Below are 288,358 nucleotides of genomic sequence, written 5' to 3'. Positions count from 1 at the left end.
CCCCCTTTCCCCCCCTGCCCCCCACTATGGTCTAAGTTGGGGCCAGATTGATTGCCTGCCTTCCTCTTGCTGATGAGTACTTCATGCCTTTCAATCCCATTTACCCTGGCCTTCCCAGCAGTCAAGGTTCCCGACTCCCATCCTCTCTTTCCTCACTGCCCAGCCATCATGTGGAGATTACCCTTTCTCATCTGAGAGTTCTCCTAAGATCTCCCCTGTATTGATATGCTCTTCTTAGATCCAAAGGCTTCCTAATGCTGTTTAGAATTCCTTCAAAAGCCATTTAAAGTCCAGTTTTTGTATATGACCTAATTTTTTCTCTCTGGAATATTCTAGAATTTTGTTTATTTGCCTCTTTTCATTTATATGGCTGAATCATGAATGGGTCATATTAATCTAGAAACCTCTGTCCTTCGGTTCTAAGAATGCTTGTGTTTTATTTATTTCATCTTTTCCTATTTTCCTTTTGTAACTCATTATTCAGATGTTGGTCCTCCTACACAAATATAAATATTCTATATTTGTTTTAAGTTTCTTCTATTATCCCTTTCTTTTCATCTATTTCTAAAAATATTTTCTTGACTTTACCTTTCAACCATCCTAATGATTCTTTAAGTTCTCGGATGTTTTTAATATCCAAAAGCCCATTTTTGTACTTTGATGATTTTCTTTTTATAACGTTCTGCCCTTGTTTTGTGGGTGTAATATCATCTCGTAACTCTTTGAAAATATTAAAATATCTTTGAAGTATTTTGATCCTTGTTACATGTTCTATTTTCTCTAAGATTTTTGTATGTTTGATTATGGGTTTTTATTATTTTTTCTTTCTGAATTTCATGTTAGGAGTTCTATTTGCATGAGCAGAATTTGTCAGTGGTGAATATCATTTAAAGGTCATCTGGATTTTTCATGGAGGGATACACAAAGATAAGTATCTCTGTTTTTTACCCCAGGCCAGTCAGTTTTCCTGAAGGGACTCCTCTATTCTCCAATCTGGTGTATAAAAAATGAAGCTTGGAACATTCTCATCATTGTTTGGGGAAAGATTCAACCTTTCTGGAGAATGAGGTTCCTTCCAACTTCTGCTGGTATGACAGGTTACCCATTGGCTGAAGATCAGAGGAGAGGATGCGAGGACCTACTTCATAATCAGATGTTCAACTGACCTTGCAAAGTTTTCTGGTACCTCGAGTTCCCAAGTTCTTCCAGGGTTCTAAGACATGAGCCGTCTTGCTTTTTGTGTACCTGCCCCTTACATGACTGCATTCACTTTCACCTTTTTTAGACTCCTAAGTCAGTTATCCCTTTTCCATCTTTCAAAGCTTACTGAAATCTCTCATCTGCTATCGACTTCCACTTAATTTTTGTGGTCTTCTGGGTTCATTGTTTTAAAAAACCAACAACATCTCTCTTGCTGTATTTTTAACGCTGTTATGAAAGGGCACAGAAGTAACCACTTGTATTTAATACACCTTGTTAACTAGAGGTACAATTCTCTCTTCAATATTTATAATCTGGTTTTCATTCTTGCCACATCAGTAAAACTACTTCTATCAAAGTCATAAACAACCTCCATATTGCTATATACATTGAGAATTGCCTTCACCTTATCCTTCTTGATGTTTTGGTGTTTAATACAACTGGCCACTCATTGAAATTCTCTTTTTTGAAATAGAATGATTCCACAGGCTCCTATTTTTTTTCTCTTAGTTCACCATCTGGTCCTTAGTCTTCTTTACTTTCTCTTTTTCTTTTGCAATACCCTAAATATTCAAGTGCAAGTCCCCAAATCTTCAATAAGCAAGCTGGAGACCTTGGTGAGCTACTGGTGTAGTTCTAGTTTGAAAGCTGGAAGGCTTGAGACACAAGAAGAGCTGATGTTTCTGTTTGAGTCAGAATGCATGAAAAGACCAATATACAAGCTCAGGAGTCAGGCAGGAGTTCCCCTGTACTTGCAGGAGAATCAAGCCTTTTGGTCTATTCTAGCCTTCAACTGATTAGATGAGGCCCACCACATTAGGGAGAGCAATCTGCTTTACTCCATCTACCAATTCAAATGTTAACCTCATGTAAAAATACCCTCACAGGCATACTCAGAGTAATGTTCAACTAAATATCTGGGCACCCCAAGACCCAGTCAAAATGACACATAAATAACCATTAAATAAAAAATGTCATTAATATTAGGTTATCATAAAAGAGATACATAAAAACCATGAACTTTTAATTTTAATTCAAACATATAAATGCATATGCATGTGCCAATCTTCTGTAGTAGACCCAAAGCTTTTTCTTTGAGTATGAATCTTGTCATTAAAGTTCTACATGGCCTTTTGCACAAAACTATAACTCTTAATTCAATATTTACTTATTTCATTGTTTATTTCCTTAAGTAAGAAAAGGAACTTACAATCTAAAAGCAAAATTTTTTCTACACCTGGTAAGTATTTTTTTTCTTCCTAATTCTTTCACGGGGTTTTGATTTGATCCTATTTTTGAAAAGTAATTTGCTTTCTAAAGTATGTAATTTAGTTTCATAGCAATATTTTTCTTATAATACTTATCACCTTACATAATATGTAGTTTTGTACTATTACAATGACAAAGTTTAGAATCAAACACAACTGAGTCTAGGGAAGCATACAACTCACCTTGTGGGAGCACAAGTGCATGGGCTGCATGGGGAGAAGTGCAGCGGTGTTGGAGGTCAGTTTGCTATGGGAACCAACCAGTATGATTCACAGAGAGACGGGAGAATGTCAATGAATTGGAATAGTCAGCTCAGCTTGCTTAGAGAGTTGCTCACTATACACCAGGCTAAAAGAACAATTAACATTAAATCTGTTTGCATCAAATTTATTAAGAGTCTCCAAAAGACACAGAATACCATAAGAAACTAAATAAACTAGAAGAGGAAGATAATCCACTTCCAGAATTTTCTAGAAACTTTCTTGATTCCTTTTGGTTATATTCATAGTTCCTATTTCCATTTCCACTTCCAGAATTTTCTAAAAACTTTCTTGATTCCTTTTGGTTATATTTATAGTTGCTATTTTCATCGTTATTATTTCCTGAATGTGTAATTTAAAATTTTTTAAATCTCACTGCAGTTTCTGTAACTTATACCTTTTGATATCTTAAGAATTAAAAACATGTATTGTTTTATTAAATTGTTTTACTTTTATTATAACAGTCATTTTTTCAAAGCAAAATCCTGCTCTATTTTATTTAGATGATAAAATAATTTGTGCTGCACAGTGAAACCAACTGGAAAGTCCCTTTTTTCACTCCTCAGTAATGATAAAATTTACATTTTCATGTGACAAGATGATAGTATAAAAATTTTATTACTTTTGCTAATTATATCTATAACATATTTGTAAATCTAAGTAACAAAATCCTTAAAAGTTAAGCTTTGGAAGATGAAAAAAAGACTCATTTAGTCATTTTATTTCTGAATAGCTGAAAAGATAATAATGATCCGGTCATCAAAACATCAGGGACAACACAGTAACATTTGCGCTGGGTAATGTCACATTTTCCTTTGACATTATGGCCGAGTGAAGGCAAAATGATATGCTGTTTATGCAAGGACTCCAGGGTCAGACTACCTGGACTTTAATCTCAGCTCCACCTCTTCGTGTCTGGATGAACATGGGCAATTATTTAAGTTCCATAAATGCTAGTGTTGTCAAATGCTGGATCCTTGAAAATATCACCAAAAGAACCAATTTACCTGGTAAATCTGAGTTTATTGCTCACCTCAGTAAGGGAGAACATCACTTTCACAATGAATTAGTAGAAGCTTGGAGGGGAGAGAGCAAAGTTGATATTTACGATGTTTGGGGGTTTGGTCTAAGGCAAGTCTTTCAAGGGAAGGGGTGGGGCTTGGTTAGGATTGGGTATAGATCAAGGTAGAACACTTTAGGATTGGTGAGCACAGCAAAATGAGGGCTTTAAGGTAAGCTTATGGAAGAGTCTTAGAGAGAAAAGAGCTGTTTGATGTTATAATTGAAATGTTCCTTAAAAATGAATTTTTCAGAAAATTCTTGAAAGAAACATTAAAGTTATTTTTTAACTTCTACCTCTCTGGATACAAATATCCTGGAATAGTTAAGACATTGTGATAAAGAAGACAGTGGTAGAATAAAATTATGATAATGTGGACAGCAAGCTATGTATGTATATGTGAGTGGTAGGCGAGTAGATGGTTAGGATTTTCAGTTTCTCATTTGCAAAATGGGAACAGTAATAGAAAATTTATGGAGGATGGCACTAAGTAAGTACTAACTAACCTTCTGGAAGGAAATTATATACTGTGGAAGAAGCAATAGCTTACAGTTAGTCAAATATAGATTTAAATATAAGTTATAGTTTTCAGTAGGTACAATTCTGTTCGGTGACCTTTAGAATGATACCTCTCACAGGAGTATTGTGGGAATTAAATAAAATATGGGAGATAGTGTTTCAGGCAAGAAAACTACAGCTCATTCAAGGGGGGCTGGGGAGGACTGAAAATGGTTTGATGTAGGACTGACTGACTGCAGAGGGTAAGGAACCAACAGAGGATATTGATGCAGTAGCAGGAAGACGTATTACTACCATTCCTAGAACTGAAGACACAAGGGAGGGAGCTGACCTTGAGCCTGGCAAGAGCTGGAACCCTGGGAGAGAAGCCTGCTGACCAAAGCTGAGGCCATCCAGTACAGGAATGCAGGCACTGCCACACCAGGCAGGGAGCAGCATGAATAAATACCCTCTCAGTCTCCAATCTCCTACATTGCATTTGTCAAACCCAACTAAACACCAGTGGCCGGTGAGACCGTGTGATGCAGACCTTCTCAGTCAGCTTCTTGGGTCAGAATGGAGAAGAGCAAAGACTGTCAGCACAGGCACACACAAAATAACCAGAACCAGCAGGGAGGTAACAAAGTCTTGGTTCCCCTGCTGTGGTCATTTTAGGAGTGATGATATAGTTGAGATGAAGGTATATGTAGTGTAGTACTGAAGAAATCATTACGTGCCTAGGTGGGCGGCGGAGGGGGGAATTGAGCACTAACAATGTACAATATTTAGTGGATTAATACTTGGTTAATGTTTACTTAATGGGCCTGTTTATAAGAGGACCAATGTTAGATCTACGTGTCAGCAAATCAGAATGTACAATGTCCATTACGTTCAGAAATACAATGTCCATTACATTAAGAAATACAATGTTCATTCCATTCAAGAACCTCTTCTCAACAAAACCTTTAAGTTTTTTTTTTTTCTTTTTTAACTTGGGACAAAAAAAAAAAAAAAAAAAAGAATTGGTGAGTAGAAATGAACTCATATTATGGAATAAATATACAAGTCATATATGAGTGTGTGTATACATGGAACTGATGCTAACTACCAATGCATCATCATGGGACAAGCTGAAGGGCCTGGCCAGAAGCATTTCCAAGTGCCTTTCTGGAACCGCTTTGTGTCCCAGGGCAGCATTTTCCTAAATCTCATTTTGAATCTCGATCTGGTCCATACAGGGTGACCATTTGTGACTGACAGTTGACCTCTCTCAAACACAGAGTTGATTGGCCCCTCTTCTCTTGCTGTCTAAACTTCTTCTGAATGTCCTAGAATACCCATGAATATTCTCTGCAAATGTTCATTTCTGCTGAACATAGGGAAGTATTAGAATACCCCTCACTCCCACTACCGTCTGACTACAATGGTGTTGTTGTTTTGTTTTGTTTTTAATATTTAATTGATTTTGAGAGAGAGAGGAAGGGAGAGGGATAGAGAGATAGAAACATCGATGAGAGGAATATCATTGATTGGCTGCCTCCTGGACGGCCCCTACTAGGGATAGAGCCTCAACCTGGGCATGTGCCTTGACCAGGAATTGAACAGGCAACCTCTTGATTCCTGAGTAGATGCTCAACTGCTGAGCCACACTGGCCAGGCCACAATGGTTTTTAAGGGAATGTCTTCTAGAATGAACTCACTGGACTCATTATTCAAAATCACTCATGTATAACCTCAGATATACTTATTTCTTTTTAAAAAATCAATCCTATTTCTTTATAGTTCACATGAATGTGTACATGTTACATACCCTTAAGAACAAACCTATTGATCTTCTCTAAAAGACTGCAAATTCATTTAAAGCTGGAGCTATATTTTACTTATCTCTTTTATTCCAACAATGTATTCCTTTGCTGAATGATTTCAATTCATTTGTGAAATGCTGCCACCAAGTGAAAAGCCATTAAATGAGAAAAACAAAACAAAACACATTAAATTAAATGGGGGAAATATGATGCTTTTATGTGCTTGGGCCCAAAGCTCAAGATACCCAAACCATTTTCTTAGAACAATGTGTGAATTGAACAATAAACATACTTTATTGCAATTTATAAATAACTAGTATAAATTAAATAAACATAGTTTATACTTAAAATGTAATTTATTAAAAGACATAGTGGCTGGTGGGTGGTGTAGGAGGGGGTGTGAGAAAGATATTCTGGGAAAAGTGTTTTCTTCCTGTATCATTCTCTTCACCAATTTTTTGAGTCTCATGGTTGTCTTGCACTCAAATCTACACATAAAGTTGTAGCACAGAAACAAGCCGTTAGGGCAAAATAAAGGTTGGATAACCATGATAATGCCTCAAAACACTTCAAAATAGCCCATGAGAAACCAGCTGAAGATGCTGCCTTTTCGCGGCTTTTGCTTGTCCTTTGTACACACAGGAAACATTTTGGATACATTCATTCATGGTGTGCAATTTAAATTTCCTCCACATGCTGTTCTCCGACTAAAAACTTGTTTGGAGTGAATTGGTAAGCGTGTCTGAAACCGTAATGTTGAAATACCACTACTTATAGCATATTTATTTAGTGTCGAATTTTGTTCTTCTGGGAGAAAAAAAGAGTTGGTGTCCAAAAAAATAGTATAACTTTAAAGATATGTTATGTTGAAAAGTCATTAAGCACTCAAGTTGAGGTAGATTATAGTATATTACAAAGCATGTACTTAAATCAATGAATAGATAAATCCATGACAAAGCACTATTCCTATAATAGCCTTATTAAATGACTATGTAAAGCACTGGTCAAATTTCTCAGTTGCTTCTGATGAAGTTGTTTTGATTGCAACAGTTAAATGTCTTCCAAAATATTTAACTTGCTATAAAAGCTATTTACCCGGTGTATCTACGGTGTTTTTTTATTTATTAGAATATGGTGGAGCGCTCATACTGGTTTTCAGTAATTTTGGAGCAGAAACTAGAGCCAATGAACATGAATGCCTACAGGTTCTGGAGGGTGAGAAGGCTCCAAAACTTACAGAGTGGCAGAGTGAAGAAACAGTTTGAAGAGCTGTGAGCTAGCGTTACAGTTCTCCCACAACCTGAAAGCATGTGGGAAAGGTACCCTTTTTGTACTCAATTATTTTCCTCTATCCATTTTTCTTTTATGTTCACCCTAATACTAATCAAAGTCACTCTCCTCTATTCATTGTCACCCGATTTCTGACATTATCAATACTTAGTTACTTAACGTGTCTCCCTCCCCACGCTCTTTCCTTCATGTCCCTTTCCAAGGCTCTAACAGGAGGACAAAGTTGGGAGAGAATCTGGAGCTGGGATGTGCCTGTGCTGGTTTCTGTGCGCATACTTTTACCTCCGGTGTACCCCCTTATACTAGTATTTATGAAGCCTTTATATGATTACACAGACATGAACTTGTAAGTAGTTTCTTATTTCTAGCAAGAATGCTATTGCAAATCACAAATAAGTGTTTATTAAAATCAGGAAGCACAATAGGTCCAGCCTGCGTGGCTCAGTAGTTGAGTATCGACCTATGAACCAGGAGGTCACGGTTCGATTCCAGTCAGAGCACATGCCCTGGGGCTGGATCCTTAGTGGTGGGTGTGCAGGAGGCAGCCAGACGATCAATGATTCTCTCTCATCATTGATGTTTCTATCTCTTTCTCCTTCTACCTTCCTCTCTGAAATCAATATATATTAAAGAAGCACAATCCTGGAAATACTTTTAATGTGTTGGTCAATTGGGAAAGTAACAAAGGAAGCAGAGTTGAAAGTTAATAATTCTGTTGTTGTTTTTAGTGCAGAAGACGAGAGTCAGATGTAATAGAAAAAAATTTAAGTTCAATCAGGTAGAACTTACATTCCCTGTCACACCCAACACAACATTTCCCCATACTTGATGAAATGCTTTAGGATGAATGAAGGGAATTAGAGGGAAGATTTTAGAACAGGGAGCATCCCAGAGAAAGGAAATCTGTGCTTACCTCCTAGGCTGATTCCTACCAAGAGAGAAAGACAAAATTCCATATTTTTGGGGGGATTTGAAAGCAGAGAGAGAATTATTATGCTTCCTACCTAGCTACTCATGGAGGCTGCAAGCCCCACGGACAATTTCATGCATCCTCATGGGCTAGAGAGGAACCTCAGAGATATCTGCTGAGCCTCCCTCCCATGGGGCATGGGGAGATGCTGAAATTCTTACAGGAAACAGTGCAAATCACCATAAGAATATACAGTTTCTATTACAACGACTTTAAAATCAAGCTCAAAATATATTTAATTATGTCCAATAATATTGTATACATCTAACAGTGAGCTATTATTACATTTTGCAGGAATAAAAGACACAGGTGATATTTAACATTCACTTTGCCTCACCTTGCGACCAGAAGTTGCTTACCAAACTCTACTGCTCCATAATTTGGAGAATTAGCCAATTTAACTTATTCAATAGCAGTTGGCAACTAAATGTAGGTGAGTGCCTTTATTGGGGGCTGTATCATATTTTAAAAGCACACCAATATTTGTGTGCTTTCTGTTTTGCAAAGCCATAAAATGATAATTCGAGGCACTATTGTATGGAAATAGACTCTCTAATCTGCTTCTCTATCTCCAGTGTAATTTGACACAGGGATGCGGCAGGAGTGAGGGGCTGGAGGTGAATACAAATTTGGCAGCAGTCAGAAGCCTCTCTCTTCACACCACAGCCATAGATGTCAAGATGAAAGGACAGAACCTGGTCTCTGCTCTCCCTTCAAAGGAGTCCAGGCATTAAATCTCTCGCATTCTCATGCCTCTAGCAGGAGGCTCATGACTGCCAGAGGAGGAAAAGATGATTTTCCCACACAAACACAAATCATTCCAATGGATCTTAGCACATCCAGCCTAAGGTGGAATATGTTGAGATAATGTAGAAAACGCTGCAACATACTGAGGAGGAGAATGGAATGTGGAGTTGATCATTCTCTTTGGAAGGACTTTGACGGAAAAGTCAGAGGTGAGATCTGCCTCTGTGCTTGAAGGAAGTGGTCATAATTCCAAATTCTAAGACTCAATTGAGCGTCGTAAGTCATTATTGTCTGTTTGTTTTTAAAAGTATTGGTACAGAACATTAAATAATTTTATAATTAATGCTATTTCCCAGCAGTCAAGAGACAGGCAAAAAAAGCAAAAACAGTTCCACGGGTGGGCTCTAATTTGCCAAACTTCCAAGCACTTCCCTGTTCTATAGCCATTGACGGAGAAAGCAGTTGACATTCAGCTCAGTAAGTACACACTGAGCCTGCAGTGTGAGCGAGGCACTGATCTGTTTCTTGATAAAAGAGAAACCCAGTTCAGCTGGCATAGCTCAGCAGTTGTGCATTGACCTATGAACCAGGAGGTCATGGTTTGATTCCCAGTCAGGGCACGTGGCTGGGTTTCGGGCTCCATCCCCAGTGTGGGGCATGCAGGAGGCAGCTGATCAATGATTCTCTCTCATCTCTGATGTTTCTGTCTCTCCCTCTCCCTTCCTCTCTGAAATCAATTAAAAAAAACATTTTTAAAAAAGAAAAAGAGAGAGAGAGAGAGAGAGAGAGAGAGAGAGAGAGAGAGAGAGAAACCCAGATATTCATAGAACACAATCCAACCAATTAGTTGTGTTTTATGAGAGGAAATGCAGAGGGCGCTGTGGGAAGGCTAGGAGAGCTATTAGACTGTGACACGAGTGTGACTCCAAGGGAAGAATAGAAAGAAGCAAGGATGTTCAGATGGAAGTGTCTTAACTGCAGTGACTTGTAAGGGAAGTTCCACGAGCCTGTTGGGGAGACCTCAACCACAGCCTCTCCTAGAAGAGTCCCACATGTCCCAGGAATGAGCCTGCCATAGCATTCCTGCCACATTCAGCCAATGACTGGGAGCTACACGTGGAACCTGTGGCTTTGGCACAAATGTGGTGGTGGATTTTAGGGCCAGGTGGCTGGCGCTTTCGGACAATGATGCTCCCTGCAGTGGGAGATGAATTCCCATGGCAGTCATGCCGAAGAGTCAGCTCTCTGGGAATGCCTCACAAGGCACAGACTTAGTATAACCCATGTATATCCGTGCATCACTTAGCATCGCAAGTACGTGTGTTTAAATGAGAGGAAAATTAATTCATATATTTACTCGGTAGAGAAATGAGTGTTTTCTGCCTCCAAAGGATAAATGAATTAATTGCTCGGAGAATCTTTGTACCTACTGGGCTCTTCTGACAGACACTTGATGGTTTTTAGCTCAAAGAAAGTTGCCACTTCCTTCTCAGTAAATGACAGAGAGAGAGAGAAAAATATGCCATTGCAAAATATATACAGAAGTAACAGCTCTGTATTTTTCCTTAAAGTGAGCCTTTCCTCTTCATGACAAACGACTCTGCCTGATGCTATTTGTCACTAGGGTGGGGACCTAGGGTTGAGTAACCACATCAGCAGTATTCTCAACATCTCTTCATTACAGTCTAATTCTTCACACACCTGTTTCCTACGGAAAAACCTCTCCACAACATAGTATTGTGTAATTCACGAGTTAGCATGAGTAAGAAGTGAGCGAGGAGTGGCATTCTATTATGGCGTTACAAGTTGCCACAATGATTTCCTTGTTTTCTGGATGTCAAAATTTCACCCCATCATGGCATAAGTTCATCTCATCATCATGGCCAATGAACATTAACTGAATATCAGTTATGAGTTTACCAAAGAGAATGCAAAGAGGACACAGAATCTTGGATTCAAGGGGCTTACTATTTTGCAGGGGAAACCGTACCTATATAAAAGCAATTCAGGTGGTACAGACTGCTGGATCTGGATTGGATTTTTATCCCACATATAAGCTACAAAATTAACCTATAACAGTTTCCTGGATGCTTATCAGAAAACATGAGATCCTGGGTCACAAACAAAGGACTTTATTATTCACAGCACAGCAAGCATCAGTGGAACATGGGGAATCCACAGCTTTTCTAGCAAAAAGCAAGCTAGTCTTTTCTTTGTCCAAGGGGGATTAGGGGGTGTGTGTGAGATACATTAGTCATCTCCCAGTTTACCAGCTGCATAAACAGACATGAGAAATGGCCTGGGTAATGAGTCTTGCCGTCCTGGCACAGCCAGCAAGACATGCAGGAATTCAAGAAGCTCAAGTGTCTGTCCCAACAAAGGCAGAAAGTCAAATGATCAATGCAGGTGACAGCACCACTGATGATAGAACATCAGAAGCAACAGGATCCCGGCCGGCGTGGCTCAGTGGTTGAGCATCTACCTATAAACCAGGAGGTCACAATTTGATTCCCGATCAGGGCACATGCCTAGGTTTTGGGCTCGATCCCTGGTGTGGGGTGTGCAGGAGGCAACCGATCAATGGTTCTCTCTCATCCTTGATGTTTCTATCTCTCTCTCCCTCTCTTTTCCTCTCTGAAATCAATAAAACATATATATTTTTAAAAGAAGTAATAGGAGACTCATGATTCAAGTAAGGGAATTGATGTTGACATAAAAAAATAAAAAGATTGCAGGTTATTGTAACATGTTTATTACCAGCTTACCTCTATAAGCTCCTGTAGGTTGCTTACCGGAGGAAAATAAAGCAGGGGGAGGAGGGTAGGCTTAATACTTATTAACAACTAGAGGGCCGCTGCACGAAATTCGTGCAAATGGCTCGGCCCTCTCAAGCCCTGGCTTCGTCCAGAAGGTCATCCAGAAGGACATCTGGAAGGACATCCGGAAGGTCGTTCGGCTGTCTGGTCTAATTAGCATATTACACTTTTATTATTATAGATGATGAAGTTGGACTAACTACATTGAGAGATACAATGTAAACCTTTCATTCTGAACACTCATCTCCAATGATTTGAAGGAAGGGATGTTAGACGCAGAAATGTGATTATAATCATGTAAATTGAAATGTTATCTCCATCCAGATATTTCTCCATATTTTCTATTAAGCATCCCTCCTAAAACACAATGGAAACAACGCCTGCGTTTTACATTTCAATTAACTGCACAGAGGTTGATGGGAATATGGGGATTTAAAACTCTTTATGCTCTCATTAGATAAAAATCTGTGACATGTAAGCCATCATTAATCAAGAGCATGGGGCAAAGTAAATTAGTGGGAGGCCACTTCTTGCCCCACACCCATGTCTGCTTGGCCCAGTTCCCTCCGTGAGTTCCAGAGCCACACAAGATGTTATAGCCAGCAGCGACCTTTTGTACCAGAAACTCCCCTGATGCTAGCAGGAAATTGGGTTTCCTCTACTTCCTCCTCAGTTCCAGAGGGCACTGAACATGACCTTGAAGCATGTTGTGATCCCATTGTGAAGCCAACAGCAATGAAGCAGCATTTCCCAGAACAAAAGTAGCTGACATCAGGAGGACACGAGACATACAATTATGAAGCAGGCCAGGACTCCGGTTACGGCCACTGCCTCTGAAACAGGCCCAAATAAACATGTAAAAATCGGTGTGTGTTTTTTTTTTCAAAACTAATGTTGGTCTTTGATCTTCAAAAGTAATGTTGAATTTTCTCAATTCATAGCTTACATATAGATTCTTTGGTCATGAAAACACCTCGCTTTCTCTCTCTGTTTTTCTCTCCTCTTTCTCTCTGTCTCTGTCTCTGTCTCTGTCTCTCTCTCTCTCTCTCATTCCAGAATCCACCTGCACATTTTTATTAAAATCCCACTTTAGGGTGTGAAAGAAGTCTTCACCTGCACAGGGACGAAAACAGCTTCGGGGCATCTCTGTGTCACTTCGTTGGTGTTCCTCTTTCCCACTCGCTGAAATTGCTTCTTTCTCCTCAGATTTTTCTCTAGCATCCCACTTCCTACTTCACAGCCTGCCCTAGCTTACCTAAATATCCTTTCCTTTAACAGTTTTCAAGCATATGTATGACAACGTGCTGCAAACACCTCAACCATATTTGTATTTTAAAAGAGAAAATTTGTATTTCAAAAAAGAAAGCAGCGTGTCACTACCAGTCGATTTTTTTAAGAGAGATCTCTTGCGGGAGGGAGGCCAGAACCTCCCCCTTTTAAAGCTACAAAGCATTCCCTAAAACATCTCACCTGCTTTTGCACAGGTCCATCTCGGGCCCACTTCACCAAATGCAGGATTTCTAAGCCCAGATCCAGACGGAATCCTTGACGTTAGGCCTATTTATGGACAATGCTAAAGATCCAATGGAAATTTTTCCAAATCCAGCAGTTGAGCAGATGGTGTGTCTGTTATCAAGCATCCAGATGCCATTGGAGAACACACAGACATTTGATTGCATTTTTCATTTGTCATCTAGGCAGAAGGAACTCATTCTCCAGGCATTTCATGTCACGTGCCCTGGCCTACAATGTTGCTTTCTGTTCTGAAAGAAAAGTCCCACTGTGCACTGAAGGTGGCCGCAGCATGGAAGTCTGGAAAAGAGAACTTGAATATTTAGGAAGCTGTTTTGATCTTTGGGGAAGCCAGGGCCTGCCAGGAGCTGAGTCACTCCCTGTGTCATTCTGGGTACGCTAGGCTGTGTGTGGTAACCCCAAATGCTCCAAATCTCAGTGGCTCCAACAGCCAAGGCGCACCTTTCACTTAAGTTACGTGTTTAACACGGGCCTGGGATGGAAGTAGGTGGGAGGAGGAATGGGGGTTGGAGGGTCTCTGTTCTGCTCTGTAGTCACTCCAGGACCCAAGCGGAAGGCGTCCCCATCTCAGCAAGTGTGTCTGCATTTGCCTCACAGGAAAGAGCAGAGCTGGTAGGTTTCTTGTGGCATTTTTTTTTTTTTTGGACAGTATTACAGATGTCCCCCAGTTCCACCCCCTTTGCCCACCTCCACCGAGCACCAGCGCCCCCCCCCCACACCCAACCTTCACCACACTGTTGCCTATGTCCATGGGCTATGCATATATGTTCTTTGGTTAATCTCTTCACCTTCCTTTATCCAGTCCCCCACACTACCCTCCCCTCTGATATTTGTCAGTCTGTTCCATGTATCCATGCCTCTGGTTCTATTTTGTTCAAGAGTTTATTTTGTTCATTAGATTCCACATATTAGTGAGAATATATGGTTTTTGTTTTTCTCTGTTTATGCTTATTTCACTTAGCATTATAATCTCTAGGTCCATCTATACTGTCAGAAAGGGTAAAAGATCCTTCTTTTTTACAGTTATGTACTATTCCATTGTATAAATGTACCACAGCTTTTATATTCACTCATCTATTGATGGACACTTGGACTATCTCCAGATCTTGGCTATCCTATCCTATATAATAAAAGCCTAATATGCAAATTGACCAAATGACTGGTGGAACGACCAGTTGCTATGATGTGCACTAACCACCAGGGGCAGATGCTCAACACAGGAGCTTCCCCCAGCCCACAAGCCCCAGGCCAGCCAAGGTGGGTGCCAGCGGCACCCCCCGCCCCACCCTGATCACCACACTGGTTGCCCTGCATTGGCCTTGATCGCTGGCCAGGCCTAGGGACCCTACCCATGTAGGAATTTCGTGCACCGGGCCTCTAGTTGTAAATAATGCTTCTATGAACATAAGGGTGCATATATTCTTTCCAATTGGTGTTTTGGGATTTTTAGTATTTATTCCCAATAAATAAATTGGGATCACTCGGTCAAAAGGCAGTTCCATTTTCAATTTTTTGAGGAAACTCCATACTGTTCCACAGTAGCTGTACCAGTCTGCATTCCCACCAGCAATGTACTAGGGGTCCCTTTTCTCCATATCCTCCCCAGCATTTGTTGATTTATTGATGGCAGCCATCAATAAATGATGATGTGAGGTGATACCTCATTGTAGTTTTAATTTGCACCTCTCTGATGATTACTGACGTTGAGCATTTTTCATATGTCTATTGGCATTTTGTCAGAAAGAATTCTCAGCATTGGCCAGAACTAGTCACATGGACACACTGAACCACAAGCAGTCAGTAAGTACAGGCCCCTGAGTGTGCCCCAGAATGAGAATGGAACCAGGTATCAGTGATTGGTAGTATCATCAGTCACATCCATCCGGGTTCAAAGGAAAAATTCACCAAAATGAAATTTCCTCAAAGCTGGGTTTCTTCCTAGTGAAAAATCAAACTATCTTTGATTCTTTCAAACTAAATGCAGAGTAATAATCTATCAATATATTATTACATAGGAAAGACACTGGGGTTTTACTTAGAATTTAAAAGTTTGTTCTCTCAGAGACCTTCACTTTATTCCTTGCTCCATCAAAACAAAAAAGAAACCATCAAAATAGAGAGAAAAATATATTTAAACCATAGTTCCCCATTTAAAGTATGCAAAGGCTCAAATTGTAAATTCAAACAAGGGAAAAACAAATCTACTTGCCTCCTGGCAAAAACATTACTCTTTAATGAGAGCATGCTCTATGCTTCAAAATCCCAATACCAGGATTAATCACTGTTCAGTGCGATATAGAATCAAGTTCCCTAGGCATAAGAAAACATGCATTTGTTTTTATAAAATAGGAATTATACTCTACTTTTATTTCCCACTTTTAAAATAGTCAGTGTTATTATAATCATTTATACAATTTGTGGAGACGATTTCAATGGCTACATAAGATTAAATCAAAAGAACATATAATTTATTTTACCATTTTCCTTTTGGACATTTACATTGCTTGCCATGTAAATGTATACGTCTTTATGTGATTACTTGATGTATGTTTGCCTCATGAAAATTTGTGGATAAACTCTTTTTTATTTAATATTGGCATTATTATTTATTTATTATTGACACTGTTACAAATGTGGTCACCATTATATTCTCATTCGTAGCAGTACCTGAAATATAGTGGTAGGCTACAGTATGTGTTGAATGAACAAGGAAACCTTGGCTCAAATCAGCCTTATCCACAAAATATTGATCCTCATCTCAGCTACACGTAGTAATCTCTCCCTCTTCTAAAATTTCTCTGTAGATATTTTTTAATAGCTCCCTTGCAGGGAAAAACTCAAAAGTACTATTTATTGAGCACCATTATGTGCCAAGCACTGTGCTAGACGTATTCAAGAACAAAGTCCATGTCATAAGGGCTGCAAATTGACCTAGCAGACATGCAAAAAACAAAACAAAACAAAAAACACCTGCCATGGAATTTTCAATCAAGGACCCTTGCAGAACTCTTCAGTGACCTTGCCAAGCAGTCTGACTCTGGAAAAAACTTGAGTCCCACAGTCAATGAGATCTCTGTCCTTCCTGCCTGGGGGCGGCCTGAGGATGGAAGCCTAGGGCACACTGCAGCTCAGGGGATCTGATGCAGTGACCAATCCCTGGGCAGGCAGATGTGGGCCAGCAGCTCAGGAGCAGGTGCACTAAAATGTGGTCAAAACAGCTCTGATTATCAAAGAGAGTATTAGCAAAACTGTGACATCATCTGCAAAGACAGGGGGGAATGCAAAGAAGAAAGTTCTGAATGATCAGCCATTGGCTCATTCTGAAGAAAGGGAGAAGAAAGTCAAAAGACAGAATAGGCATGATAGATTATCCCGATTCATTTTACATGGCTGATCCATTGAAATTTTCCTCAGTCAAAAGCAACTTTGACATTATACTACCATCCTGGTCAGTGACCCGGGGAAACTGATACTAAGAATAGCAGGGACAGAGTTGGTTAGAAAAGCCAGGTTCGTATTAAAATGATAATGTACAAATAGACACGCATCTGGTTCAGATTTGTTAAGAAGAAAACATCTAACATAAAAGTTCCTGCCAATGCTACTAACTGTGCATATTTGATTTCTTCTTTATCTCCACAGCTTCCTCGCTGCATTTATTACTTAGAGGGTCTCATTACTCTTCTTATAATGCCCTGTTTTAATCTAATCTGTGGATCTTGAAACTCAGGCATGTAGCATTCCCAGGACACTACAGTGAGATGTGCTAGACACATACTAGTACATGAGAGATGAGCAATGTGATCAAAGAACAAGATCTGTTTCTTCCAGATATCACAGGGAAGGTCAAGTCTCAACTACCTCCTCGGGAACAGGACTATGTTTACTGTTGGTATTACTAAATATTTATGTGACATTTGAGATGATCAAAAGTCCCCAAACAACTTTTATATGCCATCTCTCTCCATGGCTTGCCTACAGTGGCATTTTAAATTACATTTTACAAGTATATGTATCAATAAAAATGGTGAACAAACATGGTCTGAAAGTATCAACATATACAAAGGTTTTATCTTCTACTCTTTGTCCACCAACTAGGGAAGGAGACACAACTGAAGTGGACAAAACTATGGCACCACCATGTCATAGAGTTAGTCAGTGGGACACATGTATGTATGTTAGCTCTTGTGTCTTTTGAACAGACTTTCATCTTTAAAAACAAAGAAACAAAAAACCCAAACTTCCCTGTCCCTGGCTTTAAAAAGGTGTTTTAAGCTAATTTTGTACCTTTCCTGCCCCAGCTCTGGAGTCAACCATTTTTCTGAGGAGCCCTGGTACTTAAAGTAGGGAATGGCATCCTATCTAATAAAAGAGTAATATGCAAATTGACTGTACCTCCACTACACCCACAAGCCACGCCCATGAGCCAATCAGGAGCAAATATGCCAATAAACCCAGCCAAGATGGCTGCGGCCACAGAGAGCAGGAGGGAGGCTTGGGTTTCCCCGGCAATGAAGGAAGCCAAGCTTTCCGCCTGCCCTTGCTGGCCCAGGCCTCCACTCCAGGCTACAAAGTTTCAATGATAGAAGATAAATAAATCCCAACAAAAATGGCGGCAGCCACAGAGCTGGAGAGAGCAGGAGGCTTGAGTTGCCCCAGGCGATGGAGGAAGCCAAGCTTTCCACACACCCTGACCGGCCCAGGTCTCCACTCAAGACTACAAAGTTTCAATTATAGAAGATAAATAAATCCCAGATACCAGGGCCTCTGCTTGGGTCACCGGGGGGCGTGGACAGCCTGCAAACCACCATAGGCTCCTCGCCCAGGCCACCCCATGCCCCAAGTGAAACCCCCACCCTGATCCAGGACACTCTTCAGGGCAAACCAGCTGGCCCCCACCCATGCACCAGGCCTCTATCCTATCTAATCCTATCTAATAAAAGAATAATATGCAAATTGACCATCACTCCAACATACAAGATGGCTGCCCCCATGTGGTCAAAGATGACTGCCCCCATATGGACACAAGATGGCCACCACAAGATGGCAAGCAGGGAAGGACAGTTGGGAGGGATCAGGCCAGCAGGGGAGGGCAGTTGGGAGGGACCAGGCCTGCAAGGGAGGGCAGTTGGGGCCGAAAAAGCCTGCAGGGGAGGGCAGTTAGGGGTAACCAGGCCAGCAGAGGAGGGAAGTTGGGGGCAACTGGGCCTGCAGGAAAGGGAAGTTGGGGGGGACCCAGGCCTGCAGGGGAGAGCAGTTGGGGGGGGACTGGGCCTGCAGGGGAGGGCAGTTAGGGGCAAACAGGCTGGCAGGGGAGCAGTTAGGCATCCATCAGGCTGGCAGGGGAGTGGTTAGGTGGTGATCAGGCTGGAAGGAAGAAGCGGTTAAGGGCAATCAGGAAGGCAGGCAGGTGAGCAGTTGGGAGCCAGCAGTCCTGGATTGTGAGAGGGATGTCCAACTGCCCGTTTAGGCCCGAACCCGGTAGGTAGGATCGGGCCTAAACAGGCAGTCGGACATCCCTTGAGGGGTGCCAGATTGGAGAGGGTGCAGGCTGGGCTGAGGGACACCCCCCACCCCCCGTGCAAGAATTTCGTGCACCGGGCCTCTAGTTATATATAAGATCTGAGAGCTACAGGTGCCTGTTGCTCCTGGAATGTGTCTGCTTCTAGGAACTTTCAACAGATAAAACTGGAATACACATACACACAAAAGTATACACATAAATGTACATGCACACACACATATATACATTTTGCAATTCATAAGCTCACACCAATACTCTTCATTCTAGTTTATCTCCACAGGGATCTTCCTTGCCTTCTCTTATTCCATATATGTATGACCTTCCTTCCATTGTGAGAACACTGACTCCCCAAAACATTAACACATTCACTCATTTGCTCAATCCTATAATACAACTGAAATACACTGAGTGGCCAGATTATTATGATCTCTGAATGCATAATAATCTGGCCACTCAGTGTGTGTGTGTGTGTAAAATATATATATATATATATATATATATATATATATATATATATATAGTGGAGGCCCAGTGCATGAATTCATGCATGGGTGGGGTCCGGCCAGCCTGGCCAGCGGGAGGGGACATGGGTGGTTGGTCAGCCTGCCTTCTGGTCGAACTCCTGGTTGAGGGGACAATTTGCATATTAGCCTTTTATTATATAAGATATACACTGAGTGGCCAAATTATTATGTGTTCAGAGATCATAATAACCTGGCCACTCAGTGTAGTTACAGACTTGCTTCATTCATACTACTACTACTACTACTACTACTACTACTACTACTACAAAAAGACCTAATGAAAGTGTTTACATATTTGCTTGACATTTTTCACACCATCACCACCACTTTACCTTCCAAGTCTAAGGATACATGGTCAAATACTATGTTCACAAATTACTAAAATGTATGCCCCCTTCTTTAGTGTGGTTATGTTATTTGTTTGAAATACAGTTGGTTCATTAGTTTCAGCTTGCTTTCTGTTCTAGTTTTTTTTTTCCTTTCCCAATTTTGTTGACTTCATTTCATTTTTTTTCAATATGTAGAATATTAACAGAGTTCTGAAAGTAAAAAATATTCCAAAAGATATGCTCAGAAAAATCTTACTCCCTCCCGTCTCTTCTAATTTGGTCCCCTCTATTAACCACTGAAGGTGACAGACTTCATTGCCATCTGGTTCATCATTCCTGTGCAACTCTTAGTCAAGATTAATACACATGCACACATAATTAGTATATGTGAAACTCCCCGTTCTTATTAAAGGTAGCACAGCACATATGCTCTGCATATGCTCTTTTGCACTTTGATGTTCCTACTTAGCAATATATTCAGAAAGTCACTCCATATAAATTCAGTATCCCTTTCTTTGTTACAGCTGCATAGTTCTCCACCTTGTTTATTCAACCTGTCTCCTATATTTGGAAATTTAGGTACTTTCCAATATTTTTGGAATTTTTTTATTTATCCACTTACACATAATTTGACAACCATGAGATTCTCTGTCTCCTAAGAATGCTGAAAGTGTGAGTTTTGTGTGACTGTATTTACTGTTGTTGATTTTATGTCATTTGGGGAGGGTATGAGAGATTGAAAATCAGGTGGCCCACCATTAACCTCCAGATTACCAATTGCATTTTTAAATTTCAAAAATTATTTTTCTTGACTTCTTTTTTTTTTATGTCAATCTATTTTTTGTTTATGGGTCAATAAATTCCAAATCTCTTAGAGAATTAATAAGATTTTAAAAAGATTTTCTTCTGATCTCTGAATTGTGTGTTTTCTCCAGGGTCAATTATCTTTTGCTATTATGCCCTTACTAGAGGCCCAGTGCATGATTGAATCATGCACGTGTAGGGTCCCCTACACGCTTTCGCTTTCGATCGTGGGGGAGCTGGGTGCCTGTCCGCTGGTGCACCAGGCCTTTCAGAAGCCTCCGGCTCAGTGGAGGCTTCTGAAAGGCCTGGTGCCGGAGCAGACAGGCACCCAGCTTCCCCGCTTTTGATGGTCCGTGGTGGGACGTGAGCTCGCTGCCCCAGAGGCCCCTTCTGTTCCGCAGCACAGCCATGGCGCAGACGCTGAGATCGCGCCGCCACTGGCAACGCAAGCTCAGCGTCCCGCTGGCCCAATTGGCTACCCCAGCCACCCCGAGTCCCGCCCCCTGTGCCTCCCGCTGGCCCAATCGTGGGAGTAGCGGAGTGATGGTAATTTACATATTACCATTTTATTAGGTAGGATTGTCCTTGGAAACAAATGATTGTTGATTGCCCATCCTCATCCACGAATAAAGGGATAAACTGCTAACATGGTATCAACATAAATGTCCTCTATTAGCCTGGATATGTGCAGGCTAATTTCCCTACTAAGTCACTTACCTAAATAGGAAGTTGACTTTAATATCCATGTACATGGGTACTATCTGTCATTTGTCAAAACAGAGTACTTCCCCACTCCCATTCCCACCATCAACAAAAAGGGCTTTACTTTGAGGTGTCTATATCCACACTCAGATCCCTAGGATTTGTCAGCTGACATTTTTAGAGATCACTGCTCTAGTTTTATTCTAGAAACAATCATAATGCAACAAGGAAATGATGGCAAAAATATGAGGGTGAGAGCCCAAGCTCAAAACACTTCTTTAGATGACTCATGAATTAATCACCTATCAATTCATATTTTCTTTCTCGCCAGCTCTTGATCTGTAGTCTTTCCATGGCCATGGCACTAGCTGCTATCTCCATTGTAAACACTTTTCTGATACTCTCAGAATTTAGTTCTGCCCTAGTTGATCTTTTAATATTATCCTTTTGGTTTTCCATCTTTGAGAAACTGGTTTCAATATCTGATCTTTTGTTGTTCTCTCCTCTCCTCTCACAGCTATCATGAATTAACTTTATTTTCAATTTCCTTATAGTTATTTCAATGGCATATGTAGAGGGTACAGAGGTCAATGTGAATATCTAGTTAAACAAGCATATATATATTCCTTAGAGCATGGCTAGCACGATAAACTGTGCATAAATGGGTGGGGGTTAGATGCACTGTTTATGGCAACTGTTAATGAGAGTTTGTACCTTGGGAGTAACTGTGGTTCACAGGAACCATGTTGGAAGTTCTGCTGCAGGCTGGAGACACAAGTCATTGGAGATGGAAGAGCTAATAGAGTGGGAAAAACCTTGGATTGCTTGTCCTGGTTGGTCCAGAGGTTCCCAGTGGAATGTTTTGACTTCCAGTAAGCTCACCCCTATGGACACCACAACTTTCAGCACCATGACCCTAGAACATAAAGGGGCTTTGTCTGATGACAGATCCATAAATAGAAACCAAGAATTCATTCCCCTATACTTCCGCACACTGCCATTCTATATCAGTAGCAGTAACAGTCTATTTTTAAACACCTTTATTAGATTAAGAAGTATGTTGAATATTATTCAAAGAACATTCCAATGGCAGTGTATTTTTTGAACTCAATTTTAGAGATTTCACATAGAATCACTTAAATATTTTAGCGTTAGCTGCAAGAACTGAAAGATCCTAGGGAATAAAAGCTATTTTTCTTCACAGGCACAAGGAGAGAAGGAATTTTAACATTTGATAATGACCAAGACTCATTTAAGTGCTGAACTGTCTTGCATTCATTGTACAAAAAGGAGTAGAGACAGGATCCCTCCTGCTCAGACTCTCCTGCAGGCTTTTCATCTGTGCATATTGCGTTATGCCTGTTTGAGTGATTAACCACCAATATCATCCATTTTCTAGTTCATATTTCCTTTGTAAAAAATCCCCATGGGGAGCTGGCCTTCTCTTGCTTTGCAGATTGCTCATTAATGATCACACGTCAAAGGTGTGCTGTGGGAATCTCAAGCTCAGATGAAGAATGGTTTTCTTTCTCAGGAACCTCACAGTCTCCTTACTCAATGTCTTTTGTTTTTGTTTTTGATTTGCAATGTGTCTTTATGTGAACTTGGAGTCACACCCAAAGAAAAAAGACTTGTCACTGACATAATCATAATTTTAAAAAATAGGCTAAGGAGAGGGTCTCAAGCATGAGTTTCTAATGCCATGTAAAATTCTGTTTGATTCTTTATCTGTCTTCCTTTTTTTTTCCTACTTATTCATCTGTCACTTAGCATGCTTTACAGGAGAGTGTTTCAAAAAGACCAAAAGAACAGATATGGACATAAAGTTGATGGGAGCTTACCAAATTCCAGTGAAGTCTTTGATATAAAGGGAGTTAAAAAAAAAAAAGTAAAGTGGATTTAGAACTTTCAAGTTCAAAGTCTTATCACTATATCTCTTGAATCAAAAATTAAAATGTATAAATAACCTGCCAGCTCAAGACTATGAAGAATTTATGAAGACTATTGAGTCTACAGTAATCCACCCATTCTATTTGTACTCAATTTTATAGAAAAGTGAAAAACATGGTTTTTATAGTCAGAGACACCAGGGTTCTAATGTGCCTATAACACTTATTATGCACATGATTTGTAGTATGTTAATATCTCTGAACTTTACTTTTCTAAGGCAGTGGTCGGCAAACTGCGGCTCTGTTGACTAACGAGTTTGCCGACCACTGGGATAGGGGCTTAATCACAAGGAACAACAAAGCCTGTAATTATTGGAATCGAGAGTCTAGGTCAGTGGTCGGCAAACTCATTAGTCAACAGAGCGGCAAACTGCAGCTCGCAAGCCGCAGTTTGCCGACCACTGTTCTAAGGTATAAAATGGGATAGTAGTATTATTAATAATGATATCTACTTTATGGAGTTGTTACAAGATTGAATTAGGTCATGTATGCAAAGTACTTAGCAGAGAGCCTGACACATCGTAAGTGGAGAAAAATACTAACAAACACAAAGAAACACCTTTTGGATAGTATTTCTATATTATTACAAAAGATACCTTGTGAAGCTGACACCCTAGTTTATTTGCTATTTTCATATCTCTGTTTTATGAATGGAATTTTTACCCGTTAGATATAACGACTAAAAATACTTAATAACATCTATTTTAAAAAATTCTTTTAAAAGATTGAATAAGCCTGTGGGAAAGTGTGAAGAAGGAAACATGGAAAAGGGAAGCAAAGCAGAAGCTAGAGACGAGGGGAGAGGGTGAGCACTGCACCTGCAGGATGCTCAGTAGTAAGCACGCCCTGAAGCCAGGAGCACAAGGGGGCTGGCGACAAAGTCAGGGGCCTTTGTAGAGCGGGGGCTGGATCCAAGGCCATTCACTTACAGTCAGGATCCTGGAGGAAATACACTCTCGGGAACAGGACACCCTGGGGAAAATACCCTCTCTACAAAAACAGTTGTCAAGAGAGTTTTCTGTCCTGGTCTTGGTTCCAGTAAGAGGTTCTAAATAAAAAGTCTTCCCTGAGAATCTTTTATCACTGGCCAGATCACATATAGGTGTAGGGCCTAATGTACAGTCTTTTCATGGCCCTAAATACTGTAAGCCAAAACCTGTAGTTTAAAGAGTATGCAAGTTTACAATACCCTGGGTAATGTTAGGAGCAGACATAAAATGTCCCTGAAGGAACACGTCCTCAGGCCCAGATTTAAAGAATTCTCAGAAACACTTCCAACAAATATAAGTTCACAATTAAAAAAAAAAAAAGTCAGAAAACACATAAGAAAATAAGTCACTGTGAGTGAGAGTGAGGAAAAAAAAACAACCCAAACCAATAACAAAAATCAGACCTGGAAAAACATAAGACAGAATTTTCAAGTGTAGAATACAAAATAACTATGTTATATGTGTTTAAAGAAAATAAAATGAAGCAGAAGCAAGATACTATAAACATAGTAACAGGCAGATTTTTTTTAAGGAGTTAAAGAGAAGTTCTAAAAACGAATGATGTAATAATTTAATTTTAAAATGGTTCAACAGCACACAAGAGATGAGAAATAGGAAACTTGAAGGTGTTGGACAAAATTACACAGAAGACAGAGAATATAAACAACAAAAAGATAAAAAAATATTGAAAGTAGATTAATAGGAAGTGAAGACCTAGTAAGAAGATAACACTGAAAATAGTCCCCCTTATCTGCAAGGGACAGTTCCAAGACCCCCCGTTGATCTCTGAAACCAGGAATAGTATCAAACCCTATGTGTGTGTGTGTGTGTGTGTGTGTGTGTGTGTGTGTGTGTGTGTTTTCCTATCTATAGTAATAAAAATGTAATATGCTAATTAGACCGGACAACCTTCCTGACAGAGCCAGGGGCTGAGAGGAAAGTGCCGGTCTCGGGTGCCAGAGGGCGGCCAGTACCGGCAGCCGGGGAAGGAAGGCCTACTCTTGCACAAATTTCATGCATCGGGCCTCTAGTATACAGTATACATATCTTTCTACCTGACAGAATCACTTTACATCTCTTTGGCTTATCCAAATTGCCATCATCATTCCTCTTGCCTTTTGAGGACATTTTTAAGTAAAATAGGAGTGACTACAACACAGGCACTGAGATGCCAGGACAGTCAATCTGACAACCAGGACGGCTGTGAAGTAACTAATGGGCAGGGAGCATCTGCAGCCTGGACAGCCTGGACAAAGGATGATTCACATGCCGGGTGGAGCAGAGCAGGAAGGTGTGAGATTTCATCATGCTACTCAGGACAGCAGGCAATTTAAAACTAACGAATTGTTTCTTTCTGGACTTTTCCTTTTAATATTTTCAGACTATGGTGATGATGGGTAAATGAAACCATGGAAAGCAAAGCCACAGATAAGAAGAGAACGACTGTGTATCCTTTGGACTCCTTTCCATTGCCCCGACACCTAGATGTGGAAGCAACTTCTTGATATTGTTCAACTGTGAATCACTAGCCTCTGTATCGCTTCTTTTCATTCGTAGTGCCTCTGTAACCAATTCCCTGTATTCAGTTCCTCTACTGAATGACTTAAAGTGGTTTCTCTCTTCCTGGCTGGACCCAGAATGATAAAAATATTGAGTAAACTTCAATTTTCTCATGTAAATATGCATGGTATGAGTTTAAGAGTATCGCTGGAGGGAAGTGGAAGAAGAGCTCCCAATCAATTAAAAAAACAGGCAACAGATGAAAGGAAAAAACAAACAAAAGAAAGAAAAATAAAAAGCACAAAATAAAATGATTACAGATAAACACATATATGTTAGTATTTACAATAAATGTAAATGGATTCATGGGAATAGTTGAAATCTTCAGTAAAATGGCAATTGTCATATATGCAGTCAGAATTCAGTCACATGCAAAGAGGAAGCGACACATAGGAACCAAAAAAGGTTGAAAATAAAAGGATGCAAATAGTTATATAAGACAAATTCCAAACAATAGAACATTTAGGTAGCTATACTAACATGAGACAGAAGAGAAATTATGGCAAAATACCTTTTAATGTTATAATCCACCAGATGGATTGAACAATTCTAAATTCATTTGTACCTAATAGGATAACCTCAAAAATATAAGGAAAAATGAAAGCAGAAATGGGCAAATTCACCATCACAGGAGATTTTTGACACATCTCCCATAATGGAGAGAACCAGCAGATTTTAAAAATAGGTATGTTATGAATGTCATGATTTAACGAGCTTGATCTACATACATAGAACTGTAAATTAACAATTAGGTAATATCCATATTCCTTACACAGGGAACATTTCTGAGAACTTCTACATCTTGGATGATTACACTGCCGCAGAAACTCAGCTCTGGCATGATTCTGTGGTTTCTATCAGCTGGTCGCATTACTTCTGCTATTTAGCAAACTAAAATGCCACCCTAAGCCGTCTGACTTGTTCAACGTTTCTCAAACAGTTATGCATAATATCTAATCCCCCTGCTACTCAGACCTTCTCACAGGTGCTAAACAATGTATTTCTCTTTGCTTGCTTCCACAAAGCTCCTCTACAATTGCCCATTTCAAATAGATGCCCAGGAAATCCTGGCCAGTGTTTGTCCCTCAATGGTAATAGATGCTTCTAGAGCATGTCTACTCATTCTTAAATTACTTATATTCCCCACGCTGCAAGATCGAAGGAACTAAATTAAGAGATGGCTTTCTGTTTAATAATTTACTTTTCACACTGTGCCTAAAAACTTTTGTAAGCACCCAAATATGTTTGTTTGGTTTTTTAAATCTTTAAATATACCCTGGCTGTTGTGGCTCTATTGGTTGGAGTGGCTTCCCACACACCAAATAGGTTGCAGCTTGCAAGTTGCAGGTTGAAGGTTTGATTCCTGGTTAGGGTGTATAAAGAAGGCAACCAATCAATGTTTCTCTTTCCTCTCTCTCTCTCTCTCTCTCTCTCTCCTTTCCCCTCACTCTAAAATCAATAAGCATGTCCTTGGGTGAGAATTTTAGAAAAACAACTTCAAATACAGAGTAATTTAGTGGATTAAAAACAATTTTGAATGACACTATAATTTTGATATAGTACCTGATGTTACAAGTCATAAAAAGCCTTCCTGAGGATGATACCGTCTGCCTACATTTATCAGGGTCTATAGTCAAAGAGGTGATGAAGCGGAGTTTACCATAAAGTGACAATGTTGAACTTTATCTGAGCCCTGTGCTCTGGAAAGCAGTGACAGTTGAGAAACCTCCCTACCTTTTTGTAACTCTTTTAGGTTTGAGAAATGGCAAAATGGCTAAGCAGCTAACTAGCTAACTATAAAGGGTCACCATGTTCCTGCATATTCTGAAATAAAACCCACCTCCACCCTTCCTCAAGGACTCTCACGGTTTTTTCTTAAAAAAAACTTCAAATTTTCTCCATCTTCTTTAAAACATTTATCATTGGTGAATGTTCTTTCCGTTGCAATAGCCTGAATAAAATCATCTCTGTAGTTGCCTGGTACATTTAGTTCTCCAAGAATTTGATGCCAGGGCTCAGATAGTATTGATCCCTGCCTTAGGATTAATCCCATTTTCTCCTACCAAGAGTTAAGGAAGCCTCTTGGAGCTCTTTATGCTCCACTCCAGAATAGTGATCCAGGGACCCAAATGTGAGTTCAGCTCCTGATTCTGTGTTCTGGACTCTTGTCCAACCACAGCCTGATGAAGATTTGATTAAATTCCTTTTGAGTACTTGGGTCATGTCTGGTGCTGGCTTCGCTTGGCTTCATGGTCTGATGATTCCATGATTTCTGTAAATGTATTAATGGTTTATAGAGATCTTCTATTTCTTGGTTGAAAGGCAACAGAGAATCTGATGTTAGTCTTTGGGTATGTTTTTTTTTCTGTTTATCTTTTTGCCTATTTTAAGTTCAAATCAATTAAGAATTTGTACCCATTGGGAATAAAACCCTCTGATTTAAACCAGTGAAATTTGTACTTCTGTGTTTATGCTTGACCCATGGCTAAAAATTTTTAAATAAAGCTCTCTATTTGCGTCTGTTTATATGTTTGTAGATCTGTAATTCAGACGCCTTTATGACTCATTGTGAAAGTATATACTATTTTCCTGCGATTCATGTATTAATAAATTAGGTTATAAGATCTTTTTTCTTTTTAAATATATTTTATTGATTTTTTTTTACAGAGAGGAAGGGAGAGGGATAGAGAGTTAGAAACATCGATTAGCTGCCTCCTGCACACCCCCTACTGGGGATGTGTCCGAAACCAAGCCCTTGAATGGAATCGAACTTGGGACCTTTCAGTCCGAAGGCTGACACTCTATCCACTGAGCCAAACTGGTTAGGGTGGTTATAAGATCTCTTAAAGGAGCTTAATCTGATTGGCTTAGTGACAAAAAGCATTTACATGAATTGAATACCCCTAAAACTCACAGATATTGAGGGTATTGAACCCCCTCAAATATTTTCAATGTTAAAAAAAAGAGGTATCCTTGTAGCAATAAACTCAAAAACGTTTCAAGAATTCAAGTTCACATGATTTAAGTATATTCTTGGCAAACAAGACTCCTTTAATCATTTTGATGTAATTAAAAACAGCTGTGTATTTTCCATTACATCGGTGTCAAGTATAATATACACATACACTTTTATCCTACTTGGGTATGTTTTTTCTAAACATATGTCTGTTTGGTGATTGAATAAGATAGCATTACTTCTACTAAATGTTAAAATGATGAAAAATGTAAATATGTTTAACCAAGTTTGAACCACTATTCTAACAAATTTTATTCCAACAGTTTTGTGGACACTCTCCAAAGAAAGGATGGACATTTACCTGAAATGTGGTTCTGACTGGAGACTGATGACGTCACACAAATACCAAGAAGGTAGGAAAAGATTTATTACTCACACGGGAGGCTTTCTGGAGAGAGCAGAGCAGGCCTCCAAACAGATCCAAATGGCTCGAAGGAGAACAAGAAAAGGAGGCTGGTGTGGGTTTTTATGAAGGTTGGGGTGGCGCTGAAGTTCCCCATGTGCAAGTAGGGGCTGGCGTGGTTTGAACTTCCCACCAGCACCGAAGGAGGAAGCACCTAAGCTTTCTTACCACCTTTCTCTAATGTGGGACAGAAGAGGGGAAAGTGAGGCTTAAAAGCTGTCAGCACACAGCCCTAGCCGGCTTGGCTCAGTGGATAGAGCTGACAAACACGGTCAAAGCTGACATGACAAAATCTTTGATGGGTGCATTAGTTTCCTATTTTTGCCGTAACAAATTACCACCAACTTAGTGCCTTAAAGCAACCCAGATATATTATCTTTCATTTCAGAAGTCCAACCTGTGTCTTGTGGGCAGAGCTGCATTACTTCTGGGGGCTCTGGAAGGGAATCTGTTTCCTTGCCTCGTGGAGCTTGTAGACAGAGGTTGCCTGGATTCCTTGACTGGTGGCCTCCTCCCTCTGAAGTCAGCAGTAACCAGGCGAGTCTGTCCCATATTCTATCATTCTGACACTGACTCCTCTGCCTCCCTCTTCCACATTTAAATGACTGTTGTGATTACAATGGGTCCATCGGATCATTGAGAATAATCTTGTTATTTTAAGGTCACATGATTGGCAACCTTAATTCCATCTGCAGTGAAATGAATTCCTCTCACCATATAATATAACATATTCGCAGGCTGTAGGGATTAGGAAGTGGGCATCTTTGAAGGGCCATTTTTCTGCCTATTGCAATGAATTTATCAGATTTTCAAAGGGAGACTTTATGCCAAATATAATATAGGTACAAAAACACAATTTAGTCTAACCGGTTTGGCTCAGTGGATAGAGCATCAGCCTGTGGATTGAAAGGTCCCAGGTTCGATTCCGGTCAAAGGCATGTACCTTGGTTGTGGGCACATCCCCAGTAGGAGGTGTGCAGGAGACAGCTGATCGATGTTTCTAACTCTCTCTCCCTCTCCCTTCCTCTCTGTAAAAAAAAAATCAATAAAATATTTTTTTTAAAAAAAACACAATTTAGTCTTCTCTCTGGTAAAGTGGAAATTTTTTCTTGGATTACTGGCCTGCTCTGAGAAGTGGTTGTAAAAGGTTATTTGTACCTTCTGTGATAATTGCCCAGATCCCTATCAATACTCTAGGGTGCCTGGCAGCTGACCTTGTCCCACCTTCCCCCCCAGATTATTAAAAAACCTGGGAGCTGAAGCCCAAGGACTTGATAGAAACCTCAAAGGACTCACCACCACTGCAGACCACACATGGGCCACATTTCCTCCTGGATCCAAGGGAGAGCCAGTAAGAAGTCCCATGGAATACTTGGTCACATATGCACTTATGAGAGAGGTAACCACAACTGTGGACAACATCACCACAAGCATTGTCATTCTAGCTCCTGAGCCCCCAGAAATTCAATACGTGGTTCTGTATACTAATAAGATTTTCCTCCCACCTATGTTGTGTGGAATCCACTGATCTGGTTATTCTCAGAATTCAACTAAGGACTCTTTATTTTAATGCAACCTTTGATATTATTATTTCTCTTTTTTGTTTGGGCATCTCTTTTAAGATGCCTGAACCAGCACCCCAGCTCTGTAAAACAGCCAAGCTTTGTCAACCGCTTCCATCAGATGGCTCCGTTGATGTTACAGGAACAATGCCAACAAGAGTCCTTGAGAGACTATATCCCAGGCCCTGCTTTCCTCCCCTCACGGAGATGTGTGAGAGTCTCTCCGTTATTCAGCACGCAATACTATCCATTGTCTTAAACAAAAGTGGGAGGTGACAATGTTCAACTTTATCTGAGCCCTGTGTTCCTGCAAAGTAGCAACAGGGTCAAGAAATCCTTTCACATTTTGTAGCCCTTTGGAGATCCAAGACTTGGCCAACCAGCTAATAGCAAAGACACCTCCCCTTGCAGATTCAGAGAGATGCCCTTAAGTCCACCTTTCCTCATTGACTTTCTTGATTTTTAAAATTCTAAGCTCTCTTCCTCCTCTTTGTGACATCCATTCATGAACATTCTCCCTGTTGCAATAGACTGAATAAAACGTTTCCTCAGTTATCTGGTACATTGGATCTTTCACAAAAATAAAAAAGCCATTCTTAAATTAACTATTTCCCAAGCTGACTTCTGTTTCACTTGGAACCCCTGCTCTCAAGGAGCAGTGTAGCTTGGTTAGTTTTTCAAAACATGGGGTCTGGAGCAAGTCTCAAACTCGGGCTCTGCCACTCATACCATGTGATCGAGCATGGGCAAGGGACTTGCTCTTTCTGTGCCTCTATGTACTCCTCTGTAAATGGGGTGATGATGATGATGATAATGATGATGATGATGATGATGATGATGATGGAACCTACCTCACAGGGTTGTTATGTAAAGAACTCATAACTGCCAGGCCAGTGTTGCTCAGCAGTTGGGAGTCAACCTATGAACCAAAAGGTCATGCATGGTTTGATTCTAGGTCAGGGCACATGCCCGGGATGCTATTTCAATCCCCTATAAGAAGCTTGTGGGAGGCAGCCAATCAATGATTCTCTCTCATCATTGATATTTTTATTTCTCTCTCCCTCTCTCTTCCTCCCAGAAATCAATAAAAATATATTTAAAAAATAACTATGTGTTATTCACCAGTGTGTGATTCACCAAGCTATACATATGTCTATTATTATTTGAGGAATACCTAAGGCTCCCCAAGCGCTTATATTCTGATGAGTGTTTTTTCTATTCTATATCTGAACTGAAATTTCATACTCACCTTTTAACCCCTGCACATACAAAGAAGAACAATAAATATTGAATAAATTAATGGATGGATGGTTGGATGGAAGAAAAGGGGAACTATAAATGAGCAGGCAAGTATTATTATAAGCAGAAGATGACTGTTTTTTAATCAAATGTAGTGTTTCCCCAGTTAAATGAACACGTTGAATTCCAAGCTTAATCTCACATATGTGCCATTAATGCTCAGAAATAAAGTCAAATACATTTCATTGAGGGTGTGGGTGCTACACAGGCAGCTGACAGGATCCAGCACATTGGACTCAATGTTCCAGGGTCAAGGTGTGTGAGGCAGTAGGACCTAACTTCAATTAATGGCAGCTGTCTCTAGTTTCTTAGGGAAAGCGTATAAATTAAAGGCCAGTCAGATTGAAATGCATCATTGTTCAACTGAGGGCAGAAACTTGAATTCCCACTTTTTAATTCATCACTAAGACAGAAATGCTTTCGACATATAATCAGCCTCATCATTCTTCACACCAAACTGAAATACACAGACTTATCCAGGAACTAAACGTGGGAAATCTTTTTAAGCTTTAAAACAGACAGACTGTATGTCATTTAGAAATATTAAGCTGTAATGTGATACGCAGTTTATATTCTAAAACGAATCAATATCCCAGGCAACCAGCCATAATTCTTACGGTATACTGCCCTCCAGTGGATTCCTGTCAGACACAACCTCTGAAAATTTTAAGTAAACTATACACAAGCTTTCTTTTAGCAGTGACGTTCAATCTTTAACATAAACCACATTTAAAAATGATCTTGCAAATACTAAACAATAATCCTTAAAACTATTTTTTCCCCCTAAAAGAGCTTTTTTTTTTTTTTTTAAATGATCTGATGTCAAGGTAAAGGACCAGTTCATTTCCTCCAGAGCTTGACCCTCCCTCAGTAGCTGCCATAGTGTTGGTTTATTTCTATTTTGGCCCATCATTGACGGGTCCTGAGCCTACTGTTTCTAACTAAATTCCTTCTGAATAAAATGGCTTAGTATTTGTCAGAAGAAACTCCAATAGCTCCTTTAAATGCTGCCTTGACACTACTGGTAAGCAAACAACTGTTTCAATTCATTTCATTTAACAAATGAAAGTCACAAATCAATGGTAAAATTGAGACTAAAACTTAGATGTTTCATTTCCTGTGACCCCTGGATATGTGAAGTTCTGAGAACAGCAAGATGGCTTCCAACATACCGTGATTTGATTTGTTCCATTCAGAGTTTGGTTTGGTGAAATGTTTCCTGTCTTTTGGTGTCTACTCTGTTTCTCCCGACCTCCTTTCTAGTATCTGGACACTGCAACCTTTTCTGTTGTTTTAAAACAGAACTATGCAGCTGTAAAAAAGAAGGATCTCTTAACCTTTGAGACAGCATGGAAGGACCTGGGGAGTATTATGCTAAGCAACATAAACCAGTCAGAGAAAGATAAGTATCACATGATCTCACTCATATGTGGAATCTAATGAACAAAATAAACTGATGAACAAAATGGACCCAGAGACATAGAAGCATGGAACAGATACTGACAAATCTCAGAGGGAAGGCTGGGGGGGAGGGGGGGAAGGTAGGGGAGGGGGGGGAGGGAGGGAAGGAGGGGGAGAAATTACCCAAGGAATTTTTATGCATATGCATTGCCTAAGGACATAGTGTGGTGAAAGCCTGGGAGGGGTGGGTGCGGGGTGAAGGGAGTCAATAGGGAAAAAAGGGGAGGGGGACATCTGTGATTCTTTCAACAATAAAGATAAATTATAAATAGATAAGTAAATAAATAAAATAGTACCTCCAGGTGGGGCTGTTCCTCATTAGGTAATTCTCTTCCTCGTTTTTCTTGGATAAACATTATACAGCAAATATTCCACAAGAAATTGGGAATTTAATGCATAAGACTTTATCAGGGTGGAAAATTATGATGAACACTAACTCAGTAGCAGGACTCTCACAGATAACAAATTTGATGAAAAAGAAAATGATTGGAGGACATTTCTGGAAGAAAGCTATTGTTTTTTCCTGTTACAGTAAGCATGACTAAAGTTAAGCCCAATGTAGTCCTTCTGAGTGTACACAGAAGTGGGGTTCAAAACGCTGCTGTATTCACCACCAGGTCAATGGACACTGAAAATGTGCCTGCTATCCTAACGAAATTTCGAAGAAACACAGCACTCCAAGGCATGCCATTTGAGTTCATTTTTTAAAGCACTTTTACATTCTGTTTGCTTATCAAAATGTTCCCTCAACACTTACAAAAATTAACATAGGGAATTATTTGTTTAGCTTATGATAACTTCAATTACATTTTGAATAGGCTACAACCAAACTTTGAGATCCATCTCTTTACAGAATGCTTTAACAAAATGCTAAGTTGATTAAGAGGAGCTCTTGAAAGTGATTGATTAAATTTGATTCTAGTGTTAATTTTTATATTCGACATGTATTCACTTATTCACTCTCATCTCTAAAAATATTCATTGATCATCTGCTATGTGCCAGAAAGTATGTAATATATGGAGGATTCAAACAGCAACAAGCCAAGGTCCTGCTGAGCAAGAGCCCAACAATTAGTGGGCAAGTCAGATGGGTAAATAGGTCGTTAAAGCACAAGACAGTTAAGGTGTGGTACTAGGGGCGTGTAAAGGTTGTTATGAGAACAGAGGGTATGATTCACAGAAGCAGCATTATTTACATTTTTAAAGATACGTGACTCTGTTGGGTGCACAGGCTGCAATGAGACTATTCCAAATGCAAATACAGCCAGTCACCAAAAAAGGTGGATTGTGAGGGAAATTGCAAATAGTTCCATTTGGCCTGAGTAAGGGCAGCCTGTGGGGGAAGAAGGTCTTTGCAAGGTGGGCTGGGGGCTGGGGGGTGTCTTACATGTTTCCACAGGTGTTTGGAAAGTTAATGGAAACAGTTGAAGAATTTAAAGCAGGATAATGGCATGGTCAGATTTTAATTTTAGAAAGTTTACTCTGGAGGCAAAAAAATTACGAGGGATATTTCATTAGCTGTGAGCAAGCCAGTTAAGCGGATTGGGGGTCTTTGCAAGGTGGGCTGGGGGCTGGGGGGTGTCTTACAAAGAAGAGATGATGATAATGCAAAGCCAAGAAAGCAATAAATCCAATGCAATAAGTCTTAAGTAATTTACATTAACAATTTTTCCAGGTTTATAAATTCTCTAAAGTGAGTGTTTGTATAAATCATATCAAATTATTTCTCAGGTGAAAAAATGTTGTAAAAGTGAACTTTTAATCAGAAATATGACCATATATATCATTAATATAACCAGTTGTTACTCATATTTGCTTATTTGTTCTTCCTCTTAGGATATCATTCCACGTATCTATTGGATTTTGCTCGTCTTTAAAAAAAATTTTTTTTAAATTGATTTCAGAGAGGAAGGGAGAGGGAGAGATAGAAACATCAGTGATGAGAGAGATTCATTGATCAGCTGCCTCCTGCATGCCCCACACTGGGGATCGAGCCTGCAACCCCGGGCATGTTCCCTAACTGGGAATCAAAACATGACCTCCTGGTTCATAGGGCGACACTCAACCACTGAGCCATGCCAGCTTGGAATTGCTCATGTCTTTAAATTATCAAATCTATAATCAGATCTGAATCCTGCCTTCTCAAGTATATCCTATCCCTTCTTAGGTTATTTTAGACACTTAAAAGCATTGTTCAAGGGCCAAAAGAAATCTCTGAAATAAGAATTAGTGGGAGTAAAGAACGGATAGGAAAAGAAGTGACAATAATGACAGACACTTAGGATAATACTCTGGCACTTCCACAATGACTGAAGACATTCTGAAACACAATGCACTCATCCTGAATTAGATAAGAGCTAAACTGAGAATCATTTATAAAAGCACCTCAATCCTGGCTCAATATAAAATAAAACAAGCCTAATTTCAATGCATAAATGAAACTGTATTGGAAAAAAATTTCCAAGCTCTTCCTGCGCTATACAGCGATGCAAAATTGAGTATGATGTGGTCCTCGCCCACATTGCTCAACCTTTCTAGGCTTAGTGTTTCATCTATAACAGGATTTCACAGCACTATTGACATTTGGAGCAAGATAATTCTTTGTCAGGGAGAAGAATCTGGAACATAATCCCAGGCTAAATTTAGCAGGCAATTCTGAGCGTATTTTCTCCAGTGCACTCAGCCTCGTTTCCCGGTGGGTGACTGATACACACTCATCTCCACATTAGAGACACCACGCACCCAGGCTAAATCTTTGCAGAGAAGAGCAATATTGCCCGAAGAATTTTCTATCCTCTGTGAGAATGGCACTCTGGCTAAAATAAAAGGAATTCACATTACAAAGTGAACAACCTGGTTTTTACTCTTAACCAACTGCATTCAAATCCTTTACTATTTCCTTAAGGAAGGTAGAGTGGATTGTAATCAAAATTCAAGTTTTCTCTCTTTAGCTAGAAAAGTACAATTTGCAGGCAAGCTTCAAGTCAGAGTTTGCCTTAGCTTCTGCCCATCAACTTCTCTGTATGTTTGTTTGGTTCATTGGTTGCTTTTAAGAACTGAGTTTCAATCTGGGCATCTTGCTACAAATATGAATTTTATTCCTTTTCTGTTTATTTTTCAATTCGAACTATTAATTTTAGTTATTTTTAATTCTTGCAAGTAAAAAGCCACATGTGACAGCCAATTTAATTTAAGAATGGTCCAGGCTCCACTGTTAGGCGATTTCTTTTTCTTACAGTTGCACTTTCCAACTTTTGCCCAATTTGAAAACATCTTGAGCTTTTCTTTGTATTGGTATGTCTTCTCCATCATTACTAGCTCTGGGAGAACAGTTGAAATGCCAGAGCTAAACAATGGGATGAAAAAAACACCTGTATAGAGTTATGTATCAAGTAAACATGGAGATTTTTATGGGTTTTGATATTTATCAGCATTCTCAGTTTCCAAAATGAATTTTTATTTTTTTAAATACATTTTTATTGTTGATAGTACCACAGATATCTTCCCCCCCCCCCCCCATCATCCCCCTCCTCCCAACCTCTCTGAAATAAATTTTTAAGTAAAAGGTACGGAACTTAAAACATTAAAATGACTTGTGTGGCCCAAGACACAGCTGAGGGATTTCAAAATTCCCCCCCAAAATGCCAGCTGCTGTCAGCTGTTAGTTCTTCAAAAACTGCTTCAAGTGCTGGGGAGGAAGAAGTCAGGGCTGAACCCATGCACAGGGAATTAATTCGCTGCCCATGTAGGAAGCAGGGGGAGGCATTTACATACAATTCAGTCCCCACTTAACCTGGCGGGTAGGTTCTCAAAACTGCGACTTTTTAAGTGAACCGACGCCAAAGGACACCAAGTTCACCAGGAACGCGGTACACAAACAAGAGTTAAGTTCCCAAGGCACATTTCTGGCCACAAACGTATCACCAAACTCCTGAACAAAGACCCCCAAACACCCCTGATCTTTAGCACCGAAATCAAGCGAGCACAGGCGGACAAACCCGGACCCAGCCCAGCCACTATGATGCTGGACTGCGGTTCCGGCAGGAAAACCCGCAGCCTGACCAGTTCACAAACCAGCGAACCACGGAACCCCCCGCAGCCTGTTCTATAGACATACATGCGCATGCACACTCATAAAACCGCAGGCCTTTCAGAAAGATGGGCCAAAACAAGTCATCATCATCGTCCAACCTGCTCATTCCAGTCCAGGGTCGCAGGTGGCGGGACCGGTCCCGCAGCTCCCGTGGCGAAGCGGGACCCACCCTGCCCAGGGACAGGTCCCCTCCAGGGCCACGCACAGCCCCTCGCCAGGCCCCAGCCCCCGGGCGGGGACGGTGTGCACACGCCGGTCCCCTCGGGGCGCGGCTTGGGGATGTGGGAGGAAACCCACGCAGACGTGGGGCGAACGTGCCCACGCCACGCACACGGCCACCCCTGCCAGGAGCCCATTTGTTTTTCTCATCAACGTTGTAACAAAATGACATGGAACAAAACGAACAGCTCTCTTTGGGGACTGCTGTATCTTCTTTTGCGCGGAGCTCGTTTCTCCCGCTTCCTAGGACTGAGTAAGTAGGAAATCCTCAGAGGCCCGCATCCAGAACAGCACAGCATGAACCACTGGCATCCAAAGGCCACTCCACAGTCATGAAATATGGTGAGAGCGACCCTGGCTTACGGCTTACTTGCTTATCTTCAACTGTTTCTGGCTGATTTTGCAAAAAGAAAGGAAGGAAGGAAGGAAGGAAGGAAGGAAGGAAGGAAGGAAGGAAGGAAGGAAGGAAGGAAGGAAGGAAAGGAAGGAAGGAAGGGAAGGAAGGAAAGAAGGAGAGAGAGAGAGAGAGAGAGAGAGAGAGAGAGAGAGAGAGAGAGAGAGAGAGAGAGAGAGAAGAGAAGAAGAAAAGAAAAAAGAAGAAGAAAGAAAAAGAAAGAAATAAAAAAAAAGAAAGAAAGAAAGAAAGAAAGAAAGAAAGAAAGAAAGAAAGAAAGAAAGAAAGAAGAAATGCTTAGTGTCCAGCAAATCTAACCAGTCACCACCCTGTATATGGGGAACCAGCTGCCAACATGCAGGTGTTTAGGGGTACAGAGAAGAGTCTTCCATCCCAAATACCCCAAATGCCGCTGGCACCTTCTCTCAGGCATTTAGCTCCCATTTCTCTGGCATAAGGGGTTTCTTCAGCCACAAAAGGGGAGTAACTCTGAGTACTGCAAGATCTGATGACACAGTAGTCTTTGTATATTTAAGTGTTTCTACACACAGAAAAGGCGCAGTAGAAGTACAGTGTAAAAGATAAAAGAGTGTGTGTGTTTGTGTGCGTGAGCTTGAGGGGGAGGGCTCTGGAGGGAGGCAATGTGGGAGGGAGAGGAAATGCCAGGAGGAGGGAGGAATGGAGGGAAAGGGGGAGGAAGAGGAGGGGGGAGAGAAATGGAGAGGAGAGATCAAAAGAGACCCTAAGAGATAAAGCTTGACAGGAGAAATAAAAGAGAGAGAGAGAGAGAGAGAGAGAGAGAGAGAGAGAGAGAGCGCACAGGATAGAGACAGAGGAAGGGGGCTGGGAGGAGAGAGAACTGAGGGGAGTGTGAGTGCGTGTGCAAGTGTGTGTGCGTGGGCTGCTCTGTGGTGTGCCGCTGCCCACTAAGACCGCCGTATAAGAGGTGATGGTTAAATATTTAGAATTTTTGCAAGCCAGTTGTTAAACTGTTGGTAGTTTACTATCAGCCACAGTAGAAGTATTTATAAGAAGGAAATTCACATCTCTGCCAACCAGGGTATTTTTGTTTGTTTGTTTTTAAGAGAGTTCACCGGACACCATTGCCCTTGCCCCCCTTGAATGGGGATGCTGAGTGAGGTCTATGGGCCCATGTGAGGAGGGCAGGTCCTAGTCATGGCAAAGCCAGGAGGAGCCGGGTCCCCGGTGCAGAGCAGGCCACTGTGCGAGCTTGGACCCCCCGTGTGTGAGAAGTACATTTCTCTGTAGCTCGGTGATCCTCAGTAGGGGACCACTTTGGCCCCCAGGGGACATTTAGCAATGTCAGGACACATTTTTGGTTGTCGCCCTGGGAAGGTGTCAGTTGCTTCTGGCATCTGTGGGTAGAGTCCAGGAATGCTGCTAAACACCGTACAGCACACAGGACACCCCGACAACCAATAATTTTATGGTTCACAATGTCACAGGTTGAGAAACCTTGATCTAGTCAAGCCACTATGATGTCGGATTGCTATTACAGCAGGAAAACCCATAGCCTAACTAAATCTAGGTTTCTTAGCATGTTTCTACTTTTAAAGCTTCCATTCCTTGAAACCTCTGAGCACTCTTCTGGGCAATGGAAGAGGTGATTTACCAAGTGCATTACCTTTAGAGAGGTCTAAAAGAGTTAATGCTCCTTCAGAAAATAAGTCGCTCACTCCTACCCAGAATCTTATTTTGGGAGCAAGAGGTGAAGGTGTTAATAATTTCTCTTCCAAGAAAGTGATGGACCCAAAGTGCTCTCTTGTAGTTACTCTGAGGATGTTATTGAACTTGACCGATTGAATTCCTCTGGTCACATAGAAGCAAAAATAGAGTCCACAGAGATGTCCGCTGGGGGGAAATATGTTGACAAAGATTAAAAAATGGAAATCCAAGCTCTCCATGGATGTTCTGTTGAAATAAAACTAAAAATGCATATTCTTTGAGAGCATAGTGAACCTGAAAAAGAAAAATCAGTACTTTCTACTTTTAATGTAATGAGAAAAAAAAATGAACAGAGTTCTGATCTCTCCAAAGAAAATAGATTGTTTTAGCATTAAGTATTAACAGAAGTTTATCTCCCAATTATTTATATAATATGAATAGTATATCTGTAATATAAATTACATAATTGTGTGGGTGTGTATATATGCATATAAACTAAACTGATGAGCTCTAAATTTTTAAACATAATTATAATAAAATGAATTTAACCTGACTTTATCTCTCATACTTTACCTCAAGGAATCATACTTTTGCAAGTAACAATAAACTTTCTTTTCATTATTCTGGATGCACCCTATGATTTTTACCACTTAACCCTGTCTGATTTTTTCCTTTCCTCCTTTCTTTCTAAAATGTATCCAAATCTGTGACTTTGTCTACTCCTCACCTTCTTAAGCAAAATTATTCCTCAAATTTCTCCTATTGACTTCATTCTGATTTTTAAGTATATTTTACTTGTGTTCCACCTGATACTCAATTTTATCAAGTATGCTCCCCCCAAAAAAAGTCTAATATTTACCATTATTATTTCTAATCAGGGACATCCTTCCCTGCCCAATTCAAATATTTTACTAAATTATTAAGTTTTAAAGCTAGTGTTAATCTAATCACCACCAAACATGCATTTATTGACTTCCGTATGTGAATGCATATAGTTATGGTTTACTAAGTTGGCATGATATAATGTTATGTTTTACTAAGTTGGTATGATATAATGTTATGGTTTACTAAGTTGGTATAATATTAAAGCAACAGGTAGTGATTTGTGTTCATATATACTTGAATTTTTATGCTAAATAATTACTTAAATATCTTTTGGAGAGTGTTAGCTTTTCTCAAGGAAGAAAGATGTTGAATGTTGAAGAATCTCTAACTCTATATATTCGCTGAAGTACTTTATAAGGCACAAAGTCAGCCTTACAAATGTTAACATATATGTGCAAAGAACAAACAAAACTGCAGCCTGCATTCCATCCCTGACTCAGAGCTTGCAACCTGGCCCCTAAGGAGTCACTTGTAACTCCAGATGTGCATAGTTGAGCACACCCTATCGGTTTTTTAAAATTATTATTATTTTTCATACCGCGTGCATGCGATTTATCATGCACATTATTAATTCTGTGCCTTTCTTCTGTCGTTCCTCTGATGTTTAGGTTTAGCCCTTGCACCCTTTTTCCAGCTATACAAACCCTGTCCATCCTTCAAGATTTGGGGACCTGAGTCCCAATATAAAGCCTTTTTCAGTTTGCCGGTTTTCACTGATCTTATTCTGTCCTCTAACCCCTTTCTATTATCTTATATTCATATGTCCTCTTTTTATACGTAAGGTCATGTGCTGAAAGATTCACTCATTCCTCATCTGTGAAAGTGGTTATTCTGTTTCATTCCTTTTCCCCCCTTGGTTTTATACCAAATGAGTATATGTATTTATCCATCATAAATATTGCATTTAGAAATATGAGTCTTAATGAATTACTAAGGAATAATAGTGAGGTATTTTGTATAAAAGATTAAAATATTTCACATGAATAATGCTAATAATTAAAATTATACATACATAATTAATTTATTAGTTTTCCTGTGTGTTGGGTACACAACTTGAAAAAAATGATTTGTGTTGTCCATTATCATTTATAGCTACACCAGTCATATTTTGCATGTATTTTTCAAGGCAGTAAATGTCAAAGCTTTCTGGCAGTATGATAGTTTTGCATTCACTAGAGCTTTTGGTATCAGGCCCCTATTGTTATAGGTTGGGTAGTCTCACCCTTTTGAAATCAGGAAGTAAAAGTCTGCCAGTCACTGAAAAGAGGAATCAGAAAGGCAGAGTGAAGAAATCAAATACATTGACATTATTAATAACCCCCACACAATTGCCATGTTTATTCCTCATTCACAGCAGAAAAATACTTCAGAGCTATCCACTGGTTAAAAATTATTCTGATCATTATATTTCATAGTCATAAAACCAAACACATGTATGGTAACAATATATAAAATATCTGGGTGACATCCAAATCACCCATTAGCACGAAGAATGTAGAACACAGATGGAGCACTAATACATTCACCACCTCCTGAAATGGGCCATTCTGATTAGATTTCCCTTGATTGGCCTTTTACTTCTCCGACCATTTTAATGGCTGTATTTGTCTTTCATTTTCAATATTGAAACCTGTGTTCTTCCAAATCTAAGTTAGGATTTTATGTAAAGGGAAAAAATGAAATAAAAAAGAAATAAGAGTTTTTATGGTAATGGAAGAGAAATATAATACATTAAATGCTGGAAAGAAAAAATGGTACCATAAAAGGGATTAGTTTGGCTTTTTTTTTTTTTCTTTTCTTTTCTGCCTGTGGGGCAGTGATTATTCCATTCTGGGGAAAAATGCATATTTCACTCTTTACTGGCTGAAACAAGCTACTGTGACTAAGGTGTATATTTTCTTAATTCAGAAGCACATGTGGGTCACAAGATCACATGGCCAGTCACACTCTTGAAGATTATGGAGGAAAATCAAAAGACAGGAAATGAAGACAGCAAGAGATGCCCTCAAAGAGGTTAGTCATCTTAGGAAATCTTGTGAATATTTGTAAAATATAGATTCTATTGGTGTCAAATGTCATAACTGCATAACAATTGTAACACATTAAATTATAGCATTCACTTTATATAATGCTATAATGTCTTTTAAAATTTACAAACCTGTTTTTTACTATGTATAATCAGGAAGGGATAGAGCTTTCATTTGGGCGTGGATATGGGGTAGAGCAGCCTTATAAAACCCCGGGAAGGACTGACCCAAGTACAAGCTCCATAATCACAAAAGCTGAATCCTCGTAACATGCATATTATATTATGGTTGGAGTAGCATAGTTGTATTAGTCAGTCTCTGGGAAACTCTGACTAATACAATTAATGGTGGTTTTACTTTCCTCTCACATTTGTTTAAACGAATTTAAAACAAAACATCACCAGGTGTATCAGAATTTTGTTTCCCGAATATATGTTTTTAAAACTACATGTAGCTCCTAGTTTTTTATATTCCAAAAAAAAAGAAACTGCTAATAATTGTGTGAAAGGTAGCTTAAAATAGTCTTTTTAAGAAGTCAAAGATAGCAAGTTACATTGAATTTTTTCCAACTGCCATAAAATTTCATCATCTTTTATTCCAGCATAGTATTCATTTTTTAAAGTCATTCAATTTTTTTTTTTACTCAGTCATTCAATTTTTAGTTTCTGAAGACACTATATAATTAGGAACAGATTTTAATAGCCAAAATCAGCTACAGGATAAAGATAACATTTAAATTAATGTTATTAGGTGTTAACAAGTGATAATGACTTACTAACAATGTATCTCTCTCAGCCACTTCTCCAATCCTTGCCACCGCTCTAATGGGTCTCCTTTGGTGTCCTGACAAATGTTTCTTTGACATTTGCTCCCAAAAGCCTCTGAAATGGTTCAAGATATTATTCCCTTGACATTTACTCCAAGGCTTCATCAAATAAAAGGCTGATGTTTCCTAAACCTGGATGAGCATCAGAATCATCTAGGGCAGTGGTCAGCAAACTGCGGGTCTGTTGACTAATGAGTTTGCCGACCACTGACCTAGACTCTCGATTCCAATAATTACAGGCTGTTGTTGTTCCTTGTGATTAAGCCCCGGAACTCGTTACACTGAGCTTTATCCTCTAGGTTTTGACTGAGTAGATTCCGGGAGAGACCTAACATCTGTTTGATCTCAAACAAGTCATGCTGTGATGCAGAGGATGGGGTCCAGAAGCACAGTTCCCCCGACATATTCTCAAATGGCACAAGCATGGGTTTCAGCAAACCAGCATGTGGTTCAAGCCACTCACATTCTAATGGTTCATAGTGAAAAACTGCCCGCCAGTGGGAGGAGTCACCTGAGTGGTGTACCGCTGTACATGCTGGCCAGGCCACCTTCTTTATCTGCTTCTGAAACTCCATTTCCTAATTTAAATGAGGATTCAGGTCTTTATCCACAAGTAGGAATACCTCCTTTCTATGGACTAAATGTTTGTGTCCACCCCGCCCCCCCGCCCAGTTCATATTTTGAAACCCTAATTGCCAATGTAATGATATTTGGGGGGGGGGGGGCCTTTGAGGGGTAATTAGGTTTGGATGAGGGCACAAAAATAGAGTCCTCATGATGGGATTATTGTCCTTATAACAGGAGACCAGAGAGCTAGCTCCTCTCTCTTTGCCATGTGAGGATACAGAAAGAAGATGGCCATCTGTGAGTTAGGGACTCGCTCCACAACCCAACTATGCTGGCACCCTGATCTGTCCCCACTGGCATTCCTATACCCCATTATCTTGTTCTACTCTTTCCTATAGTGTATATTGCCCTCTACCATATTAGAGAATTCACTTCACTTTTAAATAGAATTTAATTCCCTAAGAACAGAAATCTTTGTCCGCTTTTTTCACTAACATATTCTACACAGTTGGAACAGTGACTGGCAGCTAGTTGAGGCTCTATAAATATTTACCAAATTATTCAATCTTGGTCACTTTCTACTTTCTTCCTAATACTTAGTAATATATAGCTCAATATTTACATATTATTAAGTATTATGTTTATTCTTTCTGCCCATCTCTCTGCCTCTGGATGATACACTGTATAAGAAGCTATATAATTCTTATAAATAAAACAACTTTCTCATGAGTTCTGCCCTAAAGTCTACTCACTATCCAGTCCATCACCTCTTCCTCTTGAAGGTCAGAATATATTTTGAACTAGACTCTCTGCAGTTAATTTAGCTGTTTGGTACCTGGTTAGGAAAATTTCTCCCTGCCTCACCACACATAACTATCACCAAAATAAACCACTATGCGTTAACCATTGATTAACATAAAGACTTTGAATTGCTTGTCTCTAAGCCCAGCTTTTCATGTTTTTGGAAATGGGTGGCATCGCATAGTATTCTAGGCCATAGGCACAATCGGTTTGGGGATCTCAAATGTCTCCCAGCCTTGGTTCTATAAACCAAATAAAACAATTCATCTCCAAGCCCTTAGGAATTGGCCCCACTTATAATTAGGGTGTCCCCTTTTACTTGGAAGGTTTTCACATGACCCTTCCTATCCGAGAATAACAAGTGGGGAGCCGGCAGCCTATGGAGAGAGGCATCATCCATGCCACTGGGGCCTGCCTACTCTGAGCAAACCAGTCATGGCATTGCCACGTGCCAAATTCACACAGAGTCTACAATGGGTTTGGAGCCCAGAGTCTCATAGAAGAATACTAGTACAATGTTCCCCTGTGGATGTCCTCCCTCAACGGCCCAGAAGGCAAGATAGCAATCACTCTGGTCTCCTGGTTCTGGCCATTACCCAAGGGTGCCCTCTCTACCTATCTCCCTCTTGAAGCTGCTGGCACATTGAGCAGCCAGGGGAGGAGCAGGGCATTCAGGATACTGGCTCTCTCACTGCCCGCTGCACCAGCTTCATCTTGGAGTTGTGACTCACTCTTACTACTGCACAGCTTTCAGGAGTTGAATTGGAGTGAAGGTGGGAATAGGAAATATTAGCCAAAACGGAATGTGAGATTATGTTGGACTTCAGTGGCATGTGCTTTTTCTTTCCTGTCTATGTTTGGTTTTTGTTATGGTCATTTTTGGTCACTACTGGTGCAAATTGTGTGTGAGTTACATAGAATGCTAAGAGAAAAAAAATATTAAGCATTAAAATATTCATATTTTGTTGTGGAGGCAACATTAAGACCTTATTCCAGTTTTGAAATAGCAAGCAGATCTCTGGTCCTCCCTGGTCCGGATCTCGGTTGTGAATGCCAGTAACATACCAACTTGATCTGGGGCAGACGTCAGTGGTCATTGTGCTCACCCCCAATGCCCTTTGGTCTCTTGCCCACATCATGCACTTCACCAGCCGCCCTCCCCCCCCCCAACAATATGTGACCTAGAAACCACTGAATTTTCAGTTTCTGACTTCTACCAGTTAATAATAATCCAAGCCCACTGCCCAAAGATAAAGATCTAAAACCAATTACCATGCCTCCATCAGGGATCACGAGGGCTCTCCAACAACTCAAAAGGTTTCATACAATACCACTGCATTAAAAAATGCATAACCAAGGCTTAGAGGAATAAAGGGGCCTTCTGGCATAAAAAGCACTAGAGGACTCCCACACAGCCACGTTTAATAAACCATGTTTCAGTGTCTGCTTTGTGTGGAGACATTTCCAGGGTGCGTTTCATGCTGTAATGCTCAGCAGCTGCAAGGCTAACCCTCAATGCGTTCCATATGGAGCTGTGATTATGATCGGCTCCTTCTGGGAAGGCTCTCCTGGACTTCGTCTTTAATTAGGATTCAGATGCGCGGAGGGCCCACGGAAGATGGGCAAGAGGCCTTTTATTTCCATCATTATCATTTCTCTCAGGCGAGATCACCTTGCAGAAAAAGATGTGCAGATTCTCTCTAATCTTCACAAAAAGAGGTCCAGCCTGTTAAGCTAAATCCTCTCGTTTTTTTAAAATAATCTGAACATGACTTTGAGGCGGCAAGCTCCCGTAAAATAGCAATTGTTCATTGCTCTACTAAAAGATGCTGCTGGTATCAAAGCGGGTTGGGGCATTTGTAAAAATAATATGTATGTATGTATACCTCACTGAGAAGGGTAGACACAGGAACCTTAGGAAGAAGCTGACTGACCATTTTAATGAGATAATGCTAGCCCCCCCCCCATTCATTATCTTAGACAAGGCATTCATTTCAAGTAACGTATACTGAAGGCTGGAATGATATCAGTAAAAGAGCTACCAGAAATCAACTGTGCATTCAAAAACAGAATTTATAGGAGGAATAAATTATTTGACTACTAAAACTGTAAAGCTTCTATATGACACAGTGCTATAAATTTAATTAAAAAGTTAAAAAAAAAACACACTCGGGTGTGGAGAGGAGATTGCCATATATATCAAACCGTGGGTTAATATCCTCCATATAGAAAAAGCTCTTGCAACTCAATAAGGACAAAAATATATAAAACATCCCAATAGAAAATCTAACAAAGCCAAAGAACAGGACATGCACAAAAGAACAGACACCAGTAAACATAAACAAAAAGTTAAACCTAATTATTAATTAGGGTAAGAAGAGCACACAGTTAATAATTTAATAAGAGTGGAAATGGTTTTCCCAAAGGAACTAACACCAAATTGATACAGCTTTGAACTGCTGGAGTCTGCTTTTATTAACTGAATGCCGTACAGTCTTTGCAGTTAGATTCATAAAGAGAATGAATTTATCCATGAGGAATTTGCTTCCCTTCTGATGACATTTTATCCAGAAAGCAGTCTCCAGTGAAGCCCGTAGGAGGTTTCACGGGACGATGTCACGCACACATTGCTGCTTCAACTCGGGAATGGCTTTCCATGTCAATCTAGGAGCAAATATGTGGCTCTGTGTGCCTTCCTCCCCAGACCACCAAAACCTGGAGATGCAGGGCTGCTTTCCAAATGAGCTCTTGCAGCAGGAATTAAAATACTGGGGTTAAAACATTCTCCACAGGAATACATGCTGTACAATAATAGGTGGTTGAATTTTGATTCAGTGACTGAATAGCCCACCTCCATTTCATTGACATCTAAGATGACAGAGCAGCTGCCAGATCCATCAACAAGATGGTTGCTTCCACTGCTATGGGGCATCATTCAGTGGTTAAACTGATGCATCCCGTGAATTTAGGGCTCTTGCTCTGTGTCCCCAGAGTCCCCTATTCCCTCTCACTCCAGTTCTCCAGTAATCTAAGCCAGGTCTCATTGGGATTCCACAGGTGGAAATTCAAGGGAATGCTGCTCTCATCTCTACAAGCCTCGTGGTAGAATTCCACAGATCAGAAATCCCTTGGGGAAGGAGCCTAGACATCAAGGACTGGTTCTCTGCCCTGTTTAAAGATAACTTATGCCCAGCCAGTATGGTTCAGTGACTGAGCATCAACCCATCAATCAGGAGGTCACGGTTCGATTCTCTGTCAGGGCACATGCCTGGGTTGAGGGTTTGATCCCCAGTGGGGGTGGGGGGGGGACGTGCAGGAGGTAGCTGATTGGTGATTCTCTCTCATCATTGATGTTTCTATATCTCTCTCCCTCTCCCTTCCTCTCTCTGAAACCAATAAGAACATACCTTGTAAAAAATTAAGGCTCTCAAATTGCCTTCCAGAAATACTTTAAAATAAAATAAAGATAGTTGGCAATTTTCAGTGTTCCCTAACATGTAGTCTTCACCCTCCACCCCACCACACAGTCCCATACCAAGCACATGTATCCGACCTAGAACTTCAAAATCACAATAAAGATACAGTAAGAATATTCGTGCCAGTTTTAGTGTGATCCAAGTCCAGCACTTTCTTGCACCTCAAGTATGTGGGCTTTAGTGGTCACAGTTTTATGTAGTATCGTTATATTTCTGCTTTCAACCTATATGAAAGCATCCTCCATGATACCTTTCCTCACCATGACAAATGTGTCAACTTGTCAGGAGAAACCGGAGCCATCCCAGGTCGGACCATCTGTCCTGCCATCTTGCCTCCCACCTCCAGTCACTTTATTTGAAAACATACAAGCCCAGACATAAGCTGTCATCATCTATGGTTTTCTGATCAACTACACCCTGAAACAAAACTTGGGAGAATACAAAAGTCTTCAGGCGGAACAGGACCGAATCCAGGGAAAACTGAGATTGATACGGTCTTTCTTCGTTGCCTTCCCACTTTCCATTTCAGAATTCTCCTTGCATCCAGGCTGTCCCCACCCTGCCCTCGGATCATACAAGATGACACGCTCTTCTCCAATAGCTGAAGGTCATCACTGGGGAGTTTTCTGTGGACTTGTCCTGCCTGAGTAGCACTTAGTTATCTGAATAAGCAAGATGATCTCTTCATGAAAGCAATCAAATGTTATATACTCTATTTCATTCCTACTTTTTAGAACCCTGGTATCTTCTTGCTTCTCTGACAAAAACTATAATGCAATTAATAGGTACCATTAAATTAATGTTACCCTTCCCTGGAAAAATAGTCTTTTTTTCATTTTTCTCAGTTAACTAATATCTATTAAGTACTTATGGTGAATGAAGCCCTAGGCTACAAAAATGAATAAAATAGGGATTCTGCATTTAAGAATAAACTTACATTCTAGCTAGGAGGAAAGGTGCACAGCAAAACCCTATTTGAACAAAAACAAAAATGTATTATAATACAATGGCATTAAAAGCTATAATAGATGTGTGCAAAAGCTGATATGGAACACTGGACAGGAAAAAGAATGAGAAACATGGATGAGAGCATCTGGAAGTAAGTCTAAAAACAAAAAACAACAAAAACACCCTAAAGGTCAGTTGTGAAAAGCTGTGTGTTGTTCTGAAAAGTTAGACCTCTCTCTTCCTGCAAGTGGAAGATTTAAACAATCACTTTCCGAGATAATGTGACCCATGAAGTGACGGTGTAAGAGGAAGGCTTTAGGTGAACCATCAGTAAAGAATATGCTTTGGGTCCCACAGATCTTTCAGAGTTACCATCACCCCAGCACTGGCCTTAACCCCCCTCACTTCCCTCCACACACGCTGTCCTGACACTGTGACTGGGAAGTAGTTATTTAAGATATTTTAAAACATTTTTTCAGTCTGCATAACTCTGTCTTCTCTTTCCAGATGATTTCAGGAAAAGGGTGATTTATACCTCTAACAGAATGAGGTACAATGTTATTAAATAAAAAAGGTTTGGGAGAACAGCATTCTTACTTGTTTGGAAATAACAAAATCCATCAATAGACAGTGCTAAAAGAAAGTATAAACTTCAACTTTAATTGACAAACAGATTACCAGCAGATGTCAGATGTAAAAGAATACAAATGGATAGAATAAAAGGAGTATGATAAAAACTACGATTTAGAAATTTGTAATGAGTTTTCTTGTTTCTTTAATATATGGTTTGGAAACCCAGCCTTGTGAATGTGATAAAACATAACATTTAATATTATACATCTCCTTGTAAAATTTTTAAGCCACTGTAAATGATTTTTACAACCACAGCTATGCACTATGGGAAAGTTTAAGCCAAAACATACAGGAATGGGAGCCAATGAGAGAAGTGAGGAAAAAGAGAGATTGATGTATGTTAAGCTTACAAAGAAAAAAAAAAATTGAGAACTTTCCAAAAGTGCGGAACTAAATTCAATCCTATAGCTATACTAGAGGCCCAATGCATGAAAATCGTGCAAGAGTAGGCCTTCCTTCCCCCAGCTGCCGGCACTGGCTTCCCTCTGGCACTCTGGACCCGGGCTTCCCTCCGGCACCCAGGATCCAGGCTTCCCTCACAGTCCCAGCTTCATCCGGAAGGATGTCCGGTCTAATTAGCATATTATGCTTTTATTATTATAGATAAGGAACCTCTTAAAACTAAAACAGACATGCCATTCAGAATTTTTAAATTATAATTGGCCTTTCAGCATTATTTTGCATTGAGTTAGTCTCCTTTAACTATTAACCCAGAAATACCAGCCCAAACAACGCACCTTCCATGAACCCCTTAAATTGGATGAATAGCATTACTTTCATCAGTATACATGAATTTCAAATTTTTGCTGAATAACTGCTTAATGTGCATTTTTAAAAATATATTTTTATTGATTTCAGAGAGGAAGGGAGAGGGAGAACGAGATAGAAAATGATGAGAGAGAATCATTGATTGGCTGCCTCTTGCATGCCCCCTACTATGTATGGATTGAGCCCGCAACCCAGGCATGTGCCCTGACTGGACATCAAACCATAACTTCCTGGTTCATAGGTCAAACCAACCACTGCAACACCAGCTGTGCTTAATGTGCATTTTAAAAAGGATTACATGCATTGGCACACAGGAAAGCTACAGGAAGTTCCCGATTTATAATTTGATTGCATTCCAAAAATGTATTGCAAAGTTGACTATTTGGAACTCAGAATATATCTTTTTGTGGAAATGAATGGTGGATAATTTCCTGGACTGCCCACAGCAGGTAGGCCAGGCCATGACATACCTTAACCATAGCTGCAATAGCACAGGCTAAATTCTGGGTCCAGACAACAGGGCCTTTTGGTAGAGTAGGAGGAAAGAATACATAGCGAGGTTTGCACCTTATTTTATAGGTTTACTATTATTATATACTAGAGGCCCAGTGCATGCACGTGTAGGCTGTCTGTCCGCTGGTCGGCAGCTCCGAAGTCCCTGGGCCCCTAGGGCGAGGCAGGGCGGGGGCGTGGTCCTCCTGCGGCCGGAGCCCAGGCCAGGGTCTTGCCTTCACCTCCCGCCCAGGAAGGCTGGGGCCGCCGCCGCCTCCTCTGCCTTCGTGGAAACCGCGTCCTCTGCGGACAACAGGACACCAGGACACCGCCGAGCGCTCCTGCGGCCCAACTGCCGCCAGACTCCTCCCCTGGGAGCCGCGCCGCCCACCCACCCCCACCGCCTCCAAACCTCCAAAACGCCGGCTCGCTGCCCCAGAGGCCAGTCTGTGCTGCAGCACAGCCATGAAGCAGACGCTGAGCTCGAGTCGCCACTGGCAACACGAGCTCAGTGTCCTGCCGGCCCAATCACCACCCCAGCCACCCCGAGTCCCGCCCCCTGTGTCTCCCGCTGGCCCAATCATGGGCGTAGCGGAGTGATGGTAATTTACATATTACCTTTTTATTATGTAGGATTAAATAGGTTAAGACTGTCTTGGTCATTCTCTTTCCTCCCATGTAGTATCTCTCTACCCGGTGTTTGGACTCCTCTCTTTAGAGCCACCATGTGTCAACGTCTAGCTTCGGTGGCACTCCCAACCCCCACCCCCAACCCCTGCTAGCAAAGTGTACCAAGCTCTAAAAGTACCTTCCTTACCTGCACCCCAACCCAAACCCTTAGTCTTCATAGCAAGAGTTCTGCAGAAGGGGAGGCAGCATTAGAGAGGCACATTTGCAGTTCATTAGACCTGCCACTTACAAGCTTTCTTATTGACCAGAATTAATTTAGTAGCAGCAGTTTCTCTAGCTGCTTGTTATGGCTTTTGAGAGATCAAATTGTCATTAAGAAAAAAATCAATACATTTTCAGATGCTCCATTCTTGGCAGGAAAAGAACCCTGGCAAGTGTCCAGATAGTGGAAGTCCCCGCCGCCATTATTTCTTGCTCCTGTGCCAGTTTGGGATTGGTTTACAAAATGTCTGTGGCTTATCCCTCTCCTCTTTCCTTGAATGTTCTTCACCTCGTTTTCTCTAAATGCCCAGTGTTCCCTTTAAGTGAGATCTAATTTTTGAAGTAGGTGCATTTGTTACTGTCCTAGTCTGGTCATAAGATCTGTTACACAAAACCATGTTGTCTTTGCATCTAGTCTGAACTTGGGTCAAGAGGCAGCAGGTGAGGAACAGGGGTGGCAGGGAGGATCTGGCTCAGTGCAAACTCTTAAGATTCATGGGGGCTGCCTAGAAAGGGTCGTGAGAAGGATTCTAGGAGAAGGTTTCCATGCCTGCGACTCATCGACGTTTCTTAGAGGAGACATAAACCATGTCAACAAACACCTCTGTTTTTCAGGCATCACTGCTCTTCAGGTATCCCTTGGCCACCCACCACTGTGGACTTTCACTGTCTTTTCTGGTGGTCCTAGACTCTACCTTATCAGCTCCACATCCTTCTTTTCTCTTCCTCCCTTCCAAGAGCAAAGCAGAATTCCTGCCAAGTCTCAGAAGAGCCACATGGACTTGCCTGCAAAGCCTTGGTCCTGCCATTACTGAGATGGCCTCTGTCCCCAAATCTTATCGCGACCTTCCAAGCAAAAACAATGTTCCTCCTAAGAAGAAATTCTGTTCCCATTACCTTGTGAAAAGATGAAGTGGCCAACAAGGACTGCCTTCAGAGGAAGCCCCAGTGGCCAAATAACTGGACAGCTGAACAGAACAACTGCTTCCGGAAGTCAGAGGGCATGACCTCCTGAGAGGTGCCCCTGTTTTGAAATATGACAAGGGAAATTGTTCAAAGTGGATAGTCAGGACCAAGATTTCTAAGTAAATTTAGAATTTTTACTTTCTTTAAATCATACTAAAATTATTCTACCTAGAAGTTAGAGTCTATACTCATGTGGCAATTTAAGATAAAAAAGCATGTGGTAGAGTGGAAACAGTGAGAATCCAGCCAAACCTGTGCTGGGTCCCAATTTTGCCATTTAGCAATTGACTGGGGGCAAAATGTTTTAATTGTTTTTAACCTTTTTTAAAAATTCTGAGCCTTAGTTTCCTAATCTCTTAAATGAAAATAATAAACCTTGCCTTAGCTGGGTTGGAGTTTTTCCTAGTTGTTTGTTTGTTTGTTTTGTTTTGTTGGGAGAATTTTGGTTTTCTACTTCCCTCACTTTCCCCTCCAGTCATGTAGTGTTTCTCCCTATGCACTGAATATAATTCCATTGAAACTTTCTGTTCCTCAGGCCTAAATTAAAGCCAATGTCAGTAATTTTTCTCTTTTTTTAAAAAAAATTATAATATCAGCATTCAATGATAGATAGATGACAAGCTTAGGAGCTAGACAGACCTGGGTTCCACGTGTACCCTTTGGTTCGTCTCTCTCTCCATCAGTTACTCCCCTGTAAGTGAGGATGTTAACACCCACCTGACAAGGTTCTTGTAAGATGGAGAGATGCTGATGTAGAATCTGGCACACAGCAGGTGTGCAGTGAGTAAGAGCCCAACATGGGGTATGCCGGTCCCTAACTCATATTCTATCACATGCAGATAGGATCCCTCCCCCCACCTCCCAGCCCCCACCCCCGTTATTCGCACAGGGCAGTTGCATGGAAGACCAGTGGATAGCTCATATACTTTCAAGGGACCATTCTGTGCCTAGGAAAGAGAGGCACTGCAGAACCCCGGTGATGGCCAGGGAACAGTGGCCACAGAAACAGCTGGCCCTGGAGCTTGTTTGCATTTCCATCTAGGCCCTCGTGTCACCCTTTCAGGATGCAGGCGCCAGAGCTCCTGCGAGGCCCGGGAGTGTGGCATGCTGAGTCCCTTCATCTTTGAGTTCAGTCATTTAGCACCAAAGAGAGAATAGCAAAGAGTAGATGGTCGATACATGTGTTGATGATAAATCAATGGCACTAATACCGTATCCGTTCCTGTGCCCTAGCAATGCCAAAATGTTTAGAAAACGAAAGCAATGATGCAGTCAATAATTAGGATGCCAAAAATGTTTCACATCACACTTAATCAAACCCAGCAATTCTACCTTATTTAGCCCTATTATAACAATCGGCTACTTTTATTATTTTACACCCTTAGGTTATATAACTGACTATTGCCAGGGTTTAAGATTCAAATTAATACAATATTGGGGGGGGGTGTCATTTTTAGTATTCAGAATTCCTTCAATTCTGATACTTAAGATTAAAAATGTTAAAAGTATCAATTTTCTGGTTGTTAGCGGTTTTCTATAGTATACACCCTTTATGATAAAGATATAGGTCATAGGTAGCCAAGTGATAGCTAGAAACAAAACATTGACTTTCACTTAACAATTTTAAGTTATTCATCAGACTCTGACTAAAAACTTGTGCGCAATAAAAATGGCATTTATTGTACTAAAGTTTAGCATATTAATGATAGCCAAATTCATCATATTTTCTGTTCCCAAATTCACTAATATAATTTTGTTTGCAGATACTAAAAATCATGCAGTTTGTTCAATATAAAAGCATGAGTGCATTATTTTTGTCACTAGAGGGCAGAAAATTAAAGTACATTGTTTCCTAAGCCCCTTAAAGATAAAGGTACAATGTTTAAGGAGTCATAATAATTCCTTAAACAAAGGAAATAACTCAGCAAATAAATATTAACCCAGCAAATAATTCATAAGCATTAATAAATGTAACAAACAATAAACTCAGTTGTTTTTGCTTTAATGTTTATAGTAAAAAATATGAATCTTTATTGGTTGATAATCTTAAGAATGAACATTTCTCCTAACACAATATATCTTTTGTTTTTATTTGCTGTAAAAAAAAATCCCTTTTTGCTTTCTTCTGTGGCTATCCATCATAAAGTGGGTTTCTTTTCTCAGAAGTTTATTTAACCTTGCTAAACCTTTAGCTAATGTGGTTTTTTTAAATATATTTTATTGATTTTTACAGAGAGGAAGGGAGAGGGATAGAGAGTTAGAAACATCAATGAGAGAGAAACATCAATCAGCTGCCTCCTGCACACCTCCTACTGGGAATGTGCCCGCAATCAAGGTACATGCCCTTACCGGAATTGAACCTGGGACCCTTCAGTCCGCAGGCCGACGCTCTATCCACTGAGCCAAACCAGTTAGGGCTTTAACTAATATTTTAAATGTTAAATACTGGAACTCCCCCTGTTGACTTGCAATCACCTTCTGAATGGCTTTCCAGGTGCTCTTCCATAGCTGGCACACTTGAGAATGCCTCCTTGCATAAGACCTCCAGGTATATGCTGAGAGAGGTATTTGCACAACTAGCATTTGTGGAAGTACCCACTAAATGAACCAAAAAGAGCTCAGTCCCTTCCTATACCCCTTGGATTTAATATACAAAGTTAAAGTTAGAAATTTAAATAATAAAATAATTCAACGGAAAATTATAATATACGAATGCTGTGGATAAAGAATTTGAATCAAATGATCTCAGGCACCCATTGATGGTTTGTCCCAACCCTAGTGTAGTAGGGAAAATAATGGCCTTCTAGAACCTGTGACTGTTACCTTCCATGACAAAGGGACTTGCAGAGACGACTAATGTCAAGGACTTTAAAAAGGAGAGATTTTCTTGGGTTATCCAGGTGATCCAGTCTAATCACATGAGCTCTTAAAATCTGAAAAAGGAAGCAGAAGGGAAAGGGACAGAGATATGAGAGGGAAGAAGAAGGAGAGATTAGACGTATGATGGGAACTGACCTACCACTGCTGGCTTTGGAGATGTGGGAGCAGGCCACAAGCCAAGGAATGTGAGTGGCTTCTAAACCTTGGAATGACCCTCATCTGACAGCCACAGGAAAAGGAGGCCTATGGTCCTCCAGCCAGAAGGAACAGAATTCTGCCAGCCATCTGAATGAGCAAGGAGACGTATGGAGCCTTCAGAAAGGAACATAGCCTGCAGAGACCTTGATGTGAGCCCAGTGAAACCTGTGTTGGACTTCTGACCTCCAGAAGTGTAGGATAATTCACTTGTGTTGTTTCACCTACTAAATTTGTGGGAATTTATTATAGCAGCCTTAGGAAACAAAAGCTAATGGGATGGAAGAGTTCCCCTTTCCTGACAGACCTCATCAAGGCTTTTAGCTTGTCTGGTGCTCCCAGCTTTTGGAACATACCCTAGTTTTTATCACCTTACCCACAATTCTGCCTGAACTGAGTCTTGTAGGAGGAGTTAGCCAAAATAAGTGGGAGTTGTTTCAGTCATAAGGGCCAATGATGGGATATTGTATGCCATGGGGGAAGGAACTGAAGGTTGCCCTGTGTTTTGAAGCATAAAGTGAGGCAGGGAGCATGGAGAAGGAGTCTGAAGAGATAGGCTAGGGCCAAACTAGGGAAACAAATACCATGTTAAATTCCATCTTAATCTGTATAAATGGGAGCCATTCATGGCCTGTTAGGCAGAGGTTTAAGTATGTGCTACACAAGTGAGCCTTCTTGAATCTGTCAGGAAAAAGGATTCAAGGGAAATGAAACGTTAGAATGTTCACGTAGAAAGCCAGGTAAGATATGATGCTGACCTAAGACAATGGTAGGAAGGACAGTTGTTTGAGGATGAATCCAACAAATGTTTAGCTCATGAAATCAGTGGAACTTAGTGATTGATTAGATATGGGATTTGAGTGAGATATAGGGTTATGACTTACTCTTGGTGTCTGGGTGAATAGTAGTACCCCAATAGATAAGAAAATATACAAAAGGAAGAACAGTTTAGTGGAAAAGAAGATAATGTGCTATTTTTGGTATATACTCTGGAATTTGAGATATTTATAGAATATCAAGGATGAGCTGTCTATCACTCAGCTGGATATCTGAGTCTGAAATCCAAGAGAGATACCTACGTTAAGTATAAATAGAGAAGTTATCAGTGTCTGGCATATGGGGAGTAGTGAAAATCATGAGTGTAATCATTTCCAGAAAGAATATGTAGAACAAGAGGAAATAATCTCACATTAAACCCTGTGTACACAATATTAGAACTACAAAGAGGAAGAAGAACCCACAAAGGGACCAGAAAAGGTAGTCAGTGAGATTTGACTACCCTTCTTTCCCTTCTGCTTCCTTTTTCAGATTTTAAGAGCTCATGTGATTAGACTGGATCACCTGGATAATCCTTCCACCTCAGAACCAGCAATGCAGGATCCTGCTTCAGTGGTCACGTTGCCCTCCTTTCTGTCTCCTATCTCCCTAAGATGTTATGCCTCCCTCTCATAAGGATACTTGTGATTGCAGCTAGGGCCCACTTTGATAATCCAGGATCCTCTTCTCCTCCTAAACTTCTTAACTTAATCTTTTCTGCAATGCCCCCCCCCCCCGCTTTTTGCCATAAAAGGTAACATTTAAAGTTTCCAGGGATTAAGACCTAGAATCTTTGGAGACCATTATTCAGCCTAGAACAACATACATGTGGAACAAATCCAAGTCCTTTGGCCCATTTTTCATCATTGTCCTTGAGTGACTGAATGGTGACAAAAATATCATTCAATTGGAAGAGTGGTCTGGAATTAGCAATGAGGAATGTAGGTTTGTTAGGAGATGAGAGAAAATATAACCCTATTGAAAGGAAAAACTAGACTTCATTTGACCAACAGGTTTAATGAGATGCCTTTTCTAGTTCAAATGGAGGAATGCTGGTGAGGAAAGTGGGTGATTTACTTATAGAACATGCATTCATGGGAATGAATGGTGGAAGAGACCTGTACACAGGTAGACTGGAGTGAAGACACTGCCATCATTTAGGACTAAGCGGGATGAAGACATGGAGTTCGAGAGGAAAACAGCAGTGAGGATGGGCCAGGACTAGGGCATGAATCAGTTTTAATCAGGAGCAAGGGCAGGGCCCCTGGGGCAGCTGAGGCCCATGGAAAGGACAGGAGTTTGAGGCAGAAGGAAATCCTGAAAATACTGTGAAGTATAGTTTGGTATGGCTTTGCAAAAAAAGAGGTTAGCTCAGCCCCTGTCATGACAGTCAGAAATTCTGAATGGAAAATAGCTAATTCATGAAATTTTACAGCATTTTTTGGCTCATCTCTTGCTATGTTTCTTCCGCTATTCCACTTTCCTGCCAAGTTGGGATTTTTCTGCGTCTTTTTTATGTTGACTCACGTAACATGAAATCATAAGGGCACAATGTCTAACAATTATGAATTAAATAGGCAATTATTTTTTATTAAAAATGTTTATTAGTGAAAAAATATTGCTAAAGAACATCAAGCCATTAGGGATTGAATTACAATGAACTTCCATGAGGTATTCATTTCATTTGGCCAAGATCAAAGCTGGAAATAAAATGATGTCTTTCTATAAACACTCTATTAAAAATTTAAAGAAATTGTTTTAAGCTGATAAGCCTAAGATGTCACCATACTGACAAGTCTTAGAAATGGAAATGGAAATTATCTGCTTTAGAAACCCAACTATCTTATGATGCAGATGTGTGCATACAAGATGTTTCAGTCAAGGTCCTGGAATAAGACAGATGAGATCATTAGCAGGGATGTTTAAGGAGGCCTTTTGGTGAAGGAATTGTTTGCAGTGGTGTAGACGGGGTTAAGACAACCAACAGGGGCTGTTGAAGCATGCTCAGGGAGCAGCAATAGCTGGGAACCATTACCACCCATAGGCCTGCAGGGTTAAGGGAGGGAGACTATCCTGGAACCAGGGTCAGCCAAGATGTTGGGAGACAGAATAATCATCCTACTCGCCAATAACATGTATTTTGGTAAGGCTGGGAGCCTTCAAGAACAAAAATCTAAGCAACTTCCACCCTTCTCTCACCAGTCACCGTATATAATATCCTGCCCTGAGCTGTAAGAGTTGGCCACAACCCAGAATAAAGATAACCTTTCTTGGAGATCCTTTTTGAAAAATTATGTGCACCCTCAATTTCAGCCAAATGCAGGAACTAAGATGCTTTTTAGCAGCCTTATGTTTTCCAGAGCTCTGACGTGGTTTGACATGGATGGGATAAGATTAGAGCAACCTGACCATGGATGGGTCCACCCTGTCATCACCCTGTATGAAATGCAGAGACTCACCTGGCCCTGAGGATCAGTTTTTAATATATATATATATATATATATATATTTATATATATATATATATACACTAGAGGCCCAGTGCATGATTAAATCATGCACGTGTAGGGTCCCCTAGGCCTAATCTGCCATCCTGGTGCCGGAGCAGACAGGCACCCAGCTCCCACGCTTTCGCTTTCGATTGCGGGGGAGCTGGGTGCCTGTCCACTGTTGCACCAGGCCTTTCAGAAGCCTCCGCTCTCGGCACAGCGGAGGCTTCTGAAAGGCCTGGTGCCGGAGCAGACAGGCACCCAGCTCCCCCGCGTTTGATGGTCCGCGGCGGGACGTGAGCTCGCTGCCCCAGAGGCCCCTTCTGTGCTGCAGCACAGCCATGGCGCAGACACTGAGCTCGCACCGCTGCTGGTGACACGAGCTCAGCGTCCTGCTGGCCCAATCAGCCACCCCGGCCACCCCGAGTCCCGCCCCCCCGCGCCTCCTGGCCAATCGTGGGCATAGCGAAGGTACAGTCAATTTGCATATTTGTCTATTATTAGGTAGGATATATATTATTGATTTTTTAAAGAGAGGAAGGGAGAGGGATAGAGAGTAAGAAACATTGATAGGAGAGAAACATCGATTAGCTGCCTCCTGCACACCCCCTCCTGGGGATGTGCCCGCAACCAAGGTACATGCCCTTGATCAGAATTGAACCTGGGACCCTTCGGTCCGCAGGCCGACATTCTATCCACTGAGCCAAACCGGTTAGGGCCTGAGGATCAGTTTTAACCCCTGTGGCCATTTCTCATTTACGTAGCCCAATGTGGTCAGATTTCATACTGTGAGTCACCCAAGGTAAGCCTTGAACTCATAGGTTGGGAGGAGCCCAGTCATCGTCATCCCTCAGGACAGTGAACAATTCCTGCTAGACTTCACCCCTGAAGAGATGTCCCTGAAAGGTGAGAGACAAGTTTTCAAAGGACAACACTTTTGCTAAAGGAATTCATACATTCTAAATGGGGAATGTCAAGACTGAAATATTGATTTTATTGTTATTACTATCACTCTTGCACCAAATCATCACATATGGACTTCAGAGCCAAACAATTTTTCCCCAGATTTTCAATTCTTCTGTCAGTCCCAAAGAAGGCAATTACAGAAGCAAATGGAACCCTTTATTCGATCCAAAGGTCTTTAGGGAGCCATCATCACCTACACACTGGGCAGCAGGTCCTATGGGAAACCTTCAGTGTGAGCCACATCTGAATGAAAGTGGAAACCGACAGCTTGAGTTCTGGCTTTGGAACATATGGTGTGGTCAATTACCAGCATGAAGTCTATAATTAGAGACACAACTTCTCAGTAATGACACCCACGTCGGCATGTACCGAACTGCACATTACCTTCTGGAATGGCATCAGATATGGCAAAGCTTTGGTCTGAGGCAACACGGATGCTTTGGCAACTCTAATGACAGCCTCTGAGTTATCAATGCCTTCTTCATCCACTCCTACCAGCCTCCAAGCAGCCAGCAGCACTTTCTTACCCACAAGTTTCAGACCTTGTATTATGTGACCCCATCATCCTGGCCACAAGCAAATGGGATCGGGGACTGGGATCTCAGTCAACAACTACGGGCCGCGCAGGATTAGCCTGAGAACCCTGCAGAGGCACCCTGCACTGAAGAGCATCAACCCCAGGCCATTACATATTCTCCCTAGAGAAGTCTTTGTGGAAGCAGAAGCCCGGCAGCAGAGCATCCAGGTTCGGCGCAAGCCATGATCTGGAGTGCAGGAGAACAGCGAAGGAGGCAGCAGGAGGTGGCAGAGAAGCTGTAGCTTGGCATAAAGCGCAGCAATAGAAACTGAGGCTCCAGCATAGCAGTGTATTTAGAAAAGGGAGCAGGGAGGGATGGATGCCTGAGTCTGGTACCATTACCATAGCAGCCTATTCAGCGTGAATGGCACTTCACTTCCTTAGTACCTACCTGTGAAATTGCAAGTACCATGTCCCTTCATATTCTTATAAGAATTCCTGTCATTGAGGCAACGTATGCATGTCTCTGCCTTGAAACTAGAAAAACAAAACAAGACTGAACCCGAAAGTTTATGTTGAAACCACATTTGTGCACCTGAAGGTCATTCCCATCAGGAACATCCTTTTGTCACATGCAGGGCAGCAATGGGTGAGTATAGGACTTGGCGGGAATCACTTCTAATAGCAAAGCAGCATTGCATTTTGGCTCTGCCAAACCATGTACGTCTCGTGTGCCAGAAACTGTGCTAGGACACATTGGTCACAATTTGGGGAAATGGTTGCAAATTATTTGGAAGAAACCTGAACTGTTATAGATTGTAATTTCTACTAAGCATAGCACTACAATACTTACACCAACTCAACTACATGGTGGGCAACTTGAACCCAAGAAATGCATCTTAGAGCATTTGGTGCTGATTCAGAACCTGGCATACCTATTGGATTATGTGATGGCCGTCATCACGTCTAAAGTCTGGGTTTCGAGGCACCTGGTCCAGCATTTAGGTAGGTTCAGACATGGGCCAACATTACTTTAGATTTACGGTTGCATGATTTGTCCACCTATAAATCAGTGAGAGAACTTAGTCATCTCTTTTGATTATAATTGTTAACAAAACCTGATTATGAAGAGCAAACACAGGATAACGTTCACCAACTTCTTGGTAGAAACAGCCTTGTGGTTTTCAATGGAAACAGTTTTTGTTCATCAGAAGGCTGGCTGGTTGACCAGCATTGGCAGCGAGTGCTGAATTCCCCACAGCAAGGTTTTGTCCTCAGTTTTGCAGACACACATAGGTGGATGCACAGAAACTTATAAAATGCCAACTTATTGATTTATGTTAACAATGTAACCACCAGGTGGGGGGACATTCACGTCAGCTTGAGCAAGGTCTCCCAGGAAAGATGTATGGAAAGCCTTATTCCCGGGGGCTCTTAGTTTGAACAGAAAAAAGGAAGGGGAGTAAAATATACACTTTTATGCTTTGTGGCATCAGAATCTGTTATTGCACTGCTTCTCTCTCTAACCTGGGCATGTTCTGCCAGGTATATGGTCCCTCACACTGGCCTGATGGGATACCCTCTCTTCTAAGTAGGATTTGTATGAGTATCATCCCTAGTTCTGGCCATTCAGGCCCCCTTTTTATGTTATAAAGTCTGGAACCTTGTTGTTCACCATCCCCTTTAGCATTCTGACCAAGCCCATGAAGCCATTCTCAAAATTTTTAAATGCTAAAAATAATCTAGGATTGCAAATGAAACCAATTATAACTAAACCTAGTCCAGTCCAATCAGGTTAAGATCCTTTGCATCCTGACTCATTCATACCGTCTTTCTCCAAATGGGGTATAATGAAATTATATACTGAATTCATATTTCTGTCTGGCCTCTCTATTATTTCTAGATTGCCTTGGTTCGAGTTTGGCAAATTGCCAACCTTCTGTTCTGCTGCTGCACAATCACAAACCATTTCCTGATCATGCTAACCATTGGCTGACAGAATCCATCATTTCTTCCATCTTTAAGTCCCTGAGAAGTTCCTCATTACCACTCACTCCCAAGCACTAATACACAGGAGAGAGCTAGTAAGAAGCAGTGCAGTGCAGTGAAACTGCCTGGATGGAGCCCCCTAATATTGACTAAGCACCTACCATGTATCAAATACTATACAGAGAACCATTCCCTGCTATATCTAGAGTCCAGATAACTGCTTTGTAATTCAGTCTCATCTCTCAAGTGACTCTGGGCAAATCACTCAATGCTCTGGGCTTCAATTTCCTCATGTGTAAAATATGTAAATAACAGCAATAGCTCTGGAGATTGTTGAAAATGAAATAAATGAAGGAATGTATGTGGAAGTGCTGTGTGCTAGCAAATAGGGTATTGGAAAATACAAGCCCCTAGGTGCTTTGTAGACCCTTTCTTGCACCAAAATTCAACTCTTACTCATTACTGTTGAGTGGACCCCATCCCTTCAAAAGTATCAGGACTTTATCCACTCTCAGTATATCCTACAGTCTTTCCTATTATAATTATTAAAAAAATATAACTTATTTTAAAAAAGATAGCATTGCAAAATATCCTTGGTCCTCCTGAAATACTTTACCTCCCCCCCCCCCAAACAAAACAAAACAAAACAAAAAACAACACAATTGTGGGTGGTTAAGCAGTTAAGCAACAGGATTTTAACTACTGGCTCTTGATTTCTCAGACACTGAGCACCCCAACCTTAGGGCTGTTCAAGCGTCTGTAACATTTCCTGTGTGACCTGCCAACAACTCATACTCTTTGTTTTACAGATTTCTTAATCAGGACTTCTGGAACAACCTGTCTTCCCTCGCTGGCTCCACGGGGAGGGCGGGACAGAGAGGGGAGCTCCTGTTAGGGTTTTCCCTCTTAGTCATCCTTTCAGATTCAGTCTCCTTGGGTTGCAAGCTGCACTCACATGTGAAAGGACAGGCCAAGTGGCCCAGACAGCCTTTTTCCTGTAAAACTGCCAATCACACACCAACGATGTAAAAATTCATCACTGAAATCTAAATTCTGCTGATATGAAAGGAGTTGCACATATGAATTTTATGTGGCCTTTTTTGAAGCATTGATTTAATAATATTCTGTAGGCAAGGGGAAGTGAGTGAACGATTTTACATAACGGGCTGACCTGGATTTAGTTCATTTGGGCAATCCAGTAAAGGGTGGAATTGAGGAGGACTTACTTAAGTATGTTCATATGCTTAAATATGACAGAAATGGTAAATTTAATATTATATCCATTTTACCACAATAAAAAGAGTTCAGAAGTTGCTTCAGGGGTCCAGGTAAGCAAGGATAAGGTATGAACCTGGAAGGGTCAAGAAAAACTTAAAAAGGAAGATTTTTGGGGCATTCATCCTCCCACCTATTCTAGCTAGAAACACGGTAATGATTTATTATTTAACATTAATGACCTGATACTACATGTCAGGCAGTATGCTGGGACACAGAGTTGGAGAATAATCCCTGCCCTCAAATGGCATAATGCACTCGAGTGTCTAGCATTCTGATACTTATAATACAGTATGTCAGGGCAGTGTTAGTGGCAAGTAAAGAGCATTATGGAAGCACAGTGGAGGGCAACCAATAAATTGTGGGGAATAATCAGGGAAGGGTTCAGAGACATGATGGCTCCTGAGTTGGGTCTTAAATAATGAAGAAGACCTTGCCAGGTAAAGGGGGGTTGGAGTGAGAAAGGGCATTCCAAGTTGAGGCACTTGCTGAGAGGCATAGAGGGGCAAGGAAGCTACTGGGAGGCCTGGCACCCAAAGGACTCTTGTTGCTCCAGCACACCCACTGCTCCATGACGGGACCCATTCACTTTGCCCACAGAGGTGGTGATGGCGCCCAGGTCCCTCATCCACCCAGCTGGGGAGAGCAGGCCCATCTGACAGAATAGCCTCATACATTTGGGTCCATGTGTAGACACCCCATCCCCCCACCCCCCCTGCACTTATGAGTGCCTCAGTCCCTCTCCAGGAGGAGGAGAAGTGAAGAAAGCCCTTTGACAGATTTTGAGAACGGTATAGATTTCAGCAATGGTATAGTTATTACCAAAGAGAAGATTGAGTGAGTGGTAGCGGGGAAATGGAAGAATCTCCAGATTAACTCTAGAGTTTTATTAATGAGTACACATGAGGCACATCTTAGAGACTCCCAGAACAAATGCAAGAGTTGCTAGAAGGGAACTGAACTTGCAGGGATGTCTCTCATGGTGGCTAAAGTCAGAAAAATGCATTGCATAGTGGATAAAAGCAGGCCTGTAAGCCAGGCACTCTGGGTTTAAAATTTAGACTCTGCTCGTGAATAACTTGTCTGCTCTGGGCAATTGTGTTAACCTCTCTGAGCCTCTGCTTCTGTTTCTATGAAAGGAGGGTAACAATAGTACCTGCTTCGCGGTGCTGCCAGGAGGACTGAATGTAAGGACACCCTGTCCTTCACACCGTCCCTAACACGTGGTAACGCATTCAGTGTTAATTACTACAACCATGACTACTGAAGTGACACCATTTTACCCTCTCTGGTCAGAAGGACAAGACGTCCAGAAGTAGAGAGCCCAAATTTATAATGTAAATCAGTATTTTTTAAGAGTTACTTTTCTAGATGTTTCCTTTCCAGACAATGAAGGAAATCCATGTAATTGATCTTTTTATAGCAAAATATCTCTTTATGAGGCAAAACAGAGGGAAGTTACAGGTTATTGAGAAATTTCCCTCAGTTTACTGTTAAAGACAAAATCAAATATGCCAAATATGGCTGTATCAACATTAACTTTGGAGTGAACTAATTAACAAAAATTTTCTCTTTTTGTCCTTATTTTCATAGTTTTCTTGTTTCATAAAAACCAAGCAGTCCGGTTAATGAAATCTGTTGAACAGACAGAGTTGGTGTCCTTAGAGACAACTGCAGAGAAGGGCTGGTGCTTCACACACAGGGTGAAGGAGCACACAGCAGCTATTTCTGGAGCCAAAAAAGGGGGACATCAACACATTTCAGTGATATTTTCCCCAGAAGAAATGTGCCAGGTACACATTCTACATTTTCACATATTCAGAAGCTGCATATCTTGTAATATGGAACTAATTTAATTTCAGTGCTATATCTGAACAATCCTAAATCACTTATCATTCAAAGGATCCAAGTTAAATGGAACATTCAAATTTTTTTATAAAAAGAAAAATAAAGCCAAGGGAGGGAGATGTTGCTTACCCTCAGAAAAGTATGAAGTCTGATTAATAAAAATATAATTTGTAAGGAAAAACATGAAATTTGTCTATGTAAGATGAAATCTATAATCATACCGGAAAACAATACTTCCTGTTCTGTATTGAAACTGATACTGTAAAAAAATTGAGAGTACAAGATTTTCTGGCAATGTTAACAACTTCTACCTTATTAATTGAGAAGAATGATCGTCAGCTGTTCAGATAACACAAGCATTGTTAAGAGGGAACTGAATCCCAAGATATGGAGAAGAGTCAAAGAGTACTTGGTCGCAGTAAACATAATCATACTTTCAGACCAAGATGTACTATGTCTCAGGATACAAAAGAAATGTGCAGGTACAAGCATAGACTTAAAGTGATTACTAGTGAGAAATACAGAAATCTTAAGACTTAAGGGGGAAAAAATGCCTCTCTCTTCCAAAAGATAAGCCTGAGAAACTATCAAACAATAAACTTTATATCTGTATCTAGAAAAATCCTAAAATGGTTTATGACTTGCCAATGCTTATGAAACAAAGAAGTGGTCAAGATGATTCGTAGAGTCCAAATGGGTTCACTACTAATAAAAGAATTTCCCAACTACCCAGCAGTTAAGGAGTTGTTACAGATACCATATACCAGGATTCTAGCAATGCAGTTTGAAAGTGTCTCAAAAAATTTGGTGAACCAAGCTAGGGCATATTTGCATGTTCAATGTAGGTGAATTCATGGATGGTTGAATAATAAGGATAATAATCCACTTAGAACGATGTTTAAGGGATTTTGTATGTGGTCTAGTTATTTCTATAATATTTTCAATGACCTAAATGAACATCAAGGAGAAATATAAATCTCTATTGCATGATCAATTCATTAACATACAGAATAACATACTGACTTTTGCATTTTTTTCTCAGATTAATGAAAAAATTTGGTCTAAAATAACATGAAATGTATGGAATGTAAATAGAATATATTACATATCAATCCAAAGGCAAATATACAAGGATTCTCTTGCTTTATCTTCTGAAAGATCCTGTGAGATGGGTATTATATTTATCATGTTACTGGTATAGATGATAAAAACAAGGTTTGCCAAATTAGTAATTTTTCCAAGTGATATTGCAACCTCTTGCTACCACTGTCACATCTCCATTATTGAATTTAACTATGGAACCTGGTGATTACATGGGGCTACCCAGATAATCTGGGATGACCACCTCACCTCAAAACCTTTAACTTAATCCCATCTGCAAAGTCTCTTTTGCTACATAGTGTTAACAGTCACAGGTTCCAGGGATTCTGACAAGGACATTGGCGGGCGGGGGGCGATGGGGCACATTATTCAGCTTAACAATATTGGTGCAGAGTGAGCAAGGGTGGGAGTAGCTGGAGATGAGGTCAGAGAGGTGACTGGGACTAAATCAGATGGGCCTTGTAGGTTATCATAAGAATCTTGGGGTTTGCCATAAGTTAAATAGAAAGCCAAGCAGAAGAGTGACACAGTTGATCTTGTGTTTTTAAGAACCACTCCAGTGGCGGTTTTGAGAATAGACCACAAGGAGGCATGATAAATGCAAGAACAGTGAGAAGGTGCTTGCAGTGATATAGGAGAGAGATGATGGCAACTCACCCCAGGGTGTGGTCAGTGGAAGTGATAAGAGAAGTTGGATTCTGGAGATACTTAGAAAAATAGAGGCAACAGGATTTTCTGACCAGTTCAATGTGCTCATAGAAAGAGTGGTCAGGAATGATTTCTTTTTCATCTGAGCAACTCAAATAATGGAATTGCCATCAACTGAAATGGAAACTTCTGAAGAAGGAGTACGTTTGGAGGAGTTGTTAGACTAGAACCACAGATCCTGTTTTAGGTATGTCATCTTATGGTGACTATTAGCATCCAAATGGAGAAATTGAATAGGGAGTTGTACTTAGGAGTCAGGAAGTTAGAAGGAAGTTTGGAACTAGGAATATAAATATGGGAATATGGGAATTGTCAGCAGATAATGATATTTTCATCCGTGAGACGATAAGTTCATCTAGGGGGTAAATGTAAGGTAGGTAAGAGATAGTCAAGAACTGAATTCTGTAGCATATCCATGTTAGGAGGACAGGAAAAAGAGAAGCTATAACGAGGACTAAGAGAAAATGACTGTGGAGGTGCAGTTTCCTAGAAAAAAGCACAGGAGTAAGTATATTAAGGAGAATGAGTTATCATCTGTGACACTGAGAACTGGATTGCCAACCCATGAGATCTGGGATGGTCTGAGACCTCTGAGTGTTAATAGCCAAGACAGTGAGTCGATACAGACACATCACTTAGAATAATGGTTTCCAAACTTTGTTGTATTTAGGAATCAGCCGAGCGTCTTTTCAAAATAGTGGTATCTGGTTCTCTTCCCAGACACTGTGATTAGGATTTTTAAAATTCCCCTGCTGAATCTAAAGAGCAGCAAAGTTTGGGACACACTTATTTAGGACAATGCCCAGTGTATACAAAGCTTTTTCTGTATATTAAGTTGAGGAAGCTTGTGGGGAGAAGGTTTGGGGTAAGAAAGGGGTGGAAATCAGTGTGCAACTGACCAAATAGGTGAGCAGCATAATTCTAAACCGAATTCTTCAAGGGTTGCCCTGGAGAATGTAATTACATCAGTTTTTCCTCGAAGTTCTGAAAACAGTTCCGGCCACCACTTTAGGCTGCCCGAAGAATTAAGATCACAGATAGGTTTTATTTCCTCGGTAGCTGACGTAACTCTATCCGCACCATTTTTTTTTCTCCCTCCTAGAAATCTCGCAGCTGTGAATTTAATGCCAAGTTGCACGTTTCAAATAAAGTTCAATGAAGGAAGGCCTAACTCAGATAACAAGAGGCTCTGTGAGAGTCTTTATGCGCCAGCTGCTAACTTTGGTGTTGAAATTCTGGTTGGACATTTGATGCTTTCCTTTAATTCAGAGAAGCACTTAAAGCACTTAGGGGAGCACCAGATTGATTTTCAGTTTGTGAATTCCGTGTCCACAACTCGGACACAGTTGCGCAACATTTGTGAGTACGTTTTCTCCTCTAGCAGGCAGGCAAAATGGAGTTAGGAATGCAACCTGGACAAACAAGAATTTGCTTATGATGCACTAAGGAGGTCACACTGAAGGAAACGTGGGGACAGTCGGGAGGGAGCCGATGGGAGTGCCCTCACTGGAAAGGATTAATAGAGAGGGGTCAAAGATTAGGAACATGGGTGACAATTGGAAGGGAAAGACCTGGCGGGGGGGGGGGGGGAGGGGGGGGGGCGGGGAGAGAAGAAAAAGATCCCTGATCAGAGAGAAGAGGTAGATCAAATAATAAAGAACTAATGATTGGGATCAGGAGAGAGAAGAACCAAAAGAAATAGGCAAAGAAGAGAGTCCCCTGAACAAGGGAGAAAAGAATAAGGCCAGTTAACCTTTGGGGTGGGATAGGAAAAGGGAGTGCACAGAACCAACAGTGATGAGGGGGCTGGGGCAGAAGCTGGGAGAAGACGGCTCCAGTCTGATGTGGAGAAAGAAGGAGGACCAGACTCACTGTTGATGACTTTTCCAACTGCCATACCTACAGCATGAAAGCATCCGAGTAAGACAAAATCTGTCTGCACATGACAGAGATGACAATAGCTGTGGTGCATTTCTTATAATAATCTTCAAATGTAAAAGTTCTGATGAGAATTCACAACAAGAAGGATGCAAAAAAAATTAAAAATAAAATAAAAAGCCTGTCAAAAAAAGAATGACGCAACTACAAGAAATTTGGTTGTGTACTAGTATATGGCATGAACAACAAGATAGTAAAGCCATTTCAAAAACACTTTGGTAAAATGTCTGTAAGGATCATGATTAAGCCTCTTTTCCAAGAAGTCAGTGAATGCGACACCAGATTTATACAATTAGATGACCATACGTTTACAGAGGAAATAATTTTCATATATAACTAATAATCCTGAGACATAAGGCACATAACATACCAACAATATGCAAAGCATATGCAAAGAATATTCCAAGAGTATCCAGTAACAAGATTTAGGAGTCTGAAGTGGAATCTAGACATCTGCATTTTTATAAAACTACATGCTTGCATCTAATGTATATCCCAAACTGAGAGCCACTGACCTAGAAAATATTACATTCAAATGAAGAATGAGCTTATGGACAATAGCATTTTAAATAATAATTGACATTTTTGATGAATGACACTTTATTGTTGATGCCTAATATCACCAGGCAAAACAGCCCCAAGAAACATGTCATGGACAGCAAAGACATTGACAGATTTCTCTGAACTCCCCAAATGCAATTTCAGAAATATTAATATTTTACTTATAAAGATGTTACCTAAGGAAGGATAAGCATCTCTTTTGATTTGGCAACTCTTCTCAGGCACCCTCACTAGGAATAGCGATATTTTAAAAAACCTAATTATTTCCAGCACTTTATAAGATAAAAGAATAAGTCTTTGTAATTTCGCAGGGGCCATCTGGGAAATCAGAAACACAGTTTCAGAGGCAAAAAGTAACTTAAAAGTTTTACTTTACTTTTTTCCATATTGAGAGTTGATTTGGGGAGACAAAAATAAAAATTATTATGAGAGGAGATTTGGATACTTGATTAAGATAAAACCATGATGCCTCAGAAATAATACTCGTACCCTATTTAATTGAAGTGACCAAAAATAAAAATTAAAAAGAAACATAGAAGGTAACATAATTGTACAATGTCAGCTCTTTCAGAAGTGGGGATTCTTTGTTCTCTTGTTTAATCTTTATTGTTGAAAGTATTATAGGTGTCCCCCCCCATTTCCCCCTTGTCCACCTCCCCGTGTTTCTGCCCCGCCCCAGGCCTTCACCACCCTCCTTTTTGTTGTTGTTCTCTTAAATAATCCAGGATGTAATAATCCTACCTAATAATAGACAAATATGCAAATTGACCGTACCTTCGCTATGCCCACAATTGGCCAGGAGGCGTGGGGGGGGGGGGACTCGGGGTGGCCGGGGTGGCCGATTGGGCCGGCGGGACGCTGAGCTAGCGTCGCCAGCGGCGGTGCGAGCTCAGCGTCTGTGCGAGCTCAGCGTCTGTGCCATGGCTGTGCTGCGGCACAGAAGGGGCCTCTGGGGCAGCGAGCCCACGTCCTGCTGCGGGCCATCAAAAGCGGGGAGCTGGGTGTCCGCTCCGGCACCAGGCCAAATGGCAGGTTAGGCCTAGGGGACCCAGGCCTGGATGGCAGGTTAGGCCTAGGGGACCCTACACGTGCATGATTTAATCATGTACTGGGCCTCTAGTGTCAATATAAAGCACAGAAAGTTACTCTGATAAGACGATCTTTGCTATGTAGGCAGAGGACATAAAGATTAACCCTTCATATTGTAAGTAAAACCAATGAACAGTAAACGAAGGAAGCAATCCCATCACAGTGAGCAAACTTTGCTAAGCTATTAACACATTCCAGAGCTTTTCAGACTCAGGTATTATAAACCCAGGCAAATAAAATTTACATTCCAAGCTTTGCCTGTCGTTGTGCATTTTAATATTCTGGAACATACTGGCACTTTAGGATAAATCTTGCAAGACCACAAAATCTAATTTCGTAAGATGTTATTTGCATACAAGGCTCTATCATTACTATCTTCAAATGAATCAAATATTTTTTTAATTCTCAGCCTTAATTCCAATATAATGAATATCAGTAGCTATAGCCCATAAAAAAAAAAAACCTCCTTGGAGTCCTCGCTAAGTTTTAAGAGTGTAAATGGGCAACAATAAAAACCAGAGAAGTACTTTTTAAAGAAAAATCTACTCTTTTTCTTGAAAGACAGGAGCACATATGTAGTGGTATTTTCTCTGTCACGATGGCTCCTAGTATAGTCTTAACCACCAATATTAATTAAAACTTTTAAAACAAAGGGACATCTGTAATACTTTCAACAATAAAGACAATTTTTTAAAAAAATCTTTTAACCAAAATAACTAACTCGTATTTCACAGAGAAAAATGTGAAAGTGGATTATGGAGAACTGTCACAAATCAGCATTTTAGCCAATAGGTAGAACTTATAAATACATATAACACAACTTTCTACAGACACATACTTGCTACAGCCTTATATATCTTCTGAAAGTGGCAAAACTAACCAAAAATATACCCATCTACAGCATATTAAAAGCAAAATCATATAAACATAAATTATACCTGGTACTTAGTAATCAATTATCCATGTTCTATCTTACTTAGAAATAATGTAGGTGTCCAGTGATTAACCATTAATTAGTTTAATTTAATCAGCCTAAGGTCTCAAGTTTCCTAAAGATCTTTTTAAAATTGAGATATAATTCACGTACCATAAAAATCAGCATGTTAACATGTACATTTCAGTGGTTTTTAGTATAGTCACTAGATTGTATAATTACCACCATTATCCAAGTCCAAAACAATTTCATCACCTCCACAATAAAACCTCATACCCATTAGCATTCACTCCCCATTCTTGGCAACAGATAATGTGCTTTATGTCTATATGTTTTACCTATTCTGGACATTTCATATAAACATAATCACACAATATGTGGCCTTTTGTATTTGGCTTTTTTTACTTAGCATAATGTTTTCAAGTTTATCCATGATATAGCAAATATTAGTATTTCCTTCCTTTTTATGGACAAATATATATTCTACTGTGTGCATATACCCCATTTTGCTTATCCATTTATTAGTTTGTACATGTTTGTGTACAGGTTTTGGTATAAAAATATGATTGAATTTCCCTGAGTGGAACACAGGAGTGGAATTTCTGGATTAAAGGGTAACTGTATTTAATTTAAAAATATATTTTTATTGATTTCAGAGAGGGAGAGAGAGATAGAAACATCAATGATGAGAGAGAAAAATTGATTGGCTGCCTCCTACACGCCCCCTACTGGGGATCCAGCCTGAAACCTGGGCATGTGCCCTTGGCCAGAATCGAACCTGGGACCTTTCAGTCCACAGGCCAATGCTCTATCCACTGAGCCAAACTGGTTAGAGCTGCATTTAATTTTTGAAGAACTACAAAACATTTTCCACAGCAGCTGCATTATTTTACATTCGTACCAACAATGCCTGAGGGCTCTGTACATTCTTGCCAACGCTCATTACTGTCTGTCTTTGATTATAGCCATCCTAGTGTGAGGGAGCTGGTATCTCATTGTGGTTTTCATTTGCAATTCCCTGATGACTAATGATGTTGAGCATTTTTTTCATCTACTTATTGGACATTTGGATATCTTCCTTGAAGAAATGTCTATTTAGATCCTTTGCCCATTCTTCAATTTGGTATTTGTCTTTTTATTAAGTTCCCTAAAGAACTTGGAAATTATCTTCAAACTGGCATTCTATAAAATATGATTCCTATTGAAATAAAGTGTCAAAATCATGATTCAATTTACTTGTACACAAATTCACATTTTTTTCATAACCAACCGATACAGCTGTATACATTTACAGAAAGCATGCCCAAAGAGAATTTTTAAAAAGCGCTTTTATATTATACTTACCATTGACAAATTAGAGAAAATATTGCTGTTTTTTATTATCTCAAAATCATTCAACTAGTCTTGTTTGCCAAATGTTTACCTTAATTATATGAACTTGGATTCTTAAAATTTTCTGAGTTTGTTTCTGCAAGAGTGCTTTTTTATAATAGTAGTATTGAAAGTATTATTCAACTTCCCTATTGTCTTGAAATTTTAGGAATATTCAAAGTATACTTATCACTAGAAACCAATCAGAACAGAGCTCCTTTAGTTTTTTTTTTTTAAATTTACCTTTATTGTTGATATTACAGATGTCCCTCTTTTCCCCCCATTGACCCCCTTCCCTCTCTCTGTCCTCCAGCACCAAGGAAACATTCTTCTCCCTCAACCGTTATGAGCATCTAATATGTCTGAAGATAAAAATTACTACCTGTTGGACATCTTTCATTCCTCACAACAGATTTTCTTTCTTAAGACAAATTCTATCACCTATCCTTTTGATCTTTGCTATATCTGAAATTTCCTCTTGATTTGGTCTTTTGTAAAAGTTTTATTTACATCACAGTCTTTTCTGTCATTATTATTTCTGTTCTTATTTTTGTCTTATTTTTTTCATCATTCCCTACTGTCTTAGGCAAATGGACAGGAAAGTAGCCCTTCAGTCATTTGCTTTAATATTTCTTTTGACTTTATTCTAATCAAACTTTCTTTTTAAAAAAAATATATTTCATTGATTTTTTTACAGAGAGGAAGGGTAAGGGATAGAGAGGTAGAAACATCGATCAGCTGCCTCCTGCACACCTCCTACTGGGGATGTGCCCGCAACCAAGGTACATGCCCTTGGCCAGAATCGAACCTGGGACCTTTCAGTCCACAGGCTGATGCTCTATCCACTGAGCCAAACTGGTTATGGCTAATCAAACTTTCTTAATCTCTGTCTCATGTTCTATATATCTCAAATGTCTCTTAATTTTCATAAAAATGCTTAATGTCACAAATGGTATAACACAAACATCCTTTCTCTGTCATTTGAAATAGTAATCTTTAGAGTATTTTTATCTATGTTTTCCCTACCTTATTTCTTCATTAACGCCTTGGGGACAAGGATCAGGAAGGAAGGGTAAGCAGGAGAGAGAATGAGAGAGAGGGAGAGGGAGGGAGAGAAAGAAGAAAAAATAGAAAGGGAGAGGATGGGTAAGGCTCTTCTGCTGCTTGGAATCAGCAGTACGACTCCTCATTCCCACTTTCCTACATTAACATACTTGGATTTTGCTCTATGGATTCTATGAAACATCTTTGTAACATAATTACAGAGACTTAAAAATATAATCATAGACTTGTCCATCAGTAACATTTGCTCTTCCAATTGCTCTTTCATCTGAGCAAGCAAGACTTTTTATGAGAGGCCTGGCCAAGGACAAGGGTGTATCCTGGGTTCTGGACACGGGCTCCCTGAACAGCTAAAAGGTTCTATGAGCACTTGGCTAAAAGGCAATCCAACAGCTTTGTCAGTGGATGTCAACTGTGGACCCAGTTGTCCCCCAGGCATTGCGAAATCTGAAGATGAACACAATAGAGTGACTGCCCTCAAGGAGTCTATAATAAATGGTAATATTCAATTGTCAACACACTAGAGTATATTGCATTGTCAACACACTGGAATATAATGGTATACATGAATGAATGCTGTCTGTTCCAAGAAGGCGAGCACAATGGACACACTGCACTGGAAAATTCTCATGGAAGAGACTGGCTTGAGCTGAGTCCTGAAAGGATGAAAGTATTTGGCTGAATACAGGATAGGAAGGCTATATAGAGATGCCCATTATTATTATTATCAAGGAAACATAAACAAACCCAGAGGAAGGAAAAGATACAGAGTATACAGGGAATATTAAAGAGATGCAAATGAAAGTTCTCAAGGGTCTTAAATAACAAGCTGAGGAGCCTGAATGTCACTCTAGCCTGTCTTGACTTAAGGAAGGACAGTAAATTCTGAACAGGACTTCTTTGCATATACTGTTCCCTGTGTCTGCAATGGTCTTGTCCCCACTTCTCACTCCATCCACACCACCACCACCACCACCACCCTTTTCTTGATACAGCTGGCTCTTTCTTGTATTTGGTTTAAGTGTTCACTTCCTCAAGACACCCTATAGATGTGATCCCTCTCCCCCTTCACCATCATAGCATCTGTGATTAGCTTGCACATAATTAATGGAACCACTAAATGTAACTCTGTGTTTCTATCTAGCCCCTCCACCGGCACCAAAAGTCACAAAGTCAGGAGCCATGTCTTCTGTGTTCACAATGCTTCCCTGACAATAATGGTCATCTCTATCCAGCCTTCCTATCTCTCTCCAGCCAAATCCTCTCATCCCTTCCTGACCCAGCTCAAGTCAATCTCTTCCATGAACTTGTTCCAGCCCATTCTGCACACAGTACATCAAGAAGAGGAGAAGGTCAAAGAAAGAGCCCCGTGAAGCATCTACTTTATAAGCAGGCCAAAAAATAGGGAAAGAACCCTAGGGAAGAGAGGAACAGGGGAGGACAATGTCCCCTATCCCAAAGAACAGGTGGCAAACAGCCTTAGAAACCTGAGTGGGGTGAGAACTTTAGATTGGGGTAATAACAAAGAGTTTTTCACTTAGAGATTTCCCATGATCTTTAAGAGAAAGTTTCTTCAGGATGGTAATGATGGAAAGTGAATTGTGTGGGTTCAAGAGTATGCTTTTGAGAAGCCTGAAAAAAAAGGGGGGAAAAGAATAGAGAGAGCTTGAGTTTAAGGATGGGAGAGATATGGGAGTTGACAAGGAAAAGATTAAAGACATAGGGGCAAGAAGGAGTAGCTGATGGCACTGAAGAAGGGAATCGTGGAGAATCCTTTGCAATGTGTAGTTAAAGGAAGCTTCAGAACATTTCTCACAAAGTAGCCAAGATGCATGAGGCAGGAGCCTAACTTTACATTTGCTATTTCCTCACAGGTTGGAATGATGGCAGAAAGCCATAAAAGAGGCCTGATGGGCAATATATCTCTGTTAATAAAGCAATGAGAAATGAACACAAAACCACCTGCAATGGGAGGGTTGCCTGTATAGCAAAGCTCAACCATACCCATTTATCTTCTCCTCCAGATATCTTGACCCACATAAATCCACATGACTCTCACTCATATACTTAAGAAACAATTTTTCAAAATCTTCCCCAGAACACCATAGAACTTCAGATCTAGAAGGGATATTAAAATCATCAACAAATTGGACCCAAATAAAGGAAGACATTTTCCTTTCCTGACTGTCATTTCCTTTATTTTCTCTCTGCATGCTAATATTTCTTTTAATAAAATCCACTCTTACACTAAAATATGACAAGGGCATAGCCAATAAATAGAAATTCTCATTTTTCCATCTCTAAATCTCTAACTGGTTTAATAATTCACTCCCTCTCAGTGCCTTAAAAAACGAGACTTTTATCTTCGAATTCATCTGAAAAACTGTTTTCTTCTCCTCCCACTTGCTAAATGAACTCCATTTATCACTCATTTTATGGGAGCTTATCTACTCCAAGAGAAGTTTGATCAGATAACCTGGTCCTTAGAAAAGCAGAGGAAGATTGCTAGGAATGGCTTCTATTGTTTGAAAACCTCCCTTTGATCTGAATTTTTAGGATGGTGACAGGATGTCACCAGGGTCTCTCACATATTTGATGGCCCAGGAAATTATTACCTTGGTCTCAGGGTCTGGAGAGCCTTTGCTGAACATGCTCACTGGATCCAATCCTTCAGAATGATTTGAGGATGAGCTTAATCCCCAGTCAGAGCCTGAACATTCCTAGTTTAATGTTGTGATATAATATGACAGATTTATACATTGTTCTGACATAATGAAATGCAAAGAGATGAAGTGTTTTATTTACACAGTAACCTCTTATTTCAACAGTTCACTGGCTGTTATATAGGCTTTCTTGGTCTCATCAAAAAGCCTCAGGAAGCATTGCTGGGAGCCTTGCAGAGCAGCCTCACCAGCTTACAGAGACCAAGGCACTGGGCCGTGAAGTCAGGAAGAAGAAAAAACAACAACATAAACCAACAAGAAACAAAACCAGGAGACCTGGGAACTTCCACTATTCAAAGACATCTGTAGAGCTCTCTGCCGCCCTGATGTCCTTTCCTCTCTCTGGATACAGAAGCCACAGAGTACATGCTTATTGAATGAATCCCTTCCCAGGTTTATCATTCACTCAACAAATGTTGTCCTTTATCCTTCAGTGAACATGGTGCTCCCTCTAGGAGACAGAAGGAAGTGCACACAAAGGTGAAAGGGGTACAGTTCTCATTCAAGGAGAAGGCAGCCTTGTGAGGAAATCAGACAAACACCTAAACTCCATGTGCTGTGCGTGCTACACAGTAGAGGGCATGGCAGGTGTTAGGGAGGGGACTCAAGGAAGAGATTAACGAAACGAATCCAGGGGTAGATGAAGACAACCTGGTCCTTAGAGGTTCATTTCAAGGGAACAGCGTTTGAGCTCTGGTAAGCACCCACCTCCTATGAGTTTCGTTCAGCCCTCCAGGTGGAGAACATGGGGAGAGAGTTGGTGCTTCTCTTCTAAACAGGTGCCCTGGCTATACTATTGGAGGGACAGGCATTCTTGGCCACGACTCTTCATGAAATTTGAAAAGTACATGAGTTGAATGGGATAGATGTTGGCTCACACTCTCTTCCATAATATGAACAGGATTTGACACAGGGGATAGCAGGAGGCACTCTAGATAACACCGTTCTTATTTACTGGAGCAAAACACGTGCCTCCAAATATGTGTTCTAGGTTATTGGCGTAAGAGCAAGTGGAGGCAAAAAAAAGCCTTCTTCATTACCAACGTTAGAAAAATAAGAAGGAAATAGTTTGCTCCAGGGTTCCCTCCACCCATACTTTTTGAGAGAGAAGAAGAAAAATGAGACCTCGTTCTAAAGCAAAAACTTGCTTTTCCAAGTTTGGCTGAAGGACCAGCAGCATGAGCAGCACCTGAAAGCTGGTTAGACGTGCAGAATCTCGGGCCCCAGCCCCAGCCCACTGCATCCGAAGCTGCGCCTTAACAAGCTAAGCTCCCCAGGTGATCTCCACGCACATTAAAGTTTGAGAAGCCCACTCAAGACCAGCGTGGTGACGGAACATTGGAACACCTGAGGAGCTTTTTACAGGACTGCTCCCACGCCCAGGAGTTCTGATTTAAAGGGTCTGGCTCCCTAAGTAATTCCAAATGTGCAGAGAAGGTGGTAAAGCGCTTGGAGGCCTCCTGTTCCCCGAGAGAGCCTCTGAAATAGCCGCAGCGCTGGGTGCGGATCCTGTGGACTGACTCTAAGAGCTCTCTGAAGCCGGGGAGAGAAGCTACCCTTCCTGGTACAGATGACCACGGGATGAAGACGGCTGTTCATATCCAGGTGCCCCAGCCTACCCCTGCATCCCTACACCCAAGGCTCTTCACTGTGCATTTCAGGATGTGGAATTCGTAGATTTGTCGTGGTAGATCAAAACCTTAAGCCTGGAATGTTCTATGCCTGCCTGTTTAGCGCATCCTCAACAAAATTGTTTGCAATTAGGTTCGGGTCCTCTGCTGTAGAAAGGAATAGAAGGAGAAAGGCTGGCCAAAAAAGTTAGGAGCCTGAAGATGGAAAGCAAAAAACAAACAACAACAACAAAAAAAACCAGAGAGGAGTTACCCAAAGGAAGCAGCACCCAGCAAGCCCCTGCCGTGAGTCAGCACGGGGGAGGCCCAGCCCCTTCCAGGGGAGCCTGGTTAAGGAGCGGGCTCAGGGGCTGGGCTGGGCTGTGTATGCTGCTGCTGTTGTCCCAAGACCAAGTCTGAAGAGCCACTTTCCTTCCTCGGCCGTTTAAACTTTTTTTTTTTTTTTATCCTGTGGCTGGAAAGAAGTGTCACATTTTGCTCACTCCCAAGCCTTCCCCCCCCCACCCCCTCTCAGAGACCCTGCACGTGTGGAGGGGGTGCTGTGAGCCACCTCCAGCCTCGGGTGACTGCTGGAACGAACTTCAGCTCCTCTCACTGAAACGCTATGAAGTTCCTCGGGAAGCCCAGGAGCCAGACAGCTGCCTCTCTGCCTCTTTGCTTGATCTTTTTGAAGATCCTGCAACCAGGGCACAGCCACCTTTACAGCAACCGCTACGCTGGGTAAGTGCAGCAACTTGTATGCCCTGCACGGCTTTTGAGTTGGATGAGGGGGCTGGTTGAGGTATGGTGGTCTCTGTGTGAACTGGATACTTTCCTGGCCACCTAAAGTAAGATGTGCGTGAGTTCCCTGCTCGCTGGCTGAGCTCACTGAGAGAATGTGGAGGGTGCGAGTCCAGCTTTCCATACTTGGCATAGTGTGCCAACCTCCCCTGCGGACCCCGGGTGAATGGCATCCTGTCTTTGCAGTAGCTGTGGGCAGCATTTGCAATATTTGCCTTCGGTGGATGCTGGTGGGGTGGGGTGGGGGTGGGGAGAAGGATGCTGCTGTACCACGTGAATTATGACCTGAAAACTGCATCTTCTCCTTTAGCGTTCTGTGCGGGAGCAGTTGAGTTGAAATTCACCGGTGATTCATTTAAGCACTGAGTGTGCTTTTTTTCTTTAATGCTTGCTAGCCCCCAGCGTGGTTATTGGAAAGATTTCCAAATCCGAGTGATGCAAATGAGTCAGCTCAAAATAAGCAGAATAAAAGTAGCCAGCTGTAAGATGAGGGGTGTTTTTCTGAAGGGAGAAACGTAGAAGGGGGAAACCATTCATTTCCCCCCTGTCGGTCAGCGTGCTGTGTGGTTAAAGCGCCTTTTCCTGAGGAGGCACGGGGCGCACAGAGCGGTGTACGACTGTGCACGTCCTGGGATCCCGCAGGCTTGCTGGGAAGATATGCATACAGCATGTGCTTTGCTCGAACTTGCAGGGGGTCATTCTTTGAATCTGGAAATTATGGCATTCCTGCATTTTAGAGCTGGGGGGAAAAAAAAATCTTTAAGTAACTCCTCTAGTTCAATTCCTTTCTGCAGAGCAGGAAAACCGGTGTCTTAAATCTTTTTTTAAGCCGTCGACTATCGCTCAATAATTACCCATTGAGGAAAGCTTTCATGTAGATCTGGATTAAGAGCCGTGTTTGCCTTCTCCTGAAGAACCTGGGCTCTGCCTTTGGAGTCCCTTTTCAGGACATGCCCTCCGTTTTAGGGGGTGAGGCTGGGGGTGGGGCGTTGGTTGAGATGGGGACGATGATGGTCATGCAATCCCAGGTTTTCCCACCGCAGTGTTCCCAGGAAAAACAGAAAGGAGTGGGCATCTGAGGGCTGCTTTTCGGTCTCCTGGACACACGGGTCCAGTCGTTCGTGGCCGCCCCCGGAGTTCTGGGGAAAGAGGCCCGTGTTTAGCGGCTGATGGCACGGGCTGAGGGTGCGGAGGAGTTGCCTGTGACTGTCCTAGCTGACTCGGGCCACGTGATAAGCATGTATCACAGGTGTAGGTGCGCCGTGTGACCCAGGACCTCACTCCTCCGCCCGCCCCGGCCCCCTCCGTAGTTATGCCAGCGCGTGGCTCTCCTCCATGACAGGTTACCGGGCCCGCTCCAGCTGCGCAGGTGTGCGCACTTTCCGAGGCAACGAGGCTGATGTTGGCGCCCTTCCTTCTAGAAGCTGCAGCCACCGGAACTCTCTGGGGGAAGCTGCACTACCTTGTCTCTCCTGCAATGAAAGTAGTAATTGCTATTTTCTCTTTGGCTGCTGTGCTACATAATATTAGCTAGCCCCGAATGTGTAAATTACCAGGCATCTGAAAGGCGGACGAAAGCGATGCAACAATGAGAAAGTGAAGAAGGCAGCCTTACCTGTCCATCACGGTAGAAGCCTAGAGCTTTCTTCAAACAGGACACGTTTCAGAGCACACTCACCCTCCCAAGTGGGGGGTTTACTTCCCTGCTGTTATTCTCTCATCACCAAAGAAAATGCTGCGTAAATTTGGGAGTTTTGTTTTTTTTGTGTTGTTTTTCTTTTGTTTTTTTGTTTTTTTTTGTTTTTTTGCTTTATTTACTCAGGAACTGCTTTCTGCAGGCCTAGCTCCTCAGTGAATGAGAACCTGATGGGATGACATAGTGGAATAGTATTTAGCAATATTTTTGTTGCAGTTCTCAACCACCTCATTTTTAATCCCTTACATAATTTGTTCCGGTGTTATTGCTAATAATTATGGAGCAGCCCTATTTCTTGCAGTCTTACAAAAATATTTTTGCAGGTCTTGGTTGAATCTAATATGGGATTATCATTCGCAGGCCTCTGCACATGCATGAAAAATAGAACACTGAGGGCAGACCAGCCTGTCCCCGAAGGCAGCTTTCAGCTCAGTCCTCCTTCTCCATAAACTGACAGTTGTGTAGTACCAATTGTATAACATTAGTAAATGGCAAATCTAAGTGTCTTGGGGGGGAGGGGGGGATTGTAGAGAAACTACAAGGAAAATCTGACAAAAGCTAATGCCTTTTTGGATGGCTAGATGAAATCACACATTTAGAAGGGAATTGTAAAATACATAGAAAAATCACTTCCCGGCCTTTTGGCTAAGATCCAGTGTAAAATACATAGGAAAAGAAGTAAGGTAATTGTGGGAAATAACTTGACTTCAGATAATATGCATTGATACTGTACTGCCAGAGGGCTTCGAGGGCTCCAATGCAGGTCAAACATTTCCCGGATAAACAAGTGTCCGTCAGTGAGTGGACACAGGCACACGGCCCTGTCCTCGCCTTCCTCTCCCCTCCTCGTGTGCCGGGAAGCAGACCTAGTGATTTACTATACTGAGGGCCAAGACATAAGGATATTACCAATCACATGAAATTACAGTAGGTTTTTTTTTTTAGTGATGATAAGAGATGTAAGACAACAAAGCAATACAGTGTCTAGGGTTTCTTTGAGAACCACTTATTTTGTACCTTTTTCATGCAAGTCAATGCTTATAAGTTCTGAAGTTCAAGTGCCTGGGTTTCAATTTCTGCTTTCCCACACTTCGTAGCTCTGTTACCTTGGGCAAGTTCCTGAACCTCTCTGAACCTCTGGGACCATGGAGATAGTATTAGAACCTTCGTCACCAAGTTCTTGTGAGGATGTTGGCACTTAACTAAGTACTTAACAGGGTGGTAAAATAGCTAATCCTTAATAATGCTTTATGTAAACATTTATAAAAATAGTAATTTTCTCAACAACTTTATGCAGTTTTTGGTAACCCCATTATAAAGATAAGCTAAATGAGGTGCAGACAGGGAGGGTAACCCAAGTTCAGCCCTAACTAACCCAGCTCCACCTGACTCCACAAACTAATACTGCTCACTCTGTCACCCATTCAGGTATGGAAAACAATTGCTTTTAAGAAAAACTAAATGGGTCCTGGCCGGATAGCTCAGTTGGTTAGATCAGTGGTCGGCAAACTGCAGCTCGTTGACTAATGAGTTTGCCGACCACTGGGATAGGGGCTTAATCACAAGGAACAACAACAGCCTGTAATTATTGGAATAGAGAGTCTAGGTCAGTGGTCGGCAAACTCATTTAGTCAACAGAGTGGCAAACCGTGGCTTGCGAGCCGCATGTGGCTCGCGAGCCGCAGTTTGCTGACCACTGGGTTAGATCATTGTCCCAATATACCAAGGTTTCGGCTTCAACTCAGAGTCAGGGCACACAGAGGATGGCAACCAATGAATGCATAAATAAGTGGAACAACAAGTCTCTCTCCTTCTCCCTCTCTCTCTCTCAAATAAAAATAATTTAAAAAATTTTTTTAAAAAACTGAATGTTTAATCTTGTTTGGGAAACTGATCCTTTCAGGATAATAAAGGAAAGGAGTAGATTATGTAGATAAACTTGGAAGTTTAATCTTGGTCCCTTCTCTAGGGTGATGATGAGTCACTGAGGGTAAATCATTATTGGAAAAGCAGGCAGAGACCACAGGGATGGAAAAATGGAAAATGAAGGAACTTTAGATCATATCACACACACACACACACACACACACAGTAGCACAGAAAGTGGCTGTGAGTGTGTGCCTTCATTCAACAAATATTTGAATGCCTACTCTGCGGCAAAAGTGTTAACAGAGCCAATGTCCTCTGAGAGCTTACAGAAAATAGCCAGCCCCACACCTAACCTTACTATACAGCATGTAAGTGCTGTGTGGATGACAGACTATCGTGGGGTTAACAGGAGAGCTCCATGAACCAAGAGGGAGGTGTGGAAATCCTTCCAGGGCCTCACCTACGTAGTCACCCAGTCCTGCTGCATCTCAGCGAGAGGTGGAGAGAGCGCTGACTGCCTGCCACCAGCACTGCTCCTGGGGACTTACCCATTGGTTCTGCCTGCAAGGCTTCCGGCCTCCTCCTTCCTCACCCAGCCCTGCATTCATGAAGACCCCTTTCATGTCTCTGAGCAATTTCTTCCCCTTCTCAGGGGAGCAGCTCCAATGACTCAGCCTTTTTCCCATGACCATAGGTGAGTGCAGGCTGGTTACAGCCACTAACCAGCTGGTGAATTCTGATTAGTCAGTGTCCATGCTACAGCCACACGCCTACCCCTGTCCCTCACTTGCTACCACCCCACACACACCCCAGTTATTTGTCAAGTTACCTTGTTACCCATGGAAATGGGATATAAATATTCAGAAATTATACTTAAAGGAAGTAAGATTTTTTAAAACTGTTTGGTCCTCAAAATCCTGTAGGCAAAGAGGCCCCAAGTTGGGATGTGACATATTGAAGAGAAGAGGACTGTGAGAAATACAGTGACAATAGATCAGATTCAAACTTCAGGGATATCACATGTGTTTCCACCCTACCTCTCTGGCCAGACCTCTGTCTCTCAACAGCAGCTTTTTATTTTATCCTCTGATGGTGACTTCCTTTTAATGCTTTGAACTTTGAGCTGGTGGTATGAATCTGGGAGTTATCTTCTATTGATAGTTAAAGCTCTTTTCAGGTAGGATGGCCATACATTGTCATTTGCCCAAGACTGTCCCAGATGTAGTAATTGGCAGTGTCCCCTTTCAGTCTGAGAAGGGTCGTGATTTGGATATTAAATTGTGGGTTCAGGCTTATTCTTTACTGTTTTTGTTGCTTTGATGAGTTTTATTTCAAGGATTCAACCACCCCCTTATTTCATTTCTAGAGATCAAATTTATCTCTGGTTTCTTCCATTCTTATACAAAGTGACCCGTTCTCTTCTCTCCCTTGTAATAGTCACTAGTCATCTGTAGGGCTTCTTTATCTCAGCCTAGACTCAAGTAATTTTCTCCTCGCCCTGGCCAGTTTTTTTCAGTGGTTAGAGTGTCAGCCCATGGAGTGAAGGGTCCCAGGTTTGATTCCAGTCAAGGGCATGTACCTCCATTGCAGGTTGGGGCATGTGCAGGGGGCAACCAATCAATGACTCTCTCACATCAATGTCTCTCCCCCTCCCTTCTGCTCTCTCTAAAAATCAGTGGAGCCCGGCCAATGTGGCTCAATGGTTGAGCGTTGACCTATGAACCAGGAAGTCACAGTTCAATTCCCAGTCAGGGCACATGCCCAGGTTGCAGGTTTAATCCCCAGTAGGGGATGTGCAGGAGGCAGCCGATCAATGATTCTTTCTCATCATTGATGTTTCTGTCTCTCTTTTCCTCTCCCTTCCTCTCTAAAATCAATAAAAAATGTTTTTCTTTAAAAATCAATGGAAAAAATATCCTCAGGTGAGGATTAACAACAACAAAAAAATCTACGTTTCTCTAGTCCTTTCTCATACTGATGCTCTCACTAACATAAGACTTTTGTTGTGTTACTCCTGGCTCAAAGATCTACTTGGTTTCCTATTGCCAACTCCATCAAATCCAGAATCCTCTGCCTGGCTTTCAGGGCCTCTATAATCAAACCCTCTGATTCACCTGCCTCTGTTGCCCTCTTCCTTGGCCCTGAAAGCCCTGGGAGGTCAGGTCTGAGAAACAGCTTCAGTAGTGCTCATCTTTAACAAGCAAAGTAGGCAAGCCCCACTCATACTAAGGACCTAAAGCACGAAGAAGCCGTCTTGATTATGAAAATAGGTTGGCATGTGTGAGATACAGATTTGGGGCATTAGGGACTATGAAGGATATATTGTGTGGGAGTGGGAGGAGTTTCTTGGGTCACTATTGAACCTTCCCCCCACAAGTTCATTTATAGTTAATGGAATCATTCCCCAGGGCCTTCTGGAAGTGCCTTTTTGCTCTTGGCCCTTATTCATGGTAGAATATTTTTCGTTTTCCTTATGCACTAGCTCCAAGTGCAACCCCTAATTACTGATTGTTTATCGGCTGATTATACAAAAGCTTTCTTCCCTGTGGCATGCTCTGCGTCGGGGGGCCTCCCGCTTTGCCTGTCAGATGTGCAAGCTGCAGCGCTCTCCTCCTCTGACCTGAAGTCACCGCAGACTGTGCTCCCTGGGGATCAGCATCCCCCTGCCACTGAGCGAGCAAGCGGAAGCAGGAGGGTTTCAAATGCTTCTGGGCCACTTTCTCCTTGGAGCCCAATCTGATAATGGAGCCTTTATTTTATGGCGCCAGGATACTTTCTGGGTAATACCATTAGCATAATGATTTCCACCCTTGGAAAGCAATGAAGGTTGTTAATGTTTCATAACTTCACAGCTCATATTGTATGAGCTACAAAAGCATTTCATGTTTTTGTGTCTTTGTAAGTGGAATTACTGAACAGAAAATAAAACCCTTTCGGAGACTTGTTTTAGAGTCTTCATTATGATCAATCAGTAGATAACTGGTTTGTAGGATTAGAATTTGCTTTGCCCAGTAAATGCCTTCCCACTCTGCCTCTGGGCCCTGGCTTCTCTGAGATAAAGTGGAATGCAGAATAGAAAGCTTTAGGATCTCATTTTAGGAAGCATAGTAAATTTCCTTTAAAAATTAATTATGTTATTAAAGGTTGAAGCAAATTTCTAATAACTGGTTCTCTTCTTTTGAATAACTGGTTCCCTTCAATAAAATTACCATCTTTGTTCTTTTACTCACTGTACTTTGAAAATAGACACTAAGATGTAAAAAATGTTTTACTATGTTATTAAGAATACTATAAGGTTATTTTGTTTTGTCTTTTGTCCTTTTTATTTTTTTGCTATAACAAAGAACCCCAAAACGCAATAGCTTAAACAGTAAGTTTATTTTTCTCTCATGTAAAAATACAGAGCGGGTATAGTGGGTGGTGACAGAGAACCAGGTTCCCTCGGCCCTATACCTCTGCCATGCTCAACACTCAACCCTCAAATACGGCTCAAGAAGGAAGAATGGTCATTCTCCTTTCCTTTAAGAGCACAACCCAGTGGTTCAAGCATCACTCCCTACTGGCCAAAATCAGTTAGATGGCCTTAGCTGCAAGGGAGGCAATGAAATAATGTTCTTTAGCCAGAGGGCCAGATCTGGGAAAACATCCTGAGAAATCACGAACAATCTCCCTCTCAGTGGTCACTCTGATATTTAATGATTATCAACGCCTTCTCCCCTCCAGTTGGTTCTCCTGAAGAAACAATCCATCCAAATAGGCTTTTAGATTTTTGCACTTCAAGTTGGTGTGCACGTTCATTCTGTAAATGGTCTCTTTAAGTCATAGACTGCCAGAACTGGAGGAGACAAAAATAAAAACCACAGCCCAATCCCTTTATGTAGTACATGAGGAAGAACTTCGAAAAGGTAAATGGATTTACAGAGCTGGTGATGGAGTAAGGACTAAAACACAGATCAGTCGAGTGCACAGCATTCTTTCTAGTTGACAAAAGTGTCTTTGGTAAGTCCAGAAATCATCTTACTCTTTCTTATTCCCTAGCGTTGTCAGGGTTGAAGTAAAGTGATTTGGCAAGGCTGAGAAGTGTTTAATGAGAAAGCATTTCATTTCATTTCTATAAATATTTGTAAGGTATCTGGCCCTCTACAAGGCTGGGACTCCTGAGATAAAAGAGCAGTCCATGTGCATAGTCGTAATGAGTAACTCAGGCAAGTAAACAAACAGTTCCAACTGGGGGATCACTCTGCCCACAGAGAATACTCTTGGTGCCGGGTGAGTGCAGGAGAGGGTCACTTAATCCAGACAGAAGGGTGGAGAGAAGGTCAAGGAAGGTTTCTTGGATGTGAGATGAGTCCTAAAAGACAAACAGGAATTTGAGGTGGATTCTTAAATAGCCAAGGTATTTTACATTTTTCTTTTAAATTATTCATACCCAAAGGACATGGCCCTGATCTCAGTCATAAAAACACAAGTAGAATTTAAATTAAGTCTTTCCAGACACAGGCAATATATTGCATGTGCAAAGAACTTCAGGTGAGAGAGCTTGGTGAAGTCTAGAAAATTGGAGCAACTGAGTATGGCTAAAATAAAGGGTATTTCTCTTGATCGGCGTAACGAAAGGGGAGGTAAGGCTTCATACCTATGTCCCATGGAGTTTTGACTTCTCCCGAGGTGACAGAGTGCTAATGGTGAATTTTAAACTGGGAATTGAGATAATTCTTTTTTTTTTTTTTTAATGAAAATTGCATTTGTCACCATTGAAAAGGGAAGATTTGAGGGCTGAAGATTCAAGGCAAGAAGGCTGAAGACTGGGATGTTATGGTGACTGTGCTAATATGCATTAGAGCCTGGTGTATTGCAGTGGCAATTGAAGGGAAAGGAGGTAACCAATTAAAGAAATATTTAGGAGGTAGAATTTCTACAATTAGGTAATCAAAGAGGAGAGGAAAGAGAAAATTGTGTAAAGTGATACTTAGAATTGGGTAACTGGACTGAGCTCTTGGCTGAGAAGTTAAGTAGTTGTTTGAATATGTAGTTTTGGGTGCCTATAAATTGAATAGGTATGTCTGAAGCTCAAGAGAGAGAGAGATCTAGACTGTGAAAAAGGTTCCAGTAACTGATTTCTAAACAGAATTTCTTGAAACCTTGAGTGTAGGATGGACAACCTAGGGAGCACTCATTATGTGAAAAGAATAGAGTCTCAAACTGAATATAGAGAGGAAAAGCCAGAGAGGATGCTAGTATAAAGACCTAGAAAGAGAATAAGATACCCAAGAATTGTCAGAAACCCTGGAAAATAAAGGATCCAAGAAGGAAGGAGTCAGTCACTTCAAATACTGCAAAGTAGTACCCTTTGGTTTGGCCATTAAGAAATCAGTTGCAGTATTATCAATGGTGCTTTTGTTGGTGTGGTGAGTAAAACCCAGAATATGGTAAGCTGAGGAATGACTGGGCTGTAAGGAAATTAGCAAGGAGTGTAGACCATAAGTTCAATAACTTATTCATGAACAGGAGGGTATTGATACAGGTGAGAGTCAATAGTGACTTGAAAAGGTGTTTTGTTATTTAGCTTCCACGTCTTAAAATATGGCCATGTTTTTCCTATACTTGGGAAGGGATAGGAATAAGAAGAGAGGGAGAGACTGTAGACAAAGAGGAGAGAGGGATGAAGTGATGAAGTTCGGTCTCTGGAGGGACAGAAAGCTAGCTGGCCTCTCTTTTCTCTGTAAAGGAGGAGGAGAAATCCTGATCCCATGAAGAGATCGTGAACAGGGGACCTAGTAAGAGGAGAGATGGCTTAATTTTAAAATGTTCCTGAAGGAAATGACTTGGACCTTCAGAGGGATCACCAAACATTACTGAGGGTCCAGCTGATGGTAGAGATGAGTCTGTAATGGAACCATGAACCCAACTCCGTGATTTTTTTTTTTAGTATCATGCCATGTTTCCTTGTGTTACATATTACCTGAAACATGCCACCATGGACTTTCATCATTCAATCTAGTACAGTTCCACAAAGGGGTGAGGATATACCTTTAAATAAGCACTTAGGAAGCCAAAATGCAAGTCAAGCAAGATTGATGTCAGAAATCCCCACAACCATTCTCTCCTTTCTTCTTTGTGCCTATGAGCCGTACCTCTGTGGCTTGTGTCTGGCCCCCTTACCTGGCAGTTGAATGAAGGGCCGGAGGAGAGAAAGGTAGGGGTTTTTCTTCCCTATCCCTCCCTCCTGGTTTCAGTGACAGCTCTGATAGTGGCTGCCAGCCTCCATAATAATGGCTCCTGCTGGACAGGCTGCCAAGGGACAGCTCTCCCTCCCTCTAGGAGATCATTGCCTTCCTTCTTTTGTCCCTTCAGACCCAGGAATCTCTCATCTCCGGGTGCTTCAGCATGCCTTGTCTGTTCCCTTACTTTGCCCACATCCCTGTAAATAGCTCCTTTGTTAAAGTCTCTTTAGTTGCATCATCTGAGCAAAATCCTGTTTCGGTTGGGACCCTGACTGATAGAGAAGCCAAGCTGGGATTGAAAGCAGAAAGAATACATACTTAACTATGAAAATGTGTGTTAGAACAATTTCTGGAGCTCAAAATAAAACGAACAAGGACAGAAATGGAACAGCAGTGGAAGAAAGAGAGGATAAGGGAAAGGCTGCCCTAATTTGTATTTCTCTAGCATTGACTGAAATGATAAAGTACTTTGTAAATTGGAATATAATATAAGGTATTATATTCAGTAAATTATTATGTCTAATGTTAGTTGGGAAGGCTTGGATATAGACACATCCTGTTATAAAATTGATTCCCTTTCCATTACCTTCTATCTTCATGGGGAACTAAGTAAAAGATCTATGAAAATGTCTAAGTGTCTTCTTAGCCAAATGAATGGCTTTCCCTCTCCCTCCTCCTGTCAATTATCTGAGAACTGGAGGTACCATTTCCTCTATCTTTCTAGTCCTCCCATCCTCCTGACCAAGTACCAGTGATGACTATCTGGCCATCATTTATTAATCCCAAGTAGGGCTAAGCATCTTCAAGTAGAAAGAGAGGCAGAGTCTGCTTCCTGAGGCCTTATGTTTTAATCCAATGACCTAAACTGGAAAAAAAAAAAAGATAATGTAAGTATGTTAGGTCAACACACCCTCTTCCTGCTCTTTTTCCACCTTCGTTTTCTTGATACTTTTGTAGCATTTTAGTCTTAGATCACCAACTGCTAAAAGATGAAACTTCTATGCGATCACACATTTTATCACCATATCAGCATCTGGTTACAGAATCTGTAACCATTTGTACACGTGACCTCATTGGCTATATTTTCATTTCCCCATCTACTTTTCAGATTGCCCTCTTCTTATCAGATTGATTTGTGAATTGCCCAGATGTCTACTAGGCTCCTTTTTGTGATTTTTGTGAATGTAATGAGGATATAAGACTTGTAATAAGATATGGTTAGGGTCCTATTATAAACAATCATATTTCCATGGAATGTATGTAATATGTGTATGATGATGTGATAGTAATGTATTTGGCATCAAAATTGGTACACGTGGGGAAGGTTAGAGGCATTTGGGACAAGCCTGTATAGCGAACTATTTGGAGTAGTTAAAAATTTGCTGCTGAAAAAGATTGTCAGCCCCTGCCCTACAGAGCAGAAAAGAAGGACAGGTATGGGGGAGTCCAGTCTCTCTAAGTTTTCAGATCTCTGCATGGAGTGGAAGGTCATCTTAATATACTAACTGATAGGAAAACCACTTTGGTATTTCCTAGAGAAGTAAATATAGTCTACCTTCTTTCCTGTCTAAAATGAGGGTTTCTTTTCTCTTTTATTTCCTAGAAGCTTAGTTTGTTCAGGAAGTTTGCTGTCCACAATATCACTTCTAAAAACTCTCCAATTAGTTCAAGCCCCCAGTCTGCCTAACCTTCCCTTCCAACTCCCAACCTGTTACCAATAAGAGCAAAGTATCTTTACTGATAAGATGGAGGCAAAATAGCATCTGACCTGAGTTATCTTGGCTTCCATCCTCTCTGTTTCAAACCGTACAGGTCCCTTATCCTGCCTTTTCTTTGCAAAACAATATCTCATTCATTCTGTTAACAGTATTTATTGAGTGCCTACCATGTGCCCAACACTGTTTTAAGGCCTGGGGTTGGACAAGGATTCAGGTGATAGGAATATAGCACTGCTTTAGGCACCAGTGAATAAAACAGTCTTTCATAGGATTTACATATGTATCTAATGGGATGACAGGAAATTAATAAAGCATAGTGTTATATTCTGATACGGGTCTTAAAGATAGATAAAGCATAGAAAGGGGATAAAGAATGTCCAGAGAAGAGATAAGAGAAATAAATAGAAACCAGAAGCCATGTGAATATGTGAGGGTAGAAATCGTCAAAAATGGGAACCAGCAGGGGGTGGGAGCCTCATTGGCATGTCCCTGGACAGTGGTTCTCAGACCAGCAGCATCAGTGTCACGTGGGAATTTGTTAGAAATGCACGTTCTCAGGCCACACCCTCTCCCCTCATCAGGAACTCTGGGGGTTGGCTCAGCTAGCTGGGCCCTTCCCCGAGATACAGGTGAAAGTTCGAGGACCACTGTGGAGGACGAGCACCCAGGTGGCATGGGGGCTGAGGGTGAGTGGTAGAGGGGAGCAGTTACCCTTTGTTACTGCTGCTTCCTTGCAGATAGCCCGCTATGTATTTTCTCTTCACTCTGTGAACCGCCTCAAAGTCACTTCTACCTCTCTTGCTCTGTGCCTTGGTCCAGGTGGCACATTTCCAAGGAAGCCCTCCCTCGTCCACACCTGTCTACTTTTCATGAGCCAATTCAAATGCCACTCCTCCTGCAAGAGTTCCCTGATGCCACCAATCAGCTCCCTCCTCTGAGGTCCCATAGCGCTCTGCCTGTCATTTATAACCATCGCCACATACCGCTGGGTGTTAATGGTTGTTTGTGCACATCCTCTCTCGCCTTTTCGGTTATAAGCAAGTGGAGAGAAAGGTGCTGTATCTTATTCTTATCTGTATTCTCACAGTCCTTCAATAGTGTTTGGCTTATTTAGTAAGAGTCAGATGGATGGAAGAGAGGGAAGAAGGGAGGAAGGCAGGCAATGAAGGAAACTGATTAGTTAGGAATCCAACTGCCGACATTGGCAGGCAGTTTTGCCCGACTGGATTTTATTAATGACAAGTAGTGAGCAATAGTAACCATTTGCCCCTTATGGCTGCAGGAAGACTATGGGGACGCCTGGGTCTGCCACCAGTATGTGCCTAAGTGTGATACTCCCCACTCTCCTGTCATTTCCCCCTGCTCAGTGTGTTTCGGATATCACTCACATGATTACCCAAATTCAGTCTCAGACATTTTACTTACACAGGCCCCGAAAATTGCTTTGAACAGCACTCTGCGTTGGGGAGATCTCTGAGGCTGAGCCTAAGCCGCTGTTTCCTGTCTAGAGCAGAATGGACGCCAGCTGGTCAACATGTTTATTGGCCATTGCCTTTTACCAAATATAGAGAAGTAATCCTCGCCTTTGGTCATTGTTGTTGATTCTCTAGTCTAAGGAATACATATGAACTCATTTGAGATCATAAATCATTCCTTTACCATCAATTCTCGTTGAGTTTACCATCTTCTCTCGTCTTTGAATAATTTTGACAAACCAAAGGCCTTCCAATTGATCTCTGAGAACTTTATTGTCCATGTTCTTCTATCTGGCTCATCCTTTTCTACCTCTTTAGATGTGTTCATGCAGGGAGAGCATACGTTTGCTTGCAATTCCTATACTCAGTTCCCCTAGTCAGAACGCCATAAACATTCCAGGTGCCACAGAAACAGAAGGGCCCCGGAAAGGGTAGGGCCGTTTCCTTTAAAATAAGCTAACGGTAAAAATTTGTACAGATAGAATTGATCAAATATGGTGCTATGTGGTTGAAAGTGTCCTCAGACTTATAGCCTTTTGTGATTGGAGCTCAGCCTGCTCTCCATGGCAGCAAAGTTGAGAAAATCTGTAGATATCCAGACAGAAGTTATGTGAAATCAGTTGGTCCCTGTGAGAAAGGCTTAGTCTCAGAAATCCTTGACTGAAGAGCTTTGGAAGAAGGAAGGGCATATGAGGACCCTGAGGAAATAGCAACAGGAAGGTCCCAAGGTTGGAGGCTCACTCTCCAGTTGTGACACAATGTACAGTTTCTCAAGAAAACATATGAATCACCAAAGGACTTTCCACCAACAAGTCTTTCTTGCATGTGAAAAAGCAACTTATATGGAGATCATTTAACTAACAGATGAATAGCTCACCATGGGCCCAACTGGTGGTAGGTTAGTTCTTTCTCGGAAAGAAACCTTAAGAAAAAGATGGAATGGTAAAGTGGAATTTCTGCCAATTCAACCACCTCCCTCAAAATGAAGCATTCCAAACCAACCAGTGGGACGATGCAAAACCCAATCTCATTCTGTAACAGGAAACGGCAAACACTTGAAAGAATAATATCCTGAGAATGGACACTTTTGGTTGAAGGTAAATATTTAGCAAAGGTTTTGTACTCTTACACATACTGTATAATTTATTTACAAGTTACTAAGCACTCTGGTAAACATATTGTACCCTTAAGGATTAATTACTCCTAAGATTCTTCTGTTCACTTTGTAGCACAATGGGAAGCCAGCTCTTCATTTCACCCAACGTTAAAATATCCAACTTAAAAAAGTAGAAATGGCCCATGAGAATAGTGTACCCTAAGCGGCAAGACCTGTAACTTTCTTTACCTGCTGTCACCAGCAAGGATACACTGTCACCTTGCTTTCACAGTTCAAGTGGTAATTCACATCTCCCACACTTTGTGGAAAGCCTTATATTCTCACTTGTTTGCTGTATTAGACTCCAAGCAGCTCACAGGGCTACCCATTTTTAATAATCTGCCTGTAAGCCCAACTTTCTTACCATCAATAGAAGCAAATCATTGTTTTCTTTCATAGCATTTATCTTCCGGAACATCACTTAACTTCCTCTCGAGCTCTCAGAATGCTCTTAGGTAGCACTTACCACTTTGAATTGAATTACCTGTTTCATTGTTTATTCTTCCTGATGAACCTGTATATTCTTTGGGGGAAGGATACCCCATCTTATTCTTCTGAAATCCTATCTCTACATGGACTGCAGATAGCTGTAAGTTTTATTATTGCGATCCCTCCACCTACTGAAATTGAACCACTATAAATTGCCAGTATTTGACTTTTTTTTAATCTAAAAACTAGAGGCCTGGTGCATGAAATCTGTGCATGGGTGCAGTCCCTAGGCCTGGCCGGCGATCAAAGCACAAGCGTCTGGTGTGGAAGGGCAGGTCCCAGCTGACCACTGGGCCCTGGGCAGCACCTGGGCCCTCAGGCCCTTGCGCGGCCCCCTCAGCCTGAGTCACAGCACCCGAGTCCCCACACAGAGTTGCGGTGAGCATGACTGGATGCCGCTGACCAGGGCACAGCGTGGGCCTCTGGCCACCCAGCGGCACTGCATGGAACCTGGGCAGGCAGCACGCTTTCTCCCGGCCAGCCTCGCAGACCAGCTCCTGTGCAAACCCACAGGAAGCTCAACTGGCCACTTGATTATCAAGTAAATCAGTCCCAGCAGCTGTGGCCTGATTCACCTGGAAGAGGCCGTGCGGATGCAGGACGGGCTCCTCACAGGCGTCTGGCATCTGAGCACGGGGGCTTCCCCAGTGTGTGAGCCCTGGCGTCCCAGGGGAGGGTAGCAGGGGGAGTGAGAGCAAGCCTGGTGGTCACCCCGCATTCTCACCGCACCTCTGTCCCCGTCACCCTCGCCCCCAGGTAGCCAGCGAGAGGTCGCAGGCCCCCGCCCAGGAGCCGCAGGAGGTTGGTTCCCACCACCCACCCCCAGATCCCCGTTCCAGCCTGGGACCAGGCCCCAATCGGGCAATCAGGGCCTGCCAGCTGCTGGTCGTCATCTGTGGGGCAATCAGTGAGGCAATCAGGCCCCTGCTCGCACCCATCTTGGCCTGGTGCCGCCCACTCATCTGCTCCACCATCCCCCTGTGGTCCCACTCAGGGCCAGCAGTGCCTCCACTGCCGCCTGCTGCCAGGGCAGCGTCGCCAATGCCCACCATGTTCTGCACCGCCTCCTGGTGGTCAGCGCATGTCATAGCAAGTGGTCGATCTCCCCTGTCTTCTGGTCAAACGACCACCCAAATTGTAAAAGGGGACAATTTACATATTAGGCTTTTATTATATAGGATAGAAGCAAATTCATATGGTTGAGCCTAGCATAAGCTTTACTTAAGGACTTTTTATTTTCCATGCTCTGGAAATGCTAGTAGTTTATATGCAGATTTTTCACTAAAGTAGTAAAGATCTATCAAGGTTACAGAGTGTATTGTTAGAGCTTCTCAAATCCGTAATGTGCAAACTAATCACCAGAGGATCTTGTGAACAATGCAGAATCAGCTTGCAGCTGGGAGGGCTGGGGAAGGGCCGGGGACTCTGCATTGTTCACGGGCTCCAGGCTCTGCTGGTGATATCGATGGCCTTGGAAAGCGTGCTTCAGCTCCCTGTGCTTCCGTTTTCTCATCTGTAAGATGGAACTAATATTGGATTAGTTCATATATGCAAAGTGCTTAGGACAAAACTTAACACTCAAAACTCAACAAATGCAAGCGATTCACAGCATTAATATTTTCTATAGTTATATATCTAAGCTTTCCTAAGAGAATTGTCTGAAATGGTGAGAAAAGGTTTAGTGTGCATGGAGAAAGGTGTTCACCTTCCATTTATTTACTTAATCAAAATTTCAGTAACTATCTGTATGCTCAACAATAAGAGAAAGGTAAGAGCTCGAGTTTATGATTTCTTACATATGATATAGTTTACTATACCAGGGGGGAAATGCTCCAAAATATTAAATATTTATTATGACCAAGTGATAGCATGAGAGATAATTTTCTCCTCGCTATACTTTTTCTGTATTTACTCATTCTAAATGAGGCATAAATAACTTTTATATTTCGAGAAAAAGTAATTTGAAACATGTGTCGGTCCCCAGCCCCACCCCACCCTGACCAAAAAAAAAAAAAAAAAATCAACTCTATAGCAAGGATTTTGTCTTTGTCTTCTGTGGTGCCTTATGCCAAAACTACTTTAGAAGCATTGCAAATAAGAATCAAAAGTCAGTAAATTTAATAAATATAACACTCAGGGCCAAACTAATGACTACAAAGTAAAACAGCATGTTCATTTTTTATTTCGGAATAAAAATGAGATTTGGGGTATTCCAACGAAGCATTAAATGGCCAAAGCAGCTGCCTTGCCGCGTGTCACACAAATCCTGGGGACGCTGTAAAATGCAGGAGCGGGGCTTAAGGCTTTTCAGTTTAAAATAATACTGGAAACAACCAGCATCATGCTGATATGTGTGTTTAACGAGATGGCTTTTCAAATAGAAACCCCTTGGTGGTCTCAATACCACAGTATGATTAAATCTGTATTTGGATTTTCATTTAAAAGTTAATACAATGGGTCAGGAAAAAGCATTTGAACTAACCAGAGGAGAATCCATTATGCTTTTACATATATTCCACTCTGACATATATTTTCCCCAGCCTGAGCCAGCCCATTATATTTTGAAAAGAAATTCAGGAAAAATATTTGTTAGCAGTTTCCCACACCATCAATTGCTTTGTAAACTGCCATAATAGTGACAATCAGACCCTCGTCAGGTTGAATGTCTTTTAAGTTGCCAAAGAAGATTAAGGGCTATTTCATCTTGCCTCTGTGGGGCATGAACTAAGAGAGAACTTTGTCTGCATAAATTTTCTACCATTCTACTGCCAGGTGAAATCCCTCATCCTTCGTTTTTACTTGACTTTTAGTACTTTGAATTTCTCACTTTTGGGGTGGACATCACCCATAATCTAAGGATGCTTGATTCTCTCCCTAACCAGTAATTTCAACCTTAAATCTAAAAGAAAAAAAACTTTAGAATGAAAACCACTTTTCAATTGCTTACAAATTATTTTTCTTTGCCTCACTCTCGTGTATTCTAGAACCTTGATTAAAGAGAATTTTGTCTTAAAATAGAGGCTTTTGGTTAAAGAACATTGAAAAAAAATTTGGCTTGACAGCTGTATACCTGATTGCAGTTTAATTTTGGGTGACTCATTGTCATTCAGAAAAATGGGTTTCCAAAGTAGGGTGCTCCAATAAATATTATATATCTAGCACTTATTTGATCACATCCTGATTTTAATTTTTGTATGCTTATAATATAGATAATATGCTGGCACATCAAATAGTACATGTAAATGACTTAAACCAAATATATGGAGATTGGGAGTGCTCACAATAGTCAATCATGGAGGTTTGAAAATGGTGGTGATGACTATCTCAAGGTTCCAGCCAGCCAACAATAGCATACACGGGGACCTATATTTGTGTAATTATCAAATTTGTATCGAGGACTTATATGTCCACATTGTTTCAGGTGTTAGGAATATAAAGGGTGAGGAATAACCCCCTATTCTTAAGCCCATATTTTCATGAGGGAGCTCAATAATGCACAAATGAATAAACAGTAATAATCACAGATTCTTACAACAGGTATGATATACTAGTAAATAAGCAAGATACTTTTATTTCCATTTATTCATTCAGTGTTTAGTGATTATCAGCTTGTACCTAGCACTGTGCTAAGTATGCTACACAAAATAGATATGGTACTTGCTTTCACTGTGTTTATGCTCCAGTCGAGATGGCAGATGTTAATTACAACTGTGATTAAAGATATAAAGAAGTCGTACAGTGTGCTACCACGTCAGAGGGAACTGACAGCTGAAAATTAGGGGGTGAGTCTAAGACAGGAGAGAGCTCTCTGGGAATGTTATTTAGGGCAGGCTTTGAATGATGCACTTACTGGGAATGGTTATTATAGTGGATGAGAGCTGGTGAGAAATGTGCTCTCTCCATGTAGCAAGAAAGGAGCCATACATGATGTTCCCACTGCTCGCTGGTGATTTTGAATTGTGTGGCTCTAAGAGACAATCCAGCCCCATTGCTTGTTATCATTTGGATGTATCTCCTGGGTCATCTCAGCGGCTCCTCATCTGCTCCGGTGACATACAAGTGCTTTATATTCAAGTGTATGTAAGAACAATGCAGGTGCCTTTCCTAAACTTGGTTTCTAAACTCTAGGCCTGGCTGTGGTCCTTCCCTTGTAGGGCTTACCTGAAATAGTGAATTGGAGCTGGGTGGGGCCTTTGCTGTATAGGAGTATTAGCTGTTGGCTTCAAGAGGCAGTTGGGCTGCTGCGAGTTGGCTGAAGAATTGAAAGAGGAGGTTGGAGGGAAATGTCAAAAGGAAAATTCAGATGTGATTATTGGGTAGGAGAGGTTTACCAAAGGCAACACACCATGAGGAAGTCAGAGCCAAATGCCAAGAGGCTCAACAGGCAGAGAAGGATGTGAATGTGAGAAGGTCAGGAGGGCGGAGATACACCTTCTACCAATACTCTGATGTAAACACGCACTCTGTCTACACGTTAAACACCAGAGTCTTCGTGGGCAGTGTGTGACAGTGAGAAGGTATCACTGGACATGTATCCTTTGCTCGTTTTTCTTTTGCTTTCTTTTTCCTTTCACCTTTTTTGGAATCCATTTTTGAGAGAACCATATATCAGGGCAATTAATCTTTGTATTACATACAACACATACTTTTTTAAACCAATTATCACTTGTCTTTTGACTTTTTCTGTAAGGCAGAAGACAATATAAACAATTTTAAAGGTTATAAATTCAAATTCTTAATTTCCATGGAATTTAGATGTATCATGTTTAAAATGTCAAGTAACTCTTCCACTAAAAGTTCTAAAACGTGGGGTTTTGCTACTCTGGTTTTGTAGTATTTTTCTTTAGGCCTTTAATCTATATGGAATTATTTTTTTTACACGGTGTGAGGAAGAGTATAACTTAATTTTATCCTAGAGGGCCATTCACAAAAGAAGACATGCAAAGAGCCAATATATATGAAAAGGTGTATTTCATACACAAGGAAATGCATTTTAAAGCAATAAAAAGCCATCTGGCATCTTTCAGATCAGCAAAACTTGAAAAGATTAAAAATGCTCAGTGCTGGTGAGGGTGTGGAAGAAATTGGAACTCTCGTACCGTGCTGGTAGAAACATGAAATTGCTACACGTTTCTTGGAAAATGATCCAGCAGAATCTAGTTTGCGTTAAGATCTGGAACCATGTTCAGAGCAATCCCACTCATTGGAAAATACCAGGCCGAAATAAAAGCACTAGGATGTGTTTTGCAATATTTATTGCAGCACTGTTTGTAGTAATTTTAAAAAGCAAGCTAAAAGCTCGTCGTTAAGGAAATGATTGGAGGAATTTTGACATATTATCTGTCTGTACTATAAAAAATTATGAAACTATTACAAAGGAAACTTATGAGCACCTGTGCATGACTTATTATTAAATGAAAATAAGAGGTGTTAGAGAAATGTGTATCATCTTATTTTTGAAATGTGCTAGTTTTTGCATTGTTGAGATATTTCTTTGGGATGTGGTGTGTGTTGATCATTTTCCTTTTTACCTTTCTAGGATGTGGGTAAGAGATGGTGGCAATGGTATTTTTGGGAGGGTAGATTCCTTTATCCCCGAAATGTTAAAATGATCTGCTATGACAACAGGAGAGACTTAATATTGTGTAATTATGTACATCACAAGAACCAGATGAGGGGAGAGGAGACCCAAACTCAGTTTGGCTTACATGTCTCCGGTATGTCATTGTGTCCTGATATCTTTTCTTCCAACACGTGTCGGGAAAATAAAGAAGAAATGCTCCAAATGGCCCTGAAATAAGGGCAGCATAGGGCAAGATAATGTTTCCCCTGCAGTTTTTACATCTGCTCCAGTTAAAGACTAAGGTTTACCAGTCCGTTAGTGTTGGTTTCAGCCCAATAGCGAAGGGCCGTCATTTTCTCATGTGGGAAAGATTCGGTGCCTTGATGCCCATATTTGGCACATGGAAAGGGTCGGCTCACCCTGCATCACAGCCTGCTTTACATCACAGAATCTCCCAGTCACAGAATGGTACACTAGAAAGAACTGAGCTGACCCCAGAGCTGATTACTTACCAGAATGACCTGCACATTTAACAAACATAAATAAAAACCACCCTGGACATACCCCAAATATACTAACTCAAGAGCATCCAGAAATCGAGCCCAGGAATCAATTTTTTAAAAAATGATTACCAAGTGATTCTGATGCATGTCATCTATAGACTAGTGTTTGTAAACCACTGATGAAATTTATCAACTAAGAAGGTCAAGCTACCTGCCAAAGGTAATATAGGCAGTCATGGCAGCAGGCGTTTGTAAATCCCATACATTAAAAAAAAAATACCTTTTAGTGTTAATCCCTCCTGCACAGTGAACAGATGTGTAACATTCAAGTATGTCTGCAAAATTTCATTTTTTCCACACACTAGAAGCTATTAATCCTTGATATGGGTTTTTGTTAAAGTAACATACCAGCTTTGCCATAAAAAGTGTCACCGGAGGCTCTGTTGTTAATCTGCACCTGACCCTCTCAGTCAGTGTCCTGTTATTGGTTGTGTCCTCATCTTTAGCCACAATGCATACACTGTGTCCCCAAAACTCAAAGTCATCTGGGCAACACCATCCTTTAAAAACTTTGCAAGGAAAGCTAGTGTACAGATCTTGGTTGTATATTCCCTTCCTTTCTGAGTAATGGATGTGTGACATTTAAAAGTAAAAAATAAAAAATAAAAATCTATTAACACCAGGCCTTCAATATCTGAAACCCTTGAAGAATATCACCACTTACAGAGAAGGAAAGACCAAATGGAAAGGGAACCTTTTAGAAACACTGAGACAAAGCCAACGGCACGCCTGGTATTTCTCGTTAGCCTGGAAGGCAGTAAAGTACCAGATGTCATACAACAAAGTCTGAGGGGACCGTGTAACCTAATGGGCGTAGCCAGAGTACTTGGCTCTTAAAAGCTCTCGTGCTTATAAAAACAAGCAACGTGGCACCATTAACTCCATATGTGAGATTTAAGACGTTTCCCCCCAGCCTGCTTTGGATTTATTTAAACATTTATAGTGCTTACCTTTTGTGTTAAAAGGGAGAGTATACGTGAATAAGATGTTTGTTCAGCCCTTAAAATGGGCTCTTTCACCTAGTAGGTTGCTTAGCAAATATTTGGTGGCAGTATCACCTGCTACCTTCTAATTGTGCAGTTGCAAAAGGAAATACCAGCTGAAGTTGCTCTCTTGAGTTGAGTAAGCTGCTGCACAAAGTACATGTCGCTCCGCTAGAGAATGAAGTGATCACCATGATGAAGAAAAGCCAGAGCAGAGTTGTAATTGAGCATGACATCCCTAATCCAAACACATCAGAGTGAGTGAGCCATTTGTTAAGTTTAAGGTACATGCTGTAGAGATATAATTCTCAAAGTACTGAAGACCATTCCTTCCACTTTTAAGTTCTGTTTCCTGGAAGTTGGGAGCATTATCCAAACGTGGTGTTGGCTCATTTCTCTCTGACCACTTCTCCTGTGTCTCCACCACTGGGCTCCTGCCCCACCCCACTCCCACCCTCACCTGGTGCTTAGGTTGTCACTCAGGGCTGTCTCGGCCAGCTCTGTGTTCTCTGTCTCAAAGATGTGAATTGTCTTCATGGCTTGAGCTATTGCCTGTGTTCTGATGAGTCTCACGCCTTATTTCCAGTCCTGGCTTCTTACCCACAATTAAGTCACATATGTCTAGTTGGCTGCTGGACATTGCCATGTGGGTGTCTACTTTGCCAAAATAGTTCATCCTTTTTATTCCACATACAATCTTCCTGCCTCTTTTCTCCATATTCGTTCAATTTAGAGAAATCCAACCACACAGGGTCAAAACCTCTGCCACTTTTCTTTCTCCCCTGGTTCAGTGGCTCACCGAGTCTTATCACTCCTGTTTTTCATAATCTCCTCCCTCGGTTTCATTTCTCTCATGCCATATTCATTATTTTATGCCTGTGTGGTCATAATAACCTCAAAACTTGCCTCTCTGCTTCCAGTTTCACCCCCTCCAATCACTTCTGCATATCAGTACCAAATTAATCTTCCTGAAGTGCCTTTCTATTACATTACTCTGATGATCCGGAACACTTCAGTGGGCTGTGACATCTCAAGAATCATATCCAAACTCATTTGTCTGGCATCCAAGGCCATCTACAAGTTAGCCCTCTATAGCTCTTTCCTTTTCCCATTTTGACTCCTTTTTTCACTTCAGAAAGTGACAGAGCTTTTGACCCTGGTCAGAGTGGTCTGCAGATTTCCCCAAACGTGACCATAGCGTGCCCACACTCTGTTCACGTCACCTGGATGCTGTCCTTCACTCTGTCCTCCTATCTGAAATAGCCCTGTCCTTCAGCCTCTAGTTTTAAGGTCCAGCTATATCATAATCAAACAAGCCCACACCAACATCTCTCTCCTCTGCCAGATATTTTTTTGGTCAACTTGAGTCATCTTTAATGTAAAGCCTATAATTTCAACTACTTTATATGCCTCCCCTACTACTTCATAAACAGCAAATGCTCAACAACAACAAAAAAGATGTTGATTAGATTTAGAACCTGGCCCATTGTCTAAAACATGATTCTCAATTCAATTGCCCATAACAATGAAAGATAAAAAAGAACCAAAAGAAAATTTTGGCAGCTGGGCTCAGTTTTTTTTACACCCACGCCCCCACTCCCACCCCCAAGGTTCATATAAGAACTGTGAATTGAATTTAGCCCTTATCTGTCTGTGTTCAAATAATCCATATCTCCTAAAACTGGGAAACCTGTATGTACTTGGGGAAATGTATCAGCCCAGATAAAGATATAGAGGAGAGACTCTTGCCAGAGGAATTTTTCTGACTTCCTAACTTGATAAAATCTCCTAGAGCAGTGGTCGGCAAACTGCGGCTCTGTTGACTAATGAGTTTGCCGACCACTGTCCTAGACTCTCAATTCCAATAATTACAGGCTGTTGTTGTTCCTTGTGATTAAGCCCCTATCCCAATGGTGGGCAAACTCATTAGTCAACAGAGCGGCAAACTGTGGCTCGCAAGCTGCATTGTGGCTCAAGAGCCTCAGTTTGCCGACCACTGTCCTAGAGGGATTTTCTAACATGCATACACACTCCTCACCATGGGCAGTGCGTAACCCCGGTCCTCCTTAGATTGAATGGATTTCCTAAGGTTGTGCAAATTCTGTGTTCCTGATTCTTATCCAGATTAATATTATTATTTTATCTGGCTGTTTCCTTTAGCCCAAATTAGCTTTTAAAAAAATCAAGGAAAAACACAATTCTTAAAAACCTTGATTGTTTGGAATAGCAATATTATTTTCTTAATTATGCCAACCAGAATTGATTAGGACTTAACATATTTTGCTATGGGGAATTGGTATTTTTGATAATATTCTAGAAAAGGGTGGACTCAGACATTGAACCCTAGTAGGCTTTCTTGGAAGAATGCAAATGTAATTTTCTGGAAGGCAAAAGAACTTAATGAATGTTACATATATAATGCCGGTGGTCTTGATCCGGCATCTAGAAGGGTTCAGGAACCTAGAGAAGATGCTGTGCGTAAATTAATCAAGAGTCCAGAGATGAAACATAATTTTGAAAGGCATTATGGGGAGTCAGAGAAGACTTAGCTAAAGGAACTAAGTTCTCCTTGTCTCAGGACCCCTTGCTTTTTATGAACACAATTTGTCCTAAGATGAGGTAGATATTACACATCAAAGGGTAGGGTTTCCTATACAGACTCCATTGTCAGAATGGAGAATTGCCTATGGCTGTTCAGGTGTTTGGCCAGTAGGAGGCAATAACATGTAGATTAAGATGCCCTCAGCTGTCTGGCAGCAAGCAGTCAATTTATGTATCCTTTTCAGGTTTGGGGAAATGCCCTCAGCCATTCCCAGATTAGTCAGCCCTGCTGACATGCTGGAATTGGCTTCTGGCACATATATATGCTCATCGCCTTGTGTCTTTTCATGTTATGAGTTCAGGCCCAAAGATGTTTCCTCCCCAAAGCCTACTTCTAACAAAATGCCAACAAGCCTGAAACCAAGGTATCAATAAGGCTCCATTCCCTCTGGAGGCTTTAGGGGAGAATCCTGCCCTTCCTTCTTCCAGCTTCTTTTAACTGCTGACCGAGGCCTCCCCGTTCCAAACTCTTTCTCCATCGTCACGTTGTCTTCGTCACTCTTCTGTGAGTGTCAAATCTCTTCCTTCTCTCTTACAAGGACACTTGTGACTGCATTTCAGGTCCACCTGGATAATCCAGGGTAATCTCACCTCTCAAGATCCTTAACTCAATCACATCTGCAATATCCTTTATACCATATAAAGGAATATTCACAGATTCTAGGGGTCAGAATGTGGATGTCTGCATTATTCAGCCAAACACAATAGTTAACTATTAGCATGTTGTTTACTAGTATATCAAATGCATAATTAAAATTTCAAATTATAAAACAGCAAGAATATCCATAGAAGAATATTTACCATATGGTTAACAACAGTTATCTCTTGGGAGTGGGTTGGTGGGGAATTCTCATTGCCAATATTATATGCTTTTGAAGCATTTTACTCTTTTACAAAGAGCATGTGATTGATATGTTTTTGCTTAGGGATAACACAATAAGGATTAAAGACGGGGGAAAGGGTACTTCCTGCAAAATCCAAACAAGCAAATGGTGCCCCAATTGGTATCTTTATTATTCTTTATTTCACGGGGCTTAGTTCCAGCACTCCCCCTTCTTCTTCCCTGTGCAGCTGCTCTCCTTTCGCTCATCTGTGCAATTTGGATTGAAAACACCCTTCAGGCACTTACATCCAAACTCGAATTTGCTTGGCTTCAAAGTCACGGCTGGTCCCTCTGTTGTCGGCGATTTTCCCTAATTTCTTCCTTAAGACCAAAGAAATGTTTGCAGAAGGAAGGAGGCAAGGAGGAGAATTGGAAGAAACAGGATATTTCTTTTTGGACCTGCACTCTGAGATCTTTAGGTTTTGTTTTTTCCTCCCACCAATGGGGGCTGTAGTGCCTTGCTTCATGGGGACATATTCACTTCCCCTTTGTGTCTAATTCCCTACCATTTGTGGAAGGTTTTTTTTCGCTACACTGATGACTGTTATTTGTTCGATTTTCCAAATCATATTTTTTGAAGCAGTTACTGCTTTTCAGGTACCGAACAGAGCTAACGGAGGATATAATTACGAATAAGGTAAAGGACGTGTCCTCAGAAGTCATAGTGTCGAATTTTCCACGTTTCCCTCAATCTACTGCAAGGTCCAATATCACTGGCTCAAGATACTTCCAGTTCATTGGTTACTGGTAATTTCTTCCATCTCTCTCTTCCTTAACATCCACTTTCTTTATGACTGTCTCAGAAAGGCTGAAGAGGCCATCTTTTGGATAGCAAACTAAGCATTTTGAATGAGACTTGAATGTTGTTTCTCTCTGATGAAGATTTCATTATGTCAAAGGACAAATTTGGAAATCCATAACTTTTCTCTAAGTATATTAAGGAATTATAGTCACTATTTTATATCTAAATGGCCATATCAAAAAAGCATTTACAGTTTGTGTGACATAGGACACTTTCCATTGTTGTGGTGAAATAACCAACTTTTTGTTTTATTTTTTCCATCCCCATTTATTCCCTCTATGTCTTCATCCACCTCCACCCACCCACTCCCATCACCTACAATGACCACACTGTTTTCCATGTCCATCAGTTCTCTCTCTTTTTTTCTTTTATGCTCAATCCCTCCACTCCCCCATCACCACCTCCACACACTCCCACCACCACCTCCACCCCTCACCACCAGAACTGTCTGGCTACTCTCTATCTATGAGTCTGTCTCTATTTTGCTTGGTAGTCCATATATGAGTGAAATCATATGGTACTTGCATTTCTCTGACTGGGTTATTTCACTTAACATAATACTCTCCTGGTCATCCATGCTGTCGGAAAGAGTAAAATTTCCTTCCTTTTTGCAGCAGAGTAGTATTTCATTGTGTAAATGTACCACCGCTTTTTATCCACTCATCTACTGATGGACACTTGGGCTGGTTCAAAATATTGGCTATTGTAGCCCTAATTATTTTGGCTCAGTGGATAGAGCATCGGCCTTCGGACTCAAGGGTCCCAGGTTCGATTCTGATCAAGGGCATGTACCTTGGTTATGGGCACATACCCAGTAGGGAGTGTGCAGGAGGCAGCTGATCAATGTTTCTAACTCTCTATCCCTCTCCCTTCCTCTTTGTAAAAAATCAATAAAATCCTATCTAATAAAAGAGTAATATGCAAATTAACCATCACTCTGCTACACCCACCAGCCACGCCCACCAGCCACGCCCACCAGCCAATCAGGAGCAGATATGTAAATAAACACAACCAAGATGGCTACAGCCACAGAGAGCAGGAGGGAGGCTTGGATTTCCCTGGCAATGGAGGAAGCCAAGCTTTCCACCTGCCCTTCCCGGCCTAGACCTCCACTAAAGTCTACAAAGTTTCAATGATAGAAGATACATAAATCCAAACAGAAATGGTGGCAGCGGCAGCCATGGAGGAGCTGGAAAGAGCAGGAGGCTAGGATTGCCCCCGGAGGAAGCCAGCCCAGGCCTCTGCTTAAGGCTACAAAGTTTCAATTATAGAAGATACATAAATCCCAACAGAAATGGCTGCCACCACGGAGCAAACAGAAGGCTTGGCTTTGCTCCAGGCTACAAAGTTTCAATTGTAGAAGATAAACTGCAGATACCAGGGCCTCTGCTTGGGTCACCAGGGGGTGTGGCCGGCCACAAGCCCCTCGCCCAGGCCACCCCACACCCCAAGGGAACCCCCACCCTGATCCGGAACATCCTTCAGGGCAAACCAGCCGGCCCCCACCCATGCACCAGGCCTCTATCCTATCTAATAAAAGAGTAATATGCAGATTGACCATCACTCCAACACACAATATCGCTGCCCCCATGTGGTCAAAGATCCTGCTTTCATGTGGACACAAGATGGCCACCACAAGATGGCCAGCAGGAGAGGGCAGTTGGGAGGGACCAGGTCTGCAAGGGAGGGCAGTTGTGGGCGATCAGGCCAGCAGGGGAGGGCAGTTGGGGGCGATTAAGCCTGCAGGGGAGGGCAGTTAGGGGTGACCAAGCTGGCAGAGGAGTTAAGTTGGGGGCGACCAGGCCTGCAGGGAAGGGCAGTTGGGAGGGACCCAGGCCTGCAGGGGAGAGCAGTTGGGGGGAACCAGGCCTGCAGGAGAGGGCAGTTAGGGGTGACTAGGCCTGCAGGGGAGGGCAGTTAGGGGCAAACAGGCTGGCAGGGGAGTAGTTAGGCATCAATCAGGCTGGCAGGGAAGTGGTTAGGGGGTGATCAGGCTGGCAGGCAGAAGCAGTTAGGGGCAATCATGAAGGCAGGCAGGCGAGCAGTTGGGAGCCAGCAGTCCTGGAATGTGAGAGGGATGTCCGACTGCCCGTTTAGGCTCTATCTCACCAGGATTGGGCCTAAACGGGCAGTTGGACATCCCTCAAGGGTCCCAGATTAGAGAGGGTGCAGGCTGGGCTGAGGGACACCCCCCGCCCCCTGTGCACAAATTTCGTGCACCGGGCCTCTAGTATATTTATAAAAATATATTGGCTATTGTAAATAACACTGCAATGAACATAGGGGTACATATATTCTTTTGAATTAGTATTTCAAGTTTCTTTGCATAAATTCCCAGAAGTAGAATCACTGGGTCATAAAACAGTTCCATTTTTAATTTTTTGAGGTAACTTCATTCTGCTTTCCACTGGGGCTGCACCAATCTACCTTCTCCTCAACAGTGCACAAGGGTTCCTTTTTCTCCACATCCTCACGAACACTTGTTGTTTATTGATTTATTGATGATAGCCATTCTGACAGGTGTGAGGTGATATGTTACTGTGGCTTTAATTTGCATTTCTCTGATGATTAGTGACATTAAGCATCTTTTCATGTGTCTATTGGCCATCTGTATGTCCTCTTTGGAGAAGTTAACCAACTGTTTTAACATGTATAGCTAATCAGTCATTTAATTAAATCCACTTGGTTTATCAGTAGGTGCATTTATTATACTGTAATCACAGAGGTGAGTACAGCTGGTGTGGGCATTGGTTAGAATACTCTGGAAAAGAGAAGTGAAAAATCTGTTAAAAGCAGCCAATAACATCTTCTCTTTCTTTATTTCAAATAGAGAGGGGCTGGTTTTCATGACAAGGCAGCAGCAGAGTGGATACTTATTAAAAGAAAGAGGGGAAATCACCTAGATAGATGAATTATGGAGAACATATACAGCCAAGCTTCTCAAATTTGATGTACATAGAAACCACCTGGGGACTTTCTGAAAATGCAGATTCTGATGTAGCTGGGGCCCAAGATTCTGCATTTCTTACAAGCCCCAGGGGTTGAGCTTAGAAAGACCACGAGGAGTTATCTTACTCAAAACCACAGCTTTTCTCCAAGATGGTTGACCACCATACCTTCTCTTTTTATTAGTAGGTGCCTAATGGTAGCATTCTTTTTGGTGACTTAGAGGCAGGCTCTGGTCCAGAGAAGGTGCCTTTCTGATATCTTAATCCTACAATAGCTCCTCAATTCCTTTAGTTGCTTGGTTTAGTCTGGACTTTAAAGATGTATGTATTTTTAAATCCCCACTATAAATTAATTGAGAATAGAAACAGGATCCTGGAAGTGCTGGGTGGATATTAAATACCCAACAAATGTGTCTCTAATCGAATATGATGACTCCTCTGTTTCTACAAAGTATTTCTATTAAGCTCAGTCTATCAACTGCCACTTTGGCGAATGAAACAACCGAGAAAGTTTAGGAAGGCACTTAATTCTACGCTTTAAACTTTAATAGGGATTGATGGCAGATTTTAGGTTAAGGCTCGGTATTAGAATACAAAGAGAAACCCCGAGATCTTTGGGAAGTTGTCACCACCTAAACACACCTGCTTTCTCTGTCCTCCCCATCAGGATTGTGCTTCTACCCCAACAACCTGAACATGACACCTCCTTCAGAATGAATTTCAATAACTCTTTCTGCTGTTTTTATATATCCCTAACCTTCCACCTATGGGATAATCCTATATATATGTTCTGAATGGAGGTGGGTGATGAGATTTCAGCCAACTTGTTTACCCCAGCATCTGCTGTGATGCATCTTGTTCATGTATAATAAACAGATGTATTCACCCTAACTGGTTTGGCTCAATGGATAGAGTGTCGGCCTGCAGACTGAAGGGTCCTGGGTTCGGTTCCGGTCAAGGGCATGTACCTTGGTTGCGGGCACATCCCCAGTAGAGGGTGTGCAGGAGGCAGCTGATCGATGTTTCTAACTCTCTATCCCTCTCCCTTCCTCTCTGTAAAAAATCAATAAAATATATATTTTAAAAAATAATAAATAAACAGATGTATTCATGGTCAGATTCAGATGTAGGGATATTTTGAATATTTAAATGATAGTCTTCTAAAGAACCCCATTCTTAGACAACCATTTTAGACTAGAGGTTTTGAGATCAAAATTACTTGAATTTGGAGCTTGTGTAAAACCAGCAGGATTAAAATTTGTTGGTGGTTAGCATTTAACAACCTGAACTTCAGGTTCATCCCTGTGTTAAGAGAGAAGCAGAAATAAATAGCAATTGAATGCAGCTTTAAGTTGGAATTATATACAGAAGCTAATTTAATAGAGAAAACTGAAGGAGCCTTCCACTAGCCAGTGTACTGTAAAATCAATCTCCTCTTAGAATTAAAGAAAAAAAATGAATGATGCTATTTGGAGACTGGGAAGCACTTTAGCAAGGCTCATTGTGTCAAATGCCTATGATGGAAACTGCAATTATCAATCTGTGCCTTAGAAACAATGGATGAAATATTCCCAGGCGGCCTATAAACTGCCCAGGGCACTAACTGTCTATGTCTTGTTACCCAGAATGTGTGTGGCCACGTTCCACCAAGCTTAAATGCTGGAGCAGGGAAAGAATGTTTTTCCCTCCTGTTTTGTTTTTTTTTTTTCCCCAAAAATAGAACCATGAGCTGATTACATGGAATAAATGACTCGTTGGAGTCGCCCATGAAAACTTGCAATGAGGCAACAACATGGCTGCAGACAAGCCACTTAACCAGGTTCTGTATTCAGGCTTTTTTCCTGTACCCAAACAAAACTTCAGGTCCCGCTATCTCTTGTCTGTTAAAATGATCAATGTGGCTGTGGTAAATGTGTTGTCCCTAGAGAAGGAGCTAGTCTCTAAAATGAGGTTGCTTTTTTGGGATTCTGTGTATGCTAACATCTGTTTCCGTGACGCCTCTCCGGCTTTCTAGAGGGGCCTTTCATAGCCCTAATGAGGATTCCTGCTCCCAGGCTAAGCTTCCCAAAACCGATCTCAGTGGGTCGTTAGCTTGCTTCTGTGTGCACTTGAAATGTGTTCTGTGGGTCTCTGTGCTTTGTGAAAACACGGGAAGCCTCGCTGAGTCACATGCATTTCAGTTCCTGACAGAATCCTCCCTGCTACTGCCCAACAGCGCTGGCAGTCCTCTGAGGGTGTAAACATGTGCCCACAAGCTGGACTGGTGGCTTTCCTGACACTGCCAGACCCTCCAGGGCGTAAGGGGGCAGCTTCAGTGGCCCAGTTGCGCTGTTTCTCTGCGCCCAGGCTGTGCCCAGGCCTGGGTGGGGGAGCTCTGCTCCCGCTCAGTCCCCGCCGCCTCAGTCTTGGAATGATGCCATTCCTTGCAGCAGAGCCATCTCCATGCAGGTGGAGCTGGGATTTGCTCCCATCACAAACCCAGGTCCTTGCCCAAGTGGGCGTGTCAGTGTGACTTGCTGCACACTCACCGGGTCAAAAGGACTCAGGCAGGGAGAGACAGAGATCCCTCCTCTTCTGAGGATCTGGAATCTGTCCCGATGCAGGTCATCTTGGACTCCGAAGATTGTGTTGCTTTTTCTGAATCTGTCTGCTGTGCTGCTTCTCCTTGGGTAACCATGCCACCGTGGTGTTGGCTGGGGTATCAACAGACTGTCTTTTCCTCAACCACGACTTCCCACTTGATGTTCGGGAGTCATGCTGACTGGCTCCTCTGCACACACCCTTTCCCTTTCTCTCCATGGGCTCTGACATCTGTCTTCAAGCAATGGCTTGTGTAAGGTGCTTCCCTACCTTACAGATGTGTGTGCGTGCGTGCGTGCATGCGTGTGTGTGTGTGTGTGTGTGTATACACACATGCATACATACACACACTGCTGTTGGGGACACAATTAGGATCCCACCCCACTCCAAACCTGGAGCCTTCTCAGGCTTATGTCAATGAGCTTATGCAAATAGATATTGGCATTCCTCCTTTTATTGCACTTAGCTTTTTTGTGCTTCACAGATGTTGTGTTTTGTTACAAATTAAGGGCAGGACCCTTTACCAGCACAAGGATTACGATTCACTTATTGTGAATACTAGCTTTATTATGGTGGTGTGGAACCTAACCCACAATATCTGCGAGGTATACCTGTACTAGGGAGAGAGGGGGGCCGATTCCACACCTTGGATTAATCTTAGTGTGATCACCAGCCCAAACAGGGCCCCTGCTTCTATCTCCTGGGGCTCTGAAAATGGGTGTTGTTACTTGGACATTAGTTTTAGATTCTCCATAGAAAACCTAATGGATCTGATATTTTCTGTATTGTTTATCATAGTCTGGGTTTCCAATAAATTAGCATTTGAATTGTATATTTGTTAAGGGTTCATTATTTGCAAGAAACAGAAACCAAGTTGAGCTACTTGAGACCAAAATGGGAAATTTGTTGCAAGGATTCCGGGGTGGGGGCTCTGGGCACTGCAAGGCATGATCATAGACCTTTCCTCAAGAGGCTGTGCCCACTGACCCTTGTCTGCAGTCTCTTTGTATCTCCGTTGAAATCCTACATTCCGGGCAGAAAGCACTGGGTGTGTATTTGGCCATGTTCCAGCCAGTCGAGGCCAGGGACACAGTTTCGGGTGATTCAAAGCAAATGCCTGGGGCCAACCACACAGAAGGTGCAGAGGTGGGGCTCTCTGTGGACCAGGCTCTGAAAAGTAGCCACTGTTGGGAGCATTCAATCATCTTTTTTTTTTTTTTTTATCATTAAGACAACATTAATGCCGAAACCGGTGTGGCTCAGTGGATAGAGCGTCGGCCTGCGGACTCAAGGGTCCCGGGTTCAATTCCGGGCAAGAGCATGTACTTTGGTTGCGGGCACATCTCCAGTGGGGGGTGTGCAAGAGGCAGCTGATCGATGTTTCTCTCTCATCGATGTTTCTAACTCTCTCTCCCTCTCTCTTCCTCTCTGTGAAAAAAAATCAATAAAATATATATATATAAAAAAAGACAACATTAATGATTGAATGACTACAACTCTTTAAGTGATCTCAGTGACTGTGAGTTCAAATGTTCTCCAGAGAGTAAAGGAACTTCCATAATAAACCCAGTGGTTCTGAACTTGGGTTCCCTGGACCCATCAACGTCGTGCAGATACAGCTGCACACGATCACGAGGACCTTGAGATACCCTGGTTTGGGATAAAATGCTATTAACTTGATGGGGATAATGGTCGTTGTTCCCCATGATGAGAAATATTTGTTATATGTCATTTTCTTTGCAAACGCAGCATTATAGCAGCCGTAGCAGTAATAGCTAACACTTCTGCAGTGAGCTCTGTGTGCCTGCACTCCCCCGAGCACGGCAGACATGATCTTTCCAAGCCTGGTGCTCATGAAAGACGGAAGAAGGGGTATTCGGGTGCCAGAAACGATTGGGAGCCACCGAATGAGGTCTTCAGTTACAGTTCAGAGTCTGCAGTAATTCTAATGCAGAAGTAAAAACATTCCACTCTTAACAGGGAGTTACAGTTCTTCCCCGGAAAAGCTTCATAAATGAGCCTTCTCTTGCTTGCCACCCTCGAGTTCGGTTCTAGCCACAGTTTCACACATTCCTAAGTTCTGGTTTCAGTCTGTTTAAACCCTTGGGTGCTTTTGCATTCTCTTACTAGGTAGGGCATCTGAGGTTAGGTGCAGTTTTTCAGAATAAAATCCTCAGTTAGACTATAGAAGACTTTCATGGAGCCGCCGTAGGGCTACTGCACTCTTTGTACGCTAAAGAGTTGGAAATGTGTCCTCTGACCTGCCACACATTTTTACAGTCATGGCGTGTGTATCCTTTCAAAACTGAGAAGGTGCTGTCTAATAACAGTTCAGCTTTAAATAGGACCTGTTTGTTAGCTATTGAACCAGGTACTTTTTCGTACGCACCCTTCACAACACAAGAAGAAATGAGTGATATTCTCTCCCTTTATATGAGCCAACGGAGACTCAACAAAGTAAACGCTTGATACACACGTGCTCAACAGCACCCCTAGAACGGATGCTACAGAGTTCCAGATGGCAGGAATGATATCTGTGAGTTTCCTGTTGTATTTCCTAGCACGAAATTGGCCCACAATCAATGTATGAGGAAAGAATAAGTGAATGACTCTAACTGCAATGTCTGTCGTCTCTCTAGTACTCCATGTTTCCTCTGAGATTACCCTGGGATATGCTTTGTGCCTAAGTGAATAATTCTTTCCATCAGCACTAATTAATATGCTCACAATATTCTATTGTCATAGACTATATGTATATTCCTACCATTGGCCCATCTTTATGTGTTCTCGGCTGAAGGAGGCTAGTTGGAGAATATGGAGATAAATCATCAAAAAATTCATGATTGCACGGAAGGAGGGTGGGTGGTCAGAATTTTATGTCTGAATGATAGCATGTTATTATTGGTGCACCAAAATTTACCTGCTAATTCTGGGATATTTTTATTCCCAGATGATATATAAAATGCAACTCCCTTGAAGTAAAATCGTTGTATACTATTTTTTAAATATTTTTTATTGATTTTTTTACAGAGAGGAAGGGAGAGGGATAGAGAGTTAGAAATGTCAATGAGAGAGAAACATCCATCAGCTGCCTCCTGCACACCTCCTACTGGGGATGTGCCTGCAACCAAGGTATATGCCCTTGACCGGAATCGAACCTGGGACCTTTCAGTCATCCACTGAGCCAAATCGGTTAGGGCTGTATACTTTTTTTTTTTTTTATCAATGTTTAGTTGTTGATGTTCTATAGTGTAAAACTATACTTAGACTGCAAACCCCGACCCAAGTCACTGGAAGGAAAGATGAAAACAGATGATCCATACTCTAAAAATCATCCTAAGGCAACATTACTCCAACTTTAACCATATATTTGTTGATTATAACACACTGTTTTAAACTTTGGAGTGGTAGCTCTAATGATTCATTTGTCCCTGAAAAAAGAAAAAAAGACCAAAAGAATTCCAACATCTATTTACTTAAGTCTTTTACAAACCCCTAAAATTGCAGAAGGCTTCCTTTGTCCAGGGGAATGCCACCCAATGATTGCTGGAGAAAATGGTTATATTGATTCAGAACAATGGTTTATATTAGCATAGCAAATACAGTTTGAGGTTAATTACCAGCAATCGTTTTTCTTTCAGAGTTTATAAACTCCCTGGTATTTATAAAACTGAAAGAATGGGTGCTATTCAACTTGGTAACCATGATGACTCAGTGAGCCACTTTAAGCAAATCTGTAAACATCTGGCTCCAGAGACCAGCAAAGACATCACAGCTTCAGGTCTGTAAATAGTCCCTCTTCTATTAAAGCTACTATATTGGAGTGTTTAAAATGAATGAAAGAAAAAAGTCACTTGGAGAAATACATAAGGGGGAAAATCTCAATTTTGTATGCCTCGTGATAGTGTAAGCCAAAAGAAAATATTTAGACCAGAGAGTGATAAACCCTTTTTGAGCTGTGGATCCCTATGTGATCCCAATGAGTGTGATGTACTAGCTCCTCTAAAATGGAAATATGCACAATAGCTTACATACAGTTTTTACATACAGATTCTCCAATCTCTGAAGCTCATCCATCTCATTTAAGAATATAAATATCACTTTAATTTTTAGGCACAAGCCTACTTGAACTTAAAATTGTTAGTTAACTAATTAATTAGTCTACAAAGCCCCCCTTTTGAAAATATATTTTTTATTGATTTTGGAGAGGAAAGGAGAGGGAGGGAGAGATAGAAACATCAACGATGATGCCCCCTACTGGGGATCGAGCCCACAACTGGGGCAAGTGCCTGACAGGTAATTGAACCGTGACTTCCTGGTTCATAGGTAGATGCTTAACCACTGAGCCAGGCTGGCCAGGCCAAAGCCCCTTTTTTTTATTTCCCATGTATGCCATCATGATATGCCCAAGAAGCCATCATGATATAACCTTCAGGAAAAGTTATTCTAGCAACGTTGCATCTGATACCATGACATTCTTCCAGGCCTTTCTCTTTTCATTTCAACAAGGTTTTCACTTGCATTGCTTACCTTGTGTGGAATGGCCTGCCATGAACTTCTGGTCTTTGTGGTTTCCTCTGGAAACTTATTTGAAGCCGTATTAGGAAAACAAAAAGGAACCGGACCTGGAATGTAGTAATAGAACTTCCGGGCACCATTCTTGCCTTTTCCAACTAATTCCACTGTGATCTTATTTAGCTAAAACAGCCTGTGTATTAGTGTCTTTGCCTTTCCCAGGCACTGTGTACTCTTAGGCAGTATCAGCTTACAGGTAGGCCCTGTGTGGCACAAAGAACTTAAAAATATGTATACAGCTCGACGGTGTGGGTCAGTGGTTGAGCATCAACCTGTGAGCCAGGAGATCACGGTTCAATTCCCAGTCAGGGCTCATGCCCACGTTGCGGGGGCATTCAGGAGGCAGCCAATCAATGATTCTCTCTCATCATTGATTTTACTCATTCTCTCTCTTCCTCTCTGAAATCAATAAAAATATATTTAAAAAATAAAAAGAATCATCTGCTGAAACCGGTTTGGCTCAGTGGATAAAGCGTCGGCCTGCGGACTGAAGGGTCCCGGGTTCGATTCTGGTCAAGGGCATGTACCTTGGTTGCGGGCACATCCTCGGTGGGGGGTGTGCAGGAGGCAGCTGATTGATGATTCTCTCTCATCGATGTTTCTAACTCTCTATCCCTCTCCCTTCCTCTCTGTAAAGAATCAATAAAATATATTTTTTAAAAAACAAAAAAGAATCACCTGTTGGTGATGTTGAGACACAGATTGCTTTTTTTGTTATTATTTTTAGGTTTCATGTATGAGAGCATACATACAGATCTTTCTCTGTCTGACTTATTTCACTTAGCATAACGCCCTTGAGTTCTATTCATGTGGCAATTGGCAAGATTTCCTTCTTTTTATGGCTGAATAATATTCCTCTGTGTGTATGTGTATGTATCAGGTGTGTTTTTTAATCCATTCGTCTATAGATAACCACTTAACATTGTTTCCATATCTTGGCTATTGTAAGTAATGCTGCAGTGAACATTGGAATGCAGGTATCTTTTCAAGTTAGTGTTTTCACCAACTGAGCCATACCTAAGAGGGCCTTATTAATATAATTTGCATGTGATTGGATTTAGGCCTACCATTTGATTATTTTTCTCATCACTCTTTTCTTTCTCTATTCTTTTCTGTAAAATAGGTATTTTTGGTATGTTATTTTAATTTCTCTATTAAATTTGTGGCTCTATTTTGCTGCCATTACAATATACATTTTTTAACTTTTAACAATCTATTTCAAGTTAATACTTGTTTACAGACAACATAAGAACTTTACATTGGTATAGATTTTTACATCCATTCTTTTTTGCTATAGTGTTATATATAGTTTATGTATATAAGTTTTAAACCCAATAATACAATTTTTTATTTTGCTTTAAGAAGTCATATGGTTTTTAAGGAACTTCAGAAAGGAAAAATGAAATTGTGTGAGAGTAGAAATATAAGTATTTGTATATACACACACATGTATAATTACATATATACCACATATTCCTATACCTATATCTTCACATTTTTAGTGTTTTACATTCCTTCCTCTGGATTTGAATTACCTCTTGGTTTCACTTCCCTTTAGCCTGAGGACTTTAGGTATTTTATTTTATTTTTTTTTTAGCATTTCTTGTAATATAAGTCCACTAGTAATGTGCTGAATTTTTGTTTATCTGGAAATATCTTTTTTTCACTCTCATTTTCAACGAATCATTTATCTGGAGAGAGAATTCTTCATTGACCGATTTTTTTTTATACCATTGCAATATCTGTGTCTCTATTGTTTCTGAAGAAGAGCTAGTCATTATTCTTACCATTGTTCCCCTGTATGTGATGAGTCATTTTTATCTTGCTACTTTCAAGATTTTATCTTTATCTTTGGCATTCAAATATTTGACTCTTGCCCTAGCTGGTTTGGCTCAGTGGATAGAACATCGGCCTGCGGACTGAAAGGTCCCAGGTTTGATTCCGGTCAAGGGCATGTACCTTGGTTGCGGGCACATCCCCAGTGGGAGGTGTGGAGGAGGCAGATGATCGATGTTTCTCTCTCATTGATGTTTCTAACTCTCTATCCCTCTCCCTTCCTCTCTGTAAAAAATCAATAAAATATATATTTTTTAAATTTTGACTCTTATGTGTCCAGCTATATTTCCTTTGGTTTATCCTACTTTGAGTTTATTTAATTTCTTGGATTTGTAAGTTAAAACTTTTCACCAAATTTGGGTGTATTTCAGACATTTTTTTCTGAAATTTTAATTACATGTTCTTTGCAGTGCTTGTTATTGACCCATGAATCTCTAAGGCTCTGCTTATTTTTATTCAGTCTTTTTGCTCTGTTTTTTTTTGTTTTTTTTTTGAGTGGACAATTTCTACTTAACTATCTTCACATTCATTGATTTATTTTTGTTCTCCATCATCTCAAATTTGTGAGTCTATGTAATGTATTTTTCATTTCAGTTAGTATACTTTCACCCCTGAAATTTTCATTTGGCTCACTTCTATAGTTTTCTTCTTTTTTAGTATTCACTATATTTTACTTTTATTAGGGTATGTTCTTTCATTCCTTTAACATGATTTTCTGAACATATTTATAATAGCTGTGTGAAGTCTTAAATCTGGTATCTGAGCCCACTCAAAGTCAGTTCCTAATGACTTCTTTTTTCCCTAATTGTGTCATACTTTTCATTCCTCTTTTTTACATCTCATAATATTTGGTTAAAAAATAGAAATAAAAGTATTTCTAGATACTTGTTCTTGGAAGAATTTTGGCTTTTTATTACTGACATGTCTGAAGTCTTATTGAAATCTCCAACTGTTCATTTTGTGGGGTTCTCCCCTGAACCTTCCGTTTAAAGTTCAGACAATAATTTGGGCAAAGATTATTGAACCTGCTCCTATCCGAGTCTGTCACCTTCAGCTGATAAACCTGTGTATTTTTACTGCTCGCATTAGGCAGTTGATGGAGGATGGGCATGCTCCCAGACATAAATGAATAAATAAAAGCTACAAACCCATAGTTCTCCAACGCAGTAGCAGTTTCTCATGAGTAAACAAACACTTCTCAAGTGGTTGCCTATTTTTGCTTATTTCTCAGTGCCCTGAAATGATTATCATTGATAACTTTGTCTAGTGTGCAATCATTTTCTTTTTTTGTTGTTTGTTGTGTTTTTTTAATTCTCACCCCAGTATATATTTTTTCCCATTGATTTTTAGAGACAGGGGAAAGAAGGGAGAGGAGACACACAGAAACATCGATGTGAGAGAGATACATCCGTTGGTTGCCTCCCACATGCACCCCAACTGGGACTGCAACCAATGTGCCTTTGACCAGAATTGAACTCGCAACCGCTCAGTCTGCAGGCTGACGCTCTAACCATTGAACAAAATTGGCTAGGGCTACAATCATTTTCTATGGAGAAGAATCATCTGGTCTGTTTATACTGTCATTACCAGAGCATAATCCATAGGATTATTTTAAAGGTGAAAACAAATAGTGTGCATAAAGCATTGAATACAGTGACTGGCACATGGTAAGTACTCAATGCATGATAGCTACTTCTATTGTTATTATTACTTAATAGATTCTAGGTCTCTCATTGGGCCCTCAGTATTGCTCATTCATCTTTTCCTCTGGAAAAGAGCTTCCAAACTATGTATTGGGAAATCTAGCTCACCAACCCTCAGGTTGCCTGTTACCTCAACCTCACCCAGGATTCCAAATTCCTCGGTTTACCCAAGTGTCTCGTACAGGTACCATCATGTTCTATGTGTGCCCTGATGAGGAAAGTTTTAGGAAGTAATACTCTAGAGGACATCCTGAGTAAGGTCCCTATTGGGTCTTCTAGATCTGCTTTCAAATAGGTTTTTTAAAAAAATATATTATTATTGATTTTTTATAGAGAGGAAGGGAGAGGGATAGAGAGCTAGAAACATCGATGAGAGAGAAACATTGACCAGCTGCCTCCTGCACACCTCCTACCGGGGATGTGCCCGCAACCAATGTACATGCCCTTGACCGGAATCAGACCTGGGACCCTCCAGTCCACAGACCGACGCCCTATCCACTGAGCCAAACCGGTTTCGGCTCAAATAGGTCTTTTGGGAACAAGTCTTTTAAGGAACTTTTTCAAAGTTCTCTAGAATAGGAACTCATCTACATATAAGACCATCCATTCAACAAGTAATTTTGATGACTTGCAATGTGCCAGGGCCCTTCTCCCACCTTCCACTAATCCCAGGAGTAAGTAAACCAGAGATCCTGACCTCAACATGGTCCATGGTATGTTCTGCATTCTCTGAGTGTCCTGTTTTCTCTAGTAGTTTATGCACTAGAGGATTGAAAATAGTCCTTTGTTGGCTTTATCAAAGACATGAGCAGGGGTGTGGAGGGACTCTAGAAATAGCTTTGAGCATCTTATCATTTGTTCCCTAAGATACTGCTACAGAATAAAATAACAGTGATCCTGGGTTGCACAGTTTACAAATGCTATGCGGAAAACAGAAGGAATTTCCTATCAGTTATTTTCCTGTTTGAGGCCAGTCTTTTCACAGTCACCAATATACTAACACTGTTGCAGTGATCAGCCTCCCTAAGTAGTGATCAGCCTGCCTAATACTGCTGTTCTGAGTCATCATTGGAATTTCATTCAGGTTTCTAATCCTGCTTGTGTGACTTACCCTTCACCTAGAGTCTTTTGGGCCCAGGGCTTATGGATATATGCTAATTGGTATGACTCTTGGTGAATATGTACCTACTTTTACAACTTCAGCACATTATCAGCTAATAAAGATTACATGTGCACTACTTCGGGTGTTAATTTGCACTGATTATCTGTGCCCCAATTTGAAGCAATGAGGTCAACACTTTCACAGAGACCTATGATGCAATAGTTGGAGAAACACACTAACTTCTCATTAATAGGACCATGTTTGCTCTTGCTACTTAATAAACACATCAGTTAAGTGTAAGAATTTCTATGTGATACTATTTTTAATGAAAAATAGTTTTAGCATGCCCACTTTTGAAATAGTATACATAAAGAAAACATGATTTACACACAATAAGTTATGGCAAGAAAGATAAGCTTTGCTGTTAGAAATCTTAATTGGAAAAAATGTTTACTATTTGTCATTAAAATGCTTTACAGATAAGTTTCAATAAAAATAGTTCAATGGTGAAACACATTATGTTATCCTTATGAAAATAAATGATATTCTCAAGCAGCTGCCAGCACATAGTTCACACTTTAACAAGTGAAATATGCCTTCATCACATTTAAGTTTTACCACTCTCTTGTTCTTGAAATCTGTTTTTCATCCCTGCACAGACAACCACTAGGACAAAAATATGATGTGTTAATTAAAAATCTCCAGTGTAGTTCATCAGGGAATTATTCTCTATCAACCAAAAGAAATTTTGGAATTGGTGCTAAAGATTGGTTTGGGGTTTTGTTTTTAATCAGTTCATGTTTTTGTCCTTGCAAATAATATTCTCCTTCCGAAAGGGGCCTGTACTAATACTTGGCTATTTTCCTTTTTAAATTTATTTTTCCCTTATAGTTGACATACAATATTATATTAGTTTCAGTAATTAGACATTTCTATACCTTACAAATTGATTCCCCAATAAGTCGAGTATCCATATGGCACCATACATACTTATTACAATATTATTGGCTATATTCCCCTATGCTGTACTTTACATTCCATGACTATTTTGTAACTACCAATTTGTACTTCTTAAACCTTTCACCTTTTTCACCCAACCCCCAAACCTCCTCCCATTTGATGACCATCAATTTGTTATCTGTATCCGAGCTTGTTTCTGTTTTGTTTGTTTATATTGTTTTTTTTAGACTCTACTTATAAGTGAAATCATAGGGTATTTGTCTTTCTCTGTCTGACTCATTTTACTTAGCATAATACTCTAGGTCCATCCATGCTGTCACAAATGGCAAGATTTCATTCTCTTTTATGGCTGAGTAATATTCTATTGTATATGAGTCATCTTTTTTTTAATCCATCCATCAATGGTTATTTTCACTAAAAGCCAATTTCCTGAAATCTATTTAGCATTTAAAAGTGCTAGGTGAGTAAAACATTAGAAAAATAAAAAAATATGTTAAGTCCATGAAGTAGCTTGGTAATGTATTTAATAGAGATAATTACATCTTAAATTTAAATACCACACATTTAAATATCACAGAACACTAAAGATTTGTTTGCTACTCTTGACAATTTGGGTGCGAGGGTACTCTATTCCACAGAGTCAGTCAGGGATCCAAGCTCTTTTCATCTTTTCTGTCATCTTCTCAAGTTCCAGAGTCCTCTGTAGCTCCCAGCAAATGAGGAAAGGGAAGGTGATGTGGATTTCAAGGAAAGTCAGGAGCCAGGCCTGAAAGAGGCACACATTACTTCTACACCACTGACCAACTGGTTTTCCAGGGCCACCTAGATGTAAAGTATAGGCTGTGGCATGCCAAAAAAAGGGAGAAAAAAGCAAAGATTTTAACATGGACTCTGTTTGAACAGATAATTGAGGCCAACATGTATTATTTCAAAAACTGGAGAGACAAATAGTTGGTCTTTATGTAAATTTCCTCTTGTTTGTTTGTTTGTTTGTTTTTGTATTGTCAAGTGAAGGGGAAAAAGAAAAGTGACAAATGCTTGTAATTATCAAAATGTAATTTTCAAGTTAATGGACAGAGTTTTACCCTTCAGGGAAAACCATTTAGTTAGGCAGTAGTCACTCATCGTTTATTATTTTGTTTTTTTTAAATATGATTTGTACAGTAAACCTATTATAGATAAACTTGTACTATACCAACCGTGTAATACAGTTAGGTTTGCCATCTCACGTTTGTATTCATTGGCATTTTGTTGTTGAAATGTATACCATATTTGAATATGTAATTGTCATTCCCTGCAATCTATCCAAGAGTTAAACATATATTGAAGTCAACAAATTTTTAAACCTGTTTATTCACCATCTTATTTTCTGAGTTGTATTTTAAACTCGATAAGGATTTCCTTCTATAGTTACCACTTCTCATGGATCCTATAGGGCTGATACAGCTGTTTATAGTGCTTTTGAGAGTTTAATAGGACTCTTAACAGGATTCTTCAACTTCTGACTCCTGAACACTAAGATTGCTTCACACACAGTGGTGGGTTACCATAATGTAACAATCTGATCTTTAAATGTGTGCCACAATACAGAAAAAGCTAAGAACCACTGGGCTAGCTACAGCATGAGGACGGCTGAGAATCTCAGCATAGAAGATAGACAAAGATATTCTCTTTAAGGTACTGGGAACTGTTTGACGTACAGGCAGTCCTCAGGTTACGTCGGACTCGACGTAGTACGTTGTCGTTGCATGGTTACGTCGCCATCTCCCATTTATTTATTTAAAAAAAAAGTTCCATCATTTTGACGTATGTACATATGTGCTTTATGTTTTTTATCATTTATTTACCACAAGTAAAGGTCAGGAATTGTTATCTTTTAAGTTGTTTTTACTGTTTCACTTCATTACTGCTGTGTAAGTGCTCCCTGTGAGTGACGTAGGTGCTGACGTAAGTGCTTACGTAGGTGGCTTCCGACTTACGGCGAAAATCGCGTTACGTCGCGCCGTAGGAACAGATCTCCGAGGTAACCCGACGACCTACCAAAAAGGATCCTGCTTTTTCGGTGTCCTCGGTTCCTGAGAGAGTGGGACAGTTCCTGTGTCTGGGGTGGGAGCTGGCTGGGACCTGTACTAGATCGCAGATTTTCCAGGCTTCAGGTCAGTGGAGCTGGGGAGAGGCTGGAGTATTTGTTGCTGTTTCGCTGGCAATCGGGTGTTTCCTTGGCATTCCGCAGCCTGTAGTAAAACCGTTCCATATGTGAGAATACTCATGATTTGTTCCTGAGGGGAAAATGGTAAAGGAGGTGAGAACATTTTTTTCCATTTTCATTAAAGCATAGTTGGCATACAATATTATATTATTTTCAGGTGTACAACATAGTTATTCAACATTTATATACCTTATGAAGAGATCACCACAGTAAGTTTAGTAACCATCTGTTGCTGTACAAAGTGATTACCGTGTTATTGGCTATATTCTCTCTGCTGTACATCATTACATTCCCATGGTATTTATTTTATAACTGGAAGTTTGTACCACTTATTCCTCTATTCCTTTTTCACCCAACCCTTGACCGTTCTCCCCTCTGGCAACCATCAGTTTGTTCCCTGTATCTATGAGTCTATTTCTGTTGTTCTTTTAGATTCCACATATAAGTGAAATCATATGGCATTTTTCCTTGTTTGACTGACTTAATGTACTTCCACCGTACGTTCTAGGTGCATCCATATTGTTGCAAATGAGAGGTGAGAAATTAAAGGAAAAGTTCCTACAGCTCGTCCCCTTGAGGCTACGTGGAGCAGACAGGTTATCGGGGACAGGAAACTTATATTTGCATTTTTAGTGGAGAGCATGAACAAGAAAGAGAATGACCATGAAATATTTATGAAGCTTCTACAAGACACATGACACAGTGATAAGCTTAAGCATGAGAGTAATGATGAGTAAGACAAACTTCTGATGACAAAAGGTATATCAGCGAGTGAGAAAAAAATCAGACATCAAAAACTAACTTTTATGAATGAAAATAACCTGAATTCCTGAGCTTTGTTATGAGAACTTGTTAAGTTACTTAGATAAATTGTCAAGTTATTTACAAAATTACTATCTTGCCTACCAAAAATAGACATAAAGGAGATTGTTCATCTTGGGGAGAAGATAATAAGGCAAAGCGACTGTTATGTACAAGTAATGTTGGGAAGCCTTGTGTAGTTCAGCCTGGCTGGAATAGCCAAAAGTAAGTTTGGAAAGATAAATGGAGGTCAGATTGTGGAGGAACTTGCATGCCAGATTAGAAATTTGAATTGTATCCTGAAGGCAAAAGGGAGCTTTTACTAGCTTAGAAAAAAGTATATAAAATTTACTGTGACTGAGTGAGAGTGAATGAATTGTGAAATCCAAGGACAGGGAGAGTAGTTAGAAAAATTACAAGAGTCAATATTTGAGGTGTCAGATGATATAATGTGATAAGTTAGGTGAGTTGTACAAATATTGACACAAGAGGTTTAGTAAAAAGGCACAGCCCCAAAAAAGCAGGGGTTGGGGCGGGGGGTGGAGAACATGGCAACTTCTACTTTTAACAGGATGGAGTAGCAGGGTTTGGATATAACCTCATGCCTAAAACAACTAAGAAAAACAAAATATGGTTTTCATGTATTGACATCAGACATGACAGGGCAGCGATCACAGGGAGAGAGGACACAAAGCAGGCCAGCACTATGATTGCTCCAGCTTACTGCCGGGAGAGCGTTTCCAGGAGGCAGCGAGGGAGAGGGAACCCTGGTGAGCCTGGCAGTCTCCCTGCGCTAAGGAGATCAAGCTGGGGGTCCAAGGCAGCAAAGTTTACAGGGCGGAGTATGAGAAAGGAGAGCTACAGGGAGTTCCACAGATTTGCAGAGGGGCCCCTTGAATCTTCAGTGACCCTCTCATTGACAAATGTGTGTAAAGAAGCTACCTAAACCCGGAGAAAGAACCACCAAAAAGATTAGAAGAAAGCAATCCTTGTATCTATGCAGGGCAAAAATAGTTTATCTTCCCAAGGGACAGAATAAAAAAGACTCAAATTTGCATGGTATCATGGGCAATACTCCGAAGCGTTTGCCTTCAGTAGTGGAATAAAACTAGCTATAGAATAGAGGCTACTCTAATCCTACACTTCAAAGGAAGACTTAGCGGAATCAAATTGTTTCCAAGTAACTTGACAGCTTCTAAGAACAAAACTCAAAAATATTTACAAGAATACAGAAAATGCCCAGGACCCAAAAAGGTAAAATTCCCGATGTCTGGCATCCAATTAGATATTACCATGCATGAAAAAGAATGGGAAAACATGAGCCATAATAAGGAAAAAATTAATAGATATAGACCCACAAATTCTACCAACAATAGAATAAGTAGATAAGAATGTAAGTCATAACAGTATTTCATCTGTCCAAGAAGGTAGATAAAAGATTGAGCATATATAGAGACATGGAAAATGCTAAAAAGACACAAATTGAAATTCTAGAAATGAAAACTATGTCTACAATACAAAAAATACACTGGATGGGATGAATATTAAATTAGATAAGGCAGAATAAATTATTAGTAAACTTGAAGACATGGCATTGAAACACAGAAATAAAAAAGAATGACCAGATCATTTTTAATCTCTGGGAAAATATGAAGTGGCCTGAGATACATGTAATGGATGTTCCCAAAGGCCAGGAGAAGGAGCTGGTTGGGAGGAGGGCAGAAAAATATCTGAAGAAATAGTGACCAAAAATTTTTACAAATTGGATTAAAACTTAAACTCCCAGATTCAAGAAGCTCAATAAAGCTGAAGCAGCAGAACTAAGGAAACTACACTGTTACAACATAATCAAATTGCTTAAAACCAGGGATAAAAAGAAAATCTTAAAAGAGGTTCAAGGAAAAAGGCATTATGTACAGAGGAACAATATAAGAAGGCAGCGCAATTTTTTCTACCCAAATTGTTCTATCTATAGACTCAGTATAATCCCAGTCAAATCATAGCAAATGTATTTTTTAAAGAAATTAATAAGCTGCTTCTAAAATTCATGTGCAGATAAAAAGACCTAGGAAAGCCAAACAAATTTTCTTTAAAGAAAAAAGTCGAAGGACTAATGTACAAGATTTCAAGACTTTTTTAAAGCTACCTGGTATAGTAATCAAGACATTATGATATTGGGAAAAAGATTGACTAATAGAACAATGGCACCCCATAGACAGTTCATATATAGAACCACAGATAAATAATTTCCACTATGGCATCCTAAATATCAAACTGAATAGTATAAGCATTATTTTTCTCAAATGAATTTTCACAAAGGTACAAAGAAAATTAAGCAAAGAAAGTCTTTTCAACAAATGATGCTGGACATCCTTATGCAAATAAATAAATAAATAAATAAATAAATAAATAAATAAATCCATGCATTGTACTGCTTATCAAAACTAAGTCAAAATGGATTTTAAGTCTAAATGTTAAATGTGGAACTATAGAACTTGTAGAAGAAAACATGGGAGAAAATCTTTGTGACCTTGGACTAAGCAAAGGTTTCTAATATCTGATACCAAAGCAGTATCTATTTAAAAAAGAAAAAGAAACAACAAAATTGACTTTATTAAAATTAAAAACTTGTGCTCTTAGAAAAATACTGTTAAGAGAATTAAAAAGACAAGCCACAGATTGAGAGAAGATATTTATTAACCATACATTTGATAAATTACTTCTATCCAGAATATATTAAAAACTGTTAAGATTCAAGAATAAGAAAACCCAGCAAAAAAAAAAAAAAAGGAAAATATTTGAAAATTTCACCACAGCGGATATACAAAGGCCAAATTGCCACATGAAAAAATATTCAACATAGCCCTTAGACAAATGCAAATTAAAAGTACAATGAGAGTAAAAGATTTGTATCTTGGGTAAGTGAAAGATTGGTAGTATATATGATTGCTAAAATAGGAAAGCTTAGGGCTAGGGGTAAAGGGTGGAGTTTTAGATATGCTTCTTTTGATGTAATAGAGGACCAATTAGAGTGGAAATACCCAGCACACAGATGAAGTTATAGGATTAGAACTTGGAAGATAGGTCATGTCTGGATATAGAATTAAAAAAAAAAATGAAACCACATAAAATAGAATCTATACCCAAATGATTGCTTTCTTGATAGATATTTCCATGTATGTTTATGTGTGTTTCATGTCAGTTCATGTGTAGTTATGTGAAACCTTATAAGGTTACTTCATTGCCTTGGAAGTAGCAAACACTAAAAACATTTGTTAAGTTAAATTACATTTGGTTTGGATGAGAAACAGATGGCATTCTTAACTCTCATCTAATCTAGTCCTCTGTTCGGAGTGACGTAAAGATAGGAAGCCTGGGGAAATGCACTTTAATACAATCTTTAGAAAAGGACCATGAAGAACTTTTAAGTCCAACCTGCATGCAAGTCAGGTTTATATGTATGCTTCATCCTCCATGACTACCATCAAAAACAATATATAGTCCCTACCACGCCCAATCTCCAAATCTGTGTTATGATCACCATCAACAATTGTAGCCAAGCAATAACATGCTGAACCACTTACACAGGAAATGAGCAATTAAGTCCTAACATCCTTGGATCTAAGCCTAATATTAGGCTGAACTATGAGGAACTGCTCTCCAAGTAGTAGACAGTCCTCTATACAAGAACAAACTAAAACTCAGTAGCACGGTGCTTAATTTGGGGAGGGGATTTTGGCTCGGCAGTTTTTGATTGTGGCTTCCTATCCATCAAAAGCATGACAGCTGTGGACACCCCTGGGCATTTGCAGCTTCACTACTATGCACAAAGTGATTTCCACTATGGCATCCTCAATATCAAACTGATTAGCACACACATTTGTTGATCTTTCAGGAGTTAAAAGCATAGTAGTGTTCAAGTTCATGATGTAAAATTGAAAATGTTTGGCTTAGCACATTATCAATAAAAAGACTTTCAAAGGCATTAAAATCTACTCAGAACAGATTTCTAGAAGCATTTTGTCTCAAAGAGTGTTTTCCCTTCCAAATAACAAGATTTTTAACACAAAGACATATGTTTAATTTGGACAAAAATGTCCTTTCTATAAAAAGCAGGGTAACACCAAGGACTGTTTAATCAATAAGCTCTCATGGATAGAACACATGGATAAAAGCACATTTTGATTCTTGGAACACATGTAAAATGCTTTTGGTTTGGGGCTATTTTTTAATGTGAACTTTTTATTGGCATAATATATAAATATACCAAAAAGGTACACACACCATACATGTTAAATTGAATGACTATTCAGAAAGTGAACACACCTGTGTAATTGATAATCAGACCAAAACACAGAATATTATTACCAGCACCTAGAAGTTGCCTTGAATTTCTCACAGTTTTTGCCTCTCCTCCCAAGAATAACCAGCATCCCAACTTTTAACTCCATAGCTTACTTTTAACAGTGTATAAACTTTATATTAATGGAATCATACTCTTTATATCTGGGTTTCTTTCACTTAACATTATGCTGAGTGGTGGCTGTATTTGTGCATGTAGTTGGAATTCATTCTCATACCACAATGTATCCATTCTACGGTTGGTAGATCTTGGGTTGTTTCCAGATTGGGGCTGTGACAAATATTACTGCTATAAACATTTCTGTCTGTGTCTTCTGGTGAACATTTGGATGTATTTCTGTTGTCATACAGAATATTTGAAGATATTTCTCCCCCCCCAAAAAAAAAAAAACTTTATCCTTCATTTAGAGCTACAATCTACATGGAATTAATTTCTTTGTATATTATGTAAAATAGAGAGTTAAGATTTATTTTTTCTATATGGATATCCATTCTTGTCTAGATATTTACCACCCTTGGACACTTGATTATTTCCTCTAGTGGAGTTAGAATAATAACTTCCAAAGACTTGTACTAGTACATGTTTCTCACATGTTTGTGAGATATAACACACAGAGAGATATCAAAGTGATGATTGTGCTCCAAACATTCATTTGTGAATTGGCTTTTATGCTTCTACCTAATATCCAGTGTTGTTACTGATAGCTGATTTCCAGAACAGTTTACAAAGGCTCCTTGCACCTACTGTTCCAAGTACATTGTACCAATGTAGTGGAAAATATAGTCAAATTCCATTTCTGGACCCCAGCACACCTTCCCTTTCACTAGCAGCAAGATAAAATGGACTTCAACAGAGGTATAGTAGCTGCTATTGAACAGTAATAACTCATTCCTTAATAATTTATGGATACCAAAGTCTTCCTCTCTTCACAAATGTTCTGAATTGAGAAATAGTAAGCACCTCCCCTGGCAAGGCAGGAATGGTATTAGTAGGTTCCAGGTCCTCCATTTAAAACTATGAAGATTGTATCCTACCCAATTCCTGGGAAGGGGTTATGGTTGACAGACCTCAATGTGAATGGTACCCATAGAGTTGTGCAGTACAGTTCAGGACAGTGGCCTGCTGGGGTAGATATATACAGATGTAGATATATGTCATGTACATCTTCTCAAGTACCAGGGAGGAATGGTTGCTAGAATTGGAATGTCAACATTTCCTGATATAATATCTTTATTAAGAGTTATAAGTAAGAATTTCAGCATTCAAAATATTTTATGTGGGATGCATTTTAAATAGCAATATACTTTTATAAAAGAATAGAGTTCATAGTATACTATAACTCTTCAAGTGACACAGACTCCTTCCTTTTATTATTTCTGGTGCTAAAGTTCAGTGCTCTAAAGGAATGTCCACTAGGCATGTAAAAGCCTGTCTAGGAAAAAGAACCCAAATAAATCTATTACAGCTGGGGCCAGTAATTTCTGTGCAATTAATCTATAAAAGTTTTATAGCATAGCTGAGTGTCCAAGTTGAAAGCTAAATGGCAATACAGTAATCCTCTCCCCAAAACAGGGCGGTCTGACACAGCTACCCCTTTTGAAATTACAGCAGAATTATTACCATCAACTTAAAAAATAAAATAATATCTAACATGTCCAAACAGTCCCAGAGAGTAATTAAGAGCAGGGGTTTAAAGGAAGATGTAGACTTGCCTGAGCTTAGTATTTTAGTAAATGAAATCTGGTTTCTTTTCAAGCTTATCTGAATGCAGGTTGAATCTTATAAATGCAGACTCTGTTGGATGCCACTTGGTGGGAAGTAAAAGCACAGCTGCCCCTCTGTGTTTGTGAAATGTCCAAAAGAACCATATCTGTGCAGATTAACTAATAATGAACGTTCTCACTTACCCCCTGCTAACACTCCCATAACTCTAGTAAGAAGCAAAAGACTGAGAGTATTTGAGATCTTTCTCCGTGGCATATGTCATCAGTCTGACTCAAATCAACTCATAAAAATTCTCCCAAAAATGCAAAAGACCAGTAAATATTCATCTACTGATACAACTGACATAGAAGCAGAGTGTGTCATATCAGAGAGCACTGTAATTTTGGAATGAGACTCTTAGCATAAAAATAAGAGTTTGCTGATCTTAAAGTGAGCAAGATTTTGAATCACCCAAAGGAGCAAATGTGTTTCAGAGCAAAGAGGCCCTGCAGTCTCAGCGATAGAAGTAAGGGTGATGCGTTGGTGGTGTGATTGGAAGGTTTGCACAGAGTCCCCTCCTCACCCTCAAAATGGCTCTCACATCAAGTTAGACTCAACTATCACTGTAGAAAGTCATTCCATTGAGAAATTCCTTCTTTTTAGACAATTTGCCCAAGAGAAGGATCCCCTGGCAGCACTGAATGAATTAGCAATAGGTTCCTTAAGAATTAGTGGGCAGGTTAGAGTTGGTTTTGATGGAGTAGGGGAGAGGTGAAAGTACAAGGTACCAGGATGGTAAGAATTGAATTAGGAGAATTTAACTAGAACATAAACTGCGAGGCATAGAGGGATGAGTAGAAAGAGGGACAACACTACCTCCAGCAGGTGCAGTTCACCAGCATAGTTTCCAGAATTGCAGGCAGGCATCCCCTCTGTTACGGAGAAAGGGGAGGGTCCCAGCAGGAATGAGGAGGGCAACCAACCCAGCAATGGGCACGCTGTGTGTGGTGGGAAAACATGCCCAGAACCAATACCACTATGGTTGTGTCTTTGGAAGCTTTAAATTATCAGTAAATCTGCAAAGAGAGCCAGTCATATAGTCTCCATTGCTATTCATAAGACTTTATCTGGAGTTAAATTCCTGCTATGGATTTGATGCTGGGCAAGAATAGTTTTTCAGTTGAGATCCTTGAGCCAAATTACAGCTATGGGACTTTAGCATTAAAGTGACCTTGGAGTTCTAGCATGACCTTGCAGCCAAGGCAGGCATCTTCTCTACATTATTTCTGGAAAATGCTGTTACCTCTATAGTACAACCTGCCTCTTACTCTTGAGCCATGAAATCAGATCTGTTCAAATCTTGGCTCTACCACTCATAAGCTTTATGATATTGGGCTTAACACCTCAAGTGTCAGATTTCACAGCCGTGAAGCAGAGTTCGTAGCTCCTGCATCATAGGATTGCTCCGAGAATTAAGTAAAATGGTAGCTATGATATAGCACAGAATATAGCATATAGTAAGTATTCAATAAATGGTAGCTATTGTTATCATCTACCTGACTATCCTCCCTTTATTTACCTTTATCTCATAAAGCAATCCTTGCTAGAATGTTTTATATACAGCAGGTCCTTGAATAACACTTTGTTCAACATTGTTTTATTATAACAGTAATGAGATGCCATAGAAACTTGACTCTTGTTTATATCAATTAGCCTGTGATAAAATTGGTTTTATTATGCATGATTTTGCCTAAAGTCACAGAGCTTATCAATGATGTTAAGTGAGGACTTAACTATACAATGATTTTATGAAAAGTTTCTCCAGGGGAAAGGCACTTGGCCATGTCTTTTGCCTCATTATAATGTCTTTAGTCAACACAACCAGACTCTCAATGCCTTGAATAGTGCCTGGTGCATTGGAGGCACTCAATACATTTTTGTTAAATAAAGTCTGTTCCATTCCATGTGAGTGCTAAAATGCTATTATTTTCTGAGGATAAAAAATAATAAAATAACTGAAAGAGATTACAAAGTTAAAATAATGTAACCTTGATCATTAGATCCAAATTTAAAGTTGTCTTCTCTCCTGGTGTCAGAAAACTTGAATATCCTTTATTTTGCCCCTTCACGATCTGTTTTAATGCTGCCTAATAAAGTAAGAAAAATGGATAGGTGTAAGCAAAAAAAGACCAAAGAATTTGGACCTGTATAACATCCTTGCTTTCATTCCTGCTTCCTTTTTCCTTTTCCACAGTTCATCTTTTTATATTTCTCGCTGGGCTATATCTCATTAGCTGCTCAGTGTACCTGTACCTTCAAATCACATCTAGTTGAATTGTTTCTTACTGCGGAATTTCCTATAGCTCCCAAGTCACTATCAACTTTTGAAACTCACTTTGTTGTATAAAAAGTTATGTGGGTTTTTTTTTTAACTTAATGAAATAATACCTTCCTCTGTGGTGCCTACAAGATCCTATAAGCTTAAAGCAGAAGGGCAGTTAGTGCTTATTTGTTCAAGGAAGACTATGTTTTGGCATTTCATCGATTTTAAAGCAAAACATCATCTTATGGGATGTAAAATAAAGCATCTTGGTTGTGTTCTGAGCAGGACTTCAGAATGGTTTGGTGCCTAGGTTAATGGCATTTCAATTATACTTTCTAAATGAGATATAAATTGCTCTGGCTTTTGCCTCTACTTGTTCATGTCAGACCTCAGCTCTCTGACAAACCTCCTCTCAGGAATTCTCATGGACCCTGGGGAGCTAGGGAGACTTTGACTTGACACTGGAGGAGAGTAACAAGGAGTTGATGATGGATAGGCTGAGTGAGGGAGATAAAAGAAAGTATGACTTCTCATTTACTGCTTGAGGACCTGGATAGATAGCAGTGCCATTTATGAGAAGGGGAAAAATGGAAAATGAAATGTTTTGGGTTGCACAGAAGTATAAAAAGGTGATCTAGAAGATTTGTAGGTGGTAGGAAAACATTCTGCACAGGAAATAGAATGAAAATATGGGTTCAAAGACAAAAAGGATGTAAAATTTCTCACTGGTATATGATATTTGGATTCCTTTTGATACATTTAAAAGTGTGATGTATTTTTAATGCCAGTATTTGCAATGCACTAAAATACTATATCCATTGCAGCTATTTAAACTCGTGATGAAAAATATTAGGTGCCAGCTTTAAAAAGCACCAGTAGACAGTAAAATTCTTTTAGGGTGTATATAAGCACAAATGTTGGAAGACCACTGCAGAAGAAAACCTGAGTAATATTTTAGCCTGCATGAGAAAGAAACTATAATGTCAAATGGTTTTCCTAGTAAAAGGAAAGTAAAAATTTTTTCCAAAGTCTTCTATGTCTACAGCAAACTAAACAGGTCCTTGAATAACACTTTATTCAAGTGTTATTCATATTGGGTTGAATATTCAAGGACATCATGTTCTTTAGTCAGCTGGCAGGGCTGATGCCACAAATTATTGGTGCCCCTGGGTGGGTGTCCATTAATGCCAGGGTTCTTGTTTCACCATTAATGGGGGTTCTGCAATCTGGAGAAAGGAGCTGCATGTAGATTCAATAAGAAGTCCAAAGACGAAAGATAGTTTTGAAAGGCATTGGGGGTCAGAAGAGCTTCAGTTAAAGGAGCTAAAGACTTCCCCTTGACTCCAGGACCCGTGCTTTTTATTAACACAATTTGTCCTAAGGCAAGGTGGAGATAATACACTTCAGAAGGTAAAGTTTCAAAGGGTAGGGTTTACAGAAGCATTGTCAGATTGGGGAATAGCCTACAGCTGTTCAGGTGTTTGGCCAACAGGAGTCCATAACATGTAGATTAAGATGCCCTGAGCTGTCTGGCAGCAAACGATTATCCTATTCAGGTTTGGGGGAGATGCTTTTTTGCCGTTCCAACAGATGATTGCATATGTGGCTCAGCCCTTGTTGAGCCCCCAAGTCTCATCAACCTTTTGATGAAACTCTTGTAATTATGACATGCTGGAATTGGTTCCTAGCAACAAATATATAAAATATGAGACCAGAATGAAAGCATATAAAGAAGCAGCAGTGTTCTATTTTGTTTCATGTATTTTTATACTTCGGGTACCTCAGCCTGATTCTTAATCATTTCTGTTAGCATCACCAATGAATGCAACAGAATGCTAGCGGACATTAAGGAGCCAAAACACCGTCTCTCCACTAGTATTAGACAGATGTGTACAGCAGTGTGATGCCAATGAGAAGGATCTTCCCGAAGAGCAGTTCCTGTGTAATGAGTGCATAATGAAGGAAGATAAAAGGATGTCAGGGGGACCCAGAGCCCAGGGTGGGGAAGGAGGTACACGGTTATAGACAACTGAACAAATGTGCAGGCAGATTTTAATACCCAAAAAGTATTTAATGAGCACCTATTATGAGCTGGACACTATTGTGGAAGCAAGATTGAGGTGATTGTTTTCATGACTACATGATAGATCATTTTGAAAACAGCTTTGAACTCCATGGCAACTGCAATCACCAATCAGAATAAGAACTCACATTAACCTTTTGCACTCGGATGTCGAGTGTGAATCGACACGGTTAGCATTAGAATAAAGGAATCGAGAAAAAAGCAAGCGAGTGCAAAGGGTTAAATAAAGAAAAATCTTATTTACCTTCACCAAATAAAGCTGAAGATATCTCCCAACCATATTCTTGGATTATAAAAAGGACAAAGATGGTAAAACATACGTGAGTTTGTGTTTATGTATATAGATGAATTATTAGCATACAAGTGTTTCTTTTCTCAGAATACTCAGAACCATGCCAATGATGCAGATAAAATGTACATATGGGAATTGATATTTGACATTTCATTTCCAGTATCGTGTACTAGATTGCCCTGCCACTCCCCCTGCCTTTATTTCTGTGTCCATTCAGGACCCTTCAGGTTACTTCCCAGCCCACAAAGCAATTAAGGTAACTTGAAGAAAATAATGGATAATGACATATACTTGATGTTGACTTGCTTCCTTATAAACACACACAAAAACACACACAGGTTTGTGTTCACCCACAATTGCTAGTAGGCAAAATCAATACCTTGGCCCAACTATTAATAGATGCCATAGTCTGCTTTGGTTTTTATTGTAATTGTGATATACTTGTATTTTCTTTTACTCTCTTGAACTGTTCCTCTTGGGCTCCCAGATGCAGGGAAGGGGGAGGTTGCCTGAACCAGTAGTAAGTGGCTTGTCAGTGATCTCACCTGTAACAGCCTTGATTTTAAGAGTATTATGTTTAATTTTGCTAATAGGTATGTATTTTGTGTCTTGGATAAGTAATTAGACTGATTTCTCAGACCCCTCAAACAATATTATTCCATACAAACTAGTTTTCTGGGAGCTGAGAACAACTTAAACATCAATATTTTAACTATTTTAGTAGGAAATAGGAGAGTGTAATTCATTCTTTCTAAATGCAAGGCTGATTTTTAACCTTTTATGACCAAGAGTGAATACAATTGTCATCAGTTATTGTTTAGAGACACTCAATGCTGAGTATTCTTGGTTTCCATGTTGAATGGTTCCCAGATGCTCTGACTTTTGTCCTTATATCAGTTTTTGTATTTCCTTTTTGATCTTTAATCTCTTTTGAATGTCTGCCCTTCTGTTACTCTAGGAAGCGATAGACACTGAACAGGGAAGGAAGGATAAGAGGGAAAGAGGAAGGAAGGAAGATATTAGCTGAGAAACTAGATTTAGTTTATACTTTTTAATAATTAAGGTAATTATTAAAATTATTTCTAAATTAAATATAAGTTAGTTCCTGAAGAATTCTATTACCTCAGCATAGATTCTGTAATACTGCTCTTGGCAGCTTGGAAATGATTATTGCTTACTTCTCATTCCTGGGATGAGTTGTAGAAAGATTCTGTGTACTTATAACTTGATCAAATTATCCATCTAACCATTTCTAAAACTCATCCATCTCTTACTCTCTTTAGTCTACATGCAAAGAAACCTCTGAATCAATAATCAGTTGTCAATATACAGTAAAATAATATTGCCATGCTTAAGAAGAATCATATTAGTAAGGGACTATTTTCAGCCTCTAGTAATAAATGCATTCATTTAAGAATGTGGTAGTAAATAGCCAATTTGTAGTTAGCCCTGGAATAAATCAGATGCTAACTCAGGATATCTTTCCTGTGTGATTTCCTAGATGATTTGGGCAATAGATCTTTGGTTAACAAGGAAGAAGCTGATTGATAATGGTACTGGTTTTCAGGATCTGCCTCCACGCCATCCTTTACTGAAACAGTGGTGATCTTTTCTCCATGACCATCCTGACCACAGCTGCCCCATCCTTTATCCAGAGGCGAGAAGCCACCTGTTGTTTAGCATTTGCTCTTTTAAGAAACTTCCCTCCCAGGAAGTTCTGGGTTCTCTTTTCTCCTTTGCTCCCATGGGACTCCATTTTAGCAAGCATATTGTAATGAAATTGTGAATTTGCACATCAGTTTCCTCTCAAAGTTATGTGCTTCATTTTTGCATATCATGTACATGGTAAAATGCTGTGTGCCAGTAAACACTGAATATCGAGGGGTTTTGTTATTATAAATCTCCAGATAAACTTCTGAAACAATCAGTATCACACTTGCCAGCAGGTATCTATTTTTCCTACTAGAGCATATCTTTTGAGGGATATGCTATCTATCCCTTAATTTTGAAATAAGAACTGGAGAGCAGCTACTATAATTTGAAGAAAGAGCTAGCTCTGCATTTATAAATAACCCTGTCATAAGTTAGAGAGATTGTTTAACTCATTGTAATTGAAGCAATTCTTTCATACTAACAAAGCAGTAGAGAATTGCCTGCATGTGTAACTGATGGACAACAGATAAGGAACTGTGATATTAAAACCTTTACTGGGTGTGAATGTATTTTTATAGTTCTGACTGTACAAATTGTTGAAGTGAATATAAAGAATAGAGTTTAATCCGCTGGAAGCTATTGAAAGTACTTTGACAAAATATATTGTAATCAAAACAATTTTCTAGCCATAAAAATTAATAAATTAAAAATTTTATATTTGTAGGGGAAAGCCATGTTGAGCAAAGCCTTTTTAACTGGATTAAGTCTTCAAGGAGGATGATTTTAATAATATGCAAATATGTGAAGAAAAACAACAACATGTGCATAACCTTTAATATTGGAGAACCTTCTGTGTATAGAATAGCACCATGTCAATACTGCATAGCAACTATCTATTGATTTGTGGCCATAACAATGGCTGGCTAGACATGATGTTACTTAAGAAGCTCATGTTCTCCCAAGAGCCTGGAAGATGGGAACCAATCTGGTTCTGTTATCAGACGAAATGGGGGTTCCTTTTCCCCACTGGGTGCTGGGGGTGGAGTCCTTATGATATCTCAAGAGAAAGAAACTTCTGAGACTCTCACGGGAGAATGAGTGGTTTTTATTTGTGTGGAATTATATCCCTGGGTTTCTAAAGTCCAATTTCCCTTTGTCCAGTCTTAGAAGAAGTACAGCTGGGGTTTCAGTAAAGCAAGAATCAAAGCCTGTGTCCAGAGTATCCTTTCCATGTTGGAGCTGTCCAATTCAGCATCAGGCTAGTTACAATCCATTAGCCCATTGTGTGGGGGTTCTCCATGGCTGTGGGCCACACAAGAGAGTGCAGAAGAGCTTGCCCTAAGCAAGAGTCTCGAGATTCCTGAAAGGTCAAGAGAGTGAACTCCTTTGTCACCCCAACTTTACTGGACATGTGTCTATCTTCCCTTTGTTGGACCCCTGGGGAGTGTAAAGCTTTAGCTTCCTGGTGAAGCTGTCTAAATGACATGCCTATAATATCTGGCCTTCCCTTTGTTCCTTTTCTATTATTAATAATTAGATTAATTACAATGGTATCAGTTCATCTTTCTATCCCTAGTGCCTAGCACCCACAAAGCTCTTTCTCAGAGTGAGCAGCCCACTGTGGCAGCCATTGGGTACTGACTATCATTTCAAGCTGTGTTCTGTCATTGAAAGCATGAGAGTATCTTGTCTTCAGTTGGGATTGAACTAATTTACAATTATTCTTATACCAAAAAAAAATTGGAGGGAGTGGCAGAGGACCAGAAATCTAACCCCACTTTCGCTCCTAATTCTGAGGCCCTCCTCAGATGAGTCACCTAACCTCACTGAGTCTCCTTTTATATATCTTTAAAATGAGAGGAAATGTAAAAATGGGCTCATAGTTTTCAAAGATCTTATACAGCTTCAAAATTCTTTTATCTATAACTTTTGGTGAGGAAATTTTGGTGATGTTAACACGGGGCTCTTTCCAGCAGACTGGGAGTTAGGACACATGGGTCCTGGTTCTAGCTCTGATAGTAATTAATTTTATGACACCTGCTTAGCCAGTTTTGGAAGGATTTGGGGGTAAAGGGACTTAACTAAGTAAGCTCTGAGGTCCTTTCCAGATCGGAGATCAAGAACCACTTGCTAAGCCACGTGATATTGTTGAACAAGAAGCCTTCATTCCTGATTTGAAATGATATTGGGCACCATCAATCGTCCCTTGGCACACTGAATTGATGGTTTTACTCAGAGGTCATCAAAGCAGAAATGGGAGTCTACAACTTTCAATGTTGTTGTTGTGTGTTTTTTAAATATATTTTTATTGGTTTCAGAGAGGAAAAGAGAGGGAGAGAGAGATAGAAACATCAATGATGAGAGAGAACCACTGATTGGCTGCTGCCTGCATGCTCCACACTGGGGATCGAGCCCATAACCCCGGGCATGTGCCCTGACCTGAATCGAACCGTGACCTCCTGGTTCATAGGTTGATGCTTAACCACTGAGCTATGCCAGCCGGGCTCAACTTTCAATGTTTTAAAATGCCTAATTAAAAAAAACTTCACAAACTGAAGTTTCAAAGTTTTCTTTTAACTAGTAAGTGAGGTGGTTGATTAAATCATAGTATATCATGATTAATTCATGGTAAGTGGTTAGCTCAGTCTGTTAAAAAGATTCTGTTGGCAGTTAAATGTGTCTAATGAAAATAGGAAACAGATGGCTAATAATGGATAGTCTGGTAGACAGAATTTTCCAAAATATGATTTTTTTTAAGGAAACAATACATAGGGTCTTTAGTAGTGAGAAGGCAATGACCTCTAGGCTGGGTCATGATGGAATAGCTCTCGTATAGGAAAGTTAAATAAATCCCGAGCCTGGTTAGGTGTCAGCTGATCGGTGAGTTTTTTTATTCCAAATAATTAAACATTCATCAAACGTCTTCTATAGGCCTTGCTCTGCTTGGCACTGGTGATAGTAATAACCACATGCTTATGTTCAAGGTGCCCACGGTATAAAAAGAAAGGAAATACAGATATGTCAACCCTGTAGTTCACAATACTGTGTATAGCAGGTATTTCCTCAGGCTCTGTTGTTCTAAAGATAGCAATAACTAATATTTCTGAGGCCTACGGCCCCAACCAGTAAAATGTTTTGGGTATTTGAGAATGATCAAGAGTTTTAGCCACGCTTATTGACCCATAGATCCTGTCACCTGGACTTGGCCCTTCCCTTTTTTCCAGTGCCCAGGAAGGCAGGGCTGCAGTCTGCACCCAGGGCCTCTGTGTCATGAGCCTAGGTCACAGTCACACCACCAGGCAGCACCTGTCCCAGCAGCATCAGGTGCCTCCCTACACTGCTGCTCTGGGTCTTGGGTTAAAAAGCTTTTCCTAAGAGTCCCTTAAAGATCTGTCTCTCATTGAACCCCCAACCCTATATGCTTCCATCTTCCCATCCCTAGTCGTAGGGAGGAGCCAATGGGGACTTTCTGTCCAGGTTCTAGGGCTGTGAGTTCCCAGGCCTTATCTCCCTCTGCCCAGCTTCACTGGCCACTACCAAGGTCCTCCACTGGCAAGAGTGACCCTCTTGAGCCCTCTCTCACCACTGCTCTCTTTGGACCTCTTTTCCTGAGAGAATGAGTAACAGCTTACTTTGGAGAGCTTGTTGCAAACCTTCTGCCCACTTCTGTGACTCTCCTGACGGATAAGGGCTTGCATCGTCTCCATTGAGGAGTGTAGCAGAGATGTATAAAACTAGCACCGTGGAGGGAGTGTCACCTGAGCAACTGGGGGAACTCCTAAAGAGGTCATATCCAGCATGGTTCTTTCTTTAAAGGAACAGTATAGCATGTTCACTAAACTCTAAGTAGTTCAGTAGTCCTGAACTGCATATTATAGGACAGGAAATATGATAGATCAAAAGATGAGCCTATAGGGATGGGGACAGGCACAAACCCCAAGAGATCATATATATTTTGTCAGTTACCTATGGAAAGTTTACCAGGTGCCAGGCACTGCCCTATGAATTAATACAGGCACTACCTATATTAATTCATAACCCAATGAGATAGCCACCATTATTATTCCCATTTTACATATTAGGAAATTGGAAACTAGAATGGTTAGGTTGTTTGTCTAGAATCCCATAGCTTGCCAGTAGCAGAACTGGAATTCAGACCCAGACTTCTTGAGCTCTAAAGCTTATACTCAAAGTTTATTGCCTGTACACTTGAGAATTATTGCTGTAACAAACCGAGGCCCACGGGAAGTTCTAAAATGAGAGAAATGGTGCAATAAAAACAGAGCAGTAGAAGGAAAATATATATATGGGAGGCTAGAAAGAAGCAAAAAGACCAAAAAGAGGAAAATGTCGATGAATTTGGACCTTATTGTTTAGACAATGAGAAACCACAGGAGCATATGATTAATTTGAAAAGATCTAATTATAATTGTATAAAACTATTTTGAAAATTTAAAAAAAAAACTGTATTTTTCATGTTTTCTTTTCAGTCTTTATATTTGGAGATATTTATCCTGATTGTTTCTTGAGAGATCTGTTCCTGTCTCACTTTTTCATTCTGCTGGTGTCATATGCTTTCATTTCAGCAGTGGAAATTGAGGTCAGAGAATAGGAAATTACAACTTCATGTAGAGAATCGGTCATGTAAGGTCCTAAAGATCTCAGTTGTACACAGACATGCCTATTAAGGAATCAGAGGAGAAAAGTAATGGAATGAAAGCTTAGCCTGAATTGTTTTCAGGTATTGTAGTTGTTTTGTTTTCCTGAGAAGAAATAGAAATCTTGTAGAACAAAACCACAAAATTATCATCAATAGTCCACTCGACCTTTAAAAGTGAGCCTTTGCTGATTTGGGGGTGGCAGTGGTGGTGGGGGGAGAATAATAGTTTTAACTTCAGAAGTGAGAAGATAAGTTACTTATGATTTATTGTATTATTGTGGTCATTTTTCTTCTGTTTTCCCCTTTCCCAGGTAGTGCCTAAGGAACTTTTATCTTTTCTGGTTTAGTGTGCAGTAAACTAAAGGTTTGAGTATAAGGCTCCCTTACTATTTTTTAATACATTTGACCAGCCTTGTAATAGGATGTGCCATAACCTGAGTAATAATTTTTCCTGGGATCACAGCTAGTATTACCTCTTAATTCCTAGGCCAGATGGACCCGTGCCCTGGGTGTCATGCTCAGGCCCTTCTCCAGGTCACCCACATCCTTCTCAGAGTGTGCACTTCCATTGACTGTCGGGAAACTCAGGGTCCTGGAACCCAAACCCAAACAGCCTCACACCCACTTGTAGGGCCCACATGAGCCTTGCAGCCCTGGGCCCAAGTGGTAATAAGGGGCAGGTCTTTGTGTGGGCTGTCTTGGAGCTTGGATACGCACTCTGGGGTATTCATAATGCAGGGGTAGGAGGAGGCAGCACATGGGCATCAGGCTAGGGGGCCACTCTGTGCTGCTGCATTTAGGCACAGTACCCCATGGAGCCCAATAATCCTACATTTGAACCTGGACTTCTAGGCTATTAGAAGATATGCCTGTCAAAGTAAAATGATAAAACATTTTATCATCTTATTTCCTTGGTTTATAACTTTTAATATTTATACATTTGGCATGAGGGCCTCCACTTACACTCTTGACTTCAGCCCTATACAAATGTTAGGGATAGGTCTGGGCTGCCACCTGACCCAAAACCATTGAATTAGATTTTCTCACTTTGGAATGTGGAACTGGGGTTCGTGTCTGCTGGCCTCTTGAACTGACCCCAGTTCCACAGCCCAAGGTGAGAAAACCTGGCCCTTCACAGAAAGCTCCCCCACCTTCTGGTGTCCAAGTGCTCCTCGCCATCTTGCAGACTGAATGCTCTACTCATTATGTGTGTGTGTTTGCTCCCCGACAGAGGTCAAGAATGTTCTTTTTTTTTTTTTTTATCATTGCTCTTTCCTTTTTGCTTAGAAGGGCGTGTGATGTGTGGTACATACTCAACGAATACATTACCAAATACAAGAACGAATTACCAAATATAAGAATGAACTAGTATCCTGAGAAACCCAAAGCACCAATCAGAAAGAATGCACGTACCCCTATGTTCATAGCAGCACGATTTACAATTGCTAAGACCTGGAAAGAGCCCAAGTGCCCATCAGTAGATGAGTGGATTAAAAAGCTGTGGTACATTTACACAATGGAATACTATGCAGCAGTAAAAAAGGATCTCTTACCCTTTGAGACAGCATGGAGGGACCTGGATAATATTATGCTTAGTGAAATAAGCCAGTCAGAGAAAGACAAGTATCACATGATCTCACTCATGTGTAGAATCTAATTAACAAAATAAACGAATGAACAAAATAGATCCAGAGACAATAGAAGCATGGAACAGACTGAGGAATCTCAGAGGGAAGGCAGGGATGGGTGGTGGGTGGGTGGGAAGTGATCAACCAATGAACTTGTATGCATAGATGCATAACCCATGGACACAGACAATAGGGTGGTGAAGGTCTGGGGTGGGGGACAGGGGTGGACTAGACGGAGTCAATGGGAGGAAAAGGGGGACATATACAATACTTTTCAACAATATTTTTTTTAAAAGAATGAACTAACATTTACTTCCCAAAATGATTCGAAATAATATAGTTTTACTAAAAGCTCTCTCCCTTTAGACTGGAGTTGTAACTGGAAGCTGTTACAGTAATCCAGATTACTGCAATAAAACTAATACCAAAGTCACTAAACTCTCAAGTGAACCATGACAAACCTCTTTCCAGAAAACCCACACCCTTTGGGAAATTAGTGGAATCAGTCACCCTATCGACTACATCTACTCAGTGATATGCATACCAAAGGCAGCTTGGCATGCTCCTTTGTGAATAAGATCAGGAGAAGGTGGAAAGCTTTACCTCATTACAGTGCATTAAAACTGCAATGTTTAACACCTACTAGATGCCAAACGCTAGGTGGGTAAGGTCCTTTAAACCTCACTGTTCTGTTAGTAGATACGATATTCTTCAGAGAAATCTGAGGCTCAGAAGTGATCTTCCTAAATGTACGCTGCCATGTGATTCAAACTTAGGTTTTCTGAATCCACCGTCTTTCCATTATGCGGCACTGCTTCCGTAAGTAATGAAATCAGACCGCTTGGGCTTTGTTACTGACCCTGAACTGGGTTTGAAATGATCAAGCCTCTATAGCTGCTTCCTACCTGGATTATAAAACACTGACACAGTGATAAAGCTTTTCCACAGTTGAGGGAAATGATATTTCAAAGGTTGCCATCTTTTCCAATTCATTGTTTGAAAGTCAGCTTGGCTTATCGCTGGGGAAAATCTCGAAGCAATCATAGAAATGCAATGAAAAGAAGGCAGTGTGTCATAAAATGGGCTTTGTATCTTGATAACAACATGTGATCTATTTATTACTTATGATGAATGTGAAAATAACTTGTTTTGGTGGAATTCATGAATAAGGCCGTTTGGGTAATTGAAGTCTTGCTTCTAGCTTTCAGCTGCTTGAATACCTTGTTGAAATGTGGAGGAGGACCTCAGGGCAGTTTTGCAAACATAATGAGGTTTGCAGTTTATTAAAGTGTGGATGTGACGTTCTCCGATGTGTAATGTATTTTCAATAATAATCCAAGTGCCAGGAGACTCTGAAAGAGTTTGGGAAGAAAGTGATAATATTGTATTACTGTGCATCCTTAGGTCGTGCTCAATTACACATATATTGCATTGTTTTGTCTCTTAATTAGCAATTTCTGGAGTTTGAGTGATGACTGGCAGCCATAATTTAATCAGGGAAATCTCAGCATCCCCTGATAATTTTTATAATCTGAATTTGAACACTGTTATGTATCCGCTTCCATTCGGAAGGGGGGGATCTGGCCCATCACAGAGCAAAAGGAAAGCCTGGGTGTCTGAACCGTAAAGGTGAGGGGGTGAAGGGGTGCGGGGTGCAAAAAAAGCCTGGAGAAGAAGGCAGAGGCCAACTGGGATAGGGTTTTGCAAGCCATGCTAAGCATTTGATCTTTCACGAATGGCAAGACAGTGAAGAGTTTTAAGTAACGGGGCACAGAATGCCACTGGCATTTTTTTTAAAATCTGTTTGCCTGTTTTGTGAATAGATCGAAGGGGAACAAGAAGGTAACAGAGAAACCAGTTAGGAGGCTGAGAGCGAAGGAGATAGCGTGACGGAGGAGCAGTGGAGATGAAGTGAGAAGATTCGGGATCTGTGTTATAAACAGTACGTATTTCTGGAGACAGCAGAGGGGCTTGAGGAGAAAGTGGAGGAGGGGGCCCACGTGGAGGGCTGCAGAACCAGCTGAGCCATGAGAGCTTGCATAGAGGGGGACAGAGGACAGGACGGAGACAAGGCAGGGAGTATGGAAGAGCTGGTTAGCTAGCCTGAGCATTACTAATATTCTTTAAAAAAAAAAACACAAAACACTTTAGACCCTCCAAGGTTTAAAGAAATTTTGATCCAACAAATACTTGTTGAAGGCCTACCAGGAACTGAGAGCAGGGCTGGCTGTCAGAGACACCAGTGAACGCTGCACGTCGGATGTTGGGCCAGCCTACCTTCAGCAAGGAAGACGGGTGGAAGAGTCTGTCTTTTCTGTTCACGTATAAAGCCAACTCTTCTGATTATTTCTCACCCTTTAGAGAAAGTAAGGATGAATATTTTTAAAAGTGCTAGATATGTTATGCACGTGTTGTTTGTTTATTTGGTTGGTTGGGTTTTTGTTTTTGTTTTTTGTCCTATATAACAATTGTCTGGTTATACTGATTCTCCAGCAACATGGAATTATATGCACATAGTTTTATTACCACTGTGACTTCCTAGCATTATCTTTAAAGTTACCTTTTTATTTTATTTCACTTATTCATGTTTTATTGTTGACACTACGACAGATGTCCTCCATTCCCCTCCCCCTTTGCCCACCTCCACCCAGACCATCATCACTCTGTTGTCTGTGTCCAAGTGTGATATATTATTTCACTTATTCTTTATGGAGGGGAATGAAAGAAGGAGCCTGCTCTCTTGGCCTCTCTAGATGAGTCTGGTTAAAGGTTTATTGAATTTATTTATCTTTTCAAAGAACCAGCTCTTGGCTGGCCTCTCTAGATCACTAATCCTTCCCCTCTTGGCATCTTCCTCAGCCTCTTTCAAATTTGCAGTCCTGCTCTTCCTAGTCTGAGTCTGAGCAAAATAAATCAAATGATAAGAAGTGGGGAGAGGGGTGGTGGGTATAGAGGTGGGGTAGTAGTCTTCATTTTGGGGGGATTTTTGAGAGGAAAGGAGGAAATGGCATCATATTACCTCAGTTTCCCCAACTCGATCTTTGAGGCTAAACTACTTGGGAATAGTCACATTGATCCAGAGGTCTAGGTGCAGGGATGTGTCCATTTGGCTCTGGCTCTCTGTTCTGGACCATTGAGGAACACCACCAAGCTCATAAAGATCATCCTTAAAAAGCCAAGGGCTGTAGGCCCAGACAGAACCTCATTTTTGTGTGGCATCTGACTACTTTATAAAGAGCCTTCATTTCTGTTCCCATTCAGTCTTCCCCTGGCTGTGCCATGTGGGTGAGGTTTCACCATCTCACAGATGATCAGACAGCAGGAAGGTTAAGTGACAGAGCCAAATCTTGAAACACATTTCAATGACCTGATGGCATCCCTGGTGTCTCTGACACCTGGTGATATCACGTCACCAGGTGTCCTCTGAGTTCTTGGTCATGATATGTGCATGATAAGCATTAAATTATAAATGACCTAGATTCAGGGCTAATCAATCATTGCTGTACTGATCCACGTTTCCCAACCCCTGGCCTTTGCGGGAATATTCAAAGGGAGAAGAATGGGTTACTGGCCAGAGAAATGTCTCAAACAGAAACTACTTCTAGCCACCAACGTTTAGGGGTATGGGTTTCATGGGGAAATAAAATGGTGTCTGAAGTCAGGAGTGGGAGGAAAAGTTAGCTTTGCCTCTGGTTGACCTGGTCCAGGAAGGAACATCTCAGCTAGCCTTTCTCCAGTCTTCTTTTCTCATCCAACCCTGTTTATAGTCTGAGCAAAGGAGGCACAAATAAATGACAATATGCCCTGGCCTATGTGGCTCATTTGGTTGGGTGTTGTCCCATGCGCTGAAAGGTCGCTGGTTTGATTCCCATCAGGGCACATGCCCAGGTTGCAGGCTTGATCCCCAGCAGGGGGTGTGCAGGAGAAAGCCTAGAAATGTTCCACTCTCACATTGATGTTTCTCCCTCTCCCTTCTCTCTCTAAAAAATCTAATTTTAAAAATATTTTTAAAAATAAACAAGAGTAAGCATAATAATTCCTCCAACTGCCCTTGTTCCCTTCTCTGCTTCTACAGAGATTAGGAGGGAGATTCCAATGTGTACTAAAACCCATAAACCTCATGATAATATCAGTGTCAAGTGTTTTATGTTCAGGAAGACAATGGATAAGAAATAACCTCGGGGAAAATGGATCCAGGGATAAAGTAAGGGAAAGATTCTGTTACAAAGAGGCTTTATTTACTTAAAAAAAAATCCTTTTCAGCTACTCCTCCCATTTTTGCCACCATGAGCTCCTCAGCACTGTCTCTTCACCTTTCAGTTCACACAATGGTGGCCATTTAAAGTCAGGATTGCAGAGATTAAACATTCCTTTTCAGCGATGCCATTACAGAGAGTCCCAGGGGGACTTCCCTGTCATTTCCAGCAGAGCTCATGGAGCTCATCCTCTGTTCTTTCAGGAAGTAGGAAAAGCATCGGAGCCAGACTATCTGATCTCCCGCAAGATTAGATGGAGGGGAGGTTCGCTTTCTTTTCTTCAGAGATCTTGATTGATGCAGAACAGAGGCTTTCCAGCAGAATAAAATGTTATTTTTAAGCAGTTTAGAGGAAGGACTTTAAATGGTTTTTCATGGCCAAATGTAATGGGGTTTTAGAGTTCATCTCAAGAGGGACATATATCCTTACGTCTTTCCATCAAAATCTGTTTCTCCTGATTCCTAACAGTTACGTATTTCATAGTAGGTATTATCTTTCTTTAACTCATTAGAGAAAGTGAAATCACAGAAACCATGATAATGGTGAAGTCAGATCCCTGTTATCAGAAATTTAACTGTATTCCACTTGGATGATAACAGCCAAAAACTAGTATATAATCCCTCCACGCCTCGCCCCTCTCCTCCCTCCAGTGTCTTATTTTATACAGTAGAAGCACCAGGCTCTGCTTTTCAGAATGATCAGATTATGTCACGCTGCAATGAGAATTCCTGTTACAACAAGACCCCTAGGGCACATCAAAGGACTGCACAGTTGAAACACTTCAGATGATTTTAGGAGTTTGAGAGATTACATGATCACTCTCTACATTGTGCGACTTTATGATAATCAAGGAATACTTGTATATTACCTAATTTGATCTTACTGAGGGTGCTATAATAAAGGGGCAGTATTATCCATGTCTTACAAGAAAGATCACAAAAGTGAAATCATTTGCCTCGGGTTTCACAGCCAGTAATAGAAAAGCCAGTACTAAGAACCAAAGTGCAAAAAAACCCCACAGAAACTTAGATGGATCTGGCTGCCTATTGTGTAAGCCCTTGAGGCCTGGGGGTAATATGGAAAAGGAAGAGGGCAGTTTTGATGTGTCAAAATAATTCCATGATGCCCAAAGGACTCTGTTTCCACCCTCACTCAGAAAAAGACATTGTCCCAGATTTTATAGACTGGCACCTATCCTGTACAAAACACTCTTCATCCATTGCCCTCAATCCTGATCCAACCCATTTCATGTTATAAGAGGAAGAGTTATTTGGTGTGGGGAGGAGGAAGTCAGGGCTGAGGGCTGAGGGCTGATGCTTGCCCCCAGGAGCCCTGGCCTCCTTCCCCACTGCACACTGCACAAGACATAAAGCTGTCCACATCCCCGAGACCTCCTACCATTCTAAATCTCTTCACAACTTAAACCTGGGTTTCTCCCCAGGATCTGGTACCCATGCATCAAAAAGTCCTACATCCCATAGATTTTATTCCCCCAATGGGAAAAAATGAAGTACCTAGTCAGAAGGCACTAAAAAACACTCAGCCTGAAGAATAAGTATTAAAAAGTAAAGACCTTTATATAATCACAGAGCCATTAAGTGTCAGGCCCATTCCCTTTGGGGAGACAAAAGAAGTAGATTTTAGGTTTTGCTGTTGAACACGGCTGACAACAATTCTTTGGCTCTTCAGCTTCTGTGTGGTAATTTTAGACTGCGAATATTAACATTCTCTCACTGATTGTTCTTAATTAAACTTGCTCCCGAGCCACTGTTAAATGCCAAAAACCTGGATCCTCAGAATATTCTTCTGGAAGGTTTTGGCTTGTAGGAAGGAGCCTGATAAGATTATTCACTCCCACCCCTGCAGGTTGCCACCCCTGTACATTAAAACCTACCAACATACTCATAGCTGGCATCCCACCATCCTGTGTGCCATTTGGGAAAGGTCACTGGACAAGAGCATCGGAAGCAAATTCATGTGGGATCATCTCTTGGTTAAAATGTGTGAATGTCATGTATTTTCCTCCTTGTGAAGCAGTCGGGGATGGTTCGGCATCTCCCCCACCATCACCAGCGGCTCCCAGCTGCTGCAGGAGCGAGTCTTGATGTCATGAACCAGTCGGCACATAGCATTCCTCTGACACTGTGATTAGTTCAAGGGTGGGCTCAGTATCTTACTTGATCCAAATCTAGAGAGGTTTAGGACTTCTTTTCTTTATGTAGTTGGAAAGGAAAGTATGCTGTTCTTTTTGACAAGGTGTTGGATGGACGTGTAAGGCCCGGAACTGCTGCAGCCGTTTCGTGACAGTAAGGGATGCTGGCTTGAGTGAACAGAGCTAAGAGAATTGTAGAGAAACCAGGCTGAAGTTCTGCTGACCCTATGGCTAGACTTTTCATTTCTCAGCAAATAAGTTCCCATTCTGGTTCTGTCCAGTTTGAGGTGGCTTTCTGTTCGTTTGGAAACAAAACCATCCTAACTGGTGTGGTAATTATTAGACGATCATATTTTTTAACCCCTGACAGAAGTGTTACAGGGTCGGTTACATTTACAGAGCCAGACAATCCCACTGCCAAGAAACAAAAGTAAATTCAGTCTTTCTCTCTGGAAAGGAACTCAAAGATCTAAACCACCCAGCCTCATCCATACATTTAATAGAGGAAATAAAGGAGAAAGAAAAGGGGCAGATCTGGGGTTTGGATGGCATAGAAAATAATGAAACGCGGCTCACTCTTCATACTTTATTAATTCTCATTTCCCTGCAACTGGTGCTTTTCCTTCTCAAAGGGCTGTTTACAGACTTACCACTTCCCCTCAAGTCTTTATTGTCACTCAAGGAGTTTTTTGTTAGACTGAGCTTGACCTTCAAGGTGGCTCTTGTTTCCTAGAAATTTTCAGATTCGAAAAAACAAGTCACAGGTGATAATGGCCATATAGTTCTCGTGTCAGCCATTGCTTCCACACATAATAAACAATTTTAGACAAATTCCTGATAAAGCGTCCTCCTGAGTCTCTAAGCCTTTGACAAAATTCAACCCTAATTCTCACCGCTCTTGTGTGTATACAGATAATCACTGCCTCAGGTTACTGTTTATTCAATCCTTAAAAGATAGAAATAATTTAACATACTACCTTAAAATGTAGCCAATTACTAAAAAAAAAGTCATAATAGGAATAAATGAAATAATGCATGTACAGCACTTAGAAAAAGCTTAATAATAATAATAGCTTGAAAACTATTGGGCATCATTATAATTTATTATTGCGGGGATTAAAATAAATACATCTAATATTATCATTGAAAAAATTCCCTGCAGAATGTTTAGTTTAGACAATTACTGTAAGCCTAATCATTCTTTAAAAAAACCAATTTCATATACACATTGCATTCAGATATTTCCAATATTAGAAATCATTTCCAATGATTTGAAATAAGTTCTAGACATCTTTGTCAACATCCCCCCAAAAAAGTTTAAGCAGAGCAAATATAATAATTTAAAGCTATTAAAGTTTTATGCAGTTCAGTCTCTGCATGAGAAAAAATCAATGCTTGTACTTTCACATTTTCCACCTCTGTTGAGCTATAATTGACGTATAACATTAAGTTTAAGATATACAGTGTTGTGATTCGATGCATGTATATATTATTAATGTTTACCACAATAAGGTTAGTTAGCACATCCTTTGCCTCAGATAATTACCATTTTGTTGTTGTTGTTATGGTGAGAACATTAAAGCTCTACTCTTATAGCAACTTCCAAGTTCACAATGCAGTATTGTTAACCATAGTCACCATCCTGTGCATTAGATTCCCAGAACTCATCTTAAAACTGGAAGTTTGTACCCTTTGACCAACATCTCCCTCTTCTCCCCACCCCTCAGCCCCTGGTAACCAGTATTTTTCTCTGTTTCTAGAAATTTGTTTTTTTAAGATTCCACAAAGAAGTGAGATAATAATGGTATTTGTCCTTTCTTGTCTGACTTATTTCACTTAGCATAATGCCCTCAAGGTCCATCTATGTTGACAGAAATAGCAGGATTTCCTTTTTATGGCTGAATAATATTCCATGTGTGTGCATATGTATGTATATATGTGGGTATATGTATATGTATCTATACTGTATGTATATTTTTACACATACATATACACATAAACACACCACATTTTCTTGATTCGTTCATCCGTCCATGGACACCTTGGTTGCTTCCATGTCTTGGCTCTGGCTAGTGCTGCAGTATATATAGCAGCATGCACTCCCAGTTCTGCCTTCTCTGCTAATTGTACAGACACTAAGCAGCAAGACGTAGTAACCTCCAGAGATGTAAAGACCATTCACATACCACAATATGAGTGTGCTTACAAAAAAAAAAAATTCTCTCCAAACCAAACTAAAACCATCAAAAAAACAAAATCTCCAAAGCAAGGAACACATATGATATGACTGTAAACAGATGCTGGCTTATCTTCCCAGTTTCATTGATTATCCTCCTCTCCCCCCAGTTCTGTATCACAGTCATTTCAATCAACTCTGTTTGCAAAATTCATCTGCATTGGTGTATATAATCATAATTCATGTATTTTAACAGCTGTTAACTCCACTTTTATAGCTCTCCAAAAAGAACTCCACTTTTTGGAGAGCTATAATTCATCATTTTTACTGTTGATGGGATTTTGGCCTGTTTCTAGTTTTGTTTTGTGATTATGGAATAAAGCTACGGTGAATATTCTTGTATGGGTCTCTGATGCATGTGTGCATGCGAGTTTTCAAGAGTTTGATTGTTGGGACATGAGTATGGAAGGTTTATCTTTTACCAGTTAATACACAACTATTTTCTTCCAAAGTACTACTCTACTTTATACTCTATTGAGCAAAGATCTGAGTTTCAATAGCCATTTCTTGATATTATCAAAATTTAATTGAAAAAATTGTGAAATGGTTTTAATGGTAATTGTCACTGTTTTAATTTGCATTTCCATGTTTACAAATTATACTGAGCATATATTCATATTTTTGGTTATTTGTTTCTTGTTTATTGCATTCATATCTTTTGCCCATTTTTCATAAGTAATGCATCTTTTTCATATCGATACTAATTTTCTGATTGATACTTAAATGTCTTCTCTTCACTTGTGGCTTGACTTTTGATTTTCATTATGGTATATTTTTGATGAAAAGGAGTTTCTAATTTTAATATAATTGAATTAATCAACCTTTATGATTTTTGTAGCTTGTTTAATAAATCCTTTCCTGACATCATGAAGATATTTTGTCTCCAGGATCTTTTAAGATTTTTATTTCCACAGTTAAGTTCTTATTCCAACTTGATTTTGACCTAGCTTGAAATGACTTGATTTGATGTGTGTGTGAGAGATAAAAACCCAGGTTAATTTTCTCCCCATATGGATAATCAGTTGTCCCAGTTACATTTATTAGAAGTCCATCCTTTCCCCCCTGATCTGCAATACTACCTCTGTCACTGATCGTTTCTCTATCAGTAAAGATCTGTTTCTAATCTACTTGTCCATTCTCATGTCAGTTCTATACTATCTTAATTACCATAGCTTTATAATAAATCTTGATATTCATTGGGTCAATTTCTGGGATCTCTGTCTGTTCTTCATGGAAGCACTTTCTTGGAGAGTGCTCTCTCACACACAAAAAAATATAATAATCTATAAGAAAATGAAGGAAGCTGAGGATATAGAGGAAGGCTTGGACGGCAGCTACAACAGATTTCATGAGGAAGTGTGAAGCTGGATTGGCACTGCAGGAACATCCCAAATTCAGACCAAGGGCAGCCCTTAGTGCCACAGCATAAACTCAGGTTTGCATGTAGGTTGCCCTTGGGGAGAGGGTCATAATTTTGGGGGAAGCATCTGCCTTCAGCTGCAGACCATTCTTTATTATGGACTCAGCTCTGAGCCATCAGCAGGGTACACTCTGCAGCTGGGAGAATGAAGCTTGTAGATTTTTGGACCACATAGGTAGTTTAAATTTCCTTTCAAGCTCTGCTAGATGACTTGTGGTTTTAATCTCTCCATGATGACTATATTTTCCTTCCTATCCAGGGCCAAATCCAAGACGCAGTTTCCCTACTCTCTCCTTTCATAAGACTTTTTTTATGGTTATGTTTTCACTGAGGTTGTTATTGTTAAGGCTTTCTATGAGGGTCTCTGCTCTGAATCCCCACCTTGCTCAGACTTAGGAATTAGCAAGATGCCCCTCAGCCAGGGTAGCCACCGGCCTCAGTGTTAGCTTACATCAGACTTACTCTGTTGCCACCCTACCCCTGCATATTAAAAAATATATCACATACATACATATTTCAGTATTGCTAAGTGATTTGCACTGGAAGGTGTTTTCAGTATATTTATCACCCCAAATTATGCTGGCAGATAGGTTCCCAGGTGAATTTTATGGACACTCAGATTTCAAAACCACTAAACTAATATGTGCTGATGGCTGTCAGTCCCTGGGGCCCAAATCTTCTTACTTTCAATTATCCAAGTCCTTCCATGTGGTCTTCTCTGATCATCACATCTAAACCATTTTTATACATATACTGGAGGCCCGGTGCACGAAATTCGTGCACGGAGGGGGGTTGTCCCTCAGCCCAGCCTGTACCCTCTCCAATATGGGACCCCTCAAGGGATGTCCGACTGCCCGTTTTCTTCCTGACTAGCAACTTGCTATATAGGTATCTTTCAAATGAATGGTTTGTTCTTCATTTCTTGGATTGAATCCTATTTTTAAATACTACAAGAAAGGACTGAATTGAAGTATCATATAATGATTTCACACAATATATTTCAAGTCCTTGAGACATAGTGAAGAAATTTATCTTACTGTAAGAAATTAATTTAAAGGCAGTGTTACATTTTATTGCTTTTTCCTTCCTGGCTTGTGCTAATGGGAGAAGAGGAAGTTCTCAAACCTTAACAATGGAAGTCAACTTCAGAAATTTAAAGATAGTTGTTTGTTTGGTTGGTTGCAGTTTACAATAAAACAACAACAATAAAAAATAAACCACATACACACAAAAGAAAAAACAATTTCAATTCAACTCTGCAAAAATCTATTGATCATCCATTACATGTGAGATTCCATGGTAGGTGTTCAACCTCTTAAGAAAATTTCTCTTAAGGACATCAGTAAGGCTTAGGAGGACTGCTTTTCTTTTCTCTGCTGTGAAAATAGCTGCAGCAACCAAAGCGGGGAGGGGAGGGAGAGAAGAAAGTCATCACTTCTGTCTAACTTTAACCCAAGAGTGAAGTCTAAATCTTCATGTCCTAAGCAAACTGCCACAGGAAGCTTCTTCATGTTCTGAGTTCTTTATATTGCGACTATAAACCATAACCAAAGAGGGGGGAATCCATTTATCTCTGGAGTGTTCTCTGCCAAGTGGTCTCTTATTTATTGCTTTTTAAGGAAATTTTTCATGTACATCAAAACGCAATCTTTCAACAAAGGAAATGCACTTCTGAGACCCAAGCACTTTATAATATAGAATCGACATGCGAACATTAATTTTTTCTGGATTACCTAATGAGTTTCTTGGTGCTTGGGCGAGAGATTTTTATTTTTTTAAGTGAAAATCCTATTATTAACTCTTTCATGTGATACAAGGCTTTCAGAAAATTCAGCAAATATTTTAAACGGTCCATTTTTCTTGAGAATATGAGATGCATTTAGCTATTGAGCAGCCTAAATCTTCCTTCTGAAAGCACACACAGTTTTTCTATGCACTATCAAAATTAGAGGAGTGTTTTAGAGAAAGGTATTCAAGGAAAGAAAGAAGGCCAGTGTGTATTTTCCCACCTGTGAAGACTTTGATTTAACAGTAAATTTATTTATTCCATTGCTTTTCCTTATCTCATTCCTTAAAAATAGACAAAGCAAAATTACTGTTATTGTGCAGGGCAATTTTGGTTACATGTAGGAGACAACCTGACTCAAACTGATCTACACAATAATGAAATTTTTATATTAACTAACTAAGTCCAGAAGCAGGAAGGAGAGGCTTAAAGGTTGGTTAATTCAACAAAACCACTGAAAACATGTTTTTTTTTTCCTGTCTATTCAGCAGTTATAGAATCTGCCTTACCCTAAAGCTCACTCCTTTCATGATTAATGGCTGCCCAGGTGAGGGTTATACATACAGGATTACACATTTCCTTATTCATGTTTTACAAGAGCATGAATCTTCTTACCCCCAGCCATAGAATAATAATTCTTCCCTTAAATCTGATTGGGCCAATTTATAACATATGTTCATCTCCATATTAACACAATTTACTGGAGATATTTAAGCTCTGGCTAATCAAGATTTATTCCTAACTAGAGGCCCCTCGGGCCTGGCCTGCACCCTCTTGCAATCCAGGACTCCTCAGGGGGATGTCAGAGAGCCGGTTTTGGCTCGATCCCCACAGACCAGACCAAGGAACCCTATCAGTGCACGAATCTGTGCACTGGACCTCTAGTATGCATATAAGATCTTTGGTTAATCTCTTCCTGCCCTCCCCCCTTCTCCCTTCCCTCTGAGATTTATCAGTCTGTTCCATGTTTCCATGCCTGTGGTTTCCGCTCCTGCATTGAGTGTCTGCCCCCTGGTGGTCAGTGCGTCTCATAGCTATCAGCCTGTTGGCTGGTCACTTAGGCTTTTATATATACTAGAGGCCCAGTGCATGATTGAATCATGCACGTGTAGGGTCCCCTACACGCTTTTGCTTTCGATCACAGGGGAGCTGGGTGCCTGTCCGCTGGTGCAGCAGGCCTTTCAGAAGCCTCCGGCGCAGCAGAGGCTTCTGAAAGGCCTGGTGCCTGAGTGGACAGGCACCCAGCTCCCACGTTTTTGCTTTCGATCACAGGGGAGCCGGGTATCTGTCTGCTGGTGCCTGAGCGGACAGGCACCCAGCTCCCATGCTTTTGCTTTCGATCACGGGGGAGCTGGGTGCCTGTCCGCTGGTGCAACAGGCCTTTCAGAAGCCTCCGGCGCGGTGAAGGCTTCTGAAAGGCCTGGTGCCTGAGTGGACAGGCACCCAGCTCCCCGCTTTTGATGGTCCGCGGTGGGATGTGAGCTCGCTGCCCCAGAGGCCCCTTCTGTGTCGCAGCACAGCCATGGTGCAGACGCTGAGCTTGAGCTGCCGCTGGCGAGGCGAGCTCAGTGTCCCGCCGGCCCAATCGGCCACCCCGGCCACCCCGAGTCCCGCCCCCCCGCGCCTCCTGGCCAATCGCGGGCATAGCGAAGGTACGGTCAATTTGCATATTTGTCTATTATTAGGGAGGATAGATGTGGGGATGGAGGGACTATCTGAGCAAATCAGTCCTGTTAAAACTTATGAAGGGGAAATGGATTTGGAGGCGCAGCCAAAAGCAGCCACTACAGCCATCTAATCTGATTCCTTGTGAAGGCCAAGGAATGTAGAAATCCCTTTCTATATCCAGCTAAATTGTGTCTTTAGAAGTATTAAAAAACTGAGCATGTGCAGCTTGTGCCCACAGCAAGAATATCTATGCAGGACTTTCTTTGAAATTATTTTCCCATTTTATTTTATTTATTTATTTATATTTTTATTGATTTCAGAGAGGAAGGGAGGTGGAGAGAGAGATAGAAACATCAATGATGAGAGAGATTCATTGATCAGCTGCCTCCTGCATGCTCCCCCCCCCCCACCCCCAGCTGGGGATCAAGCACGCAACCTGGGCATGTGCCCTTGACAGGAATCAAACCTGGGACTGTTCAGTCCGCAGGCCAGATGCTCTATTCACTGAGCCAAACCAGCTAGGGCTTTCCCATTGTATTTTATGTAAAGTGTCCTATATCCTCAATTGCTATTGTAGGAAATAATGAAACTGTCTAATACGTGTGTTTCTCAGATGCCAAAGTGCTGCCTGAGAAGGGAAGAAATAATAAGTGCCAAATCAGGAAGCTGATCAATAATGAGATTTAAATACCTATGAAAAAGGTCAAGAGACAAAAACACCAGCAGCAACAAAAAAGGTGAACTATATCCCTAATAAAATCATGTTTTATTGCTTCTGATGTTCACAGTGAAACCCACTTGGAGAAGCATCTGCTTTTAGCGCTTTAATTTCTAGAGGATGAGACAAATGGTTTCCTGTAGAGGTAATAACAGTAGCTATTGAGAGACTATTAGGTGGGCATTTCCCAGACTCTATCATTGGGAATATGATGGTAAACTCACCACGGGAAGGAACTGCTATATCCCTACCACCTGCCACCATGCCTGGCACTTAACGTGACCTTAATAAATGTGGCCGAACGGAATAATTTTCACCAAAACCTTAAGCAACAATGTATTAGGGTCCCCCCCCCCCCCATTGTAAGGTTTATGAATCATTGGCTCTAAATAGTTCAGCAATTTAGCCCAGGGCACACAGCAAGTGGTGGAACCTAGATTAGAATCCAGCCTTGGTCTATTTCTTCCCTAAGTGAAAAAAAAGAAAAAAATGGATCAGGGAAGATAAATCCAGTCATTCAAAGATATGAATGAAAAACTGAAGTATCTGAAGTTTGAGTGGTCTTAGTAATAGTGCATTTGTTAAGTTTGAAAGGCATGCATGAGATGAGAGCTATTGATGCTAAGAAACATGAGGAAGACTGGGGACTGTTTCCAAACCAGGGCAATGTGTCAAACACCTACATTCCGTGCTCGAGAATTTTGCCGTTATAGTAACTTGGCTATTACCTGTATCTGTGGCCACTGCTCCTGATAATGCAAACTCACTGTTTTGTGTGTTTTGTTTTGGTTTTGGTTTTGGTTTTGGTTTTATGTCTCAAGTGCAAAGTCCCAAAGGCAGGATCTGACTAGGTCAGCTGTCAGTCATCGTCCAGTGGAATGAGCCCAACTGGGAAGGATTCAGCTGTCATCCCACCTTAAGGTCCATTGACTGCCTTTAAGTCAGGTGTCAACTTAGCTGTGGTCCCAAGAGTGTGTGCATGTGTGCATGCAGAGGGAAAGTCTAGAGGGAATCACAAGGAACTATTATCGAGGCTCTGAGGGGAGGATGGAAGGTCAAGGTTGGAAGAGAACCGGGAGGGGAACTTTATTATTTCATATCCTCTGTAATGTTTTGGTTTTTACAAGCCTGGGTTCATAAACTAGAGAAATTTAGAGTTAAATCATGGGATCAACTGTGAAAGGTCTTGCCGGGAGCCAGAACAAAACTCTGGAACTTCGCATCCATGTCTTTCAACAGGAGGCTGAGGAGGACTCCCTCGTTGCCCATAAAACAGAGATGTTCTTGCATAGGTGTCCCGGGGAACATGGCAGTCATCAAACTCAAACAGCATAAAAAGAAAAGGAGAGTGGGGCTCATCCCTCCGACCAGGGCACTGAGGCTCAGACAGACTGTAAAACGTTGGAGATGGTGTTCTCTTGCCAAATTCTTTTTCTCTGGATGCATACATTCTTATTACACACTTTTTAAATCGATTTCATTTACTTAAGATGATCTCATCCGTGTGGTTGCTGCTGTACATAACAATAATCTAACATGAAACGAAACTTGATGTTAGCATTATAGCAATTCGATCTCCTCTGTCCTGTAAGGCAAGGGGACAAAATCTAAGTATATAATGAATAAATACATATACATAATTACCTGGAGGTTACTTATACTGCCTCTCTACTACATCCTTAAACTGTAATTAAAAACACCTGTTCTGTTTTTCCTCTTGACAACTTTATATTGGCTGGGTTAGAAATATCTAGTTTACAAACACATGTACAAATGAGCAGCTGGTCTCTAACCCCAATCACATTCAAACCTTTGGTTTCCTCATCTTAATCCCAAAGGGTAGTTAAGGGGTTTTAAATTGATGTTGCCACCTAGTGGACGAAAACTGGTAAAATTAGAAAGCCTCTCAGTTCACCTTTGATACTCTCTCACAGCTGGGTTTTCTAAGTTCCAGTCGCTATTTCACTACCTGAAACCCATTTGTAGTACTGAATTATCATTCACTTTCAAAATGGCTAGCTATCAGATCTTGAGAGAGTAAGCTTTCCCTTTGGTGAGACAAATGGGGCAGTTGGGGGTCATTGGGTTTAATATGCTGAATAAAGAGCTTTTGTTGGTTTTTGGTTACTGGTTAGTCTACCCCTATAATTTATTGGCTTGTAAAAAAGTAAGACATTTTATGGATTTTCCTAAATAGCTTTCCTTATACTCTGTTCTTTGATAAGTAATCAAACAGTAATAAACACATTTCTCAAGTTGCACCTGAGAATTTCTACAAGCTGAGATGAAGTGATTTTTTTTTTTAATTGAATGATAAAGCTGGGTTTCAGCAATCACTTTCAGGGTTAAGTTTTTTCTTTTTAATCTTCCCACGGTTGTAAAACGGCTACAGATTGCTTTCTTTGCATTCTTGCGGAGCTGACAGGGCCCAATGCAGGTGTTTCCAGCAGGATGTCAAGTGATCCATCCTTCAAAAACAACCATATCACCCAGCAAAGGTGTCTTTCTCAGCCAATAATCATATTGGGTCAGGTAGGAGAGGCCAGGATCTGATGAAGCCAGGGCAAGCAAAGGTCAACGCATTGTGTACCAGAAAAGATGTAATAACATTTCAATTCTAAAGGTCAGATTTGGAGTTGTATTACAGTGACTTGATGAATTTTTCTTAACTTCTACTTTCTTGTATTCTTTTCAGAAAAAGATATTAAAAGGTTTTTTTCTGTGACTTTGAGGAAACAAAAGCTACAAAGCCAGATTAGGGGATTGGTGCCTAACCATAATAAATTATCATGAGCAAGCCGAGGACCTTTTAATTCATAGGCCTAACGAAGGTATAACAGGATCATTTGAAATAACAAAGCTAAAATGGTTAGAAATGAACACACAGCCCTAAAGAACCATCATTCAGCCCTGGTGGGTTGGAGCATCATCTGTGCTCCAAGGGTAGTGGGTTCTATTTCTGGTCAGGGCACATACCCAGGTTGCAGATTTGTTCCCTGATTGAAGTTCATATGAGAAGCAACCAATCGATGTTTCTCTCTCTCTCTCTCTCATATCAATAAAATGAATAAGTTATAATTAAAAAAAAAGAATCATCGTCCAGCAAATCTGGAAGGTCCCTAATGCCCTCCCTATTAATCTTATCTCATCTTGGAAACTGTTATTCATCTAAGTAAAACCATGAAAAGCATGCAAATTTCATCCTGATTCTGACACGCCTGTCAGGCTGGAAATGGAAGTTGTGGGTGAACTGCCAGAGTTTTTGTTTTGTGCTTTATATATATGGTCTTCATGATGTTCTACTTTATCTTCAGTCATTATAAAATGCCAATGGGGGGGTATGAAAAATATTCCTTCCTGTGTACTTTATTTAGTTTTACCTACTAGTAGCTCTGGCTGCCAAGAATTCTCAATGATCGCCTTTGTGCCAAATCCATTAATAAATATTTAATGTGTCTGTGCAAAACATGCTGACAGTTGAGATTTTAATACAATAGAGTTGCGCTTCCCAACCTGTCCTCGTCATAACATAAACAAAATGATAATACCTGTCTGGCACACCTGAGGGACAGGTCACCACCACAAACAACTCCCTGACAAATAGGTGACCCCTCCAGTCTTCGTCAATTTACAGGAAGACTCTTGGAGAGTGTCCAAATATAATTTCAACTGTGTTATCGTTTTAATGGCTGTAAAAATTGATTTAAAATTGTTTCCACTTTAACAACTTTATGGTCATCAGTGTCGCATGGAACACATGTAAACAATTTGGTGGCCCTCCAGTTGGGTCCCACAGACCAGTCGGGAAGCTCTGTGCTAGAGAGTTAAGATGCCCCATAGAGATGGGCTTATCTTTACTGTTCTCAGTGTGGGAAGAATCCACACCAGGAATGGTCATAGTGTATGGATTCCATATCCTCTCATTGAAAGGCACATTCCTTTTCAGCATTAAGTTTTATTTAAAAAGTGTTTTTGCTTCCATCATTAAGCATTTTCTTTCTTGGTGTCTGTTCTGGGGTATCCAGGAGAGTTCTTGTCCGTATTGCCACTCTGCCTGTGTTTTGGCCTTTCTCTGCTTAAGTGTGAGTTTGTAATCTTCAAAAGCTGATGAAAAAAACAAATGGTTTTAAGACAGACCGAAAAAGACCAAGCAATCAGAGAGTAACAAGAACTGGATAAAATACCTGTTGTCAAGCCCAAAGTTTTGCTGTTTTCCTCCTTAAAGGCAGAGGCAGTTTTTGTGTTGTTGTTGTTGTTGTTTTTAAGTAAAAAGAAAGATAGAGATCATTAAGTCTTTATTTTTAAAAGGTAACTATCACCATTTTCCCCTTTCTTACAGTGATAAGGTGATAAGACTTATCCCCAATACAGAAGAGGAAGCATATGCATTGAAGAAAATATGCCACCAGCTTAAGGTAAGAGAGTGTCCACTCACTTGTCCTTGTGCTTGCAATGTATTTACAGGGTTTTGCTGACTGGAGTTGAGTAGTTGGAATTAATTACCCATGGGAATAAAATTCTAAGAGAACTTGAAAGAGCTTTTAAAGGGTAGTTAAGGTTATTAAAATATTAATATATATCTGACCCATTATCTATTTACTAGTTCATTTACTTATTTTCCATCTCCCTTAGCAGGAAGTAAGCTTCATGAGAGAGCTTGTCTATGTCTCTTCATCGCTATATTCTCTGTCAGTTTCTGGAATATCCTAGAAGCTCAGTAAATGTCTTGTTGTTTAATGCATGAGTGAAGTTTATACTTTTCCAGAACTACACTTTTCCCTCTTGAAATCTCCCTGCTGATCATTAGAACTTCAGGCAGAAGTGAGATGAAGAAAATAAAAGCTAGAAATTGAAGTTAATTAATTTTGCTATGTTTCAGTGGATTTGATAAGAGAATTCTGTTGGCAAAAGTTGAAGGGCTCTGATTATTCAATCTTTGATGGATTTTATGGATTTTAAAGTTAGCAAGTTTCTCAGTCCCTATTACGGCATGTAATTGAGTGTTAGCTTTTGCTAAATACTTATGATGAGAAGTGTGGTGATGGGCTCTTTTCCATGCCTACCTTGCAAGAGAAGTGAGCCCATAAAACGTGGTGGTTTGGGCTCATTTTCATGGAGAGCAAAGCAGATTACAAAGGAAGCCTTATTAATATCTTCAATATGGAATAGAAAAACCTGTGTCCTATATGACTGGAGTATAATCCTACCTGGATTGTACCTGGAGAAGGTGTTAGGGGATGAGGAGTAAAGGAGGAGTGATAGACTCAGGGGCTTCTGGAAACATCTGTAATTATCAAACTTTCAGTCTTCTATTTTTGGTTTGATTTTTTTCTCTTTGACATCTTCCCTTTACATGTTGAATTTATTTGCAAATGAAGTTTTAAACTTCTATTTTATTGATTTTCTTTCTTCCTCTTCCAATCCAGCCCCTATCCATGAAATGTTCAGTTTAAGGTTGGTGTCTCATCATAAGGAGGTAGGATGCAGGAGCTTATCCTCAAATTGTTATGGTTTTATCCAATTCCAGAGACACTGTGTTTGCTGGGCCTCTCCCAAACCATTGTAGCCTTTTCAACAGCAATATCTGAACACTATCGAAACAATCTACCAGAGTCTCAAACGTTGTAAAGAAGCAAAGCCAGTTTCAACTAGAAGTTTCCATTTCCATTGCAGTTGTGTTTTGAATACAACACTGGAAAAATTAAATAGCCACTTTATACCTTGGGGTCTAGTATTTCAGGCAACAAATATTGGGAAAAAATCATTAGGATTTTCCCCCAATTTACATGGTAGGCCTTACAAAGCTATGAAAATAAAATTGCATCATCATATATGTGATCACTTACCATTATCAAAAACAATAACGTTGCATCAATGAGGACTGTGAGGGTTACTTATAAACTCTTGTAAATCACAGTAAATGGAACTAAAAGATGTTGAATAAAGCTAGGACTGTGGACACTGATAACACATTTATATTGGACCCCTTTTATGAACACACTTAAAAAACATTCCTGCATATTGTATTCATTTGGTTCTGAAGGAAAGGTAATAAACAGGGGTCGGGGAGGAAATGGCTTGGTTGTGGAGGAGCTTAGATGACACTGAGGGGAGGAAAGGGGGCTAGTGAGGAAGAGGGGAGTGTAGTGAAGGGAGAAAAGGAGTAGATGTTAGAATGTCAGTGATATTCCAGGGATTCCACCCCACGGAGAGTTACATCTGGAGTTACACCCAGTCCCTCTTAGCCACTATGTGCCCTCACAGTGCCAACTGCTTCCTGTAGATTGCCTCATTTTAACAACTCTATGATGTGGGTACCATTATTATTGCTATTTTACACATGAAGAAACTGGGAGAGACAGAAGTTAAGTAACTTGCCCCAGGTCACAGTGTGGAATCAGAACACACATATCTAGACAGGGCCAAGCCCTCTAGAACCCAGGCGAGGCCACCTCTTGCCTCTAGTCTATTTACTCTGATCATCTGCACAATGGAAGGGTGAAAGCCAAGTTTGCTGGGCAGTGGAGCTTAGACTCAGTGTGATCATTATCATGTGTTCATTTACTTTATTCCTGAGTCACCTACACCACCCCCAGCACCCCCAGCTTCAGTAATTTGCAGGAAAACTCTCACAACTTAGCCTATAGTCCTATTTGCAGCTATGCCTTATTATGACAAAGGGATACAAAGCAGAATCAGCAAAGAGAAGAGGCACAAGGGTGGAAGCCCAGGACAAACCAGGCTCAAGCTTCCAAGACATTATCTCTTAGTAGAGTCACACGGGATGTTCGTAATTGCCCCAACAATGAGTTGTGATCACACATGTGAAATGTTGTCTGCCAGGGAAGCTCATTAGAGACCTAGGGCCCAGGGTTTTCGCTGGGGTCTCGCCATGTAGCCCCCTCTGCCCAGCACATACCAAAATTCCAGACTCTCAGCGAGAAAGCAGGTGTTCAGCATGAACCATGTTGTTTGCACACACAGTCCAGGCACTGTTAGCCACTCTTCCCAGTTAGGGTGGTGGGAACCCTCCCAAGATCTAGGTTCCCGGATGCCAGATAAGAGCCCACCTTGCAAGCAGGCCTTTCTGAGGATAGCGGTTTCCTGCCTGTTCTATCAACTCTTCTCTGCACATTTCTTCTGTTCCTTAAAGAAATAGTTTTATTGGGCTGAAGTTTGAAGTGTTGCACTTAAATAAGTTTCTATTTAAAAGCATCATGTTAACTTGCTGGCGTTTTATGTACATGATTTCATCGAGTGATTCACTCACACTAAGCGCAGGCATTTTGGCCAGGCAGAGAAAGGGCCTGCAGAGGAGGAAAATATGACTGCCTGTCATCCTATGCCCCATGGAGCTGATGGACAGAATTGGGGCCATTGTTGACAGTTCCTTTGCACATCTGTGCACTGCCTCCCAGGGGAAGGGAGGAGGATTTGCCAGGAAGCCTTTAGTTGCCTTATTTCCCTGAAGCACAGTGTAGTAGACAGAATTCTAAGATGGCCCCAAGATTTCTCCCCACTGGTCTGCACACCCTGTATAATCCCTCCTCTGAGTGTGGGCGGGAACTGTGGGTAGGATGGGGCAGTCATTCCCATGATATATTATGTTATGTGGCAGAAGGGAGATTACCTGGGATAAGCCTGACCTGATCAGGTGAGCCCTTTAAAAGCAGAGAGTTTTCTCCAGCTGTTCACAGAGAAAGAAATCAGAGAAGTGCTCCCCCTGGTCTCAAAGAAGAATCAAACTGGTATGTTGTGAAAAGTCCTTGAGAGCCATAACATCAGAAATACCCATGGGCTCTAGAAGGTGAGAGTCACTCCAGCTGATAGACAGCAAGGAAATGGAGATGTCAGTCCTGCAACCACAAGGAACTATGTTCTGTCTTCACCAGATGCCTCTGAGGTCCAGATTAAATCACAGCCCAGCTGGCCCCTTGAGTTTAGCCCATTGAGACCCTGAAGAAAAAAATCCAGCCAGCTTTGCCTGCACTTCTCACCTACACAACTATAAGATGATAAATGGGTGTTGTTTTACGCTTCTGTGGTTAAGTCTCTCGGCAGCAATAGAAAACTAATACACACAGAAAGGTAACAACCCTGCATCTTGGCCTTCGGTGGCTCTTATTTTAATAGCATACATGAGTGCTTTGAATTCTCTGATTTCCCTGGCTATCACCAAGGAGCTCTGGAAAAGTGAAAAGTGATTAGACTACATGCTTAGGCTGTAAATTCACAGCATCTTCTCTGAAACATGAACAAATGCAAAATGTATGTGCAACATCAAACAGACTCTGAGAAGGTACAGTCAAAGCATAGCTAAATTGATGTGGAAACTGTTACAAAGCTGGTTCCTTTCCTAATTAAATTGTATGGTTTTGCTGAAGAATTAAAACAAAGTTAAACAGAAAACCATGCCCCCGAGAACTAGATTGAGAAAGCACCAGTCAATTAAATTGTTGATGAAGAGCATAGCCATGATTTAAATAAAGTTGTGATGGAAGGGGGACAGTTTGCAGGTGAATACAATTAGAGACGGAGCACCATGTTTCTGCCCACATCTCTTCACAAATTCTTTGTGCTCTGAAGGATAGAAATGGCTTTATGTAAGGTCACAGAACAAGTTCCTGTTATAGAATTGACACATCCTTGTTGAAAGAAAAATTAATCGGTTTCCAGTTTTCTCACCAGAGAGCTATATGATAAAAAAAACAAAAAACAAAACAAAACTGGACTGTATCCAAAAGTTTGTCACTTTTTACAAACTAAATCATAGCCTCAAAATATTAGCTGGCTTGTCAGGTATCACTGAGTGAAAGGTGGAGTCATACAAGGCAGGCTTCCCCCTTCTCCTTTGCCGGGATGTGAAATTTGCTGCTGCCTTTCCCAGGTGTACTCTCCCTCCTCAGCGCCGTGCTGTAATTGACTGCTCTCTTCTCTGATCCTCTTTGGTGCACTCCCAAGTCATATACCTGGACCTACAGGAGCTTCAAATACCTGTGGTCCCTAGGAGCAAATAAGCTCAACTATCCAACTGGACAATTTAATTGACGAGGAGGAAGAAGATAGTGAGAGAACTCGTGCTGTGGGAGTTACTTGTCCTCATTTTCTTTAGAAACTGATTGAGCTATCATAGCATCTCTTCATCATGACTGTGGTAGTCAGATTTCTAAGTTGGCCGTCAATATTCTTGGCCCTGGTATATACACACCTTCTCTTGGGTATTTCATCAAACATGAATCTGGTTCCTGCTATAAAAGGATCTTAGACATGTAAATACGGTCCCAAGTCAGTTAACCTTGGAAGAGAAAGATTATCAGGATGGGCCTGACCTAATCATGTGAGCCCTTTAAAAACTGAGTGTTTTATCCAGTGGGGGGGAATCAAACAGATGGATGCCTGCTGGCCTGGAGGAAATCAAACATCCATGCAGAGAACTTCCATGTAGCAAGAAATTATAGGAGGCCTCTAGCTGCTGAGAGCTGTCCCCATTGGACTAGAAGGAAAACAGAGACCTCAGTCCTACAACTACTAGGAAATGAATTTTAGCAGCTACCTGTGAGAATGTAAGAGGATCCTGAGTGCCAGATAAGTTCCTAGCATGAGTGGACACTGGATTTTAGCTTGAGCAGAAAATAAAGCCACTTCTGACCTATAGAAATAGTGAAATAATAAAACTGAGCTGCTAAATTTATGGCAATTTAGCAATAAAAATCGAATACTATGGCCTTAAAAAAAAACACACCAAAAAAAAAAAAAAAAAAAAACAACCCACAACAACACAAACACTGATTCAGTGAGCTACCTGAGGATACACAGAAATATTCTGAATGATAAAAGAAAGAAAAAGACCAAAACTTTGATCTGTCAATATATTTGGGGCAGGTTAAAGCTTTTCCATCTTTTTGTTAAAGGCTTTGTAAAGGAATGAAGCAACATTACCTTTGATTTTGCTGGCATTTTGAAAGAGAGAAAAAGCTGCTTATAATCCAGGCAGACATCCAAATGAATCATGGATTAAATTTCAGGAATATAAATTTCAGACATGGCATGCAGTCTTCTCCTCAGTATGGAGATTGATAATTAACAAAAACATATTAAGAGAAACAATACAATATGTGTATGTGGTGGTGGGGGGGGGGAGACATTAGAAACATTTCTTCAAAAGTGAAAAAAATCCACTGCAGTATTATTATTATTAATTACCTCAGTGGTCTTTTATTTAATTTACTCAAGTAAGTTGACAACATGACCTTGGGCTAATACCATAGTATTTTAGTTTCCTTTCTGTTTGTAAGACTATTTGGGGTTTGGTTTTGTTTTGTTTTTTTTTATAGTTGAGAGTATTACAAATGTCGCTCATTTTCCCCCTTTTGCCCCCCTCCACCCAGCTCCTGCCCCACCTCAGGCCTTCACCACAAAATAGCCTGCTTTGAAACCAGTTTTTAAACTTTAGAAGTAGTCGCTCTTATTGGCTGGTAGTAACAGCCATCCTTAAGGTAGTATCTGTAACTGGGCAGTTTGAAAGTCCAGGTCCATCACAGTCTCTCACAGAAGGTGATCTCAAGTGGGCTCATTCATGCCACTGAATACATTCATTATTTACTCAGGGGTCACAGCGATCCAAGAGTAAGAGAGAGCAAACTCACAGAGCTCCTTGAACCCAAGTTTGGAACTCATATAACATCACGCCTATTACTTTCTACCAGCCAATGAAAGTCACAGGGCCAGCCCGGATTCAAGGAGTGAAAAAAACAGATTCCAGTTCTTGATGAGATGATTGCAAGGTGTGAATACAGACTTGAGAAGACTTTTTCATTTTTATAAACTCACCACACCTCCTATTCCCCACCTCATTCCAACCCCACCCACATATTTGTTTATAGTTTGTTACCAAATCTAGCAGGGGAGATGGCAGCTCTGTAACTTCTCCTCTCCATTCTCACTGCCACTGCGTTAATTCTGGCCTTGGTGGTCTTTAGCCTGAATAAAACCAGACTCCCACATTGCCTTTCTGTCACCTCAACTATGACTCCTATTTGTTCTTCATACTGGAGCCAAGGTGATCTTTCTGAAATGAAAGTGGGTTCTGCTTTAATGGCTGGCATCAAGGCACAAGAATGGAAATGAGTATTAATGACCTAAAGGGGAATTGACTATCACCATCCAAATGTACTTATTAAAATTTAACTACATGAGGTCTTGTAAGTTCAAATGTGAGAAGCAGTTAGCATGGTGATTAAGAACAGTATGACCCCTGGCGATGTACTTCCTGCGTTTGTATCTAGATTCTTCCATGTCTGCGTCGTACAAGTATCTGTGAATGACCTAATTGCTCTATGCTTCCTAATTGCTCTACTTCCTAATCTGCAAAGTAGAGAAGTATAGAAGAGTTGATCTTCCCGTTTGTGCTAACCTGTAGCTTGGAACATATATATTTACACTGTAGCTATTTGATCACATGTTGTGTCTCTCTTACTAGTCTGAGAACCCCCTGAGAGCAAAGGCTGCTTACCATTCTTCTTTGGGTAGGATCTATACCTGATTCATGTTTGTTTTCCTGGTGCTTGGCTGTAGTAGGTATTCAACAAATCTTGAATGAATGAGCAAATGTAATTCATTTATCTAACTACTTGCCTATGATTAAAATATATAAAACTCTAACTTGGGTTCTAATAAAAAACATATGTATGACAATAAATTTTCAACAAGATCAAAAAAGCAAAATCAAGGTAGGAATTCGAATCATTGTAGAATGATGTGTTAATGGAGTATCAAAAGTGTGAGGTGGGGAAAATTATCTCTCCAATTACTCAGGAAGTTTATGAGGGAAGTAGTATTTGTGTAAGAACTTAATGATAGGTATGTTTCTTGAGAAAACTGTCTCTAAGATCTGCAATTTTCTGTGAAAGCCTCACATAATTTTAAGATTGTCCCTTCCAGTTTGGCGGACTCAATGAATACAATAATGCTAATTACCGGAATATTTTAATTTGAAATTCGGAGCTCAGGTGTTTTGCCTAAAAGTCAGTTTGTTGTTCTGTATAATCAGAAATGTCTTTATTTCTTTATGCCTTAGACATGCTACTTGATCAACAAACCCGTTTCTTGCTTATAACCTAAAAACAGCTTCTAGGGATGCCAATGTGACAATTTTCTGTGCCCTAAAAAATATTCAGGGCAGCTTTTGCATATTCATCAGCCAAAACCACAAAGACTTTGCTTGGTTAAAGGAGTTTCCTGTTTTCTACCATTTTGTTTGTCTAGCTGTATAAACGCGGAGTGATCAAAATCCCCATGGTCCCACAAATGTGCTTCTGAGACCTCTTCCTGATCATTGCATTTGCTTCGAGGCTATCTGATCATGCGTGTCTATTCACTCACATTTTGGTCACGTTTTGAAAATGGACTGATCTGGGCTAAGAATCAGTATCATATTCTTGAGAGAGAGGAAAGGAGAAGGTATAGACTATGGAACATTATCTAGCAGTGTGAAGACATTGACTCAAGGTAGGGATTGGTGATCTTTGAGAGGCGGTATCACAAGCCTCAGTTGTTCACTCCCTTAGAGGGGTGATGTTGGCAGCACAGGCAGGAGATGCCTCTGTGTTTAAGGGACCAGGATGAATCTGTTGGTGATCGTGTGATAGGTGATACATCAAAGGAGCAAGCCTTAGACTCTCAAGCAAGGAGTGAATGGATGGAGGGTAAACAATGAAAGGGCAGGATATAATCTTCTTCTCTCATCTAATAGTTCCATCTCTCCCTGGCCTATCCAGAGCCCAGCTTCGAGTAGTAAACCCATTGGTCTAGTCAACAAATTATAGTGAGCAGTAAGATCAGTCAAGGTCTAGTCAGGAGGCAGACACCACTCATCTGAACAGCAACAGTTTAATATAAAGCAGTATTAATTAGTAAATGGTAACTAACTACTAAAAGGCATGAGAGAAGAAATGCAAATGCAGAGAGCAGCTGCTACCTCGAAATGAGGACGGGAATAGGAGGAGGAGATTAAGAACTTGGTAGAACTTCTTCCCCTCCCCCACAGCTCCATGGCTGAGATTCAGGCCTCCAGAGCCAGTGGCCCCCGGAGTGGTGGAGAAATTTGCTGGGGCACCAGCAGGCTAGAGCTGGTCCAATCATCTATAGAAGGACACTTTGGTTGTTTCCTTACCTTAGCCACCGTGAATAATGCTGCGATGAGCATAGGGGTACATGCATCTTTATGAATAAATGTTTTCAAATTCGGGTAGAAGGGTTGCTCAGTCATATGGTAACTCTGTTCTTAATTTTTGAGGAACCTACAGGAGAAGTTTTACCTAAAATTTTTATCTTGTTTAAAAAGACTTTTGCTGAAATCACAGACATACCTCAGAGATATTGTGGTTGGGTTTCAGACCACTATAAAAAAGCAAGTTATAATATTTTGTTGATGGAGGGTCTTGCCTTCAATTTGTAAAAAAACAAAAACAAAAACAAAAACCACATCTGTGAATCACAATAAAGCAAAGCCCAATAAAATGAGGTATGCCGTACTTGGTGGTCAGCTGAGAATAAGCAAGGACACTGGGCAAGTAGGTGGGCCAAAGTGGAACGTCCAGATGGAGGGAGCTGGGAGCATGCCACCAGCAAACAGGACTCACTTCACAATTTTGTCCAAAATTGGTATGGCCCTGGGCAGTCAGTCATCTCTCCTGCCACCTCCAGCAACCCGCCCTGCGTTTTTTATTTCTTAATAATGTGTTTAAATCATCTAAGCCTGTTTTAGAAAAAAACATAATATTTTTCTAATATAAATATGTGACTGGTGAAGAAGGTGCTGAGAGATTAGGGAAGAAATAGTGATAATGAGCATGATATTTCTATTTTAACAAATATTGACAGATTACAAAGAAAACACAACATTGTTCTTAGAATAACAAAATCTGTTACGGTCACCCAATTTCTTTCAGGAGAGTAAGAGCCATTATGGGTCAAAAGAGCAATTGATCAAGGTTGATCAAGATGAGTGATGCACAGTATACAAAATGTTTATTGTCACAGGACTTGGGATATTACCTAGAGTAAGTTATTCCTTAAGAACTGGTACAAATAAGGTCTATATCATTCAACCATAAATGGTTTAAATCTCAGATGAGGGATATGAGAGACATAAGCCATAAAAGTTAATTCTCTGACCAGTGATATTTAGCTTTTTTTTTTCATCAACCTATGAATGATGGTCTCTAAAGAGTGTCCATGAAGCCAGAAGATGGAATCAATGGATAAGGAGGGAGCAGTTATTTAAGGGGATTATCATCGAAATTCCTGGTAACTAATTAAACAGCAGAGGGTCCTGAAATACAGAAATTAAAGTTATAAGGATAAATGCAGAGTAATGCCTACAAATTTTTAGACTGCAAGCCACACAGAAGGGAAAATCAAAGATCACAGTAAAACGTGAGCTTGCAATGAACAAATGGAGTCACACATCTAGAAGTTGTGTGTCTGTTAGGATGTAAGGACTCTGGGCTTTCAGAGATTCCTGGAGTGACCTACAGTGTGGCCAACTGTTAGTTATGCAACAAAATCTGTCTTCTCTTCTTCCTGGGCATCCTTTTCCAACCTCCCTTAGAGTTAGTTGTAGCCATGCAACACAGCATAGCCAAAGTCATGTGGGCCATTTCTGGGCCAATACGTTAAAGAAAAAAAGCTTGCCCTCCATGTTTTCTTTCTCTTCTCCTGCCTGGATGACAGTAATAACAGAGGATGGAGAAGCCATGACATGGAAAATTTCTGGATCCCTGAATCACCATAGAGAGCAAAGCTGCCCACCCTCTAGAAATACCCGCCTTTGTCTGTTATGTGACCAAGGAGTAAACTTCTCTTGTATTTGAGTCATTATATTGTATTTGAGCATTGTAGGGGAGGGAAAATTTTCCTCCTACCCTTCTTAGTTCTTAGCTGAGACCCCCATAATGAAAGACAGATTAACAAGAGAAAAACAAATCAAAGTTTATTAACATGTATAATTCATGTCTACATGGGAGATATCTAGAGGCAAATAAGTAACTTCCCAAGGTGGTTTAGAATTCAGACTTAAATACCATCTTAATGGAGAAAGAAAAGACAGTGTAAACCTCTTACGGGAGAACAAATAATTTTAAGGGAAGAAGAACAGGCCCTTAGAAGAACAGATGGGAGGCATGATGGTTTGTGACAAAGCATGCCTGGGTGTGGAGTTAATTTCTAGTCTCCCCTCTGTGGTAAGAGTCCGTCTTCCCCGGTTGATGAAACTCCCAGGGAGGGAATTTATGACAACTGAGTTCCTTTTAGAGGATCTGTCCTTAGGCAGATAAGGGCAGTTCAGAGAAAGCTGCTTCCTGCATTTGCTGTTTTTCAAGTGGTACAGCTCAAAATCATCAATATACCAAAGCAGCCTATTTTGAGGTGGCATGTCCTGAACCCCTACTGTCATATTTTGGGGTGACATTCACATGGTACATTAAAGTGCTACCTTAACAAATAAGAAATATGTGGCCTTAGCTTAACAGTTGGGCGGTAGATGGAAGGAAGTTAGATATGACAGCCTGGAAAGAAAAAGATCAGTGTTATGCAGTAACAAAACATATGGTAACATTTGTTAAAAGGATCAGCTGAACATGGAAGCCAGAGAAAGTGTCTCCTGATCCTACAGCTCAAAGAAAATTAGGTGCAAATACCCAGAATGTTAGCATGTGTCGGTTCTTCAGTGCTTACAGAAAGGTATTCCAAGAAAGAGCTGAGTTCAGGCAGGAATTAATGAGTTTACAAGCAGAACTGAAAAGGGACTGGGGAATAAAAGGGCAGGAAAACCAGACTGCTTTCTAGGTCCTAAACATAAGAAAACAAGACTCAAAAAGGTTTTAAGCAAAAAAAAAAAAAAAAAAAAGGTCCATTAAGATTTCTCCGGTGTGCAGAATGACTTCCATTAAGGAAGTTACTTTTCTTCTACCTTTCCACTCAAACCTACTGTTTCAAATGCCCTCAAAGTGGCTCCTGTCCATTTGGAGAGAGGTGGCAGTGCATGAGGGCCAGGAAGCAAAAAAAATGAAGCAAAAAAAATGGTGATGAAACAGATTTGAGAATTACACCTAAGGCAGAACTTTGGATATGGTTGCTGTCACATGAAAATTCATGGAAGAAAACAGTCCAGAAGCCTACCTGGTTTCTGACAGATGGCCCAAAACATCACAGTCCCAAAACCCCACACCCAAAAATACCACTTTGCTAGATAAAACCTTATACAACTATCAGGCCCACATATTTGAACAAGCTAGAAACAGGCTGCAAAAGCGGCCTGTCTCCAAGGAGCCCGTACTCACCAGTGTTTCGAGGAATCGTGGGCAAAGGAAAACCTCCTGGAGAGGAGTAGGGAGAACCCAGAGGGCGGAGCCTGGCTCCAACCAAAGCCCTTCCTCCACTGCTCCAGAGCAGGGGGTCTCTTTTAATATACAATTTTTTTAATTTTTTTATTACAGTTGACATTTGATATATTAGTTTAAGGTATAGTGCTTAGTGCTTGCTTACACATTTATGTAACTTATGAAGTGATCGCCCTAATAAGTCTAGTACCCATCTGACACCTTACATAGTATTACAATATTATTGGCTATATTCCCTGTGCTCTACATTATATTCCTGTGACTAATTTTATAACTGGCAGTTTGCATATCTCAATTCCTTTCCATTTTTCACCCAGTCCCCCAACCCCTCCCAGCTGGCAACCATCAGTTCTCTGTATCTATGCGTTTGTTTTTGTTTTGTTCATTTATTTTGTTCTTTATATTCCACATGTTAGTGAGCTCATAGGGTATTTGTCTTTCTCTGACTGACTTATTTCTCTTAGCACAATACCCTCTAGGTTCATCCAGATTTGTCGCAAATGGTAAGATTTCGTTCTTTTTTATGGCAGAGTAATATTTCATTGTAGATATGTACCACTTCTTTTTTGTCTCTTGATGGACACTTAGGTTGCTTCCGTATCTTGGCTATTGTAAGTAACAATGCAATGAACATAGGGGTGCATATGTATTTTCAAATTGTGATTTGGCTTTCTTTGGATAAATACCCAGAAGTAGAATTGCTGGGTCATACGGTAGTTGTAGTTTTAATTTTTTGAGGAACCTCCATACTGTTTTCTTCAGTGGCTGCACCAATTGACCATGCCCCCCAGGTAGATGTCCTCATTACCTGGGCCAGTGATTGCACACACTTCCCACTCTTCCCTGTTCAAAGGAGATGTTACTGTGGCTATCCTATCTCTGCTCACCATTGCACCTGGGGTAAAGGGAAATGCAGAGGGCAGGTAACCCGCCTTTTAATTTATACATTACAAAGTATAAGGAGCCACATCTGAACCTATTGAAGAAGACTGTGCTAACTTTGGGGTCCCCTCATGCAGATATCTAGTGACTAAAAGAACATACTAACTGGTCACCAAAAATCGAATTCTTTGGGGCCCATGTTTCTTAGCTCCCCTGATAGGAGTGGACATGTGGGTGAGTTCCAGCCAATGAAGTGAAATGGAGAATGCAACCTACAGATCAAGGCTTTGTAACCCTGCTCACTCTCTGTCCCTATCCACTGGCTGTACAGTGACTGTGGCCAGGTCTTAGTATTGAGTAGAACCACAGGTTGAAGGGAGCCTGGTCACTAAATCACCACATGATGGATAAGCTGCCCACCAGCAAGGAACAGCTATCTCAGAAATGAGGGAAAACTTGAGTTTGAGCCAATCTACATTTTGGGTCTATTTGTTGGCATACCTCGTGTTACCCCTGACAGAGCTAGTAGCTCTAAAACTCTCCCCATCTCTGGGACTCCAGGGCATAAGCTCTGTGGGTCCACTGAATATCACAGGAGTTTATATTCTATGAAAGTGGTGTAGCCTGAGAATTTACAAACACACTCTTTCGCTAACAGACCTTGATTGACGACCATATGCTGGGCATTGCGTGACTTATGCGCTGTGCTATGAACAGAAACTGGACCTTGGGTCAGGGAGCTTGGAAATACTCATGACGTCATCCAGAGCACAGAAAGGACGACTCTGTAGAACCTCTACAGATTTAGTCCACGTTTATTCATTACACATATTCAACAATCGAGCCAAACTTGCTTAGTTCCCCAAATATGTCCATGTTTGAGTCTTAAGCCTTGTTTATACAGATGTATAAATGTATTACGATATTAAGCAACTACTGTGTGCCAGACACCATTCTAAAAACTGAGCAGTAAACAAAACCAACAATAATCCCTGTTTTCTATAAAGGGAAATTGATTTTAAAAAAACACTATAGCATATCAGATGATCAGAGTTTTAGGGGGAAAGGTTAGGAGGCATGGGGTATAATTTTAAATAGAATGGTCAGGGAAGACATCACTAAAATGATGGCATTTGAGCAAAGGTTTGAAGCAGATGGGGGTGATCTGATCTGTTATTCCTACACCTTTGGAAATGCCTGCCCCCTCCTTCTTTACCTGTCAAAAGGGCCATTCTCAGATGCTAACTCGTCCACAGCTTTCTCCGACTGTCACAAGTAGATATATTCATTCTCTATCTTGAGCTCTTAAAGAACTTTATTGTTCTCTTATACAATCTGTTCTCAGATTCTGGTTTTCTTACTCAAACACATGTTCTCATTCACTCATGAGGTTTGGGGAACAACAAACCAATTTGAATCAGATGACCTAAGGTTAATAAATTGTAGCTCTGTTTGCCTTAATCCCACACAACCTCCATCACCAGCTGACATATTTTGATGTTGACAATTGACATTTTCTCAACATCCTTTCACCCTCTCCAGCCAAATCTCTGTTCACACACTCCTTCCACATAAAAAGACTACCTTTCATGCCTTGTGCACAAAGAATATCGTTTCTAAAAAGACGTATAGTACATTTTTTAATCCGAAGGATGAAAATGTCAATGACAACCATAGGCTTAACTTAAGTGAAAGGGACAGGGTGGTAAGGCAAAAGCAAAGCAAGATCAAACAATTACCAAACTTAGCAATTTGCTCTGGGTTTAGCAAAGAGGCTTTGGAGATAACTACTGCTCAGTGATTCATGTACCTTGGTTATTCTCAAAAGGAGGGCGGAAGGATAAATCTGATTTGCCTGGGAATTATTTTCCGACTATCTCACTGAATATGCACAACTACAACCCCAGGTTATCTTAAAGGAACACTTAGTAAATACTAATTACAGATCTGAATGTTCCCAGTACTCTTCAAAGAATCTACAAATGTTTGCCTTTAATGTTGTTTAACAAAAATTTATGGAGATGCTTTAGAGACTGTTGGTTTCATTTAGTACCCATTTTAAATTTATAGACCCTTTCTTTCTTTTAGCAATACCCTCCATTCTTCTTGGAAAGCCATAGAAGTATAATAAAGTGCAGAATGAACTCTTTCAAGAATAAATGTGTTTGCAATTTAATGAGTAGTTAAATGAACTTCTAAGGTTTTCTCCTCGAAGAATTTTGTAAAAAGAATTGCTCAAATTAAAACCGTTTTTGGACAAATCCTGCACCCATCTCCACTTGGGAGGTAAAGAGAACAGACATGTAACAGCAAGTTCAAAGTGACCCTCTGTACTTAGTTTGGAAACATTTCAAGAATATAATTCTTATACAGTATAGAAGGATAATTCATAGAAATGGGATGATTCTTGGAACTAGCAGTATTTTGTTTCAGGATATAATAGACAAAACCCAGTTCAAACCAGAAAAAAAAAAAAAGAAACATATCTTTCCAGCATGGCCACCCAAGGTTTTGTGTCATACTCAGTTTCACTCTTATAATGAGCACATTGGCGTTTTATTTAAGTAAGGTATAAAAAGTACAAGATGGTAAAACTCTATGTGACACTTTGCTATCAAGGGGTTCCAAATTCTTTATAAAATGTTAGTTAACATAATTCTCACAGTTCCCAAGCAGGTGAAGAAATGTGAGGTGGCTTTGTCTCATTTTCTGCTTGGAACATGAGTCATAATTAGTCTTGAAGTGGAAATGAGCTATAGTTTCCTAACATTCGGTGTTGACCTGACCTCATTTCACCTGTCTCCATTTGGAGTGTTATGTCCCAATTTTTCTCTTCTTTCTATTTCCCTGAGGTCTGTCAGTGAACCGTCGTAGTCCATGCCTCCCTGTTGAACTTGATGAGATGAGGGAAAGAAGAAGCCTTTTACGAGATGGCAGCGTTTGTTTCTATGTTAAGGGAAGTAAACCTTTAGGATGTTGGGTCTCAGTACACCAGACTTATTCTGCTAATGAGTACTTCCTTTTTATCTTGACATGTGTAGAGTTCAAATGGACTTGTAAAAAGTTGGACTTATTTATTTTTGACTATATGATACTATGTATTGATAATATTTAAAATTCAACATGTTTAGAAAATACACAGTAAAAAAATCTCCCTCCCACTCCTGTCCTCTAGTCACCCAGTTCTTCCCACAGTGGCCACCAGTGTTACGGATTTCTTACAGAGACAATGGACACACATCTGGGTGGGTGGGGGAGAGGGAATAGATAAAGATAAAGATAAAGATTAAAGATACAGATATGTCTGTACAGGCACACCTCATTTTATTGGGCTTCACTTCATTGTGCTTCACAGAATTGTGAATTTTACAAATGGAAAGCAAGACTTTCCACCAGCAAAAGCATTATGACTTGCAAAAGGCTCAGCTGATGGTTAGCATTTTTCAGCAATGAAGTCTTTTTTAAATGAAGTATGTACATTGTTTTATAGCCATAATGCTATTGTACACTTAATAGACTGCAGTGTAGTGCAAACTTAACTTTTATAAGCACTAGGAAACCAAAAATGTCCTGTGACTCGCTTTATTGCAACATTCGCTTTATTGCAGTGGTCTGGATCTGAACTGACAATATCTTTGAGGTATGCCTGTGTATAGCCATACATTTCCCTTCTGCCTGTTTCTGTAAATTATAACGAAGTTATACACACTGTTCTACTACTTGCTTTTTTCACTTAAGATATCTTGGCAATCATTCCATAACAAAGCAAACCAAAAAAAGCTCTGTTATTATTTTTTATAGCTGCAATGTTTCCATTGTAATGGCATACCAGCTTCTCCTTAATCATTATTCTACTGATGTTAAAATTGCCTCCAATTTTATGCTATTATGAACATTGTCACTGAAAAGAACCTGATAGGAAATCAATTTCACGAAAGTAAGTAAGATACGTTCTCAGAAATGGAATTCTTGGGTCAAAGAGCATATGTACTTTGATTTCTAGATATTTTCCAAGTTGCTCTCCATAAAGACTTTGTCAATTCACACTCCCACCAGAAATGGCTGAGAATCTCTATTCTCTATATCCTTGCCAACATAGTGCACAAACTATTTAACTCGAAGAAACATTGTAGACTAAATAATGTTTTCTAATTTTTGGAGATATTTGATGTATATCTTTTCACAGGCCCACAAATTTAAAATAACTTGCACCTATCTCCCAAAGAGCAATTTTTAAAATTTAACCTTAACATAAAATTGCTTGAAAATACAGCTCATACCCCATTTACTATGCCTATAGGTTTGCCAAAACAACTCTATGTGACAGATTTCTAAACCTCAGCCAGCTAACAAGTTGTTTCAAGAAATACTTGATACAAAACATTTCCATTTCTATCAAAGAACTTGAACAATATATTGGAGTTTTTGTACTGTTAATGGGTCACTTTTGGGAAAATTTGGGAATATGTATCTAGAAAAAAAATAGAGAACATTATTTTATATATGGTATTTAAAGCATATACTCATAGCGGGGGAGGCATTTCAAAACTATGTGTGGGTTGGTGTTTGTGATACTACAAGTTGCACTACAGAGAAGTTCTACCAAGTGAGAAATTCATTTTTATGAGCTGTTTAAAGGCATGCTGCATGTGCCAGCACAACTAGTATACTACACAATATGTGGCATTTGCAAAGGTGTTATCAAGACATCTGATATTCCAAACAAGGGCTTGTACGAATTGTCACAGATGTCCCGTTTACAGTAATTACAGGAAATTCTTAAAGCCTTGCTGCTCTCCATAGAGAGGAGTGTTTGACAGAATTCTAAAGTATTAGACCATGCTCAATTATATAAAAATTCTTGATTAATACTGTAACATCAGCAATGGTTACTATTTATTTATTTTTTTTAATGAATCTTTATTGTTCAGATTACAATTGTTTCTCCTTTTTCCCCACATATCTCCCCGCCACCCAGTTCCTACCCCCCCTTTTCCCTTACCTCCCCCCCCCCGCTGTCCTTATCCATAGGTGTATGATTTTTGTCCAGTCTCTTCCCATACTCCCCACACAGACACCCCTTTCCCCCTGAGAATTATCAATCCACTCCCATTCTATGCCTGATTCTATTAAGTTCACCAGTTTATTCTGTTCCTCAGATTTTTAATTCACTTGACTTTTAGATTCACTTGTTGATAGATATGTATTTGCTGTTCATAATTTTTATCTTTCTTCTTCTTTTTCCTCTTTTTAAAGAATACCTTTCAGCATTTCATATAATGCTGGTTTGGTGGTGATGAACTCCTTTAGCTTTTTCTTATCTGTGAAGCTCTTTATCTGCCCTTCAATTCTGAATGATAACTTTGCTGGGTAGAGTAGTCTTGGTTGTAGGTTCCTGCTATTCATCACTTTGAATATTTCTTGCCACTCCCGTCTGGCCTGCATGGTTTCTGTTGAGAAATTAGCTGATAATCGTATGGGAGCTCCCTTGTAGGTAACTAACTGTTTTTCTCTTGCTGCTTGTAAGATTCTCTCTTTGTCTTTTGCTCTTGGCATTTTAATTATGATGTGTCTTGGTGTGGTCCTCTTTGGATTCCTTTTGTTTGGGGTTCTGTGTGCTTCCTGGACTTGTAAGTCTATTTCTTTCATCAGGTGGGGGAAGTTTTCGTTCATTATTTCTTCAAATAGGTTTTCAGCATCTTGCTCTCTCTCTTCTTCTGGTACCCCCATAATTCTGATGTTGGTTCGCTTGAAGTTGTCCCAGAGGCTTCTTACACTATCTTCAACTTTCTGAATTCTCTTCTCTTCATGCTTCTCTGGAAGAGTGTCCTTGGCCTCTTTGTATTCCAAATCTTTGAGTTGATTCTTGCGATCCTCTAGTCTGCTTTTGGGTCTCTGTATAATATTTTTTATCTCAGTCAGTGTATGTTTAATTTCTAGTTGGTCCTCATTGAATTTATCAGCCTTTTCCATGAAATTCTTGAAAAACCTTATAACCGTGGTTTTGAACTCTATGTCCAGTCGCTTGTTCTCCTCCATTTCTTTGGTTTGTGATCTGTTTCCTTGCCTTCTCATATTTTCTGCTTCCCTAAGTTGGTAGGGTAGTTTTGTGTACTAGGTGTCCTATTGGTTCAAGGGGTCAGCCTCCCAGTTACTTGAGGTGGACACTCTTGGTGTACCCTTGTGTACTGTGTGTCCCCCAGCAGGAGCTACAGCAAGGGCTAGTTTTCTCCTCCTTTGCTTGGGCGGTTTTGGAGCAGTCTGACTGGAGCTGCAGTTGGTTAAGCTGCTCCAGAACAGGCCATTTATATGCAAAAGCCGCTGTGTGGAGCTGGGGCGGGTTTGTAGAATGTGCGGGGCGGGGCCTCAGGGCGGGGCCTCAGGGCGGGGTGGGGTCTCAGGGCGTCACTAGGCTGGGGCGTGGCCAACGGCGATGGCTGCCGTCAGCCGTCTCTGCCTTTCCACGTTTCCAAGTCCCTGCGCCCTGCGCTCCAGCGCAGTAAACGATGATTGCTGGGTGCACCACTGCAAAAAAGTCACTCTCACTTTCCGACCCGATGGCCGAGAGTCCAGCTTCTCCCCGTAGGTGCCTGGGTCCCCCGAGTGTCCCCAGAAACTGGATTTCAGAGTGATCGGGAGCTTGTCTCCCTGCGGGTTGAAGAAAAGCCGCGCACCCAGCCGCCCGCCGCCGGCCTGATTCGCGTGCCTCCGTACCTCAGCTTTTCAGCGATTGTGCTTCTTTCTCTTCTTAGTTGTAAATCTTCCACTCAGCCAGCTTTCCCGTGGTTCTGGGTGGTAGACGTTTTTGTCTTTTAGTTGTATTTTTGAAATTGTTGTGTGAGGCAGCAGATTAGTTGTTTAACTATGCCGCCATCTTGGTTCCTCCTCGGTTACTATTTATTTATGGCCTTCTCTTGAAAATTTTTGTTCTTACAAAATGAGGTTCTGTGAAGAAACATTCTTTTTGATTACATTAAGCTGGAAAGATTAAAGTGTGTCTAAATTAGTATTACTAGATGTTCATATGGTATAAAAACTGCCTCTCACTCTATGCTCTCATAATACTGAACATTTCTTGATACCATTTATTGAGTTTCTGCAGGAGGGAACAGGTGAGGTAGGGTAAACCAATGTAGGATGGGCTAATTTGAATAATTTCAGTAGACTCTGGGGCATAGGGGGCTGCCCATGGTTGTCTGGTACCTGGCTCTGGGATATTCAGTGCAGGTGTAAAGTGGTCTAGAGTGTGAGAGGCCAATAATGGAGGTGGTTGGGGTGTAGACTCTGGAATACTATGCAGCAGTAAAAAAGAAGGATCTCTTACCCTTTGAGACAGCATGGATGGACCTGGAGAATATTATGCTAAGTGAAATGAGCTAGTCAGAGAAAGACAAAATATCACATGATCTCACTTATATGTGGAATCTAATGAACATAATAAACTGATGAACAAAATAGGTCCAGAGGCATAGATACATGGAACAGACTGACATAATCTCATAGGGGAGGGGAAATGGGAAGAAATTAACCAAAGAACTTATATATATACTAGAGGCCCAGTGCGTGAATTCATGACCAGGTGGGGTCCCTCGGCCTGACCAGAAATTGGGGCCAATCAGGGGAGAGGGACTGCAGGAGGTTGGCCAGCTGGCTGTGGGGAGTGACTGCAGGAGGTTGGCTGTGGGAGCACACTGACCATAGGGGGCAGCTCCTGCATTGAGCATCTGCCCCCTGGTGGTCAGTGCATGTCATAGCAACCAGTTGACCAGTCATTCGGTTGCTAGGTCGCTTATATATATATATATATATGATTTTATATATATAGACTAGAGGCCCGTTGCACGAAGAGATTCATGCAATAGGCCTTCCTTCCCTTGGCTTCCAGCACTGGTTTTCCTCCAGCACCCAGGACCCAGGCCTTCACTCCGGCAGGAGTCTGCCTTCTTCATCTTTGCTGCAGGCTCCAGCCAGAGTCTGCCACCTTCGTCTTCACTGCAGACTCCGGCCAGAGTCTGCCATCTTCATCTTCGCTGCAGACTCAGGCCAGAATCTGCAGTCTTTGTCTTCGCTGCGTCGGAGTGCCGCTCCTGTAGATCCCTTCGCCTCCCCTGCCCACCCCCCGCCCTCCCTCTCATAGCAGGCATCCTGCCCCGCCCAGCCACTCTGCACCTGGAGCAGCTGGGCGGCCACCATCTTTGTCCTTCTAATTTGCATATTCCCTCCTGATTGGCTGTTGGGCATAGCAGAGTGATGGTCAATTTGCATGTTTCTCTTTTATTAGTGTAGATATGCATAGCCCATGGACACAGACAATAGTGTGGTGAAGGCCTGGGGTGGAACAGGGGCTGAGAGGAGGGGGACAAAGGGGAGGAAATTGGGGGACATCTGTAATAGTGATGAAAAAAAAAAGAATGAGGATGGGATATATCAGACAAAAGTCAGAGAGTTCATCAGCAACACTCACTAAAGGAAGTGTTCTTCAAGTGATGGTATAACTTCCCAACTAATGGAGAGGAAAAAAAATCAATCCCAGAAATGACAAGAATATTGAGTAAAAGCATCAAAGAACAGGTGATATAATGAGAAAGAACTGTTAGATAATAAAAATATACAAACAAAAATATTAAAAGTAATTGCTATAAAATTCAGGAAAATGGTCTTCTTTAGGGGTGCTATCAAGGTTTTATTTCTTAATGTAGGTATGGTTACATGGCTTTTCACTTTCTAATAATTCTTTAAGCTCTACACTTGCTTTGGTGTTTTATTTTATAGCAAAAATGTTTTTAAAATTTGACAGCATTATATCAGTCTCTCCTTATCAGCACTGCATAAAAATGATGAAATGGCCCCTTCAACTCCTGAAAGACTTCACAAGGCAGGTTTGAGGGTCAGAAAAGGTTGAGAAAAGCTCGCACCCACCCTCCATTAAAGGTTCTACCTGCCCTTTCTTTGTTTTCCAAGGATTATAATATTGGATTTTTTGTAAACTGTATCCCCACAGCTCTTGCTTTGATATTAAATTTCTATCTATATTCCTTCTCCTCTGTGTCACAGCCTATAAGCCTGGGTAATAGTTCTCTTTCAATGAGGTGTATTGTCCATTAGCAAGTGTGTAATCTCATTAGCACAAAGTCCTTCTGAAGTGAGGCTGCTGTGCTGCCTAGCACTATTTATTGTAGTTTTGATCAAACCATTTTTTAAAAATAAATTTATATTTTCATTTAATTTTTTAAATGATTAGATCAAAACCACCTCACTAATTTACTAACAGGCTAGATCTTAAATGTTTTGCTATAAAAAAATAAACTAAAATTATAAAAAGCAAAATAGACTTACAGAAACTTTGGAATAAACTAAGAAACGTTTACAACATTATAAAACTACCACATTCTTAGCCCTCTAACCTGAAGTTTCTCTATACAAGTCCCATAATTATGGCTTCCCCACATCAATCAACATTAATGTAAATCTGGCTCCTAGTCTCCATCACTCATGATCTTGATAAATCATACTTTGGAGCTGAGCTAGCGTCAAAACTCAAAAAGTAAGATACACTTGACATTTAGATTCAGCAAACTGATCTGATTTTGTTTAAGAATAATTTTCTAATTCAGAGGGCACTTTGAGTTGCCCATTTATTGAGTATTTCTTTTTTAAAATAACGCTATTTTTAAAGGATTGTTTAAGCAATGGAGGGGCTATAAACTTCCTGCCATAATTTCAGTGTAGTAATTACAAATTAAATTTGTTTTTACCATCTGGCTTATATTTCCTCTCCATTCAAATAATCCCTCCTAGTCAGTATCTTCCCTTTGTATTTCAAGTATCTTTCTTTACTTTACATTTTCTGGAAATGAAAACTGGACTCCAAAAATGCTCTGGAGGCATTTCACCAATTCTTTGCATGAGTTCACTGAAAGGCAAAGCTAAAGACAGCCAAAGGCTCTGAACTTCCTCTGTTCTCACCTAGATGACACTTTGCTTCGTTGTGGCTTTACTTCTGGTTCAGAAGTGCTGTGGAAATACTGCTTAGGAGGAAAGGTTGTGTTACTGTAGGGAGAGGTCCTCGTCCCCACCCGTTTCCAAGGTCTCATTTCTCCTTGTCCTGCCAAGGAAGAAGTGTAGCAGTGGCTTCAGTGGGGCTAGAATCAGAGTCAGCGTCCGGAGTTTCTGTTCCATTGTTGGAGCAGTCCAATTCGTCATCAGGCTAACTTAGCTTGTGCTCCCTGCTGTAGTCTATCACGTGTGGGGTCCATAGGGCCACATGGCTATGGAGGAAACATGGTAAATGCAAGGAAGCAGAAATAAGAGAGCCCACAAGCCAAGAGTCAAGAGTAATAAGAGCCACAAAAGAGAGCCATGAGAGAGAATTCCTTTGTTTAGGGTATTCTGTACCCCCAAATGTTCACAGGCTTCCCGTAGCCACACCCATTCTAGCCACTGATCTCTGTTCCCAGGTGTGACTGATAGACACCTTCCCTAGTCACCCCAACTTCACTGTACATGCATCTGTTTTCCCTTTGTTGGACACCCCCCGCCCCATGATCTGCAGGGGATGGGCCAGTGATTCCCTGGGGAGTGTGAAATTGCACCTTCCTAGTGAAGCTGCCCAAATGACATTCCTATAATGTCTGTCTTCCCTTTGCTCCTCTCCTATTATTAATAACTAGCTGATTACAGTGGTATCAGTTATGAGTTCAAATTATAAGCTATGGATCAAATATATATATACTAGAGGCCCGGTGCACAATATTCGTGCACGGGTAGGGTCCCTAGGCCTGGCCAGTGATCACGGCCCATCGGGGCCTTCCTTCGCTGGCTGCCAGCTGCCAGCAGGATCCTTCCTTCGTTCTGCACCACCCCCTGGTGGTCAGTGCATGTCATAGCAAGGGTCTCCCGGTTGAACTCCTGAGGGGACACTCTACATATTAGCCTTTTATATATATAGATATATATTGCACATTAAAACATATATGCAGGTATTACATGTAAGACTTCCTGATGTGATGACAGGAAAGGTGTAAATTAAGTTAAGCTTCAACTGGGTGTTGAGATGCTTCCCCAGAGAGAGGCTTAGCTAAAATATTTAATTAAACCATCTATCAAGGCAAGAGGAGCAACATACAGAGAAGATGGATGAAGAGTACCATTGACAGCCAGGAAAGACAGCAAACTCTCCTACCTGGGCGCTCTGGAGCTTGACTGAAAAGTGAGGCTGCAGTTTACACTGTCAGACCTGGAGCCCCGGGAGCAGCTCCCACAGCATCTCCTTCTGGGTGGTGGGAGACAGGGCCCCCACGGCTCAGCAGCAGCCGAGAAGCCCTGAAGAGCTGCCCACACTTGTATCTCTTGTATCTTGGTGGGTGAGTAAAGAGTTACATGGGGTGAATGGTTATCTCTGGCCTTCTACCCAAAATAGATGGGTGGGCAAAAGTAGGTTAATAATAATAAATAAATGATAATACAATAATTGATAAGTAATACAAGAACAAACTCTGTGTTTCCTGTACTCACAACTGTAAACTACTTTTGCCCACCCCTGTATAGCTCTGCCTTTCCCATCCTTTCTCTCCTATCCTCAATATTTATTGTTTGTGGTTCTCTGGGTAAATGGAGGAGGAAGGAGGATAAACAGTGTCTAAAAGAAGCTCTTTGCCCATAGTCTCCAGACACCCTTCAGGCAAAACTGTCTGCTGCCATGATGCTTTATTTGGGTGTTTGAAATTCAAGCAGAGTAGGACTTGTGTCTCCTTTAAAAAAAAAAAATGAGGGAGGGGGGAAGTGACAAACTTTCTGTAAGAGTAAATATTTTAGGTTCGAGGGCCATATGGTCTCTCTCAACCACTCCACACTGACGTCCTAGCCTGAAAGCAGTCATATACAATATTTAAACAAATTAGCATAATTGTATTTCTATAAAACTTTATTTATGGATGCTGAAATCTTCTTGTTTTACTGTGTGTGTGTTTTTCCATTTACATTTAAGATATACCCAAACAGGCATCAGGTACTGGACTGTGTTTGCTGACCCTTGACTTAAAAGATTAAGGTAATTTTACCCCAGGATGCATTAAAATTAAGCATTAATGAAAGTAGCCCTGGCCAGCTAGCTCAGTCGGTTAGTGTCATCCCAATACATCACAGTTGGGTGTTTGCTCCCCAGTCAGGGCACATACAAGAATCAAGTGAAACAACAAATGGAAGTTTCTCTCTTTAGAAAAAAAAAAATCAATAAAGAATTAATGAAAGTAAATCAACTCATATTATCTGTACTTTGGGGATAAGGTTAGACAGGTTTTATGATCATTGGGATAATCTATATGTTTTGCATATTTATTGTGTTTGTGATGGTTAAGAAAATTTGACATGATAGAGAACTTGATAAATTAGTTACGGGGTTTGCAATTTAAATGTGTAGACTTGTGATCTTAAGTTGAAAATTAGGCTGGAATTTAACTACACTTACAAACAATAATGGAAAGCTTGGAAGAATTTGAGTCTCTATAATTATAAATTTAATAACATTAAAATTTATACATTTAATTTATGTTATTTAAGTATATAGGTAAGATTTGCTTGTTTAGGTGGTAAACTTGCTGGTCAGTCATTTGAAGTGAAATCTATTGACTACATTTATAAATGCAAAGTAAAATGTTCTAACAAATTTGACAAACTAAAGGTTGATTATTATTTAAGGATGTTTATCCTGTACAACTTAAATTAATCAAACAATTAAAGAACATGGGAAGGTAAAATACTTATTTTAGGTATATATTTTTAAATAGAATAATAAGAATTGTATGTTACACTTAAAAGTTAATGAAAAGAATGTTTCAAATTATGTAACATTACTAAATTGATATATCTTAAAAATCCAAGTAACTGGGACTAATAAAGCCTCTTTGAGTTCAATACTCATGATAATAAGAGAGTCCCATATGGAACACAATATAGGTACAACCGACTGAGCGGTCAGTGCGGTTGTACAAATTGGGTTGTGGCCATCACGTTGCATTGGTACTGTATTTCTATAACATATGCTCTTGATCCCAAGCCAACCCAAACCACCCACATAGCCAATCAAAAGTCATGGATAGGAAAGCTGATAATGTTGCATTTTAGCCCTTTGAGGAAGGAGACCCAGAAAGATATTTTAGAGCATCAGCATAATGCCTAAAGAACAGCTGATGCACAGGATTACCTCTGCATAGAAATGGAGAACAGAAAAGTGGTGTCCATCTGAACCTGCCATCAGCTTAATCCCAAATCTTTCCTGAGCATATTGTAGAACAGAGATCAGCAAAAACTATGGCCTGGGGCAAACTCTGACCTGCTACCTGTTTTTGCATAGCTTTCAAATTAAAAATGGCTTTTATATTTTTTAATTGTTAACAAATCAAACAACATATTTTGTGACACAGGAAAGTGATATGCAGTTCAAATTTCAGCATCCATAAAAAGCTTTATTAGAACACAGCCACGCCTACTCATTGGCATTGTGTCCATCGCTGCATTCACACTAGCAGAGCTGAGTAGTTGCAGCAGAGACCATATGGCCCACAAAACCAAAAATGTTTACTATTTGATCTTTTACAAAAGTAATTTTACTAAACCCTGCTCTAAGTAGAACAACTTTATCATCTCCAGTGAGTTGATGTACTGGGTGAACAATTCAAGGCCCATATGTATTGGGAAAAGAAAGAGTTTTAACTTTCCCTCTGTCACTCATGATCTCTTGTCCCGGGAAAGGCCACAACATTTGGGAGATCAGCGAAAGGCAGGTGGAATTTGGGATACACTTAGTTTTATTTAAGTAGGATTCTATTTATATGGGTTGAAGTCACTTGGTCTACTAGCTATCTCCTTCCACCCACTATGCCAACACAGTAACTGTGGCAAGGGCGGGGGAACATAAAGTGATACAACCTCATCCTATAGCGCCCAGGACCAGAAGTAGCATTTAAAAAACAAGGTTTGAAATGTGGGAAGCCAGAAGCTACTGCGTAGAATATTCTTCATATCCTCAGATATGTCTAATCCTAAGCAAAAGGTTTATTTCTCAAATGTGCAGTCAAAACAGACACTCTCTGCTGTCAAAAAAATGCTCGATAGTGAAGCACATACAAGTATAATGCACCATATGTTCTTCATGGAAATCATGTGAAGTGAAATTTCCTGTTTTTAGAATTTGTGTTTTTGGAGCATAGAGCTGCAGCACTTCTATCTCTGAGCATATCCGTGTGAAAAGTCCATGTGTTTTAAGCATACCGATGCATCCTATCTAAGCACCTAGAGCCGTGGTCGGCAAACTGCGGCTCGCGAGCCACATGCGGCTCTTTGGCCCCTTGAGTGTGGCTCTTCCACAAAATACCACGGCCTGGGCGAGTCTATTTTGAAGAAGTGGCGTTAGAAGAAGTTTAAGTTAAAAATTTGGCTCTCAAAAGAAATTTCAATCGTTGTACTGTTGATATTTGGCTCTGTTGACTAATGAGTTTGCCGACCACTGACCTAGAGCATTTCTGCCTGGTTAAGTCTGGTGGTTCCAGACCAAATGCTTTGCAAAACTGCCCCTGACTCAGCTAAGTAGTCTGAAGAAACTAATGTTTCTTTCAGTGACAAAACTACACATATATTCATGGATAAGTCAGTGGTTGCCATATAAAATTTGATTGCCCAACTATGTAGGTCACTATGAAGTTGCAATAATTTTTAAATACATTTGAGTGACTTTTGTGACAGTGTTTTATTTTCTTGAGATGACACTTCAAATTGTATGTGCTTCAGGTTCCACAGAACCTGCATCTCCCTCAGCCCAGCCACCCTTCTGATACCCAGTATGAGAGAGGGGTTACACTGGGTTGTCCCCTCTTATCCCATTATCTAGATAATAAATAATGCATTTATGAAGAAAGAGGTGGGAGGGGGAGAGGTGCTGCCATTGCTATGATTCTTGCTCTCTACATGTCTGCCCCTTTTTCAGTCTCTTCAGATGCCAACTGATAAATTCCTTCCATTCTTGCAGTTCAGATTCCAGGGCAGGATGTCTGACTCACCTCCTGCCAGGCCACAGTGCCACACAGGGTAGGGTGTTGAGTAGCCTATGGGATGGCCACCCTTCTACTCCAAACAATGGCCATTCTTCTGTAAAGGACAACCTGTTCCTCCTCAGCATTCCTGGGCACCTCATTTACAATCTCCAGTGATTATGAAGGAGGATCCATGGGCAGCATTAAGTGTCCTGCTGAGGTTAGAGATCACGCCCTGAAACCAGTCTACACATGCCCTCCAGGACTCCAGCACCTCTGGCTCTCTGAGTGTACGAATGGGAAAGGTCTACTGGAGCGCTGGTCTGGGGCTGGGGTTTGGTGATGAGGGTGTAGCAGCATGCAGTGATACGGTGAGGTTATTGTAAATGCTATCAACCACAGTGTCCCATTTGGGTAAAAAAAAAAAAAAAAAAGACTAAAAGCTAAGAGGGAACTAGAAGTCTGGAGAAAGTAGCTTCTGGCTTCCCACGTTTCATACCTTGTTTCTTTAATGCTACTTCTGGTCCTGGGCGCTATAGGATGAGGTTGTATCACCTTACGTCTCCCCCTGGAGCATAGAGCTGTAGCACTTCTATATAAGACTGGATATGTTTACAACCCCTCACCTTTCCGATGTGTTCACAGGCCCATGTGTATTGGGAAGAGTAAGATTTTTTTTTTAACTTACTTTAACTTGGACTTTCCCTCTGTCACTCATAACCCCAGAAAGGTGAAAGCATGGCTAGGAATTTGTAGTCCAAGAGTGGAAACTTGAAATGCAAGATTTCAGAAGTGTTACAAGGTGTTGTCCTTAAAGTGGGTGCCTGAAGTGGGGTACAGATTCAGGTCATTGAGTTGAGAAGGTGGAGGCTAAGGTGTCAGAATCGGACACTGATAGCCTCTAGAGTCTAGGGCAGTGGTCGGCAAACTGCGGCTCTGTTGACTAACGAGTTTGCCAACCACTGGGATAGGGGCTTAATCACAAGGAACAACAACAGCCTGTAATTATTGGAATCGAGAGTCTAGGTCAGTGGTCGGCAAACTCATTAGTCAACAGAGCAGCAAACTGCGGCTCACGAGCCGCATGTGGCCTGCGAGCCGCAGTTTGCCGACCACTGGTCTAGGGTATTGTCTGCAGGTGGAGGTCTTACCACAGACTGTGAGGAGGTGCCCTTCTGGTGGGTGAGGAAAGTGACTGCAAGGTCAATATGGGCACCACTGAGTCCGGACAAATGGTGGTTTATCCAAATAGCATCATCTTTGGAGGAAGATGCTCTTCTACAGGAAAATTGAAGGGGAGTAGTTTTGAAGCAACAGTGGGGAGCGAGGAGAATGCCAGCAGGAGAACAGTGGGGGTTTGGCTGCTATCTCCCGTGAGATTGGAGCTTTTTATCCAGAAGTGAGGATTTGCTTTTGCCCTGGAAGGCTCTTCACAGGCTACTTAAGTGTCTGACAAAGAAATGAAAATCATGAATCAGCTGTAATCACTTATGAGTGAAATTCTCTCTGAAAATCGAATTTGGTCTTGGCAACAGTAAAGGAAGGGTTCCCTTGTTAATGGTGACCCGTGTTACCCCAGTGTTTGCAGGAGGCATTCTCCAAAGTGCTGCAGGGGGCACCTGGCCGTCTCTGAAAACTCTGTCAAAGCGAAGATGACATTTCAGAGACAGATCTGACCTTCCTGCGAGTCAGGGTGCCAGAGACAAACCTGCATTACAAATTGTGCACATTTTCAGAATAGACCCCGGGTAGTTGATCAATACCAATTAGTGATCTGTTCATTCTATTTTGCCCTGGAAAAAAACCACCAAATAGCAAACACTGAATTTGCAGTCCTGAATGTAAAGGCCTTTCTGAAAGCAGTTCATCCTTTGAAAACCAAGAAGTGGTGTTTTGTATAGGACGGCTTCATATCCATTAGCTGCTCTGTTGCTCTATTTGCAGGGTCTTTGCTGACCATGCCACTCCCATGTAGTGCAAGGTGCTTCCTTTGATGTATCATGTCAGCAGTGAGGGAGGCCCTTCGCCTAACAGAGCTCCGTCTAAAAGGACAGACTTCAAAGCGAGTGTTCCTTTCAGAAATAAGCAAACTCCACCAGATCTGTGTGGGGTTTTTCAATCACACACTGCTGACAGAACGCTCTTCGTCCTTTTCTGTTTTTCCATGTCCCATTATCCTTCCAGTCCTTCCCCTTTGAAGTATTTACACACAGTCTCGCCATCTGGGTTTCGAGGGGGATTCTGCAGTGGTTTACAGCATACCTAACAACAGAGCAAGACCCTAAAAAAAAAAAAATCACCATGGTGTGGACCCAAAGCTTCTCATTGTCTGCCACCTGCTCTCCATTATCTAATATGTTTGTTTGGGGGCCAAGCTGTTTTAGAGATCCATCTCTAGCTTTAATTCCAATGGCGGGACTGATCTGACCGAATGGTACACACTAAAAGATTTAGAAGACCACACTGGGATTCTCAATTCATTTCTCGGTAAATGTTTTTTGACATCAACTCAAACAATCCTTACAAAATTCCTCTAAAGGCCAGTGTTTCCCTTTGTTGTTTGCAATGATTGTTCTGATCATTGCTTAATTACAATGTGCACTGCCACATGATGGATCATTTTACAATAAAAAACAAACAAACATGGAATTATTTCGGCAATTTTATTTACTAATTAAAATAGATTGACATCATACTTAATGTGTAAGGTTTGACATCATACTTAATGTGTAAGGTAAGTTGAAGTAAGCCTTTTTAAATGAGAAAATTTGCTTTATGCATAAATTGTACTTGGAAACAGACGTATGTCCCTTCCAATGGATAATGTGGGTATAACCATTTTACTGATGATTTCAAGAACATTTTGTGCATTTGATTCAGCTCTCTGCTGCTCTTCCTATGACCTTGAAAGCACAACTCATATAAGAGAATGCAGTTTTGTTAAAGGATCTATTGTCGCACAAGTAGGAAGACTGAATTAAATAAACTAATACCTTAGATGCAGTCCTTTATCTCCCAAACACACACACACACATGCGCATGCACACGCACACGCACACACGCGTGTGTGCAATAATAGCTTTAACAGCAACTATGTAGCTTGCATCCTAATAGAAGCACAGGCTTCCAGAAAAAAAGTAACGGGGGAGTGGGAGGAGGGAGAAGACACGCATAACAGGAGAGTAATAGGCAGAGAGAAATCTGGGTTTGACACCATAGACTTTGGCAAGCTTTACTCCTAGAGTCAGAGACCAACTGCATGCTCTGTTTCTTATTACATTTAGGAGGTGAGAAGGGCCTAAATGGGGAGAATCGGACTTGGAGCTCTCTTACAAGGAACTCCAATAATTTCTGGTTCCCCTAATCAGTAATGGCTGCTATAAAAGATACCACAGACTGTTGTGACTTATAAACAACAGACACTTATTTCTCACAGTTCTGGAAACTGGGAGTCCAAGATCAGGGTACCAGCATGGTTGGGTTCTTGTGAAGGCCCTCTTCTGGATTGCAGACTGCTGACTTCTCACCGTGTCCTCTCATGGTAGAAAGGGGCTAAGGAGCTTTCTCAGGCCTCTTTTATAAGGGCACTAATCCCACCCATGAAAGCTCCATCCTCATGACCTAACATCTCCCAAAGGTTCCATCTCCAAATACCATTGGGCAATAGGATTCCAACATGTGTATTTGGACCATACATTTAGACCATACAGGCACTGACTAGTTCTGTGACCTCAGGCAGATCGCCAACACTCATTTATAAAATGAGATTTTATGGGGATTAAATGGGATCATATATACACAACGCCTGGCACTGGTAGGAATTTGGTAATTGCTATTGTTATCTATAAGTGGAGATACTTCCATGTTATAGTGTTGTTGTGAGGATTCATGGTAAGAGATGTGAACTACCTAGCACATGGTAAATTCTAAGTATATAATTGCTGTTATTATTTATGTCTCGTTTGTGGCTCATATATCCTGCCTTGAAGGTTGTTTTGTATATATGGTCTCCCAATTAGGTTGTAAATTCCTTGAAAGAGGAATCTTGTGCTCATTTTGTATCCTTGGCAATGCCTAGTGGAGTTCCTCATATGTATTTTTCACTAAATTAATGGAGAACTTTATGTCACCAAGATTAAAATTTGGGAGTTTTATCCTATTGGCAATTTGTAGTATTTATAAATTTGGGGCTATGGGAGAAACATTGAAAGTGTTGTTAAAGAATAATTAATTGGATAGTTCTATTTAAGATGAATTAGAATAGGAATTGAAAGTGGAAATTTAGAAAGTATTTGCTCATCTGTATAGAATCTTCCACATTTGCATGTTTATAATGTCGTTTCAAATAATCAGGGTTTTGTGTTGCTGCATGTACTCTCCAAACAATAATTGTTTGTTTTAAGCCTAGCTAGGGAAATGCTTTTGTTTGTAAATTCTGGGTGGACGGGAAATAGGGAATGGGGCTGAGCAGAGGGTAGCATGAAAGCACTGAACCACGAACAAGTGAGAAAGGGGACCTACTGTAAAAGGAAAATAGGAGATGGCCTAGCAGTCCATTTCCATGTGGCCTAAGGCCCTGGTGTTAGGATGCCAATCAATACCCAGATTAAAAAGTCAGGAACAGTTGAAAAGTCGGCAAACCTCAGCTTCCTCCATTTCAACCCCATTCCCCCTGAGTGAGCCTCTTCTGGTAGAAGAGAAGAGGAAGAGGGAGGGAGGGAGAATGAGCAGTGATTCCAGGGCCCCCTCTCCCTCAGCCTCTTCTCCCCACCAGTTAACAACACAGTTTATTACCTCATACAAGATTTTTCATCCACAGAGGCCATTGCTCTGGCCTCCTAGGAAGATCAAAGGCCTCACAGAATACTGTTAGCTAGTCTCTTGCTTTTGAACGCTTTGTATTTCTTCCTGGCACATACCTATATTCAAGGATAGGAAGTCTGAGGAAAACAACTGGAGAAAGTATAGCTTTGTCCCACTGAGGGAGACTGTAATTAGGTTAACAATACTGAATGTCATAAATGATGGAGCCCAGCAAGCACCTTTAGAGAGCATTTCTCTTTTGTAATTACAGTGTTTTCTCCATTTCATTGTGGAATGGTTTAGAAACAGCCCTGCCAACAGTACATCTGGGAAACAGGATTTTATTTATTTTTTATATTTATTTTTTTGTCCAAAGCATCAGCAATAGAAAGCCCTGGCATAGAATCCTGTGTGTATGAGCGTGCAGATAAATTTCCCATTTTGCCGCCTTCTCTGGATGGCTCAAAGCATGATGCCTATGATGTAAGCTGTGATACAGAAGGGATTTATGCTAAGGTTTATCAAGGCCTTAAAAAGATAAACAGAGTAGAATAAATAAGAAAGCTGGTTTGTACCTCCACACTGGCAAACTTTGAAAAGACTTCGTATTATTGACAGTGGAGAAAGTTAGTTCTATTGTTCCTATAAAATTATGACAGAACATGAGTAGAAATCTGAAGATTGTATACTTATGCAGTCATGTGCCACAAAATGATGTTTTGGTCAATGATGATCGCATATACAATGGTGGTCTCATAAGACTGTAATCTCTTTGTAATTTTTATACCTATTTTTACTGTATCCTATATAATAAAAGGCTAATATGTAAATCGACTGAATGGCAGAACGACCGGTTGCTATGACATGCACTGATCACCAGGGGGCAGATGCTCAATGCAGGAGCTGCCCACTAGTGGTCAGTGTGCTCCCACAGGGGGAGTACCACTCAGCCAGAAGCCAGGCTCACGGCTGGCGAGCACAGCAGGAGCCTCTTCCACCTCCACGGCAGTGCTAAGGATGTCTAGCTGATGGCTTAGGCCTGCTCTGTGGGGATCGGGCCTAAGCTGTCAGTTGGATATCCCCCAAGGGCTCCTGGACTGTGAGAGGGCACAAGCCAGGCTGAGGGATGCTGCCCACCCCCCCACCACTACCACCCCCCCGCCCCCCCCAAGTGCACGAATTTCGTGCACTGGGCCTCTAGTCTTTTCTATGTTTAGATATGTTTAAATATGCAAATACATACCATTGTGTTACAATTGCCTACAATATTTGTTACAGTAACATGCTATATAGGCTTGTAGTCCAGGAGCAATAGGCTAGACCAGTAGTCAGCAAACTCATTAGTCAACAGAGCCAAATATCAACAGTACAACAATTGAAATTTCTTGAGAGCCAAATTTTTTAAACTTAAACTTCTTCTAATGCCACTTCTTCAAAATAGACTCGCCCAGGCCGTGGTATTTTGTGGAAGAGCCACACTCAAGGGGCCAAAGAGCCACATGTGGCTCGCGAGCCACAGTTTGCTGACCACGGGGCTAGACCATCTAGGTTTGTGACTGTGACTCATTTCAGAACATATTTCCCTCATTAAGTGGCACATGACTGTACATCTAAGTCCTCTCCCTGAGAAGGGTCAGACTGTAGGACACCATGGCCATGAGCAGTGCGGGGGTTTGTGGGCAGGCTAGTATCCTTGTCCTGAGACTGGGAATTTGCAACTGGGACTTGTTTTGTTCACTTCTTCCACCCAGTTTCCTGCATATGTGTGTTTTGGGGAGGATAGTAAATACTTCCAGTGGGAGAAGTATAAGACTTGGATAATATATTAGTTGATAAGTCATTCTCTGAATAATCTAGATAAAATTTCTTATCAGTCTTATTAGGTTACATGTATATGAACTTTAATGGTTTAGAAACAAGTTTCATTGATGGCATAGTTATGGTATGGCAAGAATGTGCCAATATATGGGGGCAAAGAGAAATTTCAGGTGACTCTTAATAAAATACATCTCTCCATAAATGTAATGTATTAAGCCAGACCCCAAACATCAGCGCTGGGACACTGTAATAGTCAACCCTCTGATTCAAGTGGGCCTCATGTGCATTTTGCAAAGCAAGGTGAGTCAATATCACCTGGAAAAACGTCTTGGGCCACTATAATTCCACAGGGTTTGTTAAAAGAAAATCTCACCAATTTCCTGACTCATACTTTGCCATACATTTTTGCTAACTTGATAAGACTGTACCTTTTTCCTTTTGCACCTGTGTTCAGGGTGTGTTTATGGACACCATCAGCCTCATGATGAAGTGTGACCAGGTGGGAGGCGCAGGCACAGACTGCAAGATTTGTGCTGTGCATTTGCTGGGATGAAACACGTGGGTGAACAGTTTACATCAGCTCTTCTTTACTCTGACAGGGTCTTGCATCAAAATTATGCTGACCTCCCTCCCCCCTTGCTGCTAATTTCTTTGCCTGATGACACACTGTAGTGTATGAATGGTCCATATCCTATGAAAACAGCTGTCCACTTGTTCTGAGTTGTCTGAGAAGAAGAAAAACAGTTATATTTAGGTACTTTGAGTTTCTGGGTTCCTTTGAAGTTTAAAAGTAATTAATTTACATTGATTTGCATATTTTAGACAGTGCCAAAAGCTAAATTCATTTTTTATTCACTAGATATTTAAAGAGGTTAATCCACAACATAGACAAAATAGATGCCCTTCTGAGCTTGTCGTCGTGGAGAAGAAAATAGGCAAATGAAGAAGGTAGTTACAGAATGGTAAATGCCATGGAAAAAAATAGATTCAATAGAGAGAATGGGATTCTTTGAAAGTTTAGAAAACATCTCTTTAAATATGTGATAGTAAGGCAATAACCTGTCCTGCAAAGGTCTCAAGAGAGAAATTCCAGGCAAGGATCGTTGTAAGTGCCAAGGCAGATTTGTCCAGCTGAGTTTAGTCATTTGATGGACAGAGATAAAGCCAATTAGTGTGGAGTGTAGTAAACAGAGGGAGAAAGCAGGAAAGATGTGAGGTCTGAGAGACACAGCCCAGGGCAAATTCACACAGGGCCTTGGCAGAAAGGATAAAACCTTGGGGTTTTGTTCAGAGGGCAGTGGGAAGCCAGTAAGAGTTTTTAAGCAGAGGTGTGATGTAATCTGTAGAATAACACTTTTGCCTGGCAAGCATTGCTCAGTTGGTTGAGCATTGTCCCAAGCACCCGGAGGTCGGAGGTCGCTGGTTAGGGCACATGCCCAGGTTGCAGGCTCAATCTCCAGTAGGGGTTGTGCCTGGAGGCAGTCGATCAATGTTTCTATCTCTCTTTCTCCCTCTCTCTTCTTCTCTCTGAAAGCAAGAAAAACACTTTCTTTCAGGAATGGATATACTTAGCCATAACACAAAATCAATATTGAATATTGAAAATGGTCTTCCCCGATGCTCAAGAGCTGTGATTAGAAGCCTAGTTAGTGTCTATTTCATACTTAATGCTGGACGCATGAACAAAGGGAATAGGTTAAGATTACTAGACTTTGGAGTTTGCAGGAAGGCTCCCACAGAGCCAGAATTCAGCCTTGGAGGAAGGACACTGCCCGCTAACACTGATGCCCTAGGCAGCTTTGAGCAGACACCCGCCGAGTTGAGATCAAACCTGAGGGTGGAGGGGTTTGCTGGCAGATGGTGCTGATCTCTCTGAAGTTGCACAAGGATGCTGATTCTGATAGAAGAAACTGCCAATTGAATCCAACTGGTACTGCTAGAAACAACTGCTACAGCAACCCATACAGAGAGGGCGGCAGCAGCTTCATTCGTCAGGAGCGAACTGGGAACTGCAGGCATCACTTCCGCTCATAACCTATTGGTCTAATGGGCATAAACAGGTTTTGAAATAAATACAATTAGTTCTTGGTAAGCATGCAATTCAGCTGGTGGGAGCCGGGGCACACAGATGGCCTAAGAGAGTAACCTCGGAGAGTAACCATCCAGCAAGCCTGGGACATGAGTCAGTTTCTTTTCCAGAGAACCTGGGTCTGACAGTCGGTTAATTGTGGTCCAGTTAAGTCAGGACACTCTAATTTCCGGCGGTGCTCAAGCCCCTATCTCCAAAAGCAAAGACTCCTGTTACAGGCCAAAGATAGCATGTAACCCTCAAAAAGGTACCAAGTTAATGGGACATTAACCACACATGGGACTTCACAGGAATAAAAGTTCTTTTTCATCATCCTCTCTCTTCGCTCCCCACCACCCTTGCAGGGACTGGCAGGACCAGGGTAGAGAGACATGGACAGAGGCAGCTTAGTAAAGAAAGCCCAGCTTCAGGTCTTATTCTCTTTCCTTGGTCCCAGTGCTAATCTCAAGGGCCGATCAGACTCAGTCCTATGACTAAGAGCCTAAGTAACAGACCACGACCCTTGCTTCTGTTTGGGTCTTGGTCTCAAGGAAGCAAAAAGAGGTTGACATTTTTAAAAAGTTTCCTCTCGATTCCCCCAAGTCTGAATCCAAATAGGGACTTGAAAAGAGAGCTCCGGCTTGTAGTTGAGCCTGCAATTTTTCCTGGCATGTGCTCATAAGCAGTGGTGCTTTTGTGAGTGCCAATTTAGCCAAGCTTCCCGAAGTCCCATCCAGTTCTGAGTTAGGATTGGCCACAGAGGAAATTGCTGGAGATAAACAAGGCAGAGGTGAAGCAGAAGCCAGTCTGCTCCGAGGTCCGAGTCAGTGGCCAGGCATCCACAGCTCACTCACGTGGTCCCTGACCTTCCAGTTCCGCCTACCATGTCTGTGGAGCAGCAGTCTGGCCGGCGGCTTCTCAGGTCCCATGGAATCTCCTTCAAGCTCTGTGCAGGTGCACGTGAGGTCTGTAGCACAGGATGCGGCTCCTCATGCAGGTACCCACGTGGTGGAGGTCAGAGGCCGCAGGGTCAGGCAGGTTCCACCTTGTCCTCCCTCTCCCCCAGCCCTGCTGATCAGTGGTGGCTCTCGGCCCACCAGCAAACCAGAGGCAACTCTCTCTGATCAACTTATTCCCCAGTTCCCACAGCTACATCGTCTAGTTCCCATGATAAACCCCTTATTCCATCTCACTTGAACTTCAATACAATAAGCTAGGTTATGCTGGGGAGACAAGTTATGCCTAAACCTGAACAAGGTTTATTTCTTGCTCGTGGTCCATCGCAGCTCTGTGCTGCGTCGTCTCCACTCTGGGACCCAGGCTGAAGGAGCTGCCTCTGTTCAGAACATTGCTGGTCACTGTGACCCATGGAGAGAGACAGGGAACCACACCTGCTCTTGAGGCTCTGCCTGCAGGGACTCCCACCACGTCCCTCACACTCCTCAGCCAAAGCAGTTCCCACAGAAATGCCTCAATTCAACAGGAAAATGGGAGAACATAATACAATATGGATATGGTTTCTTTCTAACAGTAAACATATATGTCATTTCTCCACACCAGTTCTGCAATTCTCTAACATCAGCTAGGTATCCACCGATTCAATTCAGTTCTGACACCAACTTAGCACAGACCCCTCAGGTTAAGGGCTCAGTCCCACAGGATGGCCCCCACTTCAGACATCAGCTGCAAGTAAGGTGCCCAGGCTGCTCACACTTCTGCCCAGCCAATTGCCAATTCCGGGGTTCTCATGACCACCTCCTTAGGTATCACCAGTTGCTAGAATGACTCAGAACTCAGGAAAGTACTTTACTTACCAGGTCATTATAAAGGGTACAACTCAGGAACAGCTAAATGTGTTGGACAAGGTATGGAGAGGTGGCGCTTCAGTGTGTTCACCCACTGGGAAGCTCCCCGAACCCCATCATGTAGGGGATTTTATGGAAGTTTCTGTAGTGGGAATGATTGGTTAAATCATTGGCCATTGGTGACTGAACTCAATTTCCAGCCTGCTTCCCTTCCCAGAAGATCAGGGGGTGAAGCTGAAAGTACAAACCTCATCATCTGGTTGGTTTTTCTGGCTACCCCCCCAATCCTGAAGCTATTTCCTCTCCCGCCACACCCATGAGTCATCTCATCAGCATACAAAAGAAAGTATATTCCAAGGGTTCTAGGAGCTCTAGGCCAGGACCCGGGGACAAAGATCACATATTTATTTTTTATTATGCCATCATATGAAACAATAATAGATAAGGACACAAAAACATCCTTCAGGAATCTAACAGTTTGCAAAAAGGATTCAGATTTGAAGATCAACATTGTCTCTCTTTCCATCACAAATGACTATATTGTTCACTCGGCAACATTTTGGGGATCTGAATTAGATACAAGCAGTGTAGTGGGGGTTATTTTAAGACTAAGTCAGTATTCTGCTTATTTCTATTATTTTTAGTAGTTTTCCTTTGGGACTAACATGCTACATTTTATTTCAGTTGCAAGATGATAAAATATTTATTTGAGAAATGAATGAGTTGAATATTGGGTCACTCCTGAATCTTGAGACCCAAGAGGAAAATGATTGTTTTTTTTCCATGCTAATGTATCAAAACTAGACAAACTTTAACGTGGCCGGGGGGATTGACATTGCAAGTGCTTGAGAAATAAATTAAAGGAGTGTCACAGTTTATTTCCTAGATGCTCATAAAACTACTTCTACTTTTTAGCTATCATATAATCTCAATAGCCTTCATATAATGGTGTTATGAGACGGTTTCTCCTTGTGTTTTGAACTAACTTGAAAATTAGGTTGAGGACACTATACCTGAAGTTGTTTGATTTCTCTACTTTTCACCTCTGGGCTCTATACTTATTGAGTATATAGAGTATAAGTTGTTCATTTTTGTATATCCAGTGGTTATCATAGTGCCTGGCATAGAGTACATACTCAACAAATGCTTATATATTACCCTATCTTATCTATTTTAAGATGCACATGTGTTTCACATTTTAACCTCTCAGAAGTTGGTATGTATCTTGCAATTAATAATGGCTTACATCACTGTCTCCCATTTTTTAAATCTTCCATACCTCCTGGTAAAATGAAGAAAGCCTCAACTTCACAGCATATTTGGTTTTATCAGATATGGGTAATTAATAAATTATTCAAATGTTACTTTTCTAGAGTTATTATAATATTTATTCAAACATATTTTATAAAGTGATGTCCTGGGGATGACAGTAAATACTCTTTCATAGTTTTATAGCCTCATAAATTAGGTGTTTAACTCAAAATTTATCATCATTCTTTTTGTTACTTATATGTTCAAATAAAAATGTAATTCTCCAAATGGAGTTTACATTGTTAACCAAACTGATTACCTTTATCCTGCCATGTAATTGAGACATGGGCAGAGATTTTGTTGTCCTTTTATTCATTCTTTTATTACCTACTCGAAAGTATTGACATGTTTCACCTTAATTAGTTTTGTGTTAAATCAATTATTCTATGTTGAGTCACATAGTAACATATTCTGCTGAGAGCTGTGGTGTGGGGGAGTTATAGGCCACCCCCCTGCCATCTGAGTCCTAAGCCAGAGGCGAAGCCTCCACTAAGCAATTAGCATTTGTCTATGTGAAGCGCAATGGTCACTACACTGTGACCAACCATCAGTCTCCTGGGCTTTAGTAAGCAACCTGCTGTTGCTGCTATTCTGTTTATGAATTTCAGCTCGCCTATGCGTGTGCTGCCTTGTTCTCTAACACGTCTCTTGTGAGCTTGGTGGTTTTAATAGCTAGGGGAAAGCATTTCATTATAAACTGCATGACCATATTTGTTTAATTTGGAACCAAGGAAACCAAGAGGCATTCTTTTAAAAACCGTGTGCGTATATGCCGTGAATGAAGTATACCGATGAAAGAAAGGAAAGGAAAGTCTTACTTTTAAAGGATCAGGCTGTTTGTTATAGCAGATGATCAGAAATGCCGACTGAAATTCTGCCCTGGACCATTTCATCAGCTGCAGGCATGACAAGCTTACCAATTATGCCGGCGTTTGCAGATGGACATAAGGGAAACTCCTTATATTAGACATGAAAAGATTATTCAAATGGATGCGCTCTTTTCTAATTTTTTTTAAAAATAGAAGATAAGTTTGTTATGTGTTTAGTTACATGTCAAATATGGGACTATAGGTTACTTTCAAATAAGGGCCAAGTAATTGCCATTGCACTCTTGGGCATTTACCCCAGAGAAATGAAAACATGTTTACACAAATGTTCAGAGAAGCTTTATTTATAACAGCCTCAGACTTGGGGAGAGGGGAAACAATGGCCTTCAGTAGGTGAATGCTTAATTCTTTTTTCCACTTAATCTATATATTGAAGCACCTACCTAGAACCAGCAATGTGTTTAGAATGAATGGGGTATATTTCTTATCAAAGTTGGCCATCAGCATCGCCTGGGAACTTGTTAAAAATATAAACCCTCTAATGGAAGGCACCCCAGGCCCACTGGGTCAGGAACCCTGTGAGTGAGATTAACAAGCTCTGCAAGCTGATTTTGATGCTAAAGTTTGAGGACCACTGGTCCACAAATAAACAATTAGCAGGTAGTGTTGAAAGTGCCATATTAAATGTGTCTGCAAAGCACTTTGGAAAAAGAGAGAAACAGCAAATAACTGGGAAAATTCAGAAAGAGTGTACAGAAGAGATGACATTTGAGCCAAAGTTAAAGGCAAATAGGATTCTATTCTTAAATTTAACAAATCCTTATGAAGCCCATACTATCATGGTCACTCTACCAGACTGAGAAAGTTTAATAAGCAATAGTTCAACAGGCGTCACTGAGCAATAACTCAGGCAGATTCCCCAAGAGGAAGCACAAGGCTTCCTACTGTTCTGGGATCCTTGCAACACCCTGTCTCTGTTTTTATAACTTTACAAAATTATGAGCGTATATAAGTATGTGCTCTTTTTCTTACATTAGACCCCATAAAACCTGGACCTATGTTTAGGGGTATGAGGGAGATAGTAAGGAAGCAAATAGGACCTTCTGGTAAAGCAAACCATATATGCCAGGGGACAGAGAGAGTGACGAGTCTGTTGGCGAGATCAGAGTGTGAGTGACTAACAAGGTTCATTACCAGAGGCCCTGGACTTTATCCTCTACTTAGTAGATAACATTAGAGACATTCAGTAGGCGCCTGCCTGCATTTAACAAAGGTAACTGTAGCAACTGTACAAGGCAACAGATTGATGAAGAGAGAGACTGGAGCCAGGCACGTGGGTCAGCAGCCTAATGAAAGGGACCGGCAGGGAAATGTTGAAGGTGGAGATTCAGGCAATGGGAGTGAATTTGAGGGACAATGCAGAGAGAGAATCTACCTCAGGATCCACTGGAAGATAAGCCAGGTAAAGACATTGAAAGTGACTTTTAGATTAGAGTTTGGGTGTTTGGGGCCATTATCATGTGGATAATAAACCTTGCAACTCAAAGAAAACTCTGAGAGAAGCTGTGAGTTTCATGGAGAAAATGATGGAGCTCCATTTTCAATAAGTTGCATTTTTCTACATTATGCTCCCATCATTCTGATATTATATATATATATAATAATAATTTTTATATAATATATTTATATATATATATATATAATTCTAATTAACTACTTTTTGAGAAGGGCTACACATTTGAAAGAAAAATCACTTATACATAGCCCAGTGCTTTATAATTATACAATATCGTTATTCTTAAAATTATGTTCTATAGTCATTAATTAAATCATTAATTCTAAAGAACATGAAATGGGACTTAAGTATATAGACAAAAGTCTGCCTTACTGATAAAATATGAATCAAGCAGGCTTTAAAATAATTTAGCACCATCTCTGATGGCTAGAAAAAATGGTTTTAAAGACTGCAAATAACTTCTAGGATCAAAAGGTCAGAAGACTCCCCCTTTATAGTATCATTAAATGAAAGAGAGCAGGTGAGGAGAAGTACCAGTAAGCCCTGCTCAGATCCAGGTGGAGGTTGGAGGTTAATGGAAGAAAGCTTAAAGTTGCCTGTCAGAGATATGCATGACAAAAGTGGTGAATTATATGTGAAATCCATATAGAAGAACACTAAACAGATTTTGTGCCCTGATGTAATTACACAGATTAGACATTTAGCAAAGCACAAAGCAGCACGTCTCAAGAAAAAGGTCATCTAAATATACCTAAATGACTGTTCACTGAGATTATTCAGAAAGAGTGGACATGGAGGATGAGGGAGATCTGTTTTTGGTGCATGAGCTTTGCAGTATCTGTTAAACATCATGGCTTACTCATTGCCATTTAACAGGGAAGCCGTTGCCAGGGCACCCGGTCCTAATGTAATGTGCTGTGAGCCGGGCATGGCTTGGCTGAACACAACAGAGAACAGCAGTGATGCTCTGGGGTTGCCATGAAAGGCCTCAGGCCAGCTTAGCAGACATCAGAGTTCCTTCCTGTGAATTATGAATTGAAACACCTGGAATTCTGACAGTGCATCCCAATCACATTTCTACTCTTAGGATTAGAAGTATTTCCCTACTTTGCTGGATTTATCTCAAACTTGGTTAAAGTTAATGTGTGTGTCACCTTTTCTTTATCCATTTATTTGTTGGATATCTAGGTTGTTTCCAAATCCGGGCTATTGTAAATAATGCTGCAATGAATATGAAAGTGCAGTGTAGCTATCTCTTCAAGATGCTAATTTCATTTCTTTTAGATATATACTAAAAAGTAGGATTGCTAGATCAGATAGTAGTTCTATTTTTAATTTTTTGAGGAACCACCGTGATGTTTTCCATAATGTCTGTACCAATTTACACTCCCACCAACAATGTACAAGGGTTCCCTTTTTTTCATATCCTTGCCAAAAGATATCTTTTGTCTTTTTTATAATAGCCATTCTAACAGGTGTGAGCTGATATCTCATTGTGGTTTTGATTTGCATTTCTCTAATGACTAGTGATGTTAAGTAGCTTTTCCTCTACTTGTGGGCCATTTGTATATTTTGTTTGGAGAAATGTCTATTCAGGTCCTCTGCCTGTTTTTTAAGAGGGCTGTTTTCTCGCTATTTAGTTGAGTTTTTATATATTTTAGATGTTAACCCTTCTCAGATATATGGTTTGAAAATATTTTCTTCCATTCTGAGGAAAATATTTTCTTCACTCTGTTGATTGATTCTTTTGTTGTTCATAAGGCCAAGAGACATATGAAAACATATGCTCAAAGTCACTAATCATCCGAGTAGTTTAATGAGATCCCACTTGTCTATTTTTGCTTTGGTTGCCTGTGCTTTTGATGTCAAACCCATGAAAGCAATGTCAAGCTTTGCTCCTATTTTTTTTTTTTTTTTGTAGTTTTATAGTTTTGGGTCTTACTTATTTAAGTCTTCAATCTATTTTGAGTTGATTTTTATATATGGGGTGAGATAAGAACCCAATTTCATTCTTCTGCATGTAGATGTCCAGTTTTTCCAACACTATTTATTGAAGAGACAATCTTTTTCCCCATTATATGTTATTGGCACCCAAAGATCAGGTGATCATAAATGCATGAATTTGTTTCTGGGCTCTCTATTCTGTTTCATTGTTCTATATGTCTTTCTTTATGCAAGAATCATACCATTTTGATTATTGTAGCTTTTTCATAGAGTTTTAAATCAGGAAGTATAATTCCTCCAGCTTTGTTCTTCTTGTTCAAGATTACAAAGCCACTGTTCTCAAAACTGCCTGGTACTGGCACAAGAACAGACATATAGACCAATGGAATAGAATAGAGAACCCAGAAATTGACCCAAACCACTATGCTCAATTAATATTTGACAAAGGAGGCAAGAGCATACAATGGAGTCAAGACAGTCTCTTCAATAAATGGTGTTGGGAAAATTGGACAGATACATGAAAACAAAAATTAAACTGGACCACCAACTTACACCATACACAAAAATAAACTCAAAATGAATAAAGGACTTAAACATAAGACAGGAAATCATAAAAATCTCAGCGGAATCCACAGGCAGCAAAATCTCAGACATATGCCAAAGCATTATCTTCACCGATACAGCTACTAGGGCAATGGAAACTAAAGAGAAAATAAACAAATGGGACTACATCAAAATAAAAAGCTGCACAGCAAAAGAAACCATTAACAAAACAAGAAAGCCCACTATATAGGAGAACATATTTGCCAATGTTATCACCGATAAGGGCTTAATCTTTAACATTTACAGGGAACTCATACAACTTAACAAAAGGAAGATAAATAACCCAATCCAAAAATAGGCAACGAACCTAAATGGATACTTTTCGAAAGAGGACATACAGAAGGCCAAGAGACATATGAAAACATGCTCAAAGTCACTAATCATCCGAGAGATGCAAATCAAAACAACGATGAGGTACCATCTCACACCTGTCAGAATGGCTATCATCAACAAATGACAAGTTCTGGAGAGGATGCGGAGAAAAAGGAACACTGGTGCAGCCACTGTGGAGAACAGTATGGAATTTCCTCAAAAAAACTAAAAATGGAACTCCCATTTGACCCAGTGATCCCAATTCTAGGAATATATCCCAAGAAACTAGAAACACCAATCAGAAAGGATATATGCACCCCTATGTTCATAGCAGCACAATTTACAATAGCTAAGATTTGGAAACAGCCTAAGTGCCCATCAGCAGATGAGTGGATTAAAAAACTAGAGTACATCTACACAATGGAATACTATGCTGCTGTAAAATGAAACTCCTACCATTTGCAACAGCATGGATGGACCTGGAGAGCATTATGCTAAGCAAAATAAATTAGTTGGAGAAAGATAAATATCACATGATCTCACTCATTTGTGGAATATAATAAACAACATAAACTGATGAACAAAAACAGATCCAGAGACAGAGAAGCATCGATCAGACCATCAAACCTCAGAGGGAAGGCAGGGTAGGGTGGGGGTAAGGGAGAGAGATCAACCAAAGGACTTGTATGCATGCATATAAGCGTAACCAATGGACACAGACTAGGAGGGTGAGAGCATGAGTGGGGAGGGAGGGGACAATGTGGGGATAAGGACACATATGTAATACCTTAATAAAGAATAAATGAATAAATTTAATTTAAAAAAAAGATTGCCTTGGCTTTGGGGGTCCTTTGTATTTCTATATAAATTATAGGATTATTTTTATTTCTGTAAAGAATGGGATTTTGATAGGGATTGCATTGAATGTATGCATCAGTTTGGGCAGTATGGACATTGTAACAATATTAATATTTCCAATCATTTTACACAGAATGTGTTTTTTTCTGTTTTCTTTAGTATCCTTCACCATTGTTTTATGATTTTCAGTGTACAAGCTTTTCACCTCTTTGTTTAGTTTATTCCTAGTTTATTCTTTTAACTGGTATTATAAGTGGAATTGTTTTAATTTTTTGATAGTTTGTTGTTAGTGTATAGAAATACCAATAATTTTTGCATGTTGATTTTTGTCTCCTGAAACTTTACTGAATTTATTTGTTATTTCTAATAGGTTTTTGTGTGTTTGTCTTTAAGGTGTTCTACATATCATGTCATCTGGAGACAGTGATAATTTTACTTCCTTTCCAAGTTGGTTACCTTTTATTCTTTGTCTTGCCTAATTGCTCTGGCTAGGACTTTCCATACTCTACTGAATAGATGTGCAAGAGTGGACATTCTTGCCTTGTACTGGATAAGAGGAAAAGCTTTCTGTTTTTACCATTGAGAATGATGTTAGCTGTGGAATTTTCACACATGGCCTTTTTGTGTTTGAAATAAGTTTCTCCTACACCTATTTTGTTGAGAGTTTTTTTTATTTTGAATGAATATTAAATTTTGTCAAATGCTTTTTCTTATGATTCTGTGTTCTGTTAACCTTTTATTCTATTAATGTGATATATTAGTCAACTTGTGTATGTTGAACCACCCTTTCATCCCAGGGATAAATTCCACTTGCTCATGGTGTATAATCTTTTCAATGTGCTGTTTTAGTTTTTTTCCATCTAAGTTTATTAGAAATATTGGCCTGTAGTTTTCTTTTCTTGTGGTATCTTCTTTTGGTATCTGGGTGATACAAGAGTCATAGAATGAGTTTGAAAGTGTTCCCTCCTCTTCTGTGTCTTGGAAGAGGTTAAGGAGAACTAATATTAACTCTTCTTCAAATGTTTGGTGGAGTTCAGCCGTGAATCCCTGGGTTTTTCTTTCTGTGAGCGTTTTTTATTACTGATTCAGTTTCTTTACTCTTTGTTGGTCTGTTCAGGCTTTCCATTTCCTCTTGATTAAGTCTTGGTAGGTTGTATATTGTTAAGAGAGTAGGCTCAGCTCTTTTCACTTTTTAAAATTGGTCTAAGAACAGACAGAAACTTGATTTAATGAATACAGATTGCAGCTGGTTCTCCTCCTTCGTTCCCATGTCAATCGATAACTTTCCCATAGGCTAGAAATCTCAATCATTTCCTCTTCTTCCTTCTTTTTCACTCTGCATAATCAACTTTATTTTTGGAATGCTTTTCCTGTCTCGCTCCTCCTGTGCATTTCCAATGGACATAACTCCTTGCGCCTCAAAGTGTGATCTATGGGCCAGCAGCACTGTCATTGACTAGCAGCTTGTTATAAATGCAGAATCTCAGACTGTATTTAGACCTACTAAATCAGAATCTACATTTTTTTAAAAGAGAGAAGATTAATAAATAAAATCAGAAATAAGGAACATTGTAACTGATACTATAAAAATGCAAAGGATCATAAGACACAACTATGAATGGTCATATGCCAACAAATTGAATAACCTAGAAGAAACAGATAAATGCTTCTGTTTTATTTTCAATACTGACCTATACGTCCATGAAAGGTGATTCTAGTGCTAAATTGTTGAGAGGATCTTTTTTCAGACTTTTAGGATAAGAAGAAAATATGGATAAATTTGAGAAAGATTTTCCGATGGAAATGTAAGCTTTTATACTCAAAAAGGCACACTGAGTTTAATAGAATTATAGGTAAGGGGTACTTGGAAATCATGTAGCTACATTATTTGTAATTAAGAAAATTAAGGCTCTAAAATGTGACATATTGAAATGTAGATAGGATATAAAAGAAATGGCTTCTTCCTGGTTCCTCCGTTGGGATTTTTTTTTTCCCATTAAACCAAAGATGTTTTATTTGCCGTCTTTGGATAATATATAGTAGAGTTCTTGAGCCAGATTCTGGGAAGAAAATGCATTAACAAAATCTGAAGTGCTTTTCATTGAGTATTAAACCACAGTAAAGAGCCAGAATTTTAAAATGTAAATGCACCGTCATACTGCTGTTAAAGCACCAAACGGAATACTTCTGAATGTAGCAATCAAATATCATGGAGAAGTCATCAATGTTAAAACCATAAATCATCAAAAGAGGGTGGAGGGAATCTCTATGACTTTATAGGATGCAATCAGGGGCTCTTCCTTCAAATATACTTACTAATGAATATCCTCATGATGCACCAGGTGCTTTCTGATTATTTCTATCCTTTCTGCAAAGCTAAAGGCGAAAAATGCTAACTTGATTCTCAGGTACAGAATTACTTTAAGCTAGTAAATGTTGGTCTGTTCAGGCTTTCCATTTCCTCTTGATTAAGTCTTGGTAGATTACTTCTCTAATAAGTTTCCTGCATGGCTGCTTAGTTTCAGTGTCTCTAGTATAGGAGTCAAGAATCTTTCCTTAGTATTTATAAGTCTTCAAATGTTCACCAAAAGGACAGAAATTAAGGTAGTATTGACTCTTTTATATGAGAAAGGTGTTGGTATGTAGGTGCTACAGGAAGATGCATGGTGTCAAAGGCAGATAGCATGGACTTCCTAGTATCTCCTGGGTGGACCAGCACAGCTCGACATCCCTTGTCCCATAACCCCGAACTCCGTAGTCCCCAAATCACCTCCAAGTCACCCTGGCCTGATAATGCTGAGAGTTCCCAGCCCTTGTTTAGCCTGCCATCAGTTAGCATGCCTTTAGTTATCACACGACCTAAGTAGAACAGTGATCATCCTGGAAAATGGAAAGCAAACCTGACTAGCACTAACAGCTAGACTTTGTATTCTCCTGGTGAATATAAACCATTTCACAGTAAACCAATTTCAGACAAGACCACTCTGTATCCCTCATGAAATAAGATTTTAAAAAAACAAGATCACAGTGATCATGACTAAACACAGACCAAAAAAACAACATTGTCTAAACCAGAAGCATGACCAAACATCCCCCTCCCCGCCTTTTTATTGGGGGGGGGGGGGGCTGATATAAGTGGCTACAGCTTCTTTATCACTTACGGTTTTAGCTCCACATTATTTCCCCTATTTTCTAGATAAAATTATTAAGCTATCCAATGATAGAATTACCTCTCTTTTGGATAGCATTCACTCCAGGAAAAAAATCCTGCTTCCTTAACCCCTTCACAAAATTACCTAACATGATCCCAAATCCCACAGATTCTTTCTAACCCCTTGGTACTGAGATTAACCCCTTGTTGCACCGATCCAATAAACCGAACTTTTTTTTTACTAGCCTTATTTTCTAAGTCTATGATAGGCTTCAACAATGCTTCCAAATTGGTGAATGTACCAATTAATAGTTTAGGGAAACGTTAAGAATCTTCCCCTTTTCCGATATGTGTGCTTCGTTTTGATAAATGGGACTGACTATCCAATTATTACAATCAGCAATTAGTCCTAAAGAGAACTAGAGGGAAAACTTGGGCACTAAGACAAAGCTTTTCCGGGGGTTCCCACCTTTACCTGATGTTGTAGAAATAATGTTTTTCTGATGACTGGTACTCAGGCTGGTAGTAATAATTGCTATCATATTAAAATTTATAAGCAATGCTTTCTTTTGGACTGATTTAACTTTATTCCAATATGAGGCCTTTGGTGATTTTTTTTTTATTATTTTAATCCCTAATTACCGTATTTTCCGGCGTATGAGACGACTGGGCGTATAGAAGATTTTCCTGGGTTAAAAAGTCGTCTTATACGCCCGAAAATACGGTAGTTGTTAGTTAATATGTTTTCATCTTTCTTTAATGGTGAAACAACAAGAAACTTAATTGTAAACTATTCTGAGGCCTTTTGTTGGATTTATTGGGACTGTGCTTTAGGGAAATGATAACTTACAAAATGCTCCTGGGCTTGGAAAGAGAAGACAGGGCTAAATAAAATTGGCTCCAGGAATTTAACAGCTTACTAATGCCTCTGGTTTATAGGAGACCATATTCTCTGGCCACGTTTCCCTTCCAGCAGCCCACTGATACTTGAAATGTTGACATGTTGTAAGAAGGAGAGCAAGGACAAATAAGACAGTGACAGATAAGCATTTCTTTAACAGTGTAGCTAAAGTGACCACTGCCGCCATCAGAAAAGAATGCAGTACTGTGACCTGAGAAGCAGCATATTCTAAGATTACACTGAAATGTAATAAAAATTCAAAATTAAGGACTTTGAGTTGAGAAGTGAAACTTTATTAATTTCTTGGTAAGAGGAACTGGAATTAGGAATCTAGAAATGCTCTGGAGCAATCTTGGAGAGAATATATATTTGGGGGGGAAAAGAAGAGAGAAATGTGTGGTTTCTTTCATTCCATTTACAAAATATTTAGTGCCTATCATGTGCCATGCATGATTCTAAAAACTGGGGATATAATGATGGGGGGTGGAGGAAGCACTCCAGTTTCTACTCTCATGGAGATAATGGGGAAAACAGATATTAATATGATAATATTAGTGAATTTAATTGTGGCTTCCAAAAAGGTATGTTCATGCCCTAACTCTTGGAACCTATGAATGAGACCTAATTCGGAAAAAGTCTTTTCAGATGTACTTAAGGATTTCAAGCTGAGATCATCCTGGATTACACAGATGAGCCCTAGCCCAATGACAAGTATCCTTAGAAGAAATGGAAGAAAAGAAGACACAAATAGTAGAAGACCATGTTGTGATGAAGGCAGAGATTGGAGTGAAGTGGCCACAAGCCAAGGAATGCCTGAAGCAACCTGAAGCTAGAAGGGACCAGGAAGGATCCTCCCCTAGAGCCTTCAGAGGGATTACAGTCCTGATAACTTCTGAAATTTGGACTTCTGGCCTCAAGAACTTAAAACAAAAAAAAATCTCTTTTATTTTAAACCATTTGGTTTGTTGCAATTTGTTACAGCAGCCCTAGTAAAGCAAAATAACCTAGTAAAGTAAGATATAACTAAGGTTCTATGAAAGGCGATAACAGAGGTTCTACGTGACCTAAACTTGGTGGTCAGAGAAGCCTCCCAACAATTTATAGGCAAAGATTCTGGAAGAAGAGTCAAGAAGATTAAATGGATCCAGACTAAAAAGACAATTTTAAGGGTAAATAAGAGAGGGCATTTTCCAGTGCATTAAAATTTTGTGTGTGTTGATTTGTGAATTAATATGATGATGTAAATTTAATCAAGCACTAGCTGAAAACAAACTTAACACTTTGCACTCGCTTGCTTTTTTCTCGATTCCTTTATTCTAATACTAACCATGTCGAGTCACACTCGACATCCGAGTGCAAAAGGTTAACACTTTTTCAAACCAACCAAAAAAAAAAAAAAGAGTAAACACAGAGCAGGACTGCCCTCTCCCGTGCTGCTGTGTCCTTTGGGCAGCTGGGATGCAGGCCATCTGTTACCAAGTCGAAGGAACACTCAGATGTGTTTCCATATCCACATACGGGGCTCATCCTGAAGCTGCTGGAGGACACTGATCACCCTTCCAGGGACACCTACGCAAGGTGTCCAATCAGCCCTGGGCCTAACAGACAGGTCGGTGCTTCATGGAGGCTGGACCAGGCCAATGAGTGAGCACAGGACAAGAACCAGAAGAGCCAGACTGAATTTGATTTTTTTCAAATTGCTAAAACATTTTTGAATTTTGAATCATTTCTTTAATGAATGTCTTCTAGTCACCAGGTACTGTTTTAATCACTTTACATGTACTGATTAATTTAAGTCTAACAGATCCATGAAAAATGTACTATTCATAACCCTGTTCTATAAACAAGGAAGCCAAAGTGCAGAGAACAAAGTCACAGAGCTAATAAGTGGCAGAGCTGGGAGTCAAACTCAGCCTGTCTGGTTCTAGAATTCATGTTGTTACTCACTGCATTTTCCATAATCTCTATAATACAATAATAACAACAACAACAACACAATAATAACCACAACATTATCAAGTCCTAATGAACCAAGAAGTCTAATTATCATCTTCATTTTACAGATGAAGCAAGTGAGGACCAGAGAAGTTAAGGAACTTGCCCTACATCGCACAGATATTAATTGAGGGACCCTGGATTTAATCCTAGGGATTCAAAGTTCAGGGGATTAAATACTATATTAGAGTGGCCTCAAATCCAGCAATTTTCCTTTGTGCTAGAACACAAAGGAAACTTTGATCATATTCGTGGTTTATTCATTGCTTCGCCACCCTCCTTAAACCCATATATAGGTTTTAATCTCTGAACAAGGGGACAATCTCTCTGTATTCTTCATCTTAACCAGGAACATGTAAAGTTAACTTCATCTTTACTGCTTCCAGCTTTTCTTTTTTTATGCTTTCCAAAAATAATAACAGACAGCTAATATTTGCTTAGCTCTCACTGTGTGCCAGGCTCTCTATATGTTTTACTTGTGTTATTCCAATTAATCCTGCAGAAAAGCCTGCAGGTAGGTTTTTTAATTATCTTCACAGGAGAGATGAGGAAACTGAGGCTCAGAAGTGTTAAAACCTCCCCCAACATCACACAGCCGATGCAGCCAGAGCTAGCCTTCCAACTCAGGGTCATTGGATTCCAAAATCCATACTCTTGACCTTTACATTGACCTGCCTCCACCTCTTACATAGATCTGACTAAAAGTGACAGGTAATCATAGGAAAGGGACGCATGGAGCAACCACCCGGATCCAAGGCCAGAAGGTTCCACAAAGGAGCATCCTTTCCTTGGATTCAGGAGGCTGTTCGCAACAGAGACCTGCGATAGAGGCAGATAGCCTTAGACCTTCCTGACAAGATTGGTGACCCTTTGTTGCCATCATAATCCAGGGTCCTCCCGCTCTGCAGTTCAAAGACTGTTTATCATTCATCCAGATGTGATCAGGCCATATGGAAGGGACTGGTGGTAACCTGCCCACAGTGGGCTGATGGGAACTTTTAAATATCTGCATATTAACTTATAGGGCAAATAACTCCTGAGAGGAAAGACCAGGGTGTGAGATCCAGCAACTAGACCCCCTCAACACTAAGTCACGAAGTTGCAAGTTGCTTATTCTTCTGGGATATTATCTGAAGATCCTGAGACACTTATCTAGTCAGTATATTATGGGCACCTGAATTAGGCATCCTCTGGGTCACCATTTCATAGTTGCTCATTTTTAGGAAAGAGACTTGACTTTTATGAACCTGAGTCTTCTCATTCATAAATCTATAATTAACTCCTAATCTTAAGGTGTTATGGAAAATATTAGAAATATGTGTTAAGGAGAGTGGCGCTTTACAAATCTCACATGACTATTACTGTACCATAGACCAAGATATAGGCATGAGCCTCCACCCAGACAGAAATATCCATGTTACTTATCCAAGCAGCCTTTGCCCAAAATATTACTGGAGAAAAGGTGATAACCCATTTTAATTTACTTTCCTAATATCACAAAATACAATTCCTGATTTTGCAAATTCTTGTTGTTGTTTCCTTTAGACCAACTGCTTTCTGAGGACATGTTAGTTTCCTAGGAGCCTTTTTCCAGGTCATGCTGTGGGGTATGTTACTTCCATGGAACTTTCACACAGGGAAGCTACTTTCTTCTGTGGAATGAGGATTTTTATTTTAGCATGTACTCCAGAAAATAACACTTACAGATGCATCTCCAGAGTGGTTATTCATACTATTTTAGGTTCCTGTGGCTCTTTATCCTATGAAGACAGCACTATTGTCTCATCTCCAATAGTATTAAGGGATGGCAACAAACCTTAGTATCAAAAAGATGTCTGTAGAATCAACTGATGGTCATCAGATGGGAGGGGGGGTGGAAGGGGAAGGGATAAAGAAGTAAAATTGCCAGTTATAAAAATCAGTCACAGGGATATAAAGTACAGCATAAGGAAAATAGTCAATAATATTTTAGTAACTATGTATGGTATCACATGGGTACTAGACTTATCAGGATGGTCACTTCATAAGTTATATAAATGTCTAATCACTATGTTGTACTTGTAAGTCTAATATAATATTGAATGTCAACTGTAATCAAAATTTTTTTAAAAAATTACTGATAGAAGAATAAAAACACAATCAGAAAACAAACCTAGCAAGTCCTAAAGATGATTAAAGGATTAGAATAATCTAACACATAAAGAAAAGATACCAACATGCTTTATCTCTTAAAGGCAAGAAACCAGCCATTGCTCAGTGTAGAACAAGAAAAAAAAATGAAACTATTCTATAATGTAAGAGATTAAGACAAACGTCTGCTATCTTGTTAAATGTGGATATGAGTTAAATTAGTATGTTATCAACTCTCCTCTTTTGGAGACTGAAAAGATGTGGTTTGGTTGCATCTATTGGGGACAGTTTGAGACCTAGATGCATCCTTGCCCAAGGGCTGACAGATGGATCAAATGATCTCTCAGCATCCCTCCCAGCCCCACACTTCTGTTTTCCTATGATTGTTGGACTAGGATGTTAGCTGAGTCAGATTTGCCCTTGCAAGTTAGTGGAGGAGTCAGCTGCTTGAAAGAACACAGGTAGACTCTTTGTCCCCAAAATAAATGCCTCTCTGCCCTGTTCCAGATTAAATTATACCACTATTTTTCCTTGCATTGCAAAGTCTTATAGAGTTCTTAATTGAATACCTAAGTAAAAATAAACTCAACCTTATCTGATAAAAACTTAGCAGCACACTAAGACTGGAAATGCAGGAAGAGGGAGTCCCAAAGCAGGGAGAAGACAGACATGACTGTACTAACAAACTGCACCTCATGGAAATGTAGCTTTAGACTTAGCAGAAGATAGCACTCTCCTCCCTCCCAGCTGAGTTCAGCTACTCATCCTTTTTAAATTAAACTTATTGGGGTAATATTGGTTAGTAACATCACACAGGTTTCAGGTGTACAATTTTATAACACATCATCTGTATATTGCATTGTGTGCTCACCACCCAAAGTCTAGTCTCCTTTCCTCACCATATATTTGAACCCCTTTATTCTCTTCATCCTCCTCCTACCCACCTTGCCCTTTGGTAACCACCATACTGTTGTCTGTGTCTGGGTTTTTTTGTTGTTGTTCACTTGTTGCTTTTTGTTATATATTCCACATATGAGTGAAATCACATGGTTCTGGTCCTTTTCCATCTTTCCTATTTTGCTTAGCATGATGCTCTCAAGATCATCCAAGTTGTTGCAAAATGCAATATTTCATCCTTTTTTATGGCTGAGTAGTATTCCATATTACCAGGTCTTCTTCATCCAATCAAAGGATCCTTAGGTTGTAAATAATGGTGCAATGAACATAGGGATACATATATCTTTATGAATAATTGTTTTAAAAATTTTTTTAGTTGATATCCAGAGGGGGGATTGCTGGGTCATATGGTAACTCCATTCTTAACTTTTTGAGGAACCTCCATAGTTACTGTGCCAATTTACATTTTCACCAGCAGCGTACAGGGTTTCCTTTCCTCCACACCCTCTCCAATGCTTGTTTGTTCCTTATTGATAATAACCATTCTAACAAGTGTGAGGTGGTATTTTATTGCAATTTTGATTTGTATTTCCCGTATAACTAGTGAAGTTGAACATCTTTTCATATATCCGTTGGCCATCTGTGTCTTCTTGGGAAACATGTCTGCTCAGGTCCTCTGCCCATTTTTAAATTGGAATTTTTGTTTTTTTCTGAGTTGTGTGAGTTCTTTATATATTTTGGATATTTGTCCCTTATTGGAGTTATCATTTGCAAGTATACAGTCATTCTTTCAAAGACTTTGGAATTCCTACCAGTGCAGAGCACTAGACAAAACACTAGGGCACTACAGCAAGCAGCGGACATGGCTCTTGCCTCCCTGCGAAACACCGAACACGTGGTAAACACATAGTGGATTACTAAATGAAGTCTCCACATACGCAACAGGTAACAATTGAATTGCAATGTGAACAAAGCCCCATTCTAGGCACTTGGAATGGGGTGGTAACAAAATGGACAAACCCTTTGCCCTCTGGAGGTTACATTCTGGTAAAAGGAAGTTATACAATGAAAGCACAAGGTGTTCTAAGAACTATGACAAGAAAACCTCCCTAGGTGACAAGTCCTCCCTGAGAAAAGGGATGTTTCTCTTGGTGAAAGGCGTGTGTTGGGGGAAGAGGAGGTACCAAACCTGGAGAGCGTTCCATGTAAAGTTACCAAATGTTGTCAAACTGCCACAATTTGCTTGTATAGAAGGATAAAAGGCAATATTTTTATCAGTATTATTCAAATATTTGTGCAATAAATAATTTTAAACAACATCCAAGTCATACTTATAACTGTTATCTCATTTTTACCTTGTAGCTTTAATGCGTTGGTCTTTACATTTGTCAATTATGATCAAATTGTATATGGATATGATATCATTTAGAGAATTCAAAATCAAATAGGAGTTTTACCCTCATGAATCAAGCACTGCGTCTAATTCCAAAATGTGTTTGATGTTACTGAACGCAAACAAGATAACATATTTGACACTGTGACATGGATCTTTCCCACCTGCACTGAATATGAACTATAGGTTGGTTCCTGCACTACAGGTGGACCTGTGGCAGCCCAGCAGCATCTCCTATGTCTCAGAGGGAACAGTTACTGATGTCCATATTCCCCAGAATGGTTCCCGAGCCTTGTTAGCCTTTTTACAGGAAGCCAACATCCCATACAAGTAAGCTTTTTTTTTTCATTGTTTAGTCCATTTGTACTAAGTTGAACTGAATTATAGCTGTATTCAGGTTATTTACTGAGTGCCAATGATGTTGTTCCAGGTACTCTTTATCCAACTGGGAAAACCAACATGAATATAACAACTATATTTACCTTTGAGCTTATTAATGTGACAGTAAAGAGAGAAACCACATTAACATATTTCACCACCACCACCACCAAGTAATCAGTATAAACACAGAAGGTATTTTTTTTCTGTGAGAGGAAAGTAGAGAAGCCTAGCAATGCCCAGAAGGTAAATGGGAAAGCAGGGACAGGGGGAGCTTTTTGTAGGAGCTGTTCAGTTAGGCAAAGGATGAGACTCAGGACCTTGCAAACAGAGGGGACAAGGCAGGGAAGGGAAGAAGCAGCATAGTGTGTGTGCAGGAAACTGAGGTAGTTCAGTGTTATGAGTGTACAAAGTTCAAATCAAAGAGCATAAAAAATGGTGGAGAGTCAGAGGAGGTCAGGTTGTGGGAATAATGATGTACACCCTCATCCTGAGGGTGGTGCTGCACAGGTGGAGGATGCAAGCCAGGGAGCCACACACACGTTAACTGGATAGAGACTGCAGTCATGGTCCAGGTAAGAGATAGTGAGGCCTGAGTCATGACCAGAGTAGTGGATCAGGAGAGCATTCAATAAAATAGTTCAGAGGCAAAACCTCCTGGACTCCTCACTTGGTTGGATGCAGGTGCAAGATAAAGAAGTCAAGGATGATGCCAAGTCTTCTAGCTTGGGTGAATGAGCAGACAGATTCAAACAGATCTGGATATTTTCAGGTTTTTTTAAGGACTAGTTAGGAATAGAGTAATCACAAGGTAGTCACAGGAGTCAAAGAAGAAATGAAAGACTTTTGAGAGAGGGAACATCAGTGGTACCAAGTACTGCAGTGACACCAGCAAGAAAAGGATTGAACAGTTTCCTCTAGATTTGGCAATAGAAACGGCATTGGTAACTCTAACGGAGGAATTAGATTGTCAGGAGCAGGAGACAGAGAAGCCAACAGGAGGTGAGAACCTGGAGCAGCAGAGAAGATGACTGTTCTTGGAAGGTAAAATAAGGAGAGAAGCAGAGAATAAGGAGTGACTAGACTGAGTGACTTGCCTTTTGTTTGGAATCCTAGGATTTGGGGATTGACAAGCATGATTGTCAATAACTAACCTCAGCTATCCCCCATTTTTTAAAACCTCACTTGAGGATATTTTCCCACTGATTTTTGGAGAGAGAGAGAGTGGAAAAAAAGATAGAGAGAAATATCGATGTGAGAGAAACACATCGATTGGTTGCCTCCTGCACGAGCCCTGACGAGGGCCCAGGCTGTGGAGGAGCCTGCAACCAAGGTATGTGCCCTTGACAGGAGTCAAACCCGGGACCCTACAATCCACAGGCCGACGCTCTAGCCACTGAGCCAAACTGGCTAGGGCAGTGGTCAGCAAACCGCGGCTCGCGAGCCACATGCGGCTCTTTAGCCCCTTGAGTGTTCTAACGACACTTCTTCAAAATAGACTCGCCCAGGCCAAAAACCGACTTCTGCGCATGGGCCACGAAGTCTCAATCGCACTGTACGTGCGCGCCCGCACGTGGTATTTTGTGGAAGAGCCACACTCAAGGGGCCAAAGAGCCACATGTGGCTCGCGAGCCGCAGTTTGCCGACCACAGGGCTAGGGCAACCCCCAATTTTTTTTAGCAAGTTCTGGTACTGACAAAACAAGCACAAAGATCTGTAATGATGTCTGGCAAGGCCTGGGATGGGCTCGTGGCTCTTGTGATTAATGGTGAAGGCCCTAGTCTCTGTGGGAGGCTGGACCAAGGGTGCAACATGACAGTGACATCCCTCCCTGGTCCACACAAATAATTCCCTGCCAGAAAAATAATTGCAGCCTTATTAAAGTACTGATTTGCTTTTTCAGTAAGACATTTTATCTGTGCTTCTACAACAGGGTAGAGGCACAGCTGTGCATAAAACTATTGTTCAGATTGAACACATTTTAGTTCAATGCCTAGCAGGAAAGAGCTTGGTAATTATATCTATAGGTGCTCAGTAACAATTCACATGCTTCATTAATTATTATTCGGTAGAAAAGAATATACCAGTTATTTTAACAAGTCTCTATTTCCTGCTATTAAATATAGGTCATGCGGAGCTAACAGAATAAATATCACACTGTATGTCACGGAGAATAGAGTCTAAAAATGAGTGTTTTAAACCAGTTGTCTCCTCATGGAGAACAATAATTTAGAATTATTCATTTTGTTGGTCGCAAGATAATAACACATAAGAGTATATTAAATTCTACAGGACCAGTAGGTAGAGATCATTTTAATTGACTTTTATTATTGGAGCCTGGAGTATTTTCAAAATATTATCATTTACTCTGTACAACTATACATAATGTATAGCTATAGTCACCTTTAAAGCAGAGATAATGTGACCCATGTGTCTGGCCCCTAGGTGATCAATTCCTCTTAATGACATGACGAATAAGATGACTCATTTTGCCATAAAAAAACTGTCATTCATTTTGTAAATTAAATACCTATAAAAATTGGTCACGGAACTTCAAATTTGGAGTTCCTTCTTCCACCCTGGAAGCTTGGAGGAGGTGGTTTTGTATTAAGTGATGACATCATTTGGAAAGTTCTTCATAGGAGCGCATACAATTGGTAGGAATAATAATGAGCTGTAAAGAACTAAGAAAATACAACAGTTACAAAAACCACTTCTGGGCTCCATTTCCTGGCCTTCTCATCAATCCATTAGTTTTCAATAAGCTACTTGATGAGGAAAATGGGCTAGACCTTCCACATCACAATTATTTTCATTTTCAGGTTGGTCTCTTTGGGCCTATATTAAGGTGCAGGCTAAGTTATTGAAAATAGCAGTATGATTGTATTTACATTCAGTTTGTATAACTACTCAATCAATGGCAGTCATTATTACTATTATTATTAGGGAACATATGCTTACAATTTTATATTTATTACACCATTTGTTTAACAGCTTTTATTTCCTGAAAAAAATAACATTTCCCAAAATTTGGCATTCTTAGAAATATCCGTATTTGCTGCCCTCACTTCATAGATGCGTGATTTCCTTTCTATATTGCCTGATTTTTATATGACCTCCATTTAATTTTCATCATGTCTATTATTACAAATCCAGGATCCTCATAGAAGATCTTCAGAAAGCACTGGAAGAAGGAAGCAGTTCGCAAGCCCAGAGAAATCGAAGATCCCTCTCTGAATATAATTATGAAGTTTATCACTCCTTAGAAGAAGTATGTAATCAAAGGGGCTTTCCTTGCTTTTCTGAAAATTAATTTTTATCAGATCTAAGGATTGGGAAGGAAGAACTAAGAGGCAGGGGCTATATGAAGAGTACGTATAGCTCTTTATGTAGCCTAGGCACCTCAGTCTTCCACTAAGCCTTTAACTAACTGCTGTAGAAGAAGTAGCAAAATAATTTTAATTCATTCGCTTTGCTCCACCCACCCCTACATAGGACAGGGGAAATGCATTGGAAAAGTGAAGTCATGTTGTTATAACTGCGGTTATAAAGACCTTAACTTACAAGTCAGATGCACTTATTGATGGAAGGTAGAGTAAGCTCGAGTTTGAGAGCAATGATTTGGTTGAGGGATAAGAGTGAACTTTTGCTTCTTACCCCACACCCTCTGCAAATCTGTGACCTCCCAAAGGCCAACCTTCATCTGTGGCACCTCAGGGCTTATTGCTGTGCTGTTATTTATTCTACCTGGAAAACATGGCAACCTCATTCCCACTACCATATCCTTTACTGTTCACCTGGACAACGAATCTCAGCTTAAGCAGGAAGACTGCTGTTTCTACTCTCCCAGACTGAATCAGAACTCCACTCCCACCTCCGAGCCCCAGCATATTGCATGCACCATAGCACATGGATGTATGATTATTTGATCAATGCCTTTCTCTCTAATAAGCTGTAAGTTCCAGGTGGGCAGGCCATTTCTTGTTCACCACTATATCCCTAGTGGCAAGCAAATAGACCTCCAAACAGATAGTTGAGGACAGAATGAATAAAAGAATGCACATATATATTTTTCCATATTTCTCTGAATTGAGCAAAAGAATGCTAGGCACAGAATTCGTGAGATCCTGCTACATATTCTTAAGAGAGTTTTTGGTTCTCTTGATAATGACATTCCTTTCAAGAGTATTTCTATATATTTTATGTTACAATAAGAAAAGGCTTTAGATAACTTGGCACATGGATATGCTATTAACATGAACTAGAAAAAAGTTAAAATTTTTAAATATATCTATATAGATATGTATGTATACATACATACATAGACTCATTAGACTAAGAAAAAAATTGTACCTTCCAAAAAATATTTTTTCAGCACAGATTTTCTTTTACATCTTGGAATAGTGTGACATTTTGGTGTGACTTCCATACTCCTCATGGAGATTTTAAGTCAGAAATGTCACCCATCTTTCTAAGTGCCTTATTCATCCATCTCCAGTGTACCTTCTGACGACAGGTAAGTGTATGTGAAAGGATTGATGTAAATGCATCACTATAACTGGGGAATTTATTCAGATTATGCCCTCCAATATGTGGCTTTATAGAATACCTTTAAATGAAAAAAAATGTCTTTTTCTCAGCATCTTCTGTTCAGTAGCAAATTATAATATATTGCATTTCAGTGAACACTTTCAAGTTGTCTGGATGATTTTCTTGAAACCAATTTCCTTTTTTTACTCTTAAATAGTTTGGAGGAAATGAAAATAAATTTTTATTTTCAAAAGGAACCCAGAACACATTGATTTATTTTTTTTAAATTCTGCCATCAAGATATTAATGATAAATGGTAGTAGAAGGTATGCTTTAAAGAGGGAGCAATATACAGACATGAAGCTACTATTTGTAAAAGCAGAAAATAAAAGGTAACTTTAAATATCCTGAAGAAATTTAAAATAGAAATTTTGCCTTTTGTTCAATTTTATATTCCATGTGTCTTCTTTGGGTTCTGGGACCTATTGTTGCCTTTTTACCTTCTCGTCTCTAAAAGCTCTGTAATTACGGGAATCTGATATGGTCTTTATTTATTTGTTTTTAGATTCAAAATTGGATGCATCATCTGAATAATACTCATTCAGGCCTCATTCACATGTTCTCTATTGGAAAATCATATGAGGGAAGATCTCTCCTTGTTTTAAAGGTAAAAGCAGGAAATTATTAACTAAAATATTTACTAGACATTTGTTCTAACTTTGACCTATAGGGAAAAGAAGTGAAATGGTCTGTCATAGTGTCTAATATTTAACATTATCTGATAATTTCAGAAAACATTTCCCTTAGGTTTTCAAGCCATATTGAATTTTTGCCATTGAGTATTCCAGAGAATACTAACATATTAATGCACTTAAAATATAATGACCTGCAAAATGATTTGTGAGTTGGTGCAACATAAAAGTTATGCGTCATTCCCAGCCCTTGACCTTACATTCTCTTCACACCCAAACACTCAAAAAGATTTATAATAAAACATCACTCTCTACTTTCTCACCTTCTACTGAGACCTTGACTCACTGGCCTTTGTGCCCCCACCACTCCTCTAAATCTTCACTTGCCATGGTCAACGATGACCACGAGGTTTTCCTCCCATCTTTTTGACCATTCTCTCAGGTTCCTCATTCCTATCATTTCCTTACATTCTGGCAGTCTCAGGATTCTATCCTCAAAGGTGCTCTCATTCTACAAACAATCTCTAGATGGGCATATCCACCCCCACGGTTTCAACAGTCATTCTAGACTCTGCTGTTCAGTGGAGTCCACTGTCTGGAGCGTTAAAGTGCATCACTGCCTGCTTGACATTCTCATCTCGATCGTCACCAAAGCACCTCCCCTCAGAATGGCACCACGCTGCTCCCAGTCTAAAAACATGAGCATCGGCCCAAATATCTCTCCTTGATTTTTACCATAAGAACATTCTTTCTTCCTTCTAAATATCTTTTGGAGCTGCACCACCCTCTTCTCTTGTCCTCGCTTATTGCTGGGTCTGTTCCCCCTGGACTGTCCCAGTAATGGCCTCAGTACTGAACTTCCTTTGGAAACCAGCCTCTACCCTCTCACCCTCTCACCCACCTCCACACTGCTGTCAGTGTGGGCTCTCTCTCTCTCACCCCGACTCCAAACATACTTGTCCCATGGGATTCAGGATGAGCCTGCTCCATCTGCCACTCCTTCCTCCTACCCGGGAAGCAGTTCCTCAGATATGGTGTGCTTAGGTTCTCTTCCAAGCTTGTGATGCCTCTTCCAACTTGTCTGCCAGGCAAAGCTTCCAGTCTTCCTCAAGTACTCAAGTGCTCAAGAAGGCTCCTCTCTTGAGAAGCCTTCTTTTCTTTCTCAGGAAAAATTAGACATGTTCCCAAATTAACTTACACATTTTCACATCATATGGATTAAGTGCTCGTATGTTTGCCCACCCCACTAGCATATAACTCCTGTCTTTCATCTTTGAATCTCTGGTGCTGAGTACAGTGTCTGACATTGAAAAGGAGGATTTTCTGAGCGAACTAATGAATAAATGAAAACTAGATCCCCTCTAAATATAAAGTCAAGAGCCACCTATTGATTACTGGGTTAGAAACCATTATAAGGTAATATTAATAGTAGGATTATAAAGAAAAATCTGTCACTTGATTCTATAATTCAAGTTGTTTTGTTTTTCCATTTTGCGTTTAAATAAAATTTTGACTTTGTCCACCTATAAAACATAGCTAATTCTTTACAAAAGATTCCCTGGGAATATTTCTGATTTCTTTGATGGAGGCGAGGTGGAAAATTTGGCTTTTTAGTTAACAGTCACATATTCTATTAAAATAGAGAAGCAAATCTCCTTAAGGGATGGCTGTTTTCCTTGTGTATTTTCCAGTTCTTTGGTTTGTAATAAGGGCAATAAATTTGTTTCTGCGTAAGCAAATCTGGACTTCTGATATAGGAAATCACTTTCTCTTTTTTTATGGGTTATCAAATGAAACCTTATTAAATTATGCTGGTCAGTACATCCAAAAATAAAAGCCTGCATTGGTTACTGTGAATACTCTTGTTTTCAGATGGGCAGGCGATCCCGAGCTTACAAACGAGCTGTCTGGATAGACTGTGGTATTCATGCAAGAGAATGGATTGGTCCTGCCTTTTGTCAGTGGTTTGTAAAAGAAGTAAGTTAAACCCTTTACACAATGTCCATTTCAGCTAGTCGGTGGTTCCCACGTGTTTTTATTCTGTTCAAGGAACAAAACTGGGAATGTGAAGCCAGTGATACCTGCTTGAATGATAACGCCTTGATTTTGAGTCGCTTTTATGTTTCTGAAGACCTCTCATAGCCCTGGCTCAGCTTATCCTCACCTCTGCCCTTAGAGGTTGGAATTACCAGCCCTCATGAAAGAGAAGGAACCTGAGATTCAGAGCGTTTATGAATCTGTAACAAATTAGAAACCAACCATAGTAGCTGATACATGGCAAAAGGCTAAAAATCAAATTTATGGTGTTCCAGAGAGGTTTCTCATATAATATTCAACATCATCTGTCTTCTCTGTCAAAATGATCTCACATATGCTATAACAATAAAGACATGAGCAAGTGATTGCATTTTTCCCTCCTGCTATGGATCTGTAATTTAGATACCAAAGAACTTCAACATCTCTGTGAATTTAACATTCCCAGTATCAGTATTTTTTCATCGACTCTAATTGTTAATGACTCATAGTGATTTCTCATTTTCCGAAGGCTTCTGTACGTTAGTGTATCCAGTGGGTCCCTATCCCAAGAATGGGCCAGCTTCATGAACCAACATCTTAACATGTTTGAATATTTTTCTATCCTAGTCAAGAATGTAATGACTTTCGTGGTTGTTTTTTAATCTTGACTTCTTATTTTTTTAAAAGACTCTTAAAAGAAAACCAACCACTAGTACTGGTGCTGGAAATGAAAAAGTCTAAGGAAATGAAGGTTCTAAGCCAAAAAATAACCCTACAAATATTTCTAGCCCTGTACTTACAGAGAATCATTAAGGATACCAAAGATATTTTAAAACTTCAGTCTTATAGGGAAATTATATGCTCGAGTATGAGGTGTGGGATTTTGAGGACCCTCCTAGTCCTGGAAAATGTCAACAATGTACTGAATTTATAAAATCTGCCTCTGCCACTACCAAACCCACAAAAGTATCCTTAATTTTATAAATATTATGTAATAATAAAATTTTCAAACTATTCCTGCTCAGTTGTTTTGAGTAATTCATATTCTTTAAAAGACCATTTCACCCTAATAGGACAAATGCAAAATCAAATAAGAAATTAACTCTATTACCTTGTATTAACCCTTTGCACTCGCTTGCTTTTTTCTCGATTCCTTTATTCTAATGCTAACCGTGTCGAGTCACGCTCGACATCCGAGTGCAAAAGGTTTAAATATCCATTGTATATATAAACATACTGTCTTCTTTCTCAAGTTTCAAAAAGAGGAGAAATTAGTTAAATACAGAATACCTACTATTTACAGACCACGGTCCTGCGTGTGATTGAAGGACATAAAATTTACCTCACCCCGCAGGTGCGGCCCCTTCCTTAGAACACCTAACCTTGTTTTATATGTTCATGGTGTTACCATCTCTTTTTGTACCAAGGGGTAGAGACTCTATCTTGTTCAGTGCCAAATCCCCAGCACCCAAAGCAACACCTGGCACTTAATAGATTTTCAAACATTTGTTAATGAATGGGAATCGTGAGAATCCAGTGGTAATGAAGTGGAAAGATTTCCGAGAGAGGACTTGTCAAATCATCTCATGTAATATGAATGGTGCCACCTGGGTTTTTGCAAGGCACAATCTGTGAAGTCATATCGAGCAGCTCTATAACTCAAGCTAAATGTCCAAGGAAGAGGAAGACACAGTGTAACCACAGAAAAAGAAAGAGGCACATATAATGACTGCCCATTGAAAACAGTTGATATTGGAGCAAAAGCAAGAAGAATCAATGAAAGTGATGTGCCATTTCACCAAAGATAACTAAAGAAAGGCTTTTCCCTTCCCCAGGCCGTCTTCAAGCACGCAGGCATGTCTAGCCATTTTTCTGCCTCTGCTACCCTTTCCACACCTCCCTCACTCTCCTGTTTATGGCTGTTGCTTGCCCCTCCACTTTATCACTTACATTTTCCATGAGTCAGGAGAGCAAACAGAAATGGGAGGGGCGGGGGAGAGGAAGACCTATGGGGTCGCTTGTCTCAGTGGCCTGGTGGAAGCATTGGGGCTGCCAAAGTGAGACAGCCGTATGGTAGCAGTGTCAGGAGTGGGTCAATATTACAGGCTTATAAGAAATATTCTCATTTGCTTTAAAGCCCCCATTTCCACTAATGGAGGTGTTGGGGGCAGAGGGAATAGGGACTTTAAAGATTTAAATAACCTTAAACCTGCCTAGCATTGGGACATCATCTCTTACACACTAACTCAGTCCTTTGTTAAATCCTCAGCCTCCCAAAGAAGGCAGGGGGTGGCTGGTCCAAAAGGGGCACCAAGCAGCATCCCTTCCACAAATTACCTCCCCTTCCCCTCAGAAGTCCCATGACCAGCTCCCAGGCTCTCAACTCATCTAATTGTCATGCCCCCTCTGGGGACACCAGGGAAGCTCTGGGCTCTCTCTCTGCCTCCCAGGAGACTGTAAGATGCTATGTCTATCCCCCCTCTTGGCTGACACATGGCACACTTCTGATTGTCCCCACCTCTCATGCAGGAACACGTGACGGGGTGTCCTTTCAGACACGGAGTGAACAGGACAGAGGTCCTCTTTCCTTACATTTTTTCTCCAGTCGGTCAGTGGTCTCTATCATGTCTTGATTTCCCTGGAGTCTCAACCCCAAGAGAAGAGGGTACTGTCAGAAGCCAAAAGATGGGCTTCCTGCCTTTGCTTTCTCTCTGTCTTGAGTGCTTTAACCCAAACTCAACAGCTTAAAACAACAGATAGTTTCTGTGGGTCAGCAATCCAGGCACAGGCGAGCCAACTGCTTCTTGCTCAGGATCCCTCACAGGGCTGCAGGGCTGCATTCATCAGAGGCTTGTGTCGGGAGGATCTGCTGAGCTCACTCACGTGGCTGCTGGCAGTCTCAGGTCCCCCCTGGCTGTAAGCCAGAGACATCATGTGGGCCTCTCCACAGGGCAGCTCACAACACAGCACCTGTCTTCCCTCAGAGCCGAAGAGGGAGAGAGCAGGCCCAAGCTGGAAACCAGAGTCTCTTGGTAACCTAATCTCAGAAGTGACATCCCATCCCTTTTGCGCGTTCTGTCCATTAGAAGTGAATCGCTAGGTCCAGGCCGTATTCAGGGGGAGGACATTACACAAGAGCTTAAGGACCAAGAGTGTGGAATCACCAGAGACTAGCTAAGCGGCTGCCTACCATATCTTGTGGCACTTTCCCCACAGCCACCACGGTAATGTTTACATCCTTATTCAGATGTGAACTGGAAGAAAACGTACAAAGTGAGGTCACCGGCACACGTTCAACCGTCGGGCAGCCCTGGGTTGGAATGCCAGCTCTGCCACTTACCAGCTGTGTGATCTCGGTGGGCAAGTCATTGAACCTCTCTGAGCCTTAATAATAATAATACGTGACACATTGGGTCACTGGGAAGGTTAAATGATATAATGCATGTAAAAGGCGTGAAAGTGCTTGGCATATAATAAGCACTTAATAAAATCAATGTTTAAGCGGTAATTTCTGCAATTTGGTATTTTTTAAATAATCAACAGCAAGAGAATCATTAGAAAGGAAATCAGGCCCAACCAGTGTTGCTCAGTGGTTGAGCATTGATCCGTGAAACAAAAGGTCACCGGTTTAACTCCGGCCAGAGCACATGCCTGGGTTGCAGGTTGGATCCCCAGGAAATGGCATGCAGGAGGCAGCTGATGGCTGTTTCTATCTCTCTATCCCTCTCCTTTCCTTCATCTCTAAAAATCAATAAACCATATTTAAACAACAACAACAAATCAGCAAGGATATGAAAGAACTCAATAACACCATCAACCAACAGAACCTAAACAACATTTATAGATCACTCCATCCAACAACAGCAGAATACACATTCTTTTTAAGCGTCTATGGAACATATATCATGATATACCATATCCTGGGCCAAAAAACAGGACCTTCACAAATTTAAAAGAATTAAAGTTATATAGACTGTGTTCTCTGACCACAATGAAATCAATCTAGATATCTATGGCAGAAAGATCACAGGAAACCTCCAAACACTTGGAAATTAACATGCTTTAAAATTATCTATGGGTCAAAGATAAAATCTCAAAAAAAAATAATTTGAACATATTAAACTGAAGGAAAATTAAAATATATCAATATTTCTGGGACACAGTTAAAGCAATGATGAGAGAAAAAATTATAGCATTTAATGCATATATTAGAAAAGAAGACAAATCTCAAAATAATAATCTAAGCTCTCACCTCAAGAAACTAGAAAAAAAATAGAAAATGAAACCAAAGCAAATAGAAGTAAAATATTGATAAAAGAAGAAATCAATGAAATTGAAAACAAAATCAGAAAAAAAATCAGTGAAACAAAGAATTGGTTCTTGAACATGTTAATGAAATTAATAAAACTCCAGCAAGGAAGACAAAGACAAAAGATGGGGGAATGAGGACAAATATGTAATACCTCTTAACCAATAAAGAAATTAAAATGAAAAAATAAAATAAAAAGATAGAAGATACAAATTGCCAATATTAGAAATGAAACAGGGAATATCACTGCAGACCCTGCTGATATCAAAAGGATAATAGGACAATACTATGAAGAACTCTGCATATATAAATTTGACAACTTACACAAAATGAATCAATAAGTTGAAAAACTGCAACTCATTATGAAACAGATCATTTGAATATCCCTATTACTATTAAGGATATTGAATTTGTTATTTTAAAATTAAAAGAAATCTTTTGACCCATATTGTTTCACTGAAGAATTCAACCAAATGTTCAAAGAAATTTAACACCAATTCTCCATGATTTCTTTTAGAAAATAGAAGAGGAAAGAACACTTTCAATTTATTTTACAAAGCTAGCAATTGCCCTGATACCAAAATCAGACATAGAGTAAGGGGGGGAAGAAAACTAGAGAATAGTATCTTTCATGAAAATAGATTCAGAAATCCTTAACTAAATATTAGCAAACAGAATTTAGCAATCTATAAAAATTATTATGCACCATGGTCAAGTTGGGTTTATTTCAGGAGCGTGAGCCTGGTTGGATATTTGAAAGTTAATCAATGTAATCTAACATAATAATCTTCTCACATAATATCAACTGAGGCAGAAAAAGCTTTAACAAAATTCAACATACATTCATCATAAAAAATCAGAAAATGGGAATAGAGGGGAACTTCTTCCACTTTATAAAGAACATCTACAAAAATCCTGCAGCTGCCAAAACCGGTTTGGCTCAGTGGATAGAGCATCGGCCTGCGGACTGAAAGGTCCCAGGTTCGATTCCGGTCAAGGGCATGTACCTTGGTTGCGGGCACATCCCCAGTGGGTGGGGGGGGGGGTGCAGGAGGCAGTGGGTCGATGTTTCTCTCTCATCGATGTTTCTAGCTCTCTATCCCTCTTCCTTCCTCTCTGTAAAAAATCAAAATATATATTTTTTAAAAATCCTGCAGCAAACATTTATACTTAATGGTGAATGACTTATACTTAGTGGTGAATGACTAAATGCTTCTTGTAAAATCAGGAACAAAATAAGGATCTCCACTCTTACCACTCTTAATTAACATAGTGCTGAAAGTCCTAGACAGTACAGGCAAGAAAAGGAAATAAAAGGCATATAGATTATAAAGGAATAAATAAAATTATCCTATTTGTAGGTGACATGACTGTCTACATTGAAAATCCCAAGGAATCTACAGAAAAATTTATAGAACTAATAAGTGAGTTCAGCAAGTTCACAGGATACAAGATAAACATACAAAAATCAATTGTATGTCTATATATTAGCAACAAACACATGGACACTAAAATTAAAAAATGTAATACCACCTGGCTGGTGTGGCTCAGTGTTTGACCATCAACCTATGAACCAGGTGGTCACAATTCGATTCCTGGTCAGGGCACATACCCAGGTTGCAGGCTCAATCCCCAGTGGGGGGCATGTAGGAGGCAGCTGATCTATCAATGATTCTCTCTCATCATTGATATTTCTATCCCTCTCACCCCCTCCCTTACTCTCTGAAATCAATAAAAATATATATATTTAAAAATACAATACCATTTATAATGAAAAAGTAAAATACTTAGGAGTAAACCTAACAAAACACTGTACCAAAGTTTTATGCTAAAAACTACAAAACACTGGTAAAAGAATTAAAAATCTAAATAAATGGAGAGGCACACCCTATTCATAGATGGGGGACTCAACATATAAAAATGTCAATTCTCCTCAAATTGATACACAAATATAACATAATTTATTCCAGCAAGACTTTTTGTAGATATAAGAAAGATTATTCTAAAATTTATATGAAAAGGCAAAGGAACTAAATGAGCTAAAACGCTTTGAAAAAGAAGCATGCTACCCAATGTCAAAACGTATTATGACATATGTAATACCTTAATCAATAAAGAAATTAAAAAATATATTATGTTTTTATATTAGCTACACTAATCAAAATTATTTGTGAAGGGATGAATGGATCAGAGATAAATGGATCAGAATAGAGGACCCAGAAGTAGCCCTATACTTTCATACCCAACTGATTTTCGACAAAGTTACAAAAGCAATTCAATGGAGGAAAGAAAGACAGCCTTTTCAACAAACAGTCCTGAAGCCAGTGGACTTCATAGGCAAAAATATGAACCGTGACCTAAGTCTCACACTTCATACAAAAATGAACTCAAAATGGATCACAGACTTAAATGTAAAATTATAAAACTTTTAGGAAAAAAATCTTCAGGATCTAAAGCTAGGCAGAGTCCTTAGACTAGACCCCAAAAGCATGTTCCACAAAATGAAAGTTGATAAATTGAACATCAATCAAAACTAAAAAATTTGTGTGAAAGACCCTATTAAGAGGATGAAAAAGATGAGCTACAAACTGGGAGAAAATATATGCAAACCATATATCTGATTTAAAAAAAAAAAAAAAAAGACTCACATTGGGAGCAAACTCAAAACTTGACAATAAAAATGGAAGCAATCCAATTAAAAAAAAGGCAAAAGACATAAAGAGACATTTCACCAGAAGAGTATACAAATGGCAAAAAAGAAAAAAAAAGCATACAAAAAGATGCCATTAGGGCAATTCAAATTAAAACCGCCATGAGCTATCACTACACACCTATCAGAATGGCTAAAATTAAAATCATTCATATATACAGAGAGAGAGATGGAGAAAGGGAAAAGAGAGGGACACTGCCGAATGCTGAAAAACTGAATCACTCACACATCGCTGCTGGTGGGAATGCACAATAACAGACCTACTCTTGAAAACAGTGAACAGTTTCCTTTAAAACTACCATATGCCCCAGTAATTGCACTCTGGGCATTTATCCCAGAGAAATTAACATTTATGTTTGCTCAAAACCTGTTCAGGAATGTTTATAGCAGCTTTATTCCCAATAGCCAAAAACTTGAAACAATCCAGATACCCTTCAATGGGCAAATGGTTAAACAAGCCAGCACATGCGTGCCGTGGAAAACTACGCAGCAATAAAAAGAAAAAAAATTATGGGCTCACACAATAACCTGAATGAAGCTCCAAGGAATTACCCTGGAAAACCAATCCCAAATAGGTACATACTGTATGATTTAATTTATAGAATGTTCTTGAAGTGATAAAATTATAGAAATGGAGAGCAGACCAGTGGTTCCTGGCAGTTAAGGAGAGGTGGAGGAGGGAGGAAGACTGGATGTGGCCATAAAAGGGCATCATGAGGGGTCCTGGTGGTGACAGAAAGGCTCTGTATCTTGACTGTACTCACCTCGGTACCCTGAATGTGATATTATACTATAGTTTTGTAAGATGTTACCATTGGGGGAAAGTGGGTGTGGGAACCATACCAGAGCAGCCAGACAGCCAAGGCCACTCCGAGTGTGAAAGGCCTTGTTGTTAGTATGCTGGAATGTCCAAAGCCACGCTGCGCCTAGGCTGATACCACAAGCACGTGCAAGGACACAAGCACAACAATCCCATAGTCTACTGCGCATGCGTGCCCTTCTGTAGCCAAAATATGATTGATGTAACTATTGGCACGAAGCCTTCTTTGTCTCTGGAATAATATACAAGTTACTGATCTGCTAGTCTGCTGGAGTGTGCTACACAGAGATGTAAGGCTACAGGGACCAGCCAGTGTGCCAGACAGGGGAGACAGGGGAAGCTGCTGAGGCAGAGAGCTCAGATGCCACCACAATGTAAGGTGGTGTGTTTAGAGGCAGCATGCGGCTGCTCAGATAATGACTGTGAGTACAGAGACTATTAGAGGTGCTACTATGTGGGAAAGTTATGTATTTACCAGCCAGTGTACGGCTGTCTGATTGGGACACTGTTATGAAGAGCTGTTTGTCTAATGGCTTATGGCCACTGGCTTCTGCAATAAAGACTCATTCTTATATACCTACAAACCTCTCATGGCTTCTCCATCTAAGACCCAGCGTCCAAGAAGGTCCAGCCCTAGACAGAGGGGCTCAGACCCAACACCTGTAACTAGTGACCAGAGGATAAAGGAGGAACTTGAACTAAGTTCCCAACAGTTAGTACAGTGGGCAAGGTTCGAGACGGAACCTGTCCAGGCGTAGTCGGGAAGAATTTAGATGAATATATGGACTTAGAGCAACTCAGAGCATCAGAGCTTGTGTAGGGCTCTTGCTGTCTCTAACAGTGGGTAAAAGGTACATGGGATTTATCTATATTGATTCTTATATTTACACTAGTGGCCCGGTGCATGAAATTTGTGCACAGGAGGGGGGTTCCCTCAGCCCAGCATGCACCCTCTCCAATCGGGGACCCCTTGGGGGATGTCGGAGATCCCTATCGCAATCTGGGACTGCTGGCTCCTAACCGCTCACCTGCCTGCCTACCTGATTGCCCCTAACTGCCTCTGCCTGCCTGCCTGATTGCCCCTAACCCCTCTGCCTGCCTGCCTGATCGCCCCTAATTGCCTCTGCCTGCCAGCCTGATCTCGCCCCCAACTGCTCTCTCCTGCCGGCCTGATCTCGCCCCCAACTGCTCTCCCCTGCCGGTCTGATCTCACCCCCAACTGCCCTCCCCTGCTGGCCTGATATCACCCCCAACTGCCCTCCCCTGCCAGCTTGATCACCCCTAACTGCATCTGCCTTGGCCCCCACCACCATGGCTTTGTCTGGAAGGAAGTCGGATGTCCAGAAGATGGCCAGTCGACCGGTCTAATTAGCATATTACCCTTTCATTAGTATAGATTATATAGGATAGGATTGCTTAAATGGGGGGGGGGGATTTTTTTCAGCAGGAGGAGATGCTCTTGGCAGACAAAAATACATAATCCCTATATCTAGACTGATAGCCAGCCATATGGACTATACTGCCAAACCAGTCATTAAAAAATTGAACCTCTTTCTTACACCTTACACCAAACAGCTGTTGCCCTTAAAACCCATCCTCAGCCGAAACCGGTTTGGCTCAGTGGATAGAGCGTCAGCCTGCAGACTGAAAGGTCCCAGGTTTGATTACAGTCAAGGGCATGTACCTTGGTTGCGGGCACATCCCCAGTAGGGGGTGTGCAAGAGGCAGCTGGTCGATGTTTCTCTCTCATCGATGTTTCTAACTTTCTATCCCTCTCTCTTCCTCACTGTAATAAATCAATAAAATATATTTTAAAAAAACAAACAAACAAAAAAAACCCATCCTCAGCCCCCACCTTAGGTTCTGCCTTCACAGTTCACCCAAATTAGGTTCTGTTGGTTGGTTACTATGCCAGTCAGTGTCAAAAGCTCTGCCTCATAGGCAGCCATTGGCTCCTCATGCTTCACCCAGATTTGGTTCTGATTGGTCGATTTCTATGCCAGTCAGCATCAAAAGCTCTGCCTCGTAGGCAGCCATTGGCTCCTCACAATTAACCCAGATTTGGTTCTGATTGGTCGATTTCTATGCCAGTCAGTGTCTCTGGGCCTATCTCCAGGCCTGATCAGAGAGGTGGGGCTGATCAGCAGCCCATGTGGAGGCCTGGAGAGAAAAGAGAGGCATGGCTGCTGGCCAGGCCCGGAGAGAAAGAGAGAGGCAATGGCTGATCAACAGCTGCCACGGAGACTATGGATAAGACCCTGCTTCTCTCTCTAGGCCTCTCTCGGGCCTGATCTGCAGCCCCCTCAGCAGTCAGTGCTGGTTTGCCATGCCCGCTGCGGCAGCAGTCAGTGCTGGGTTGCCATGGCAACCCAGGACTGACTTCTGGCCGGTCGGTCGAGCCTTCGGTCGTTTTGGACGTTAGGGACCCTGGGTTTTTATAAATTAGGATGTGAATCTACATTTTTCTAAAAAAAAAAAAAAAAAGAACTTATTATAAAAATAATAACCAGGTCTCCATACTTCTGGGTTCCATTCATCCCTGCTCTCTTCCCTGCTGTATAATCCTCATCCACAGACCCTGACTCTATGCCCTGGAAACTATATGTATCAATATGCAGCTCTGGCTCCATCTGTCCCTCTCTTCTTCTGCCAGCTTGGCTATCCCATGCCATGCCTTAAGAGCCACTTCCTCTTCTGCTCCCCACTCCAATTTAGTGGAAAGATCCTTGAATGCCTTGACACACAGCGCTCAGAAGACAGTAACACAAAAGCAAAACTACCTGGATTTCAATGACTGGTGCGAGGGGCTTGATCACTATGTTATTTTGAAAATTGCACAAATGAACTCATTATCTCTACATCTGGCTGCTGGTTGCATTTTAAATGCAAAATGCACAAGATTGTGGGTTTTTATCTTCTAAATTGAAAATCTTTTAATTATGTTGAATAATATAGAGCCATCACTTTTGATTTCAATACTTGCCACCTCTTTTTCCTAGTATTCACATCACAGAATGTTCTATCTTGTAAGCAAAATGAAAGAAACAAATGAAGGTATGCTTGGATTGCAGAATCTTTCTCTTGTTAAATGCTTGTTTATAGCAGGATAGAACCATTACTAGCATTATATTTAAAGCACTGGGCGGAAGGTTGGAGGGGGGAGGAATAGACATGGTGAACTTACTAATGAAATATGTTCTACAGATGTCCTTTCACCATGAAACCAAAAGGGAGCTTTAAGAAACACTCTCTTTTGGTGATAAAGTTTTCTTAAATTTATAATGAGCCAAGAGGGATGATACAGACATGAAATTCATCAGAGAAATAAAATTAGAATAGATAAATTAGGAGAAGGAAACAGATAAATACACAGAACTTGGAGGTTATCTTTCTGCAAAAGCAAACCAATGTTATTTACCAGAGTAGAGACTTAAAGCTGAGGGTAAACAGAGGAGAAAAAGAAAATAGACAAGTAGAGACTTATGAAAAGGGACACGCACAAAGCTTAAAAGTAATGGACTTAAAAGGTAAAGTACAAAGCAAACAAAACTACCAACTTAAGAAACAGGTGGTGAAGGAAGGCCTGGGGTGGGGTGGGAACCAGGGGGTGAAGAGCAAGGGGAAGAAAAAAAAAGAGGGGGTACATCCGGGTGAGGCCTCGTGCACCTAGGCCCGGGTGAGCCCAAGTGGCCCTGGGTCTGGGAGAGGCCAAGCACGTCCCTGGGTCCGGGTGAGACCATGTGTCCCAGGATCCGGGGGAGGCCTTGTGCACCTAGGCCCGGGTGAGCCCAAGTGGCCCTGGGTCTGGGAGAAGCCAAGCGTCCCTGGGTCCGGGTGAGACCATGTGTCCCTGGATCCGGGTGAGGCCTCGTGCACTTAGGCCCGGGTGAGCCCAAGTGGCCCTGGGTCTGGGAGAGGCCAGGCATCCCTGGGTCCGGGTGAGACCATGTGTCCCTGGATCCGGGTGAGGCCTCGTGCACCTAGGCCCGGGTGAGGCCACGTGCCCCTGGGTCTGGGAGAGGCCAAGCGTCCCTGGGTCCGGGTGAGACCATGCGTCCCTGGATCCGGATGAGGCTTCATGCACCTAGGCCCGGGTGAGCCCAAGTGGCCCTGGGTCTGGGAGAGGCCAAGCGTCCCTGGGTCCGGGTGAGACCATGTGTCCCTGGATCCGGATGAGGCCTCGTGCACCTAGGCCTGGGTGAGCCCAAGTGGCCCTGGGTCTGGGAGAGGCCAAGCGTCCCTGGGTCCGGGTGAGACCATGCGTCCCTGGATCCGGATGAGGCCTCGTGCACCTAGGCCCGGGTGAGCCCAAGTGGCCCTGGGTCTGGGAGAGGCCAAGCGTCCCTGGGTCCGGGTGAGACCATGCGTCCCTGGATCCGGATGAGGCCTCGTGCACCTAGGCCCGGGTGAGCCCAAGTGGCCCTGGGTCTGGGAGAGGCCAAGCATCCCTGGGTCCGGGTGAGACCATGTGTCCCAGGATCTGGGTGAGGCCTCGTGCACCTAGGCCCGGGTGAGCCCAAGTGGCCCTGGGTCTGGGAGAGGCCAAGCGTCCCTGGGTCCGGGTGAGACCATGTGTCCCTGGATCCGGGTGAGGCCTCGTGCACCTAGGCCCGGGTGAGCCCAAGTGGCCCTGGGTCTGGGAGAGGCCAAGCGTCCCTGGGTCCGGGTGAGACCATGTGTCCCAGGATCCGGGTGAGGCCTCGTGCACCTAGGCCCGGGTGAGTCCAAGTGGCCCTGGGTCTGGGAGAAGCCAAGCGTCCCTGGGTCCGGGTGAGACCATGTGTCCCTGGATCTGGGTGAGGCCTCTTGCACCTAGGCCCGGGTGAGCCCAAGTGGCCCTGGGTCTGGGAGAGGCCAAGCATCCCTGGGTCCGGGTGAGACCATGTGTCCCTGGATCCGGGTGAGGCCTCGTGCACCTAGGCCCGGGTGAGGCCACGTGCCCCTGGGTCTGGGAGAGGCCAAGCGTCCCTGGGTCCGGGTGAGACCATGCGTCCCTGGATCCGGATGAGGCTTCGTGCACCTAGGCCCGGGTGAGCCCAAGTGGCCCTGGGTCTGGGAGAGGCCAAGCGTCCCTGGGTCCGGGTGAGACCATGTGTCCCTGGATCCGGATGAGGCCTCGTGCACCTAGGCCCGGGTGAGGCCACGTGCCCCTGGGTCTGGGAGAGGCTTAGCGTCCCTGGGTCCGGGTGAGACCATGTGTCCCTGGATCTGGGTGAGGCCTCGTGCACCTAGGCCCGGGTGAGCCCAAGTGGCCCTGGGTCTGGGAGTGGCCAAACGTTCCTGGGTCTGGGTGAGACCATGTGTCCCTGGATCCGGGTGAGGCCGCGTGCACCTAGGCCCGGGTGAGGCCACGTGCCCCTGGGTCTGGGAGAGGCCAAGCATCCCTGGGTCCGGGTGAGACCATGCGTCCCTGGATCCGGATGAGGCCTCGTGCACCTAGGCCCGGGTGAGCCCAAGTGGCTCTGGGTCTGGGAGAGGCCAAGCGTCCCTGAGTCCGGGAGAGACCATGTGTCCCTGGATCCAGGTGAGGCCTTGTGCAACTAAGCCCAGGTGAGGCCACGTGCCCCTGGGTCTGGGAGAGGCCAAGCGTCCCTGGGTACGGGTAAAGCCAGATCCTGGGTCCGGGTGAGGCCGTGTGCCCCTGGATCCATCCGGGTGAGGCTGGGTCCCAGGCCCGGGAGAGACCACGCGCCCCTTGGGTATGGGTGAGGCCACGTGCCCCTTAGTCCGGGTGACGCCGTGCCCCTGGGTTCGGCCGAGACCAAACCAGAGGGAGTCGGACCTCCATTACCACCATTTGTCCAAAAAAAAAAAAAAAAAAAAAAAAAAAAAAAAAAGAGGGGGTACATCTGTAATACTCTCAACTATAAAAATATTAAAAACTAGAGGCCCAATGCATGAAATTCGTGCAAGGGCCTTGTCCCCCACTGCCGCAGCTGTGGCCGTCTCTGCCTCAGCCCGCCACAGCTTGTCCAGAAGGAAGGACATCCAGAAGGACATCCGGTCTAATTCGCATATTATGCTTTTATTATTATAGACTAGAGGCCTGATGCACAAAAATTCATGCAAGAGTAGGCCTTCCTTCCCCGAGCTGCTGGCACTGGCTTCCCCCTGGCACCTGGGACCTGGGCTGGCTTCCCTCTGGCCAACCGCAGGCACCTGGGACCCAGGCTGGCTTCCTTCCAGCCCTGGCTTCATCAGTAAGGACGTCCAGAATGACGTCTGGAAGACGTCCAGTCTAATTAGCATATTACCCTTTTATTTTTATAAATAGTAACTAGTAGCCCGTTTGCACGAAGATTCGTGCAATAGACCTTCATTCACCTGGCTGCCTGCACCAGTTTTCTGTCGGCACCAGGGACCCAGGCCTTGGCTGTGGCCACTACCTTCTGCTTTCTTTCAGGGTCGGGGCTTGGCCCTGGGCGGTGGCCTTGGGCTCGGCCGCACCCAACATCCCTGCTAAGGATCGAAGGAGCCGACCCCCAGTGGTTTCCTGCGATCCGTGCAGGCTCCCCGCTGGTGCCCAAGGCCGGGAAAGCCTCGGGCGGCTTTCTCAGCCTTGGGCTCGGCCGCACCCAGCGTCCCTGCTATGGATCGTAGGAGCCGACCCCCTGGTCGTTGCCTGCGATCCGTGCAGGCTCCCTGCTGGTGCCCAAGGCCGGGAAAGCCTCCACCCGAGGCTTTCCCGGCCTTGGGCTCCACCACACCCCAACGTCCCTGCAACGGTTTCCTGGTGGGGGTGGTTGGTGGGCGTGGCTTGGTTGGTGGGCATGGCTTGGGCGTAGCAAAGGTGCGGTCAATTTGCATATTTGTCTATTATAAGGTAAGATTATAAAAAAAACAGGTTAAATGCAGTTGAACAGTTCCTCAAAAAATTAAACATCGAGTTACCATGTGACCCAAAAATTTCACTCCGGTGTATATAACCAAGAGAAATCAAAACATATATCCACACAAAAAACTTGCACATGAATGTTCAAAGCAGCATTACTCTTAATAGCCAAAAAAGTAAAAGTAACTCAAGTGTCCATCAACTAATGAATAAACAAAATGTGGTATATGCATACAAAAGGATATTATTCAGACAAAAAAGGAATGGAGTATAATACAAGATAAAACATGGGTGAACTTTGAAAACATGCTTAAATAAAATAAGCCAGACCCAAAAGACCACATATTGCATGATTCTATTATATGAAATGTCCAAAATAAGCAAATCCATAAAAACAGGAAGTAGATTAGTGGTTGCCAGGATATGGGGGAGAAGAGAGTTGGGAGTGACTACTAATAAGTATGATGTTTCTTTTGGGTGTGATGGAAAAGTTCTAGAATTAGATAGTAATGATAATTGAACTTTATGAATATACTAAAAATCACTGAACTATCCACTGTAAAGTGGTGAATTGTGTGTTATATTAATTACATCTCAATGAAAAAGGAATGAAGTACTGATACATGCTACAGTATTGATTAACCTTAAAAGCATTGCTTAGTGAAAGAAGCCAGTCACAGAAGACCACATATTACATGGTTCCATTTATATGCAATGTCTAAAACAGATGAATTTATAAAGACAGAAAGTAGAATAGCTGTTGCTTGTGGACAGGGGAGTTGAGGGAGTTGGGGAATTGATACTTAAAATATAGGAGTTTTGTGGGGGGATTTATTATGAAAATATTCTAAAATTATATAGGGGTGATGGTTGTACAACTCTGAGTATATTTTTAAAACACTGGATTATATACTTTATAAGGATGAATTATAAGATGTGCAAATTATTTTCTAATACAGCTGTTATTTTTAGAGTTAAATAGGGCTTCCCTAGAAGATATTTATATTGATCAGTCCAACAATTTCAGTGCTCTGCTAGCATTATGAACGTCAGCATAAATATAATTCATGGTGCCTACACTCAAGGAGTCTACATTTTATTTAAAAAGAAATATTTATGTGTAGGAAACAATAATAAGCAACAGAAAACAGTGTATCTTTGGGAATTAAATTGAACTGACTATAGTAGCTGAAACTGTCACTGGATTGAATATCTTAAGCCATTACTGGTGCTAGCTGGCCCAGAGTTATGTATAGCACTTAATTTTTGCCTCCAATAATTCTACATTTCTGTGGCAAATCTGACCAGAGTCTTTATTCATAAAACTAGAAGCCCAGTGCACAAATTCATGCACAGGTGGGGCCCGGCCAGCCCACCCCAATGGGAGCCATAACGCCAGGCCAGTGGGGGAGAAGGGGCCGTGGACGGTTGGCCAGCCAGCCCTGCCCCCAATCAGGGTGTTGGGGGCTGACCGGAGGCAGGGCCGGGGGGCGGGGGGGGGAAGGCTGCGGGCGGTTGGGGCCCAGATCATGCTGGTTGGCTGCCACAGTGCATGTCATAGCCACTGGTCATTCTGGTTGTTCTGGTCATTCCACCATTCCAGTCGCTGGGCTTTTTTATATATATATACTTAGAAAGTAACTCAGGGAAATATTTTTTGATTTCCAAGTGGGAAAGACATTTCCAAGCATAAAAGCAAAGGAGAAGACTTAAAGGAAATGATTGATAGCCCTGGCTTCATAAAATATTTTAGAGGAGTAATTAGTGATGTGAGAAACTGTCCATGGCATGCTGCTATATCCAAAAAATAAAAACCAGCATGGACATTATTATTATTTTAAAAAACCATTAAGTCAACCAAAACTGAACACATTTTATTCCCAAACTACCAGTATTTTAGAATCAGTAGTTGTATGCTGTTTAACTCAGTAGCAGACCATAGATAAAGCAAGGGTTTGTGAGAAGATGGTCCACAGGCAAATTGAGATAGTAATGATCTGAAATGAGAAGTTCTTCCAGACTTTGAAGATAAAGAAAGGAATGAAAGAAATAAGAAGAGAAAGAATGGGAAAAGGAAAGAAAGGAAGGGAGAATGGAGGGAAGACAGAGAAGAGAGAGGAAGGGGAGGGGAGAGGAGGGAGGGGAGAGCAGGGGAAGAGAGGGGAAGGGAGAAGAGGGAAGGGAGGGGAGGGGAAACCTTGCTTAATTTCCCAGGTGAGCCACAGTCTTCTGCTGCTGCTACATAATGTGAAACCTCAGCCTTCCTTGCCCAGCCTGATTACACAGGAAAACCAACTCCATTACACGTCCCCTCCCATCTACACCGGCCACCTGTGATGGCTAACCCTGGTACCAAAATCTGGCATGTGATTCAGATGTACTATGCAGATAACTCAAATAGCCAAAAATAGGGATAAGAGGCTTTCAGGGAAGGGAGTTCTTTTCTAAGAACCAGCTGGTGGCTGTGGGCTGGGCACGTTGTAATGTTCGGAGGTTGTGGTACGTTGTGCGTAAAGGACAGAGCTCTCTGGAAGACTTGGCGCAGTGGTTGTGGAAAAAGTCCTTCAACTGGAACGGCTTTCCAGAAAGAGGGGTGCTTTCTCCAGGATCTAAGAGCTTTGGGGATAACCATCTCTTTCAGTATTATATGTCTTGCTGGTTATTAAAGGTAAAAATATAAACTTTCAAATGTAGGTGTAAAATTCAAAGTTTTAAGAAATATATCACTAAACATAAAATAAACCTTTTTAAAAAGAGAACTTAAATTGTTTGCTAAAATGTGCGAAAAGCCAGGGAATAAATAATTGAGTTATTAAGCCCAGATCAAATATTTAATGAATCCAGTTAAGTAAGCAATTAAGTCTTTGTTCTTAAATGCACAGTTTAAAAAAGTTCATCATGTAAAAATGACCTGCATTTTTTAAATTGTCTGACTTTGTTCACTACCATTCCAGGTAATTACAATATTTTGATTTGTTTTCAACCAGCCTTTTTGTACCTTTAACTCCCCATGTTCTCCCATCCTTTTTCTCCTCCCCAGTCTTTTCTTTACTCCTCTGCATCCTCCAACCTAGCTTCTTCTCCCTTTTTATTCAATTTATAATGTCTCGTACATAGCAAGGTCTATATTAATGTTTGTTCAATTGAATTGAATTGAAATTCATTTCATTCCTTGTACTACACTATCTAATATCTGAGAGTGTTCTGGGCACTCTTTGTACAGGCCATTCTTGCTTTTCCTGAGAGTATTGCTGGACTGTAACAGTGACCCTACAAGCTGAAGCCATCAAAATCTATCTTAATAATCAATGGGGAAACAAATCAAGTTTGTTCTATGACCTTTACATATTTTTATCAAAGAGATTAAAAACTCATATTGTTATAAATATGTAGGAAAATGGCCAAAAAATAGTAAACCTATTTATTATGCTATAATTGAACATTAGAAATATTAGTGATTAAAATGACCTATTTCGTTGTAAAAAACCTTATGACAGGTAGTTTAGGCAGTGCCTGCCTTCTCATTATACAACTTACAACGTGAAGTGAGTGTCTTTATTTATGCCTTGGCAAATTGCCATACTCCTTTCTTAGTTTAGATTGGCTTCCAATATTTTTTTCTTTGCCCTTTCAATGTCATAAAAACCTATGTTTTTCTTCAATGTGAAATGTTGGCAGCATCATTTCTTCTGGAACATCTTCCTCCTTTGCATCACAACCGCTTTTCTCATTTTGTACAGTAAGTACTCCTTCACTAGGTTTCTCTGCTGCGTATCTGGAGTTGAATGGTGGTACTGTCAACATTCCATGGTCACGCTCTTCTTCTATAAGTTCATTTACATTTGATTCAAATTTCACCTCTACATTATCACTTTTTGTTTCTTTGCTGAACTTTCATCTTTGTTGGCCAATTCCTCCTCACGACCATCCATTTTTGTAAAATGCTGCACAGGTTTAGGAGACAAGGGGGCAACACAGCTACCCACTTTGCTGTCTCTGTGGGAACTGAATAGCAGATGCTCAGTGACCAATCACCCAAAGACACACTTTTAAAAAAAAAAGTGACATAATTGGTCACAGATCTTGATAACCATCTGTTACTTACATAGTGATCTGTAGACTAAAAATCAATTAGTGGTAACTGAAATTAGAACTGTACTTATTGGAGGACTGATACTATTTAACTAAACCATGGTAACTAAAATGTATTTATAGCAAAGCAATGCAAAGTGAGGATACCTCTACTTTCTTTTTGGTAGATAAAAGATTCTTACATAGATTTTAATAATGCCACAAAGTTGGTCCTGGCCTTCACTCTGTTGGTCCTGAATAAATACAACCAGCCTTGTTATTAGGCTATCTCAGTATATAAGTTCTAAAATTGGAAGTAGTGTTACTTAGGAAAGAGTAGAGGGGACATGCTTCTAATTTTATATTCTCCCTGGTAACACAATTATTTCAAATATTTATCTATATTGCTTATTAGCAAATATAGGTTAATAAATGCCAATTTTCAATTATCACCTTCCCTGCTAGATTAGTCATCCCTGGGTAGTTTTAAGTATAAATTAACTAAGTATAGGAACAACTAATATTTAGATGGCTAATAGACATAGAAAAAATACTCAATATCACTAATCTTCAGAAAAATACAAATTAAAACCACAATGAGATATCACCTCACACCTGTCAGAATAGCTATCATCACTAAGCCAACAAACAACAAATGTTGGCGATGATGTGGAGAAAATAAAAGTAGTACTATCTTATGACCCAGCTAATCCACTTCTGAAGAAATCCAAAACATTAATTTGAAAAAAATATACAGTAGCCAAGATATGGAAGCAACCTAAGTGCCCATCAATAGACAATTAGATAAAGATGTGGTACATATATACAATGAAATATTAATCAGCCATAAAAAAAGAATGAAATCTTACCATTTGTGATGACATGGATGAATCTAGAGGGTATTATGCTAAGTGAAATAAGTCAGTCAGATAAAGACAAATACCCTATGATTTCACTTACATGTGAAATATAAAGAAAAAATAAATGAGCAAACACTAAAGAAACAAACTCAATGAGGGGGTTGGGAGGCTAAATGAAAAGGTAAAGAGATTAAGAAGCACAAATGGGCAGTTACAAAATAGTCATAGGATATAAATACAGCATAGGGAATATAGTCAATAATATTGTAATAACTCTATATAGTATCAGGTGGGTATTAGACTTATCAGGAGGATTACTTTGTAAATTATATAAATGTCTAACCATTTCACTATACACATGAAACTAATGTCAATTGTGCCTGAAATTTTTTAAAATTAGAATTTACAAGATTAGCATATGATTTTCCAGCTCTCCATCCTCCATCCACAGAGCCTCTTGCTCATGTTGCTTTCAAACTATTATTTAGTTTCCATCTTGCATTTAACAAGCTTCTCATAGTGTGACATCAAATACCTTTATAGATTAAGCTCCCTTTTAAAAATCTCTCTGGAAACTCTCTCCTGCTCTAATTCATTTTCCTAGTATTAAAGTTTAAATACTTCTTTTGTGTCAAGATGCACCCACTTAGGTGCTACAACTTTTTTCCATCCTAAATAATTTTACTCCACTCCAGCCCAGGTGAGGATATTCTTCCCCTTGCCTGGTGACGTGCCCTTCCTTGGGCCTCAGCTGGAACATGTCTACTTCTCCCAATATTCCCTTCACTGAATGTGTGATTATTTTTAGGTCATTTGTAATGATTCTTGAGGGGGGAAAAAATGGAAACTTTAAAAACTACTTTTAAAAGGTCAGTAACACTGGTCCTGGAAAAAATAAAGAAAAGAAAGAAAAAACACCCCAGCATTCCAGGTTGTCATGGGGCTCTACAAAGGCAACATCCAATCAAATAAATCCAAAAACAATGAAAAAAGGGCGGGGGGGCAACCTCTTGGGCCTAACTTTACCATACCACACAAAGACTTCAGTAATTGAAAAAGTGTTCTTCAAATTTAACCAAAGTTCATTTGGTGAATTCTGGTATGACATGTATATATTTATGGGAAAGCCAAAATAGTATTGGTATGTGGTGAGTACTACTTAGACTCATTCTTTGTCTTTCTGAAATTCATAAATTTCCTTACCTAATACAAGACATATCATTTTCCTAGCAGAAGATAATACTCAAAAATTATTTGATATCTCTTATTTTAAAATCAAAATCCATTTCCATTAAGTATTTCTTAAATAAATTGAGAGGTAAGGTGAGTGTAATACCTAAAGACTACCACACTGAGGCGTGTGGTGTATTGATTTGTGACTGCCTTTCAGTTCACCACTACTTAAGTCTTCCGTATAGGTAACAATAGTAGTCAAGAAATTAAATTTGTAAAGCTCAGCTGGAAGTTAAATAGTAAGCATCTCCTTTTTTGTGTGTATGGGTGGTGTAAACTGATTGCTAAAAAGAGTCCTACACATTAGAAGGTTATCATATGTTAAAATGACAGGAAATTGAAAGTTACATGGTCATCTTTTTTCTAGAAACTCCACCTAAACCGTAAGAGAAGAGAAATGATCTATGTCCTATTACTGAAAGCATTCAAGCAAGGAGTTCTCTCAATCATCCTATTCAGTACTGAACAGTCGTCATAGTGTAATCATTCTCATTTTTACTGACCAGATGGAGAATGGCTACAATTCTTAGAGATTTATAGAAATCACAAATATGGCATATATAATGCATTGACACCTGTTTACTTGTCAGAGGAAAAACAAATTTTGACAACTGTTGGAAATTAAGTTCACTTCAGAACAGAATACTAGAGAACAACTTCCTTACTTAATATATTATTTAGAAATGAAGAACTTTAAAATGAGGCCATATCAATGACCTCAAAATATATCAAACAAAATTTGACAAAATTATAAGGAAAAGTGACAAGTCTAATAATGTCAATTTTTTTAACACAACTCCCAATGACTAAAACAGCATATAGGCAAAAATTTTAGTAAGATTATAGATTATATAAACAATGTGATTATAAACTTAATCCAATAAACACATAGAATCCACACCCAATAATTAGAGAATGTATATTCCTTTCAAGTACAATTGGAACATTTGCAAAACTTGACCACATGCTAGGCCATAGAGCAAGGTTTAAGAAATACCAAAGAATCTGTATCACATTAGACCATATTCTCTGACTATAATTCATTTGTTTGAAATTATTTATAAAATATGACCTAAAAAAGAAAACTCACATATTTTATCATATAAAAATATTTATAAATAACTCATGGTTTAAAGAAATCAAGAAAAAAATTAACATTTACAACAGAATAGAAACAAAACTATTATATATCCAAACACCTAGAATATAACTAATGTAGTATTAAAGGGGGAATGCATAGTTTTAAATAAGTATACTAGAATAGAATTAAGTCTCCAAATTAATGAGCTAAGCTTTCAAGTCAAGAAATTAGAAAAGAAAAAAAAAAAGAGTCAACAAAAGAAAGAAACCAAGAACAGAAATCAATGAAAAAGAAAGCAAAGATATGTATCTTCCCTACTATATCTTTGTTTTACATTTAATAATAATACAGTTACATAACCCTGAAATCAAAACCAGACAAGAACAAAATAAGAAAAAATTATAGGCCTATCTCACTCAGGAATATAGATGTCAATATTAGCAACCTGAATCCAGCCTATGTAATAAGAACACATATTACAACCAAATGGGCTTAGCCCAGGAATACAAGGATGAATACACAATAGAAAATTACTTATTGAAGTTGATCATAGCAACAAGTATATAATGTTAATACATGAAGAAATATTATTTGCTAAAATTCAACATCTGTTAATGACAAAAAAATAAGCAATCACCTAGGATAGGACAGAACATCTTTAATATGCTCAACCTTGATTTTAAAATTAATGTGAAGAGAGAAGGATCCAAAACAGCCAAGACAATTCTAAAGTGGAACAACATGGAAAGACACATCCCACCAGACTCAACAGATTCTATATAAACCATGGTATGGCTTTGGTGAATGGATATAAACCAAAGTGCATTAGGGCAATTCCATTCACAAATGACAACTTCACATTTGACAGAGAACATGTTAACTCATTGAAGAAAAGACAAACCATCCAAGTGAATTCAGTGGCACAGCTGGTCTTCCATAATGAAAAAGTTAATTTAATAAATCCCAACCTCATATCATGTAAAACATCATTTCTAGGAGGTTTAAGGCCTACATTTGAAACACTAACTTGAAAACCACTTTCTGAAGAAAATACTGGATATTATCTTTATGATCTTAAGGCAGAGATGGGTTCTTAAAGAAAACCTATACACAATGCTGATGAAATGAAAAATTTATGTGCAACAAGGACATGATGAAAATAGGAAACAATAAGAAAGGAAGATGATCATGATGCATATAACCAAACAGAGGATTAATACTAGCAGAATATAAAAATAAGAAGAGTTTAATAGAAAAATGGGTAAAATTATGAGTGAGCAATGTATGGAATGGCTTATCTATATCTATATATCTATATCTATATCTATATCTATAATCTACATATCTATATATATATATGCCTAAGCGACTGTTCGACCATTCAACCAGTAGCTATGACGTGCACTGACCACCAGGGTGAATGTAGCTCAATGCACAGGCATGGAAACATGGAACAAACTGATGAATCTCAGAGGGAAAGGGGAAGCGGGGAGGGTGGAAAGAGATTAGCCAAAGATCTTATATGCATGCTAGAAGCCCAGTGTTTGGATTCATGGACCAGTGGGGTCCCCTCAGCCTGGCCTGCATGGATCGGGCCAAAACCAGCAGTCCGACATCCCCTGAGGGGTCCCAGATTGCAAGAGGGCACAGCCAGGCTGAGGGACCCCACTGGTGCATGAATCCGTGCACCAGGCCTCTAGTATTATACCAGTATAAAAAGTTTTCCAATATAATTTGTAATCAGGGAAATACGAAGTAGAACAGCAAAACAGCTTCATACCCTTTTTTTTTTTTTTAATTAAAAGTTTAACAATACCAAGGGTTGGTAAGGTTGTAGAGTAATGGGAACTCTCATTCACTGCAGATGAGAGTATTTACTGATTTACAGAGAAAATGGCAACATTTAGTAAGTGAAAGGCATGTAAATCCATGATTCAGCAAATCCATTCCTACATATAGAACATCAAGACCTGGCTGGATAATTCAGTTGGTTAGAGTGTTGTCCCAATGTGACAGGTTTGATCCCCAGTCAGGGCACATACAAGAACCAACCAATGAATGCATAAACAAGTAAAAAAACAAATTGATATTTCCCTCTCTGTGTGTCTCTCTCTCTTTCCCCCTACCCTTCCTCTATCTCAAGTCAATCAATAAAAAAATTTTTAAAAGCTTACAAAACTCTCACACATCTAGAAGAAAGGTGTAAAAATGTTCATTGAAATACTGTAACAGTGAAATATAGAAGCAACCTAGCGGTTCACCAACAAATTAAGAGATCGATATATTGTGTGTTTACTTTAACCATATAGTTAAAATGAATAAATCATCAACTTAGTAAGTGTAAAAATATAATACTGGGGAGAACAGCAGACTGAATACTGACATCTTGGTGCATGAAATGTCAAAGCATACACTTATATACTGTTCATGAATCTATATATATAGCAAAATAAAATTATGCATGGGATGATAATGTCAAATTTAGGACAGTGATTACCTTGGCAGAGGAGGAAAATGGAATCAGGAAGTGATAAAAGGAAGGTTTAGTTTTATTCACAATGTCTTAAAAGTTTTGATAAACATGACAAGATGTGGTTGGTGGGCACATAGTTATTATATTCTATTTACTTTTTCTACTTACTTAAAATATATAGTAATTTTTAAAAGGAAGTTAACAATATTATTTTAAATACAAAAGTGTGGCGGTCACTTGCACTGAAGAAGGAGAAGGCAAGATAAGAGAACATTCTCATGCCAATCTCCAGCAAAGTCTGGTGGGTAGGTGCTAACATGCCCCATAATCGATGCCTGGAAAAGGTGAGACTTCCCCAGTTTGGGCTGGGATAAATGAGCCAAGGTTCCCAAGGCTAGTAGGATAAATTACCACAGTTTTTCCTACTGCCTTCTTTCCTGCCTTGTTGTCCGAGCTCCCTTTCAGTCCATCTCTTCTGTCTTCCTCTCTAGCTAGAAGGGCATGGAAAACCACTTTAAGGGAGGAATGTAGCTAACCATATAGCTCTGTCACTGCCAACAGCAATAGGACACTTCCTCCAAACATTGGGGAAACCTCCATATATTCGAGGAAAACAAAATTCTAGGGTATGTACAATCGATCATATACCAGAGGTATCCCTCTAGATTAAAACATTATAGGTAATTGAAATTCAAGCATATATGGAAGTTCTACTAAAGCTATTTGGCCAATAAATTATTATTGAACCTTAATTAAAGGAGAACAGGAGAAAAGTATAGTAACATGTATCAACTTGTGTTGATCCCATAGATATTTAAATTATATTTAATAAAATTGTATTTAGTAAGTTTTCTTATGTTCTTGAATGTATCTCTATTTTCATTATTATTTCTAATATAGTGATAGTTTCTAATAATAAATTGCATTATTGGATTGCTCTCTATGAATAGAATTCTCACCATGTAAATACAGAATGCTGCTTATGATGGGTTCAAAATCCTTCTTAACTAAGTATAAAAGAAGATTGAAATTTTAAGTATTAAATTTTCCAAGAAAATATATACATAATTTAAGAATTATTTTATTTTGAATTGCAATCCAAATGGGTATAACCATTTGTTGGAGATGCTGTATAAGCCAGAGTTCTAAGTTGCCACTTTGAGTTACTTTTCATGACGTTTTCCCCATGTGACATGCATTGTACATGCTGATAAATTGTTTTTCTCTTGTTAAACTGTCTTTTTGTTTGAGCCCCAGCTAAAATCTCAAGATGGGTAAAGATAAAGTTTTGCCTCCTCTACACTAGCTGTGGCTAATTCTCTCCCTCCCTCTCTGTCTCTTGTATGCTACCTGCTTTTTTTTATTTTGCAAGTTTCCTTCCTTAAAATAATTGTCACCCAATCCTGCTGCCCAAAGGCAGCCATTGTTACAAATTTCCTATGTGTTTCTCTAAGATACTTTACACATCGACAAACATGCATCAGGAAGAACTTTTCTAAAAAAGGAGTGGTATTTCAAAATGTCTTAACACATTCAATGCTTTTCTACTTGAGGCCAAATCTATAGTGCAGAATCCTCAGACTTGGTGTCAGACACAATGTAAGTAAAACCCAATTACAAGATCAAGATGAGAGAGATGTTGTATTGTTCATTGAACTTTTTATAGAAAAATCAGGAGAAAACTGAGTGTCCATGCAATAAGTTCTAAGACTTGAATATGGTACCAGTTAGTTATACAAATTAAATGACATATATAACTAGCTTGTGTTATGGTGTATCATGTAAAGCAGGCGTCCTCAAACTATGGCCCGTGGGCCACATGTGGGTGTTTTTGCCATTTTGTTTTTTTACTTCAAAATAAGATATGTGCAGTGTGCATAGGAATTTGTTCATAGTTTTTTTTTTAAACTATAGTCCAGCCCTCCAACGGTCTGAGGGACAGTGAACTGGCCCCCTGTTTAAAAAGTTTGAGGACCCCTGATGTAAAGATATCAAAGATATTAGGTAATTAGTTTGTCCACAATAGAATGGAGTCTTAAAAAGAACTGATTATACAAAACTATTGCTTTCTTAACCTAAAATTTAGCCAGATCTGAGACACTGCAAGAGGCTGTCCAATTAATCTGTTTTGCCACCTTTGCTAAAATGTTATTCCTAATACAGAGATTGAGACAAAAGTCTCAATAAAGAATGCGTAATGTCCAAGAGCATAGTTCATATCACCTTGTTACTATTAACCCAACATATTTGGTATTTCCCATGGAGAGAAAGGATTTTCTTTTCTTTTTCTTTTTTTCTAAATCTATATTTGGAATCAATTTATAAGAAAACTGTCACCTTTGTCTTTAGGCTCTTCTAACATACAGGAGTGACCCAACCATGAGAAAAATGATGAATCACCTGTATTTTTATATCATGCCTGTGTTTAATGTTGATGGATACCATTTCAGCTGGACCAATGTAAGTCACTTTGCCTATCCAATCAAGAAAGACGGAGTAATTCATAGCAAACTGTCACAAAACAGGAAGGAAGCTTGTGGGTAGCCAGCTTAGTGATCCCGAGCTACAGAAGAAACCTCACTCCTTCCCCCATCATAGCAACAACCTTTTGATTTTGTTTGTATGTTTAGCTTTGCATAAGATTTCATGGAAATATCCCTAGCCAGTTTGACTCAGTGGATAGAGTGTCGGCCCTTGGACTGATGGGTCCTAGTTCCATTCAGGTCAAGGGCATGTACCTTGGTTTCAAGCTTCATCCCTGGCCCCAGTCAGGGTGGGAGGCAACCAATTGATGTGTCTCTCTCACATCCATGTTTCTCTCTCTCCCTTCCACTCTCTGTAAAAATCAATGGGAAAATATCATTGGGTGAGGATTAACAATAACAACAGCAAAAAGATTCCATGTAAATAGATTTCTCCTTTTAAATAAGTTGTGAAAAAACACTAGTTTAGTCCAGCTTATTCCATTTGCCTGTAAAGAAATGAGGCCAAGCTAAGGTAAGAGACAGCAGGGTTCTGGCAGATTTTGGAGCAAAAACCTGTGTCCAGTCCTCTTTCCACTCGCTGAATTTATTCTGTTCCAGGAGGAACTCTCCCCTAATGCTGGGATTCATTCACTGTTGTGCTACTAAAATACAAGTAACCTTGTAAGTATTTTTTTCTGCAGCTATGTTCTTAATTACATTCTAGGATCGCTTTTGGAGAAAAACAAGGTCAAGGAACTCAAGGTTTCGCTGCCGTGGAGTGGATGCCAATCGTAACTGGAAAGTGAAATGGTGTGGTAAGTTGGGGACTAATTGAGATTCAGATCCAAAGGTTCCCACAGCTTTTCCACTCAGAAGTGGTGAGCCTGTTAGGACTCTAATGTAAGACTGATGTTTTTCTGTATGTGAAAACCTAATATGTACATTGTAGCTATAACGTACATATTAATGTACATAATTTTCAAAACAAAACAAAAGGGTTTTAAAATATGTAAACATCAAGGATTTAAATCTGTCAACCCAATCCTGAAAACTGAAAATTTAAAAAACAGATGTAACAGCAGAGAACTGAGGAATGCAGTCTTTGTCATGCAGAAACTAAAACAGGAAGTATGGTTTGTGGTATAAATCTGGTTAAATGTTTTCGTCCTTTCACTGAGAGTAACAAGGCTCCTGCCATCATCTGTTGAGATGATCAAAGCTGTCAGATCCTTGACGAGAATCCACCAATCTGCCAGTTATGCACTGATTGGCCACACACACAGCAAGTATATTTTTGCTACAGTCCATATTTCATTGATATGGACCTTTCCAGTAAGAGAGGATATTACCTTAAGGAAGGAAACTTGCAAAATAAAAAAAGCAGGTAAGTGTACAAGAGACAGAGAGGGAGGGAGAGAATTAGCCATAACTAGTGTAGAGGAGGCAAAACTTTATCTTTACCCATCTTGAGATTTTAGCTGGGACTCAAACAAAAAGATAGTTTAACAAGAGAAAAACAATTTATCAGCATGTACAATGCATGTCACATGGGGAAAACGTCATGAAAAGTAACTCAAAGTGGCAACTTAGAACTCTGGCTTATATAGCATCTCCACCAAAGAGCAATAGATTTGAGGAGAAATGGCAGGGCAGAGGAGAGCAGTTTTAGGCTCCCAAGGGCAGCCAACTGTGGGAAGGCGACTACATGGGGGAAAAATCATGAAGTAAGGTTTGTTTCAGATTCCTCTGGTCCCTCCCTGGGCTAATAAGAATCCTGTCTCCAAGAAAAGAAGAATTTATATCCTGTCTTTAGGCAGAAAAGAGGAGAAGGTAAAGAGAGCTTTTCCTGTATTTGCTGCTGTTTCATTGCCTTCAGCTCAAAATAGTTTTTAATGTCAAAGAGCATATTTGGGGGTGACATATTTTAGTTTCCTTCACTAGTATCATTTTTGGCAACAGTGGGGAGGGGAAAGAGAAGTATCAAAATGCAGTTGTAAGGAGCTGTCCTTTGGCAGAGACCTACTTTAGCTTCCCCAAAACATAGACCTTGTGTAATAGAGAGTCTTTGTTAGGAATGATGCCTGTCATAAATCACTCATTCTGTGACACTTTGGGTTCTGTATTAGATGCTACTCCTCCGGTCCCCACCAGCCTCAGACAGAGTAACTGGGCATGGGCTTAGACTCCGCCCACATCTCCCTCCAGGGCACCTCCCTTCATCAGTTAGAACTGGCAAATAAGAATATCAGAGAACAGAAAGAAATATAGCCCTAGAATATGACAGATATGGTTTCATTCTACCATCATTGCTCAAATAATTTGGGTAATTTTCCTTAATCTATCCTATATAATAAAGAGCTAATATGCAAGTGGTCGTCACACCATAACAGCTCAGACACTCAACACTGGGGAGAGAGGAATGGGGACCAGCCAGGCACAAATGAGCTCATGAGAGAGGAATGGGGACCAGCCAGGCTGAAGCCCAGGAGAGGAACAAGCCACCCACCCCGCGGTCCCAGGTGCCAGCAGCTGCACCTGCAGCCCAGGAGAGGGACAAGCTGCCCGCCCCGTGGTCCTGGGAGTCAGCGCCTGTGGCTACAGCCCAAGAGATGAACAAGCCACCTGACCCATGGTCCTGGGCGCCAGCGCCTGTGGCCTGGGTGAAGATGCCTGCCCACGGTCCCCTGCAGCTGCAGCCGGCCTGAACGAAGCCAACTCGGGTCCCAGGTGCCTGTGACCAGCCGGAGGAGGGAATCCTGGGTCCCAGGTGCGGGGCGAGGCAGAGGTGGTTAGGGACTATCAGGCCAGCAGGGGAGCAGTTAGGGGTGATCAGGCCAGTAGGGGAGCATTTAGGGGCCATCAGGCAGGCAGGCAGAGGTGGTTAGGGGTGATCAGGCAGGCAGAGGGGTTGGGGTGATCAGGCAGGCAGGCAGGCGAGCGGTTAGGAGCCAACGGTCCTGGATTGCGAGAGGCAGTTGGACATCCCCCGAGGGGTTCCGGATTAGAGAGGGTGCAGACTGGGCTGAGGCACTCCTCCCCTGCCCCCCGTGCATGAATTTCGTGCACCGGGCCTCTAGTCAAATAATAATACTAATACCCATCCCAAAGGGTTCTTATATGAATGAAAGGAATTTACATATGTTTAATGCCTAATTCAGTCCTAGCTTCAAACAGGCATCTACATGTCAGTGGCCCACCCCTTTCCCCAACCCTCCAGAATAGTCAGTTCATGTCTGAGCCTCAGGTCAATTGTGTAACTGCCTTTTCAAAACTTCAGGAGAGTGTTGTGATGATGAGCCATAAGGCAAACTTAAAAGTGTTTGCACTCATGGGGGAAGAAAAAGCATTGCATAAATACTACAAAGTGCTATTATTGATGACTGTTTAGAGTTAAAATATTTTTCTTTAATATGAACTGAGACAATAAGCTTGTTCACATTAACTCCCTAAGACCGCTAATTTTTTAAAATTCTATGTTCCCCTTCTCTGATGGGACCATTGTGCATGCTCATTAAGTATATGTTCTGTTTCACTAGTTGGCAGCTACGCACATCCATGTGTTATCCACATGATGCCCACAACCATCTGGGTGAGGGCCCTGAATGGGTAACTGAGCTGAGTAACCCTAGCAGGCCAGCCAGCTCTGCCTGCGTAAGGTTAGACTCCTGTTTATATCCAGTTACAAATAACTTCCTTGCTTCCCTTGGTTCTTCTTTCCTTACCCAGCTTGTTTCCTTCATACGCATAATGCCTTCTTTGATTTCTTAGTTTCAACTGCCGTCCCAACTAGAATTCCTTTGATTCTTCCCATTTTTTGAATCATTCTGATTCTTTCTATAAATCAACAGTCAAGATGTTGACAAAGGATTATGGCAAATGTCAGTTGCAAAATGACCTTGATAGACCATTGTAAGTGATGTGGAAATGCAGACAGCCTGGCTGGGACTCTCTCTCCTTCCAAACATCTGCCGAGTAGATTCAGCTGATTTGACAGGCAAGCAGATGTGGCCTTCCTCCCTCACAGCGTCAGACTCATCTCCCCACAGCTATTTGCTGGGTCAATGGCATTGAAATAAATGAAATCCCTCCAAATAAGCATAGTGTAAATGATATGAAATGCCCAGACCCATTGAAAACACTATAGCATCAACACTGAACTGCCAAAAACAACTGCTTCTTTCTTTAGAGTCAGTGAGTCTCAGACATCAAGAGTAGAACACAAAACTGCTTTTTTGCCATGAAAACTCCATCCCGAGAGAAGTGTTACGCTTTAGTGCATTTAGGTAGAGTAGACAGCATACACATGGAAACAAGTACATCTTTCCAATACGTCATAGCTCCCCTGGGGGCCTTCAGGTCATGAAATGAATATCATTGCACTGCAAGTCCAGCAGAGGGACTCAACAAGTCAGAATAGTGCTGGGAACCAAGAATAAATATATCAATTTTATACATTCATTTGCCAAAGTTAATTGAGCACATGCCCTCTACTAGGCACTGTGGGGTTTTTCTCCCATCTTTCTATGCACGCTTTTTAAATAATTGTGAGCACTGCTTTTTCCAAATTCAAATAAATCCAGGAGGGAAGTAAAAGGCTTGGATGATATCCATACTTAAGCTTTAATCCCTAAATAAATCAAGTGTTGCCTAAATATAAATCAGGACAACCTACAGAATGAAAGAACATGTTTGAAAATCAGACATCTGATAAGGGACTTGTATTTATTCAAAATATTAAAAGAGCTCTCACAACTCAATAAAAAAGACATATAACCTAATTTTAAATGTACAAATGATTTGAACAGACATTTCTCCAAAGAAGATATACAAATGGGAGTAAATGCAAAAAGATGCTCAACATCATTAGCCATCAAGGAAATTCACATCAAGGTACCACTTCACACTAAGATGGCTATAATAAAAAAGAAAGACAATAGCAAGTGTTGGTGAGGGTGTGGAAGAATTGGAACACTCCCACTTGTTGGTGGGAATATAAAACGATGCAATCACTTACTTGGAAAACTGTTTTATAGTTCCTTAAAAATTTAAATACAGAGTTACCATATGGCCTAGCAATTCCACTCCCAGGTATATACCAAGGGAAATAAGAACATCTGTCCATATATTAACTTGCACATAAACGTTTACAACAGCATTGTTTATACCAGCCAAAAAGTGGAAACAACCCAAATACCTGTCAACTGATGAACAGATAAACAAAATACAGTGTGTCCATACAATGGAATATTACTTGGCCATAAAAAATAATAAGTACTGATACATGGATGAACCTTGAAACATAACAAATATTATATGATTCCATTTATATGAAATGTCCAAAATAGGCAAATTCATAAAGATAGAGAGTAGTAGATTAGTGGTTACCAAGGGCTAAGAAGAGGGGGAAATGAGGATTGGTTGCCAATGGGTAAGGGGCTTCTTTGGGGATGATAAAAATACAGGAGTGGGCAAAAGTAGGTTAATAATAAGTAAGTAAGTAAGTAATACAAGAATGAACTGTGTTTTTAATTTTGCTCATCCTTGTATTTTGGGATTAGATAGTGGTGATGATTGAGAATATGCTAAAATCCGTTGACTTGCACACTTCAAAAGGCGAACTTTATGGTATGTGAATTATAGCTTAATAAAGATGTTCTAAAATTTTTAATTGCCATTTAGGAGCTAGTTAGGCACTTAATGAAATATAACTACTCTTTGTAGAACACTCAATGACCTAATATTGTAAATTAGGTATAAAATGGAGAAAACCATATATTTTGCAGCCCAATTACTATGTCTCTCTCCACACATGCCCTTCTCCTGCTAAAACCCCCTCAACTCTATCAAAAAAAAAGGGGGGGGGCTGTTTGGTTGGGCAAATATTTTGATAGATCACCAGAGATAAAAAGGGAAAATATTATATACTAGTTGTTTTGTTTTGTTTTTAAATATATTTTATTGATTTTTTACAGAGAGGAAGGGAGAGGGAAAGAGAGTTAAAAACATCAATGAGGGAGAAACATCGATCAGCTGCCTCTTGCACACCTCCAACTGGGGATGTGCCCGCAACCAAGGTACATGCCCTTGACCGGAATTTAACCTGGGACCTTTCAGTCTGCAGGCCGACACTCTATCCACTGAGCCAAACCGGTTAGGACCATACTAGTTTTTTGAGCCAATACCCATGAAAGAATAGATGATCACTGGCCATCTTTCTAAGAAGATGAGTTCCTCCCACTGAAGGGCTTTGGTTTTGAGAGAGCTATTCTAGCTGAGAACCTAAGCTGAATTGCTATAAAAATATAGAAATTTCAGAGACTAAATTTGGGGCAAGGAGAAGGGGGAGAGAGAGAGAGAGAGAGGAGAGACAGGTAACATTGCTAAAACACCTAGAAAGGGACTTTGGAATTCAAAGGTGTCTAATGAGGACACAGATAATAATGAGGTAAAGGCCTGGGGTGGGGCAGGAGCTGGATGGAGGAGGGAAATGGGGGGAACAATAAGGGGAGACATCATAATACTCTCAACAATAAAGAAAAAAATGTTGCTGTGAAGTATATAAATCCCCTTCAGTATTGCATAAGTACCACCATTGGTAACATTCAGTACAATCTGCTTCACTAATATTTGTGTAATTGGGCCTGCTAATTGGGGATGTGAGGAAGTGCTGAGACTGGCCTCCAGGTGAGCTCAGGAAGAGAACTCATCCTCATCAAATTTCCAGAGGCATGGAGCTCACAACAGGAATGCACTGACTTATAACACAGTGAATTTATATCACTGAGATTTACAGAGTTGGATAACTTTGGGCTGAAAATGGCATAGAGATGGGATTAGATATCAACTAGATGGTTGATCTGGACCCTTAAAATCCCTGCCACCTCTGTTAAAGGTGATTCTAACACATTATATATTAATCCAATTTTAAATCGAAACACATGTATAAGCGCACCTTCTATAATTCAAGGTGCTGTAAATTGTATCAGAAAGTTCTGGAAGATTTAATGAGTCCTTATCTAATGCCCACGGAATTATTTGGAAATCTAGAGAATATAAAGGGAAAATCTGTTGGCTTATCCTATTTGCTTTACAACCAACTTAGTGTAAAAAAATATATATTATTATCTAAAATCTTCTGCAGAGGTTGAGAGAGAAATTTTAAAATTAGAGAATCAATGAGTTAAATTATTATGCTCAGTTGTGCTTTTCATAAAGAGAGTAAAGGGCATAGAGTCTAGAGATTTAGATATCATATGTGGTTTGCTTGCTAGTGGTGGTGATCCGTAGGTAGCATTTATTAGGGATTCACCATGTTCCAAGCAAGTGCAAAGTGCTCAAGATAAATTTCTCATAGAGTGATGCTATTATTATCCCTAGGTAAAAGATGAAGAAACTAAGATTCAGAGAAATTAGGAAGCATGCTCCAAATTACGCAAAACTTGAGCCAGAATGGGAAGCCAAGTCTAACTCTGATGCCCCTGTTTCTAGCCATGAGTGTGACCCTTAGGGATCAACTTACGATGAACAGTCATTCCTCTCTTAAACAACTCATGTCTGCAAAGGAGCAGTTTGGTATCAAAAGAATATTAAGACGGGCTGTTTAACCAAAATGATGAAACACAAATAAGGGAAAGAGAAAGACTGGGAATATATGGGAAGAAGAAAGGAGAGGAAAATTCCCCAGTTACTATTTCTTATCTGGGGCCACCTCATGCCATGCAGATAGTTTGAATTTGCATGTGATGTCAGGTGCAAGATTACAAATTGTCCAGGGAACGTTTTTCTCCCAGCCAAAGGTTAATATCTTCCCACAGAGGCGGACTGCTTTGTAACCAACACTTTCATTGAAAGTCTCTTTAGACAACCATTACATATATTGTAATAAATTCCAAACGTAAACATATCTTTATTAAGTAAAAAATTAAGTGCTTTTTAAAGAAAACAAAATAAAGATAAGTAACTATGCAAGAAAACATATTTACCAAAAATAGCACTGAAATTTTACTATCAGTTTCATATAAATACTTCAGAATCAAACATTACATAATAAAAGTAATTTTTAAGAGTCCATACAAAATGTGAAGAAAAACTCCAAGACTCTAGAGGTTAAAAGAAAAAGAAAAAAAACAATGACAGTTCATGAAAAGAAATCAACATGATAAAATAGGCATCCTCCTAGTAATCAAAAATTATATTAAAATAAAACAAGATAACAGTTCATCTATTAAATTATTCCTCAAAAGGTTTAATGTGATAACCTAAGCTGGAAGCAATGGCAAAACTAGGAGAGCATGTATTTCTGAGGGCATTATAAAGCAATTTGACCAGAGACATGAAAAACACCATTCATTCCTCCATGCATTCATTAAGAAAAAAAAAAAAACTGTACCTCATGCATTCTATTTGCCACACTGCACTAGGCATTTGGGAAGCAGAGGCAAGTCTAACAGATTTCCTGTCCTCATCAGGTTTAAATCATTGGGTTTGGAGTAGAAGAAGAGAAGAAAGAGAAAGGAGAAAGGAGTGAAGGGGAAAATAAGAGAAAGAAAAAAATGAAACAAAATGTTATAGATTCTATGTAGAAGGATATCTGGTATACCTATGTAGATATACATTAATATGCATATGGTGCAGTGGAGATAATAAAGAAAGAAGGGACCCGTTCTACTTGATAAAGTCAGAAAAGTCTTCATAGAAGAAATAATAGCAGATTTAAGTATTAACAATATATCTGTCATCCGCTAGACTAAACTGTGAGGCAGAAGGTAAACAGAGGATTCAGTGTGAAGAAAGCATCCATGTAGGGGAAATGAGTATGTCCTTGAGGAAAATATGCAGCATGAAACAGAAGGGGGTGTTGTGAGTCTGGCAGGTGGCCCTGCGTGGCTGGAAGGATGGACAACTGGAAGGACTGGTGCGAGATGAGCCAGGGTTCACGATGGGCATGCTGAGATTCAGTGCTGTGCTGACCTCTACGGATGTTATGCTAGAAGCTGTGCCTGTCAAACTGACCTGAGGTATATGGAGTTATGTCACAAAGAAAGTCACAGAGTCATAGCATACCTTGGGGGCATGGCAGGTTCACTTGAAGATTTCAGAAAGAGGATTATTTGATGTTAGAACAAACACAGATACATAATTGAGTGGACTGGACAACCCACATGAATTTTTAAAGTGAAACAAAGATTTTGAAGAACTTACGGACTTACCGTCTATGTTGACCTTGACTGTTAGGAGTATTCTGATGGAAAAGTTTGACTAACACTGGATAATTAGAAACCTTTTAAAGGGAGGGGTAATTAGGAGCTTCTAAAGCCAGAAGTAAATGACTGATCCCTGAGTGTCACTTAAGCAGGAGTGTCAGCCAAAGGACGGGTTAGTAAACTACAGCAGGACCATAAACCAGGAGAGCGTGGCAAGGATGTAGAGTGTGGAAGCAGCAGCATTCACTTACATCCCAGTGAGAGGTAGACAATGAATTTCAGAGGGAAAAGTGAGAAGTCTAGGATGACTCTATTCTGGCTAGAGTAACAAATGGATAGAGGCATCATCTACCATGATTTGGCATTTGTGAGAGGTGAGGATTTGATGGCAAATATGCATCTACTTTGAGCAGTGGATGTGGAGTGGTGGTGGGATTCTAGGGGAGGATGTACAATAAGTAACTGGATGTAGTTGTGAAGGACTGAAAAAGTTCTACTCTTATCACATAGGCTTGAGGGCCCCTAACACATAGGGAGAAGTTGAAGCTTTGGGGACAAATCAGATGGGTACACATGGACAGTGAAAAGAGAAGACAGTCAAAGCAGAACCTTAAGCCTTTGGTCCAAGCATCCCATTTTGAAAATACATTATAAGGAAAGAGAAAAAGATACTACTGACCATTGGATCTTTTATAATAATAAAAGACTGAAAACAACCCAAATGTTGAACTGACAGTTGTTAAATAAATTAATATAAATGCATTTGGTGAAAATTTAGGAAGCCATAAATGGATAGGATCATTTTAAAAATAACTAAAAGCATCCTATCTAATAGAAGAGAAACATGCAAATTGACCATACCTCTGCTACACCCACAAGCCACGCCCACCATCCAATCAGGAGCGAGTATGCAAATTAACCCAACCAAGATGGCAGTGGCCACGGAACTGGAGCAAGCAGGAGGCTTGGGTTGCCCCCGGTGATGGAGGAAGCCAAGCTTCCCCTGCCCTGGCCTCCACTCAAGGCTACAAAGTTTCAATTATAGAAGATAAATAAATCCCAGATACCTGCTTCCAGCCTATGCTTGGGTTGCCAGGGGACGTGGCCAGCCTGCAAACCACCACAGGCCTCTCACCCAGGCTGCCCCACACCCCAAGGGAAACCCCACCCTGATCCGGGACACCCTTCAGGGCAAACCAGCCAGCCCCGACCCGTGCACCAGGCCTCTATCCTATCTAGTAAAAGAGTAATATTCAAATTGACTGTCACTCCAACACACAAGATGGCTGCCCCCATGTGGTCAAGGATGGCTGCCCCCATGTGGACACAAGATGGCCAGCAGGGAAGGGCAGTTGGGGGCGATCAAGCCTGCAGGGAAGGTCACTTGGGGGGGGGGGGGGGGAGCCCAGGCCTGCAGGGGAGAGCAGGTTGGGGGGACCAGGCCTGCAGGACAGGGCAGTTAGGGGTGATCAGGCCTGCGGGGGAGGGCAGTTGGGGGGGGAGGGGACCAGACCAGCAGGGGAAAGCAGTTAGGGGCAATGAGGCTGGCAGGGGAGGGCAGTTAGGGGTGACCAGGTCGGCAGGGGACGGCATTTGGGGGGGGGGGGGAACCAGGCCTGCAGGGGCGGGCAGTTAGGGGTGACCAGGCTGGCAGGGGAGGGCAGTTAGGGATGACCAGGCTGGCAGGGGAGGGCAATTAGGGGCAATTGGGCTGGCAGGGGAGCAGTTAGGCATCAATCAGGCTGTCAGGGGAGTGGTTAGGGGGTGATCAGGCTGGCAGGCAGAAGCAGTTAGGGGCAATCAGGAAGGCAGGCAGGCAAGCAGTTGGTAGCCAGCAGTCCTAGATCGTGAGAGGTGGGATCGGGCCTAAACGGGCAGTCGGACATCTCTCAAAGAAGTCATGCTATACACTTCCCATCACCATTCCTCATTAACCCCACTCACCACCCTCACCAAATGGAATGGGGGTAAGAAATGCAAGGCTAGAGTTCCCACTTAATTACATATCATCTAATTTAATAAACACTAAAGGCACTGCCTCCCACCCCTTTGGTTTCCCCTATTATTTCTCTTGATATTCCCCTAGAATATGAAATAGATCAAAAGTAAAGTGTTACACTGATACAAAACATTTTGCAAAATTTGTTTTATTATGTAGAGAAATAGAACGTGTACATTAGCAAAAATATTTTAATTCACGTGACATATTTCATTAGAATACAATAATTGTTTTCTTACACTGGAATCTATTTAAAATGAGGTTTAGATGCATGCCATTCTAAGCCTGTGTAATTTTGAGAAAGAGATTCCTGAATGGCCTTCCAGCAAGTTCCATGACAAAATCAGCACTAATTATCTCGTTCATCACCCTTAGATTAGGAAGGTGTATTGGCAACAATCAAAGACGAAATAGTAATATGATTCAAAACTATTGATTCCCTTTTATTATTTGTTGCCATTCTCAGGTTTATTCTTATTCTTGGGTATAATCCTATTTGCATATATTTTGAGGATATGCCAGAAACCTAGATTTTTGTGTGATTTAGGCTCTTGTTTGAGTTCTTACCTTTTATTATAACCTTCAATCATAATAAAACCGGCCTTCAGATATCAAACACAAATGGGATTTTGATGTGACAGACTCAGAGGGACCTTGCTGGAGGGCAGATGGATTCACTTGGTAAATATTTACCGAGCCCCTGCTATGAGCAAAGCACAACTCCAGGCGAATAGGAGCGCCATTCAGTCCTTGTTCTTGGGAACCAGCAGCCCAGTGAGGGAGCCTGGCGTGTACACCACCAGCTGTGATCTGAGGCCAGTGAAAGCTGACAACTAGCGGCAGGAGAGTCTCGCCCGCAGACGAGAGAGGAATGAGGAGTTCTGCTGGGGTGAGTGGGCCAGCAGCAGACAGGCGGCTTTGGAGCTGAGCCTTCCAGGCGTGGAAGGAGCTGGACAATCCTGGCTGAGGGAAGAGGAGAAACAAAGGCAAAGAGATGTGGGAGGGACTGACAGAGTACGAACTGGCTCTGGGAGGGGTGGGGCTGCGGCTGCCTAGGGGTTATACAGAAGAAAATGTGAGCCTCGAAGGGGCCCATCAGTTGGGGCTTGGACTCCATACTGAGGGGTCTGCACGGATGTTAATGCCCCTGAGAAGCTAAGGAGAGTTTGGGGAGTGCTTGCAGGAATAACATACTATATCTGTGCTTTAGAAAAGCAGTCTGAGAGCATGATGAAGGATGGATTAAAGCGTGTGGTGATAGGGAGACCAATTGAAAGGCCACGGTGAGAGATTAGGAATGCCAAAATTAGGTAGGGGCAGAGAAGAGAGAAAGGAGACGATTCTGGAAGGCAGAGCCATGGAACACAGTGCCTGACTTGGGGGTGGGAGTGGGGGTGGGGGAGAGGTAGGGACACTGTGGTAGTTAAAAAGGACTCTTAAGATCTTTAGCCAGAAAATAAAAAATTAAAAAGTCTTCCATATATCCAGTTGAAGGGCTTTGACCTCAAAACCAAAGAATGTTAATAGAGAGAAAAGAGAACAAGAATTTTCTGGAAGCATCCAGTCTAGTCTGAATCATATTGATAAATTTATTAGCTTATTTAATAAATCTCTTAAGAACAGTATACTAGGCTCAGAAGACACAAACAAGAAAAAGGCATAATTCCTGCCCTCAAGAAGATTAATGGTTTAGTAAAAATACAATTACATTAAACTGTGTAAAGATAAAGGGTGTTTATAAGAGTGTATTAGTGTCCTTTTGCTGCTCTAACAAATGACCACAAACGTGGTGGCTTAAAACAACACAAATTTGTTTTCTTATAGCTCTGGAGGCCAGAAGTCCAAAATGGATTTCATCAGGCTGGAGGTGGGGCAAACCACACTCCCTTGGGGGGCTGGAGGGGAGAATCCATTTCCTTGCCTTTTCTAGTTGCTAGTGGCCATCTGTATCCCTTATCTTGTGACCTCTTCCTCCACCTTCAAAGCTAGCAACATAGCACCCTTTCTCGGACTCAGCGTCCCCCTGCTCCTGTCAATTAGCCCTCTCTTCTGTGTATAATCCAATGTTCCTCCTATAAGTATCCTATGACTATTAATTTATCACCTCTGCAAAGGCCCTTTCTCATACAAGGTGACATCCGAAGATTCTATGGATTAGGATCTGGCAGTCTTTGGGGGTTGTTCTTCAGCCAGGCACAAGGAATATGGAGAAAATGCCCTTAATCTGAGCCCTTTATCCAGAAGGCAGTGGTTGGCCATTGGAAAGTTTTAAGCAAAGGAATTACACATTAAGATTTGCATTTTATTAAAGTTAATTCAGGACTTCTGAAGAAGCAGATTAAGAAGGACCTAGAGCCAGGAAAACCCCTACAATAATCCAGGATAGTTTTGACTAAGACACTATTAGTTGGGTTGGGTGTACTTGAGAGAAATTAAAACAATGCCATTAACAGCTCTTTGTAGACTGTTGGGTGCAGTAAATGACTTCTGATTTGGGCAATCAGGAGCCCTATACCAAGTTTATAATACAAGAGCAGAAACAGATTTGGGAGGGGGTTAGAAGACATTAGGCAGGGAGGGAAAATGTATCTAAGGAAAATGTGTTCAGAAAAATGAATTCATTTGCTTTCCAACTAAGTTTTAGATTGCAGTTTTCTTACAGACTGCCTCTAAGAACAAAACATCAATTAGGCCACACAACATTTATTACTGAATTTTACCCTCACATCCTCAGAACAGAATCTAAAGATTTTAAGGAAAAGTAAGTGTGCAATTACATTGGAATTTTTTTTTATTCTGGACTAGAACCACAAACTGTCGATGCTACAAAGTCTTAGCAATCATTTTCTAGCCAATAGTTCTCAGCTTTATTTTCCCCACTGCCACATACCCCAATGATGGTGAGAGCACACTCCTGTGGTTACTTCCAAGCACACCCACTCTAATGGACCATTTCTTTCCCCCATTACAAGAGTACTAGTATATGAGAATAAATTAAGAGTTATTAATCAGGACAACTAAATTGATTATCCTATCTAATAAAGATGGAATATGCAAATTGACCATCACTTCATGACAAAGATGGTGGAGCCCACAGCCAATAAGGAGGGAATATGCAAATTGAATATGCAACAAAGATGGCGGCGGCCGGGCCAGGATGCTTGCGTCGTCAGTGACGATGCAGGCGTTCCACCCTGCCCTGGCCGCTCCAGGCCTCTGGGCAGCGCACGAAGGCAGAAGGCGGCGGCCAGAGCAAAGGCCTGGGTCCCAGGTGCCAGCAGCCAGGGGAAGGAAGGCCTATTCTTGCACGAATCTTCGTGCATCAGGCATCTAGTTTTAAATAATTTTATAACATATATTAGTAACTTGCTGCTGTGTGACACCCCACACACACAACAGATAGCAACACAACACCATGTGAGAACCACCAATTGGGGTCCTGGTCCACCCAGGACAAATGCAGCTGGAGCAGTGACACTCTGTGACTTGGCTCAGCAGTAGTACCACTCTTATTGTGATGCTCGGGCCATTGCTGCTTCTAGCACCCCTTTCTTCTCCATTTTTTCTCTAAAGACCACTACCTACCTCATTTTACCATTTAGAGGAACTAATGTTCATACAAGCAACAAAGCCTTTTTTTTTTTTTTTTTGGTCCTTTATTTTTTAAATAAAACCCCACTTTTTTTAGTTCCATCCATCTTGAGTAACCCCAAGTCTCTTTGCCATGACAGTCTCCCCAGGGATCCTAATCCCCCTGCTCCCTCTCCCTCCTCTATGTTCTGTGTACTTGGTTTGCACCACACGCTTTACAATTGTATTCTCGGTATCTACATTGCCTTGTCCTCTAATTTCCTCCCATGTACGCATCTCGTCTCCTGTCTAGATTTATGAGGTCCTTGTAGAGTTTCGCATCTCAGTACTCAACAACTGAAGAGGTGATGTATGGTGTGGAAGTTAAATTGCTGAAATGCTCAGAACAGAGATGTATGCTGTTCTATTTGACAGGACTCAAATCTCTCCCTCTGCACTGCAGAGGTCTGTTATATATTCTGCTCTTGTTCTGCATGTGAAACTGGCAAAGAGAATATTGTCTCAGCTCCAGAAACAATATATTGGCTCCCATAAACTAAGGGAAGACGAATCACCCTTAGATGATCATGCTCCTAAAACCTAAAATTTTAGGATTGATGCTTCTTGTCCCTTTCCCTTAGAAGTCTGTTTTATCATAGTGTCCTGATTATTGAACCCTTTTCTTGATTTTCTTTTTTTACTTGTTTCCTTAAAATGCTGTCTGGTGCTTTCATTTTCTGCTATCTTGATCTTCTGTAGTACAGCAGATATTTCGGATCAGAATCTGCGTGATTGAGACTAGATCTAGACAGGACTCTTCAAACTGTGTATCCAAATTCCGAAGGCACTTAAGGTTCAGTAATGTTTGTGAGCCGTTCCTCTACATTTTAGTAAAGCTTGAACAGTGCCCCCAAAGGCTGTAAATAAAATTAGATCATTTTAGTGGCTTCCTTTCCACCTGAGTTAATTAATTTCCATCTTGGAGGCCCTGCTAGTCATATTTTGTTTCTATTTTTAAAAAAGCGTTGGTATAGATGAGTAAGGCAAAAATTCAGAGAAAAACACAGGCAGAGAGAATTTTGAATGTGTTATCCCATTTTGCTGAATCAATACTTAATCTGTGGTAAATAACATTGGCAGGATTCCAATCCACAAAGTAAACCATAAAATGCTATAGTGTATTCCATCGCCTAATGTGTTTCTCAGGCAAACAGCATTAAATTGAGGCATGGCCCTTCTTACTATTATACAGTTTAGCCTCTGCATGATAATTAGGAAATAAAGTGCTGTTTCATTTTAGTATGTGCCCAATATTAATCAAACACTGTGCTAGGCCCAACAAGTAGGGAAATGGGTAGGCACACAATTTTCACACAGGATACTATGCTTTCTGACAAACGCAGGTAAATGGTGTCATGTAGAATGGTGTAACATGTCCTTGGAATGGATCACTCAACATAATAATATCCTTCCAAAATCAGTATAAATATAATGCAATGCCAATTAGAATCTCAATGGGGCTTTTCATTTTGTTTTCAGCTCTTTAGAATTGATTTTAAAAGATAGTGAAGTTCATATGATCTAAATAAATAGACCCTAAAAAGGCAATAAACTTGCACGGGGGGTGGGGAGGAAGGAGGACAGTAAGAGGAACTTGTCTTGCCTGATATCAGAGCATTCTGTAATGCTAATATAGATTGATAGGGTAACAATATGGAAATAGACAAATAGATCAACAGACTACACAGAGAATCTAGGAATAGATCCACACATGCAATAGACTTTAATATATGATCAAAGTATTGTTTCAATTCACTGGAAAATGATAAAATATTTAATAAATGATACTGACAGAATTGGCTATCCATATTTTTAAACTGAAGGTATAGCCATATGTTACATATGTATAAAAAGAAATCCAGAAAAATTAAAGACTTGGATGAAAAAAAAAAAAAATGATAAAAAGTCTTAGAAGAAACTCTATACATTACCTATAATCTTTAAGAATAGGGAAAACTTTTTTTAACCAACCCAAGAAACCCAAAAGCGATTTTTAAAAAAAGGACATAGTGGTTATATAAAATTTTAGATGTCTAAAATGTTTAGTTACCATAAACAACTGAATAGAAAAATTATAAATTTGAGGATAATTTCAATGCAGATGACAGACAAGTATGCATACAAAGCTCTTTTATAGATGGGTAAGAAAAAGATAAACAACCCAAGAGATAACATGAGCTAAGGACATGAGTAAGCAACTCAGAGAAGTGTCCAATTGAAATAAACATAGAAATCAATGCTCAAATATACTTATAGTAAGGAATAAAAATTAAATTCTTGCCATCAAAATGGCAATATCAAAAGGTGATAAAAATTTATGGGAATATAACTTGTCATAACAATATATGATATCAGATGGGAACTAGAGTTATCAGGGTGATTACCTCATAAGGTATATAAATGTCTAGTCACTGTCATACATCTGAACCTAATATAATATCTGTCAACAGTAGGTGATAAACTTGAAAGTTATTATTGGGAGGAATTAAGGAGATACTGCAATCTTATACACTACTTATAGAAATGTAAATAGTAAAAATCTTGGTAAGCAATCTGGCAAAAATCTATGAAAATGAAAAATACACTCAAGGTTAGGGGTTACAGCTCAGGGGTAGAACATTTAACTGCAGATCAAAAACACAATTCTTTTAGAACTTTAAAATTTGGAATCATGTGACTTTAACACCTACTTAAAATAAATATATATATTTTTAAATGTATCTTTCAAGCCACTGTCCTATGCCTATAGATCTGTCCCACAGAAATAAGAGTCCTCACATGTAAGGATATGTGTACTATGATACTTATTGCACTATTTGCTTCTGACAAGTCAGTAGTAATATGCCCTACTTTTTATATTGCAGTATTGTTCATCATAACAAAGAGAGAAATAAACACAATCCCCTGCAATAGGCAGGTGGGAGACTAAATTATGATACAACTACAATGGAATTTAAAAGAATGAATTCAATGCCCTAGCTGGTTTGGCTCAGTGGATAGAGCATCAGCCTGCGGACTCAAGGGTTCCAGGTTAGATTCCGGTCAAGGGCATGTACCTTGGTTGCGGGCACATACCCAGTAGGGAGTGTGCAGGAGGCAGCTGATCAATGTTTCTCTCTCATCGATGTTTCTAACTTTCTATCCCTCTCCCTTCCTCTCTGTAAAAAATCAATAAAATATATTTTTTAAAAAAAAGAATGAATTCAAGTTGACATGGATGGAGTTTCACAAAGTAGCATTGAAGGAGATAGCAAGTGGCAAGAAACTATAGGATTATAATCCTTTTTTATGACCAAAAATAGCTCCTATAAAAATGAACACAACCCTATATAAAAATAGATATATGCATGGGCATGTGAATACATATATATGCACTTACAGGTGTGAATGTTCATAAACTATGTTAACAACTGCACTCACTTGCTAACATCGGTTACCTGAAGGTTAGTTGACAGTGGGAGAAGCAAGTGAAAAATACATTTTTTAAAAGACTACAACGATTGAAAATAAATGAATGGAATACGATCCCATTTAGTGAAATTTAAAAGATATAAATGAAAAGAAAAACAAACACAGAAAATGAAAAAAAAATGACCATGGCCGATGTAGCTCAGTTGGTTGTAGTGTCAGCCCACACACCAGAAGGTCGTGCCACATACCTAGGTTGGGCACATACCTAGGTTGCTGGTTCAATTCCCAGTCAGGGCACATACAGAAGGCAACCAATCTCTCTCTCTCTCTCTCTCCCTCTCTCTCTCTCTCTCTCTCTCTCTCTCTCTCTCCCTCTCCCTCCCTCTCCCTCTCTCTCTCTCTCCCCTTCTCTTTCTCTCTTTCCTTCTCTCTCTCCCCCCTCTCCTCTCTCTCAAATCAAATATTTTAAAAGAAGAAAAATAACAACTGAATTTATGTGACAATATCTCTAACTTCCCCAAGTAATGCTAACTAGAGGATCCAGCTGCTTCTTTCAAATCAATTTCCACAGAGGACAGTTTCTGAAAAATGGAAAATAGAACCAAATTTATCTATGCTTTTCTGGCTTCATTTTTTCCCCTTAAAAAGCTTTTTTAGCCCTAACCGGTTTGGCTCAGTAGATAGAGCATCAGCCTGCGGACTGAAAGGTCCCAGGTTCGATTCCGGTCAAGGGCATGTACCTTGGTTGCGGGCACATCCCCAGTAGGAGGTGTGCAGGAGGCAGCTAATCGATGTTTCTCTCTCATCGATGTTTCTAACTCTCTATCCCTATCCCTTCCTCTCTGTAAAAAAAAATCAATAAAATATATTTTATAAAAAGCTTTTTTAAATTTTTCCCTTTTAAAAATTATCCGAAAAATGCAAATTAAAGCCACAATGAGGTACCACCTCACACCTGTCAAGATGGCTATCATCAATAAATAAACGAACAAATACTGGTAAGGATGTGGAGAAAAGGGAACCCTCATGCCCTGTGGAGAATTGATGCAGCCACTATGGAAAACAGTATGGAGATTCTTCAAAAAATTAAAAATAGAGCTGCCATGCGACCAAACAATTCCACTTCTGAGTATCTATCCAAAGAAAATGGAGACACTAATTCAAAAAGATATATGCATCCCAATGTTCATTACTTACATGCAATAGCCAAGATATGGAAGCAACCTAGGTGTCTACTGATAGATGACTGGATAAAGAAGATGGGTATATACATATATACGATGGAATGTTACTGGCCCATAAAAAAGAAATCTTGCCATTTGTAACAACAATGACATATCTAGAAAGTATTATGCTAACTGAAATAAGTTAGACAGAGAAAGATAAATACCACATGATTTCATTTTTATGTAGAATCTAAAAATAAAAATCAGACTCACAGAGAAGAGAACAAATGGATGGTTGCCAATGAGTGGGGATGGATAAAAAAGGTGAAGGGGATTAAGAGGTACAAACTTCCAATTATAAAAGAAGTAAATCATGGGGATGTAATGCACAGCATAGGGAATATAGTCAATAACATCATAACAATTTTTTATAGCGAGAGATGGTTACTAGACTTATCTTGATGTCCACTTTATAAGGTATATAAATGTTGAGTCACTATGTTATACACCTGAAATTAATGTAATATCATATGTTAACAATACTTTAATAAAAACAAAAGTAGATATCTGATATATTTACTTGTACTACTTTTTCTGTAGACATAATATTGCTGGGTCTTATTATTCTATATGAAAATGTCAGTCATTTTATTGGTGAGTTTCATCTGTTAGCATTTTTCATAATAACTTGTGTGTTAACTAATCATTAACATTTATTTCTGCCATCTTAACTTCTGTTCTTTATTTTTTAATGTCTTCTTTTTTCTCTATTTTCTATTGAATGGTTCTAAGTTACTTATGTTAGCTGGGAAATTTGTGTTCCCTTTTTCTTCTTGTGGTTATTCCTAACTTATTAAGATCCATGCTTAGTATTGTTTTTCTCCATCAATTTCAAAACTTCATCAATAGCTATATCTCCTTTGAGAAAGACACCAAACACTTAGCATGCTTTTACTTCTGGTTCCCCACCCTCCATCATTCTCTCAGTTTGTTATATTCTAGAATTTGATACTCGATCATTATACTTATTTTCCCCTTGGGACATTGCTTATTTAGACAAAAGATCTTACTGAGTTGGTTACTCTCCAGTAATTCTTATCATTCTGATGGAATACTTTCTTCAAGAGTGTTTACAAATTGTCTGTGTATACTATGCCTTCGGAGGTCTTTTATGCCAGAAAACATTCTTATTTCACTCTCACATTTCAATGACAGTTCAGTTAGATATAAAAGTTTAGATTCAAATTTCTTTTTAAAAAATACTTTGGCCTGGCCAATGTGGCTCAGTGGATTGAACATCATCCTATGCACCAAGAGGTCGCTGGTTTCGGGGCACATACCCAAGTAGTGGGTTCGATCCCCAGTAGGGGGTGTACAGGAGGCGGCCAATCAATGTTTTCCTCTCATCGATGTTTCTATCTCTCTCTCCCTCTTCCTTCCTCTCTATCTAAAATCAATAAAAACATATTTTAAAAATACTTTGGAAATATTACTCTAGTGTTGCTAATAAGAAGGTAAATGTGAATCTAATTCTTGTTCCTTTATAGATGACCTACTTATGTCTCCCTGGATTTGTTTGTTTTTAAATTCTACCTGAAGGTGTCAATGAGTTGTTTTCCCTTTTAATTCTCTTGTTTGGTACACAATAAGTTCATTCAATCTTTTTCTAATTGTGAGGAAATTTCAATTAGCAGTACTTCAAATATTTAACTTCTGTTTATTTTTTTCTTTCAGGGCCCCTATTAATCAAATGTTGACACATATTCCATTTTTTATAACCTTTAATTTTTCTCCCAGTTCTTTGTTTCTTCTTGATGCCTCTGGGAATGTTTCAAAACCCACTCCACCTCATTAACTCAACTGTGTTCATTCAACCCAGGAATTTTTAAATTTCTATTATATCTGATTGGATCTTTTTTATAACTTCTGTTCATTGTTTCTAATGCCCTCCTATAGTCCCTTGAGAATATTTACTAGGATTATTATAAATTCTTGTTTCTCTAGCTCATTAGTTCAGCTCCCTCTGGAATTAGTTGTTCAGTTGGTGATCTCTCCTTTCCAGTGCTTTACATCAGTGTTCGTCAGATGCCTATTTTTCCTCTTCCTTTTGGAGTATCAGCTTTAGTTCCCAGTTCCATCCATAATCATTCACTTGCTTCTGAGGCATCTCCAGAATTAGACTCAACAGAGGAAAACCACAATTGCTTTCAGTTCCCCATCTTGACGCTCCTAGAAGCATAAACTAAACTTACTGCCCTCAAATTTTAGTCTGATTTGACTTGGCTGTCTTTTTGTGTTCAGTAGAGTTAGACTATGTCACAGGACCACCAAACATTTTCCATTTGTTTATGGGAAGAGTTATAGTTTTCTAGGGGTACTAGAGGGATAATAATGGCTCAGAATGGCAAATAACTATGGGAAATGTAATTTATTTCCATAATTTCTTGGATCCTTAATACTTTGTGATTGTTGCAGTGAATCTTATTTTCCCTCCTCCTCTTCATAGACCTGTATAACATGATTTTTCATTTCAAAAATTATCAAAATTTAGTTTTTGTTTTTTTTAAATTTCATTTTGAAGATTTCTTAACTGAACACTATCAAACCCCTAAGAGGGGCTTTCCAAAACCTGTTTGGATGTTGCTGATATAAAAATATAATAGAAATTGGTTTGGCATGTTCTGTGGAATTGTCTTGTTTCCATGTTTTCGATACATCAATATTTATATCTCACAAGATACCTGTATAGATTCTTAGCCTTTTCTTTTTGACATTCACTTATTCGGCAAATGTTGGTTGAACACTTGCCATACTATTGTTCTAATTGCCAGATGCCCAGCAAGGACACACACAGCCCTTGCCTTCAGAGCATTACAGTCTAACAAAGACTCCAGATAAAATGTAGGTTCTGTTAGAGCAGGGATTTTGGGGTGTGTTGTTTTCCAGTGTATCCCGGGGAACCTAGAACAGTGTAAATATTGGTTGAATAAATAAGTAAATATTTGACACTAATTACAAATGTGTTGAACATTATGGAGGGAAAGTACAGGTGTTGTGATGAATATAAACAGGAGGACTTCCCTTCCCTAGGGGATCATATAGAATTAGTTCTCCAACTGATAGAGCTATCTCTTTAAAGTAGTTCTTTTTTCGGGCTAACTTAAACAATCAGCACCTATTTCCTATTCAGGCCACCCTCCTATTATGCAGGAAGGCTTGAGCCACAGTGGATTTTTCAGTAATCGATTTCTGTAAATGAGATGTAGATGAATTGCTTAACAGTACCCTATGTGTATAGAAATAAAAGAAAAATCACAGTTTAATAATGCTGACTTGTGTTTCTTGCTCCTTGCCTGCCCACTCCCCCACCCCATTTTCTTTTCTAACTCACAGATGAAGGAGCTTCTATGCACCCATGTGATGATACATACTGCGGACCTTTTCCGGAATCTGAGCCTGAAGTGAAAGCTGTTGCTAACTTTCTTCGAAAACACAAGAAGCACATTAGGGCTTACCTCTCCTTTCATGCATACGCTCAGATGTTGCTGTATCCCTATTCTTACAAATATGCAACCATCCCCAATTTTAGCTGTGTGGTAAGTATTTGCCCGTGTACATGTGTGCCAGGCTTCATGCTTCTTTTCTAAGATGATTCATGATAATAGCAAACATATATTCTGTGCATTCTAATGAACATTATATATATATATGAACTCATTTATTTTCATAATCATATAAGGTAGAAAACTATTATTAACCCCATTTTACTGATGAGGAAATGGGAACCTAGAGAAATTAAATAATTTTACTAAAAACACATGGCAACTAAGTGTCAGAGCCAAGATTCAGCCCCAAATCTAGCTTCAGGGTTATTGCTTTTAACCACTGTGTTCTGCTGCTTTTCAGATGCAATCATTTCATCCTATTTAAATTCTCTTGACAGGTTATGCAGAAAATGTTAGGATGGATTTTATTAGTATTACAGTTCTGGTCACATGTACACTTTATTGAGTAAATAATTGCTCATAAATTATGGTCTGACTCATTAATTAAAAGCAAGTTTTAATTTATAAGTGCTATTTATTTAATGCTACTAAGTCTCTGGGCATGTATCTGACAAGTTAGAACTAAGAATGAACAGCCTTTCAGGCATGAGATTACTTAAAAGTGAAAAAGCAGTGTTTCTTTCTCTCCACATCTCAATAACCCAACAAGCTACCCACTGTAGGCATAATTCCTTGTAAAGTGGGTCTGGTTCAGAGCCTATAGTGTCTAAGACCTAACAAATTCAAAACCAGGCCAAACTAATGTATAGTTTTAAAAGTGAGGAGGAGAGGTTGGGAGCAGTGATTGAGAAGAGGCATGGGTGAGCCTTTGGGTTGCTTCTGCTATTGTATTCCTTGACCTCCATGGGGTTACATAAGTGTGTGCAATTTTTGGTCATTCACTGAGCTGTATGTATGTTATACTTAAATTTAAAGGGTCTTATAAAAGAGAAGCATCTCCTTTTTCCCCGTACCTTGAACTGCAAATCCTGTGCCAGTGCTTGGGGTTGTAAGAATTCCTCATCTAGATGTCCAGGACTGGAAGGAATAGGGAACATGAGGAAGATAGAAGGCCTATGGGAAGGCTTGTATTCTGTCTAAAAGAGGAACTTCGTTCTTGGCATCACAAGCAAGAATTCCAAGCAAATTCTCTCTCTCTCAAGAAATATTGTGAATGTGGTAGTTACATTTGATAGTGCTATTCTTCAGCTACTCTGAGGGTCAAATAGGGTTTTCGTTGTTATTGGTGTTGACCAGGCACCCTAACTACCTTGTATCACAATGTTTCTATAGGTAAATGTTCAGTCCTTTCTAAATGGCAGTGTCTATTTACATGCTCATAACACATTACATGGAATATGCAATATATTAAAACTATTACATGAGAATGTTCTCCATATTTTGAATTTATCTTCTCTCTAGAAATAAAGCCTATTTTCATTTTGTCTTGGATTGAAGGGTGTAATATAAAGAGTAGATTAGTTTTTCAACTAAGGATGAATTTACCTCCCAAGGGACATTGGACAATGTTGGAGACATTTTTGATTGTCACAACAGAGCTGGAAGATGCAATTGACATCTAGTGTGTAGAGGTCAAGGATACTGTTGAACATCCTACAATGCACAGGACAGCCTCTCACAGCAAAGAATTATCCAGTCCAAACTGAGAAAGCAATAGAGAAAAGAACGTATATGAATATATGCAAAGCCCATAAATATAGACAATAGTGCAGTGAAGGCCTGGGGGAAGGAGGAGTGGGATGTAGGGGGTCATTAGGGGGAACAAGGGAGACATCTGTAACACTTTCAACAATAAGGATAAATAAAAATAAAATAAGATAAATAAAAAAAGAGGAAGCACTTAAACTCTCTCAAATACATGTCTAGCTGTGCAAGCCAGGAAAAGGGTTCTTTAAAAACGTACTAAGCCCTAACTGGTTTGGCTCAGTGGATAGAGAGTCAGCCTGCGGACTGAATGGTCCCAGGTTCTATTCTGGTCAAGGGCATGTACCTTGGTTGCGGACACATCCTCAGTAGGGGATGTGCAGGAGGCAGCTGATCAATGTTTCTCTCTCAGTAAAAAAAAAATCAATAAAATATATATATTTTTAAATGTGCTGAAGTTTCCATCTTCTGTGGAAGGATCATATCTAAGCCTCTTATCTACAGACACCCGCACCGAGTGTCAGAGAGCAGTGAGTTGAAAAGCCTAAAACTATGTAGGTGTTTTGTGTACATGGGTATAAGTGGATATCTGGTTTTTTTCTTAATAGATTTTTCCTTTGGATTAGTCATGAAATAATGAGGAATAAAGGTCTCCACACCAGTAGAATGCAGTAATCTCCTAAGTGTAGAATGAGCTGCCCTTTCCATGGAATATTTCCATGACCATTGGATAAGATGTTAAAACATTAGAACATTCTCCATAAAGATACCTCATTATGGTGTTTACATTCTTTTTCTGTTGGCTCCTGAAAAGGAGAATGTCAGCATCAGTGAGATCAATAATCGATTGTCTGCCAGGTTCTGGAGCCTGGTCCCTGAATATCCACAAAGGGTGGCATTTGCTACAAATGCTGCTTAATGTCTCCCTGAGGTGAATGAGGACAGCAAGCTGAAGCTGGGTCCAACACACAGCCCACATTGCCCAGAGTGCTTCAACTGATGTATTCAATTATTCATGGACAAATTGAAATGGGAGAGCTGTATACTGGTTTCAACATACTTCTTTACTTCTCACTGGTCATACAATACTTGCCTAACTCTTTGCTGAAACGTGTACTTAACCATTTGAAAGATTTTCAAGAGTAGTCGGTATCATTCTAGTTTCATGTTTGAATATTCACCCTTTAGTATTTTTATTGTGCTGAATATTTTCTCTGGTTTTTGACATTGGTAGGAAGAGTTTCACCTCAAAACTTCTACAGCTTGGAACTACTGGCTAGCTCTGTCAGAGGTGTATGTAACTTTAGAAGTCATGGGGCATTCTAAAACTGTCCCCGTTCCCAGTAGGAATAAGCACATAACATAAGACAAGTCATTCTTGCTGAATCAAAGAGCTTCTTAATTGATCCATATGTGTTCTAAATATCTTGTACATCACCACTGAATTATGTACTTAAGGATCAATAAGATTACATTAATACTCTTGCTAACCTACGCTTATTCAACATTCATGCAAGATGTATTGATTAAACATCTCTTATGTATAGGCACATGGCTAAATATTGAGATGAGCCCTGCCCTACCAAACATGTTGTAATTTATAGAAATAGGTGTCTCTGAACTAACGTGAAGACAGAACTCTAAATCAGCATCAGAAGATATGAGTACTTATCCACTTATCCCAACTCAATCCCTCCTTGCCGTATAAGGCCAGCATGCCCATTTCACTTCACTGAGACTTCCTTTACTCATCTGTAAAATGGAAATGTTACTGATCACTGGCTTTTAGTGAGGATAAATCAAAGGAAATGTGTTCTAAAACATATTGCAAAATTCAGCATGTAACAAAGAGTAACATAACATTATTAAATACTAGAGGCCCGGTGCATGAAAATTCATGCACTGGAGGAGGGGGGTCCCTCAGCCCAGCCTGCCCCCTCTCACAGTCTGGGAGCCCTCAGAGGTGGGAGGCAACCTGGTAATCAGGGGAAGGCGACGCCCCATTACACCTCTGCTGCTGCCACTGTCGGCAGCGCAAACCTCCGCCGGCCCTGGTTACCTGAGCCTCGGGCGGCCCTGGATGGTTGGGCAGCCGCCATCCGAGGCTTGCCTGCACCTTTGGCCAGCCCTGGGCAGCTGGGGGGCTAAGGGGACTGGGGGACTCCAGAGGCAGGCGCACAGGGTGGGCCCAGCCCTGCCGCACGCCTACTGCCCCGGCGGGGCTGAGGGGACTGGGCGTCGCCATCTTGTGGCTGTGGGCACCGCCATCTTTGCGACAGCATGAGGGTCAATTAGCATATTCCCTCTTTATTAGATAGGTTGGCTATTAACTAATGTGTCCATCCTTGTTCTTCAAAGTGATGACTGATAAGGCTCAAACAACATGCAGTGCTTCCAGAGGTTTCAATGCAATGATGTAAGTGATATAGTTTTTCCCTTCTCTCCTCACAGGAATCTGCAGCTTATAAAGCTGTGAATGCACTTCGATCAGTATATGGGATACAGTATAGATATGGACCTGCCTCCAGCACCTTGTGTAAGTTTCCTGTGTATGTTGTGTTAGAGAGTCATTTATTGAACCAATATCCTGTATAATGACTTCCCTTTAAAAAAAAGAGAAAGTGTGTGCCCCCTAACATGAAATTTTTGACTACCAAATTAGCCAAGGAAGATGAAGGGAGTTTATATCTGATTAGTTTTACACTGCTCAACAGAAATCACTGTACCAATTTAAATAAATTTGAAGCAGAGAATATTCTAGTCATGTAGTAATGACTGCCAAGTTGAATTGAGATCTTATGACAGTAGAAAGTACCAAAATGGGCTCCTTAAGCAATTGTAACCACTATAAGCCTGGAAATGGGCCTGGGGAAATCCTGAAGTAATGTTTCAGCATGAACAGAGCTTCCCTTTTATTCCTTTCCTCCACCATTCTTGTTATGAAATTCTATTTCTTACATAGCATCTTCAGCTGAATTTTCCCTTAAAAGGTGATTGAAATATATGAACAATTGAGTATATGGAAAGAACTCAGACAAAGAATTGGGACACATGGATTCTAGTCCTAATTCTGCCACAAGTCTGGCCAAGACATTAATCCTGGGCTTCAGTACCCACAACTATTCAATGAGATATCAGACAAATCATGTCTCGTGGCCTTTCAAACTCTGAAATTCATTGACTATATGACTTGAAAAATCTAGTGGGAAATCCTAAATATCTGAATGTCCATATATGCATGTTAAGGTGTAGACACACATAGATCATATGTATATGTATAGATAGTGACACCTGATTATGCATTATAATAAAGTAGCAAATTTCTCCTGATATCTTTAATCTACCCATCATTATATTCATAACCATTCACTTTCTTCGGTCTTCAGAAGAAAAGCTTGGTTTGTCAATTAACACTACTTATCAAACGAGTTTATCCTAATAATGAGAATGTCCTAAGGGTCAGAACTTTTTTCACACTCCATGATCATTAGTCTCAGGCTGACCTTTTCGGAGCTACTTGTCAATTAAGTCACCCTGAAAGGGGAAATACGGTATTTTTAAAAACCACATTATAAACATCCAGTCAAGATGGTGGAGTAGGTAAATGATGTGCTCAGCTCCTCTCATGACCACATCAAATTACAACTGAACTGTAGAACAGCCACCCTTGAGAACCACCTGAAGACTAGCTGAACAGAAGTCCTATAACGAAGGATATAAAGCAGAAGCCTTGTCCGCCTAGTCTGGCTCAGTGTGTTGAGCGTCCACCTGTGAACAAGGAGATCATGGTTCGATTCTGGTCAGGGCACATGGGGGGCATGCAGTTGGCAGCTGATCAATGATTTCTCTCGCATCATTGATGTTTCTATCTCTCTCTCCCTCTCTCTTCCTCTCTGAATTAATTAACAGAGATAGGGATAGAGACAAAGACAGATATAGATATAGATGAATTTTAAAAAGAAGTCTCTTGTCAACTGGTAGGAGGGGCAGGGACACAAAATGGGCTGGTCCCACACTCATTTTGTGGAGGTTAAAAATCAGGAAGGATATCTTGGCTGCAGAGGTGCCCCCTAAGGAGGGAAAGCTACCAGCCCCCCAGTGGGCTCCCCAGCCCAGAGCACCAGGGCCAAGAAGAGGAGTCCCCACAACATGTGGCTGTGAAAATCAGCAGGGATCTGTCCAGGTGAGATGGAGGGCTGCTCTAGATCCAGGCGTCCTCTTAAAAGGCCTGAGCACAGAGTCACAAACACTCACCCTAAATTACAGGGAAGGCACAGCAGCTGGAAAAGCACCAGGGGCTTATGGGGAGGAAATGAATTGACTGGCTTCAGGGTGGGGCCAAAGGGGCAGAAGTGCTGCCAGGTGCCATTGTTCCTTTGTTGAGCCCTCCCCCAACTCAGCCTGTAAGCACAAGCAGGCGACAAATCTGAGTCCCTACCCACCTGGTTAATACTTGCCCCACCCTGGTGATTACCTGAGACCCCGCCCACCCGACTCACACAGGAGCTGGAACCACATCCAGCTGCTGTTCCCCATAAGCAACCAGCCTTGGCCCGTACTGCAGACTTCACTAAAATCTCTCTAGGGTCTAGAAACCCAAAACAAGCAGTGTCTGGCCTCAGTAGGCTCAGTACCTCTTGCTAAGCAGCCCCAAGCCCAGCACTAGTGGCAGCCGGCTTTGGTGACAGCATAGCCTTTCCCAGGCACCTTGAAGCCCAACATAGACAACTAGCAATTGCAGACCACCTGAATAGACATTTAACCAAAGAGGACATACAGGTGGCAAATAGACATATGAAAAGATTTGCAACATCACTAATCATCAGAGAAGTGCAAATTAAAACCAAAATGAGGTATCACCTCACACATGTCAGAATGGCTATCCTCAATAAATCAACAAACAAGTGTTGGCAAGGATGCAGACAAAAGGGGACCCTCCTGCACTGATGGTGCAGCCACTATGGAAAACAGTATGGGGGTTCCTTAAAAATTGTAAATTGGAACTACCATATGACCCAGCTATTCCACTTCCTGGTATGTGTCCAAAGAAAATTAAAACACTAATTTGAAAAAAATACATGCATCCCTACATTTATTGCAGCATTATTTACAATAGCAAAGATATGGAAACAACCTGTGTCCATGGATAGACAGTCAGATAAAGAAGAGTTGGTACATGTATACATTGGCCATAAAAAAGAAGGCAATCTTGCCATTTGTGACAACATGAACTGACCTAGAATTATTATACTAAATAAAATAAGTCAGTCAAAGATGAATACATATGATTTCACATATGTGTGTAATCTAAAAGACAAAATAAACAAATAAAATAGAAACAAACTCATAGGTACAGAGAGTAGGTGATTAACAGATGTGAGGGGGAGTAGGGGATTGGCTGTAAAGGGGGAAGGGTTTAAGAAGTACAAATTACACAGACAGTGGGGATGTGGAGGCTGAGACTGGGGTGCAGGGGCAGATGGGTGATGACAATGGGGGAAGGAGGGGGACTATTAATACTTTCAACAATAAAGAATATTTTTTAAAAAAAGTACAAGTTGGCAGTTACAAAATAGTCGTGGGGATGGGAAGAACAGCATAGGGGATATAGTCAATAATATTGTAATGGTTCCAAGGAGCTGCTAGACTTATTGGGCAGGATCTCTCCATAAGGCATATAAATGTCTAATCACTATGCTATAAATCTGAAATCAATATAATATTGAATATCAACTATAGTTGAAAATTTTAAAAAATTTAATGGGGAAAATCACATTACCAATTAATACCAATATGTATTAACAATTTTAAAACATTCGTTTTAAAAATCTTACACTTCACCTTTGCAGCTTGCTATCAAGGCATAGTCATAGTATGATATTTACCGAGAAGAACCTGTTACCATAGAAATGAGGCTGTCACATGACCATGAGGTAACTGCTGGCAGATTGTCTCTGGCTTTGGCTCCTATGACGACTATTTGTAGTTCCAGTGTACTCTAACCCAGAGGAACAATGAAGCCACAGCCTGTCCTAACTGAAGCCAGAGGAGCCTGAGAAACAACAGAGTCATCTAATTGTCATCTTCCCGTACTAATTCTATCTCTAATTTGTCCTGGCAAAAACAGCATAAAAAGTGGTATTATTTGAGTAGGTGAACATTATAACGTAACGGTGTATGTCAGGCTACATTATATAAATTTCAGGAGAGAAGTATATAAAGATTATTCTATGAAACATGTATTCATTTATTTAAAAATTATTAAGAGTATGTTTGGCTAAGAACTACATGCGAGGCACTTTGGGATGTAAAGATGCAAAATAGTAACAGCTAGTATAGGCTAAGCACATTCCTTTATTTCATTTTCACAACAACCCTATGCAGTAGGTGTTATCATCCCTTTTTCAAAAGGAGAGACTGAAACACAGAGCAGCCCCAGGAGGGAGGATTGGGTACAGTCTGCCTCTGTTGTCTGCACTCATAACTCTGCTGAAAAGCTGGAATATATGGGGTCACAGGAGCCAGAAGGAGAGAGCTGTCAGGAAGGATTGTCAGCTAGGATAAATGCTATGGAGAGGTTGAAAGTGGAATCTGAGTGGGGGATGGGGGGGGGGCGGGTTAGAGATCAGGCCTGCTGTGCTTGGTGACCTTCAAGAAAAAAGTTTTCATAGACAGATAGAGGCAAGAACCAAAGTGAAAGTGACTGAGAATGTAGAAGAAACATGCAGCAATTCTCTTTTAGTTTTAAAGTAACAGGAAGAAGAAAAAGAGGATGGCATATAGCAGGATCAAGAGCAGGAAGTGCTGCAGGAAAGCGGTGCTTGAACACTTTGGCCATTGCAGCTGCCAGATAGAGGGGTGGTTAATTAATGAAACAAAGGCCTGGAGAAGGGACCCGCTCACTAGCAGAGAAGACAGTAATGAATGGTATAAAAAGATGACATGTGTAAAAAATGAGCAACATTTCTTCTTCTGAGCTAAAGGAGGGAACTCAGAGGGCTATGAGGTCAGTAGAGGAGGTGACTGGCTAACTACTCATTGAGTATGGGAACAGTGAGAAAGTGATGGGCAGGACTAGAAGGGAGTGAAAAACACTCAGTAAGTAAAGATGTAGAGAAAGGAGCCTAGAGCAGCATCAGGAACAGAGAAAGACTTCAGTGATTAGTGTGAATTTATAGCACAGACTTTCTCCAGCCCCCTCATAAGGCGTCAAAGCAGAGACACGGGGTCAGGGATCGAGAATCAGCAAAACCAAGGCAGAAAAAAGACTGGGTGAGTCATTTTTAGGGTTCTGGTGAGAAATTCAGTGAAGTAATTGACCATGGCCAGGTATGAAGTTAAATGAAATTATAAGGCTGGGAAGAGACTGGAAACTACAAACTTAAGCAAAGGCAAAGAACAAGTTCATTAGGAGGGGAAAAAATAGGGGAAGTATAAGAAACGATGTTTTCTGGGGACAGAATTGCAATATTCTAGACCTTGGAAGTGAATAAGAACTGAGTGATAAGAAGTAGAAAAGTCCATAGTGTGGTTTTGGTCATGGGTGAATAAAGTTCGAGTGGAAATAAATGTTATTGGAGTTGAAGCTGAGAAATTTTGAGGTCAATACACTGGAAAAGCATTAAAACCTAAACTAGGTTCTCAAAAATGGCAGGTATGATTTATAAGGTCTCTGAGCCCGAGGCCAAGGAACTTCTATTAAATCATTCTTGGTGAACAGTATTATTGGAAGAATGTAGTATAGCTTAGTAATATATACATTTTTGAAAATTATACAGACTCTTTAGTAAGGCCGATTTTTTTTTTCTTTCAACTTCCAGATGTGAGTTCTGGTAGCTCGATGGATTGGGCCTACAAAAATGGAATACCCTACACGTTTGCTTTTGAACTGCGTGACACTGGGCATTTTGGATTTTTACTCCCAGAGGTGCTCATCAAACCCACCTGTACAGAGACCATGCTGGCCGTGAAAAACATCACCATGCACCTGCTGAAGAAGTGCCCCTGAGATGGCCCGAGGGTCAGGTCAACCGCCAGCAAGACGGCTGACTCTGCCCAGGAGCTGCTGGGCAGTGGATGAAAACTCTTCTTAAAGAGAGAGGCAGCTGCTTGGAGTGAGCATATCTGTGGACTTTTAAAGGAACCTCTCATGCAATTCAACTCTCTGTGGCAATAAAAATGGTAAAAAAAAATAAATAAATAAGAGCATAGCCTCGTTTGTTGTAAGCAAAAGCATCCATTTTACATCCCATTAGAGTCTTGTTTGATTAAGGTGGGGATATTTTTTAAGTCTTTTGTTTCACAAAATGTACAAATTGAGAATGTCACTTCAATAAATCACCTGTTCTCAATTAAGATTCACCAATAATGTTTAATCACTTGGTCCTTTTGAAATGGAAATTTTTGAAATGGAAAGAACTATAATTCTTAATATGATGAGTATAAAATTTTCAAGACCTCAGATTATTCACAGCTTTACCCCGGGCATTAGTGTACCATATACCCATAAAAATATAGCAAGATAGAGCACATAAGTTTAGACTCTGAAAATGCCCCTTTTAAAATAGGAGAAAACATGAACTGGGCTGCCAGACACAGCATTAAGAGCTTTATGTAATGATCTTACATTATTCTTCAAATACTGTCAGGTAGATACTGCTATTATCCTCATTTTTCAAATGAGAAAATTGAGGCTTAGAAAGGCGATATAGACTCTTATTTCCAGGAATATGACAAAATAGTTCTCTATCTGGACTGCTGGAAATAACAAAAACATCTGGGGGGGGATATAATTTTTAAAATAATCTTTAACACATCAGACCAAAAAGTAGGAAAATCTCAGGCATACATTGAGTAAAGGCAGGAACCTAGAAAGATAAGTGGTGCATCATTGTCCTGAGGGCATTTGTCACACCAACTGAGTGCAGACTGATTTTCACAGCGTTTTGGAAAATGAGAGCAGAGAATAGAGCCCAAGGGTCCTCCAAGGTGAGAAGTCTAATAGCAGATTCTCCTACCAGATTCTGGAAATTCCAAGGATAAATTACAAATAACCCCCATACTACCTCCAATGGACCACAAGGAAAATGAACAATTTCAACTTTTGGCAAGAGTAGAGAGGGGAGAAATTGCCACTGAGAATTTGGAACCAACCGTCAACCCTCACCTGGGTTTGTGGCCCAAATTCACACTATAGGTACCCCCTACTTTTCAAAAGTTCACTACACACCACCTCGCTTTAACAAAAGACCTACATTATTACCTGTTTCCACTAACCAAAAGAAATCTGAGGAAGGTTTTTTGTTTTTTTTTTAAGTGAAAATAGCATTCAGCATCTGTTTTGCAGCCCGTGTTAAAGAGACCGCTCACACCCCAAGCATTGAGAGCAGCCCCAACAAGCTCCTTCCCAGGGAATCACACTCACCCCAGCAACAAGCCACCAGATCTCTGAACTGTGTCTGTGATTATCTGGGCTTCCTCCCGATTTATTTTATGCACCTATTAGCAAGATGTGCCCTGAGGAAATTGCTTCTTCACTTTATGCCATGTCAGCCTTTGAAAGGTTTCTTAGAAACAAGCTACTTTTGGGTAGTGGGGGAAACCTATACCTAAGTGATCTGATAAACCTCCAACCAAGAATGTAATTCAGATTAATCCCAGATTGGTTATACCCTCCAAGTGTTTGGTAGGAGCAAAAACAAATCCTCTCAGAGGATTTATCTGATGCACCGTGAACAGCTGGATAAAGAGATGAGCCTAAAAACTTCCAGTGAGGGGGGGAATGATCACAAGGGAATGGGGACTAGAGCAGCATGAAACGTCTCAATAGCCCCCGAGAAGCTTGAAGGCAATGGAGAAGTGCGCATTGTGCCAGAGTTTTGAGGAAAATTTCTCTCTTTTCTATCCTAAAAATCTACATCCAGCAAAACAATCAATGAAATGTCAGGGTAGAAAATTTTCATAAAATTGAGTTCCTAAATTATGTACCTTGTGAAGAATATGCTCTGCTGAAACAAGGAAGTAAACCAAGAGAAAGATGTAAGATCCCAGAAAATCAGAATTCCAACACAGGAGAAAGGCATGGGAGGGAGGGGGGGAACTAAAAATAATGGTGAAGGGAAACGTCCCAGTAACAGCTCTTTGTTAGGCTTAGAGAAAAACTAACTTGGAATAGGAGGAGGAGAACTGAAGGCTTCCGATGAAATTCTCCAAGATGAATATAAAACAGAAACTTAAACAGGTTAGAGGCAATTTTTACTTGCATCAGAAAGTTTGGGGATGAATCGTATATAATAAAGAGGTAATATGCAAATTGATCAACACACCCTTGCACAAAATGACTGCCCCCACGTGGTCACAAGATGGCCACCACAAGATGGCGGGCAGGGGAGGGCAGTTGTGGCCGATTAAGCCAGAAGGGGAGGGCAGTTGAGGGTGACCAGGCCGGCAGGGGAAGGCAGTTAGGGGTGACCAGGCTGGCAGGGGAGGGCAGTTGGGGGCGACCAGGCCTGCAGGGAAGGGCAGTTGGGGGCGACCAAGCCGGCAGGGGAGGGCAGTTAGGGGTGACCAGGCTGGCAGGGGAGGGCAGTTAGGGGTGACCAGGCCTGCAGGGGAGGGCAGTTAGGGGTGGCCAGGCCTGCAGGGGAGGGCAGTTAGGGGTGACCAGGCCTGCAGGGGAGGGCAGTTGGAGGGGACCGGGCCTGCAGGGGAGGGCAGTTGGGGGCAACCAGGCAGCAGGGGAGGGCAGTTAGGGGTGACCAGGCAGGCAGGCAGGCGAGCAGTTGGGAGCCAGCAGTCCCAGATTGTGAGAGGGATGTCCGACTGCCAGTTGTGGGAT

At 40.6% G+C, this 288,358-nt stretch overlaps 1 protein-coding gene across 1 annotated transcript; it reads left to right on the top strand.

Annotated features, from left to right (window-relative positions):
* The first annotated feature begins 79,938 nt into the window (after positions 1-79,938).
* On the top strand, positions 79,939-285,659 carry CPA6 (carboxypeptidase A6). Its single transcript, XM_008150360.3, has 11 exons — positions 79,939-80,054; positions 162,132-162,207; positions 218,638-218,762; positions 221,967-222,081; positions 223,906-224,007; positions 225,905-226,009; positions 252,787-252,897; positions 253,627-253,717; positions 275,705-275,907; positions 279,973-280,057; positions 285,342-285,659. The coding sequence occupies exons 1-11, from the start codon at positions 79,939-79,941 to the stop codon at positions 285,527-285,529; spliced, it is 1,317 nt and encodes a 438-aa protein (XP_008148582.2). The 3' UTR covers positions 285,530-285,659.
* The last annotated feature ends 2,699 nt before the right edge of the window (positions 285,660-288,358 follow it).

Source organism: Eptesicus fuscus, chromosome 19, assembly GCF_027574615.1.
Source record: "Eptesicus fuscus isolate TK198812 chromosome 19, DD_ASM_mEF_20220401, whole genome shotgun sequence".
In the NCBI taxonomy this organism is placed as follows: Eukaryota; Metazoa; Chordata; class Mammalia; order Chiroptera; family Vespertilionidae; genus Eptesicus; species Eptesicus fuscus.
This window is presented reverse-complemented; position numbering and strand designations above follow the sequence as displayed.

Bases quoted from the DNA above. Each gene is read 5' to 3' on its own strand.
- CPA6 (XM_008150360.3), top strand. From the start codon at position 79,939: ATGAAGTTCCTCGGGAAGCCCAGGAGCCAGACAGCTGCCTCTCTGCCT. The intron at 218,763-221,966 runs GTAAGCTTTTTT...TTACAAATCCAG, and splicing joins GAAGCCAACATCCCATACAA to GATCCTCATAGAAGATCTTC. The intron at 275,908-279,972 runs GTAAGTATTTGC...CTCTCCTCACAG, and splicing joins TCCCCAATTTTAGCTGTGTG to GAATCTGCAGCTTATAAAGC.